The sequence below is a fragment of the Galleria mellonella genome, unplaced genomic scaffold (assembly GCF_026898425.1).
Source record: "Galleria mellonella isolate WM207_F2 unplaced genomic scaffold, CSIRO_AGI_GalMel_v1 utg213, whole genome shotgun sequence".
In the NCBI taxonomy this organism is placed as follows: Eukaryota; Metazoa; Arthropoda; class Insecta; order Lepidoptera; family Pyralidae; genus Galleria; species Galleria mellonella.
Window position 1 is genome coordinate 7,572,972 of NW_026442039.1, and position 288,358 is coordinate 7,861,329.

Here is a 288,358-nt window from a genome sequence, read left to right on the forward strand (position 1 = left end):
AATGAATAAACTCAAAAGCTACTCGAGCGATTTTAAAAATTCTTTCACCTACAGAAAGCTACATAATTACGTACTATTGTTGATTATATCTATCCATGCGAATCAGGGCGTGTTCACTAGTATCTTATAGTTTCTCTAACACAAAAATAACATGTTATTTTATTTCCTTTTTACGTACATACATTCTACAGCGGTAAGTATGCTATGCATATGTAGTCACGTCATCCATGTTGCATGAATGCAAGGATGTGCTTGATACATGATGCAACGACAAACCCCTGTCTTACATCTTCGTATTTTACGATCTTATATATCTATATATAATATATCTATATGTAGTCTCATTTTACTATTACCTTATTTTAATAATGAAATTATAACCAGACGATTGTAACTAGAACAACATTAGAGACATATAAGAAAAAATAATAAAATCAATAAAAATCAAAATAATTATTTTTGAAAATTTTGTCTATATATATCTATATACCCATCAATATATTTGTTCTGGTATCACGCAAAAACTATTACCCCAAACTGAATGCGGTTTTTACAATTGTATTTCAGAAAGTCTAACTTAAAATATGGTGTAAGTACAACCCGCCATTTACTAAATTTCCATTCCAATCATCTAGACGAGCAGTCGGTCCTCCACCGTGCATTTTTCAAGGCACTTTCTTCCACGCACAACCACTCTTTGGAATCAACTTACAGCAGCAGTGTTTCCGAATTGATACGACATCACAACTTTCAAGAAAAGAGCATATTCCTTTTTAAAAGGCCGGCAGCACACCTGCAATGCCGTTAGTGCTGTGGGTGATCATAGCGGCGGTAGTCACTTACCATCAGGTGAGCCGCATGCTCGTTTGCCCCCTGTGTTGTAAAAAAAAGTATTATCTTTATCAAAAATATATATAAATTTATTTCCAAAATCCACACGCACAAAGTTAGCGGCAGAAGCTAGTAAATAATAAAAAGCATAAGTGCCGACGTTAATGGGTCGTTAAAGAAAGTATTATGGTGGAATTACAGGGTACGAAGGCGTAACACCATAATCCCCAGGAAAGCTACCCATGAGGGGTACCACGGGCGTCACAGAGTTTTATGTGATTATAGGCATTGATTGCCACTTTTTGTAAACCGTTTGCTTGTTTACAATTGTAAGTTGCATAAAATAAGAATTGTATAGTTTATTATATAATTTATGTTACATAAATTATGCATTATTAACTGCATTCACTAAATTAGTATTCTCATGAAATAAATTGTATCCTAATTATTAATTCAGAATATTTATAAATCATATTATCAAAACAGATTTTTGTGATATATATATATATATATATATATATATATATATATATATATATATATATATGTTTTTTTCTTTCAAATATTTAATTGTATTGTCGTTAAAGGATAAATAGAATTTTTACAACATGTACAAAAATCATTTGCATGGCTGTGTTTCTGTTTGAAGGGTGGGATATGGCGTAAATTTACAGGGTACAGAGGAATAACACCTAAGTTCTTAGGCAACGAATAGGGGATATCATGGGCAAAACAGTATACTGTGTAATGTCCATGGTACTACCCATATTTTTAGGCGACGGTTACCACTTTCCATCAGGTGGACCGTCAGCTTGTTTGCCATTCCAAGTTGTATAAAAAAAATATTTATTTCTATGTATTTTAAAACTTGTACTAGCTATGATATATTGGCTCTGTCCCAGGTATCGTTTTACTAAGCAAGAAAGTACCCAAAAAAATCTACTCCGTGTGATCCCAGGATAGAATGGGCCACCCCTTTCTTCCCCCCTTGCCCCAAATGAGGGAGGCCTATGTACAGCAATGGACATTTAAAGGCTGGTAGGATAATGATTATAAAACTAGATCTCTTATAAGTAACCAGACAAAGTTTGATACAAAATGACCTCTATCCGTACACAGAATTAAAGACTTTCAATTATTTATGATAAAGACATCATATTAAATAGTATTCGTTTATATTATTAGAGCTCATATAATATATAGAATAGTTTGAAAAGAACAAAGGATTCAGGTCAAAGAGGTACTTATCTTTATAAAGTCTTTTTAATCTTAGATAATTTTGAAAGACATTTGTGATATAGTGGGATTACTTAGAAGATATAAAAAAAAAAAACTATTACTTAGCAGATATTAGATAGCTATGTTTTTTTTTTTTATACAACTTAGAATGGCAAACAAGCTGATGGTCCACCTGATGGAAAGTGGTAACCGTCGCCTATAGACATGAGCAGTACCGTGGACATAACAGAGTATACTGTTTCGCCCATGATACCCCCATGTGATGCCATTCCTGAGGACTCAGGTGTTATTCCTCTGTACCCAGTAAATTCACGCCATATCCCACCCTTCAAACCGAAACACAGCCATGCAAACACAACTACTTCACGGTTGAAACACGAATGGGACAGAAGTACTCAAGCAATCGACTTTTGTACAAAGTCTTCCCTTTCCAGTAGTTGCCCCGCTTGGCAAGCGGGTTGGCAACCGAAATTAGTCTTTGGTGACGTTTTAAGAGGGACGCTGCTACCCATCCGTCCACTACTAAATTCCCTTAGTTGTCTCTTATGACACCCACAAGAAAAGAAAGGGTGGATAGCAAAAAAATGATCAAAATTATGATATTAAAATATATATGTATAATATAAGTAATATGCGTATAATATACATATATTATATGTATATTATTTTAAATTACTGTTTTAATTTAATATTGTTCATAAAGTTTATTTATTTATTTATTTACAAAAGACACACCAACAATATGCTCACAATAATTAAGCAGACAATATACAATGTTATTAGTAAGTAAAAGAGAAAAACTACTATTAAAAAATGCTTAAATCTAAGTTTGAACAAAAAATCTTACTCCTCACTACCAAGCTTAAGGCCATATGAACACATCAATTAAAGGTGTATACAGCTCTCACAGATAAGCGTCAATGTACACTAACCAACAATTATACAATTAGAAAAGACCTAACTACCAATCCATATTATTAATAAGTCTAGTAAACTGCACTAAAGAATTACCAAAGATGTCGATATCATGGTCAACGTTTACGGCTTTATTATTTATTTATTTAACTCTTTATTGCACCATAAATAAATATATTCAATGACAAGTGAATAATTCAAGTGAAATACAGTAACATAAATACAGATTGAAATATACACATAAAGGTACAAAAGGCGGTCTTATCGCTAGGGCAATCTCTTACAGACAACCTTTAGTTAAAGGAGAACAGATAGAAAAGAATTATACGATGATAACATTCTGTTGAGGGGAGAATTTGATCCTAAGTTAGTACGACAAGCGTATGTTGGAAATGTGTTAACTATTTTAGCAGTTCTAATATTGAAATTACGTGGTAGTATCAAGCGTTATATCCTTACGAACATCAGGTATCAAAAGTTGCACCGTCAATACCCATTTTCTCTTATTCCTGCCTACGGTCGCCTGGTAGATAACGCCATATGGTGTAAAATTTTATTTTTATACCACTGAGGTGACAAACAAGCATCCGGCCCACATGATGGTAAATGGTTACCGTAGCCTATGAACACCTGCAATACCAGAGGTATTACGCGCGCGATGGCGACCCTGAAGAAACCTCTTTACCCCCATTTTGAAGAACCCCATGCTGCAACCCCATGTTAAGTCCGCCATTTACACTTTAGTTTTGTAATCTTATTTTTTTGTAAGTTGTTTAAATATACAGGTAATACTTCGGCCAGGCCTTGATTGCAGCGTGCAATAAATCGTGTAGCAACGAGCAACACACGCTATCGGCCGATAAATTTGTAATGTAAACGTACAATATTGTTTGAACGAACGCAATAATGCTCGCGAGTATGGGCCACCGAATTATGAAGACTACAAAGGATTGCATAGAAATCATCTTTATTACGCCACTTCTGAAAGGGTTTTCTCAATATCTCGATTCATCTTTACTTCTAGTGGTTATTATTTGGAAAAGTGTACTTTATTTGCATTATACAATATAAGGAATAAGCAAAACAATCGATAAATATAACGATACAATTTCATAAGTATAGTTTTTTTTTACAACACAGGGGGCAAACGAGCATGCGGCTCACCTGATGGTAAGTGACTACCGCCGCCCATGATCACCCACAACACCAGCGGCATTGCAGGTGTGCTGCCGGCCTTTTAAAAAGGAATATACTCTTTTCTTGAAGGTTATGTTGTCGTATCGGTTCGGAAATACTGCTGCTGGAAGTTGATTCCAAAGAATGGTTGTGCGTTGAAGAAGAAAGTGTCTTGAAAAACGCACGGTGGAAGACCGCCACTCGTCCAGATGATTGGGTTGAAACTTTAATTTGTGGCGGGTTGTACGGTGGTGAAAATCAGCAGCAGGTATCAATCCGAACAATTCCTAATTATTATTATTTCTATTATTTATTACTTTAATGTAATAACCACCGGTTTAACTTACGTGTAACTAGATCGAGAAAGCTCGACTAGATTCGAAATCAATTCGTGATCCTTATTCAGGAGCGATTGTGGCGCGAGCACGAGCCTGACTGCGTGCTTCAGACCGCAATTAAAAGCTTATTATATATATATATATATATATATATATATATATATATATATATATATATATATATATATATATATATATATATATATAAATAATTCTTTATTGCACTAAAACATACAGTAACAACAATAAGTCAATAACAATGTTAGCAAAGGCGAACTTATCTCTAAAAGAGATTTCTTCCAGTCAACCTAACACAGTGGCATAGGAAGTAGTGAGTGGGCAGTAGTAGTGCAAAACAGAAGTTAAAATAAATATTTACATAAATTATAAATTTATTATTATATTTACCATTAGTATTCGCATGTATTCATATTTATAACGAGATGACAGTTGTGAGCATATACTTATATATATATATATGCTCACGACTGTCATCCCTTATGGGATAGTCAGAGCCCTCTGTCAACTGTTATCGTGATGGTGAACGTACATTAACTTACGTTAACATTTATACTTTTAAAGTTTTAAATTTTGCATGTATAATTAAGGCCAAATATGAGAACTTATACCTATTGTTAACATCCATATACTTACCACGTTTTTTGTAAATAAATAAATAAATCCATTCATTAATATAATTATTTCAATTAGACACTATTGTTGAACTGAACCGATACCAACAATCAATCACAATTTACATTTATTAGAACGTTAATTAATTTGTTTCGCGTTCATGTGATTATTTAACTACGGAATGCATATTAACTGTATTGGATATTGATATAAAACAGTTCCAGTCAATAATGATGATATATATATATATATATGTATATATATATATATATATATATACATATTTTAATACCGCTAAGGTGACAAACAGGCATGCATTCCATCTGATAATAAACGGGTACTGTAAGGCTATGGACGCCTGCAACATTAGGAGTGTCACGTGCGCGTTGCCTCTCCTGAAGAAACCTTAATATTTTTTTAAAACCCCCATGCTGTAGTCTCTAGAGGTCTTATTTTAAAATTGTCAAAAATAGTCCAATGGACAATGAAATGTTGTATAAATATATTAGATTTAAAATATTTGGAATTCGTATTTTTTTTTTGTTAAACTATTCCTTTCATAGCCAAATAAGATTAGCAACCCATCATGTTAAGGTACCAGTTATTATTGGAATTAAAATAAAATATTAATAAGGTCATTCCAGAATATGATTACCAATTTCTTACATTTAACGCCTGTTGAATCGAGAAGTTGCCAAGAAAAACATACATCTTATAAAAACGGTATCTAGTAGTAAAAAGTTTTGTGAGGGCGACCTATGTTCAACAATAAACAATTAAAGGCTTATTTAATAATTAAAATAATAATAACAAATTGTAATTATAACCTTCCCTATCGGTAATAAGTCAATATTAAATCGTTAACATTGATGAAATTTTAATAACTCGCCAATATTGTCCCGTGCCGGCCGTCACTGTGGTTAACTCGCAGCTTAATCAAAATTCTACGCATTACTATGCGACATGCCACCCTGTTTGATCTGCCTACAAGCAATACTGGCCTGCTATTGTAAATATTGTGTAGCTGTTGATATGCATTTCACTACGTTTGTCTTCAATCATAAGCTTTCCTGCTTTACCTTTTTTTTTTATACAACTTAGAATGGCAGACTGCCATAAAGAACGGTCCTGAGCCACCTGCATCCACTGACTCCCTACAACACATTTCAGATCGTCACTCCATCTAGTAGGGGTCGTCCTACACTTCGTTTACTCGTACGCGGTCGCCACTCAAGAAGTCGTCTCCATCGGTTGTCGGTTCATCGAGCTATGTGACCAGTCTATTGTTACTTCAGCTTGCTTATCCTTAAGGTAACACCATGCAAAATTTCATTTAAATCGGTCCAGCAGTTTCGTAAATTAGTCCGTACAAACAGACATAGAAACAAAAAATTTAAAAATATCTAAATGTGTTCTATTTCACTTCTAACATCCCTTTGACTTGGTTTTTAGCGTTTTTCTTGTATGTACAGACATTCGACCTTTACAGTTTTATTATATATTTATATATATATATATATATATATATATATATATATATATATATATATATATATATATATATATATTTCCATATTGAATTGGAGTAATTATTATCCATCAAAAATCGTATAAACGTATTATAAGTGTTAATTGGGTCAATTGACAAAGAATGGACGGCGCCGGACTAATGGCTCAGATCGGATCAATTGGCGATAAAGTTAAGTCGGTATAATCGAATATTACCTTCGTACGTCCATTAATTTTTACATTAGCATTATTAATATTCGATTTGTAATTCGACCTTTCGTGGAAAATTGAATAAAAGCTCGAGCAATAAAATTTATATACATATAGGTATATACGTATAGACAACGCATGAGGGATATCAAGGGCGAAACAGTATACTCTGTTATGTCCATGGTACTGCTCATGTCTATAGGCGACGGTTACCACTTTCCATCAGGTGGGCCGTCAGCTTGTTTGCCACTCTAAGATGTATAAAAAAAAAACAAATACGTATTAAGTGTTATTAATGACTTTTTAATCGAAGTATCACAAGAGAAAGGCAAAGGAAATGAAATAAAAGTTCTTTATAAAATTTTACGTAACCCCATAAGTATAATACGCCAAATAGAAAAGATTTTTTCTTTGGTTTTCCTACTTCTAAAAATCATATATATGTACAGACGGACAAAAAACAAGCATGGAAATAAATTCTATTAATTGAAAAAAGTTTAATTCAATTCCTTGCAAGGCTTAAACTATCCCATACACATATTTACATTACATAGTCTAACACTTTGTCAATCTCCGTCGCCATGGCCATGTGTTCCCAGCATAGAATGGGCCAGAACTTGATAATCTAGGTATGGGCAGCTGCGTCCTTCTTAAAACATCGCCAAAACCTAACTGCGGTAGCCAACCTGCCTGCTAAGCACGGAACCTTTTATTAAGCAACTTACAATGGCAAACAAGCAGACATTCCATCTGATAGAAGGTTGTAACCGTCGCCTATAGACATGAACAATACTATGGATATAAGAGAATATACCATTTCACCCATAATAAGGTAACACAGGCCTTCCCCATAAGGGTGGGTCTTATGGGGAAAACCTGTGTTTAGCAGTGGATAGTTAACAGCTATAATACTGCCTCAATGGTTGGGGCGGGCTTGGAGTGCCTACTGGATTCGCCCCTGCACACGCGCTCGGTAAAGGCCATCTGCGACCAACAGCAAATACAGTACGACAAAAAAAAAAACTGCCTCAATTTTATGATTACGTGGCTTATTAGACAGTAAAAGGCATTATCCACTGAAGTAGCCGGCAAAGAGACATTGAACGATCACGCTGAAAAGAAAAACGAAACGCTTTCATCAATACTCACTACAGTTACCCAGAGAACGTTCCTCTTCAACCCCCTACCGAGATACTATCAGATATTTTCGCGATACATTACTGCAATATTTATTGAATGTGACACTCTGTGAGGTTACAAACAGAACGAAAGAAACGATCAGTGGATAACGAAATAAGGAAATATACGAGTTAAAGTAATCATTTGCCAATACACAAATACTATTGAGATGCAAGTCCAGGCATACATAATGCACTCGATGCGCCCGTAGAATAAATAACGGACGAAGCAGGGTGCAACAGTGCAAACTAACTCGACTATAATATATGTGAAGGTTTAACCGAGTGGAACTTGAGAATTCGTATTGTCAGTTCATTCAATGACCGAGTTATCAAACTTTTTGTACTAAAGAGTATTTGGAACAAACGACAGTCATCGATTGGTAGTTCGAATTATTAACAACTCCCCCCCCCCCCAATATTTTTTTTTTATGGGTGAAAATGGTATGGTAACCCTGCGCTAACGGGATACGCTGGCGGAGCACCAGTGAAGGGCGATAGATGAGAATGAAAACAGGCCAGTTAGCCCATCAAGATGAATTTATCAGGAATTAACCATGTCTGTTTCTAGGGGAACCGCGAGGAGGTCGACCTGGTTGGGTATATTGCTAGCAATGGGATTCTCAGTCTCCATAACTCCCCCCTATATTATAATCTAACTTTTTCCTACTGTTTCGTACATATGGATTTCAGACGTAGAAAAACCAATAAAAAAAGATCTCATCTAGATGGCATAGTAATATTAAACACATACATTTTTTTACAATTACACCTTCAGGAACACAACTGTGATAAGTGCAGTCAAAAGTGTACTAGAATTTACGAGATGCTGGAAAAAAAAACATATGGGTAGTATTTTTTTTAATACCACTGAGGTGGCAAACAAGCATACGGCCTACCTGATAGTAAGTGGTTACCGTAGCCTATGAACGCCTGCAATACCAGGGGTATTACGCGCGTGTTGCCAACCCTGAAGAAACCTCTCCATTTTTGCAGCACCCCATGTTGTAGTCTGTTGGATACTGAAACATGGTGATATTTTGTACATAGAAGAATACTTTATGTAATATATTATTGTTTACAATACATAAATTTACATATAATTTTTTGTAAACAAAAAAAAATAGAGTAGAGAGACAAATAGACATAAATTACAAAAGAATATCGTTTTGATTATCTATTGATCTTATTAGGAGCCGTCATACTCATTTTTCTTCAACATCTGCCATGTACAGACACCGGTTAATTACAATTTTATTATATTAATAAGATTTATAAAATAGCAAACATTTTCGTAACCATATTTGCAATCTTTTCGGAATTTTCATACGCGTCCCATATAATGATAAACATCACAACTGAAGTCGCTTACATGCTATGTTTTTTACAACACAGAGGCCAAACGAGCATGCGGTTCACCTTATGGTAAGTGACTACCGCCGCCCATGATCACCCACAACACCAACGCCATTGCAGGTGTGCTGCCGGCCTTTTAAAAAGGAATATACTCTTTTCTTGAAGGTTATGTTGTCGTATCGGTTCGGAAATACTGCTGCTGGAAGTTGATTGCAAAGAGTGAATGCAGGTCGGCATTTTATTTATTTATTTGTTTATTTAACTCTTTATTGTACCAAAAATAAAAATATTTTAATTTATTAAGTGACAAGTTTGATTGACGTATTAGCTTCATGAGCATTCTAAACCCTAAATATTAAGCACTACTCTTAGAAATTTGGTGCTATTTGGATGTGATATGACTTTGTGTGAATTTTTAACTTATTGTGTACTATTTATGCTGTTTTTATTATATTTGTATTATTTGTGTGACTCCGTATGGTCCCGGTATAGAATGGTCTACCCCTTTCTTACCTAAGGGAAGTAAAAGGCCGCGACATAAACAAACCTATAAAAAGAGTTGATGACCTTGAAATGCCTGAACAGATCTTCATAAATTATAGCTAAGAACTATCTTGGTCATGTCACCTTTTATACAAACAAAACTGCATCATAATCGATCCATTAGATTGCTTAATTGATGCTACGATGCTACACACACACACACACACACACATATATATATATATATATATATATATATATATATATATATATATATATATATATATATATATATATATATATTTATATTTACTTTCTCAAAATTTTCATTTCACATTTAATGAAACAAAAATTATACTCAAACCGAATAAAAATAAAACGGTGCCTGTTTTTTATTGGCTGTTTCAAACGGCATCATGCTTCAATAGAGTCATAAATCGGGCTGAAATTCCAACAAATATATCCGGTAGATGTTATAGAGTTATTGAGTAACATTCAATATACGGTTACTAAATTTTTTTTTATTGTATCCATACATTAAATACAAGTGGTAAGTAGACGTGCTTTAATATTATATTAAAGCACGTCAACTTGTATTATAGTACAAAATCTTAATGGTAGATAATTTAAATTGGACACATTAAAAGATTTGATATACAATGGCGGACTTCTCCCACAGAGGGATCTCTTACAGTCAACCGTTGAGAACCTGAAAGAGAACTGTAGAATGTATAAGGGTAAAAAACGTACAGCTAAATATATATGTGTGTATATTGAGATAGATATTGTATTTTATGCACGAAAATTATTAATTCACTCTTGCGCCACCTGCCCTTTTCTATCTGTTCTCCCTTAACTAAAGGTTGTCTGTAAGAGATTGCCCTAGCGATAAGACCGCCTTTTGTACCTTTATGTGTATATTTCAATTTGTATTTATGTTACTGTATTTCATTTGAATTATTCACTTGTCATTGTATATTTTTATTTATGGTGCAATAAAGAGTTAAATAAATAAATAAATAAATAGATAGATAGATATTTTTTTACATTACTTACAGCACACAAATTACAATAAAAAAAACATACACATAATACACAGTAAAAGATATAAAGGAAAGAAAATAAAAAAAACAACAAAACAAAAAAAAAACAAAATATATAAACTAACAATCTCCTTTCTTTCCTTTCCTTCATGCGTGTGCCATAGTAACACAAAATGGTCACAACTCAGTTTATTGCTTTGCCCTTAAAAGAGGCAAAACACTGATATTCTGCTGTGGCCCAGAGTCAGTCGCGAAATTCCTTAATAAAAATAATAATAAAAAGAAATATAAATAAAATGCATTGTGTGTGTTCATTACATTCGCCTCCATTTATTATTATAATCTAACTAAATAAATAAATAACAGATACCATTAGATAAGAGGTAGTCAGAGGTCACTTTCTGTCACATTCAGGCATTCAGGCAATAAATATTACCGCTATTTTGAGCCAATATATGTATTTATGTATTTGTTCTACAAGCGACAGACTTTCGACACAGTGGACCGTCAGTTTGTTTGGCGTTCTAATTTGTACAAAAAAAAAATATGGCAACTTGCAAAATATAATAAAACAAACATTTCAAAAATCCAACATGTCCGAACATTACCTGACCGAACCAGAAATCAGCAGTAGGTAACGTATGTGCAATAAACGGCGATATCAAACGAGCACCGTTTTCCAATATTGATGATTGTGCCCCGGCTCTAGCGTCTACCGCGGAATGAATCACTGGCATTACCTGACCCCCTACTATAAGTACTGACAATTCATTCGCGTATCCACTTAAACATCCATTACCCGTTTCAACTATAAATGATTCTGTGACCTCATAAGCAATAGGCAATGAAAAGGTTGATGTTAGTTTAAGTTATACGTAAAACAAGTAAGTGCTGGATGGTACTACGGGAACCCAACAAGCGGAAACTGAATGCGCTTGTGATGCATGTTGTATGTAGGTTTGTGTTTTAATTTAATAAGTGATAAGTTTGATTGACGAATTGAATTCATAAGCATTCTAAGCTCTGATATTACACATTAGGCTTGGAAATTTGAATGTAATTTGATTTTGTGTGCATTTTTAACATAAATGTGTATTATTTGGGAGACTTTGAACAAAAGTCGATTACTTGTGTACCTCTGTCCCATTCGTGTTTCAACCGTGAAGCAGTTGTGTTTGCATGGCTGTGTTTCGGTTTAAAGAGTGGGATATAGCGTGAATTTACTGGGTACAGAGGAATAACACCTGAGTCCTCAGGGATGGCAACGCATGGGGGATATCATGGGCGAAACAGTATACTCTGTTATATCCACTTTCCATCAGGTGGGCCGTCAGCTCGTTTGCCATTCTAAGATGTATAAAAAAAATCTGCTTTTATTATATAGCATATTTGTGTAGTCCCATATTGTCTTGACATAGATAAGGCCACTCATTTTTTTCCCGTGGGTAATATAAGAAGCGACTAACAGAATATAATGGTCGAGGGTTGAACACCAGGATATGAATTAGTAGCGATCTTTAAAAAAAGGGGCAAACGCAAAAGGTCATGGAAAGGTCGCAATGGTTATTTTGCCTGATAAAGCCCTTAATAATAATAATCAACGAATTATTCGAGCTATATATTATTTCACAAAACTCTATCTGCCCACGCGAATCCAGGCCCAGTAATAAAATAATAAAGTAAATTTTTCGTCAAATTAGATACTTTTTATCGATTCCTGTATTCGTCTTTTTCTCCCGTCAATTACTCTTTTGTCCCGTCCAATGTTTTAATAAACGGGCAGTAAAAAAAAAAACTGATAAAAGATGCTGCAACATTTTTAGCATAAAATTTGGTGGAATATTCTTAAAAAAGCATTGAATAATGTATACAGATTTGCGGACCATTAAAATATACATAGTCTAGAATATTAATGTTAAAATTAATTTAATGTTTTAAAAATTCCAAAGGTATAACCAACTAAAGGGCAAATATGAAACAATAACTTGAAATAAAAGTAAATAATTCTCATAAAAGTTTAAGTGTCTGTATTTTGATGAGCAGTCGTGAAAATTAATATAATATGAGCATGTATATTATTTTACAAAATTAATTTACCTTAATAAATGTAAATTTTAAATTTTTACTCACTCAATTTTTATTTTACTTTATTTAATATATTTTTTTTTTTTTTATAATTACTGCTACGTGTGTAAAAATCCTTTGGTGTCAAAAGTTTCCAGGCCCCTTTCATCTTTACCAGAGGGAGACTTTGTATAAGTCGTTTGCGTGGGTACCACTGTCCCATTCGTGTTTCAACCGTGAAGCAGTTGTTTTTGCATGGCTGTGTTTCAGTTTAAAGGGTGGGATATGGCAGTGAATTTATAAGGTTCAGAAGAATAACACCTGAGTCCTCAGGAGTGGCAACAATATGGGGGGGGGGGGATGTCATGAGCGAACAGTGTACAAGCGACAGTTACCACTTTCCATCAGATGGGCCGTCAGCTTGATTGGCATTCTAATTTGTATAAAAAAAAAAATCCGATATGAAGACCTCTGACATGACTTACTGTACTTTACATGTCAAAGTTCGAAGCTGAGGCTAGTAAAATTAAGTGGGCCAGGTTATTGAGCTTGTGACGGTTCGCCTATAGTACAATAGGTTTAATACCATAAGTACATAGAAAAGAAACAGGGGTTCCTATGGGTGACCGCTGCGAAAGCTGAGCTATTTAATATAAACAAACTTTAAAGTCAAGGTTCACAATAGTATACAGAGAAGACGTTACCATATATGAAATATTGACACAGAAGGGAAACTCCTTTGATGTGTTTCCAAAGTGTAGTGGACGTCACAAGAAAATTAAATAAATTAAACAAAAATATATTATATTTTATATTAACTATATTATAGTTTACCTTTTTCTCATCAGGTGTAAAAAGGATGCATATAACACAGTTTAATAAGGTTTATGAGAGCCTTTAAAGTTTTATAAATTCGATAATCAATTTAATAGAAAATACCAAAATACGTTAACATATAATTAAATTGAATTTAAAGAAAAGTTCAGTTCGAATAATAGGCTAAATCCGATTATTGAAATATCTACCCTTCGGTGACATAATCTATGACGTTACTAGGTGAAAAAAAAAAAAAAAGAAAAAAAAGAGGAGACGGCAGATCGGTGGGCGCGCGGGGGTCGCTTTTTAGGAATTGCGCAATAAAGGTGAAAAAAAAAAAAAAAAAAAAAAAAAATGAAAAATGGCGCGGGAGTCGTGTTTTAGGGATTGCGCAATAAAATAAAAAAAATAACTGGGATATAGATCTAGGAGGGACTGGATCGATGAAGGGGTTTGAGATCTTAGTGTATCACTATCGATTAAGTGTGTGAAATTAATCAATAGAAGACTGGAGAATGCGGTGAGCTTGTTCCATTTATTACTACGTAGTTAGATTTTTGACTGTGATCACAGGCAAAGTCTATACTTAATATTTTTCCCAACAACTATTAAAATACGTATTTAGTCGAGTCCATATACCTTTAGGTAATGCGTATATCGTTAAATGCAATCACATTTGAACAAAATTTACATCAATATAATTTACGTACTTACGTTATTCTACTCATATACAAAATCCAATTATATGGTCGTTTGATAGAACTTCATCAATTTGATTCAATGTTCTAATTGTCCAGTTTTGGAAAATACTTATTGAATCAACTATTGAACTATTACAATACTAACTAGTTTCATATCTAGTTATTATAAAGTATTTATTTATTGAGGATAATAGACTAAAGTGACTATGATCTGGTCTCATTGCTGGGGAAACAGCCATTGATGAGAGAGAGGGGTTATTGAGTGGCGACCCTGTAAATGCAAGTGCGGTGTGGGCTACCTCCATTGTTTGGAGTGACTGTTTTATGTGTATTGTGGGGCCGTTCCTTGTGTCAGTCGGTGGAAATTGCCTGTGTTCAGTCGTGGGTTGGTGATGGTTGAGACGATGATGATGATGAAATATTTGTATTTATTACACTATTACAGTGTTGGTTTGGAATATCTGTTCATACTTAACGCTTCATGGTGAAGTGTTTTTATACCATTACTCGGTCGACCAGATTAATGATTCTTAGTCTATATTTGATTATCCATGACTACATGTGGGGATTTGTTTTACACCAGATGTACAAAGAGACAGCTTAACTGTTGCAAGTGATATTATGTGAATGTAATACTTTTAATACATTATTAATTGTGTTACTAAATAAATTCATGTGACTGTGGGGTGTTTATGGTAAACAAGCCTGTATTGTTTAAATAGATATTTTGTCTTGATTTATTATAAACTTTAATATTGATTTTGTTGTAGTAAGCAAGCTGATAATAACAATTCTGTGTGTATTACTGATTACTAATAATATTTAATTATGCTGATATTATAGGTGTGGATTTATTTCCTAATGGTAATAAAAGTACTGAAAGATTCTCTGACTATAGTTGCTCTTGACTAGGTGTGGGGTTCGGTATGGAATTGGTACTGTATGACACTTGTGAGGCTATGTATTTTGCTCATATTTAGAAAGGAAGTTGTCCTGGCGATGGGGTTTGTATGTATGTTGTTTGTTCATGTTATATTGACTAGACAAGTTCGGACAGGGTTAATATTAGTGAATATTTACTGGATTTATATTTAATATACATGTTTTGAATATTTTATGGGAATAGTATGGAGATATACAAGTAGTAAAATATAATATTAGTATTTTATAAATTTAATTATTGAGTTATATGTTTATGTCGGACTGTATCCAAGGAGATATTATCCTATTAATATCAAGTTAGGACAATTACTTTAAATATTAATAAAGCAAACATTAACACTGATTATTCACTTCTTTAATAAATTTACATTAGAGGTTAGGAATCAAATAGATAGCATATTGGGAAATCTTCACCACTCATGTATTTGAGGAATGTTCTTGATAATTAGTACTGTATGTATATATTATTGCAAGTACAATTGCAATAAGAATGTTAAACTTCTAATCTTCTGTTCATTCTTGAATTTGAAAGTAAGCTTGGCTACTGATATGAATATAAAACTGCAGCATTACTGGATACTATTAATTATTTCTGGTGTAAACCATGATTATTTATGTCACTGATAATTTAGTTGTATATTACGGTTGATATATGATGATTTTATATTTAATTATATTAAACAAATACAAATAAACAAACTTGCTAGTATTTGTTACGTTGACAGTTGTGATAGATAATCAAAATTCAATTCAATACATCAATACGTCATTAATGTGACAGATGTCAAACAAAAGGAGATTATACACGTTATGATTCTATATCTAAGTCTATAGAAAATTTATATAATTTTCTGTTATTTTATAATAACTGTAGGGGAAATATTGGAATTATTTATATGAGAAATTTCACTTAAATGATATGATAATTATTTAAAGACCTAATTTCTTAGGGATTTAATCATGATGATTTAAACACTAAAACACTTGTTTATCTGAGAAATCCTCTTAGTAAATAGGTTTACTAAGACACTAAAAGGAAGTAGATATAGTATAACTATAGTACAGCTACAATAATTGTATGGGACTTACTGTCCTTTCTATACAAATATATATTTAATCTATATCTTTCACATTATAATTATGCAATATATTGCCTCTACTACTACAACATACACAAATAGGACTTATTGTCCTTCCTATATACCTATATATAATAATTGACCTGGCACTTTAATGTGTAATTTATCAGTACTTATGACAACAACCAATTAGGACTTATAGTCCTCTCTATAAAGCTACATAATTATTTAATCTGATTATTTCACAATGTGATTAGTCAAACCTCTACAAATATTACAAAAGATCTCTATTACTCTCAACACAATAATAGCTTGTTGGACTTAGTGTCCTCAAACTTATAGAAAACCCAACTGGTTATTTCACGAGACGTTGTTAACTTGTGATTAATCAGTGTCTTTTAAAGGACTTATAGTTCCTTTAGATATATCTCTCTGAATAAATAATTGGTTAATTCACAATGTGGTTAATCAACAATAATATTATATATAATTGACTGGACTTATAGTTCATTCAATAGCACTCATTACTTTTAGTAGCTCTCGACCTATGGGTTGGACTACTCGTTCTTAGGCTCCGGCCTAATCAACAGATTTAACTTGAACCTTGAGTATTCTTGGTATTAAGTAAATAATATTAAATTGACAATGCTATGTTATGATATAGCAATTATCAACATTATATGGCTTGGCCAATTCCAGGGTGTGGAAGGTATCCCCTATCACACAAATCTTCATCTCTATCGGACTGTCTTCACAGGTGATCTCTAATGTCACATTATAGGGCCGAAGGGTTATGTCCCATCAAAGTAAGTTCTGGTGTCTGAGTGATCTCGCTTCTTGGTCTGATCTCTTGTGGAGCCGAAGGGAAACCCCCATTGAGTAAGCTCGTAACAGGGTGACGCTGGGAAACAGTTTCGTACTGTTAGTGGGTGATCTCTATGTCGCCATATAGGACTGAAAGGGTCATCGCCCATGAGTAAGCTCTCGTGTCGGAGTGATCCTGGGATTTCAGTTCCGATCCGTTTGCCTCTGGCAAACACTAATTTATACTGGAAGCATCGTGGGGCTGGTGGAGCCACTGTAATGTTGAAGTAAATGTACTTATGTTTGGTTTGGAACTGAGAATACTCATTCCCTTATTACCATCAGAGTGCATTAATAAATAGTAATACCCTTCCCTACCTTTTAGGAGGAAGAGTTATAGATAGTTGGAAAGTCTTCCACTGGTCCGGGCGTGTGAGGGGCCCGACCGCTCCCCCATTTTTTTTATTATTACAGTTATTCTGTAATTTACTATTAAATTAACATAACTTCCTAGTTACATGAATTATGAGTATAATTCATTAATTATTCTTAATCCTTAAAGACTTATCAATCATCTTCATTTTTTAACTCCTATCATATACCAATTAAAGAACCTTTTGGTTATTACACACACAACGGGTCCTACATTACTAGACGATCACACATTTATTTATTTGGCCAAATGATCAAGTGTTCTATTATAAGATCTGTTCAATATTATGTATTTATTGTAAGGGTTTATATGATTCATAGGTTGTTTGGGGTGTATAAGACAATATAGGTATGGGGTTATATTGAGAGTGTTAGGCCATTCTTTAGGGTAGGTTTTCATTAGATTTTCATAGATTTCATTAGGTTAAGCCTTCGTAGGCTTTTCTTAGGCTTTGTAGGTTTTCCATGTGTAGGTTAGTTTAGAAGGTAGTTATTTTATATAAGGGGTGACACATAGGCAAAGGGGGGACCATCACAATTGGTGCCGTGACCAGGATATAATTGGTTCATGGCTATTTACATATCAGATCAATAAGAACACTTGGTCACAATTGGAGCTTGTGACTTCAGGGATTGGTTATTAAAATATGAAGGAGTATAAAGTTAAACAGTAATATCTTCTAATAGTATAACTCAAAACCAACTTTGATGATTATGACTAAATAATTATACCGTCATAGATCTAGGATTTGGACCTAATTTCATGATTTCTATGTCTATAGGTAAATAGTTTTTATTGTTATTTCATGTTTTTAGGATTTAAATTACCAAATTCATTTAATGGTTATCTATTGTAGTCAATTGTACAACAAATTAACATAATTTGTTTTATTTTTCATTTACTCTATATCACTTGAGTAAATAATATTAGAAATACACTAATAGGCAAATAACAATAGCAGCAAGGATAGCTTGCTAGGTTATATTCAGTTCACATTGATCTAATTTTATGCTACAGGACACATTTATTATTCTTTTGCTTCATTAATTCTCAATACTTACTGAACTATTTATTTAACATTATATAAATTTTATAAACAATAATTATGCTATAATGACTTATACATAAAATTTATTAAATTCTTTTTATTATTAAAGAAATAATTTAAGATGAATTAATGGCATTATTTATTTCTGAGGAAATATACAATTGACTTTTGTTTATAAACTTTTATGATGCAGGGACAATGATTAGATATAAAAAAAAAAAAAGAAAAAATATTTAAGCTTTTCAATAGAAGTGCTCCTCAGTTTGTCATAGATAAAAGAAATTATTAAAGCTATTTTATACAGATGTGAAATTTATTAAAATTTTAAGGCTATGTTGACATTTTATTAAAATAAAGAGTAAAGTAATTCTATTAATAGGGTAAAATTAAAATTTCAATAATGATATATGTATTATTTTTCAATATTGCATTAGGTTCAATTTTAATATTATATTTAAACTTATTATTTGTTAGGTTTGGATGTGGTTATAACAATACTTATTTGATACTAAATGGTAGGAGGTGCCTATCTATCTAATAGGGCTACATAATATTTTATTATAAACTTATAGATCAAGTAAAATTTGTGTCGTTACAGTTTAGTTAATACCAAAATATGTCTGTATTTATTAACTGGGTTATGGATTCCTGAAGCATAGAGTAGAGATTAGTTAGATAATTAAATTTATTCAATTTTATTACAAGAGTGTTCAAGTTAGCGTTAGGAGAATTATTATAATAGTAAAAGGGTTACGTTGGAATAGGGTAGGTCGAGACCATTTAAGTTCAAAATTGTTAGGTATATGGAGATAGTTAGATTATTAAAAATAGTCACTGGTAATTTAAGGATATTAAAGGAATATCTTATAATAAAAGTTTTAAACTATGGGGGCCGTTTGTATTATTTTATGCAACATATTTATAGGAGTCTTAAAATTGGGGGGCCGTGCAAAATTTGTCAGACAGATAAGAGTTTTAAACTATGGGGCCGTTTGTATTATTTTATGCAACATATTTATAGGAGTCTTAAAATTGGGGGGCCGTGCAAAATTTGTCAGCCGGGGGGGCCGGTGGTGATAAATTATTATTTATATAAGCTTTACTTCTATGATTAATAAATAAAAATTAAATTTATTTGAATTTTGTTACGGACTATTATTTTTTTTATTCAATGAACACTAGGTTATTTCTTAGATGAAATATGTATTTGTGGTTACTTAGACGCTTCATAAAGTTTTATTCGTATTGTTTAAATTTATTTTAACAAATTTATTTGAACATCTTCATTTTAATATTTAATTAACTTGGGATTTTATCTAATCATTTATTTACACTTAGACAATTATTTTAGGATTCCTTTTTGCATTTATTACATTTTAATGCTTAAATTATTTCACTTCATTTCGCTTTAGGTTTTTTACTTAGGCTCTTTCGCTTGTTGATATGTTATACTCATACATTTAAGCTTTTAATTATGAACTTCCATTTAGATGTTTTAACTCGTATCTTTTAAATAGATACTTTATCTAAATTTACTGATACAAATAACGTATCTATTAGGTTCTTTACTTGAAGCTTTTCACATAATTAGGTTTTATACATTTAGACTCCTCACATACTTAGGCTTTTCATACATTTAGGTTTTATAGACTCCTTTACACACATTTAGGATTGTATTCATTTATGCTGTTTATGACATTGTAATTACATGCATTGAATTTATTACATATAAATAAACGAGTATAAAAATTGTAATTATAAAATTTAATGGATTCACTCTATCATTACAGCGTATGCAAATTAATTATAAATAATTATTTACAAATCTATTCATAAATAAATATTATGCTTAATTATTGATATATTGAGTAGAAATTTTAAGGCTATTCATACACATAATATTCAACAACACATAATTTCGGGTTTAAAGATCTTTTTAATACTTTTATTGTTTTGAGTCTTAAGAATGTCAGAGTGTTAGGCTAGTATCGATGAATCAATGAAAATTTAAATGATGATTTTAAGCTCTGTAAAGTTAAATTATATACACATATGTGAAGTACATTTTTAGGGTTGGAAAAAAAAAATTGTAACAATAAACTTATCTTGTTGTAATTATCAATCTGGTAAACTCCTTGATAATTAGGGGGCCGGATGTGACGGTTCGCCTATAGTACAATAGGTTTAATACCATAAGTACATAGAAAAGAAACAGGGGTTCCTATGGGTGACCGCTGCGAAAGCTGAGCTATTTAATATAAACAAACTTTAAAGTCAAGGTTCACAATAGTATACAGAGAAGACGTTACCATATATGAAATATTGACACAGAAGGGAAACTCCTTTGATGTGTTTCCAAAGTGTAGTGGACGTCACAAGAAAATTAAATAAATTAAACAAAAATATATTATATTTTATATTAACTATATTATAGTTTACCTTTTTCTCATCAGGTGTAAAAAGGATGCATATAACACAGTTTAATAAGGTTTATGAGAGCCTTTAAAGTTTTATAAATTCGATAATCAATTTAATAGAAAATACCAAAATACGTTAACATATAATTAAATTGAATTTAAAGAAAAGTTCAGTTCGAATAATAGGCTAAATCCGATTATTGAAATATCTACCCTTCGGTGACATAATCTATGACGTTACTAGGTGAAAAAAAAAAAAAAAAAAAAAAAAAAAAGAAAAAAAGATCGGTGGGCGCGCGGGGGTCGCTTTTTAGGAATTGCGCAATAAAGGTGAAAAAAAAAAAAAAAAAAAAAAAATGAAAAATGGCGCGGGAGTCGTGTTTTAGGGATTGCGCAATAAAATAAAAAAAATAACTGGGATATAGATCTAGGAGGGACTGGATCGATGAAGGGGTTTGAGATCTTAGTGTATCACTATCGATTAAGTGTGTGAAATTAATCAATAGAAGACTGGAGAATGCGGTGAGCTTGTTCCATTTATTACTACGTAGTTAGATTTTTGACTGTGATCACAGGCAAAGTCTATACTTAATATTTTTCCCAACAACTATTAAAATACGTATTTAGTCGAGTCCATATACCTTTAGGTAATGCGTATATCGTTAAATGCAATCACATTTGAACAAAATTTACATCAATATAATTTACGTACTTACGTTATTCTACTCATATACAAAATCCAATTATATGGTCGTTTGATAGAACTTCATCAATTTGATTCAATGTTCTAATTGTCCAGTTTTGGAAAATACTTATTGAATCAACTATTGAACTATTACAATACTAACTAGTTTCATATCTAGTTATTATAAAGTATTTATTTATTGAGGATAATAGACTAAAGTGACTATGATCTGGTCTCATTGCTGGGGAAACAGCCATTGATGAGAGAGAGGGGTTATTGAGTGGCGACCCTGTAAATGCAAGTGCGGTGTGGGCTACCTCCATTGTTTGGAGTGACTGTTTTATGTGTATTGTGGGGCCGTTCCTTGTGTCAGTCGGTGGAAATTGCCTGTGTTCAGTCGTGGGTTGGTGATGGTTGAGACGATGATGATGATGAAATATTTGTATTTATTACACTATTACAGTGTTGGTTTGGAATATCTGTTCATACTTAACGCTTCATGGTGAAGTGTTTTTATACCATTACTCGGTCGACCAGATTAATGATTCTTAGTCTATATTTGATTATCCATGACTACATGTGGGGATTTGTTTTACACCAGATGTACAAAGAGACAGCTTAACTGTTGCAAGTGATATTATGTGAATGTAATACTTTTAATACATTATTAATTGTGTTACTAAATAAATTCATGTGACTGTGGGGTGTTTATGGTAAACAAGCCTGTATTGTTTAAATAGATATTTTGTCTTGATTTATTATAAACTTTAATATTGATTTTGTTGTAGTAAGCAAGCTGATAATAACAATTCTGTGTGTATTACTGATTACTAATAATATTTAATTATGCTGATATTATAGGTGTGGATTTATTTCCTAATGGTAATAAAAGTACTGAAAGATTCTCTGACTATAGTTGCTCTTGACTAGGTGTGGGGTTCGGTATGGAATTGGTACTGTATGACACTTGTGAGGCTATGTATTTTGCTCATATTTAGAAAGGAAGTTGTCCTGGCGATGGGGTTTGTATGTATGTTGTTTGTTCATGTTATATTGACTAGACAAGTTCGGACAGGGTTAATATTAGTGAATATTTACTGGATTTATATTTAATATACATGTTTTGAATATTTTATGGGAATAGTATGGAGATATACAAGTAGTAAAATATAATATTAGTATTTTATAAATTTAATTATTGAGTTATATGTTTATGTCGGACTGTATCCAAGGAGATATTATCCTATTAATATCAAGTTAGGACAATTACTTTAAATATTAATAAAGCAAACATTAACACTGATTATTCACTTCTTTAATAAATTTACATTAGAGGTTAGGAATCAAATAGATAGCATATTGGGAAATCTTCACCACTCATGTATTTGAGGAATGTTCTTGATAATTAGTACTGTATGTATATATTATTGCAAGTACAATTGCAATAAGAATGTTAAACTTCTAATCTTCTGTTCATTCTTGAATTTGAAAGTAAGCTTGGCTACTGATATGAATATAAAACTGCAGCATTACTGGATACTATTAATTATTTCTGGTGTAAACCATGATTATTTATGTCACTGATAATTTAGTTGTATATTACGGTTGATATATGATGATTTTATATTTAATTATATTAAACAAATACAAATAAACAAACTTGCTAGTATTTGTTACGTTGACAGTTGTGATAGATAATCAAAATTCAATTCAATACATCAATACGTCATTAATGTGACAGATGTCAAACAAAAGGAGATTATACACGTTATGATTCTATATCTAAGTCTATAGAAAATTTATATAATTTTCTGTTATTTTATAATAACTGTAGGGGAAATATTGGAATTATTTATATGAGAAATTTCACTTAAATGATATGATAATTATTTAAAGACCTAATTTCTTAGGGATTTAATCATGATGATTTAAACACTAAAACACTTGTTTATCTGAGAAATCCTCTTAGTAAATAGGTTTACTAAGACACTAAAAGGAAGTAGATATAGTATAACTATAGTACAGCTACAATAATTGTATGGGACTTACTGTCCTTTCTATACAAATATATATTTAATCTATATCTTTCACATTATAATTATGCAATATATTGCCTCTACTACTACAACATACACAAATAGGACTTATTGTCCTTCCTATATACCTATATATAATAATTGACCTGGCACTTTAATGTGTAATTTATCAGTACTTATGACAACAACCAATTAGGACTTATAGTCCTCTCTATAAAGCTACATAATTATTTAATCTGATTATTTCACAATGTGATTAGTCAAACCTCTACAAATATTACAAAAGATCTCTATTACTCTCAACACAATAATAGCTTGTTGGACTTAGTGTCCTCAAACTTATAGAAAACCCAACTGGTTATTTCACGAGACGTTGTTAACTTGTGATTAATCAGTGTCTTTTAAAGGACTTATAGTTCCTTTAGATATATCTCTCTGAATAAATAATTGGTTAATTCACAATGTGGTTAATCAACAATAATATTATATATAATTGACTGGACTTATAGTTCATTCAATAGCACTCATTACTTTTAGTAGCTCTCGACCTATGGGTTGGACTACTCGTTCTTAGGCTCCGGCCTAATCAACAGATTTAACTTGAACCTTGAGTATTCTTGGTATTAAGTAAATAATATTAAATTGACAATGCTATGTTATGATATAGCAATTATCAACATTATATGGCTTGGCCAATTCCAGGGTGTGGAAGGTATCCCCTATCACACAAATCTTCATCTCTATCGGACTGTCTTCACAGGTGATCTCTAATGTCACATTATAGGGCCGAAGGGTTATGTCCCATCAAAGTAAGTTCTGGTGTCTGAGTGATCTCGCTTCTTGGTCTGATCTCTTGTGGAGCCGAAGGGAAACCCCCATTGAGTAAGCTCGTAACAGGGTGACGCTGGGAAACAGTTTCGTACTGTTAGTGGGTGATCTCTATGTCGCCATATAGGACTGAAAGGGTCATCGCCCATGAGTAAGCTCTCGTGTCGGAGTGATCCTGGGATTTCAGTTCCGATCCGTTTGCCTCTGGCAAACACTAATTTATACTGGAAGCATCGTGGGGCTGGTGGAGCCACTGTAATGTTGAAGTAAATGTACTTATGTTTGGTTTGGAACTGAGAATACTCATTCCCTTATTACCATCAGAGTGCATTAATAAATAGTAATACCCTTCCCTACCTTTTAGGAGGAAGAGTTATAGATAGTTGGAAAGTCTTCCACTGGTCCGGGCGTGTGAGGGGCCCGACCGCTCCCCCATTTTTTTTATTATTACAGTTATTCTGTAATTTACTATTAAATTAACATAACTTCCTAGTTACATGAATTATGAGTATAATTCATTAATTATTCTTAATCCTTAAAGACTTATCAATCATCTTCATTTTTTAACTCCTATCATATACCAATTAAAGAACCTTTTGGTTATTACACACACAACGGGTCCTACATTACTAGACGATCACACATTTATTTATTTGGCCAAATGATCAAGTGTTCTATTATAAGATCTGTTCAATATTATGTATTTATTGTAAGGGTTTATATGATTCATAGGTTGTTTGGGGTGTATAAGACAATATAGGTATGGGGTTATATTGAGAGTGTTAGGCCATTCTTTAGGGTAGGTTTTCATTAGATTTTCATAGATTTCATTAGGTTAAGCCTTCGTAGGCTTTTCTTAGGCTTTGTAGGTTTTCCATGTGTAGGTTAGTTTAGAAGGTAGTTATTTTATATAAGGGGTGACACATAGGCAAAGGGGGGACCATCACAAGCTCCCTAAAATATGAAGCGCAATGATGGCCAGCTCATCCATCATACGAGTGAACAGGTGCTGCCTGTAACTTTGCTCTAGGCACCGTAATTGATTTGGTTTATAATTTAAATCTGTTATTTTTACAATATAGTACTGCTTAATAGTTTGCTTTTTAGTTCAGCAACAAGCTTCTTACTGGTTCTTCTTAACTGAAATTGCATTTCGAATAGTAATTTACTTAATTGTAATAGAATCATTAAAAAATAATATTCATAAATGCTTAAATTTAAGTTTACTCGGTTTGAAGGGTGGAATATGGCGTGAATTTACAGGGTACAGAGGAATAACACCTGAGTCCTCAGGAATTCATGGGCGAAACAGTATACTCTGTTATGTCCATGGTACTGCTCATGTCTATAGGCGACGGTTACCACTTTCCATCAGGTGGGCCGTTAGCTTGTTTGCCATTCTAAGTTGTATAAAAAAATATTCATTTTTCTTTCTTTCTTATAAATGATCTAAATGTGAATATGAAAATACAAAATTTTAAAATGGACTGCGATTTTGGTATCTCGGATCTCAATCAAGCGCTATCCAATTCAGCTGTTACCGCCCATTCTATAAATTTATCATTATTGTTAATTACTAATTTGAAACTATATTATTCTCTATTATCTACGGTATTGTCCACATCATCATTTCAATTAATCATCATCATTTTAACTGTCCATTGATGAATATAGACCTCCCTTATAAGGGAGTTTTTTGCCAGTAATCGCCATGCTTGGCGGGCGGGTTGACAACTACAGTTAGGGTTTTAGTGATGTTTTAAGTGAGACGCTGCTGCCCATTCCTGGACCATTAAGTTCATCTAATCGCCTCTTATGACACCCATAGGAAAGAAAAGGGTGGCCCATTCTATTTTTTTTTTATACAACTTGGAATGGCAAACAAGCTGACGACCCACCTGATGGAAAGTGATAACCGTCGCCTATAGACATGAGCAGTATCGTGGACATAACTGAGTATACTGTTTCACCCATGATACCCCCATGTGTTGCCATTCCTGAGGACTCAGGTGTTATTCCTCTGTACCCAGTAAATTCACGCCATTCTATACTGGGTTTAAACGACTAATGCTTTTGACAAACGGGTCAAAAAGAAATTAAACTGCTGCCTACATAAATGTAACTAAAATTGCAGATTTTATGGAGGTCCCATCGCAACTTATGTGACAAAAGCAATCTCTATAATAATGCGAAGAGCTAAAGAATAATATTAGAGACGTAATTTCTTTTGCTCCACATGTCGTAAGTGTTTCGAGCTTAAGGAAAATTTAGTGCAAATGAAGAGACAAACAAAAAAACAATACTTTGTATTATTCTGTTGGATTTATTTAATTATTTCATGTCGACGACTTATATTTTCCCAACTGAGGTTTTTTTATACCACTGAGGTGGCAAACAAGCATACGGCCCACCTGATGGTAAGCGGTTACTGTAGCCTATGAACGCCTGCAATACCAGTGGTATTACGCGTGCGTTGCCGATCCTGAAGAAACCTCTTTACCCCCCTTTTGAAGAACCCCATGCTGTAGTCTCTTGAGAAAACTTCGGCAGGGAGCTCATACTATAACCTGAGTGTTCTCGGGAGGTACTGCAATAGATCGGCCGTTTTAAATAGGTTTAATGCTTAACACACAACAGTGTCACGTCGAGAATCATGGTTATTTTTTATTTTTTTATAGGATAAACTGACTAAGAACTACAGTGTCCCAGTAATGGGAAATTAATGGATTAAAATAAATGAATATTACAGCACTTATTATTGGAGATAATTAATGAATTATCAGTTTGCAAGCAAAATGACAATGGACCGGCAACATAGTGCAAGCCATGGCAACGCATGGGGGGTATCATGGGCGAAACAATATACTCTATTATGTCCATGGTACTGCTCAAGTCTATAGGCGACGGTTACCACTTTCCATCAAATACGCCGACAGTTTGTTTGCCATAATATAAAAAAAAAACTCTAAAAAGAAAAAAAATCGAATGGTGTATGATTCAAATGGAGTAGGGCGACACTGCTATATAGAGAGAGACATCTTCAAGCCCATTGTAGGGAGTCAGCAGAAGCAGATTGTTCGTGTTCGTTTCTTATGGAACAATCTATGTCCAGCTGTGGACAATTAACGACTAGAATGATGATAATGAATGAGTTATTTGCATGTAATGAAATGGTTAATATTTTGAACAAGTTTTGATTTCATATTTGTTACTGCAACTATAAAATTAATAGTTCAATCAAGAATCGAACTTGCGACTTTGTTTGTGATTAGTGAGGTGCTAAACCACAGTTCTGAGAGGGTTGTCAATTATTGTACCAGACTGTCTTAGTTGCTTAGTTTAAATAACTTGAGCTTGTGTTGCCAAGTGTTTCTATACTTGGTGGCAGAGAGTTAAATAAATTAGAAGTGACACTGACCCATCTAATAGTAATTACTACTACTCGTACGAGAGTGTCGCCCTCTGGCGTCAAATAAAGTAAATAAAATTATCGATTTCTTTGACTTTGGTAGTTTAACATTCGTACCGTTACCGTACTGGTTACTGAGGATAAAAAATATACGTTACTACTATGTGAAGGGAGTAGTGGCCCTTTTGCTAGCAATATGTCCTCTCAGATCAACCTCTACATATTTCCACTTGGAAACCATCGTTATTTAATAATATCTTGGTGAATTCGTCCCGATGAGCCATCTGACCTGACTTCATCCTTACATATCATCCCTCACTGTTACACTGCCAGCATCATTTATCATCATTATCATCATTTATCGCCCCAAATTTATTTGAATGGATAAATTGATGGAGCTAAAACAAGCCATATATTCTTAATAAGCATATTCTTAAAAGTTTTATTGATGTTGTTTGTTTAATGTGTGATTTTTATATATTAATATTTAGTTTACTTGAGAATTAAACTACTTGTTAATCTTTTGATTACATTTTTGAATAAGTATTGGATGTAAATTGAAAAATGATATAAAAAATTAGATTCTCATTTCGAATTACTGTAATTTGCACGCCGACATAGAGGCAGAATGTATAATAGAAATATAAACCTCTTTCATATAAAACTACCTACATTATAGTAAAATAAATTGATTTTATTTCATTTCGGTAATTCTGAAGTTCTTTTTAGCATTCTTCTAATCGATACAATTTACTCCTATATTAGTTCCATAACAATCAAGTCACTGTTTTATTGTGAAGCTAAATTTCACTGAATGATGTCTATTCCACTATTTCTACATCTTGACCGTGTTTCGGTGTAATTAAGCAGTATGATTAGTTTGCAAGAGATTAATATAACGATTTTAGACTGTAAATCACTGGCGCTATGATTGGCTCCTAGCAATTAATTACGAATACAGCCAGCTATTGACACAAACTCGTATCGGCAAGACAAATATGCGGTTACTATAATAATTTATTCACTAAACAGTCTTTTAATTAAATAATTAAAATATCTGATATTAATTCAAATAATATAATTATTAAAATAAATAATTTACAAGTGTAGTACCGTTTACCATCAGACGGGCTGTATGCTTGTTTGCCACCTTTGTAGTATAAAAAATCAATATATAGAATCATTTTGTTACTTTTACGTTATCTAATGATTTGTACATTCATCAACAGATACGATATGTCCTTGAGAAGTAACTGTGGCCTTAAAAATCATTGTAGTAAAAGTATTTGCTACTAGCTATATTCCTCGGATTTGCCTGTGTTAAACAATGTATAAATTATTTTATATACTAATAGTAGGATATAATCTACCTGTATACAAAATTTCATCAAAATCCATTCAGTAGTTTTTGCCTGACAGACCAACATCCATCCATCCATCTCTTATTACAAACTTTCACATTAAATTGTAAAATATTATCAAAGATAGTAATAATTTCGTTTCACTCACGGCATTATATATGTGCCTATAGATATCCTATAATAAAAAGACATAGATACATCGTCAGTCTGTCTGTCACAGCCAGATGTTGACCGACATTGCATTGGAAAAATAATATAATAAGAATTATACGAACATTCTGTCAATATATCTAAACAACTGAATTACGTCAGAGAGTATAGATTACATTATAATTAATCGTCTATAATTTAATGAATATTGATCAATAATAAAACAGCATGAATATGGAAATAATAATTTCTTCTTTTTTTATACCACTGAGGTGGCATAAAAATCTTTAAAAAAGACATCAAAATCAGTCTTGACTAATAATCCTAAAATACACCTAGAGAGCTCAAAATTTGTAACTCAGAACCAAAATAAAAACCTCTAACAGTTAAACTAAAACTACCAGAGGGAGACTTTGTACAAAAGTCGATTGCTTGGGTACCTCTGTCCCATTCGTGTTTCAACCGTGAAGCAGTTGTGTTTGCATGGCTGTGTTTCGGTTTGAAGGGTGGGATATGGCGTGAATTTACTGGGTATAGAGGAATAACACCTGAATCCTCAGGAATGGCAACGCATGGGGGGTATCATGGGCGAAACAGTATACTCTGTTATGTCCATGGTACTGCTCATGTCTATAGGCGACGGTTACCACTTTCCATCAGATAGGCCGTCAGCTTGTTTGCCATTCTAAGTTGTATATAAAAAAAAATAGTAAAATTCAGAACTTCTTTCTTTTTAAAATCGCTTGAAACAAAATACTTTTTCAAAAAATATGACAGGTAAGATAGGGCTTCATGAAAATTACGTCACGTGTAATAGCTAACATCTAATATCTCTGAAAGTTATTGTCAAATTGTATAGCTTCAGCCATAGTGTAAGTAATTATAAAACTTTAGTGTCTCCCTTTTCATTTAAGAGTTTCCTCTTGTCGGTGCAACTAATTCATGCATTTTCTTTCCTTAGTGTGCTAAGTTCAAAATCAGTTTGTCAACAAGCAACCGAATCATTTTAAGCAACAGTATACTTGCAGTATAAAAACGATAGAATGTGCCAACATCTAGTTTACAATATGTAATCATAATTTTTAAGCCCATATTGCAGGAAATTTTGAAATATAATTCCAAATGTAAGGTAAACATGACTCAGAGCAGTTTATAGCGGCGGAATAGCAATCAGCAGACCCCATTAAATAGTCATTAAGAGGCCGTCCGTGTCACTGCTGCCGGCACAGGTATAATCATGTTACAAATCACCATGTTAAGGAGATCGTCCAACAACTCCTTGAGATAAAGTAAGCTAACTAGAGGATTTGTATAAGCAAAAACTTTAATCTGACACAGTTGTAGTAATTCTAGAAGAGCATTCGGATAAATAAATTTTTTTATTGTCTGATTATTGACGAATATTAATAAATATAGCTACTTAATTTTGAAGGGTAATGTAAACTTTATACTCAAATGTAAGATTTAGAAAGACAATAGCATAAATTTGTCTTTTTAAAATCTAACCATTATAAGAAACCAGTACGCCACAGTATTCTATATTAAGTAATTGACATTCAACGCTATACTAGTTAATTTTAATATTTCGCATTGTTTTGTTTTATTTTTGTTGTTGAAATGCCGAGAGTAAAGAAGCAGGTATACCATATATGTGGGTATTATTTACCTGCAAAGGTGTTTTCATCGCGTTCAGTCCCGATTGTGTTTTTGAAATAAAAGCTATAATAGTAATATTAAAACTTTGCATTTCCAATATTTTACACTTTTTTGAACTTATGTATTGTTAGGTACTGTTCACGTCTACAGGCAATGGTTACCACTTATCATTAGGCCTTTACCTAAAAAAGTACTATATAAAGAGCTAAAAGATATGATTGCCACAGAATCTTATGTGAAGAAACAGTGACAATTATAAAAACTTCTGTATATTTCATTCTTAGTTTAATTGTAATCTAAGGGTCCAAGTTATTTATTTCAGAAACTTTGTATTTTTCTAGTCTATGTTTTTTTTTATACAACTTAGAATGACAAACAAGCTGACGGTCCACCTGATGGAAAGTGGTAACTGTTGCCTATAGACATGAGCAGTACCATGGATATAACAGAGTATACTGTTTCGCCCATGATACCCTTCATGCGTTGCCATTCCTGAGGACTCAGGTATTATACCTCCGTACCTAGTAAATTCACGCCATATCCCACTCTCCAAACTGAAACACAGCCATGCAAACACAACTGCTTTACGGTTGTAACACGAATGGGACAGAGGTACCCAAGCAATCGACTTCTCCCTCGTCATTTGAAAAATTATAACAATTTATTCTGTACTTCAGAGTTACTATCCGGTAAACGACATCAAAGCTCTTTGTAAACAGTGAAAGTGATACAGAAACTACTATAAAACAAATATTGGTAGTAGTCCAAGAATTAAGTGAAATTAAAACAAAACTTGCATCAAACTTGTATTGCTCGACAAAAATACACTTTGTCCCTTTAAAATTAGAACTACTACACTATCTCCAATATCAAATGGTGTAAAACAAATTCTTATTCCTAAACGTTCACAATAGAGCCAATCGGTTGCTATTTTCAAATTCTCTCCTATTATACTGTATTCTTTAGAGGACAGAGCGTGTACGTCGCACTATCGTATTTAGCAACAACACGGCGACAAAGGCTATGTACACGCGTTCCGTTTTCCCATTCCACGGGGGAACACTAAAAAGAACAATTCCAAAACACAATAGAAGCGTGCTGCAGCCGTCGATTGCCGGTAATATTGAATTTTAGACGCGAATTGAATTTCATGGCGTTACCGCGACGGACCGTCGTCTTTATTCGATTTTCTTATACTGATAGGTAATATTATATTGGCGATTCTCTATATTATCTACCTATAAATTTGTCGCTTTGTTAACTCATTTTTATTCGTTCACTTTCTAATTTGTTTTCTTTCTATTATTATTATTATATAAAAAATCATAGTCCAATAGAGTGATTGGAAAATTTCAGTAATTTCATTTTTATTTTCTCTTTTGTCTTTACATAAGTCATAAAGTCTTTTTTTTTACAACACAGGGGGCAAACGAGCATGCTGCTCACCTGATGGTAAGTGACTACCGCCGCCCATGATCACCCACAACACCAGCGGCATTGCAGGTGTGCTGCCGGCCTTTTAAAAAGGAATATACTCTTTTCTTGAAGGTTATGTTGTCGTATCGGTTCGGAAATACTGCTGCTGGAAGTTGATTCCAAAGAATGGTTGTGCGTGGAAGAAAGTGTCTTGAAAAACGCACGGTGGAAGACTGCCACTCGTCCAGATGATTGGGATGAAACTTTAGTTTGTGGCGAGTTGTACGGTGGTGAAAATTAGCAGCAGGTATCAATCCGAACAATTCCTCAGAACACTCCCCATGATAAATTCGGTAGAAGATGCACAGAGATGCAATCTCTGCGCAGTTTCAGTGGGTCAAGTCGGACAGTAAGACGTATATTATACATATATATTCAACCTATGCAACATTGCATTGTATGTTGCAATGATTTGTAAATATAAATTGTCAGGCTTAGTAAGTTCAACTACGACCGAGTGATCAACCGACGAATCCAATTCAGCATAGCAACATTCGAAAATCTACGCCAAATCTTCTCATCCAAAATACCAAAGAATTTGAAGATTAACTGCTAGCCAGTTTAACCACTGTGGCCAGTGATGACCTACGCACCGAAACATGTTTCTAGACGGTTGATCATAGCAGAAGCTTCAAGTTGCTCAGCGAGCTATGTAAAGGGCTGTGATCGGAGTTTCTTTACGTGATAGAATCCGAAAAGAAGAATCAAAGTTATCGAAATAGCTCGAAGAAAAGAGGAGATTTTTGAGTGTTGACCCTGTATGGGCGAACTCAATATAAAATGGACTCCCACTATATGGAGCGACGACCTCAAATGCATCGCAGGGAGTCAGTGGTTGCAAGTATCTCAAAACCGTTCCTTATGGCAGTATATGCCAAAGGCCAATGTTCAGCAGTGAACAGATAATGTTTGAGATGATAATAATGATGCCAATACTTTCATAGTTTGTTAAACAAAACCCACAATTTTTTACAAAACTTTCGAATATGAATAAAGTCACATCAAGAGATCCCACAATGTTGAAACTGCCCATCTGCAGAACCACACTGTATTAACAAAACTGTGATATAATGACTATTAAAATATATAATAAAATACCAAAATCAATAAGAGAACTTAAAACTTAACTTAAGTCACTTTAAATTACGGTTAAAAAAATGGTTACTGGAATGCAATTTTTATTCAATAAATGACTTTTTAAAAAAATAAATGTATGTATGTAAATAATTCATTTGTATTGTATGACATTTGTTATATTATTGACTTGTTATGTATTTGTTTTTGTTTAGTTTGTATTTGTATTTGTATTTGTTTAATCTGCTACCATTAGTATGTGTGCGGCTGCCAATATTTATGGATTGATCCTACTAGGCTATTAATATACGTAAGCCACTAAATTATAATACTAAATTTGCATGCCTTTAGATAAGGCGAAATGTGTAGATCTGTTATATTTAAGACCATTATTATTACCACATTTCGAGCAAATAAATAAATTATTAGTATTATTTTATTGTTATAGTATTGTTTGTTTATTTATTTAATGCAGTTGCATTGAACATTATGATGTATATCATTTCATGAGTTCATTATTAGCTGAGATTATAATTTATTCACCAGATCTCTAAATAATTTAATGTCAACTGCAGGAAGACTTACCGCACGAGTGCAAACGGGTTTTTGAAACAGCGTACTGTTGTGCGACGGCTGAGCGTGACAGCTTAGCGCGCGCTCGGGCGGATAACGCTCGGTTATTTACTAGTGTTGATAATAATTAACTCATCGATAGTATTAAACTAAATATCGATTGGTGTATCGAACTAAGGATCGATTATAATCTTGTAATCAATCGTGATAATAATCGTCATGTCAGTATGCGATGGAAAGAAGTATCTTAAAACTAAGAAGAATACACAAAATAAGAAACACAGATATTAGACAGAAAACCAAAATAATAGATGCTCTTCAGTATAGTATGAAACAGAAGTGGAGATGGGTAGGTCATATAGCGAGGTACAAAGATAAAAGGTGGACTCTTCAAACAACAAAATGCCGAGGTTCAGCAGGAAAAAGAAGTGTTGGAAGGCAAAGAAAGAGATGGGCTGATGACATAATAAAGACAGCAGAAAAAAACTGGGCAAATATTGCTACAGACAAGAAATGTAACATGATGGAGGTGGCTTTTACCCTTAGGGACCACTGAAGTGGAAAAAAAGCTATAATAATAATAAATAATCGATTGTGACAATAATAGCAGTACTATTATTGACACACACGTCAAACGTTTTGTTCCTCATTAAAATCGTAAAAACGTAAACAAATATCATGACATGTGATTTTTATATATTATAATTTACTAATATTAAATATCGATTACGTATATGTTAAAAATACATAAGTCTCTTTATCGAAACTTGAGTGTAAATTCAAACAATTGTATTAAAATTACCTATTAAAATCAGTAACTACATATTTTGGGATACTATAAGTGTGGTAAGTAATTTATAAATAAATATATTTATTCATTTATTCATTATAACAGCAAAAGCCAAATCAATGTTATAAACTAGTGTGCTAACATTTATTCAATTATAATTGTTTATTCGATCATAACATTCTTATATATACAATCGTTATTAATATCCCAAATTGAACTATCGATTAATAATCGATGTCCAACGATTATAAGACAACACTATCGGTTGCTAGTGTGACTGTTTGTGTAGTTAGTGTGTGCGTAAGGGTATCCTCTCAGAATCGTTTTGTTGCAGAAAATTGCATGGAATCTTTTCCCAGTAAATACTTACGCTATTTCATTTACTTATTTCAATACATCTATTGATGAAATTCATCTCTTGAAATTAGTTTCATGCAATTAGTTTCGTAGTGAATTCGAAATAATTTCGAAATTACAGTATATGGAGACTGAATACCTTAATCCTCGAGAATGGAAATGCATGAGCGTCACAGGGTATTCCATGATATTCTTGATGCAATCATGTTTATAGGCAACGATTCATTAATAATATTTGGTATATAGATAAACAATGTAAAAGAAAGAAAGAAAGAACGAAAAAATAAAGGTGAAAAGGGAGGTAAGAAAGAAAGTAAAGTAGCATTTTTTGAATCATTATAACTGACAGTAGTTAATGAGAAAATAATACTATTTAGTAACAAACACAATACTTTATATCGTAATACACAGCTAATTACGCGCATAACAACTAGTTCAAAAGTAAATACTAAACGTTGTTAACACAATACATATTTCTACAGGAAAGTGTTCTTAAACTCGAAATTCTGTACTGCTACAAAGGACAAACTATTTCTGTCTCGTTCTTTTCAAAGTGGCGGGAAACAGATGGAGTAGTGCACAAGTTGACCTGTCTCAAGTGGACACAGTTTACGGAGAACGGTATATTCTAGTTCCGAAACGCGTCCCCTGGGGCTGAGCATACCTACTGAATCTACTAGTAGAGCATTTGTTCCTAATTGGTCACGTGATACCAAATAAATGTATATTTATTTAGTTTATTTCTGTACAATAAGAAAACCGAAAAACTTTTTTTTATATCATAAACAGCACCAGGGGACCAACCAGTGGGAGACTGTACAAAAGCCGATTGCTCGTGTACCTCTGTCCCATTCGTGTTTCTACCGTGAAGCAGTTGTGTTTGCATGGCTGTGTTTCGGTTTAAAGGGTGGGATATGGCGTGAATTTACAGGGTACAGAGGAATAACATCTAAGTCCTCAAGAATGGCAACGCATGGGGGGTATCATGGGCGAAACAGTATGTGTGTGTAGTGTTATATCCATGGTACTGCTCATGTCTATAGGCGACGGTTACCACTTTCCATCAGGTGGGCCGTCAGATTGTTTGCCATTCTAAATCATATAAAAAAAAAAATCATTACAAAATGTACTATTTCTATGATGCCCTTTACTTGTTTGCCATTTTTGAGAACTGTGACCTTTGTAGTCCGTAATCAGTGCCATACTCGTATCTCAGCCTTCAAGCCAAAATACTTGTAGCCCTACAAACTCAGCTACATTATGGAAAAAATACGAATTGATCAAAACTTCCTATGCAGACGACATCAACACAATCTCCTTTTGGTTTACCCATATATACATATATACTTTAATTGGGAAGTCGGACTTTTTTTTTACACAACTGCAATCGTAATATATATATGCAGTGAGAAAACAAGTTCTTTCCCATAATAAAATATAGCATCCAAATCTTGAATTGATTTCCAACGTTTTCACATGTACTATGTAGTTGTTACGACGTTTCACACAGTTTCTTTAAGTATCCATCCATTAGAAAAAAAAAAACAATGCATTTTTAAACAAATAAATTTTGGTCCTTAACAAATAAGTTTAAGTTTCACGAAAAACAGCCACTTCTAAACGGCAGTAAACCTTATCTCTTATAATTAAAAAAAAAAAACGAATAAAACATAAGAAAAAGCATATTTTGACTTTTATTAAAAAATAAAAATGTTGGATGAACATGATGAAAAGAAAAGTTCTCCGGGAAAGAGCTTGAATGATTTCTAGGTACGGGTAGATGAAGCAAGAGATATTAGAGGTCTTTAGCCATTTTTGTTCTCTCTCTCTGCCTATACCTAACGTCTTGATGTGGAAGATATTTAGATAGACGTAAAACAAAATTATAATTTTGTAATTGTTAATTTACGACCACAAAGTGCGCTACTTTATAGTACAATTTAACATAAACTCAGTAATCAGTGTATGCATTAATAAATGCAACTTCCACGGGTCGCTCCCGTTATGGCATCCCTCGGGATTGCATTGTTTGTGTCCGGAGCTCGGAACATTGTCAGCGCACCGTTGCATATGTGTACCAGTAAACTGTATTTATTGCAAATTGTATTCCCCCTAATCACGCCATTACTGTTTATGAGTTATTGCATTAGAAACGTGAAATAATCGAGAGTACCCATCTAGTTTTCTTGCACGTTCTTCATCAAATATGGTTGAATAAACATTACAAGCTAATTGACTTTTTGAAGATTTTCCAAAAGGAGACGATTTTTTATTTATCATTATAGGTAATTGATAATATGATTACATTGCTAATTTCCAGATTCTGTTATCTTCAATTTTTATATTTACTTCTGTGTTGTGATATAAAATCTAATCTGGTGTTTTGCTTTGCGAAGCAAAATTTTACTAATTGTGGAACAAATTTTATTTACTTGTAATTCTACGTTTCAGATTCAGAATTTGAAGTTTAGAATTCATTTTTATCTATTGATTATCTTGATCTTACCTATCTTAGCGCAGTTGGACGTACTGTCCCATTTTCATCCATTAAAAAATAAACTCTTTGTCATATATTAGTTGTAGCTTTCACAGAAGATTTAATTATAAATCATAGTAGTGGCACAGCAAATAATACAAAGACAGAATGATACAAATTATGTATTTTGCAACTATGTGGCTTTTGCTGTATATTCAATTAAGCACATAATATCTTATTCAAGTTTATTAGCAAGGAGATACCACCAAGTCAGGTTCTCGGCGTATAACATTGTATCTCACTTATACCCCAAAACATTGTAAGGTGCCGTAAAACCGTATATAAGATTCATTAGATCGTTGAGGTATTCAGTTAAAATACCAACAGCTTAACTTCACGGCAGCACTCAAATGCTGTCAATATTGAATTAGGGTTAGTTACTAAAGTTTACTTTTAATAAAATAAGGTGAAACGTTAACATCCATTTTAAGTTTGTCGCCGCAATATGAATTTGGTAATAATTTAGTTCCGTTACTTAATAGTTTTATAAGAATTTATTTTAGCAACAAGTTCGCTTTGTTGCATTTATACATGTTTTAGATATTCCATCTAATTTTCTAACTGCATGTAAAAATTTATGTTCATTATTAAATTTCCTTCACGGAGTGGATAGAGAAAAGAGACTATTAGACACCCTGCTCTTGCATACTACTCTTGATTCATCCACTTTCATTCGACTTATAGAAGCACATCAGTATTGGGAATTGCTAATTCTTTTAAAATATCTGTACGCAACTTAGCCAAATAAGCTAAAGGTCCACCAGATGCAAAAGAACAATAGTTAGTTATGCCGTTATGTGATCCCGGCATAGAATAGACTACCTCTTCCATTCCCGTAGGGAAACTACCTAACTAAACCCTAAGGAAACATAATGCTCATGGAATAGGCAGCACCGTCTCTTTTAAAACGTGACTTAAGCCTAACTGTGAATGCCAGCCCGCTTGCCAAGCATGGAAACTACTGTCAAAATTCGTTTTATAGAAAAGAATTATGTTCAACAAAGGACAATTAATGTATGATATAATAATAATAGATACGAATATTATAAAATATACTGTGATGCTCATGCGTATGTGGGTGTGTAGGTACATTATAACCATCCCTGAGGATTTTTTTTTGATGGGTGAAAATAGTATGGTAGCTCCGCCTGCGCTAATGGAATACGCTGAGCACCAGTGAAGGGTGATAGATGAGAATGAAAACAGGCCAGTTAGCCCATCATGATGAATTCATCAGGAATTAACCATGATAGTTTCCAGGGGGAACCGCGCGGAGATCGACCTGGTTGGGTACATTGCTAGCAATGGGATTCTCAGTCTCTATTACTAACAATCCCTTTCCCCCCATCCCTGAGGATTTAGGTACCGTTCTATACTCGATAATTTTACTGCTTTGTCTCCTTCAAATCCAAATACAACTATGTAAGTACAACTGCCGGGGGCAAAGGAATTCTTAGTAAGGGAGTCTAATGAACCCATTGCTAACAACATATCAGGTCGATCTTCACGCGGTTCACCTTGGAAACCATCGTGGTTAATTCTAGTGGAACTTGTCACGATGGGCTAACTGACCTGCTTTCATCCTCACCTATCACTCCTCACTGGTGCCTCGCCAGTGTATACCGATACACTGGCGCACGCGGGGTTAGCATTTCATTATCACCCATTAAAAAAACTACATGGTGCCAGAAACAAGATTAAGACAGATGTACTCAAGCAGTTGGCTTTTATATAACCTCTCCTTTGGCAAATAATCACCTAAAAACGATCAGTGTGATCAATAAAACGCTAACAAAATAGCATTGCAGTAGGTATTATCAATCAAACCTAACGGTTTTCAAGTAAAATCAACTAACCGAAACTGGCTCTGTATAATATTTATCCAGTGCGAACAAAACAAAAGCCTAGCAAGAAGTTTGCGATCCCGGCACGGGCCTTATTCCAATTAACTGCGCGTTCGAAGAAAAACGCACCGCATGTTTCGAGGCATAAAGTTTAAATTGGCGAGCGACGAAAAGTTTTTTGGTTGCTACAAACATGTGAACTTGTTCATCAATAGGAACAAAGAGAAATGAGTTTTATCTAGTCGACTTATGACTTAAATTGTTGTGCAAATAATGTACCGTGGCGGGTTTCGCAAATTGTCCCCGTCACGGTGACATAAGTTGAGTTTGGGGTTGGCTTTAAAAATTTTCAGTGACATTTTAACTGTTTTCCATTATATTTGACTTAGACATTTGAAGAATTAATTAGATACCTAATAACATATTATGTAGCACGTACTTCACAAAAATTCCAAAAATGAATTTATTTAATAACAAGCTTGTTTGTTTGTTCTTCTTCTATAATACATTAAGTTATAATAATATATTGGCTTTCTCTAGACGTTAACTGGCATTATCATGTCTTTGAAACAGTACCTATTTGGAAATTAATCTAAAAACAATTTTCCCTCTGTCTTAAATACCTATATCTTTCTATTGTAACATTGTATTACCTACTATCGATAGGGAATTCATTCACATGTTTCCGAATTTAATGGTCAAATAACCCATTTTCAGAGAATGAGTTCTTTGCCGAGATTTTCCCAAGAGTCTGCAGCATGAGGTTCTTTTCAATTTCAAGTACAAATTTAAAAAAAAATTAAGTCAATCTACAAAATCCTTCTGTGGCTCACGCGTTGTTTGGAGAATGGATCTTTATTTATCTTATACATTTTTCCGATTGCAAACAACGTCAAAATACAAACTTCCAAATATTTTTACAAGCTTTGACATTTACACAGTAGTAGAATTTATTTACACACACGTATTTACGAGTATCTTGGGTTTATTCAAAAAGAATAACTATTTCACGTAACATTTATTATACATAGAATTATTTAATAAGATTAGATACTATTCAAAAAAATCTTTAAAAAAATTAATTCTAAATCATTAATTAAAAAATGAAATACATTCGTATTTTTTGTGATTCTTTTTATCGAATTAAAAACGGCTTAGTCTACAGAGTTATTTGGACTTTAATAATATAAAACTACTAACTTCGATGATATCAAATAATAGTAACATTTTATACTTAATTAGTTTATTTAAATAACATTAAAAATACTTTTTCATCCATCTGAAAATATCACAGACGGGTGACCGTTAAATGCTTCTTTCGAAGTAATTATATCTTTCAAAGTATAATGGGTTATTTTATAAAATACCTTTTTTATACTACTGAAGTGGAAAACAAGCATACGGCCCACCTGATGGTAAGCAGTTACCGTAGCCTATGAATGCCTGCAATACCAGGGGCATTACGTACGTTCCTAAAGAAATTTCTTTTTCCATATTTTTAAGAAGCCCATGTTGTAGTCTCTTGGAAAAACCTCAACAGGGAGCTTATTCCATAACCTGAGCGTTCGTGGGAGAAAATATCTCTGAAACCGCGCTGTACGCGACTATCTAGGCTCTATAGTATGGGGTGTGAACTTCTTGTTAATGGCGAGCTATATAATAATAGAAAGTGGTGGTGGGTATCAAATTGAACAATTCTCTTAATTTCAGACACAGATTTCAGGTTGATGCCCACAGTCACTTTCTACCATCGTATGGCTCGCCATCGACAGGGAATTCATCCTCATGTCCTATAGTCTCAATGGTCGCGTACTGCGCGGTTTCAGAGATGTTTCCTCCCACGAACACTCAGGTTATGGAATGAGCTCCCTGCCGAGGTTGTTGCAAGAGACTACAGAATAGGGTTCTTCAAAAGAGGGGTAAAGAGGTTTCTTCAGGGTCGGCAACGCATGCGTAATGCCTCTGGTATTGCAGGTGTTCATAGGCTACGGTAACTACTTACCATCAATTACCTATGTCGCGAGCTACAATCAGATTCAATACAGATTTGGCGTCATAGCCGTTCATGACTAAGGGCCCCGAATACTCTTCTTTTTTATACAACTTAGAATGGCAAACAAGCTGACGGCCCACCTGATGTAAAGTGGTAACTGTCGCCTATAGACATGAGCAGTGCCATGGACATAACAGAGTATACTGTTTCGTCCACGATACACCCCATGCATTGCCATTCCTGAGGACTCAGGTGTTATTCCTCTGTACCCAGTAAATTCACGCCATATCCCACCCTTCAAACCGAAACACAGCCATGCAAACACAACTGCTTTACGGTAGAAACACGAATGGGACGAAGGTACCTGGTGAACTGGTACTCTCGAAACTAGTCGAATTTTCTCAATTAAAATACATGTAAGCTAATCCGGTTATTTTTACTTTAAAATACTTAAAAAAACATATATTAAAACATCTCTAATTTCTACTAAAACTGTCTTATATCTCAGTAATATAATTCGTTTTGATTCATAAAGCAAAATGTCTGTATAAATACTATGTTACTGTGAGTGAACTCGAATAACATGCCTGTACCGAATTTAACGAGGCCGTATTTAATATTCCTCAACTTAATAACATATTTAGGTCCAATGAGGCTTGTTTATCAGTAACTGTAAGACCATTGAATGGCTAATCTATTCACTGGGTACACAGACGTGAATATTTCATACCTTCAGAACTGTGCTATAAGTGCTTAATAACGTGCAACATGACTTGCTAACCAATTCATAAGATTTCGGGTCCTTTTCACTCGCGTATTGAATGAGCCGCAGCTACTTTTTATTTGCATCTACACAAATTCAAATCTCTTTTAGGTGTTCCCGCCTATTCATAAAATGGATGACGAAAAAGATATTTGTAATGACAACTTTTTCAAACCTACGTAGATATAATACAAAAAATATGAAAAGTAAAAATTTTTTTTTTTTATTTATTTGGGAAAACTAACAATTACAAATTAAAAATAATACATAATATGATATGATGAATCTTTTAGAGATTAGCTTTTTAAAAGTGCTTGGGCGTTCATTAGTAATATCAACATCATTAAATAAAGCGTTATATGAATTCACAAGTCTATACAAAGGTGACTTTTTTCCAGAATTTGTACGACAGCGGCTAGTGGCAAAAAGACTATATGGATAACGGCAATGCACTCTAGTGGGTATTAATATGAGTTATTAAACATTGCTGTATGATCCTGACATAGAATATGCTACCTCTTTCTTTTTTGTGGGTGTTGTAAGAAACTATTAAGGGAGCTTAATGGTTGAGAGATGAGAAGCATCGTTTTTATTTTAAAACATCACCAAAAGCCTAACTGCTGTTGTCAACCCGCCTACCAAGCATGGCAACTACTGACAAAATCCCCGTTATGCTGAACCATATATTCAGCAGTGAACTATTAACTGCTGTTCTGAATAAACATGATGGAAAAGGGATCGATGGTTAAGGTTATGGAAGAATGCGAAAAGCAGAGGGTGAACGCCATTGGGGAAAATTTGTATCCAGGCTTAGATAATGATGATGAGAATTATTTATCTGAGAAGCTAATTACAAGAGCTTTTTAAATTGAATTGGGATTAAGAAATAAAGTACTCAACTTCTGGTTAACATATGTGGTAAAATCTTTATATGCTAGTATACCGCTTGCCATCGACAGGAAATTCTTCCTTACACGCTTGAACCTTAATGGTCGCGTACAGTGTGGTTTCAGAAAGGTTTTCTCTTGCGAAACCTCAGGCTGTGAAATAATATCCATGTCATGATTCTCTCTAGAGAGTACAGTATGAGATTCTTCGAAAAAGGTGTATTAAGGTATCTTCAGCATCAGTAACATGCATTGATATCCCTGATAGTGTTGCAGGCGTCCGTAGGCTACAGTGACCGTTTCTCATCAGACAGGCTGTATGCTTGCTTTCTACTTTTATAATATAAAAATATATTTTGATGTTTATAAGTTTACAATCAGAGAAATTTAGTGTCCTCCAGGGCACGATTATAGGTCCATTGCTTCTATGTACATTTATAAACGTGTACAATTGCACATCTATCGTATGCATAAATTCAGTTATACAGATATAATGTAAATAACTACATTTACGAGCAATATAAGATATTGTTTATCCAATTATCTATTTATATAATAATAATAATTTGTTGAAGAGAAAATAAACAAAACAAATGTGTTATACAAGATGCATATTTAAATATCATTATTATCACATATATTCGGAAGTGTTGAGGATGAATATAGTGCATTCCTAGCATCTAGGGTCGCATTGTAAAATAAAATTTAATTATAATGTTTGTTTGTCTTCACATCATAATTTGACTATAAATTATTATTGCATTTACAATTATCATGTATGCATTAAGTCAGACACAATAGATATGAACTTCTATTTATCCAATGCAGTTTGGTTTACTAAAATGCACCAAAAAAATTCTTCCTGGTTTGTAATGAGTAACATCTTGACCTAGGTAACCTTAAAACGCAGTAACTTAGTGAGCATCATCAGCGAGAATGCAGCATCCACTGCAAGGGTTGAACGACCGGACGCATGCGCTGTTCTCCCTTCTTTTTCGGGCTAAATAGCCAACGAGCTGTCTTAGTGCGCATTCATTCTGTCTAACTGCGATCAAATTTCGATCTTACTATGTAACGAACTGGATCCTTTCAGAGGTACGTTCGGTAGAGGCGGGTGGCTGTAGAGAGACACCAGTGCCTCGCCGGTCGCCGCGGGCTGCGCGCGTCCTGTCCTATTACCGTACTTTTTTCATCCGACAAAAGTTTCGAACTTTCCGACAGCGTTCCGAAATCGTATGTGCTTTAGCAATGGATGCTGTTCTGTTCTTCTTATGCTGAAGTAACGATTTAGTGCTCAAAGGATTTGTGGAAGACAATTTTTTTGGGAGATACAATTCCTTTCGGAGATATGAAAAGGTGAGACTCAAATTTTTTTGCTAAAAAAAAAAATTAAATGTGTTAAAATTTAATCAGTTTACTCATACCGCTGTTTATTAATATTTAGATAGATCCATCTTTCGTTTAATTAAATATTCATAAATAAAAAAATATTTTTACAAACATTTTTATAAAGAATTCAGAGTGTTAATATTTTCAGAAAAAAAGGTGCTATGTTTAATTAATATATAAACTTTATATTCCTATTAAATTTATATTTCTATAAAATGTAAAAAAAAACAAACCTCACTAACTGGTTAATAAGACTTTTAATTAATTAGAGTCTAAGGTACAAGACTTACAATCCCTGTCCGCAAGATATGAAACTTAACAATAACTTTGTGTGATGCTGACAAGAGAATTTATTAACTGTTATAACTTAGTTTGAGACCTTTCATTAAATTAACATCGAAACTAATTAAAAACGTATACTTTTAATTAACCTTTATAATTAAAATATCTCTACATAATTTTTTAATTTACATTTTATTGTACAATCTTGTGATTAATTTGGTTCAGATGTGGTTATGACATATTAGAATAAAAGTTATTTTTTTTAATAACTTTTATTTACATATACATTAAAGTATTTTGATAAAAAATAAAAAAAAAATAAGATAACCTGCTGTTTACGACCTCTTTAAGAAAAATAATATTATTAACTTTTTAGGGTGGAAAAATTTATTTTTTTCCGCTACTTCGCTGTACGTACCTTACCTATTTACTTCCACTCAAATATACATACAGCTAAAAATATTTACACTTTTTTTAGCATTTAGGTAAAGCAGCAACTGTATTCTAGTTATTATAGTTATTCTAGTTCCCAAAGGTTGACTGGTAGAGAATGCTACTAGCATTAAGTCCACCTTTTGTACCATATTTTTTTTTGGACAATAAAGTTATTTTACCATAATATATAAATTATTACATGTAGGTATCTACGAAACATTTCCTTATTAATTGATGTATGTATTTACATATGAGGTCAGTTTTAAGTAAAATATGCTTGTTTATTGAACTAATATACTATATAGAATATTCACATTTTTTAATGAAACTTTGAATGGCATACAAACTAACGGCCCACCTGGTCGAAAGTGGTAACCGTCGCCTATAAACATGAACAGTATCATGAACATAGAGTATACTGTGTCGTCCGTGATACCCTTAATGTCATTCCTAAGAAATAAGGTACTATGGCCCTGTAATTTCATTATCACAACTCACCCTTCAAACCGAAACACAGTCATGCAAACACAACTACTACATTTTTTATATAGAATACTAGTTTCAACCTACGACTTCGCTCGCGTAAATTAGTATCCTCCTATATATGTTTAATTGGGACCTAACCTATGCATGTGCGGGGAAAGGGATTGTTAGTAATAGGGTCAAATAGCCCCATTACACGCAATATACCCTGTGAGGTCGACCTCCACGTGGTTCCCTCTGGAAACCATCGTGGCTAATTCTGGTTGAATTCGTCACGATGGGCTAACTGACCTGCTTTCATCCTCATCTGTCATCTATTACTGGTGCCCCGCCATTGTATACCGATAGCGCAGACGGGGTTACCATACCATTATCACCCATTAAAAAACCTATGCATGTACTGTATTTCTTTCAAATCCCTATAGCAAATTTTGTGTGAAAGAGTAAAAAATATCCATCCATTCTTAAAAACTTTCACGTTTCTAGTATATAGAATGGCAATCAAGTTCGAGACTCACCTAATAGAAACTTGCTATGGATAATAACAGCACCATGGGCCCCCTCATGTGTTGCTATTCCTGAAAATTAAGGTATTATACTATATATAAAATACTCATACTGACATGACTTTACCAGAGAGAGACTGTATAAAAGTCGTTTGCTTAGACACCTATATCCCATTCGTGTTTCAACCGTGAAGCAGTTGTGTTTGCATGGCTGTGTTTCGGTTTGAAGGGTGGAATATGGCAGTGAATTTACAGTGTACAGAGGAACCTGAGTCTTATAATGAGAGACTTAATATTATGTTAGTAAAGAAAGTTAGCATTTAAAAGACCTGATGATTGTAGAGTGTCGACCCCGTACCAGCAAACGCAGTGTAGGACGACTCCCCAATAGTGACGACCTCAAATGCATTGCAGGGGGTCAGTGAATGCAGGTGGCTCAGGAATAGCAACGCATTGGGGGGTATTATGGGCGAAACAGTATACACTGTTATGTCCATGGTACTGCTCATGTCTATAGGCGACGGTTACCACTTTGCATCAGGTATCCGTCAGCTTGTTTGCCACTCTAAGTTGTATAAAAAAAAAATCAAAAAAACATCACGATCCTTTTTAAAAATCAGGTAAAGAACAATCTATGCAATTAGCACATTCCAGGCGATCAGCGAGTTTCAGTTTTCATAATTCCCTTTCAGTTGAAATTAAATATTTTTACCGGTCCAATGGTCCGTAAAAGCCAAGCTTGCGCTTCCCTCGGCTCCTGGCTTCTTGCAATTGTGCCGATATTATGAAATATCTACTTGTACTATTATTACTACAGTATTATTAAATAACTAGCTTTTACCCGCGACTTGGTCCGCGTGCCCGGGATATGTTCAATGACCGGGATAAAAAGTAATATATCTCTTCTCCATGATTCATCCCTTTTTCATCCCATATACTACGTGTGTACCAATCCGATCACTATATAAATTTTGTGGTCATCATTATGAAAATACCATGGTAATCCCGCCCACGCTATCGGTATACACTGGCGCCAGTGAGAGGTGATAGGTGAACTATTGACAGGATGAACGAATTCCACTTAACTAATAAATATAACTAACATATATTGACATAGCTTGTTAATAGATCTGTTATTTTTTCTAAAAAAATATCTTTTCTAAAAAATGTGTAGATGTCGCTTATTTTTCTTGGAAAACAGTTTCATATTCATATAAATCGAACCATTAATTCTAACCGTCTTCCGCATGGTTGAACATCAAAATACTAAAAGGGTTACAGAGTCCATCGTACGGCTCGCCATCGACAGGGAGCTCACCCTCATACCCTACAACCTAAATGGTCGCGTACAACGCGGTTTCAGAGATGTATTCTCCCACGAACAGTTACGTTATGGAATGAGCTCCCTGCTAAGGTTTTCCTAAAAGATTAAAACATGGGGTTGTTTAAAAGGTTGCCTGGAAGAGATCGCTTTTAGCGATAAGGTCGCCCATTGTTTTCTCATTGTGATTATTTCTTGTAATTATTTATATTTATAATAAGTTTACTATTGTAATCTTTTGGAGGAAACAATAAAGAGTATCTATCTATTTAATAGGGGGGTAAATAGGTTTCTTCAGGGTCGGCAAGGCGCGCGTAATACCCCTGGTATTTCAGGCGATAATAGGCTATGGTGACCGCTTATTATCAGGTGGACTATGTCACATGTAGGTTCCAGTTACAATTGTCATCAATCATTATACCTAAGAATTTGGTAGATGGTACGGTCATCATTATTTGTCCATCATCAATACTTATAAATAATAAATCTGTAGAGAAATGAAATATATTTCCAAAATAACTATCAGGGGGTGGTTAGTGATCGATACTGATGCCAAAAATGCAATCAGTAAAATTTTTGTCCGTCTATCTGTATGTTCGTTATAAAAACAAAAACTACTCGACGGATTTTAACGAAACTTGGTACAATTATTCTTCATACTCCTGGACAGGTTATAGTATACTTTTCATTACGCTACGATCAATAGGAGCAGAGCAGTGAAAGGAAATGTTGGGAAAACAGGAGAAGTTACTCCATTTTTAAGATTTCGTCGCGTGTGCAGCCTTAATAGCCACTTTTTAAAATGTACAAATGTCCACCCGTGCGACGCCGGGACGAGTCGCTAGTAGTTAATATTTAAATTTAATTGAGTTGTGCTATATATATCAAATTGTAAAATTTTAGTCTTGTTAATATTTCTTTCAGAATGGGCGGTAATGAAAAAATGACTTTTCAAAAATGCTTAAATCGGATTTTCCATGTAAGCTTAAGGATTGGCCGTTATGTGATGGGTTTTATACCATTAATGAATATTTTGCTAAAAAAACAAATGCACTTCACAACCTACACTAGAGATAGCGTTGATGCTTCTGTTCTTATACACTAATTAATGTCACAGTTTGTTAAAATATTTTATTAATTTCGACAACTATTGTACAAGCTTTTATTTTCCGTTTACTGTTATAAATAATAATAATATATTGTATGACAAGGGAAAGGAAATATAATGTAGAATATATATATATATATATATATATATAAATTTCTTATATTGATAAAATTTGCACGCCGACATAGAGGCAGAATGTACACGGGAAATATAAACCTCTATCATCTAAAATTACCTGCATTCTAGCAAAATAAATTCATTTCGTTTCATTTCATTTCAATTTATTTAATTTCATTTCATTTCATTACTTGTATAAAAATATTTCTTTGTTCTTTTCTTTTTTTTTCCACTCTCACATTCCATCAGGTGGGCCATCAGCTTGTTTGCCATTCTAAGTTTCATAAAAACTATCGTACCCGTAAATGCACCCATATACTTCGAGATATTTTGTAGGCGTTTTACAATGACTTACTTTGTAGATACCCTACCCTACCCTAGAATGGACCGTTCCTTCTTTCCTCGTTGATGTCATAAGAGGTGCATAAGGGAATTTAATGCTTGATGGATGGGCAGAAGCGTCCCTCTTAAAACATCACCAGCCTAACTGTAGTTGCTAACCCGCCTGCCAAACGTGGCAACTACTGCTAAAATCCTCCAATATGTTCAGCAGTGGACGTGATAATGACGAGTATGATAAATATTGCATTTATTTTTATATCACAAATGTACAGTTTCTCTGATAGTAAACGGCCACTGCAGTCTATGGACGCTTGCCACACTAAGAATTTCACGTTTTTTTTTTGCAACTTAGAATGGCAAACAAGCTGACGGTCCACCTGATGGAAACACTCTGCTTTGCTTCACTCTGCGTGTTCTACCGCCTGTACAATGGATTGTGCTCAGAGGAATCGTTCAATATGATACCCACAGCCACTTTCTGCCATCGTACGGCTTGCCATCGACGGAGAGTTCATCCTCATGTCCTACAGCCTCAATGGTCGCATACTGCGCGGTTTCAGAGATGTTTCCTCCCAAGAACACTCAGGCTGTGGAATGAGAGGTTTTTCCAAGAGACTACAGCATGGGGTTCTTTAAAAGGGGGGTAAAGAGGTTTTTTTAGGGTCGGCAACGCCCCCTCTGGTATTGCAGATGTTCATAGGCTACGGTAACCACTTACCATCAGGTGGGCCATATGCTTGTTTGCCACCTCAGTGGTATAAAAGAATCAATAAAAAAAAACTATATTTAACAAATACATTTAAATTATATATTCAATAAATGCTTGTGCATCAAACTTTTCGAGTTATTGAAAAGTAGAGCCAAGTTTATTCTTCGGAATCTTATTGGAAAATTCCAATAAAACATCTATTAATGTCTTCCCAAGTGGCTACATTCTATTAGTAAACTTTCTATACTGAGTACATATAAAACTTATTTAAGTAACCATGCTACGTGGCAGTTTATTTTCAACGCTTCGTAGTCAACTAGTTTACTTATAATTTTATATTGTCAATTTTACTGAACTTACCAGAGGGAGACTTTGTACAAAAGTCGATTGCTTGGGTACCTCTGTCCCATTCGTGTTTCAACCGTGAAATAGTTGTGTTTGCATGGCTGTGTTTCGGTTTGAAGGGTGGGATATGGCGTAAATTTACTTGGTACAGAGGAATAACACCTGTGTCCTCAAGAATGGCAACGCACCCCCAGGGTATCATGAGCGAAACATAATACTCTGTTATGTCAATTAAATTTAAATATTAACACCCTCTTGCTCCAAACCATTTAAATGCAATGCTACGAGTAGATATCGGTGCCAAATTTAACAAAAAAATTAAATTAAAAAATATGCTGTAAATATTTATTAGGTAAAATTTCGTTCGACGTTACCAAAATATCAACTGGGACATTAGAGTCGTCAAGTAAACTTTATCGGGAAAAATTATGTATGGGAGAATATATATTTTAGAAATGTTAAAGTAGGGCATGGCACAAAAAAAGTTGGGAAACACTGCCCTACTGCAGTCTGAGTTTCTTCTAAAAGGGTATATAAGAGTTTCTTCAGAGTTGGCAACGCGCATGTGACACATCTGGTGTTGCAGGTGTCCATAAGCTACAGTGACCGTTTACCATCAGACGGGCTGTATACTTGTTTGCTTTTTTTTTATACAACTTAGAATGGCAAACAAGCTGACGGCCCACCTGATGGAAAGTGGTAACCGTCGCCTATAGACATGAGCAGTATCATGGACATAACAGAGTATACTGTTTCGCGTTGCCATTCCTAAAGACTCAGGTGTTATTTCTGTGTAGCCTGTAAATTCACGCCCTTCAAACCGAAACACAGCCATGCAAACACAACTGCTTCACGGTAGAAAGACGAATGGGACAGAGGTACTACTTTTGTGGTATATAAAAAATTGGCAAACGTTATATTCTTCCAGTGCCCATGTAATGTATATAAGTAACTTCGTTGAAATGTGAGAAATGTTCGGATGTTTTTTATGGATAAATAAATGAAAACTCTTTATTGTTTCCTTCGAAGAAAAATACATTTACATAATATATGTAGATAAAAAAGGTATTGCAAGAAACAATACTAACTGCTGTTACTTGTGAGGGTTACTATCCTTCTTCTAGACGTACCTCCAGAGGGGAACCTTATGGAATAAAAAGTTCAGTTAATCAGGACCACTTAGTTGTAAAGGTTTCTGAACAAGCATACTGGAAAACTCTATATCCGAAACATGAAGCACGTGATCATAATTTTTAAAAGATATTAATATTAATACATGGGTGATATAGATACCTATCCGATATCTTAATATTAGATTTCTTTAAACATTGATGATGAAAAAGGTCATTACCCATATCGGTCAGAAATCTATTTTCGAGTATGTTAAAAGTCCGTTGTTATAATACTTTAATTAATCATTAAAAGACTTAGACTGAAGGCTGATATTCGATCTTGGGGCCTTTAAACTGCAGTCAAGTGTTTTTTTTTTTAATGGGTGCATACTAAATAGTAACACTATCGGTATACGCTGGCGGGGCACCAGTGAGGAATGATGGGTATGCTTGGAATAATTCACATACCGTCACCTCTATGGCAAATTTACGAATGTGCAGTTTTTTCAAATTTGACATTTCTTTAAAAATCTACATTTTGCTCCATACTACTTATTGTGGCTTATTTTCAAATTTCTGACTCTAACGGTCAAAGAAATCGAGTAGCTCGAATCTCCATATTTTTGTGATATACCCAAAGTAAACTTACTTAGCATATTTTTATAGTATTTTCTATAATAAACACTTTAATTTTAAAATTTCAATAATTATTTTATCAATTTTCAATCCTAATTTAGTTATTTTACATGAATGATTGCTATAACGTTGTTATTTAAACTGAAGTTTTCTCTAAAACACGTGATTTATACATTGGTATATTTACAAAAATGGCACTTTCGTTAGTTTGCCAGATATTAAAATAAATTATTTTCTTTGGCAACTTACGAAACTGCCACTTTCGTAGATTTGCTGTTGTATAACTCAATACCTAGGAACTCTCATGTATGAAGGTGCAAAGTAACGAATATGCATTTATTTCTGATACTTGTAATATAATAATAATTAATTAAGTGCATTCAATAAAAAACAGGATTTTAAAACTAAAATGTCAGCAAGATCTTTTACAGTAGTCTTCTGTCAAAAGTTATTTGCATTCTAATGTTTCAAAAAGTTCTCCTGAAAAATGTATCTTTTTCAGTTTCGTAATTTTACCATAAAGGTGACGATATCACAATTTCATATTCTACGCCACATAATATATCACACATGCTACGTTGCTTCACAAAAATGCTATAAACCACTCTAAATGCAATCGGAGATAGTTGCTACTTTCGGACTTATTCAAATCATCGACTGCGCTCGGTTAGTAGTGAAGTGAAAGTGATTTCCGAGCAAATAGAAACTTTATCATACTGTGTTAAAGTGTCTAATTGCTTATTTTTAACATAAAAATCATTATTATATATTTTACTTTTAATAGCAAATCGTAGCGAGTAAGATATGAAGTTACTGCTAGCAAAAATCACTTTTTATGATTTGTCACTTGTTATATCACAGAGGATAAAAATAATAATTTCACAAAATGATACTAAATTAAATAAATTAAAAATCTCCTAAATTCTATTCCTATTCTTTCACTATCCAAACTATCCGTCTCTTGAAATCTTTAACTCTTTCAGCACAATCTCTTGCCACGTTCAAGAGGCAGGTAAAATCTCATTACCTATCTCTCTAATTTGCTTTGACGTTCACTACGTGTGATTTACCTTGATCTATTTAGTATATTAATGTATTTATGTTTATATATTATTATTTATATTATATATGTATGTTTATGCATTGTAATCTTATTTTTATATTTAGAATATTTTGCAATTTGTTTGATCCCTTTTTTGTATTTACTGTGGTCTGACTTGCGCCATCTACCTTTCTCTCTGTACTTATCCATTATTTATGCCAGGTTGTCTGTAAGAGATTGCTTTTAGCGATAAGGCCGCCTTTTGTATATGCACATTCTGTATAAATACTCCTTGTATACATCTCTATTGTGCGCAATAAAGAGTTTATTATTATTATTATTAAATGTAGCATTTATTTTCACGTGGTTACCGTCAACCATAGAGTATTTAAAACGTTAAATTTCTTCGAACTCTTTATTGATCAAAATATTTATTGATCAAAAGTAAATGTGGTACAAATGGTCGATTTAATGCTAATAGTATTCTCTGCCAATCAATCAATTCAGTTAGTCAATATATATATGTATGTATGTATGTATGTGTATATATAAATATATATATATATATATATATATATATATATATATATATATATATATATATATACACATATATATATTATTTTAACAACAATAATTTTGCTCACTTCATAAAACTTCTGTACTTGTTTTACACTCTTATAAATACTAAAGGTTTCATCCATAAATACAATATAAAAGCATCAATTTAAATGTAAAATTTCTCAAATATACATTTATTATATGAATTAAACCTGTTTATTGTCATTTACTACTTTTATATCCTTTCTACATACAATTAATAATTTAACATTGTTAGCCAACTGCTTTAACCATACTTTGAACACCTGTCTAGGTCTCAATCTATTTCATACTATTGTTTATGTATATTTTTTTTAATTTTATTGATTGTAACCTGTTGTGTATACCTAATAATTAAAACAAAAATGTAAATCATTAAATTCGGAAGCAGCAGCATTAAAATCATAAAAATAATCTATTAAAATATAAACCTTTGGTTCTCCATAAATACACCAACAACAATATTAATACACAACTGTATACAATAGCTTGAATGTCGTCTAATTCGCTTCAATAAAATTGTAGTCAGGCATTCCTTAACAATGAATAATATGAACCTGATAAATAACTAGGCTATTGTTTCAAATTTACCAACCAGTAGATCCTTTCGTGGGACGAGGGACGAGGACTTTATATGACGTGAATGGATATCATATTTATTCAGGTGTCTTTATAATTAATTTTAAAAGTTTAACGGTTCTAGTTAGTTCATAACTTCGCATTAAAAAATATAATTTTCTATAATGCAACATAAAATGGCGAACAAGTTGATGATGCATTTAACAGAAAGTGTTAATTGATGTATAAAGACCATCTTCAAGATTTGCAGATATGGTCTATATATTAAAAAAAAAAGATTCTAAATTTAGCAGTTTCGGCTGTGCATTAATACATGGGAAGTATGGCCTTCTAATAAAAAATAAATTATTGAAATATTAGTGAAACAAGGTATATGAAATAAAGTACAGACTTTTAATCCGATTAATACTTATTTTTAAGGAACTATATTTAATATGTCAGAGATTTTTTTTTATTGTTTTAGACCAGAGGGAGACTTTGTACAAAAGTCGATTGCTTGGGTACCTCTGTCCCATTCGTGTTTCAACCGTGAAGCAGTTGTGTTTGCATGGCTTTGTTTCGGTTTGAAGGGTGGGATATGGCGTGAATTTACTGGGTACAGAGGAATAACACCTGTGTCCTTAGGAATGGCAACGTATGGGGGGTATCATGGGCAAAACAGTTTACTCTGTTATGTCCATGGTACTGCTCATGTGTATAGGTGACGGTTACCACTTTCCATCAGGTGGGCCGTAAGCTTGTTTGCCATTCTAAGTTGTATAAAAAAAAAAAACTATGAGAACTGTATGATATACACATAGGTTGTAGCATCGCTTTTAAAATATCACCAAAGTCTAACTACGGTTGCCAACCCACCTGCCAAGCGTAGCGAAACCCCTTATCCGGGAAGCCTATGTTCAGCAACGGACAATTAACGACCGATATGATATCTATCTATTGTTAACCCAAAATGTGCCACTACCAAGCAAAATTCTCCTCCCTTTCTATCTAAAAGTTTCTATTCTTTATCATTTTAAACCAGTTTCTTTTAAATGCATCCTGGTTGTCACGCCATCGCCTACCACCCGCAGACACCCACTGAGTGGAGACTACCTGCCTTTAATAATAATAATAATATTTATTTAATTAGACAACGTAAGGCCCATTTTGTTAGTTACAAATTGACTTAACCTATGTTAGTAAATGAGTGGTCATGACGCTCTTGCATTGATAACCTGTCCCATCCAATATTTTAGGATGGGACAGTCCATTTTATCAGCAATTGTCTTCAGGACACTGTTTGAGCTAACACGCACCCTGTCCAACAGCGAAACAATTCGTTTGCGCCGTATTGCGTAAAAATCGTCCGCACGCTCCCGTGCAAACATGTGTGACGCACTATAGTGACTAGGTACTTTACTACAATAATTCTAATTCAATTACATTGTATATTTTTAGCTAAATAAAAGAGTATCGTTATTATATATTCACAAATAACTTTCCCTCTATATAACATCTGCTTTTATTACACAGAAATATATAATAGACGGAACATTTGTATCGTTATATGAAGTGGAACGTTCAGATGTTTTCAATAAAGTAAACTATCCAGTTGGTACGTTTTTGTTGGGTCAGAGCTCGGGACCCTTTCAACTTTCCGGTTCTCCCTAGGGATAGGCTAGGAAAGAAACGATTCCATTGTGAACATTGTACAGGAATTCTCAACTAGAGATGCAATCGGGATCGGCGTTACTACTCGATTCTTTGTACGAATTTATCGAGTTAAATTGTCAATCGGAAAGGTGCAGTAAACGTGTGCGTTTCGCTTCGCAAACAACTTCTGTGATAGATTGATGTGATAGATTCATCGACGAATGGCGAGATATTACGAATATGTATTCCTTATATCAATGAATCTATCACGTTAGATAGATAGATAGATAGAAAGATACTCTTTATTGTTTCCTCCAAAAGATTACAATAGTAAACTTATTATAAATATAAATAATTACAAGAAACAATCACAATGAGAAAACAATGGGCGACCTTATCGCTAAGAGCGATTTCTTCCAGGCAACCTTTGGATGGAGAGGAGTAATTATAAACAGTTTGGTGGGAGGCACGATGAAAAATTAGAAGTTATTTGATATTGTTTTTTTTTTTTTTTATTTAAGAAGTGGGAACGTATGCTACATTTTATTTTGCCACAATTTTTTTGCTCCATATCCAATCACTGTCACAGAGATACGATTGAATAGTAGATACATAAAAAATGGCAGCAACTTGAAAACCTTCTTTTGCTTAACAATAGTTTTTTTTTTTCAATTAGATGCATTTTTTATATCATCATCCTCATATCAGCCTTTTACTGTCCACTGCTGAACAAGCCTCCCCTTCGGAGGTGTTTTCCAGTAGCTGCCACGCTTGGTAGCCTAACCGCGGCTGCCAATCCGCCTACCAAGCGTAGGGGAGATGTTTCAAGAGAAACGCTGCTGCCCATTCCTCGCCCTACCTTAATCGCTTCTTATGACACCCAGGAGAAAGGAAAGGGTAGCCTATTCTATGCCGAGACTACACGGCCATTTTTTATATACATACTAACTTTTATCCGCGTTTTCGTTGCATTATTGGAATACGTTTACTGACCGGGATAAAATGTAGCCTAAACACATAAACTAACTTTCACATTTATATTAGTAAGGATTTATTACGAGAATCGAGTTTACAATTCGAATTACTCAACTAAAAATAGGATTTCCAGATACATCACTCATTCTCGCAATAGTCACGTGGGACATGATTTGCGAGGTTATTTGTATATTTGTCACGTGAATACGCCTTACGTGTTATCCGTTTAAACAGCAAATAAGTCTCTGTGAGTTAATTAATTTGTCTACTGTATTCCTTTGTTACCGCAAACAATTAGTAACTTAAGAATTTACCATTTATTATTATTATGTGACCCGTTAACTGTCCACTGCTAACATTGGCCTTCGCCATAAGGGAAGTATTGCCAGTAGTTGCCACGCTTGGCAGGCGGATTGGCAACCGCAGTTTATATGATGTTTTAAGAGAGACGCTGCTGCTCGTCCTTCGACCGTTAAGTTCCCTTATTCTCCTCTGACATTATCCACAGGAAAGAAAGAATTAAGAACCAATTCCACAAAAGAATGCGCTTTATTTGAAAGAAAGAAGGAAATATTTTTATTCAAGTAAACTTACATTTAAGCATTTTGAACAGTAATTTTTTTATTATAGCCATTTCTAATGTTAATTAACATGTTAGCAAAATATATAGATTGTAAAAAGAGTAATCAATATTTTTTTGTATTTTGAAGGCGATACGTTTTAACCCTTCTTTGCATGATGGTGGAAATTTCCACCATAACATTGAATGCCCAAAAATTATATAAAAGAACAAGTTCACTTTAAGTTGATCGTGTCTAGATACCTTTTTAATGTCCATTGCAGAAAAAAAAAAACATAGCTGTCAAATTTGTTTTTTTAACCATTTTTCCTTTAATTTTGAACATGAATTATTATATCACCTTAATTTATTTTACCAATAAAAAAAATCAGACGAAGAAGGGTTAAATACTTAAAAAAAATACAATCGAATTGGGAAGATCTATTTTTAAGTCGCATCCTCGTTTTGTACCGTGAAGACGGTAAATTAAATAATTTAGTTGAATTTACTTGACACTGAAAACATTTTAAAATACAAACTTTACTTTCGAGAATCTAAAAATACTTGTTGTTGATCGAAATATTTAGCTCTTCAATAGTTCTGTCTGAGAGGATTTGAATATCTCTCAATTGGGAACGGGAGAGAAATTTACTAATTGGGACAATCGACCCCATTGCTGGTATAGTTTATGATGTCAATCTCTACAACTAACGTCCATCATTGGTACCTCGCCAGAGTATACCGTTAACGCGAGAAGTTGCATTTTCATTTCACACAAAAATTCATCTATGACATACGGTCAGAACGAGATCAGACTAGATTTTGCAATCTAATATAACAAATGTATTTATTTTCTATAAAAAAATATATAAAATTGGCTGTTTCTTGCGTTGTAAAATACCTGTATATATATTTTTTTTATACCACTGAGGTGGCATACGGCCCACCTGATGGTAAATGCTTACCGTAGCCTATGAACACCTGCAGTACCAGGGGTATTACGCGTGCGTTGCCGACCCTGAAGTAACGTCTTTACCCCCTTTTGAAGAAACCCATACTGTAGTCTCTTGGGAAAACCTCGGCAGGGAGCTCATTCCACAACCTGAGTGTACATAGGAGAAAACATCTCTGAAACCGCGCAGATGCTGTAAAATTTATTAAAATTATAAATTTTATTAAAATCCCTTCAACCATTTAAGCCTAACTATGTAACAAATAATCTCATTTATAATACTAGCAATATCCTGTCGCTTTGCGTGCGTGAATCTGCAAGCTCATTAAGTATCCTGTATGCTAAGCTAGTATATAACCTATTCGTGTATCAAATTTCATTCAATGTCGTTTAGTACTTCTTGCTTGAAAGAGCAACAAACGCCCATCCATCCTTACAAATTTTCACATCTTACAATTTTTTTTTATACCACTGAGGTGGCAAACAAGCATACGGCCCATCTGATGCTAAGTGGTTACCGTAGCCTAATATAGTAGCGTATTAATATAGTAAAACTGTAACTAGACGATGGTCTTTAATAAGATTTATACCAGATTTAGAAGACTTTGTACAAAAGTCGTTTTCTTGGGTACCTCTGTCCCATTCGTGTTTTAACCGTGAAGCAGTTGTGTTTGCATGATTGTGTTTCGGTTTGAAAGGTGGCATATGGCAGTGAATTTACAGGGTACAGAGGAATAACACCTGAGTTCTCAGGAATGGCAACGCATGGGGGGGTATCATGGGCGAAACAGTATACTCTGTTATGTCCATGGTACTGCTCATGTCTATAGGCGACGGTTACCACTTTCCATCAGGTGGACCGTCAGCTTGTTTACCTTTCTTAGTTATATAAAAAAAAGATAAATATTGGCCAAAATAATATTTTTTAGAAATTTTGCGTTTGTCTGTCTATCTATATGTTTGTTCCGGCATCACACAAAAACTAATGCACCAAATTGGATACCATCTTCAGTTGTGTTCCCGAAGGACTTATTTAAAATCTAGTAGATGTTTTATTTATTTATTTATTTATACTTTTGCACACATTGAAAAATGTCTACAGGGCGGACTTAATGCCTGATGGCATTCTCTACCAGTCAACCGCCACGCCAAACAGAGAGAGCAAATGGCGGTGCACAGATTTAAAAACAGTTTTATCTTCATGTTCTATTCAGAACTAATCTATTTTATTTATTTTTCTACTTCACAAATTCACGCATTCAAAGTAGCAGGAAAAACACTATTTTATAATATTAACAGAAATAATAGAATTAATTGATACAAAATCAGACTGGAAGCTTAATCAATAAAAAAGTACACTCAGGTTATCGAATGAGCTCTTTGCCGAGGTTTTCCCAAGAGACTACAGCATGGGGTTCTTCAAAAGGGGGGTAAATAGGTTTCTTCAGGGTCGGCAACGCGCGCGTAATACCCCTGGTATTGCAGGCGTTCATAGGCTACGGTAACCGCTTACCATCAGGTGGCCTGCCTGTTTGCCACCTCAGTGTTACAAAAAAAGGTACGCTTCAATATAATTCGATAGCGTAGTTGGTATCGATACGTAGAGGATCACTTTGGGTAGAGTGCCTATTTCCTTACCATACACTTAAGCTATGGGATCCTGTAGTACGACCATTTTGCCTCCCACGCGCAACAATAAATATGAAATAAATTGGCGGCCTCTTTGAAATATTCGATTCCGCCGCCGCGCCGTAGGGTAGAGGAATTGAAAATTGAGATGTGATGGTCGGTTATTAATACCGGATGCCAGTGAAATTTTAATATATAAATATTAATTGTACAAAAGGAATATTTTGTGTTTTCTTTTTTTTTTTTTTGACCAATCGATGGCTGAAATTGCGGTAATGAAAGTTCTAATAATAACCACAATAAAGATTTTAATGATTTTAAATATTATATAGAATATAAGAAGAACGTTCCAATGCGAGTTTGTTAGTCTTTTAGTTTAAATAAAAATACAATTTTAAAGATTACTGACGTGTTTTAAAATTAAATATAATTAAGATCGTGTAAAACAAAGTCGATTTCCATCTGTCTGTCACTATGTATACTTAGATCTTTAAAACTACGAAACGGATTTTGATGCGGTTTTTTTTAATAGATAGAGTAATTCAAGAGGAAGGTTTATATGTATAATACATGCATAATATAGTAGCGAAACAATTGATAATTTTAGAGGTTTCTGATGTAATGTCGTAATGTAATGGGGCCGGCTTACTTAGTATCAGCATTGCACCCGTGCGAAGCCGGGGCGAGTCGCTAGTTAAGTATAAATAAAAAAAAAATACTTCTTATATGATTTCAGTACAAATTAAATAGTCTCAACGTATTTAGCATTAATATAAATCTGCGTGGTTTCTGAACGTTAATATAACATGTTTTCTGTAATTCTGAGTTTTTGCAATAATAAATGAATATATAAAGAAAAAATTTAATTGTGGCAATATCAGTTATGTTGTATTAAAAACTAAAGTTTTTTTTTATACATCTTAGAATGGCAAACAAGCTGACGGTCCACCTGGTGGAAAGTGGTAACCGTCGCCTATAGACATGAGCAGTACCATGGACATGACACAGTATACTGTTTTACCCATAATACCCCCCATGCGTTGCCATTCCTGAGGACTCAGGTGTTATCGCTCTGTACCCAGTAAATTCACGCCATATCCCACCCTTCAAACCGAAACATAGCCATGCAAACACAACTGCTTCACGGTTGAAACACGAATAGGACAGAGGTACCCAAGCGATCGACTTTTGTAAAAAGTCTCCCTCTGTTAAAGTATTCTACCAATCTGTAAGTATATGCTTTCATATAAAAAATGAATTTTCCAAATCGGTTTACAACTGACGGAGTTATGAGGTAAAAAAACGTATAAAAAAATACAACCGAGTTGAAAATTTCCTTCTTATTGAAGTCGCTTCAAAATAGAGATAAAATTCATAAACATTTTTTAGTAATTTCAAAGAGAGTGAAATTTTAAATTTGTACGCATTTTTTTTTATGTTACACAATATAACGGTAAATTCTCCACCGAGTTTGCTATTTTTTTTTTTTTTTGCAATGCATAGGGTTTTCTATTAAATAATTGAGGTTTTGTAGCGGAGAAAATTTTAATTTGTCTTTATTTTTAAGGTTATAAAAAACTAATTTATATTAAAATCTGTTTTTAAAAGAATAACATTTGAGTTTCGAGTTAGTGAGTTTGCTATCTCATATGTATGTATTTTCATAATAGACGAATGAAGATAAATTTATTTTATTTTATTTTATTTGTATATTAATTAACACCTCTGCATTTATACCTACCTCAATTCTAATTTATTTCTATCTATATATCTATCTATCCTATTTAAGAGCTGCGCTCTTGTCGGTGGAACTCTTGCCACTCACTACGATTTTCAGCGAGTCTCTTCACCTCTTGATACGACACGACACCAACTCCTTCCTTGATCTGCCTGATGTAACTATGTCTCGATCTCCCTCTTCCCCTCCTTCCTTCTATCTTACCTTCTATTATAATGTTCATAAGTTCATCTTGTTGTATCAAGTGTCAACATTTTTCCCTTCTGTCCTCAATAGTTCTTTTAATTTGTCTCTTTTTCTTAAACCCTAAGCAGCTAATTTTCTCCATTCTTCCCCAGCACTACATTTCAAAGGCTCTAAATCTATCCATTTCTAATTTATTTATTGTTACCTGCAGTTTACAGATTTTTTTTATACAACTTAGAAAGGCAAACAAGCTGACGGTCCACCTGATGGAAAGTGGTAACCGTCGACTATCGACATGAGCAGTACCATGGACATAACAGAGTATACTGTTTCGCCCATGATACCCCCCATGCGTTGCCATTCCTGAGGACTCAGGTGTTATTCCTCTGTATTCCCTGTAAATTAACGCCCACCACCCACATAGTAACTGTAGTGTGTTAGAGTTCAATCATCAATACTTTAGTTTTACCAGAGGGAGACTTTGTACAAAAGTCCTTTGCTTGGTCACCTCTGTCCCATTTGTGTTTCCACGTGGCAACGCATGGGAGGGGGGTGTCATGTGCGAAACAGTGTATGGTGCTGCTCATGTCTATAGGCGACGGTTACCACTTTCCATCAGGTGGGCCGTCAGCTTGGTTGCCATTCTAAGTTGCAAAAAAAAATTATAAATATCAATCTTATTACACTAATCATAAGCTTCTAAATAAAATAATCTATCCATCATTAGAGACGTCGTTTTGTTCTTTTACAGTTCAATTTTATACTGAAGCCGGCACACTCAAAATTCCTATCTCACCAAAGAGCAATTTCTCATTTTTCCGCTTTAACCCTTAAATATGCATCAAATGCTATGAAAATTATACAACATTTAGAAAATTATTCCGTTCAATGCAATGTCGACCGTAATTCCGTGGCTTAATAAACAGTTTTCATTCGACGATAGGATGTTGACGAAGAAAATGGTATTTAAAGTTAGCTGATATACCTCTTTCTGCGTTCAACTAATTTGAATAGAAAAGCACTTAACGCATATAATTAATGATAAGAAATATAATAAAATAATTCCTCAAGATACGTGGGTGTACACAGGGAGGGATTCACATAAGAGATACGAAAAGATTTCAGAATAATCCTACGTGGGAAATTTCTATATTAGATACCTGTAAATGACGCCCACTTTGTCTTAATGACATTTAAAAGAATGTTTCTAATTATTTCTACCTAATATTAACACAACGGGGGGAAAGGGATTGTTAGTAATGGAGTTTGACAGTCCCATTGCTAGCAATATGCCCTATTAGGTCGCCCTCCACGTGGTTCCCCCTGGAAACCATCGTGAACAATTCTTGTTGAAATCGTCACGATGGACTAACTGACCTACTTCTTCCTTCTTTGTCATCTATCACTGGTACCTCGCTAGTGTATACCGATAGCACAGGCGGGATAACCATTCTATTATCACCTATTAAAAAAAATTTTACACGTCCGTAGTGTAACTAGAATGCGCTAGACCAGAGAGATACGGGTTCGAATCCTTTAGAATCGGCCTCAATTTATACATTCAACTTTTCAACAAACTAAAATATTTAGGATCTCCGAACAGAAGATTTAATGGCATTTCATGTCTAAATTTAAACCTTACCACGGCAGCCACATCGTTTTACTTGATTTTACTAATTCGACGTTTCATATAATTGTGTGATGTTTTAATGAATTTTTAGCTGATTTGCAAAAAAGGAAAGATTATAATTTTGGTTGTATTTTATTTATGTTTGTTACTTCAAAATGCCGTCATGTATAAATCGATTTGGATTTTTTTTTTACAATAACAATAATAAAATAATCTATATAATAATAAAATATCTAAGAAGATATACTTTCAGATCGGTGCCATTAGAAATTTATAATACATTCAGTAGTTTTGTATCGTTCCAAACGGCGCTTCAATCGATCGATTATTCGATTCTTAGTCGAATGTCCACACACCTCGCGGATATAAAGCGATTACATTATTATTAAGTAGGAGGGTAGTTAATGAACTCATCCTTGCACTCGGCTTGAGATCACGTACTGTCTGGAATCAAGAGCATATAACCGAACAGTGAACTAGGAGATCATCATATTAAAGATCAAATATTGTATATTTAAAGATATTTGTGTAGGCCTGCCAATCAAGAATCTGTAACAGCATCCAGTCAAAGGTGGAAAGCAGTGCGGCGCATGAGATTCCTTCAAATAAGTGCACGTATCTTCTTAAATATTGTAATCGCTTCATCCTCATTATCAGAAGTAAGGACAAACGTATTTCCACCGCTTAACGGTGTCCCTACATTGCTTTTAAATCAAAATAACCGAGTTTCCTCGATTGAAGTCTTGTTATTGGAACACAAATTTAATTTTAATTTTTTGTGTCCTGTTTTTATGGGCAAAATGTTCCGTTTCACTCTCTTGAAAAAATGCGACCAATTTCAATTTCAAACAATCTGTATTAGATATATAAATAGCTCAATGTTCATAAATATAGAATTTAATACACGGATATATAAGAGTATGGTTGCCATATAAACCAACCTCGGCGTCTTGACTTATATTATCAACGAAGGTAAACGGGCTTGATTAAATGCCTGCGAGGAATCCAAGAATTTCATACGCTAAAATTACTTATAAGCATCCCATATTGCAAGGAAGCGCTTATTACTTTCGAATTGGTGTTGATTTTCTTTATTGTTTAATTAACAATTAATTGTGTAATTTACATATAATTGTGTAATTTACAATTAATTGTGTAATTTACAATTAATTGTGTAATTTACAATAAATTGTGTAATTTACAATTCATTGTGTAACTTAAAATTAATTGTGTAATTTCAATCGGTTGAATAAAACCAAAAGGCGGTTTATGTTTTGTACACTGTTATAAATATTTATAGTGTGTAATGAGAATTTTCAAATGGTTGTCGTGAAGTAAATTCATTATTCAAATATATTTCCATGAATTCTATAGAAGCCAATGTTTTAGATGTAATTATATGTATATATTATGAATGTTGCCGTGCGGTCCTAGTATAGAATAGGCTATCCCTGTCTTTCTCGTAGGTGTCGTAAAAAGCGAATAAGGGAACTTAATGGTTGAGGGATAGACAGCAGCATCTTAAAACATCTCTAACACCTAACTGCGGTTGCTATCCCACCTGTCAATCGTGGCAACTACTTGTAGTCTTGGCTGAAACCTTGTCTTCCTTCTATCGCTTACTCCCTTCCTGGTTTCCATCTTATTCGCTGTGATCGCACCGGTAGAGGTGGTGGTGGTGTTGCCATATATCTTCGTACTCATATACCATTTAATATCGTTAGTTCCTCTAACTCCTCTAATGAAGCGGAATTCCTTTTTCTTGAAATCACCTTATCCCACTTCAAAGTCCTTCTAGGTGTTTTCTATAGCCCTTCCTCTTCTGTAGATTACTTTTCCTCTTTTGAATATCTTCTCGAAAACCTTACCCCATCTTTCAATCACACGATCATCATGGGTGATTTTAACACCTGTCTGTTGAAAAATGATAGCCGAGCTTACCGTCTTAAGTCTGTTGCCAGTGCTTGTAATTTAAATATTTTGCCTCTCCAAGCAACCCATTTTTTTCCGAATTGCAATCCTTCCTTACTTGACCTAATCCTTGTATCTTCTCCCGAACATGTTTCCAAGTTTGGTCAGCACACCGCTGATGCTTTTTCCTTTCATAATCTCTTATACCTTTCCTATAAAATCCGTCCTCCTAAATTAAAGCGTAGAATCCTCATGCAGCGCAATTTTGGGGCCATTGACATGGACCGTTTGCGAAAAGATGCATCGGAGTGTGACTGGTCATCTATTGCAAATATAGGTTGTGTAAACTTACAGATACAAGAATTTAATCAACTCGTTCTTGACCTTTATGATCGGCATGCCCCAATCCGTCCCGTCAGAGTCAGACATCTGCCTGCGCCCTGGCTCACTGAGGATATTAGAGCTATCATAAACAAGAAAAATAATGCTAAAACTAAATTTAAAAAAGACCCAGACAGATATCGTGACAACTACGTGCGCATCAGAAATCTCTGCAATAAGATGTGTAGGGAGGCCCAACGTCGCCACATCCATAAATCTGTTGAGAATGGAGATCCAGCAAAAGTCTGGAAATTTCTTAAATCTTTAGGAGTTGGAAAAAAACACAATGAGAGTTCCACTAGTATTGATATTGAGAACCTTAATAGACATTTTTGTTCCTCTTCTATTGTTGTTCCTAATGACAAATTAAAAACACTGTATTATCTTTCTTCGCTTCCAACTCCTGATTACACTCCTTTTGTTTTCGGACAATTGTCCGATTGTGATGTTGAGAGAAGCTTACTGTCAATATCTTCTAATGCTCTGGGTACTGACAACATCAGTCGTGCTATGATCATGCCTATCCTTGATATCCTGTTGCCAACTATTACTTTTCTCTTTAATAATTCATTATCCTCAGGTATTTTTCCTCATATCTGGAAAGAAGCCTTTATTATCCCCCTACCTAAAAAAAATATCCCCACAGTTTTTTCCGATTATCGACCTATATCCATTCTTCCCTTCCTTTCCAAAGCTCTGGAAAAGTTAGTACATCAGCAACTCAACTTGTTTCTGTCCAAAAATAACCTTCTTAATCCTCTGCAATCTGGTTTCCGCGCAGGTCACAGCACGACTACTGCTCTTGTAAAGATCTCTGATGATATCCGTTTCGGAATGGATAGCTCAGAGCTGACAGTTTTAACATTATTAGATTTCAGTAATGCTTTTAATACCGTCGATTTCGACATTTTGTTGCAACTGATGACTTCTCTCAACATATCTCCAACGGCAATTGAATGGTTTCGTAGTTACCTGGTTGGACGTCGGCAGCGTATTCGTATCAACGACTCTTTGTCATCTTGGTGCAGTACATCTGCGGGCGTGCCCCAGGGTGGCGTCTTATCTCCTCTTTTATTTGCCTTATTTATCAACAATATCACGTCTCAGCTTCGGTCTTCCTACCATCTTTATGCAGACGACCTTCAAATTTACTGCCGGGCTCCTCTTATTAATATTTCTGTTGCAGTAAATACAATAAACGAAGACCTTGAACGTATATCTGTCTGGAGCAAATCCTATGGTCTTGCTGTAAATCCGACCAAGACCCAGGTTATAATCATAGGTAGCCCTAGTTACATTTCCAGAATGGCTTTGAATGACCTTCCTTCTGTAGTTTTTAATGGAATGAAGTTAAACTACAGCGACCGCGTTAAAAATCTCGGCATTTGTTTTGATAGTACTTTATCCTGGTCACCTCAGATTGCTGAGATTAGCAGGAGGATGTTTGCGGCAACTGGATCCCTTTACAGGTTGCGTAAGGTTCTTCCTATGGATACCAAAATTGCGCTTGCTCATACATTGCTCCTCCCCATCCTTGACTACGCCGATTCTTGTTATTCAAATGTCACTGAAGAGCAGTTAAATAAACTTGAGCGTCTTCAAAATTTATGTATACGGTTCATATTTGGACTTCGCAAATATGACCATGTATCCCAATATCGTACACGGCTCAAGTGGCTCTCTATCCGTCTTCGTCGTAACTGGCACATCCTTTCCCTTCTTTACTCAATTCTCTTTAATCCAGTTACACCTCATTATTTAAAAGAACGTTTTATGTTTCTTGGAGAGAGCAATTCTAATTCTTATTCTTTACGTAGTACTGACAACCTCCAACTCATAATTCCTACCCATTCTTCCTGTTTTTACTCCAAATCCTTTTCCGTGCAAGCAGTTCGTTTGTGGAACTCACTCCCTACCTCTATACGGTGCGCTCAATCGTTGCCCATTTTTAAAAACTTAGTTAAAGCCCACTACCTATCCTTATAATCACTTAGTCCTACGTATTTCCAGTTTTGTGTGTGTTATATATATGTGTATTAATATGGTATATTTGTATGTATTTATGCGTATATATGTATATGTATGTATATATATTTATATGTGTATGTGTATGTATATATATTTATATGTGTATGTGTTTGTATATATATGTATATGTTTGGTTGTATGTGTTTATTTATGTATGTATATGACTATGCTGTCATAAATATTATTTTTTACAAGTCTATCTTTTTTAACGCGCCACCTACCTACTTATGCTTTAATCCTTTCTACCCAAAGGTTGTCTGGAAGAGATTGCTTAGCAATAAGACCGCCTTTTGTACTACACTATACGTATTGAAAATTGTTTTAACAAATCATGTTATGTTGGTGCAATAAAGTGTTAAATAAATAAATAAATAAATAAATAAAATCCCCCAATAGAGGGAGGCCTATGTTCAAGCAGTGGACAATTAACGGCTGACATGAAGATGACGATAATGATTGTATGGTATAATACAATGAAGATCGACAACGTAGAAGCAACTCTTTTGGTGTTTTGTAGTGTATATGGGCTGCAGTGATCACTTACTATCAGGAATTCTGTTGTCACCCTTTCACATAACATATATATTTTACATTTATGTAGTCAATACGGATTGACGGATTGTTAAATGACTTCAAAAAGAAGGCATTTCTTAATAAGTCTATAATAAGAACAAATAAGTAAAACACAATCACTCTAATTTCCTGATTAGTATTACATTATCATTGTAGGTACTTACGTTTAAATATTATTGTTGTGTTGGTACCAATTGGTGTAATGATAGGCCAGGTAACAGGTACATATCTTAGAATATATATTCTTTATTGCACTAAAACATACAATAACAACAATAAGTCAATAACAATGTTAGCAAAGGCGAACTTATCTCTAAAAGAGATCTCTTCCAGTCAACCTAACACAGTGGCATAGGAAGTAGTGAGTGGGCAGTAGTAGTGCTAAACAGAAATTAAAGTTCATTTCCTAAATAGACCCGACCGATACTCGAACCTGGGACCTCGATACGCTGAGTAAAATGCCTACTGCTACGCTACAGAGTTCGTCTACCTTGTAGTCTACCCTGGAACAATACATAATTTGTCCAATATAACAAATATTTCACCATTCGGGACGGAATATTTAAATAAATTCACCTTTAATTTAATATTAACAACATTAAAAGTACGTCAAAAGTCAATAATAATTGTGTCACAAAACGTATTTGTATGAAACAATAGAATTTAATTATTTTTTATTCATTAATTTATAGTTTAGACGTAAATGGAAAACGTTGAATATAAATAGAAGACACAAATGGGCCGGTCACTAGACACAGATGGGGAAAAATGAAATATCATTAACACGAAACAAGAGTTGGGGCGGCTTCATCTCGGGGCTATGAGCCGTCGGAATGAGCAATTGTTTTTATTTCGTTCGTTCTACAGTTGCTTTGCGATAAACAAAACGGGAGAAATACAGAATATTATGGTTTGAATTTGGGATCTAGCCGCGGGGCTGTGATTGTTTTATTATTAAGCTAATTTGGACGTAAGGGTTTTTGTATTAAAGTTGAAATAACATTAGTATTATAATTATCTGACTATTAATTAATAAAAAAATTACGTTAGATACATAACAACATATATATTATTGCTCTTTTGTTGAGCTTGTTTTGTTGTTATAGATCTCTCCTCATACCTCACATTTATTTATGAATACCGCGCTAAATAACCGACTTTATTTTATATTTTTCTTATGTTTTACTAGCTATTCTCGTAGCTTTATTCGTGTGAATAAGTACATATAATTTCAATCGATTTAAGTAAATAAAATGAGTAACATGTCAAGATAACTTATCTGTATACCAAATATCATTTAAATCCATTGCATATTTGCATAAAAGAACAACAAACATCTGTCCAAACATTCTCACAAACATTTGCATTTTTTTATGTAACTTAAAATGGCAAACAAGCTGACGGTCCACTTAATGGAAAATGGTCACCGTCGTAGACAATACAGTACCATAGACATAACAGTGTACATTGTTCCCCCATGCAGTGCCATTCCTGAGGACTCAGGTGTTATTCCTCTGTACCCTATAAATTCACTGTCATATCCCACCTTTTAAACCGAAACACAGCTATGCAAACACAACTGCTTCACGGTATAAACACGAATGGGACTCTGCCCAAGCAAACGACTTTTGTACAGTCTTTCTCTGGTAAATTTAATAATAATAATATTTATTACTAATAGAAAGAACTCGTGCATTTTTTGATGCACTGTAAATGTCTATTAAAATAACAAAAAGGAAACAAATATACTTGCAACTATAATCTCTAATAAGTTAGTCCAACTACCATTTGTTGGCTGTTTCAATTATGAACATGTCACTCGAGGACACATCTCGGAGAATATTGCGATGCAATGAATGTATCTAATCTATCTAATCTATCTATCTGACATAATTTTTTTGAGTATCGCATTATACTATGTATATCTATTACATTATATTTATTTCCTACATTCTTTCGACGTATTTAAAACTATGAACAATTTAATAGACGCCAACTCTTTTTCATATTTACTATAATAAGAACCTGTCGTTGAATCATGAAACTTATGCTTTGAAAATATAAAGTCCTTTTTTGAATACACTTACTAATCCTTTCACCTATTACACACCTCTCTAGCACTTGTAAGCCCCATATTTCAATTACCCCATCTCAAAAAAGCCTATCATAAATCCAAACCACGTATTACAGCTGAAACTTTTATTAAAACTCAACACCCGAACGACCTCTGTAATCCGCCATTATTTCGCCTTTCGACAATTACTCGAGGCAAATAAAGACGCCGTAGGCAATATTCAAGGGGAAAGGGAGCATATAAAAAATTATCATCACCTCATTCAGTAGCGGGCTGCGCGCCCAAATAAAAAAGTAAGTCGCAAGTAATTTTTTTACAAGCTTTACACATAACGGCAATAAAAACTCAGGCCGACGAAGAGGGCCGGTTATATTTCATTTTATGTCTCACTCGAGTCTAACCCCCCTCTATTTGGGAGGGCGAGTAGCCCCCTCGTGTCTCTGACACTTCGAATGAACTTTAAATGTAGGTTGAAAATAATGTGAATTACGTGGTACAAGAAATACCATCTCGTTCTCAAGGCTGAGCAAAAAAAGAGTTGTGGGACATTTCATGGTAAGTTATTGCTTGTACGAGCTTATATTTAATTCCATTCTCCGAAGAGAGGCCGAAGAAAATTGTTAGAGAAAATTGCAGATGTATGATTAAGGGTCGGCAAGGCGAAATGTCGTTGGATTTTTGATAAATTATAATGGCTGAAAACATAAATGTTGCGGAACGTTTTATGTTTATATTACAAATAAAATATTCTATATTTGTATTTAAGTTAACAAACATAATATCTAAGATACAGAGGTATAAATTGATTACAAATAAGCGTAACAGCTACTTCAATGATGCGGGAACAAGGAATAAATACAACAATATGGCAGTGAATTTACAGGACACAGAGGAATAACACCTTAGTTTCTAAAAGTGGCAACGCATCATTATATTCAGGTGGTGACATAGTAAACTCTGTTATGTTCGGGGGTATCATGAGTGAAACAGTATACTATGTTATAGATTTTGTATGTCTATGGTACTGCTCATGTCTATAGATGACGATTAACACAGCCATCAGGTGGGCCGTCAGCTTGTTTGCCATTCTAAGTTCTATAAAAAAAAAAAAAAAAAAAAAAAAAAAAATCAAAAATTACAATAAATGTTAGTTTAAAAATTAATAAATGAATTATCAACACAGCGCCACACAAACGGAAAACCATTTTGGAGTTTGCGAAAACGAGCGACTGTCAGAATCACTTCGAGCCGATTCTTCGGCGTAAATGTTTCAATTGAACGATTTATATTTTATTCGGTTCCAACCGTGACGTAGTGGTTATAAAAGCTTCCCTCATTTGCGTGATGTTTCCCGAAACGATTTAATATAACAAGATGAGGCAAAAATGTTGATAGTCACGCTCCTTATTACCCGAGCAAAGGTTTAAGATTTTCAATTTAATCGCATTATAACTTCGAGAAATATTCATATTGGAGAAAAAAACGGCGGAGACTGATTATGGACGAGCTATTTATCCAGCAACTTGGTTTTGAATGGAAAAGAAATTATATTCCTTGAACAATGTTACACGCTGAGCTTCGACCTTTTTGTATTGCTGCAGATCACACATAATAACACAATTATAAATCTTATGTTGTTTTATGTATTATCTATTCTTATGTACATGTTGTGTGTGATTAGTAACAAACAAATAAACGATCTATCTATCTATCTATCTATCTATCTATCTATCTATTGTAATTAGAATGTTTCAATGACAAATAATAATAAATATCTTTTCGAACTACTGAATCGGCGTAAACGGAATATATTGAGTAACTGAGACAAGAGATAAAACGTGTAGTTGTGTTTTACCATATTTATTTTATAAATAAATTTTATACAAAAAAATATTACTGCGAAATCTTGATAGAATTAATATTAGTAGGTAATCTCATTATTGTTATTTTAAAACGAATAAAATAAACCTACAACAGACGAGATGTTTCGTAGACATATTAGATTATAATCTTTTAAAAATAGAACACGGAATAGTGTCAGAATTTTGCTACGCAGCTAGCAGGATTTTGATAAACAAAGAATAAAGGCAGCTCCAATCGTTCCAAAATTATAAAAACAAATAATATACACTCAACATAGTCGTGTAATACTCGTATGTACAAAAAAATACAAAGGAATTAAAACTTTATCCTTCTGGGAATCTCATAAAGATAAAAGGGCGGTAAGATTCGAGATCATAATTTTTGCTTAGCAAAATCAGCAAATAATATAATATTTTTAGGACCTTTGAATCTGTCAAATTATTACAAAGACACATTAGATACCTCGAATGTAACTCACGAAGGTAAAGGTTGGACAAATCTGAATCAAATATTTTCAAAGAGTCTTTTCGGTAATATTTTGCCGGGCTTACATCGGAGTCGTGTGCCCACGGGCTAGGTTGTGTTTATGGATAATATACCCTTTGTGCGACGCCGACTTTGTCAAAAAGCTCTGTCCTTTTCAATTTGGTGTACCAGTGGCCGCTACTGGACGTAACAATGTGATAAAATAAAATTTTAATAAACTAATGTTGGAAAAATGAAAATATGAATGCATGAACCACCGTCATATTGTGACATTGTTGGAAACTAAAAATATTTAATATCAGGTCAGTAGTTTCATAAAGGTACACATTTTATCTCCCCAAAATATATAAACTATATATTTTTCCTTATTGGAATATATGTTGACCAACGCCCAGGCTGTGAAATGAGGTTTTACCTGGAGATTACAGTATAGGTATTTCATATCGTGTCATCTTTCTGCCAGCACATGTTTACAGGTATCTATAGATGCGGGTTAATATTTGGCGACAAAAAGTTTCTATTTTTTTTAGGAACTTAGAATGGCAAACAAGCCGACGGCCCACCTGATGGAAAACAGTAACTGTTGCCTATAGACATGAGCAGTACCATGGACATAACAGAGCATACTGTTTCGCCTATGATACTCCCCATGCGTTCCCATTCCTGAGAACTCAGGTATTGTTCCTCTATACCCTGTAAATTGCTATATCCCACCCTTCAAACTAAAACACAGCGACGCAAACTGATTCACGGTAGAAACACGAATTGGACAGAGGTGACCAAGCAGACGACTTTTGTACAAAGTCTCCCTCTGGTAAACTTTGTATGCTTGTTTGTTATTATTGTGGTGTGAAAAAATTATAGATAGAGAAATTCGTTTGCTCATGATTATTTATATTTACTATTGTAAGTTACCTGCTGATCAGAACGCTTGAAACGAATTTGAAGTTATCGATAATTTACAATCAGTTAATCAATCGAAATTTTTTTATAAATATTTCAATCTCGTCCAACATATCACACACACCTCGGATCTCTATAAAGAAGTAATACCACATAGCATCGACACTAGAATTTTGAGTAAATTTCTCGTCTGACACAATTGAATTTGATCGGCGATAAATCAAGTTTCAGTGCACGAGCGCGGCCGACTTCCGTCGATGCGGTCAAAGTCACGAGCTCTTCATTTTCTACTTTGAGATCACCGACGGCTACTGCTTTAAAATCGGTACATTTTTACCTTCAATTTCCTCTGAACTAATAGCCAACTCAGCGGTTCATACAAAATCGTAGATATATGTGATTATATAAGATGAATTCGGATATATACCAGAGGGAGAATTTGTAAAAAAGTCGTTTGCTTAGGTATCTCTGTCTCATTCGTGTTTCTACCGTGAAGCAGTTGTGTTTGCATGGCTGTGTTTCAGTTTTAAGGGTGAGATATGACAGTAAATTTACAGGGTACAGAGGAATAACATCTGAGTTCTCAGGAGTGGCAACGCATGGAAGGTATCATGGGCGAAACAGTATACTCTGCTATGTCCATGGTACTGCTCATGTCTATAGGCAACAGTTACCACTTTCTATCAGGTGTTTGCCATTCTAAAATGCATAAAAAAGTCTTTCAAAAAGAACTTAGGGAAAACGTGAACAAACTAATAACTTGACCTGACCATAAGGCAGTCTGCTTATGTCGAACAAATGAAAAAAAATGATTGGACGCTTCGAATTGTTACTAATTTCATCATCGTCACCTGATATGATATCAGCCTTAGAGGATTTTGCCAGTAGTGCCACGCTTGGCAAGCGGATTAGCAACCGAAGTTAGGCTTTAGAATTGTTTTAAGAAGGACGGCTCATCAATCGCCATCTTACGACAGCCATATGAAAGGAAGAGGTGCCCCATTCTATGCCGGGACCACAAATACATATATCATTCCATTTAATTTTATTACTAGCGGCCCGTCCCGGCTTCGCATGGGTGGGTATTTTTACATTTAAAAAAGTAGCCAATAAGGCTGCACACGCGACGGAAGCTTAAAAATGGAGTAACTTCTCCCATTTTCACAACATTTTCCTTCACTGTTCTGCTCTTATTGATCATAGCGTATTGAAAAGTATACTATAACCTGCCCAGGAGTATGAAGAATAATTGTACTAAGTTTCGTTAAAATCCGTCAAGTAGTTTCTGTGTCTATAACGAACATACAGACAAAAATTTTACTGATTGCATTTTTGGCATCAGTATCGATTACTAATCACCGCCTGATAGTTATTTTGGAAATATATTTCATGTACAGAATTGACCTCTCTACAGATTTATTATAAGTATAGATAGATATTTAAGTACTGAAATGTACTCGGACAATCTAATTAAGTTTTCTGCAAATATTTTGTATAAATAAATTACTATTGTTAGTCAGTGGTAAAATTACTCTGTATATCTATTTTTACTATTATATATAATATATTATAATATATTAACATAGATCACTATACTGTATATATATATATATATATATATATATATATATATATATTTTATGATAAACGACATACATATGAACACATCCCTTTTATTATATCGTTTTATTTAACATCCACTTTCTAAATTAAAAACCGATATCTAAAAAACAGACAATCCATGCATGTATACATAGATCATATCAATATTCATTCAATGTATGTGAAAGCATTGCTTCTAAGTTCTTGTTTTTTTTTTATATATTAATGCTACACTCTGATTAATCATGATAGTATTTTAAAACATGGAACATGTTAAAAGTGATGTTATCCAGGTATTATACAATGCATATTGTAATGCAATACAACTAGCAATGACTTTTTTCTCCTGATGAAACTAACAAATATATATATAAAAAAAAAAAAAAACAGTTACATCTAATAAACTAAGAAGAGCTTGAAACTGTGGGTTTGGTTAACATATACCTGGAATTATATAGATAGAGTAACCAGCGTCAAAAACAGGTCAACATTTAGTCAGTTAATTTGACCTTTGACTGAGTAAATTTGACATATATTTTTTTTAATTGAAAACAAAACGCGCCCATTTTTCATTGTTGCAATGAAATCGGATTGAAAATTGTCAACCAAGTCAATTTTTTAAATTATATTATATATAAATATACATGTGTATGTATTGCTTATATATATATATATATATATATATATATATATATATATATATATATATATATATAAATTAAAGTAGCGTCTACTTCTAATGACTGCTCCATTTAATTAGAGGCATCCCACACTGTGTTTGCTCGTACAGGATCGCCACTCAAGAATCTTCACTCCCCATTGGTTGTCGGTTCTTTGAATTATGTGACCAGCCCATTGCCATTTCTGTTTGCTTATCCTTCAGGCTATGGTTCGCCTTCAGTCACTTTGATTCTTTTGTATTGAAATGCCTCGCTGTATATTATGTTTGCGATCCGATAAATATATAAATATTCATAAGAATTTAGTAATTTTTTTATTTTTCAACTTAATCTAGAATTTGTATGGAGACACTATATATATATATATATATATATATATATATATATATATATATATATATATATATATATATATATATATATATATATATAAAGACATCAGAATATATTAAGACCAACAACAACTCAAACAGACGTATTCGTAAATACAAATATTATATATATATATCTATATATATATATATATATATATATATATTAAACAATTATATTAAGGATTTTGATTAACTACTCTTAAAAAAAAAACAATATTTCAAAACAAAATTACATAGAACATTTCATTAACTGAAAATACTTATAAAATACAATTACATAACAACTAACACAAAATAAAACACCTTTACCTATGTTTTATTTATAACGTAAACTGTTAAAAGCCGAAGCGCGAGCTATTTCATTTTTCCTCCAAATTAATCCAGCAGTTTAAAGAGAAAATTGTATAATAGAGTGGTGCTTCAGACCGCCACTCCGTTCTAATTCTGTCGTCGGCTACGTTAAATCAATATATACCAGCATGATAAATTTAAAATCTTCAGCCCAATCATATGTGAGGAGAGAGGATCCTTTAGTGTTTTGCTCTTTTAAGGGCAAAGCAATAAACTGAGCTGTGACCATTTTGTGTTACTATGGCACACGCATGAAGGAATGTTAACAAAGGAGATTGTTAGATTATGTATTTTGTTTTTGTATTTTTTTTTTATTTGTGCTTTTTTTATTTTTATTCTTTTGTCTCTTTTGCTGTGTATTACGTGTATGTTTTTTTAAACGGTTTTATTTAGCTTGACCTGTACGGTATTTATTTATTTGGGTCAAAATTAGAAATTGGAATTTAAGCACCTTCCCGTTGTCAGATTGATCTGAAATTTGGTACACACATCTAATTTAGATGACAATACAATATAATAAAATCAATAACATTATAAATCCAAGATGGCCGCCGATACAAAATGGCGGATTACATATTTTTCCTTAACCCTCGCAATATGGGTATCAAATGAAAGGGCTACACTAGTAAAACACGATGATTATGTCAAAATTTAAAATTCAAGATGGACGCCGTTCCAATATGGCGGACTAGGTACATATTTTTCCACAACCACCACAATATGGGTATCAAATAATAGGACTTCACTGAGACACCCAGACACTAGACACTCGGACACTAGACACTCAGACGCTAGACCCTCAGACACTAGACACTCAGACACCCAGACCCTAGACCCACAGACACTAGACACTCGGATACAAGACACTCAGACACTAGACCCTCGGACACTAGACACTCAGACACTAGACACTCGACACTCGACACTCGACATTCAGACACTAAACACCAGACACTAGACACTCAGACACTCGACACTCAGATACTAGACACTAGACACTAGACACTCGACACTAGACACTCGACACTCGACACTCGACACTCGACACTCGACACTCGACACTCGACACTCGACACTCGACACTCGACACTCGACACTCGACACTCGACACTCGACACTCGACACTCGACACTCGACACTCGACACTCGACACTCGACACTCGACACTCGACACTCGACACTCGACACTCGACACTCGACACTCGACACTCGACACTCGACACTCAACACTCGACACTCGACACTCGACACTCGACACTCGACACTCAGACACTCAGACACTAAACACTAGACACTAGACACTCAGACACTCGACACTCAGACACTAGACACTCGACACTCGACACTCGACACTCGACACTCAGATACTAAACACTAGACACTAGACACTCCGACACTCGGATACAAGACACTCGATACTCGACACTCGACACTTGACACTCGACACTCGACACTCGACACTCGACATTCAGACACTCAGACACTAGACACTCAGACACTCGACACTAGACACTCAGACACTCAGACACTCAGACACTCAGACACTCAGACACTCAGACACTCAGACACTCAGACACTAGACACTCAGACACTAGACAATCAGACACCCAGACACTAGACATACAGACACTAGACACTCGGATACAAGACACTCAGACACTAGACTCTCAGACACCCAGACACTAGACACTCGGACACTCGACACTCGACACTCGACACTCAGACACTAAACACTAGACACTCGACACTCGACACTCGACACTCAGACACTAAACACTAGACACTCAGACACAAGACACTCAGACACTAAACACACATCTCACCAGATGGATGGATGATGTGGTCTTAGACGAAGCTTGTGGACCCGAGAATAGACTATTCACAATTGCTTTAAATTAGTTGTGATTATTAAACGGTTTTATTTTTTTTATTATTAAACGGTTTTATTATTAAACGGTTTTATTTAGCTCGACCCGTACGGTATTTATTTATTTGGGTCAAAATTAGAAATTGGAATTTAAGCACCTTCCCGTTGTCAGATTGATCTGAAATTTGGTACACACATTTCATTTAGATGACAATACAATATAATAAAATCAATAACATTATAAATCTAAGATGGCCGCCGATACAAAATGGCGGATTACATATTTTTCCTTAACCCCCGCAATATGGGTATCAAATGAAAGGGCTACACTAGTAAAACACGATGATTATGTCAAAATTTAAAATTCAAGATAGACGCCGTTCCAATATGGCGGACTAGGTACATATTTTTCCACAACCACCACAATATGGGTATCAAGTAATAGGACTACACTGCAGAATACTGTCATTATGTCAAAATTTCAAATTCAAGATGGACGCTGTTACAAAATGGCGTATTTTTTTTTTTAATGGATGATAATGGAATGGTAACCCACCCGCGCTATCGGTATACACTGGCGGGGCACCAGTGAAGGATGATAGGTGAAGATGAAATAGGTCAGTTAGCCCATTGTGACGAATTCAACAAGAATTGTTCACGATGGTTTGCAGGGGGAACCACGTGGAGGTCGACCTAATGAGGCATATTGCTAGCAATGGGGCTATCAAACTCTATTGCTAACAATCCCTTTCCCCCCAAAAATGGCGTATTAGGTGGGGGCATGATTAGTCGTATCGAGAACAGTTGCGTCTAAGATTGTGTGACGTTAGAGGGGCAGATAAAAAAAAAATAGGTAATTAGATACCTCGTTAGTAAGCGGTAGTTATACCTACCAAGTTAAGGTAATAGGTTAAAACGTGCCGAGGACTGTATGGCATTAGGGTGGATAAAAATGTAATGTCGTAAGCGCTTCCCCCTCAAGATTGGGCGCATCTTGTTGAATATTAAGCCTTGCCCCTTTACTGGACTGCGGGGGGGGGGGTCGACCATCAAAATACCCCTTAATCGTGGGAACAACATGGTAACAATAAACAAAAAATACCAACAAATATAAATAAGACTAGAGGCTTATCATCAGTACTTGAAATATTTGTAGGTGCAAAAGTAATGTTGCGGTCCAACATTGACGTTACAAAAGGATTGGTAAATGACGCTATAGGCCACATTACAGAAATTTTTTGGCTTCAGTTCCGTCGAACCCAAATGTACGAAACAGATATATCATCAGTTTTAATTGACTTTGGCACAAACGGCATGCACGTTATTTACCCTAAAGCCATACAGTTTCCAGCAAAATTCAATTATGGTACGGCTGAAAAAAGGATGTTGCCCTTAGTTTTGTCATGGGCATTCACCGTTCATAAAATGCAGGGCAGCACCGTCGACCATGCAGTAGTATATTTGGGCTCAAAATGGTTTGAGGAAGGACAAGCATACGTGGCTCTAAGTCGAGTCAAGTCTCTGGAAGGGCTATGTATTGAGGAATTAGATTGTACTAAATTATCAGGTAAGAAACCATGTAATAATGATGCACTGAATGAATTAAATAGAATGAGGAATATTCGGTAAACAATTTCACTAAATACTAAAAACAAGAAAATAAAAATCGGTAAAAAAACTTTTAAGTTAAACGGTTTTATTTTATGTGCACTGAAAACTACAAAATAAATAAATAGTTACTTACCTATCAACCTACGTAGGTGATCTCGGTCATTAATATCTCTGATGGTAGTGGTTGTCATAACATGAACCATGTCAGCGGCCGAAAGGCAGTTCATGAGAGAACACTAACACCAGGGTTTGCTTGGTAGGTAAACTAAGCAGCCCACACTATAACAAGTAGGTATTTTGACCTTCTAGTTCAGAAATATTTTAGTACTAGGCAGAATAGCTTTTAGGCATATTAGACTAAAATAAAAACGTAGGGCCCCTCTGAAATCATACCTATAGCAGAGCATATCTTATACTTTGGTAGATCATGAGCTCGGCGTTCGCTGGTGAAGCCGTAACGGCTGGTTATTGATGGTCAAAACCTCCAGTTACGATTATAGTAAGTCGATTCAGCGGACCCTGGACTCCGGAGCTATGAGGTTTCGGATGCGACCGGGATAAACCGCTAGGATGATGATGATGACGATTATAATAAGTCGATGCAATCCACACTTAGTATAGTAGAAAGTAATACAGAAATAGTTAATATGCTCTGCTATAGGTATGATTTCAGAGGGGCCCCACGTTTTTATTTTAGTCTAATATGCCTAAAAGCTATTCTGCCTAGTACTAAAATATTTCTGAACTAGAAGGTCAAAATACCTACTTGTTATAGTGTGGGCTGCTTAGTTTACCTACCAAGCAAACCCTGGTGTTAGTGTTCTCTCATGAACTGCCTTTCGGCCGCTGACATGGTTCATGTTATGACAACCACTACCATCAGAGATATTAATGACCGAGATCACCTACGTAGGTTGATAGGTAAGTAACTATTTATTTATTTTGTAGTTTTCAGTGCACATAAAATAAAACCGTTTAACTTAAAAGTTTTTTTACCGATTTTTATTTCATTGTAATTTGTGTGCTGTAAGTAATGTTAATAAATTGTCTATCTATCTATCTATCTATCTAGTGTAGTGACAAATCTGGTAGATTACGTAGTGGTTTAGTTTTTTTTTATTTAATTCACTATAAGTATCAATTAAGCCACGAACAATAGATAGCTATTACAAAATATTGAGTGATTTCCAATATATATTACTTTTTAATCGTTTATATTCAGTATATAAGCTCAGAGGAATTATTCAGTATGATGTGCCACGGCCATTGTCTACCATTTGTTTTTATGGGTAAAAATGGTATGGTAACCCCGCCTACGCTAACGGGATACGCTGGCGGGGTACCAGTGAAGGGTGATAGATGAGAATGAAAACAGGCCAGTTAGCCCGTCATGATTCATCAGGAATTAACCATGATAGCTTCCAGGGAGAACCGCGAGGAGGTCGACCTGGTATATTGCTAGCAATAGGATTCTCAGTCTCCATTACTAACAATCCCTTTCCCCCCATTGTCTACCACTGTACAGCTTGCCAGGGAGTTCACGCTCATACTTTAAAGCCTAGATAATCATGTAGAGCATAGTTTTAGATATGTCAAGGATTTTCTAAGAGACTACAGCATGGGGTTCTTTAAAAAAAGTTTAAAAAAGTTTCTTCAGGGTCGGCAACGCGTGTTTAGATATTTATTTTAAATTATATTATATTAATTTTCTTAAACATCTTGTGTCAAAATGTGTACCTACATTTATTAATAAAAATCAGACTAACTACTTTAAATATAAAATAATCAAACGTTAAAATTGTTATTGTACCAAATTTGGTGATAAATTATTCTTGTAATGTATATAGAACACTAATTTATATTTTAATTAATTTTATAATTGTTTATTGTCATGATACTTGAATAAAAAGTAATGAAATTGTAAGAACACGTGGTCTCGCTGACTTGTTCACTCGAATTCGGCTCTGTAGATATAAAAGATTGTTATTTGGGTGGGGAGACACTTCTAGTCCAACCGTTGAACAGAGCGGAGCTCCCTGACGTATCAAGAGTGAACAAGTATAGTGAACCACGTAGTCATTATATAAAATATATCACAATTATTGTTGATGGAAGTCCTAAAGAAGCTATTTTTAAATAAGTATCCATGGACTAACAGAAGTTGGGTATTTATGTTATATTATTTGTTATATATAGTATCATATACGAAGTAAAATAAGTAAATATATGATTTAATAGTATGATATCAAAATTAAATGAACTGTGAGAACTTGTACTTCATTTCTATTTATCACTAAGAGGCTTACAACCTTTATATTGCTAAAGAATATATTATATACATATATGTAAAGTTAGTATTACGTAGTACCCCACATATCATTTTTAAATTTTCCTTTTCTAATAAGCGCGTGTATATGTACATTTAGCCGTGTGGTCCCGGCATAGAATAGGCTACCCCTTCCTTTCTCGTGGATTTCGTAAAAGGCGACTAAAGAAGGGCGAGCGATGGGCAACACCGTCTTTCTTAAAACATCATCAAATCTTAACTGCGGTTATCAATCCACCTGCCAAGCATGGCAACTACTGGCAAAACCTCCTAAGTTGGAGGCTTACGTTCAGCAGTGGACAGTTAAAGACCAATATGATGATAATGATATGTATATTTTGGTTGTAATGTTTTATGTATTTGTTGTTAAGCGTGTTGAGTCTCCCATCCGAGAAATAGGTATTGGCGACCTGCACGCATGCTAAAAGTAAAGGAATTAAGGAGCCGCCTGAAAATCAACGCTATATAGGTACATCTCGCTGGAGCTGTACATATATAGTAACAGCAGAGGCGGCTCCTATTACCAGCAAAATTAATTGATTTTTTCTGTTTATTGTTGATTTTTTTAATTACTGGTAATATAGATTATCTATCTATCTTATTTACATCTGTTATAATTTTCGGTAAATATATAAATCGATTAAAAATCGTTCATCAAGTAGAAAATATTTAAAAATTGATTAATTAGTTCAGAGCGAGTCATTAATTATCGATGTTTCGATAAAGCACACAAAACACATACAGTGCTGATACGATCGCTATTTGTTTGTCTCGCTTCCGATAAAATATTGGCTCGTATTTATAATGAATTTTACACGTACAACCCTATTGCGTGACTTTTGTTTATACCCTTTAGTGTACAAAAAAATATTGTAAAAAAAAAAAATAACGGCCATTTTAGATTTAAAATACTTTTCACTACTTTATTTGTATGTTGAATAGACGTAAACTTGTTAGTGTAACAATAAAAGCATATGCATTTATTTGTCTACATGAAATTCTTTATTGAGATACGATGTGTTGTATATTTAGGTTTTTTTTTTATTTTTTAGTCCATCTATGTGCTAAGTTTCGTAGTATATCATTCCGATAATTCGTTATCATTTAAACTCATTAAAGAAATTACTTATAACTATTGACTTGGGGGGGAAAGGGATTGTTAGTAATGGAGACTGAGGATCCCATTGCTAGCAATATACCCAACCAAGTCGGCCTCCTCGCGGTTCCACCTGGAGACTATCATGGTTAATTCCTGATGAATTCATCATGATGGGCTAACTGGCCTGTTTTCATTCTCATCTATCACCCTTCACTGGTGCTCCGCCAGCGTATCCCGTTAGCGTAGGCGGGGTTACCATACCATTTTCACCCAGCAAAAAAATAAAACTATTGACTTGGCTTAAATTAAATAAGTTATATATGCGACGGTTATCTTTTCTAGAATATGTGTTTGTTATTCATTAAAACATTGCACACAGGACGATCTTTGTGTTTTCTCTGCTAGTCAATACATCTCCTCTATTCTCCAGCTAGTCTTACTAAATGTACTTGTTCGTTACTCCACCTCATACTCTCCAGTCCTGTTTACTAATTCTTATTCAGCTCCAACAGTTTTCGGTAGAACTTTTTTTTTTACAACACAGGGGTCAAACGAGCATGCGGCTCACCTGGTGGTAAGTGACTACCGCCGCCCATGATCACCCGCAACACCAGCGGCATTGCAGGTGTGCTGCCGGCCTTTTAAAAAGGAATATACTCTTTTCTTGAAGGTTATGTTGTCGTATCGGTTCGGAAATACTGCTGCTGGAAGTTGATTCCAAAGAACGGTTGTGCGTGGAAGAAAGTGCCTTGAAAAACGCACGGCGGAAGACCGCCACTCGTCCAGATGATTGGGATGAAACTTTAGTTTGTGGCGGGTTGTACGGTGGTGAAACGTACTACTGAAACTGGTACTTAACTCTTGTAAATTTGTGGAGACACATCAGTAGGTTTTGTTTTGTAGCTTTAACGCATAGAGGAGAAAAGCTCTTTTTTCCGAATCTTTTCCTCAAGACAACTTTTAACAACGAGCTATCAAAAATTCTTTCTTCTATTCTATTCTTCTATTCTTTCGATAGCTATGTGAACTACTTAGTCTATGAATGTTCTTAAATAATTTGTTTGCATTTACAGAAACTAAATGGAAGACGGTCGAAGGCATTCAAACGACACTGGTTGGTGAACATGCTACACTCCTAAGATGAGCGGGAGACGAGGGCCGTGCAAGAGCTTCGCCATCAGCGTCATACAGATCATCACAATTATATGCCAAGGTTAGTTGAATTCATTCTTGCTTAAACACTTTATTATAGTTAATTTTAAACTTTCGCATTGTTTACACATATTTTAAAATACTCAATCAGGATTTAACGCGATGTAAAAGCCTTTACAGGTAAATAGTGCCTATTTATCTGCTTCTCTATTGCCAACTATGAGTGCGGTGTGTAGGGTGGTTCTAGATAATAATGGTAACAGTGTAAAGGTACCCGAAGAGACTGCGCCAGCTGCCAGATGAAGACGCCGCTCACTTCAGTCCAGTCGTGACCATGACGTACAATCCACGTCGAAACGTCGGCAATAAAGAAGCAGGCATGTAGGTACTATTTACCTAGTTTCCACGCTTGGCAGGCGGATTGGCAACCGCAGTCAGGCATTAGAGATGTTTAAGATGGACGTTGCTACCCATCCCACCTTTAGTCGGCTCTTACGGTACCCAGGGGAATGAAAGAAGTGGCTTATTCTATGCAGGGACAACACGGCCTTATATCTATCTATATAATCTAAGGTACACTTACCTTACCTTACCTCAGATACATTTTAAAATAATAAATGGCATCTAGCTCTAAATAAATTGCAAAATTTCACTATTAATTTAATTACAATTTTCCTCTAGTTTTAACTAATTACAATGAAAATTCGATTAGCAAATTCTCTTCACAAAAGCCTTCGAAGTAATATTGCTTAAAATATTTTTATATGATTGCAAAGTAACTAGTAATAACTTCCTCAATAGTATATTATTAAAATTCCGGGAATGATGTTTTTTTTTTTCATTCAAAATTCAGCTTCCACGAAATGATATCGACTTATCTTACATCAAAGTAACTTTTAATAAAGTTACTTCTTATGAATTAATTATAATTTAAATATTGTTCCTACGCATATTACGAAACTTATAACATACAAAGGTGCGTCATTCATAATTTATTAATACAATGTCTTAAAATAATAAATTGTACGAAAATATAAAGGAGCAAATTTTAGCTTTAAAATTTCCATACTAGGTCTATTTCGTTTGTTTTTGACTGAATTTTTTTTTTTTATAAATTTATAACAGAGTGAAATAATATAAAAATTAAAAACCAATTAGTTTCCCTCCAATGTCCTATAAAAAAAGACTAGACAATAAATATTCCATACCTCTTGAACTCGGGACAGGCTGATAGACTACGGTAAATGCTTATTATCAGGTAGACCGTATACTTGTTTACCACCTCAATGGTATAAAAAAAACATGCCTTTCAATCATTTAATAGCATACCATAATCGTTATCATATTAGCCATTGTCTGTCCACTGCTAAACATGGCTTATGTCCCTTATAAAAGGGCTTTTGCCAATAGTTGTCACGCTTAACCAAGAGTTAACAAACTCACCCTTTACATTTATAATATTAATAAGGACTATACACATATGTTTATCTTGAACCACATTCCGGAATGGCAAAATCTTTAATCACTATATTTGTGTATCAATAATTCCCTTTATGAAAATATACTACTAAGATATTATGTATTATTTATTTATGTATCAATATTTTAAGTATGTGAGGTATTTTATAAAATTAGGGTATGATGAGGCTGACATATCCTTATAGGATAAAAGCGTCTAAATAAAAAAGATAAATAAAAATATATATGTTTAACATAAAATAATACAAAATACACTTTAGTAAAATTATTACCAGAAAATGATAAAATTTCGATTCAAAGTTTAGATGGAGATTTCAATAAGTTTTACTTGCATCTCATTGAAAATTTTATTTAAGTCGCATGTAACATTTTATTTCAATCCAAACTTGGAACTTCTTTGAACATGTTTTTAAGACAATTCAAAATTACATGGAACATGTTTATAACTCATCGAAGTTTGGATGTTTATTAATTAATCACGTAGAATCGGGTGAAGTCGTTTAAACCTTTAGCACAAACATTAGCACATATGTACAAGTATTTATATTATATTATTAGAGATTTCTTTATAAATAAGTCAAAATAACCATGGCCTACATTATTTCTTATTGTTATTATTATTATTTCATTCTTATTTGAAAAACAAACAGTCGACGGTTACCACTTTCCATCAGGTGCACCGTCAGCTTGTTTGCCATTCTAAGTTGTATAAAAAAAAAAACAAATTAACAGATAAAATATTACATAATAAATAATTATAAACCACTAATTAATTATTACGATATTTTCGCAACGATATTATCTCTAATAAGCTTTTTGTACACTGCAATCGAGTTACTAAATATGTCAATAACGAACGAAGAACAATTTATTGTACTCGGTACAGACGTTAAATACAAATGTGTTTTTAGCATATTTTGTATTCATAAAAGATACACTAAACAGTAAACTGTTACATGTATTTAATTTAAACCAGAGGGAGACTGCACAAAAGTCGTTTGCTTCGGTACCTCTGTCCCATTCGTGTTTCAACCGTAAAACAGTTGTGTTTGCACGGCTGTGTTTCGAATTGAAGGGTGGGATATGGCGTGAATTTACAGGGTACAGAGGAATAATACCTGAGTCCTCAAGAATGGCAACGCCCGTGCGTTTTATGGGCGCAACAGTATACTCTGTCATGTCCATGGTACTGCTTATGTCTATAGGCAACGGTTACCACTTTCCATCAGGTGAGCCGTCAGCTTGTTTGCCATTCTAAGTTGTATAAAAAAAGTAAAAGGAAATCAATATAATTTCTCGACAATTAAAATAAAAACACTTGATCCCTTTCAAAACGATGCTCAGCCAATGATGGAACAATGGAAATTTCTTCTTTAAGAGAGGAGCACTTAAATTATTCTAGGTTTTAGTACAATAATGAATATTATTATTAATACAATAATACTACTTGCAAACTTAATGTAAAACCTTCGTTTATTATTAAATAGAATCAAATAAGCGAATAATATCAAACTTCACTATCAGATAAATTTGATTTCATATTCGATATTACAATATTACTGGATAATTTTAAAGTCTTAATTTAATCTAGACATGTAAATATGATTTTATATTTATTTAACTAACTAACTAACAAAATTTTTCATCGTGCCTCCCACCAAACTGTTTATAATTACTCCTCTCCATCCAAAGGTTGCCTGGAAGAGATCGCTCTTAGCGATAAGGTCGCCCATTGTTTTCTCATTGTGATTGTTTCTTGTAATTATTTATATTTATAATAATTTTACTATTGTAATCTTTGGAGGAAACAATAAAGAGTATCTATCTATCTATCTATCTATGATGTATTTTATTATAATGTAAAAAATGTACTAAATTTATAATAATATTTACATCGAAAGAATTTGTTGGTTTGAACGCATCATTATCTGTAATAAGCAGACGCATTTGTAAACTTCTTTTTGCTTTTTATTAGGTCATTTCTTGAAGAACGTTATGGGCTATTCAATATTATGATAAAGCTACAGGCGAAGTTACGAGATATGGCTATTATATTTTATTATTGTATCAGCCGTTAACTGTCCACTGCTGAACATAGGCCTTTCCCATAAGGAGAATTTTGCCAGGAATTGCCACGCTTGGCAGACGGATTGGTAATCGCAGTTAAGCTGTAAATGTTTTAAGAGAGACGCTGCTACCCATCCCACTAAGCCCACTAAGGATCACTAAGCTCCCTTAGTCGGCTTTTATAACACTTGAAGGAAAGAAAGGAGTTTTTTTTTACAATACAGAGGGCCATCGAGCACGTGGCTCACCAGATGGTAAGTGACTACCGCCGCCCATGATGACCCACAACACCAACGGCATTGCAGGTGTGCTACCGGCTTTTTAAAAAGGAATATGCTCTTTTCTTAAAGGTTATGTTGTCGTATCTGTTCGGAAATACTGCTGCTGGAAGTTGATTCCAAAGAGTGGTTGTGCGTGGAAGAAAGTGCCTTGAAAAACGCACGGTGGAGGACCGCCACTCGTCCAGATTGTGATGAAATTTTAGTTTATGGCGGGTTGTACGATGGTGAAAATCAGCAGCAGATATCAATCCGAACAATTCCTCAGAGCACTCCCCATGATAATTTCGGTAGAAGATGCACAGAGATGCAACATCTCTATGCAGTTTCAGTGGGTCGAGTCGGACAATAAGGCGCCAATCGTCAACAATTCGAACTGCCCGACTTTGAATGCAGTCTAACGGAGGGAAAGAAAGGATTAGCCCATTCTATGCAGGGACATGGCAGTAGCATAAGACGAGATACAACTAATACTGAATACATTCCTGTATTTTGTACGTTCCATTCATTGTCAATAGGATTTTAGGCCAATATTTGTAATTGAGTGCATCACATGTGAGTACAGAAGGTCGAGGAAAATCTGGGTGGGCGAGTTGAAGTTAATTAACTTTTGATAGATCAAAAGCGAACTGTTGTGTGAAGGGTTATCCTTTTGTAGTACGGATGTTAGTGGTTTAGTCATTAATAACTTACAGAGAGCAAGTCAGTTAAAATCTAAATACAACTACATAATCCTATCAATGTGTATCTGAAATTATTACAGGATTCACGGAAAACAAATTAGCTAGCTGTTGCATCTATATATAAATTAATATAAGTTTAATTTAGCATATAATCTACCTGTGTTTGTAAATTTTATTAAAATCTGTTCAGTCTTTTAATCGTCATTGTGTAACAAACATATAAATATCCAAATGTCTTTATAATATTTACTCTAGTAAACTCACAAATTTTTTAAAACGAATAAAATGCATCGACGAGCTATGAGACTATTCCAAGATACATTAGATTTTGTATATAATACGAGACCGTATGTAAAAAATGTATGTAACTATTCGAAAAAAAAAACTCGGTCCTGTACTAGTAATGAGTGTAAAATAAATCAGAATGTTTAATACCAGAATTTTACCTCAGACTATGCTGACCTGGTTGAGGTCACATCACGAGAACCTAACTGATTCCTTAACCTTACCTTATCAAATACCACGTAATTTTATTATAATTTAAAATTTATATTAATAAATTGATATCATGGAATACAGTAATGCGTCATACAATTGAAAGTTTGAGGATTCTATGAGTTGTACTTTGCAGCTATAAAGATCAGAGAGCTTAGAAACAAAGTCCAAGAAGAGATCAGGCAAGCTAATTTTGTCTAGGTTTTTGCTGCTAACAATGTTTGTCTTTTTTATTAATAGACAACAATACAAGGGCATATCATAGACAAATCTACTTTTAAGGTGATGAACATCAGAAATAAAATAGCTAATTGCCAGCCTAACAAAGTTCATGAAATTACACGGGAACTTTTCAAATAAAAGCCGGCTCAAAGGGCACGCGCTTAATGAAGACAATATTTTGGAGTGCTCCAACTTGAGTAATTAAATCTCGCGTCTCATATCCGAGACGATAACTAGGATAGACTTTGAACAATTGCTTATTAAATTAGTGATGGTGTCAATTTAATTTGACTGTATTTGGGGTTAGTTAAAGTTGCAAAGGTGTCTCTGATAAGAACATTGTGTTCAGCTGAAATCATGTTTCGGTATTTTTCTAACATTTACTTTATTTATGGTCTGGTTTAGCATCTATAAATTGCAAATTCATGCATTGACGATCATTATTTTCTGAGCAGTTTAGGTTATGGTAACTATTTTCTTGAGTATTAAGTGTATTCCGTTAAAGCGCTCTGTAGTGGATGGAATAGTTCTGTTTGGTCATGTTCGTGGGTAGGCAAAGTGTTCATGTTAATACTGCGTTTACACAGAGGTATCGGTAGGTTGTAGATAGTCTATTCTGTTATAGAAATATCATTACATATATATATATCCGTTAGATCTGTCTTTCATTGGGGTAGGCAGAAACGATGGAACGCCAAATGCCCCGATTCGAACAGATGTCTATTGCTTCTTCCAAGTTCGTCAATCAGACATTTGAAAGTCGCAAAAGACGAGGTTTTAAACTCCAGCTGCAAAAGTAATCTAATACTAAGAATGGTACCTCTGGAATCTAATCACAATGACAAATATTAAGGCATTTGTGAAACACAACTAAACTATTATAAAAAATACAAAAGAAATAAATCTTCTAGCATCGGTATGCTACAGAATTAATGCTGGTACAGCAACAATGATACACTACTTTACCATATGAGAAATATTTTGGTGACTCAAACTTCTCTTTATATTTCTCTTTATAGTTTCTAATTGACATGAATGCAAACAGGCACCATTATAGTCAGGAAGTTGTTATTTTTGAATTATTGACCCTGATAAATTATTATTTTCAAGTTATTGGTACTCTCTTGGTTACCTTTATTGCTAGTTATGTTAATTTAAATTGGATGTAATATCGTCATTAATAAAGTCAATTTTTAAACTCAAATTAGCTTCGTTGTATGATAAATTTAAAAAAAATATTAATGCTGGCCATTGTAGGCATTTGGTAGAACTTTGAATTTATATTACCATTGATGGTTTAATTGGACGAAGGTGTTAACTAGCAAAATTTATTTGAATAATATTTGATGCTATTTATACATTTTATACAAGGAAAATTTACAGTATTCAGGAGTCTCTTTGCGTAATAGAATCCGAAACGAGGGTATCCGCAAAAGAATTAAAATAACCAATTGGCTGATTGACAAACAATAGATTGCAATTCTAATATTATTTTTCTAGTCAACTTACTGTTTTGTTAATTAACGTTTATAAATATTATTAAATTATACAACAATTAGTGGTAATTGTTTAGCAATGGGTTTTAATTTTTCATCGATCTTACACACTTCGAGACCACTTACAATATTCGTGATTATTTTCCAAGTTTGATCGCGAGAACAAGCCTTTCAGCTCTGAGCATCGGAATCCATTAATCATTTTAGGTAAGAGCCGGGAGGCTGCCGAGCGATGAGCCCTCCGCCCTTCACTTACCTTGTTTGCCAACCGTACCTGTTACAAAATGTTTTAACACAGTAAATATATTCATCTTAACGATGTCGTGATATTGTTTGTTTTTACAGGGCTCGGGTCAACACTTACCTTCATTAGGCTCAAGAAAGTCAAATGAAGTGAAGCTAGGGTTGGTTAATTTCTGAAATTTCTGGAAAAAGTCGTTTGTTTAATTCGTTTAAGAGTATTAACATCGAAGCTCCTACTATTGTACTAGAAAGACCTATTGTAATCTAAATTATCAGCAAATTCCTGGGACTTATTAGTTTTAACCCAGTAAATATATATATATTGTGCACGACGCACCTTTTTAGTTTCTTTCTTAAATTTATTAAAAAGATGTTTTGTTTGTAATTTGAAGTGTGTGTCAGTTTCGGTTTTGTTTTTGCCTTCGCTTTTTTACTCCGTTGGTTTGCTTTGTATATTTTTTATATAATTATATTATAATATACATCAATATTATCTCAATTGTATCAACTTGCATCGCATTCAATGCATCTAAAGATTGCTGTAATTTACTGAGAAAATTCTTGATATTATCTCTCATAATCGTATTGTAGTTTAAAATTTTTAGATAGCAACAAACCCTGATCAACAGATCACCACAATCGTAAGTAACTATTATACTAAATATCAACTATACGATAATTATAATACGATAATACTCAATTATTAAAAAAATATGGCCGATTTAAAGAAATTACTTAATAAACGCATAGCACTAAAAGACATTCTCACGTGCCATTATACATTCATCAGCGATATAAACAACCAACAAAGGCTGTATGAAATAAAATCTAGATATAAAAATTTAGAAAAACTATTAGATGATTATATGGAAGTTCAAATAGACATAGAAACTTTACAAGGTGAGGAATCAGATACAATAGAAATAGATAATTTTGAAAGAAAATATTACGAAACATCAGCCTTGTATTTAGAATTCTCAACATGTAATACTCCAAACATGAATCCTGACATTCTTTCAATAAATCCAGTAAAACAAGTAGCCATACCACAACCCATCATCCCAAGTTATAGTGGTGAGATAAGAGAGCAAAATAATTTAAAAAATGTATCCCTCTCTGTGATGGACAAGAGTAGTACTTTATCAAAAATAGAGAAATTCAACTATTTGAAACCTTATCTAAAGGGAGAAGCTGCGTGCTTAATTTCATCGTTACCAATGAAGGAGGATAATTATGAAATCACTTGGATGACACTCGAGAAACGATATGAAAATAAAATGCTAACTGTCAATCGCTATCTAAAAATTTTAAACTACAATACGATTATGAGAGATAATATCAAGAATTTTCTCAGTAAATTACAGCAATCTTTAGATGCATTGAATGCGATGCAAGTTGATACAATTGAGATAATATTGATGTATTTAATTACTCACAAGATGGAGAGTGCCCTAAGAATGGTATGGAAATTACGCAGACAAACTACATATCAGTTGCGTTCAAAAATCTCAAAGATACTCATGCACATAATACGATGCCTCATTCTCATATTAAGAAAACATTTCAACTATCGACTTCTTCAACCTCGGGAAAAAAATATTAGAGGACCTTTTTTAAAGCCTATCAATAAGCTGATGTACCTGACATCATCACATGGTAGTTAATTTTATATATACAAATATTATTCTTTACTTTTATTTCTACTAGAAGATAATAATTTATTTTAAGTATTTTTATGATTTGTTAAATTATCTTACACCTTTTCCTAGGTGGAATATGTTCGAAATTAACCTTTTTACGGACAATGACAATTGTAGATTATTATAAAAAAGAAAATTGATAAACAATTGAAATAGAACAAAAAACACATAATATACTTCAAGTCAACAGACGGTGATTTTATTTTACAACTAATATATAAATAATATAATTAAATACTAAGAACCAGCACATATTACAAACATAATAAGCAAAAATGTGGGCGAAAGGACTGTATGCTGGTATGGAAACACGGTGTTTTAGAAAGATAATATAATAATATAAAAAATATACATATCAAACCAACGGAGTAAAAAAGCGAAGGCAAAAACAAAACCTAAACTGACACAGACTTCAAATTATAAAAAGAACATCTTTTTAATAAAATTTAAAAAGAAACTAAAAAGGTGCGTCGTGCACATCGTCTAGGACTAAAGAAAAAAAAAGATTACTTATTTACAGAAATTATTAGTCGAAAACTAAACAAAAGTAATTATTCAGTTCTAACTATCGGCACTAACTTTTTAAAGGACGCCTTAACGTTCCTGATACCGTTTGAACATCAGCCACACGAACAAAATTGTCTCTTCTGGGCGGAAATCAATAAAAACTTTTGATGTCAAACAAGCTAGATCTATTAGTAATTTAGGTTTAGCAGATCGTTATGTTAATAAAAATGAGATTAATACTTTTTCGTACTTATCAGATATAGCTGACGAGTTATTTTATGATGCAAAACCTACCATTGTAATTGGTATTGATAATTGGCATCTATCTGAACCTATTGTGACTAGACAGGGAACTAGGTCTGAACCTGTCGCTATTTTAACAGTTTTGGGTTGGGTTCTTTTCGGTTTTGTGTCAAGTAAAACGAATGTTGTTCATTTTATAAATAATATTTGTGATTGCACCGCAGGTAGTGATGCGTCTATAGAAAATATAATTAAAATGTAATATCGTCTCGACTCTATAGATATTATGAAACATGAAAAGCGTGAACGTACTGCTCAACGTTTACCAGAGGGTCAATTCGAGGTTGGCCTTTTGTGAAAAGCTAATAGTTAATGATGCAGCTGCTAAATAACAAGGAGTTATTTTAAACGATTTACTTTTAACCGGACCAGATCTTTTGCAATCTCTGCTTAATATATTAATGCGTTTTCGTGAGGAGAGTGTCGCGATTAATAGTGACATTAAAGAAATGTTTCCTCAGGTTAAAATTCGTAACGCAGACCGAGATGCACAGCGCTTGCCAAGGCGCGATAGTCCTAATAAACTTTTGAAATTATTTCGTATGTCTTTAATGATTTTTGGCGCTGCATCAAGCCTGTCCACACAGCTTTGTTCATTAAAATAGGAATGCTGATGATATTCAACAGCAGTTTCCTGAAAAGGTCCATGTAATCGTTCATGACCATTACATGGACGATTGCATAAGTAGTGTAGAGTCTGTGGAAAGAGCTGCTCGTGCAATCTCTGCTTAATATATTAATGCGTTTTCGTGAGGAGAGTGTCGCGATTAATGGTGACATTAAAGAAATGTTTCCTCAGGTTAAAATTCGTAACGCAGACCGAGATGCACAGCGTTTTCCAAGGCGCGATAGTCCTAATGAACCTTTGAAATTATTTCGTATGTCTTTAATGATTTTTGGCGCTGCATCAAGCCCGTCCACACAGCTTTGTTTATTAAAATAAGAATGCTGATGATATTCAACAGCAGTTTCCTGAAAAGGTCCATGTAATCGTTCATGACCATTACATGGACGATTGCATAAGTAGTGTAGAGTCTGTGGAAAGAGCTGCTCGTGCAATCTCTGCTTAATATATTAATGCGTTTTCGTGAGGAGAGTGTCGCGATTAATGGTGACATTAAAGAAATGTTTCCTCAGGTTAAAATTCGTAACGCAGACCGAGATGCACAGCGTTTTCCAAGGCGCGATAGTCCTAATGAACCTTTGAAATTATTTCGTATGTCTTTAATGATTTTTGGCGCTGCATCAAGCCCGTCTACAGCTTTGTTCATTAAAATAAGAATGCTGATGATATTCAACAGCAGTTTCCTGAAGCGACGCATGTAATCGTTCATGATCATTACATGGACGATTGCATAAGTAGTGTTGAGTCTGTGGAAAGAGCTGCTCGTTTGGTAGCAGATATTATTGATATACATCAGAAAGCAGGATTTGAGATGCGTAACTGGATATCTAATGAACCAAGGGCGCTATCACTAATACCTAAGAGTTTGTGTCATAGTCAGTCATTAGATACACTTCAAGTAGATAAAGGTGTTGTTAGTACACCTGTACGCACACTTGGTTTATTATGGTACCCAGGCACTGATTTAATCGCTATTAATACCGGTCTTCAAAAGATTTTGTAATGCCTACTAAACTCACCAAACGACAGGCTCTTGCTTATATTATACGGATATATGATCCACTAGTTTTATTAACACCAATACACGTCAGAAGTTGCGTTCTTTTAGAGTGCGAACTCCATGATTTTTTATGATGTCAGTAAAGTAGCTTATTTAGTAGTAGCTTACTGGCGCTTTATTCATTCTAATAATCATCGAAGCTCATAATTAACTTAACCTCATTTACATCAAGTCAATCACATGACTTCATCCAATTCACAGTTGTCACTCTCAGCTGATCTATTACGTTTTAGTTCATGGATTGGATTACTATGTTCAACAGCAACTGCGCATAAATTCATTTTTATATTTATTGCGATTGCGTAGTTTACGAAAACGAGAAGTTGATATTTCTAAATTAATTAAATTAAATTATTGTATTTGTTCTTTTTTAGATAATTCTATTAATGAAACGGCACTAACTTCGCGTAGACAGTCTAATATTTCAAATATTCTAACGGCGGAAGATTTAAATCTCGCTGAGTCACATATACTACGTCGTAGCCAAGAAGATGATTTTCAAGACAAGATTGCATGCACTGCAAATAATCGGCCACTTAACCTCAGAGTCGTCTCCGCAAGCTGTCACCACATATTGGTCCTAACAAACTTATACATCTCTGGTCGTATTACAGCGGTTTTAGATGTCAATGAAGAAGCTAAGTTTTCTATTTTTTTTAGATGGAAACATCCAAGTATTCTCCTTTAATTCATTATTATCATGTTCGAACTCCTCATGGAAATACGGAAACCATTGTTAACGAGCTTCGACAAAAATACTGGATTCTTGGATTACGCAATGCTGTGCGGTCAATTGCTCACAGCTGGCAGCTCCTTACCAGCGACACTGCAATCGAGATCTAATTCACGCAATAACTGGAGAATTGCTGTATGACTAAGTGACATGTTTTGGAGCCGGTGGGTAAGAGAATATCTCCCCGGTTTACTGCCCCGTCGTTCAAGTTCCAGCTCTACAGCACCAAGTATTTCTATCGAAGATGTTGTTCTTATAGCTGATGGAGATTTACCCCGAGGTACATGGCCGCGAGGTCACGTGGTTGCTCTGTTTCTTGGAAGAGACAATTTTGTTCGTGTGGCTGATGTTCAAACGGTATCAGGAACGTTAAGGCGTCCTTTAAAAAGTTAGTGCCGATAGTTAGAACTGAATAATTACTTTTGTTTAGTTTTCGACTAATATTTTTTGTAAATAATTAATCTTTTTTTTTTCTTTAGTCCTAGACGATGTGCACGACGCACCTTTTTAGTTTCTTTTTAAATTTTATTAAAAAGATGTTCTTTTTATAATTTGAAGTCTGTGTCAGTTTAGGTTTTGTTTTTGCCTTCGCTTTTTTACTCCGTTGGTTTGATATGTATATTTTTTATATAATTATATTATCTTTCTAAAACACCGTGTTTCCATACCAGCATACAGTCCTTTCGCCCATATTTTTGAAAGGACTGTATGCTGGTATGGAAACACGGTGTTTTAGAAAGATAATATAATTATATAAAAAATATACAAAGCAAACCAACGGAGTAAAAAAGCGAAGGCAAAAACAAAACCGAAACTGACACACACTTCAAATTACAAAAAAAACATCTTTTTAATAAATTTAAGAAAGAAACTAAAAAGGTGCGTCGTGCACATCGTCTAGGACTAAAAAAAAAAAGATTACTTATTTACAGAAATTATTATTGAAAACTAAACAAAATTAATTATTCAGTCCTAACTATCGGCACTAACTTTTTTAAGGACGCCTTAATGTTCCTGATACCGTTTGAACATCAGCCACACGAACAAAATTGTCTCTTCCAAGAAACAGAGCAACCACGTGACCTCGCGACCATGTACCTTGGGGTAAATCTCCATCAGCTATAAGAACAACATCTTCGATAGAAATACTTAGTGCTGAAGAGTTCGAACTTGAATGACTGTGCAGTAAACTGGGGAGATACTCTATCACCCACCGGCTCTAAAACATGTCACTTAGTCATACAGCAATTCTCCAGTTATTGTGTGAAATTAGATCTCGATTGCAGAGTGTCGCTGGTAAGGAGCTGCCAGCTGTGAACAATTGATCGCACAGCATTGCGTAATCCAAGAATCCAGTATTTTTGTCGAAGCTCGTTAACAATGGTTTCCGTATTTCCATGAGGAGTTCGAACGTGATAATAATGAATTAAAAGGAGAATACTTGGATGTTTCCATCTAAAAAAATAGAAAACTTATCTTCTTCATTGACATCTAAAACCGCTGTAATACGACCAGAGATGTATAAGTTTGTCAGGACCAATTTGTGGTGACAGCTTGCGGAGACGACTCTGAGGTTAAGTGGCCGATTATTAGCAATGTATGCAATCTCTTCTTGAAAATCGTCTTCTTGGCTACGACGTAGTATATGTGACTCAGCAAGATTTAAATCTTCCGCCGTTAGAATATTTGAAATATTAGACTGTCTACGCGAAGTTAGTGCCGTTACATTAATAGAATTATCTAAAAAAGAACAAATACAATAATTTAATTTAGTTAATTTAGAAATATTAACTTCTCGTTTTCGTAAACTACGCAATCGCAATATAAAAATGAATTTATCCGCAGTTGCTGTTGAACGTAATAATCTAATTCATGAACATAAAGACATGAATAAATTTAATCCATTAAAGTAATAGATCAGCTGAGAGTGACAATTCCGAATTGGATGAAGTGATCTGATTGACTTGATGCAAATGAGGTTAAGTTAATTATGAGCTTCGATGATTATTAGAATGAATAAAGCGCCAGTAAGCTACTACTAAATAAGCTACTTCACTGACATCATAAAAAAAAAACATGGAGTTCGCGCTCTAAAAGAACGCGACCTCTGACGAGTATTAGTGTTAATAAAACTAGTGGACCCGTATAATATAAGTAAGAGCCTGTGGTTTGGTGAGTTTAGTAGGCATTACAAAATCTTTTTGAAGACCGGTATTAACAGCGATTAAATCAGTGCCTGGGTACCATAATAAACCAAGTGTGCGTACGGGTGTACTAACATCACCTTTATCTACTTGAAGTGTATCTAATGACTGACTATGACACAAACTCTTAGGTATTAGTGATAGCGCCCTTGGTTCATTAGATATCCAGTTACGCATCTCAAATCCTGCTTTCTGATGTATATCAACAATATCTGCTACCAAACGAGCAGCTCTTTCCACAGACTCTACACTACTTATGCAAACGTCCATGTGTCCTTGATCAAATGTCCATGATCATGAACGATTACATGGGCCTTTTCAGGAAACTGCTGTTGAATATCATCAGCATTCTTATTTTAATGAACAAAGCTGTAGACGGGCTTGATGCAGCGCCAAAAATCATTAAAGACATACGAAATAATTTCAAAGGTTCATTAGGACTATCGCGCTTTGGAAAACGCTGTGCATCTCGGTCTGCGTTACGAATTTTAACCTGAGGAAACATTTATTTAATGTCACCATTAATCGCGACACTCTCCTCAAGAAAACGCATTAATATATTAAGCAGAGATTGCAAAAGATCTGGTCCGGTTAAAAGTAAATCGTATAAACTAACTCCTTGTGATTTAGCGGCTGCATCATTAATTATTAGCTTTCCACAAAAAGGCCAACCTCGAATCAACCCTCACGCTTTTCATGTCTCATAATATCTATACAGTCGAGACGATATTGCATTTTAAATATATTTTCTATAGACGCATCACTACCTGCGTTACAATCACACACATTATTTACGAAATGAACAACATTCGTTTTACTTGACACAAAACCGAAAAGAACCCAACCCAAAGCTGTTAAAATAGCAACTGGTTGAGACCTAGTTCCCTGTCTAGTCGCAATAGGTACAGATAGATGCCAATTATCAATACCAATTATAATGGTAGGTTTTGCATCATAACATAACTCGTCAGCTATATCTGATAAGTACAAAAAAGTATTAATCTCATTTTTATTAACATAACGATCTGCTAAACCTAAATTACTAATAGATCTAGCTTGTTTGACATCAAAAGTTTTTATTGATTTCCGCCCTTTAATTTGAAAATCAACGTATTGAACTTCCGATTCCTTTGATAAACCACCCACACACTGTATGTCTATTTGTCCCATCTGACCCGTTACTCCTATCTGAGAAGATATTTCAGCATCAATAAAGGTAGCCGTAGATCCGTCATCAAGTAATGCGAAAGTATCAACAGAACCCGATGGACCCGATACTGTGACGGCGACGACCTTTAGTAATGATTTACGAGAAACAGTGGTACTACCTGAAGACGTCTGAGTCACCAATTCTGAACGCGGCTGGTCCGTATTATTGTCTACAGCATGCGAACTTGACTCTCCGGACTCCTGTGTGCTAGCTATGGAATGTGTAAAATTAGAATTATGAAGTATTTTATGATGTTTACGAGAGCAACCGACTATAGTGCAAACACCTTTGACACGACAGGTATTATAATTATGTAAACCTCTTTTTAAACATTTGTGGCATAATTTATTTTTCTTAACAAAATGCCATTTGTCATCAATTGTCAGTGCCAAAAATTTATTACAATTGATTAATGAATGAAATGCTCGACAATATAAACAAGACTGTTTTGATGAAATTTTTGATGAGTTTTCAGCCGTTGTAAGAAGAGATGTTTCGACACAGAAATCGGTCTCGGAAGCTTGCGTGTCGTGTTCCAAACTATCACACACCTTTGCGGCATTTACTCGTTCTAATTTCTTATACCTGTCGAAATTAAAAGTCATGTTAAAATTGAAAATATCAACAATACCGAATTTAGCTTGTACCTCTACCTCTCGATTTAAAAATTCTGCAAGCGTTTCTAGTTTGCTTTGACCACTATATTCGTGGGTAACAGCAAAGTCATACCACCTACTTTTTAACACAATAAGCAATTTTGATAGCACTGCATTGAACAATTCTGGTGATTTTAAATAGTCATTACCATCTAATAGGCGTAATGTCTCAGTGCAATTACGAACTTTACTGGCAAATACTGTTAAGTCCCTATCGTTAGTCAATCTTGACAAAGACCTTACCGAATGAAGTTCTTGTAAAATAATTAACTCTGGTCGTCCAAATCGAACCTCAAGTGCACTCATTACAACTTCTGGGCCAAGGGCGGTAACCAAAAGCTTATCAACGGTTTCTTTTGCCATACCTCGCAATGCGTGGCCTATGCGAGCCAAGTTTTCTATTGGAGAATAAAATGATTGTGTGTCCTGGAAGACACGTTTAAATGAAAGCCACTCCGTAGGGGACTTTCCGTCAAAATACGGAAGCTTCGTATTAATCCCTTTCGGAGGAGCAACAATTTTATCTGTTAATTTACCTACTGCGGACACCAACGCAGATATTGGTGCGATTAAATTAACAGCAGGGGGGTGTGTATTTACCTGTGGATTATTAGAAAATTTTAAAGGTGTAGATTAGTCATGACCATCTAACCATTTATCCACATCTTCATTGCAGCTACGACCAATACTAGCATGATCACTAGATCGGCTGCCTCGACAGCTGGCTGCTTCAATTTCTGCAATTTGTGCATTATATTTCTTTCTCGCCACCTCCAACTCAACGCGGCGACGTGCTGCGGCTGCCTCCAACTCGATCTCAGCGAGCTGTTGTGCGTGTAGCGCTTCCGCTGCAAGCTTCTTAGCACGAACCGTAGCTGATGAGCGGCTGCAGGTCGATGTGCTGTGAGCACTAACTGCGATCGGTGGTACGGTGGACACCGACGCCGAGGCGGCGGCATCAGGGTGCGTTTCCTCTGCCGACGGTGGTAGGGGCAACGCTTTTGCCGTACGAGTATTTGCCGAACACAGTTTACGCGACCCGACCGTGTTTCCATTTTTTTTGAAAATTTCGAATATTGATTCACTGAATATAATAAAATAAGGGAGAAGGACCAAAAATGTGGGCGAAAGGACTGTATGCTGGTATGGAAACACGGTGTTTTAGAAAGATAATATAATTATATAAAAAATATACAAAGCAAACCAACGGAGTAAAAAAGCGAAGGCAAAAACAAAACCGAAACTGACACACACTTCAAATTACAAACAAAACATCTTTTTAATAAATTTAAGAAAGAAACTAAAAAGGTGCGTCGTGCACACCCCCCATGCATGTTATTCCTCTGTACCCTGTAAATTCACGCCATATCCCACCCTTCAAATCGAAACACAGCCATGCAAACAACTGCTTCACGGTAGAAACAAGAATGGGACACGTCGCCTATAGACATGAGCAGTGTTATGAACATAACAGAGTATATTGTTTCGCCCATGATACTCCCCATGCAATGTCATTCCTAAGGACTAAGATGTTATTCCTTTGTACCCTGTAAATTAATGAAGGATGTAGTGAATCTAAAGTGGAGTTTTGTTTATGCTGGGCTCCGGCAAATGTTCACTGCATTATAACACATTAACTTCCTCAAACCTATTGAAGGTCAGTATTAACCATTTTTTTATAGACCAACTAAAAATTTAAACTAAAAACTGAAGTTGATTCCATTTTTAAAATGTCCAAAAAAAATTCATAATCAAAAGTAACAATCCCGAACCCCACACCACTGAATTAGAAAACCCTATTGTAATTTAAATTACCCGAGCAGATTCCCGCAACTTATTACACTAATAGTTTTTTGCGGCTTCGTCCAAGCGAAGATCGTTCAGTCTCATTCCCGTGGGATTATCTTAATCGTGAGTGAGTGGTATTTCGCTTATCTAATGTAGATTAATGTTCAGGTATAAAAATTGTTGCGGCTTTCGCCCTATTTGTTGGGTGCTTATTATGACTGACTAAGCGTTATATACTGGATAGAAGAAATAAAACAATCTATTATATTTATTTATTTATTAAACAAAAGAAATATACAACATTACACAGTACATTGGACCCCGTACCAGACGAACCTGACGACGAATAAGGGATTACCAAAACACGGTGTTTAACAAATATAGATCAGTGAGCCAATTTTACGGAAACAAACATGATAGAATGACATCGTAAACTAATATAAAAGTGCTTCGTGAAAGCATATGCATATAATAAAAATATATATAGTTTAATTACAATAGTCCTTGGTTCCCTTCTTCTATTGACAATGTTCTGAACCGGCTGTCCAAACTGTGCATCCACTATCCTAATAATTCTATAAATATTGCAAATACAAAAGTTTGTAAGAATGGCTGGACGACGGATGGTTAGATCTTTGTTACTCTTACACGCAAAAGCTACTGAACAAATTTCAGTTAAATTTAATACACTAGTAGGTTATATTCAACTTAACTCTTGGGATACTTCATGCCAATTCATGTGAGGGAAACCGCAAGATATATATCGTTCAAGTATAAAAATAGTCTTCCATGTGGCAGAAAGAATATATTTTAAAATTCCTGATCACTGTTAACATTTTAAACAGCTATTATACTTAACGTAGATTAGCCATCGAATAAAAAAGAGAATTCCCAAAAGAATTCATATCTATATTATTATTTGTATTGGGAAACGTTTCTTTTTTTATTAACTCATTTGCCTACTCGGTATATTATTGGAAAACATAATAAATTCTTTGTAGGTAGGTAGTATGAAATGGAAACCAAAATACATGAATGCTCAGAATATTTCTACTTAATCATTTCCTTCAAAGATGTATTTGTACGGGCGGATATTCTTTTGAGAGGACTATTGACAAAACATAATATCATTTATTTGTCGTAAAAGGGAAATGTTAATATTTTATTTTCTGGTTCAGACAGTTTTTTATATATCCAATGATTAACTGTCAAAGTTATATTCATTTTGCATATTGGACTGGCGTTTAAAAATAATCTTCTCGTCTCGAAAATAACACGCATATTATGTTTTACAAATAAAATAGTAACTTTTAATTTTTATTTATATATATTAAACATGGAATTCTTCTATCTTGGCTCTCTACAAATTTTGAATCGAGTCACATTTTTTGGGAAAAAAAATATTAGCTAATCCGAGTGGCGGTGGGTAATTCGATCACCACGTAACGTATGTTCGTAAAATTTGGTCATATCGAGTGCATATTACGTTCTTTATTATTTAAACAATTTATTTATTCTTTATTGACCATATTATAAAAAAAAAATTCGTTTCAAAAGGCAGACCTTGGTGGATTCTCTCCTAGTCCACCAAAAAATTTAATCATAGACTACAGAAGCATAAATAATAAAATATTATAATTCAATACTGGTCATATATATTTTTTTAATTTTCATTCTCACAACACGTCAATAATCACGAAACTCCGATATTGCACAACAAAGCTGAAAAACTGTTTTTAATAAAATCGAAACAGTGCCTCTGTCCCTTATCGACCGGGGCCCTTTACAAAGTGTTGTTATCTGATTTTATCCGCCGAACTTTGGTAATAAACAATGTTTTGCCTGTCATTACGAGGGCCGAACTTCGCGGTTGATTAAAAATGTCAATCCGCGCCGGCTCAGAAAACATCTTTGTGTTTTGCTTCCAAATTCTTCAGGCTTTGTTTCTATCGTTTATTAATGCTTGCTGTTTGGAGGATGGAGGCCGTTATTGTTTCCTCTTTATAAACATCCATAATCTTGAGATTAGATTTTTTGAGTCCCATAGACAAATGACGTTAGACGACACAAGAGTTTAAATATAAAGTGTGCTAGCTACTAAGTAAATTATCTTCTGTAACTATATCAAAATTTATTTTGATAGTTCACCTTATACAACGACTGCCGTCGCCCATGTACGTACGTACACTTGCAATACGATTGAAGTTGCTTGTGCATACAATTCAATTTATTCGATAACAATATTCATAATTATCAACATATCAGCCTTTAACTGTCCTTTTCTGAACTTAAGCATCCCTGTTGGGGGGTTTTGCCAGTAGTTGCCACGCTTGGCAGGCAGGTTGGCAACCGTAGTTAGGCTTTATAGATATTTTAAGGGGAACACTCCTGCCCATACCTCGACCTCCCTTAGTCGATTCTGACAACATCCAAGGGAAAGGAAGGGATGGCCTATTCTATGCCGGGACCACAAGGCAATAACAGTATTACGTTATTTTGAATATAATAAAATTTTAAGACTATACAAGTGCAAAATCACAAACGTACAACAATTGACGGTCCTTTAAATGTTAGAAGTAATATTGTTTCAAAAATTTCCATATTATACCATATTATAAAGAGAAAACTGCAGAAGGGAACTAGATCCATAATCCAGGTGTACGAACGAAGTGGAAGCGAACGGGACCCATGGTTAGTGGTAGAGTGCTACGTACCCAAAAAATGTGGTTCAACTTTTTGCTCTATTAGTTTAATTAGCTGTATTAGTTTCATAATTAGTGTATGTAATTTTGTTATTATGTATGACTTATAATTACTGACACCAACTTGTAGCTATAATTTATGCATACCGCAAAGTCTCTTAGTAACAGTATTGTTTTAATTGTTTTAGTATACATAACTATTTGTATCCTGTATATAAATAAATAAATAATATTAAATTTTTTTTTTCATTTATTTGGGAAAACTAACAGTTACAAAATAAAGAATAATACATAATATTGATCAAAGAAAACATTGAGTAAATTTGCCACCAACACCGTTTACCACAGTTTCGATTCAAATATACTCGTAATACAAATAGCTGATGCAAACAAGAACATTTAAAAATTACATGAATCTTTTAGAGATTAGCTTTTTAAAAGTGCTTGGGCGTTCATTAGTAATATCAACATCATTAAATAAAGCGTTACATGAATTCGCAAGTCTATACAAAGGTGACCTTTTTCCAGAATTTGTACGACAGCGGCTAGTGGCAAAAAGACTATTATAAACAACAATTAGCCCTTTTCAACAGATATCTGCACGACTGACTGATAGAGAACACCGTCTGACATTAAGTCCGTCAAATGTACATAGATAGATAGATAGATATACACTTTATATAGTGTTATGAAACACATAAATTAACAAATGAACTCATACAATCAAATAAGTCACATAATTAGAAAAATAAAACACAAAAGTTAAAATACAATAATATGTTTTCACCATGTGTGTCGCAGTGACCCAAATAAGCCGCAGCTCAGCCATAGTTTTGCTTAAAAGCAAAGCACTGATTTTCAGCTGCAGCCTGAAAATATAACAATATTTTCACTGTATATTAAAGTTTAAATAAATAAATCTTAGAATTCCAAGTTGTATGAAGAAACAATACCGTTTCTTAACCGACATTCTGTATTGTTCGCAGTGTTAACAGAGGAGCCCCGTTTCGCCGAGCCAATACCCAACGTCACCGTGGCACTCGGCAGAGATGCCAGTCTACCGTGCGTGGTGGAGCATCTTGGTACATATAAGGTAAAGGGTAATATTAGATAGATAGATAGATAGATAATTTATTTGCATCACTTACAATACACAAACAGCAACACACACAAATGCATAGTGAAAAAAGATAAAAAAAAAAAAAACATGTATATATATATATATATATATATATATATATATATATATATATATATATATATATATATATATATATATATATATATAGCTGACCCCGTAGACGTTGTTTTACCACTTATTGCGAAATATAAAAATCGCGATTAAAATACAGGGGTTGATCGTAAAACGATGAAAATTTAAAGTTGTGTGTATTTTTCAATGCTAAATTATAATGAATTAAAAATAAAAAAAAAAATGTCAAGAAAATAAAAAAAAAATTATGGGGTGGGTGACCCTTATCATTGACGGGTATGAAAAATAGATGTTGGCCGATTCTCAGACCTACCCAATATGCACAAAAAATTTCATAAAAATCGGTAAAGCCGTTTCGGAGGAGTTTGGTAACAAACACCGTGACACGAGAATTTTATATATAAGATATATATAGATAAAGAAGGCTACCTAATCCTTCTTTATTTTGGGATAAGATATCCTTCTTTGTTTATAAACTATTAAACATTTAATATCAGTTATTTTAAACAATATTTAGCAGCTCAATAACACTAATATGTGTATTTTACATATAACTTATATACTTATATACTTCTGCGAGACAAAAGCTGTGGAACTTGTTTTTAAACGGTTTTTTATTGGTATTATTTTGCATTTATTTTAGGTATATATATATATATATATATATATATATATATATATATATATATATATATATATATATATATATATATATATATATATATATATATATATATACATAATAGTTTATATTACATTTAATTTATATATTATATAATAAATAAATAAGTAAAATTTCGATTTTCAAAATTGTATCACTGTTTAACTGTTAAATGAAAATGTTCTTAGATTTCAATTCGACATATTGATCAATCACTATGTTAGTACTATCAACGTCTATCCTTTTCTATCAATTTATGCGCCGCTATGTACTCACCGGGGTACACTCTGGGGAAATCTGCCCGGGTCGCAACTCGGGGCTGGGGCTCCTTGTACCAACTAAACCGTGGTACTTTGTGAGTTGTTGAAAATTAATGCCACCAGACGTTGCGTTGTGCATATACACGATACAAAATTCAAGACGTTCGGATTGAAACTATTTTTGGTAAGCCACGAATCTAACCGAGACCTATGCAAATGTTTTGTGACATTGTACTCGTAAACATGCAACGTTATCGTGACTTGATCTGTTGTACTTCGAAGTTGGTTTGCATAATTCTTGGATAGATGTCTCTGATACGTCTTTTCATAAAGTACTGGCTTTTAAGGGCATTATTTATTGTTATTTATTCTGTGGATTTGCCCATGTAAATTACTATATAAAGTATCCTATATGTTAAGTTAGGATATAATCTACCCATGTACAAAATTTTATTCATATCCGTTCAGTAGTTTTTGCGTGAAAGAGTTACAAACATACTCTCTCTCTTTCTCTTTGTCCACTTTATTATTGAAGGTCATGTCCTTGAAAGGTGAGGTATAAACTTTCGCTATTATAATATTAATAATAATAATCACAAAATATCACAAAAAATAACAACTTTAATTGTATAATATATATATATATATATATATATATATATATATATATATATATATATATATATGTTAAATTATTTGTAATTATAAAATAGATTTTTTTTAATTGTCGATAATGGAATGGTAACCCCACTCGTGCTATCGGTATACACTAACGGGACGCCAGCGATAGATGATAGGTGGGAATGAAAAGGCAGATCGATTGAATAAAAAAAAATTAGCCCATTGTGACGAATTCACCTATGAATTTTTCATGATGGTTTTCAGGGGAAACCGCGTGGAAGTCAACTTGATAAATAGCTACTAATTAACAATTCCTTCCCCCTATAATGAAATATTATTAAAGGTGATAATCGCGTCACGATTTCATATTCGTTTATTAACTATTTAATATACGCACAATGGCCAAAATAATTTGTTACGATTTAATCACTTAAATAAAAAAAAAAAAAAAAACAATAACAACAAACAACGCAGAAAATTTAAAAGATCTCGGATGACTTCGTAAAATATTAGTACACAACAATTTATAAAAAGAAAAGTGTCATGAAAACACGAGTTCTGAACAATCGGCGTGGAGGCAACTCTCAGTTAGCTTGTTTATTTGTTAATGTGCCACTGGAAAATATGAAAAGTATGAAACTTTTGATTAACTTTCTTGCGGTAAATGAAATTATTTCAAAGAAACCCTTAGCTTTGCGAGACAGATGTATATTTTGTATTATAACATCTTAAAGCCCGACTTGTTTATAGCCCGATAATGACGGTAGCCAGCTATCTACTTTGTTATCTACACTAATATTATGAAGAGGAAAGATTGGTATTTTTGTACGTATGTTTGTAATGAATAAACTAAAAAACTATTTTGCCGATTTCAGAAATTCTTTCTCCATTAGAAAACTACATTCACCCTGAGTAACATAGGCTATATATATAGCTAGAAAAAATTAAGGATCCTTACTAAAACTTTATTAACGTAACTCAAGGTGTAAACAAAATGCTATAAAATATCTTACATCGCGTGCGCTGCAGTAACTATTGGTGATAGAACAAAAGTATGTTCTACAATATTAAAGAAAATATCAATAACTACAAAAAACTTCGCGATACTATACTGCCTAACTATTATCGTTATGTCACAATAAACACTTTTTAAAATGTTGTAAAAATGTCCACCCGTGCGAAGCCGGGACGGGCCGCTTGTCGTATTATGAAACTGTACTAATATTAAAAAAGTAAAGGTGATTTCTTTTTAATGTATGATAATGGAATGGTAAACCCACCCGCGCTATCGGTATACACCTACGGGGCACCAGTGAAGAATGACAGGTGAGGATGAACTAGGTCCGTTAGCCTATCGTGATGAATTCAACAATAATTGTTCACGATGGTTTTCAGGGGGAACCACGTGGAGGTCGACCTAATAGGGTATATTGCTAGCAATGGTGCTGTCAAACTCCGTTGCTAATAATCTCTTTCCCCCCACAGTTAAGGGCTGACATGATGATTAAGGGGGTCATACGATGACTGTTGTTGGACATCAGCAGACTGTTTTATGGTCAGGTCAATCATTCGTTTGTTTACAATTTCATTAACTTCTATTGAAGCAGACTACAGTTGGTCTGTAGCGCTCGCAGATTAATGCGATTTAATTAAACTGAACTGGTTTTTGTTCGTGGTTTATATATATATATATATATATATATATATATATATATATTTATACAACTTAGAATGGCAAACGAGCTGATGGCCCACCTGATGGAAAATGGTAACCGTCGCCTATAGACATGAGCAGTACTATGGACATAACAGAGTATACTGTTTCGCCCATGATACCCCCCATGCGTTGCCATTCCTGAGGGCTCAGGTGTTATTCCTCTGTACCCTGTAAATTCACGCTATATCCCACCCTTCAAATCGAAACACAGCCATGCAAACACAACTGCTTCACGGTTGAAACACGAATGGGACAGAATATATATATTATATATGGTATAGTATATATGTAATATATAGCAGTGAATATAGGAAATAGATTAATTGCCGCTGCTAACTGCCCATAGTAGAAATAAAACATAGATTAATTAATTTATTGGATTTGTTACTAATTTCGTTTAGAAATTGTTTCAGTAATAATTTAATCGAAGCACCTTTTCATTAAATTCTATTCATGTACTTTTATTATTTACATATGTAGGTATATAGAGCTGTTTTTTCTGTGTTATATATTAATTTTTTTTACTAGGTATTATTTAGTTTATCTTTAATTGTACAGTTATTACCCTTATACATTCTACAGTTTTCTTTCAGCTTCCCAAAGGTTGACTGTAAGAGATCCCTTTATGGGATAAGTCCGCCATTGTATATTAAATCATTTACCAGTATTCAATCTGAGTTATGTACAATAAAGATTTTACAATACAATACAATACAATTTTACTTGAAATAAAACTATTTGTATATTAAAAAGCAAAGTGCCATTCGGATCGTGGTAGCTCCCCCTCCTACAACCATCCATCTGCGAAGCGAGAACGAACTGTCATATTCCGCCCCAACAGCAATTTAGTGGGGTCGTTCAAGGGTGAAAACAGCCCGTTCACCCCCTTGCACTGTAACAATTAACTTATTCATGGATGTGCCTACCTAATTATTTATTTTATTTTACGAGGCCTATTATCTTGGTAGAGCCGCGCCGTAAATACCAAGTAACTGGGAGTACCTTAGAATTTTCAAGCACCTAATTGAAAGGGTTGTTTTAAGAAACAATTTATTACCTCTAAGGCAATTTAAATGGAGTATACGTACATATATTTTATGTATATTTCGTACATATTAAATTAACTTTATATGCTAAAATTCGTTTAATTTACAAAGTACAAATATTTTTAGGTACAGTTTTTTTTTTTTTAATTTTAACTGCTTATTTATGCAAACATATATATTAAGAGAATATAGCTGTGTTTCGGTTTGAAGGGTGGGATTTAGTGTGAATTTACACGGCACAGAGGAATAATACCTGAGTCCTCGGGAATAGCAACGCATGGGGGGTATCATGGGCGAAACAGTATACTCTGTTATGTCCATGGTACTGCTCATGTCTATAGGCGACGGTTACCACTTTTCATTAGATGGGCCGTTAGATTGTTTGCCGTTCTATGAAGTATAAAAAAAATATTTATAAATAAAATACAGTTAATTTTTGATGTAACATTTACTATAAAATGTAATAAAAATAAAAGTGGAAAAATAATAATAAACTTTATAAATTTGTTTAAACACGGCACATTCATAAGTTTTATTCTTCATTGGTAAAAGAATGCAAAATTATCTTAAGACATTAGTCAATTAACATTTTCTTTATTTTATTTAAGAAACACACACACACACACGCACGCACGCACTCACGCACGCACGCACTCACGCACGCACGCTACAAGTTACGACTTAGTTTAGGCTCCAGATCTCCCACAAATTACGATACTTTTATTTTGTATGAAGTAAATAATCTATACATTGTAATTTGTGGAGATGAATAAACTAATTTTATAATTTTTTACAAAATTCACATCTCCCCTCTTAAGGAGAGGAGATGGCAAACTAACCCCCGGCAGAAACACAGTCGGCCGGGGTTCAGGGCCCCAGCGAGAGAAACCGGCGTACAATGCGGGCAGAATCTAAGAGCACCGCTTTCTGCATCTTTCCCGGGAGTGAGCCGCCTCGGAATCCCAACCGTCTGAGATGTTGTTCCTGACTGGTTGGGATAAGACCGTTCACCGACAAAACGATTAGAATGATTTCAGTGGACGCCACCCCCCACATTTCACCTCGTGAGCCAGGTCGAGATATTTTCTCTTTTTCTCAGTTTCGGTTTTTCAATTTTATTATTATTATTATATTATTTTACACGGTAAAAATTTCTTATATATCGGCCAAGTATACGATCACTTTTAAAATAAGTTCATATTTAACAATACAATTTATTTATCTTATTATATATTTAAACATACGTAGCTAAACAACTTCTTTCATATTTAACCATTCGGGGAATGTCAGTCAGTACGTACAAGAAGAAGTATGAATTAGAGTGATCAGCCAATAGTTGTTAATGTCATCCTTTTCAAGGGTGGACCGTCAGCTTGTTTACCATTCTAAACTGCATAAAAAAAGTATGTTATACATATAGACATACGCTCATACGTGCCACCTTTTTCCTTTCCGAACAATACGTAAAGACCGAAATCAAATTTTACATGGCTCAGTAATATTCAGCAGTCATAGAAGTTCTCTTTGCATAGAATATTTAATACGTTTGATATATCAATACGTTTCTAGTATTATTATATTTGTACATTATTTGTTTATATCAAATTTTTCTAGTTTGTGATCAGTACGTGTGTAATGTAATGAAGATGAAAAGAAACTTTCAAGTAAAGCAAAATATGAGTATGAATATAGACGATTACAATGGTGGAAAAAATGTAAAGAAAAAAGTTATTTTTATGAATGATAATATGGTCATAAAGGAATGAATACTGAAACAACTTTAAATGGAGATAAACAAAAAAATAAGACATAATATTATATTATAGAAAAATTGTTTAATATGATGCCCACGCCCACTTTCTCTCATAGTAGAGATCGCCACCAACATTCCTGAGTTCACTCCGTATCTTTGAGCCTAGATGGTCGCGTACAGTGCAGTTTCAAAGATACTTCCTCCGTGAAACTATCAGTTTATAAAATGAGCTCTCTATCATGGTTTTTCTAAGAGACTACAGCATGAGGTTTTCCAAAAATGGAATAAAGAGGTTTCTTCAGGGTTGGGAATGCGTACCAAATGCCCCTGATTTTGCAGGCGTTCATAATCTACGTTAACTGCTTACCAGAAGGTGGGAAGTATTTATGTTTGCTATCTCAGTAATGCAAATAAAATATTGACTCCAAATGATAATGGAATTATACATATAGATGACATGCAGACGATTTTTTTTTTGTACAACTCACAATGGCAAACAAGCTGACGGCCCACCTGATGGAAAGTGATAACTGTCGCCTATAGATATAAGCAGTCCCTATGCGTTGCAATTCCTGAGGACTCAGGTGTTATTCCTCTGTACTCAGTAAATGCACGCCATATCCCACCCTTCAAACCAAAACACAGCCATGCAAACACAGCTGCTTCACGGTTGAAACAATTGCTTCACGGTTGAATGAGACAGAGGTACCCAAGCAATCGACTTTTGTACAAAGTCTCCCTCTGATAATGATGAAATAATATAGGATACATAAAGGCAAAACAAGCATCTATGATAGAATGATTTAATGATTTAGAAGTACTTATATACAAGTTTTATTCTAACAAAGATGCTGTGAATTAACATATAAAGGGTGGGATAATGTAAAAAAAATACGTAACCCAATATCAGTTCCTACAAAACGTTTACGTTGAAACGAAATATAAATAAACTCTTAAAAAGATATTAAGGTATCTCTTCTAAAAGGGCATCATTGAAAATCGATTTAATAGATGGGGGCAAATAAAACTGGGTATATGGGTAGCCAGTGGCAGCCCGTTCACCCGGGACCCTAATCAAATATACCTTAACTCGACTCGAATTGACTCACTTTTACAGCCTTACAACCGGCACGGATTATATATTTTTCCCTAAGTGATTTTGTTGACATAAAGGTAAAACTGGGCCTCAATAAAACAAATTACTTCAACTGACGCAGAGGTGGAATCTAAATTAATTTCTTTTGTGCGATAATCTACCAATATTTAAATCCAATTCACAGGTGCCCAGGATGAAATCTTCAAACGGTCGCTGTAGTTACGTATCAGTTATTGTATTTTATAACAGTTTGTAAATCGCAATAAAAGGTAAATATAATGAAATATAAATAATAATGTTTTAAACTAACATTGTAAAGAAGAAGACCCTACAGTCTTAAGAGATATTTTGCCTTGCAGTTTGCGTGTTCTACCGCTTGTACAACGTACCTTCTCCCGTCGTACAGCTCACCGTCAAGGGGTAAAAGGGATTCTTAATAATATAGACTGAGAATCCCATTGCTAGCAATATACCCAACCAGGTCGACCTCTGCGGTTCGCCTTGGAAACTATCATGGTTAATTCCTGATGAATTCATCATGATGGGCTAACTGGCCTGTTTTCATTCTCATCGATCACCCTTCACTGGTGCTCCGCAAGGAATCCCGTTAGCGCAGGCGGGGTTACCATACCATTTTCACCCATTAAAAAAAAAAGCTCACCGTCGATAAGGAGTTCACTCCCATACCATAGAGCCCACACTCCCATACCATAGAGCCCAGATAATCGCGTACAGGGCAATTTCAGAGATGTTTCCTCTCAAGAATGCTCAAATTATGAAATGATCTCTATGTCTATTCTTGTTTGTGTGCTGTAAGTAACGCAAATAAATTATCTATCTATCTATTTACTTAGAATTCTGTAGGTATTGAATCTGATACAATTGCAATGTACCAGATGGAGACTTTGTACAGAAGTCGTTTGCTTGGACACCTCTGTCCCATTCGTGTTTCTACCGTGAAGCAGTTGTGTTTGCATGGCTGTGTTTCGTTTTGAAGGGTGGTATATGACAGTGAATTTACACGGTATAGAGGAATAACATCTGAGTCCTCAGGAGTAGCAACGCATGGGGGTATCATGGGCAAACAGTATACTCTGTTATGTCCATGGTACTGCTCATATCTATAGGCGACGGTTATCACTTTCCATCAGGTGGGCCGTCAGCTTGTTTGCCATTCTAAGTTGTATAAAAAAAAATTGTATTTTATTATTTTAAGACGGCGATAAAATTATTATGATATTATTTATGTATGGGATGGGACTACTTTCGTTGATACAGACATTCCAAACCGAATTTGTTGGACATAAAATGTTGAGAACGCGCCGGGACGTACCGTCAACTCAGTTACAGACGTATCACGAGAAATACAGTTTAGAGATTAACTTTTTAACGATTGCGATTCTTTTTGAGGTCGCAACGGGTGGTCTGTGATTGTAGTTGCTCGTATTGTTGGATCAAGTCGATTAGTTTGTTTTACAGTTTAGTTTGTTTAGATTCGTAGTTATCTTTATTTAATTGGATGTAATACTTCATAACAAAGTTTTAATAAACTCAAACTTAACAAGTCTATAGCCATATGGCGGGACCATACGGTTATAGCTTTGTAGAGAATACGAGAGTGAAAGAATACCCTTTCCGTTCCAGTGGGCGTCATAAGAGATGACTAAAGAAATAGACTAGACTATTAATCTAGAAATAGGGAACAACGTCCCTCTTAAATCATTACCAAAGCCTAACTGCGGTTGCCAATCTGCCTGCCAAGCATGACGAGTACTAGTGAAACTAAAGAGAGGCATATGCTCAGCAATGGGAAGTAAACGGCTGATGTAATGATGATATGATGACGCCAATCTTGTTAGCATTCGTCATCATCATTTCAGCTTTTAACTGTCCACTGATGAACATAAGCCTCCCCCTCAGGGGACTTTGCCAGTAGGTAGGTTCCTTTTAGGTTTTGTTAAGATTACTACAACTGAAAAATACTTGCTTTTTTTCGTAAATCGTCACTACATAATATAAAACAAAGTCTCTGTCGCTGTCTGTCCGTTCCTATGTATGTTTAAATCTTTAAAACTACGCAACTGATTTTGAAGCCGTTTTTTTAATAGATAGAATGATTCAAGAGGAATGTTTATATGTATAATACATGCATATATACATAAAGAAACACTGATAAATTTAGAGGTTTCTAATGTGACGTGATATAATGTGTACTCGTACGAAGCCGGGGCGGGTCGCTAGTATGATACATTAAAAACACCCAGACCAATACAACTAATAGTTTGTACTGTATGGAAATCGAATACGCGAATTGAAAGATAATGCGATTCCACCGCTACGCCACCAAATGTGACAAATTTCAAAACTATAAATAGAAGATCGTAATGGTGAATCTTGTAATTACAAGACCAAGTTAAATATATATATAAAACGTAACTGGATTGTTATTATTAACATCATCTCGTTAAATCCTTTAATGGGATGGCTTTGCTCTTGTTATTCTGGTGTCACCTTGGGAGTGTTAAAAATAAGTATCCTTTTAAATGTAAATTAGCAAAATTTAATAGAACACTTTCAGATTGTGTAATAAGAAATAAGTTAGACACAGCTATGTTCGTTCTTCTTTAAATAAATCACGTATAATTTCCTAATTATCTTCATTATTTCAGCCGTTAACTGTCCACTGCTGAACTTAAGCCTTTCCCATAAGGGGAGTTTTGCCAGTAGTTGCCACGCTTGGCAGGCGGGTTGGCGACCGCAGTTAGGTTTTTACACATGTTTTAAGAGGGATGCTGCTGCCCATCCCTCGGCCACTGAGTTCTCTTAGTTGCCTCTTACGACAGTTATGGGAAAGAAAGGGGTGGCATATTCTGTACTGAGAGCACACGGACGACCCTGAAATACGAGGTGAAATACTTTTCTATAAATGAAGCCTATACCATTCAGTCAGCCTTTTCCAAAGTGGACGATAATGCCCTCTTATGGGCGCTGCAGGTCTAAAGGGGGGCGGTAAGAGACTCAGAAAAAAATGGGAGCGTTGTGTAGAGACTTGGGGGGTGATTTGTTGATCTTAAAGTAATAGTGGTTTTTAAGTAGGTGAAAAAATATGGGGGTGCTAAAAAATAATTTATTCTCAAAGTGGGCAATAGACAAAATAAGTTTGGGAACCTGCTTTAGATTAATAGTATTCTTACGATCACCATAACAGCAAACAACTGTTCACAGCTGAGCAAAGACCTACCCCTTGAGAGGTTTTGCTAGTAATGACCACGCTTGGCAGACGGGTTGGCAAACCCAGTTGGCTTTCGTGATGTTTTAAGAGGGGCACAACTGTTAATTTCTCGACCTTTAAATTCTCTTAGTTGCCTCTTACGATTCCCATGGGAAAAGAAGGAGTAGCCCATTCTATGTCAGGACCACATATCTAGTAAGATAATATTCTTATCTGCTATGAAAATGTTAAGCACATAATTCCAACTAAATACATATATTAACGAATACACGTACGTTTCCAAAACGCGGATGCTAATATCTACTTCTGAGCGAAAGGGATTGTTAGTAATGGAGTTCATTAGGCCCGTTGCTAGCAATAAACCCTATCAGGTCGACCTCCACGCGGTTACCCCTGGAAACCATCGTGGTCAAATTTAGTGGATTTCATCACGATGGGCTAACAAGCCTGGCCTGTTACCATTCCATTCTCAGCCAATAAAAAATATCTACTTCTAAATAGATAAATAGACAGACAGATAAATACTCTTTATTGTTCCCTCCAAAAGATTACAATAGTAAACTTATTATAAATATAAACAATTACAAGAAATGATCGCAGTGTTAACTTAAATAAACTAATAATAATTATAAGTAATACACATATGCTTTATAATTATAGTGTTTATTAAATTAATTATTTATTTATTTAAGTACATTATACAATAAACATAAAATATAACATATCAATCTGTATAAAAATAGTAACACATAATTAAACATTGATAAGCGTTTAATTAAAAAGCAAAATTAAATATAAAATTTATTTTTATAACTATAAACATGCTCGTAAATTCGTACCCGAATGTCATGCATTTTCGTAGACTATCGCCTTTGCAATTATTGCAGTTATTTCTCATTTACGTTGGAATTTCACAAAACCCTTTCCTATTGAATGCGCACTTTGCTTAAAGGATTTCTGTTTAAAATTTTAAAGATCTATAGTTATCCAAATATCACTAATAATAAATGGTATATTAATTTCACCAGAGGGAGACTTCGTACAAAAGTCGTTTGCTTGGTCACCTTTGTCCTGTGTTTCGGTTTTGAAGGCGGGATATGGCAGTGAGTTTATAGGGTACCGAGAAATAACATTTGAGTCCTTAGGAATGGCAACGCATGGGGGGTATCATGGTCGAAACAGTATACTCTGTTATGTCCATGACTCACGTTTATAGGCGACGGTTACCACTTTCCATCAGGTGGGTTGTCAGCTTGTTTGCCATACTAAGTTGAATAAAAAAATTGTATTTTACATAAGGAATACATTATATTTTAAATACATAAATAAAGCCTCTTAAGCACGATTTTACTGCAAAAATGTGACACAATTCCAATTCCAGTATCGCTGTTGGCGGTACAAGATTAGATTGAATGTATTAAAATGAAAAACAATTTAAAAATATGAAACAAACAGCTAAAGGTTCAGACAAAGTTATGAGGCGCAACACGAGACACGTAGGGGCAAAGTTGTCGTAATACGCAGGATAAAGCGTCGCGGTTTACTTGAAATTGCCTCTAAGTATGTGGTGGGAAATAAAAAGGGGGTAAAGGAGCTTACAGGGGCTTTGCGCGACTTGCGAGAGGCAAGTTTTCACGGAGTTATGCCTCTTTCAGCTTGTTTGTTCACGTGCCATTTGCTAGATGATTAAGTACAGGATTACAATGATAAAGTTTATGAGAAATGGGTGCGATATAGCCTGTGATAGAGTTTATTATCTAGAACCTCGGATATTGTAATGTCTCCCTTTAATTGTACCGCTCGCTCTTAAGTTTCATCGAGCACGGACGGCACTAAGATGGTGCGGATTATAGTTGTGACAGGAGAGAAAATTTAACTTTAAAGCTGTGTAAAATTCACAAAGATATTCCAAAGTAGGCTAAAAGTTATATAATTTCATTAAAATATTATGAATACAGGACTTAATACCTAATTTAACAGTGAAACGACATTAGGGTTACCACTTTGAGTTAATTAAAATGGGTTATTGTATTATTTTTGATACTATTATAATAGTTAATTTAAGATTGTGTTCCACAAATAAAAACCAGGATCAGTAGTGACAAAACTAGTTATTTTTATTTTAAAACCAAATTTCAACACCCATTTTGATAAATTTATTTAACCCTATCTGTAAGTATATCTTTTCATATAATAAATAAACTCTTTATTGTGTACAATAGGCATGTATACAAGGAGTATTTATACAGAATGTGCATATAGAAAAGGCGGCCTTATCACTAAAAGCAATCTCTTACAGACAACCAACCAATTTATCCTCCATCTTCTTTTTGTAGTCGTTTCAAAAACAATAATTATATATGCAATTGTATTTAGATAATTTTGATAGTCTGTCGATGATAACGTATGTTCAGGATATTAAAATTATGCCATACGGAGCCATGAATTATAAAAGTACCTGCTAGATTTTGGTTGTATATATATATATATATATATATATATATATATATATATATATATATATATATATATATATATATATATATATATATATATATATATATATATATATATATATGTATATATATATATATATATATATGTGTGTGTGTATATATATATATATATTATATTTTGAGTTAAAATGCCTATGATGTTTTAGTATGTTTGTTTTAGATTGTTTAAGTATGTTTAATTCTACTACAGTAAGATTATAATAGTAATTGTAGATCGTTTACCAGAGGGAGACTTTGTACAAAAGTCGTTTGCTTGGGCACCTCTCTCCCATTCGTGTTTCAACCGTGAAGTAGTTGTGTTTGCATGGCTGTGTTTCGGTTTAAAGGGTGCGATATAGCAGTGAATTGACAGGATATAGAGGAATAACACCTGAGTCCTCAGGAATGGCAATGCATGGGCGAAACAATATACTCTGTTATGTCCATGCTACTGCTCATGTCTATAGGCGACGGTTACTACTTTCCATCAAGTGGGCCGTCAGTATGTTTGCCATTCTAAGTTGCATAAAAAAAGAGATATGAAGGTAATTCCAAAAATATCTGGCACAGCATTATTCTGCTATTATTTCACATCCAAAGACGTTCATATATATTATTTTAGATAAGCCCTCAGATTTTATACCATTCTATGTTGTAAAAAAACATTAGGAAGATATATTTTTTAATTTAGGATGCTATAACTTTATAATTTTATTACCAATATATTATATAAGTACTATTTGTTACCAACATATATCGAAATATACATATATAAATAAATAATCCTTATGCACATTATACATTGTATTCTAGTCCTAAACTAAGCAAAGCTTGTACTATGAATGCTACATAATTGATAATATACTTACTTCTTTTTTTTTATAATTTAAAATAATAGTTATGTATTAGACGAAGAAAATACCCAGACCATTGACCTCTGAGGAATTGTTCGGATTGACACCTGCTGCTGATTTTCACCATCGTACAACCCGGCATAAACTAAAATTTCATCCCAACCATCTAGATGAGTGGCGGTCTTCCACAGTGCGTTTTTCAAGGCACTTTCTTCTACGCACAACCACTCTTTGGAATCAACTTCCAGCAGCAGTATTTCTGAACCGATACGACAACATAACCTTCAAGAAAAGAGCATATTCCTTTTTAAAAGGCCAGCAGTACACCTGCAATGCCGTTGGTGTTGTGAGTGATCATGGGCGGCGGTACTCACTTACCATCAGGTGAGACGCATGCTCGTTTGCCCCCTGTGTTGTAAAAAAATGACTAACACAAACATACACCTATACTCATAAATACAAATGCTTTAATAAAAAATACATTTTTATAATCTTTTAATACTATACAAGACAGACTTTCTTTGTAAGTAAAAAAATCTATCATAAATCCATCCATCAATTTGCATTGTAGTACAGAAGCTACATAATAAAATATGCCCAAATAAATTTGAAGTGAAAAGAGGCAGTATGAAAATCTGACAGAGGGTTAAGTTCTGAACTCGGCTATTCCTCTAACTTTCATATTTCGCATGTAATTTGTTGACCCCAATGAGAAATAACTGAATTAAAACAGCATCGTTCCACGAATTAAGCAATTAAGGGTGAATATTTAGGATAATTCCTTTACAGAGTCCCACGTTGGGCGCCAAAATAGACTTTTTTCATTGTCAGTAATTTTGCATTGATTAATGTTAACAGATATGAATATATTATTAAGTTCTTAAATAAAAAAAAGCTTTTATATCAATTATATCGTCATAATCGTAGAATACTGACGGATCTATATATGTAATATTTGTCAGATCCGTCAGTATTCTACGACTGTGACGATATGTAACTATTATAATTGCGATTATATAAGTAATAACTTGTATTCCTTCTTTTTTTATTATTAAACCTTGAAGCATTGAAAACTAAGATATACGCTAATGTAATACGCTGAGCCCAAATAATTATTTGAATAAGGGTAGGAAAATAATGACATATACATATGCAATTTAAAGATATAAAGGTATTGAACGCTTCATACCATTGAATGTATTTAAAAATACCAGTCAAAAGTATGTTTGATATTTCACTTAATAAAAAGTCGTACCGATATTTTCAAATGGAGATAATCTCTTCAACTGCAATTCATTTAATGGAATTCAATATGTTTTTTTCATCAAAACCTTCGATGAAAAATATGAGTCCTATTTATAAAAAAATATTATTTTAAACACCATAAGGATTACAATTAATATACATCCAACTCTATGTATAGTAAGTTAATAAAAACATTGATTTTACCAGAGGGAGACTTTGTACAAAAGTCGTTTGCTTGGGCACCTCTGTCCCATTCGTGTTTCTACCGTGAAGCAGTTGTGTTTACATGACTGTGTTTCGGTTTGAAGGATGGGATATGGCGTGAATTTACAGGGTACAGAGGAATAAAACCTGAGTCCTCAGGAATGGCAACGCATGGGGGGTATCATGGGCGAAACAGTATACGCTGTTATATCCATAGTACTGCTCATGTCTATAGGCGACGGTTACCATTTTCCATCAGGTGGACCGTCAGCTTGTTTGTCATTCTAAGTTGTATAAAAAAAAAAACTCCGCAAAATAATAATCAATAAAATTAATATATTTATAATTCAAATTAATAAATTTAATACACTCGCAGATCACAGTTTTGTATACACAAATAATTTAAAAGTTAAAAATTAAGAACACAAAATCACGTGTCTACTAATAAATTTTTACTTTATGACTAACAAGATTTCACTTAAAAAAAATTGTTACAACAAATGTTACACAATTAATATTAGCGCAAAATAAACCCCATTAATTGCGAAAATAAATATTGAAGCGAACGAAAATATATTATAACAACATATAAAATAAAAATATAGCCGAATCAACAGCCTCTTTTACTAGTCGCTTACAAATCGAATAGTATACGTAATCTCATATAATCATAAACGTTTCCTAAACACATCAATCATGGATTACTTCGGTCTTATTGATTCACCTATTGGCGCCCGACGTGGGACCTTTTCAAATACATCATAACTGTCTCCCCTACTAATAGAGTGGAGGTGCTCACAGCCGGCGTACTTATTACCGGCCGGAATCGTGCCACAGATAAATTATGACGTCATTTAATCAGGCATCCAGTTCTTGTTAATAGATTATAACTCGGTGATAATTTATATGATTTATGAATATATAATTGCGTGTAATTGTAAATAATATTTGTATTTTTTTTTTTAATTTCTGATACAACGTGTAATGTGTAAGTTTGAAGAGTATATTTCGTCATAGTCGTAGAATACTGACGGATCTGACAAATATTACATATATAGATCCGTCAGTATTCTACGACTATTGCGATTTATATATAAGGTGGTGTAATTACCAAATGGATACACCATTTTTTTTTCTGCTGACTTAATAAAGGAGTTTTTTTGTTTATTGTTAAATGTTATATTATTATATATGAAATTAAGTACTAAATAAATATTTCTTTCTTTCTTTGTAATTGTTGTATGTTTGTTACCTCATAACACCCTCACTTATAAACCGATTTGGAAAGTTCTTTTTTATTTAAAAAGATATACTTACACATTGGTCCCATAGAAATTTTATCAAAATCGATACACTAGTTTAAATTAGTTTCTAAATAAAAAAAAAAAAACTGGATTTGTCACAATTTACGTTGATTTTGTTTGTAGAACACAATTTAATTATTTGAAGCATTCGAACATACTTGTATTATATATACTTGTAAAAAAAATATACCTACTAAAGTAAAGGCAGAAATTGAAGTAAAATAATTTATTTCGACCCTCAAAGATTATTGTAAGTTTACATCAATCATAATCATGTGTTTTTTATACATTCATTAATTCGATCTGCAAACAAGTGTTGTATCTGAATACCAATAAACTTTGAGTTAGACAAAATAATATTATTCTTAACTAACTCTTAGTTACATTAATATTTATTTACTAGTAATTCTGTTTGAATTAAATTACTTAATTATTTGAAAATTATTAGGACGTCATAGTACACAATATGTTTTTTTTTTTTTTAATAAAGCCAGTTATGAGCCGTTTTGATGATTTTTGTAAACCAAAAAAATTATCCTGCACTTATACAGCACCGAGTGAAGCTGATTTTTTTTTTAATATTACCTAAGTATGTTATGTAAGAACTAATTAGGGGATATAACGTATTTAATTCGTTCAATCGATACATGAAGCCTATAACCTAATCAGATATAAAGGTACAAAAACAGACATAGTGGGAGTAAAGTTGAGAATTGTCGTAAAATATGCAATGTATTGACTGTTGCGCAGTGCGACACTGCGATACAGTCCCACGCTGCGGTGGCGGCGGGCAAAATTTAACGCCGCTGCGACTTTGTCAAAGTAAACAGTAGTGCGTGGCTTCCCAAGATTTAGTTAGTTCGTAGATATGTTTGTGGTATAGCTTCGCGCGCTTTACCACTTATCTGCTGTCTACGATGAAGTAATTTGGAATTGTTTTGTACTTAATATTCATTTGTCTTACTAATATTATAAATGTGAAAGTCAGTTTGTTTGTTTGTTAGCTTATAATAGGTTTACAGATTAGGTAATGAAAAGTGGGTGATTTGTTAGCTGTCAGCTTATTTGCTATTCTAAGTTGTATAAAAAAAAAGAAGAATATAGGCCACTTTTAATCTGGATCAGAAAACATATCCGGCGAAGTTGCAGGTACAAGCTAATAAGATAAAAATTGAAATATATGAAGTGATTGTTTGTTTGTAGTATTTTACTATACAGTACAGTAAGGGTGGGATATGGCGTGAATTTACAGGGTACAGAGCAATAACACCTGAGTCCTCAGGAATGGCAATGCATTGGGGTATCATGGGCGAAATAGTATACTCTGTTATGTCCATGGTACTGCTCATATCTATAAGCGACGGTTACCACTTTCCATTAGATGGGCCGTCAGATTATTTGCCATTTTAAGTTGTATAAAAAAAAATATCTTAAATTATAATAGATAAAGTTCTTAAGAAAAGAACGACCATCATAAAAAATCTATCTTCCATTATTTTAGTTTCCTACAATGTTTTGTGGGTTTTTTTTTTATTTAACTTATAACTTATAATGGTAAACAAACAGGCAATCTATCTAAAGGAAATTGTTACCAGAATACACTGTTTTTTTTTTATACAACTTAGAATGGCAAACAAGCTGACGGCCCACCTGATGGAAAGTGGTAACCGTCGCCTATAGACAAGAAAAAGTTTTGCTGTACAAAAGTTCAGAAAAAACATACCTCGTAATTTCATCGGGCACAAAAAATAGACTATCACTGGCAATTTGGTCAGTCGACCTTTGCAAGACAACAAATTTTGAAAATTGTTAACATTTTCACGGACACTAAACGAGTTCACGATAGAAATTTAAAAATTTAATTATCACTACAGCTGTAGCCTTTGAAATGAGCCCTAGAAGAATGCTACCGTCTCATTCTTTCTCGATTGAAGTCCACGAGACAGATAACAGTCCTCTCTTTAGAACGTGAACGTGACTACACATAAACAAAAAAGTCGGAGCTGTTCAGAATAAATTGAACAACACTCGACATATTATTTGAGGCCGCATACAGTGGATTGCGTCGGAGTAAAAAAAAATGATATAATGATTTCAATAGAATGAAACGATTTCACACTCAAACCGAGTTATGTCTCTAACCACCCCATCTAGTATCGATAGCCTTGATAGCACACATGATATTTAACACATTGTACCTTAACCGCTGTACCTGTATACCAAATTTCATAGTGATTTCTTGACCTGCTGAGGCGCTAAAAGGTAACAAATAATCTAACTTATTGTCATATTTATAAGTAAGGATTCGTCTTTATGAGTATCTACTGTTTGTATTTTTTTTATGGGTGAAAATGGTATGGTAACCCTGCCTACGCTAACGGGATACGCTGGCGGAGCACCAGTGAAGGGTGATTGATGAGGATGAAAACAAGCCAGTTAGCCCATCATGATGAATTTATCAGGAATTAACCATGTTAGTTTCCGGGGGGAACCGCGAGGAAGTCGACCTGGTTCGGTATATTGCTAGCAATGGGATTCTTAGTTTCCATTACTAACAATCCCTTTCCCCCCTACTGTTTGTATTAGTCTGGATCTTTTCTATATATAATATTAGATATATATTAAAAATTATTCAGTATTCCTATTAATTGCCCAGTATACATAGTACAAAATCTGCTTAATAGCTCGCGCAGACCAGGCAATTTCTGTACATTAATAAAATGTCTCTTTAAATTGGTGTTTTTTTTTTACAAAGACTTTTACGTTTGACCAGACGCCACAAGCCTCAATACACATCACTACTCGTGTGTGGATATTAGCTTCTTGTACCAATGATTTTGGCATACAAGAGGGAAAAAAAGACCCAAATCTTACCATCCAAAACTACCAAGATACCAGTCACCGAAGCAATGATTTTATAGACTAGAAGGAAGTTACTACCGGTGATGATTCCGGGGAAAAAGGTCCACTCCGAGGCCTCTACTCGAGTCCTTTTAGGAGATCTGACAAAATCAATGACGACATCTTACAAAAAGGCCCTTAACGTGGCTCTATCTAGCTTCTGAAGCCCGAATCAAATGACAATCCTTTTAGAAAAATCCTAATATGACTACAACGGGTCATGTACACGCCTTACAGGGAATCAGGTATGAGCCTCGAAGCTCTAAAGCTTATTTCTCGGACTTAATCTGCGTGGGCTACCACCCACGAGTCAATAATATCTGGCCCAGTGGGACAAAGCGATATTATTATAAATAATACTGGCTGGGACTCACCGACCATCTGAAGCCCGAATCAAATGACAATCGGTTTATAAAAAATATAAATATGACTTTGAAAATGAGTTTTATGCTAGGATACTTAGAACACCCGGAATTGGTATCCAAATGTTTAGTGTCTCAGCATTAAAACCTAATATTTTATTCTACAAATCATATGGTTTACATAAAAGGAAATTGTCTAGTGCATACAGGCTTTTCTGTAAGGTGGAGAACACGTTAATACACATAATTCACTATTCATTGTGGTGGTTCAAATCCAATTTCCTGAACTGTTACAGTTAAATTTTACTCCCGGTTCAACTGCACGGCCAGTAACCTTTGTTGTATCGGTTAATATTCACGTTCAAACCAGGTGCCGGTTGTAAACTTTCCGTTACAGAAATGAAATCTTTATTGTTGCTATAAAACTGAATAAATCCTAAAACGTATCTAGCTATCTAGATTTATTGACGTGACTAGACCTTATCTAGATGCTTTGGTTACATTTAAACTGAAAAGAAAGAATAAATTACGTGGCATCTTATCGATTTCAGTGAATGAGTAATTCTATGTTGAAATAAAAACCAGACATGAATAAAGGACTCTTTAAGTAGAATCTTAAAAATAGAGAGCTTTTATTCTTCAAACTGAAAAAAGGGTAATTGAATTTATTAAATGATTTATCGCCGAATTCGAAAAGAACTTTGTAAATTTTTGTGTAGTTTTTAATAAGTATATTCTTCAAACATGTTGTTTCAATACTATATTTTCGTCAAGTCTGAACCAAATCATAGGTTTACAATCGGCAGCATTTATTCTCATCTCATTCCTATATGTACTTGTTCATATTCTCACTATTGGGGTATTTATTTGCAAAGATTAATTGTAACTTTCTCGACCAATCGTTTATATACCATGTAAAATCTTAAAAACAGTAATCTACGAATCTGATAAATGGATTTAAATGATTTTTTTTTAACCCATTCAATGCGGAGAGCGCGCCAGGGCGCTCTCCAATGTTATACGTTGTGACGGCAAGCGCCTCGAGGCGCTGTCCCCACCCTTACCCAATGACGGCGAGCGCTCCGAGGCGCTCGGTTTCCTTTAGTTTCAAACGTGCTTTAGACCGTTCCAGTCACTTGTGGAAGCCCGTTATTTACTGGCAGTCACTCCTAACAATTAACTAAGCCATATACGTAGAAAAAGTTGTGCCGTCAGTGACGGCCGTTTATGAAAAACTAAGCCGTATACTGCATAGGGATCTCAATATGGCCGCCGTATTGAATGGGTTAATATATATTTTTATGTCCAACTTTAGACACAGGATTGTTTCCTGATATGTGACCCTCAATACTTTTTATGATGTATAACAATGTGTGCCGAGTTAGCTATTAAATACACACAAATGGCAAACTAACAAAAATATTTTTTTCCCCAACTAATCTTAAGGCATAATAGATATTTTTGTAATTTTAAATTACAAGATATAGAGGCTTTACATTTTTCTTCTCATGTATGGTATATTATAGGCATTTGCCTAGTTGCCACATTTGGCAAGCAGGTTGGCAACCGCAATTTGGCTTTTGGTAATGTTTTAAGAGGAATGCTGCTGCCCTTCTCCCTATCATAAGCTCCCTTAGTCTCCTCTTACGACACCCACGGGAAAGTAAGGGGGAGCCTATTCTATACCGGGACTTACTCGGCTTCTTTTATACAGCTTCTAATATATATGATGCTCTTTAAATCTATAAAACATGGTTACCACTTACCATCAGGCAGGACGTTAGCTTATTAGCCATTCTAAGTATTATTCGAACGCACTACTAAGATTAAATTAAATTAAAACACAACACTGTTGGTCGAACAGGTGGCGTGGATCCACATCGATCGTCAGATGATCCTGACGATCCACAGGCATGTCATCACACGGCTGGCGAGGTTCAGCGTATCCCATGACAACGCCATGACGTGGCTACTGCACGTGAGTCAGGTGCAGCAAGAGGACCGCGGCTACTACATGTGTCAAGTTAACACCAACCCCATGATCAGCCAAGTCGGATACCTACAAGTAGTTGGTAAGCTTCTCTTTCTTTAACCACCACACCAAAAAGGAATAAAAATATATATGTAAACTACAGAAACAAAACCACTCTGATGTTATCTTAATTCTTCTTCTTCTTCTGTTTTGTATCGTCATCATATCGTCATCAGTTGTTTACTGTCTACTGCTAAATATAGCCCTCCTCCGTGATGGGGAGTTTTGCCAGTAATTGCCATATTAGACATGCGGATTAGCAACAACTATCAGACTTTGGTGATATTTTAAATAGGCCATTACTGCCTATTCCTCACACGCGTAATACCTCTGGTATTGCAGGCGTTCATAGGCTACGGTAACCGCTTACCATCAGGTGGGCCGTATTCTTGTTTGCCACCTCAGTGGTATAAAAAAAAATCCTCGACCATTCCCTTAGACGCCTCTTACGCTACCCACAGTTACAAACGGGATGAAAGGGGTGGCCCGTACTATGCTAAGACTACACGCAAGTAATATAAAATAAATAGATATAATATGTTCATATTCTAAAATCGAAAATAAAAATAAATATTCTCACTACATTCCGTAATTGGGCAATCAAAGATATTTTTTTAAAGGATAATTATGAAATGGCAACTTTGCCTTGCACTATCGATGTACGCTGACAGGGTACCAGTGAATAATGATCGGGGAGGATAAAACAGGTCAGTTAGATGAATTTACCAAAACTAAATCAAGACATGAGGACTTTTTTTTATACCATAAGGTGGTAAACATGTATGAAACCCATCTGATGGTAAACGATCACTGTAACCACGTAAGCTTGTAACGTGCACGTCGCTGACCCTGGAAAACCCTTAAAATACATTTTTTAAAGGACCCCGTATTGTAGTCTCTAGGGAAAAACTCCGGCAGAGAGTTCATTCCGTAGCCTGAGCGTTTGCTGGAGGAAACTCCTTTCAAACCGCATTGTACATAACCATTTAGATTGAAGCATGTGAGAATGAATTCCCTGTCGATAGCGAGCGGTGCAATGGTAAAAGGTAACTGTGGGCATAATTTAGAATAATTTCTCAGAACACAATCCGTTATTCAAACAGTAGAACACACAGAGGGAAGCAAAGTCTTTTATTTAAGTTTTATTTAATTTTGATAAAATTTCTATGGAACCAATCTGTAAGTACCAGAGGGAGACTTTGTACAAAAGTCAATTGTTTGGGTACCTCCGTCCCATTCGTGTTTCAACCATGAAGCAGTTGTGTTTGCATATCATATAGCGTAAATTTACTGGGTACAGAGGAATAACATCTGAGTCCTTAGGAATGGCAACGCATGGGAGGTATCATGGACGAAACAGTATACTCTGTTATGTCCATGGTACTACTTATGTCTATAGGTGACGGTTACCACTTTCCATCAGGTGGACCGTCAGCTTATTTGCCATTCTAAGTTGTATAAAAAAAAGTATTTTTTTAATAAAAAATAATACACATATAGGTAAATTACAGCTGAAAGTTTCCTTCTTTTTAAATTTGGTTGAAACATTGTAACTACTGTATACAAACAAAAGCATCACAAAATATTATTACACGGCCCAAAAGAATTTCGAAATAAATTCCCCAAAGTCTTTATCCAAATTTACTAATTCAATTTTAACCTAATTGTTAATTTAAATTAATATTTTCACCAACCCTTTGTAGGCTAATATTCTGGATGAATTCATAAAAATACAGCGAGAGGAACTTTCAAATAAGAATAATAAAATATTGATAATGAAGTCCATGTTGTTTCGGTTCGTTTCTAAAGAAAAACTTTTAATTACATCCCTACAAATTGAAAGGTAGTAAGCTTCCTTTATTGTGCTTCTTGATGGGTACAAGTAATTGCTTTCTCTACTCTACAAAAGTAATCTACAATTCTGGTAGTACAAACATACCGGTTTTGTACTCGTTCAATTTGAAATACTGAAAAAAAAAGAAGATAATTGCGAAGAATAAAAAAAAATTGTTGGGAACATATAATCTTTTAAACTTTTTTTTTTTATTTATTCTAACTGAAGTCTTTTTATTGCTTTATTATGGTGAAATCAAAATCTTTCGAATCCCATTAAGAGCATATCTAAATATATGAGTATTCACTTAAAAATAAATTGTTAAAAATAACAAAACACGTCTAACATACTACGACGCATCCAAATATCGAGTTAGTATTAGAGGTGTAGATTTATCATTGGTTTTCAATCCATATACTATTTGGGAAAGATGTACAATTTTACTGCTAGAGTAATAATAAAACTTCTCCTCTTTATTCATAAAAACGTCAAATATCTCGTAAACCTATTTTAGCTTTTTAAAGGTTTTATCTTTTTCTAAAGTGACAAAATAGTCTAAGAGTTAAAATGAATTTGTAAGAGGTTCTAATTTTTAGTTATAAGTAAATAATAAATAAATAAAAATTATTTTAATTCCAGTACACTCAATTATAATAATTTTAATTAGTCATTTTTAAGAATCATTATTTAATCATATTATTTTATCGCATAGTCCGAAATAAGCACGCACAACCATTCTTTGGAATTAACTTCCAGCAGAAGTATTTCCGAGCCGATACGACAACGTAACCTTCAAGAAAAGAGTATATTCATTTTTAAAACGGCGGCACCACACCTGCAATGCCGCTGGTGTTGTGGGTGATCATGGGCGGCGGTAGTCACTTACCATCAGGTGAGCCGTATTCTCGTTTGCCCACTGTGTTGTAAAACAAAAAATACAATTGCAGCTGAAAAAAACGGGCATGAAATTTAGCTGTTGCTTTTTTTACAAAAGTTTAGTTTAGAAAAGAAATAAATATGTGAATGGATACGATATTTATCATAAATTTCATACAGATACAAGCTACAATCAATTGTAGTAGTCCTGAAAAGAGCAGTCCCTACAAGAAGCACCCATTCACGAATATGACGGATGAGCCAGCCATCATTGTATCCAACGATATTATAGGGAGCTCAAAGACCCACCCCACCAAGCCAAGCGTTTAGGCATTAGTCTTTGCCTTGTAAATCGTTAGATCTGTATTGCAACTAAATCAACAGCTTAACATTTGTATCGAATCCGCATCAGCTCCGTCAAACTGTTTGCCACTTGTTAATGGCTAATTGACGCGTCTGCAGCGCCGCCCGCCTGATTTACATAGCGAATTACAAGTTTACTAGCAACTTGCTCGGGTTGCAGCTAAAAGAGCAACTTCCACTTGTCGCTTGATGAATTTAATATTAGTTTGTAATCCAATATACATCGATAGAGAATGGAATACTCCTTCCTTTCCCGTGGGTGTTAAAGGAGGAGAAGTTGTTCGAGGAACGGACGGCAGAATCTTTTTTTTTACAACACAGAGGGCAAACGAGCATGCGGCTCACCTGGTGGTAAGTGACTACCGCCGCCCATGATCACCCACAACACTAAAGGCATTGCAGGTGTGCTGCCGGCCTTTTAAAAAGAAATATGCTCTTTTCTTGAAGGTTATGTTGTCGTATCGGTTCGGAAATACTGCTGCTCTCTTAAAACGCCATAAAAACCAACGTAGCAACTACCGGCATACCGCCCTTATGGGTGATGTATATGTTCGGCAGCCGATATTTTTATTATAACACAGGGACAAACGTGCGTACGACTCATGTGATAATAAGTGATAACTGCCGTTCATGATCACCCGTAACACCAGAGGCATTAAAATTCTACTCTCTCTTACTTGCTCTTTTCACGAAGGTAGCCAACCTTTTAATAAGAAATATGCTCTTCTCTTGAAGATTATGATGTCGGAACAGTTTTATCAAAAATATTTAAAGATAAGAAACGAAATTAAAGTTATTTTATTAATATGGCTACATGTTTAGTAGTGCATTTTTAAGGGAATAAATTGTCCAACATCAAAATGTTTTGTCACTGATGGAGCGACATTTTTATTTATACAACTTAGAATAGCAAACAAGCTGACGGCCCACTTGATGAAAAGTGGTAACCGTCGCCTATAGACATGAGTAGTACCATGGACATAACAGAGTATACTGTTTCGCCCATGATACCCCCCATGCGTTGCCATTCCTGAGAACTCAGGTGTTATTCCTCTGTACCATGTAAATTCACGCCATATCCCACCCTTCAAACCGAAACACAGCCATGCAAACATAACTGCTTTACGGTTGAAATACGAATGGGACAGGGATACCCAAGCAAATGACTTTTGTACAAAGTCTCCCTCTGGACATGAAACTTCACCGATCTTATTAGGAGGACTGATCTTAGTTCTTTCACAAACTTATATAGTCTCTTGACTTCGGAACAACAAATGCCCATAAACTAGTTTGGGAGCTCTTTCAAGCCCTTCCAAGACCTGTGTTTCCTGCCAAGTATAACATGGATTTCTTCAAGAGAAGTATGAAAAAATATTTATATCAGCCGACATGGCGTGGGCCGCAGATTAGATGTAATCTTGCGTGGGATCTGCAACCCACACGGATAGATTTCATTATCACTTACCATCAGGTGGCTATAGAATCAATGGGTCATGCTATTATATAAAAATAACAACGAGACCTAATGACCTGTAATCCGATCCAGCGTGCTATAAAAAATAGCACACATACCGGAACCAATCTGATGAAGACAACAGACTGCAGGATATGGACACAGTTTCTTGTGGAAAATGTAAAAACACGCGCTACAGTTCTCATACACTGCAAATATTTCTAGGACAGTATTTTCACCAAATTCGTGTGAAGGCACATTAAGATTGTGTTTTCATAAAAAAAAAACAACGGGAAAATGTAATATAATACAGAGCGGGAAAATCATTATTAGTAATAACAAATGACAAATATTTTTTTTTTTTTTTATAGAACAAGTTGGGATTTTTCTTTTATTAGTGGCCAGTTACATAGTGATTTTCTTGGTGGCCAATTATATTTTGCAGCATTCTAGTACATATCTCGACAAGAAAAAAATATAAATGAATGAATGATAAAATGAATTAAATTTATTACTAAATTATGGTTTAACAAGGTTCTCTATAAATAGGTCAATAGGTGTCCTACGTTAAAATATATTCTAAAGCATATCAGACAAGAGAATATTAATTATATATATATATAAGCCCTTTTACTCCGAATTCTCTATAACCCTAGTAAGACATATTTTCCCTTTCTATTTATTATAATATATCTCTCAATTCGGTGTGCCTCCTGGCATAGGCCTCCTCCAGCTCTCTCCACTGAACTCTATCCTCCGCCACTCTACTCCAGTAAGGCCCTAAAGTTTGACGGATGTCGTCTATCTATCTTATTTTCGGGCGCCCCTTTCTTCTAGTGTCTTCTCTTGGATACCATAAAGTTACTTGTTCACTCCATTTGTCAATTTCGTAGCATATGTCCTGCTACGTTGCAAAATTGACTGAGAATATTAATTAGTGGAAGATAAAAATTCCTTAGCAGCTTAACCAGTCAATGTCGACCAATGGATTTCTTTGAAAAAAATATCCAGTTAATAACAAAGCTCTTACAGGACGCTAATAATATTGACGTCACCTTGTGTACCAAAATAAATGTAATAATACAAACATATAATCTTTTTAAGGAGGTATTTTTCTTCTTGTTAACTAGAGAAGAAATTTTCAGAGTGATAAATAAAGACACTAAAGATTTAAACTACAGTCTGTATAATATAAAAATAAAAATGGTAATAGATTAGTAAAACGATATATACTGCCATAACTAATGAATTTGAAAATTGGTCCCTTCTGGCTGTATATAAATGAGCGCAAGTGGTACATACGCCCACGCGCCACGCTCCACAGTCATATGTTTATTTCGCCTTTCCCCTTTATTGCACAAAGAAAAATTGCCATACCAATATCCAGTGGCAGTGCTGTTGAAAAGCTAGGTTCTTTAAATTACATTGATACACACACTACCACATATCTGTATATAGATAGACACTAATTTATTTTCTTAAAATGTATCCTCATTCCCTCACACCTCATATTTCATTATCTAAATAGAGTTGTAAATTTATCTCTGTCTCTCTCTCTCTTCGTCCACTTCATTACTGAAGGTCGTGTCCTTGAAACTTGTCTGTTGCCTCTCTTATGATGTTACTCCATTTCGCAGATCGTCTGAAGTCTGATCGTCGACCTTCATTTGAAGATCGTCTTCAGCCTCTCGTAGGGCAGCTGCAATTGACAGTCCCGTAACGGCGGTTACTTGGTCCGACCATCGATTAGGCGATCGTCCGCGTGGTTTTTTCCCTCTATCTTGCCTACAATCATTGGCTTGTCCAGATTGTACAATTCTTGGAAGTATCCAAGAATATTCCTGTAGCGGACTGTCGAGAGTCTGTCGAGAGCGTAAATTTATATTTAAGTATAAATATTTTTTTTTAAACTTTAACGCACAGCGAAATATATATATATATATATATATATATATATATATATATATATATATATATATATATATATATATATATATATATATATATATATATATATTTGGCGGACTTAACACCGGACGGTGTTCTCTACTAGTCAACCATTGGACGATGGTTCGTTTTCGAAAAATTAATATATCTTAATTTTTCAAATTAGTAACCTCGGATTAGTAGAAAACAAAGTATTTGAAGAGTTTTAACAGCCGCTATATGTTTAAAATGAAACCACTTTAGGTTACTTTGTTGTCACATCGGACGGACAGTGTCCGTCTCCCAACACCCTTTTTCTCAGTAATGCGTATGCAAAGGTATGCAGCTAAAATTAATATAATACCGATATTTAAATTTACAAACCATTAAAACTGTAAAAAAAACAAATTTCTAAATCAACGCAATGAAAAGATATTAACGTTTACAGCGCATATTTTGACATTTGCAAGAGAACCATAACCTTTAGGGTAATTCTAGAATCAAAACAAACGAAAAGCGCTGACGTACAGCACAAATAAAGGTAAAAATCCGATTTTTTTAACTTTGAACAAGATATTGAGACCTATTAAGTGGTGGCCCCACTAGAAATCAGCGCTGCAGCAACACGTTACAGCTTAAATTGAGTGAAGACCATTTCAGCTGCTACTAGAAAAAATATGATTTTAATGTATAAATTTGTCATTAATATTTGTATGTTTTGTAGCTGAATAAATGATTAATATATATTATATTATCGCCGTCTGGTCCCGGCATAGAATGGGCCACCCCTTCCTTCCCTAGGGTGTCATAAGAGGCGATTAAGGGAGAGCGAGGTATGGGCAGGAGCATCCCTCTTAAAACATCCTGAAACGCCTAAATGCGGTTGCCAACCCGTCTGCCGAGCATGGCAACTACTGGCATATCTCCCCTTGTAAGGAAGGCTTATGTCCAGCAGTGGACAGTTAACGGCTGAAATAATAATAATTATTATTATATTGTTCATATTTACGGAAATACAATTTCAGACAGTAAAACAACGACGCTCGACGTTGAGACAGAGCATGAAACACGTGCTCCCATTGAGTAGCTCACGTCCCGACTGACATGAGTGTATTAGTTACAACTATAATCACGTTATTATTATTGACATGAGTGTCAATTCTGCCAGGTGTACCTGATTCCTTTGACAGTACCGTCACTGCTAACATCCTACATCAGGAGAAAAGGAATTGTTAGTAAAGCAAACAATGATGGGAGGGGGGAAAGGGATTGTTAGTAATGGAGACTGAGAATCCCATTGCTATCAATATACCCAACCAGGTCGACCTCCTCGCGGTTCCCCCTGGAAACTATCGTGGTTAATTCCTGATGAATTCATCATGATGGGCTAACTGGCCTGTTTTCATTCTTCATCAATCACCCTTCACTGGTGCTCCGCTAGCGTATCCCGTTAGCGCAGGCGGGGTTACCATTCCATTTTCACCCATAAAAAAAAGAAAAAACACTGATGGGAATTACTAGTAATAAACCCTGGTAGGTTGACCTCATTATTCCTTCTAGAAATTCATAATCAATTCCTCATAAATTCATTACAATAAGCCAAATGACTTGACTTTCTCAAAAAACATAATTTCTTAAAAATTTTCTTTCAATTAAAGACTTACATTTTTTTAGAAATAGTACCAATAAGCCCAACAACGTTAAAAGATAACACGTGAAATAACTTTATTCGAAAGATCAATAAGCGAAATTCTTCATAACAAAAACTCTCACGGGCGAACGATAAAATCGTGGAGAATTTGTCGAAATCAATTAATGAATGCGAATCGTAACCGTAAAGATTCGATAGCGGCCACAGGCCGACCCTCCGCAATAAAACGTAGATAAAAACAACAGGCTGCAACGTGCGAAGGCTGGGAAGCGACGGGGAAAAACCGCTTTATTTCCACTTAAAACTTGGTCGGAACAGCCCTAGTATAACAGACTGACTGTATATGTTGCGACCGGCTTGTGTATCTAAGCGGAAAACTATTTTTGTGACAGTTTAAAAAAAAACGGAACGCTTTTACTATTGCACTGGATCAATGTTTAGACAAATTGTAATTCATTTTTTTTATACAACTTAGAATGGCAAACAAGCTGACGGCCCACCTGATGGAAAGTGGTAACCGTCACTTAAAGACATGAGCAGTATCGTGGATATAACAGATTATACTGTTTCGCCCATGATATCCCCCATGCATTGCCATTCCTGAGGATTCAAGTGTTATTCCTCTGTACCGTGTAAATTCATGCAATATCCCACCCTTCAAACCGAAACACAGCCATGCAAACACAACTATGTACTTTATGGTTGAAACACGAATGGGATAGAGGTACCCAAGCAAATGACTTTTGTACAAAGTCTCCCTCTGGTAATTAATTTTCATTTTTAAAACATGACATTTTTAGAATAGAATAGAATAGAAACATTTATTGCCAGTAAACATACAATTACAATATAAAATATAAATAACATATACAAAAAGTGTCCCATACTAGGCAAAAGGAACCGGCTCAGCTGATGCTGTGAGTGTCCCAGCGCAATGTGAACAGCTGCACAGCGGTGGTTTTCAGTCAATCCCTCCTATATAACCTTATTCACAACGTAGGTCAATACCTATTTCTTTTTATATAGCTTGGTGTGTTAAATAAGTTCTCTTTTATAAAATGTAAAGGAATATTCAAATCCATATATGAATATGTAATTTCAACATTTGAAGAATCAATCTAGCAAAACTAGAAAATAACTGGTGACAATGGCTGTATAGGCTTAATACTTTTGCCTTCCCCGTACACAGGGAAAATAGAACCAAAAAAAAGTTAACGGTCGTAATTGGAATTCCGATATATTAATTTATTTGTTAAAAGAATTACGAGTACATACATTTCAATACGAACCCTAATAGCTCCTATTACTTTAATCCTATCACACCCAAAGATAATGTACTGCCATATTTAATACCACTTGAAAACAGAATTCTCAATTAGATAGAATTTTGTTTTTTGTGCATTTTACAATGTTCTTCTACTCCTGTGTTGGTTTCATATTGAAATATGCTCGGCAAAAAATGAGCATGTCGAATATTACGTTCTCTTAGATTTACGTTTACATTTTTATACATTAAAGAAATATATTATTATATTTTTGTCATAATTTTTGTAATGACTGTTGCACGTCAGTAATGACAAATTGTGTGAAAACATTATAATATTACCATATCACCTTATTGTACCAAATTTTTAGCAATAAAATGTATTAATTCATTCATTTATTCATTCAATCATTCACTACAAGGGCAATAGTCGTTAAATTATTCTAGCTACTCTTGCTTTTACAAAATTTGTCATTAAGCCGTTAAAATGACAATTGAAAATTAACATGGACAAGTTACATAATGAGATCATAGTTAATTCCTAATTTGTTGGAAACAATATTTTTGAATACTCTAAGTATATTATGTGCATTCTAAATTCAAACTCTGCTTTGTCAACAGTACCACCAAACATCTTAGACGAGGAAAGCACACAGTCAGCGGTGGCAGTGCGAGAGAACCAAAACATCAGCTTGGTGTGTAAGGCTGATGGGTTCCCAGCACCCAAAATCATGTGGAGAAGAGAAGATGGACAGCCTATATCCGTCGATAGAAGGAAGAAAGGTATTTTATCGTCAATTATGATTTTAAAATAAGTAACATTTGATTTAAAAAAAAAAAAGCAGCTCTCATTTATTAATTTTATTTTATTTTATATTTTTATAACTTAAAATGGTAATCAAGCTGACGATCCAAGTGATGGATGCCTATAAACACAAACAACACACTATAACAGAATAATACTTTAACCCCAATTGTACCCTTCATGAGTTGTCATTTACGGGAACTATGGTATCATACCCATAAATTCAAACCATGAACATCTATAACAGAATTTATTTTATTACCATACGCCTCCCTTCAAACTGAAGAACAGCCATGCAAAACTCCTAAAAGACAAATAGGCCAGAATTATCCATACAGATGACTTTTGTACAGATTTTTGTCTTCCTCTTTTATTTTAGTTGAAATATTTAATATGCTTACAACTGTAATCATTTATGAAATAATTAAAAGCAATTTTAATTCTTTCGTCTATTTATTATAACATTTATATCAAATTATTATCATGTTAGTGGATATTGTTATTACATTTAATACTTATCAACATATTTAAAACTCTGGGTCCCTTCACAATCTCTCTCACCTCAAAAGATACTAGTAATTCGACGACCTTAAAATTCGTGATCAAATCTTCGTAAAGACTTGCGTTTGTGCTACATATGTATTTGAAAAATATATAGGGTACATGGCAAGGACCCAATTTTAGGTTTAAATCATATAACCAAAGTTGTATGTCTCCAAGTTCGTTTGTTATTATATTAAAACCATGACATTTAACCCATGTCAACTCAATCCGTGTCAAGCCACAACCTCTACATAATTAAGCGGTTTTAAGTAAAAAATACTGCTTCACAATAATTATGGTACAGAGAAAGCTGAGTTTTACCGGCAAATTAACAGTTCAAGTGCCCATCAGGAGCTGGTGGGTGCTTCCAACAAAAGCGTCCAAAAATTGGGTTTAATTTTAAGAGCGCATTTCTTGTACCAGCGAAAATTAACGTGTGGTGTGGAAAGGCACTTGTCGCTAATTGTGTGTGACCCTCTCCCCCCCTCCCGCCCTCTCGTAACACCCCTCGGACGTGTCACTCCCATCTGCTATGATTATTTGCGAAGGGTTTGCGTCGAATGCTTTAATTACGCGCGGCATCGGAAACTGCTCCCGTTTCCAATTCGGCACGTGTTAAGCTTTTGTTTGAATTAATACGGTGGCTGCAAATCCTCTTTTTATTTCTGGATTTAATGGAAACACTCATCACCCGTTTGAGAGCTGGCTGTTAGAGCAGTGGGGCCGGTTTCGTTCCAAAATTGTAATTCACTAATCCTAATTCTAATTTGAGATTATATTACGGCCATTAAATTTCTAATCCGAAAATTTGACTAGGTGATTAATGCTCAAAACAAATTACTGGACCTAGAAATATACTATATCGCTGAGAGTTTCCTTAACATATAGAACTATTCATAGTTTACAAATACAATGTAAGTGAGCCTTGAGGAAGAATATTAGGAAGTTACAGGAACCGAAGGAATATAAAGAATCCCGCGAACGAAACTACAGAAACAAGCCAATCTAAAGTTAACAAGCTGACATCTATAATCCAAGAAAAAGAGCAGTCAAAACTTTTCAACTAACACTGCTGATAGTATGAAGTCCTTGTTGTCTTTATGTGTTAAAGACGATTAAAATTAACAAAACCACCATGCCTTCATTCTGCCATTATCATGTACTTATTATCACTAAGGCCTTTTTAAGTTGTGAATTACAATTCCGCACTAAGTAATTTAGTTAATATATCAATCACTTATGTAAAACTAGCTTTCCCCATACCTGCTTGATCTATATATCTGTATCCTATATATTATATTATAAACTACCCATGTATCAATTTTCATTCCTTCAAGTTCAATTTCTTTCAATTCTCGTTCTTTTCAGCCGTTTAAGTATGATTGTAAACGTACGAGTACAAACATCTCAACAAACCTTCACATTTATAAAATTAAAAAGATCTGTCTTTAAAATTCAATTTAGGTATGTTTTCCTTGCTTGACTTAAAATCAATTTCTAACCAAAATTGTGTCTCGATGCTGACAGTGTACAGTTTGCGGCGACGTGCACTATCGTCCATGTGAGCATGCAAGCTTTCTTCACGGTCGGATAACCTTAAATACGGTGACATCACGATGTCAACCAGCGATTAGTTAGCGGGCGAATTTGTGTCCAAAATCAATGCGGGGTCGAGTTGGCACAGAGTCAGCGGTGAGCCGAAATTAATTTTGTGGGAAGGTGATAGTTGAATGCGGCCTATTATATGAAACGTGCGATATGAAGCGCTCATTTGGATGTTCAATTTATATTTAAACACTATATTATAAACATGTTTTAATGTTTATTAAATAATTAACATGTCTATAGGCGACATAACGTTTACCACCTTCCTTTAGGTAGACCATTACATTTTTAGAATTCTTATTCTAAAAACAGTGTCAAAGTGTTCTCTATCATTTATAAAGATCTATACTTTTATGATGAACATGATATCAATTGTTAACTGTCCACTGCTGAACAAAGGTCTTCCTTTTGATGAGTTTTTCCATTAGTTGTCATACTTGGCAGACGGGTTGGCAACCAACCAAAACTTTGATGAAGTTTTAAGAGAGACGCTGCTGCCTATCCTTCGATTATTAAATTCCCTTAGTCGCCTATTACAACATCCATGGAAAAGAAAGGAATGGCCCATTCCACACCGAAACTACACGGTAATACTATATATATACTTATGAATTTTCAATTTCGCTGAGTTCCAACTATCATTAGTATTAACATAATAGAAATTGCACAATTTTCAACTTCCCATTTCTCACAAATCTAACAGAAGTACAAAGGTAAACAAAATCTTATTATACTGTTATTTTAAATCACTGACAACACAATTCATACGTAAAAACGAAAACTGTTCTCTTTGCAAAAGAATACATGTGTTTAATTGTGAAAGCAAGAAACAGAACATGTTTACAGAGAGCCAACTAAAAAATTAACCTTTAAAACGCGGTAGTTGCATCCGAGGGAAGCCGGTCTAATTGCTTAATATATTCGAGCGTCGAGTACTCTCATTACATTCATTGTTCCCTCCTGCGGCCGCGGGAATGTTCCGTAATTGTAAATACAGGCAAACTCATTTGGCCACTTGATGGCGGCGCGCAGAGCCGCACGGACGCGCGCAGAATTTTTAATTTTTATGAGTTTTTAAGCTAGATTGTTTAACAGGATGCGTGCCGGTCAAAGGAGCGGCCCCGGCACGTAAACATCGCTTTATGCCGAGTTTTTGATGAAAAAATACCTTTTGCCTTTTAATGAAGTTGGTGACGGGTTACTTTCGCAATTAGCTCCGTGTGCTTTCTGCCATGTTGGCCGCTTTCACGGTGCCGAAGAATACGTGATTTGCATTCTTTGGAAAACGTACCAAAAATATAAATAAGTATAAAGTCGTAAAAAGATTTTTTAGGTCAAAGAAAAAAAAATATACCAATAGATTTTATGTCAAGTAGACACCATTGAAAAGAGGTAACCGATAACTAAAAATAAGAATAACATAACCGTAACTATTAGAGAATAAACGGTGATGTGTATGCGATAATACCTCTAATACATGTATACCGGGGAGAAATGGATTGTTAGTAATGGACACTGAGAATCCTAATGCTAGCAATATACCCAACCAGGTCGACCTCCTCGCGGTTCCCCCTGGAAACTATCATTGTTAATTCCTGATGAATTCATCATGATGGGCTAACTGATCTGTTTTCATTCTCATCTTCCCTTCACTGGTGCTCCGCCAGCATATCCCGTTAGCTCAGGCGGGGTTATTATACCATTTTCACTCATCAAAAAAAATACATGTATACCATTCCTAAGGATAATCAAGCTGAAGCGGCAATGGGCTGGTCACGTAGCTCGAAGAACTGACAACCGATGGGGAAGAAACGTTCTTGAGTGACGATCCCGTACAGGCAAAATGGTATAGCATAGCATAGTATAGCGTGACCAGTGACGACTCTAAATGCATTGCAGGAAGTCAATGGATACAGATGGCTTGAGACCGTTTACTGCCGACTACAACTGAACACCATATGTTGGTGTTTAAAAATTTTTTAAAGAACAATAACAGTGTTTAGGCTGCAAATGGCAAGACCATTAGGAATTAGTGCATAGTAATTTGTTTGAATGTATTATTTTGCTATTTATATATATATATATATATATATATATATATATATATATATATATATATATATATATATATATATATATTTACGTGTGTCAAAAATGGCTTAAATAAAAAGTTTATCTATGCATATATCTATCAATACATATAATACAATAGTAACTGGTCCCTGGTCTGTACATGGAAGATATATAAAAAAAAAAACTATTACAGTTACAATAAATATATTTTTTTAAATTTTTGTCTGTATGTCTGTATATATTGTACGTTTGTGCACGCTAATCTCAGAAACGGCTTAACTGATTTGAATGCGGTTTTCACTAATGCATTGCGAATTGCTCCACTTAATATTTAGTGTTTGTTTTTTTTTTTCAATAGGTTCATAAATACAAAAGTTATATCGTTCCAAAGAATCGCATATAAAATGCTGCAACTTTTTTTTTATGTATTTATTTTCGAAATTTCTATCTAAAAGCCTGCGTGCCAAGCCGGATTGGATCGCCAGTTACAGAAATATTTTTTTCTTATATCTAACTACTCCATGTTAACTCTCAGCCATATTTCACGTTAACCTTTGTTATCCTTTAATCACCGGTCCAAGTATCGTATGTATGGTATTACAAGATGGACCGCTATTATAATATTCTGTTTGTTGCAGTGACAGTGTACGAGGGCGACACACTCAGCTTGCAGCGTATAAGCCGCACTGAGATGGGGGCGTACCTGTGTATCGCCACCAATGCTGTGCCGCCCTCCGTGTCTAAAAGGATCATCGTTGACGTCGAATGTGAGTGTGTTTTATTAATTTATCATGCACGGTCATTATTTTTGACCGACTTCAAGAAATAAGGTTAAAATTTTCTATAATTTATTAATGATAAGGATACGTTCTATTAGTGGAACTGTGTCTTTTCAAAAAAAAAAAAGGGTTGAAATACAACTTTTTTTTTCTTTTTCTTTCTACTGTCGAACTGCAAGTGTAATCTAACGATCCTTTTGATGGAAGGCAGGTACGAGTGGAACAGAAGTACCCCAGCAAACAATTTTTAAACAACGTCTCTCCCTGGTATATAATTTAAAAGGTCATTTTTTTGTCATTTTTCGATGCATATTTCTTTAGGAAAACTATTTAGTTCCACTGTTAGATGATTCCTTTAAAAATAACACCATTATTTCCGTTATTAAATCAAATTATTTCGTACTCCTACCAGTCTAGTAGCATTTTACGAACGAAGTTTAAAAAAGACAATTTCAAACAAATTGAATATAACAACTTTATTTAAAACCGACCTTTTCAAGATGTGAAAAAAAAGGCCGAGATACCGCAAAGTACTATTATTCTATACCGGAATTCTGACTTTCCATTTTATTTTCAATTCTTCCGAGGAGCAGCTGACTAAATAAAAGACAAGATGGCCGCGGGTGATAATTGAAAGATAATATTTTTTCTCGTTGTATGCTCCAGAGAGGATTGTGGTAACAGACAATCGATCCTCGAGGATAACAAGCGGTAAAAATATTTATGGTCTAGGATTATTTCCTAGACCATAAATATTTTTACCGCTATATTTGAGCTATCAACGTAATCTTGCAAAGCAAGGCATTGGAAGTACAAAGCAGTTTGGACGTATGGATATATAAACCTACATTTTGTTCATTCTATTCATAGGTACAAAAGAAATCTATTTTTATAGATTTGTTCGACTTTATACATTAAATATAGTAACTATATTTATCTAATTATTTCTATTTTCGTGTACAATAAAGAAGATGAATAAGAATGTTACTGGACAAAGACTTTACTTTAGAATACTTAGAAGACATTTAGAAAGAAAGTCTAAAAGACTGTCTATATGTTTGTTTGTTCCGATATCAAATAGAAACTACAACACAAAATTACATGCAGTTTTCACAATTCTATTTCTGAACGTCTATTGTCAAATCTGTTGTATGTTTTATCGCTGTACGCTACCTAGAAATGATCTATTCTGTTGATTCAAATTGTACATGCACGAAGTTGTGGACAATATCTAGCTACCCTAAGCACGTTAAAATAAAACGAATATGGCTGCTCTAAACAATTGCAAGCAGCGAGTACCGCACGTTTATAAGTATAACGTGATATCACATTTAAAATTTAGACATAACAATATCAGAATCTCTCTTGCATTCTAATAATGAAGTCATCCAGCCATAAGGACATAAAAGAAACCTGGAACTTTATAAATATTTTAAAACGTCGTAGAATATTAAAGCGCATCACGCGGCACGAGTAATATTCTTCCTGAAAATTGCCATCATAAACTCTGAAAATGTGAATTACATTCACAAAGTGTGGATTTTATTATCTCGGCCGTCGTGTGAAAAATCGCCGGGGCGCCGGCTCCGAAACTTTGTACTATCAATCATGATTGAAAGTTTATAAATTGCTTCCACTAAGTTTGCTGTGTACAGCGTTTTATGCGTCTGTCTCGTTATTTCTCCTGTTGCGTTGATTGATGCGAGTGATGAACGGGACGCGATTGGGAATTGTAAGCGTTGACTCGATTGTGTTGCTTTAGGAAATCGGTGAAATTGATGTGAAGATTTGTTTGTTCTCTGTTCAGATGTACGAAACACATTCGTTCTATATATAAACGGTACAACAACACGCAGTATACATGCTTGATGTATATTGAAATGTACATACACATACACACATATGTAATTGTAGTAAGCATACTCAAAATTTACCATTTTGTTTTTAATTCTATGCATCGCCATTTACTCTCTCTCTCTCTGTTTAGCGTAACGGTAAACTGGTAGAGAATGCCATCAGGCATTAAGTCCTCTCTGTAGATATATTTTAATGTATGCAAAAGTATAAATAAATAACAAGAATTATAATACACAAATAACACTATCATCGGTATATAAAGGAGTAAGAATGTATGTGACCACTCATTTCGTCCCCGGAATGTCATAAGAGACAGCTGAAGGTCAAAATACCATATACCAGTGCAAAAGAAAAAAATACTTGATAAAGAATCTCTTCAAAACTAACCAATTGCCTATCGTGATTAATATTAGAATATTACATTCTGTTCGTTCTCTTATGAAGAAAGACCATGCCCAAAAATGGATGAAATCTTATGAACCCATTGGAGTTAATTATATACCAGATGGAGACTGTACAAAAGACATTTGCTTGGGTATCTTTGTTCCATTCGTGTTTCAACCGTGAAGCAGTTGTGTTTGCATGACTGTGTTTCGGTTTGAAGGATGGGATATGGCGTGAATTTATAGGGTACAGAGGAATAACACCTAAGTCCTCAGGAATGGCAACGCATGGGGGGTATCATGGGCGAAACAGTATACCTACTCTGTTATGACCATGGCGTTTATAAGCGACGATTACCACTTTCCATCAGGTGGAGGCCGTCAGCTTGTTTGCCATTCTAAGTTGCATAAAAAAATCATGTGATTGAGTTAATATTACTATCGTTGATAATTTTTGAAAATCTACACTACATCATTTTCATAGCAACAGTATATCTAGGTCTTTCAATCCATATATCATAGGGAACAAAAGCAAAAACCCCATTTATTCATGTCAGGAATAAATATAAAATTTATTTCAACAACAATCAAGGGTCATTGCTTTTTTACAGTTAATTTGCGACATAAAACACTATAAATTTTATCGACAGTAAGTTCCGCATCAGAGTATATGTATCACAGGGCAGTTTTATTTTGGTGCATCTGATAGTGATTTGGTTTAATTTATATCCTCATCCAAACAAAGTGTAAATCAAGCTTTTAACTAGTATATAATATTTACTAATTTATTTATTTATTTTATTTATTTAATATATACTACTAAGTCGTTTGCTTGGACACCTCTGTCCCATTCGTGTTTCTACCGTGAAGCAGATATATTTGCATGGCTGTGTTTCGGTTTGAAGAGTGAGATATGGCAGTGAATTTACAGGGTACAGAGGAATAACATCTGAGTCCTCAAAAATGGCAACGCATGGGGAATATCATGGGCGAAACAGTATACTCTGTTAAGCCCATGTTACTGCTGCTCATGTCTATAAGCGACGGTTACTTATTTCCATCAAGTGGACCGTTAGCCTGTTTGCCATTCTAAGTTGCATAAAAAAATGTAAAGAGTCCAAGAAATGAACTATGGGCTGTAGAGCAAGTTCTTGATTGATTTTAATATAAAAGAATTAAATTTTATATAAAAGAAGAAATAAATATAAATGACTTATTCTAAAAAATTTGCGGAAGTAACGGAGAAATGGAACAAAAAACTTAACCCTAAACTTTAGATAAGTATTTTTTTTTTATACAACTTAGAATGGCAAACAAGCTGACTGCCCACCTGATGGAAAGTGGTAACCGTCGCCTATAGACATGAGCAGTACCATGGACATAACAGAGCTATTTCACCCATGATACCCCCCATGCGTTGCCATTCCTATAACCTAGTAAACAGAACATACTCGTACTATTCAATTGACGATTTCCTTGAAGATAAATGTAATAAATTTCCATAATTATATTTTTTTACTATAAATACGACATTGCTGATTTTTCTTTTTATATAATATTTTTTTTCTTATGTAATTGTAAATTTGTATACCTCGATAGATGGGGTTGATCATAGAGGACTTATATTGTTTTGCCATCCATTGTTACCTATGTATCACAAAATAAATAAATAGATACGTTAAACTCTAATATGCATGTACTTTGGATGAAACCTGAGTGACTACTAAACTACCCCAAAACTGCTAACTTATGGTAAACCGTACAGTATCTATCTCATATATCCGAAAGTGATCACAAGATCAGGAATTAAATATCTTTAGTTATATATAGTTGTGTACTATCGTGTATGAATCCAATTTGTCTTCTAACTCGAATCTAATTAATGATTAAAACGGTGACGATATTAATCATCATCATCATCATCATCATATCAGCCTTTAACTGTTTACTGCTAAATATAAGCTCTTGAGGGTTTTTTTAATGGGTGAAAATGGATTGGTAACCCCGCCCGCGCTATCGGTATACACCGACGAGGCACCAGTTGAAGATGATAGGTGAGAATGAATACAGATCAGTTGGCCCACCATGATGAATTCGACAAGAATTAAACATGATGATTTCCAGGGGGAACAACGCGGAGGTTGACCTGAGAGAGCATATTGGTAATAATGGGGCTATTAGACCCCATTTCTAACAATTCCTTTCCCCCCGCTCTTGAGATGTTATACCCCCTTGGGGATGATACTAATAATAGTCATTTATTATCTATTCATCATCATCATCATATTAGCCGTTCAATGTCCATTTATGAACAGAAGTCTAATGGATTGTTTTGCCAGTATATGCCACTTTTGCCAGACCGTTTGACAACCGCAGTTAGGTTTTTTTTTATACAACTTAAAATGGCAAACAAGCTGACGGCCCACCTGATGGAAAGTGGTAACCGTCGCCTATAGACATGAGCAGTACCATGGACATAACAGAGTATACTGTTTTGCCCTTGATATTCTCCATGCATTGCCATTCCTGAGGACTCAAATGTTATTCCTCTGTACCCAGTAAATTCACGCCATACCCCACCCTTCAAACCGAAACACGGCCATGCAAACACAACTGCTTCACGGTAGAAACACTTATCGCTTCAATAGCATATATTTCCAGAATATTCTAACATTCCTTTGTAATTCCAGTTTCACCAATGATCTGGGTGCCGAACCAGTTGGTGGGAGCGCCAGCTGGCACCGATGTCACAGTGGACTGCCATACTGAGGCCCATCCACGCGCCATTTCGTACTGGGTCTATGATAACGTTATGGTGCTACCTACTAGGAAATACGCCATTAACACTGAAGAGAATTCGTATAGGTAAAGATTTATATTTTACGTAGAAGTTTATAAACTACTTGTAGAAGAATTAAACCCTCTGGTGTCAATAGTTTCCAGGCTGTTTCAATTCTACATGAAAATTTTTGATATAGCTTGCTGAATGATTTTGCGTACTTAAGGAGGTGGCAAACAAGCACACGGCCCACCTGGTGATAAGTGGTTACCGTAGCCTATGAACACCTGCAATACCAGAGGTATTATGCGCGCGTTGCCGACCCTGAAACCTCTTTACCCCCCTTTTGAAGAACCCCATGCTGTAGTCTCTTGGGAAAACCTCGGCAGGGAGCTCATTCCATAGTCACAGAAGTGTCTGGCGCTTAATCCAGTATAAGTGGGATTTTCAGCTATGCACAAAGTAAAGATATGTCTGAGAATGTGATTATTTTCTGAATGGATATTAATGGAATAGTAACCCCACTTGCGCTATCAGTATACACCGACGGGGCACCAGTGAGGGACGACAGGTGAGAATGAAATAGGTCAGTTAGCCCATAGTGACGAATTCATATGTCAATATATTCATAATGAAGATGGTTTTCAGGGAGAACCGCGTGGAGGTCGAACTGATAGGGTGTATTGCTAGCTATGGGGTTGTTAGATCCCCAATGTCAACAATCCCTTCCCCCCGAGAGTGTCGTTTATAAGAGTCCGGAATTAACGAGATCATTTAGGTAAACCATGATAATTTAGCTGGGTCTGTCGATGTTTCGACGAGGTTACGGCAAACGTGGTCCTGAATAAACTGCAACTAAATTGAATAAACTAAACATTTAATTAACATGTGAGAGTAGATATATAGATAATGAAAGAGACATGCGTCTTTTTTAAGGGATCAAAACTCCCTCCCCACTTGGTAAATTATCTTAGATACGCTAATGCGAGCGACGACTTTACTCACCCAAAATTATGACATTAGTCTTTTTTTTAATAATATCTACCATAAATTTTAAATCTTGAGCTTTCCTGAAATTCCTGGAATCACCTGACCAGTCAAGAAGTCAGATATCTTCGATATGATATCTATAGCCATTCCAATCGGCTTAAACCATCCCACCGCTCGCCATTGGCAGGGAATCCATCCTCACGCCCTAGAACCAGAATGATTACCACACAGTACGTTTTCAGAGGAACTTCCTCCCGCTTACACTCAGATTGTGGAATGATCTTCTTGCCGAGATTTTCCTTAGAGACTACAATATGAGGTACTTTAACAACGCAACAACTTTTGCAACGCACGCATAGTATCTATAGTCTTATAGACGTCCGTAGAGTATGGTACTCCTGTTTATCATCCTATGGGCAGTATGCTTATTTGCCGTCACGATAGTATAAAAAAGTTATCCAACTGAACTGTCAACAATAGGTACACAATGGGTTAATATCACAATGTTAACAAACAATGTTAGTAAACAGTCACTGTATAGGGGACGTTTGCAATACTAGGGGTGTCACGTGCATGTCACAGATCCTGAAAGAACCTATACCTATTTTAAACTTATTTTAGTTTAAGCTGAGCAATTCAAAGTGCATACAAGATGTTTCCTATTCGTTTCTTTGTCGATAAATTGAAAAGAAAACAAAATATAAAACAATTTTATTTACTTTCAGAGCACACATGAAACTAACGGTACGGAACCTTCAGACCGGTGACTTCGGCAACTATCGGTGCATCTCGAAAAATTCTCTCGGTGAAACAGAAGGTTCTATCAGATTGTACGGTAAGTAAACATATTTTTTTTATATACCACTGAGGTTGTAAACAAGCATATGGCTCACCTGATGGTAAGCAGTTACTATAACCTATGAACGCCTGCAATACCAGGAAAAGACTCTGAACCTCAGAAGAAACCTCTTTGTTGTATTGACTAACAACTTACCCCGGTTTCGCAGATTTTTTTATGAAATAGAATACAGTTTATGTTATTTGCTGATAATGCAGTTTTCTATAGGTGAAAGATTGTTTAAAATCAGTAATTTTTTTTATAAACAAAACCTTATTTTTTCTCTTTATAATAATGCTTAAAATATAGGCATCAATAGTAATCCTGCTAGCTAAGACCCTTGACTTTTTCTACATAAATTAGGATAAAATGATTCCCCTGTTTGACTCTAGAACATGTTCTGTCCATCTTCATGAATTTTTTTAAAAATTTTGCACTTTGCACTAAAAAATACAATGATAATAACAAATAGTAAAATATATAGTATAGCAAAAGTGAAGTTATCTCTAAAAGAGATCTCTTTCACTCAACCGTTTAACTTTACAGCCATTTAACTATGATTGAATTACAAACATTAAAACATTTCTTAAAAAAATTATGTCTGAATGAAGGCATAATGTATAAAGTTTCCCAAATATAATCTTGAATCGAAGATATCTGTCTGACATTTATCACTCTTTGGGATGCTGAAACTAAATAAATAAATAAATAATTCATGTGCCTTGAATATTCATATAATAATGAACATTATATTTACATATATATGTAGCCCACAAGTTTGCCCACGTGAATCACTATATAAAATTTCATATTTTTTTATACAACTTAGAATGGCAAACAAGCTGACGGTCCACCTGATGGAAAGTGGTAACCGTCGCCTATAGACATGAGCAGTACCGTGGACATAACAGAGTACACTGTTTCAGCCATGATACCCCCCATGCGTTGCCATTCCTGAGGACTCAGGTGTTATTCCTCTGTACCCAGTAAATTCATGCCATATCCCACCCCTCAAACCGAAACACAGCCATGCAAACACAGCTGCTTCACGGTTGAAACACGAATGGGATAGAGGTACCCAAGCAATCGACTTTTGTACAAAGTCTCCCTGAGTCTCCTCTCCCTCATATATGTTTAACTGAGATATAGAATACCTGTGTGTCAAACTTCATTCAAAACCATTCAGCCATTTAAACGCGATTAAGTAAACCATCACTTTTATTATGTTACTAGAATAAGTACATTAATTTGAATTATATTTCAATAAAAACATTACCAATTGTATGTTTAGAGATACCCATGCCGTCTACATCACCGAAGGCTACAGAAATGAAGAGTAACGCAAATAAAGAGAGTAAGTAATCTATTATTTACTATTAAATTCATTAATTTTCATCTTTACCCACTTCTTATTTATATTTAATTCGTATTTAATATAATAATACATTCAGAATGTTGTTGGGGTCGCCACGATTTTATAGTGCATCAGGGATGTTTGCAGAAGCCCGCGTAGATTGCTTTTAATGCAACAACGCGTAAAAGATGCACGTCACCAGTACGTAGAGTGCAGGGCAGTATCAACAGCATTCTAAATATGATTGCAAGCTGGTTGGACTGCCCTTACATTGGTCACTATTGTGATATCTCAAATGAGATGCCTTAGCGGCGACCAAATTTGTTTATTGTTTCTATTTTCTTTTATTTATTTATTTTATTGTAAAATTTATTACCATTAGGCTAACATTATGTTACTAAGAAAGATTGCAAAAAGGTTTTTTTTTATATGCAACTGGTAATTCCAGAGATCAGCACGATTTTCTACATATAAATAATGCATGAGATAGATTTTTTTTTTTCATTTATTCATCACAAAAGAAAAATATAGAGTACATAGAAGTTAATTAATACAAGAAAAACTTTAAATTATTTTAATTTAATTTTACCAACTTCGATTATTGTAACAATCTCCTAATCAGCATAAATAATTTCGTATTCCTTATTTTTATGATTAATTCGAAATTATGCTTAATTAGAACTCTGTAGGCAGAGGTCTCGCTGCTTGTAATAATGAAATCATGATTTAAATTAATTTCTAAAATTTGATATAGACTAATCGAATGAAACCACATTATTCCCTTATTTTTTTATGGCGGCTGACGGCCCACCTGATGGAAAGTGGTAACCGTCACCTATAGATCCGAACAGTACCATGAGCATAACGGAGTACACTGTGTCGCCTATAATACCCCCTACCCCCTTATTCGTTGCCATTCCTGCGGACTAAGATGTTTACCTCGTTCTTTCTAAAGTTGGTTGAAAATTAATTAAACTTTTTTGAATGCGAAAATAATTAAAAATCTGTATAACATAGCCTCGAATACTTTACTAACACTTTAATACTCTGGCAGAGTATCAGTTAGGGATGATAGGTGAGGATGAAAAGGCAGGTCAGTTAACCCATCATAATGATTTCATCTGTAATTAAGCACGCTGGTTTCCAGTGTGAAGAGATCGACATAACAAAATTTATTGCTAGCAAACTAGGGATTCACTACTAACAATCTCTTTTGAGAGCCTCGTTCATACGAAGTCGCTTATAAATATTTTCTTCGACAAGTTTCTACGTGAATTCAAAAGGAAATTATACCGTCTATAGTAACTATTTGCGACTACTTCTTTGTGATCATTTGTATGTGAACAACAAAAGCAACGAGTTTAGAATTCACGTTTGCGAATAAAACTTCTAGAGACGAACTTCCAGTTGTGTGTAACTCCTAAGAAGTTTGCGCTTGCAACCTTTTAAATGTTCGTTGTATAATGATATGCTCAGAGGGAGAATTTGTACAAAAGTCGTTTGCTTGAACACCTCTGTCCCATTCGTGTTTCTACCATGCAGCAGTATTGGCATGACTGTGTTTCAATCTGAAAGGTGGGATACGGCAGTGAATTTACAGGGTACAGAGGGATAACACCTGAGGAATGGCAACGCATGGCATCTCGCAAATAAGTAAGCACCGCCAAAAACACCTCGCAAACACCAGGCGTGGTTTGCACTTTATCTTTTTACTTTCAAATGTTCGTTCGTTAATCATATACTCAGATCAGTAAAAAGCTGCGGGTATAATAAATTTTCGTATAATAATAATTAATCCGCAAAAACATATTCAACCAAATAACAAACGCACTTCTTTTCATTTAAAAGTTTCCTCTTGTCGGTGCAACTAATTCATGCATCTTCCTCCAGCCAGTTCTATCCCATGCGATATCCTTGACCTCCTCTTACGACATGATACCTAGTGTTTCTTTTATCTGTCCAATGTAGTTATTCCTCGGTCTTCCTCTTTCTCTTTTGCCCTCTATTTTTCCTTCTACTATGCTCTTTAAAAACTCCTCATGTCGCATAAGATGGCCGAGCATTTTGCCTCTTCTATTCATTTGCACAAACAATATTAACAAACGCACATTTGCACCAAAATCATGCTTATCGTTCGTAAAATCCAATTTTGCATTTATTTCCGGCAACACTTTTGCATTAAGCAAAGGTGTTGCCAGAAATAAGTTTGAAATTACCTCAAATTACTGAGAAATAAGATTAATTAATTCAAACTTTTTTTATGTTAATTCGTATTAATTCTTGGACAATGATGAATATTATTTAAAATTTGAAGACAGTATTTCTTAGAACAGCGCGTAATTCAGTTTTTACTAGTTTTTTTTTTTTTTTTGTTCGTCTAGATAATATTATTCGAAATACTTGTACTTTGATCCATTGTTTTGGTTAAAACTTTTATTTTATTTATACACGTGACTGGCTTCGAAACTAGATCTTCAAACGAATTTTTAAAAATCAATACAATTATGTAAAAATGGGTTCTAATATTATTTTTGTTTATTCTTGGCACCATGAAAATTCATCAAACCGTCATGAAATTTGGCATGTACATAGTACTAGCTATATCCCATGGCTCCACCAGCTTGATTCTGTAATTAAAACGTCCTGTGTACTAAATTAAAATATAACCTACCTTTGAACCAAATATTTTTTTATACAACTTAGAATGGCAAACAAGCTGACGGCCCACCTGATGGAAAGTGGTAACCGTCGCCTACAGACATGAGCAGTACTATGAACATAACAGAGTATACTGTTTCGCCCATGATACCCCCCATGCGTTGCCATACCTGAAGACTCAGGTGTTATTCCTCTATACCCAGTAAATTCTTCACGGTTGAAACACGATATTAAGCTTTTAGTGTAGAGATGAGCAGAACGTCTAAAACATCACTAAAAGCCAAACTACGTTTGCCAACCCGCTTGCCAAACGTGGCAACTAATGGCAAAACCCTTATGGGGGCAGCTATGCTCAGCAGTGGACAGTTCACGGCTGATACAAGAACATATTTAGTAATATCACGACCATAACTCACCCTACCTCGAACTTGGAGAAAACGTACTACACTCACCTTTACAGCTGATTTTCCAAGAAAGAGGCGAAATACCTTGAAATTTGAAAGTTGCAACATATTGACCCTTATATTTGTGTATGAGCGAACGGGGTTCTCTCTGTGGCTCCCGTGGGAATCCTCGAAAACCTTTTCCCTGTGAATAACTACATTATACGGGGAAACCTCTGTACAAGTTTGTAGCTACGGTTCCGGTTATTTTGTGATCAGTGAGTGATACCAGTATTTCGCCTGCATATATGATATACATATATCGACCAAGAATGAATGGAGATGTCGGTAGGGGCCGCCCTAGACGGACGTATGTTGACCAAATAGGCGACGTGCTGAAGAAGGGCCAAATTAAAAGTGCCCGTAACCGGCGAGCGTGTATGAAAAGATTGATGAATGTAGAAGAAGCGAAAGAGGTTTGTTTGAATCGAAGCATTTGGCGTTCCATTGTTTCTGACTACCCTAATGGGAGACAGACGTGACAGATATGTATGTATGTATGTACTTTCGACTCGTCCTGGCATTGTAAGTTTTTTTTAAATACATTCCATATTGCATTTATCAGCCATTAATTGTATACTGCTGAATATAGCCTCCCCCTTAAGGGGGGGGGGGGGGAGTGAGTGTTAATAATACGGACTATCAGTCCCATTGCTAGCAATATAACCTGTCAGGTCGACCTCCGCGTTATCCCCCCTGGAAACCATCATGCTGAATTCCAGGTGCATTTATCACGATAGGCTAACTGACCTGCTTTTACATCTTTACCGCTCATCCCTCACTGGCGCTCCGCCAGCGTATACCGTTAGCGCAGGCAGGGTTATCATTCCATTATCATTTAGAGGAACCCAAGATTTTGCAAAAAAAGGCAACTTTTAAGATAATAATAATATAAACATAAAAATATTATAAGTTATTTCATATTTACCTACAGGATGGAAGGGACAGGTTGGCTGAAACAAAAATAACTGATTCAGACGAATGGTCTAAATCAGATGGCAGATTATTTTCCCACCGTAAAAAGCACCACGGCCATATAACTAACGATTCATAGTTTTGACGGCGCGCAATGTACTTGAAATTTTCCGAACAGAATTTCCACTGGTTTTCCAAATTGACTCATGTTATTAAAATAAATAAATAAAATAAAAATAGCCTTTATTCCTGAATTACAGATTCTTTTTTAAATTGTAAATATGTATAAATAATTAATGTTGACATCGGTAACATCTTATTTTTTTAGGTTGTTCTAGAAGATAGGCCTCCTCCATATTTCTCCATTGGTAACGATTCCTTGCAGCTTGTCTCCAGCCTTTGGGCAAATCATCCTCCCATCTTCTTATTGGCCTACCTCAGTTTCTTTTTCCATCACGCGGATACCACTCAATTAAATCTTGGGTCCATGTATTTTTTGATGACCTCATGTTATTAATAAGGGTTATATAGACAGAATAAAGGAACAAAATACTTTACTATCACCTGTACCTATATATGTTTACATCTTTAAAACTACGCAACGGATTTTGATGCGGTTTTTTTTTAATAGATAGAGTGATTCAAGAGGAAGGTTTATATGTATAATACATGCATATACAATAGTAGAGAAACACTGATAATTTTAGAGGTTCCTAATGTGATGTCGTAATGTAATGGAGGCCAGCGACGCTATTTAGTATCAGCATTGCACCCGTGTGAAGCCGGGGCGGGTCGCTAGTTTATGATATTTTATTGTTCTACAAAGATGTTGAGACGTTTCGCAAACACTTACCAGTCCAATAATACCAAGTATCGTCGTACTCAGCCGTCCTTGTTACCATTCAGGTGTACTTTTAACATTTATATCGAGCGTTGAAAAAATATTTTTACATATTTTTTTATTGAAAAAAATTAGGTACATAGCAATGCTTTTAGTATTAATTTGTTATTCAAACTAAGTAAGTACAATTTTGCTTAATTTTATTCTATGTCTAACATGCGAGTACTTTTAGTGTACTTCTAGAGTTACAAAGAAGGCCGTTAAAGTCTTCTTTAATCGTGACAGAATTAATATTGTATATTTACTGCTTAATTTATTGTATTAATATGAATTAAGCACTCCGTAATTATTAATATAAGTTATATAAACAATTGTTCATCAAAACCACTTCGAAATTGTTGACGCAATCACGTAACCGTGCAATAAATACATTTGAGTCGAAGAACTGCTCTTTTTAAACAATTTTTAACTGACTTCAAGAAAAGAGGAGATTCTTAATTCGGTATTACGGTATTTTCTATGTTTGTTACCTTACAACTCCGTCAGTTATAAACCGACTTTGAAAAAATCTTTTTTATCTGAAAAGATACACTTTCAGATTGGTCGCAAAGAAATTTTAACAAAATCTATTCAGTAATTAGTTTTAAACTAAAATAACTGATTTGGCCACAATTGAAGTCGGTTTTTTTTTGTAAAATACATATTATATATATATAGAATTTTAAGCTACAAAAAAAAAACAGTTAAAAATCTGTTCAAATTTGAGACAAATATATTAAATTGAAACAACGAAATATACGAAATTAATCATTTTTTACATGAAGTACTTTATTTATTTGTACAACCCTAAATTTCGTCGCCGTCTAGACGCAGGCATAGAAGAAGCCACCTCTTCTTTTCCCGTGGGTGTCGTAAGAACCGACTAAGGGAGCTTGTGATCGAGGGATGAGCAGAAACGTCGCTCTTGAAATATCACTAAAAGCCAAACTCCCGTTGCCAAGCCTGCCGCCAATAATGGCAACTAATCGCAAACCGCTTATGAATGAGGCTATGTTCAGCAGTAGACAGTTAAGGGCTGATACAAATTTCATTACATTAATCTATATTATTCTGTACGCGGTACTTGGCGTGAATTTACAGGGTACATGAGGAATAACACCTGAGTCTTCAGGAATGGCAACGCATGGGGGGTATCATGGGCGAAACAGTATACTCTGTTATGTCCATGGTACTGCTCATGTCTATAGGCGACGGTTACCACTTTCCATCAGGTGGGCCGTCAGCTCGTTTGCCATTCTAAGTCGTATGAAAAAACCCTCTGGAAACCGTCGGTAAATTTTTTGGAATACGTCACGGTGGGCTAATTAACCTGACTTCATTCTCACCTATCATCCCTCGTTGGTACTCCACTAGCGTATATCAATAATCAAAGTAAAATTACCATTCCATGTTCATTAATTAAAACCTTAGATTATATAGATAGAGCATCGACTCTCAAAAACGGATCAACTTTTTGTGATAACGAGTCAGCTAATTTAACAATTAGCTGACTCATTATTTTATCAATGTTTTATATACTTACACATAACACATACAATGTATATTGACGTATTATTTAATAAGTAAAATTAATATTTACGCGTTAAAAAGATGGAGAAATTATAAGACAAAATAAATATAAAAGTTATAAAGCAATCACATAACTATTTACCACGCAAAATTGTATGACAAAGTTGAGCCGCTTTTCTCGAATCATTTGTATGGAGACACTCTATCTATATAATCGAAGACTAAAACATTAGCTAAGATGAGGCGTGTTGCAGGCGCGCGCCGGGCGAACGTTAGTCGCGCAGTGCAGCGGCCAGAGGTCAGTGCTGGCACTGAGCGGCCGAGCGTGGTCCGAGCGCAGCTCGACCGAGCGCCCGATCGCGACGCCGCACACCACGTGTACCGCCAGCCGCACCCGCACCACGTCTCAGGTAAAACAAATTGAGTTGGCAGTTAAACATTGTGTGTGCTATCTAGAATGTAATTGTTATTAGACTCAATGGCAATTTGGTAAACAACCTCTCAATTTGTTCATTCATCGCTTTTTTTATTATAATTTACTGGGCGTGAATTTACTGGGTACAGAGGAATAACACCTGAGTCCTCAGGAATGGCAACGCATGGGGGGTATCATGGGCGAAACAGTATACTCTGTTATGTCCATGGTACTGCTCATGTCTATAGGCGACGGTTACCACTTTCCATCAGGTGGGCCGTCAGCTTGTTTGCCATTCTAAGTTTTATAAAAAAAAAAAAAAAAAAAAAAAAAAAAAAAAAAAAAAAAAAATTTTCTTTTAATTTTTTTTTTTTATTTTAATCATGAAATCTTGTAATTTTTATTTATTTATTTAGAATCATCAACAATTGTTATATTTATGTTTAAATAAAAAAAAAAACATGCAATATATTATAATAAAATAAGTTAAAATATACCACTGTAAAATTCGAGTTGCCGATCCTGAAGAAACCTCTTGAGGAACCTCATGCTGTAGTCTCTTGGACAAACTTCGACAAGGAGCTTATTCCATAACCTAAGCGTTCGTGGGAGGAAACATCTCTGAAACAGCGCTGTACGTGACCATCTAATCTCTAAGGTATGGGGAATAACTCCCTGTCGATTGCGAGTTATACGACGGTAGAAAATAGCTGTGGGCATCATATTGAACAATTCCCCTGAGCACAGTCTATAGTATAATTGTAACAAATACGAATAGATAGATACGACTCATAAAACCTAAATAGATAAGAAATAAATAATTTTCAGAGTATTTTCTTATCTCTTAGAAATATATACCTATTACATATATTAAGTTCTCGACAGTACAGCGGGCAATTTTATCTGCCGTATCGTACAAAAGTCGCTCGTCTGCGCTGGCCTTTATTTAATATTCATTACATTTGTTCATCCTAAGGTTGCCTAGAAAGAGATCGCTGTTTAACGATAAGGCCGCCCATTGTTGCCACGTTGTCTCTATTTTTGTGTATTTTTTTATCTTTTTTTAGTTCTTGTGCATACACTAATAACTTTATCGACTTACTAACAAGTCTCGCATATACTTGAACCTATAGAATACACATATGTCTATAGAACTACATTTAACTATTATTAACTTTTATACAAATTGGAATGACAGACAAGCTGACGGCCCACCTGATGGAAAGTGGTAACCGTCGCCTATAGACATGAGCAGTATCATGGACATAACAGAGTATACTGTTCGCCCATTATACCCCCCATGCGTTGCCATTCCTGAGGACTCAGCTGTTATCCCTCTGTACCCAGTAAATTCACGCCATATCACACCCTTCAAACCGAAACACAGCCATGCAAACACAACTGCTTCACGGTTGAAACACGAATGGGACAGAGGTACCCAAGCAATCGACTTTTGTACAAAGTCTCCCTCTGGTAACTAGACATCATTTAGTTACAATTTTACTATGTTAAATTATAATTTAAATAACTCTCGTGCTTAGTGGTCGATGAAAGTATACCGTGTGGTCCGGGCATAGAATGGGACCACCTTTTTCTATTCCGTAGGTGTCGTAAAAAGCGACTAAGGGAATATAATGGTCGAGAAATAGGTGTCCTTAAAACATCACCAAAGCTTTACTGTGGTTTCTAATCCGCTTGCCAAACGTGACAACTACTGGCAAAATCCCCTAAATAGGACGTCTATGTTCAGCAGCAGTTAGTGGGTAATATAATAATAGTTAATACATATAACTGGGGGGAAAGGGATTGTTAGTAATGGAGACTAAGAATCCCATTGCTAGAAATATACTCAACCAGGTCAACCTCCTCACGGTTCCCCCTAAATTAACCATGATAGTTATCATGGTTAATTCCTGATGAATTCATCATGATGGCCTAACTGGCCTGTTTTCATTCTCATCTATCACCCTTCACTGGTGCTCCGCCAGCGTATCCCGTTAGCGCAGGCGGGGTTACCATACCATTTTCACCCATCAAAAAAAAATACATACAACTAATAGGTGTTATTGATACAATTTTTTTTTAATATAAACAAAAGTTGAGTTTCTCGACCGTTATTCTCAGATGAAATTTTATTTCAAATAGATCGTAGAATTATAAAAATGCATATTTTAAATTATTTGTAATTATAAAATGGAATGTTTTTTTTTTTTTAATGGACGATGATGGAATGGTAACCCCACTCGTGCTATCGGTATACACTGGCGGGGCGCCAGCGATAGATGATAGGTGAGAATGAAAAGGCAGATCAATTAGCCCATCGTGACGAATTCACCTATGAATTAGTCATGATGGTTTTCAGGGGGAGCCACGTCAAAATCAACTTGATAAATAACTACTAATTAACAATCCCCTCCCCCTATAATGAAATGTTATTAAAGGTGATAATCGCGTCACGATTTCATATTCGTTTATTAACTATTTAATATACGCACAATGGCCAAAATGAGAGGCTAACCACGGAAAATAGAGTCCAATTTACATTACAACTATTTAATAAAGATACAAAGTTTCCATTCTCAACGAATCGTATAGACAGCGAAACGTACATACTATTACATTCGAGTCTGGAAACCGCATGCATTCTTGAATCCACTTTGCAGTTTACTCCGCTTTTGAGTGTCGGATGGCCATTTCAATTTTCTAAATGTTGATTTTAAGAAATTTATTCAACTGCTCAGTGGAGATATATTGTACTTAATATTCGACTTCAATTATTAGTTACACAGCAGAATAATTCGTTCTGTGAAATGGTCTCTAAATTTGATTTAATAAAATTTTTAAATGTCAGCCAAAAGACATGATTGTTTTCGATTTTCTATTTAATTAAATGTAAAGAAAGACTTGCTAGATGGAGACTTTGTACCTAAGTCGTCTGCTTGGGTACCTCTGTCCCATTCGTGTTTCTGTAGTGAAGCTTAACATGTGCTATGTCCATTGTATTGCCTATACCCGTATCTGTAGGTAAAGATTATCACTTTATCAGACGAACTTCTATCAAACGAACCATCAGCCTATTTGTTATTATAATTATTCTAATTAATTATACTTATTAGGAATTATAATCACAGTGATATGATTTACCTGCTGCTTATCTATTTCAGTACATGACAATCATTATCATCATCATTTCAACCATTATCTGTCCACTGCTGGACGTAGGCTTCCCCCATAGAATACCATAAGGAACAGTCATGAGCCACCTGCATCCACTGAGTCCCTGCAATGCATTTGAGGTGGTTATTCCATCTAGCAGGGTGTCGTCCGACACTGCCTTTGCCCGTACAAAGTCGCCACTAAAGAACTTTTGTTCCCCATCGGTTATCAATTTTTGAGCTATGTATCACTTCAATACATTGTATGAGTATAAATTTTTTATTCGATATTTCTTTAAAAAAAAACCCCATTCAAAGTCTAACCTAATTACATATTAATAAGTACCCGATACGTAAAGCCTGATAAAAAGCTACAAAGCTACTCCGCAGCGCCGGGAACTGGCTTTGTGTTCTTTGTAACAATATAGTGCATTATTAAAAACGTCTCTCTTACTTGTGCTAAAAAATAAATGTGTTGGTGGATGCCGCGGCGAAATGGGTCGGAATATGTGACGACTGATGCCTGCTTGTGGCAATTGTCTTACGTCTTGACATTTTTGCTTTTATCTTAATGGAAAGATGTGCGGCATCGCATACCGCAATGCACAAACTGGTATTTGAATGTAACGTCTTATATTTGTGATGCGTTTATCGAAATCCTCGTAAGTTGAGTATAACTAAATATGAATCTATCTAATAATAAAAACACGATAACTCAACATTCTACTTCCTCTCCAGTGATTATCGTAAGAAGTGAAATGAGCAACAGAGTCCCTTTTTTAAAAATCACCAAAGCCTTACTGCGGTTTTCATCCCGCTTGCTAATTATTGACAATTAATGGCAAAACTCCTAAGGAGAGCCTTATGTTCACATAGCTACTAAAACAGTGGACAGTTAACGCCTGTTATGACGATGATGCGTTCTTTTTTTTATGCAACTTCAACTTAGAATGGCAAACAAACTGACGACCCACCTGATGGAAATTGGTAACTGTCGCCTATAGACAGATAAGCAGTACCATGGACATAACAGATGTTTCGCCCATGATACCCCATGCGATGCCATTTCTGAGTACTCAGGTGTTATTCCTCTGTACCCTGTAAATTCACTGTCATATCCCACCCTTCAAACCGAAACACAGACATGCAAACACAACTGCTTCACGATAGAAACACGAATGGGACAGAGGTATCCAAGCAAACGACTTTTGTACAGTCTTCCTTAAGTTAATCCTGAGAAGTAAAATATATAAATTTATTTATATCTATTAATTATTATATATATTAATTTTGTTTACGTCATTGAATTTTATAAACACTTTTTTTTAATTGAAAAATTGTCGAAAAATAAAAATATTCTTGAAAACATAAAACTGTTGCTTTATACGAGTATTTCTGTTTAAATTTACTAATATCATCAGCTGATAGTTACAGACGTTCTCATGTAAATTTGTTAGTCAAAAACTATATCTAAACGTTTAGGGTGCGATAAGAATTTAGAATAGATGGTACGAAATACGAAACAGATTTTTTTTTAAAGTGAATTGGTAATTTCAATGCTTTCTTTGTTTCTGTAATATTTATTATAAAACCTACAGGCTATCCAGTTTTAATCCAATTTTATTCAATTTATATAAAAGCAAGAAGTAAACTGAGTTAGTAAAAGGTACGGATGAATAGTATATGAATTTCCCTCGTTGCATACAAATTGTCTCGTTGTATTAAAAAAGTACTATGTACTTGTCATTTAATCCTTACTAATACAATAAATATAAACGTGAGTTTGCTTGTTTGTGTTTTACCTTATAGCGTCTTGACAGCTTAACCAATCACTGTGAAATTTGAAATATGGGATGGAGAAAGATATAGACTTTTTATACCAGTCAGTAAAATGTATTCTAATCATGCAGTTCCAAGGAAAAATTACTAAAAAAAAATTATACCACAATGTAAGAAAAGTATCTCTTAATCTGATTTTTTTTTATGGGTGTAAATGATATGGTAATCCCGCCTGCGCTAACGGAATACGCTTGCGGAGCACCAGTGAAGGGTAATAGATGAGAATGAAAACAGGCCAGTTAACCCATCATGATAAATTCATCAGGAATTAACCATGATAGTTTCCAGGGGGGACCGCGTGGAGGTCGACCTGGTTGCTAGTAATAGGATTCTCAGTCTCCATTACTAACAATCCCTTTCCCCCCTTAATCTGATATTGTCTGCCTACATATTCATACCTCTATAAATATATTATTACATTTTCATAAATAATACAGCAATATACATACATACATACATACAAGACAACTCGCACAAAACACCAAACACAGTTACCTGCACCAAGTTTTACTATCTACAATTCACAAAGGATTAACAGTGAATTTCAAAACGATTAGGACTCATGTCACCAAGCACCGCAGACGGTGCGGTCGGCCCCCCACCCCGGTCCCCATCTCCAAGTGTACATTAAACATTCAACGAGTTCACATACACTTTAACCCTTATAAATATTCAGTCCACACCGCATACAATCAATTCTTACTCCAAGGAAAAAGTGTTTGAACAGTCCAATAATATCATATCAGATAGACCATTGCTTGAATAAATATTAGGGGACACGAGACATGCCGCCGTAAACTGAAGCTTCAACCCAACCATCTGGACACGTGGCGGTCTTCCACCGTGCGTTTTTCAAGGCACTTTCTTCCACGCACAACCACTCTTTGGAATCAACTTCCAGCAGCAGTATTTCCGAACAAATACGACATCCTAACCTTCAAGAAAAGAGCATATTCCTTTTTAAAAGACAGGTAGCACACCTGCAATGCTGTTGGTGTTGTGAGTGATCATGGCTGACAATTAGCCCTTAGCACTTACTATCAGATGAGCTGCATGCTCATTTGCCCCTGTGTTGTAAAAAAAATACGTTTGCGAGCAGAAATTCCAAATTCAAACTGCCTAACAAGTCGCCGTGGCTTATTTGCTTCCGAAATTACACTGAGACAAACAGGATGATAAAATATACAATATAAGTACTATTTACAATGGCCGCGAGCATGGAAGCTTATCGGGTCTTACTATCGGTATAAAAATAGCGACAGATTCGAAGAAATTGTATTCGAATCGAGGAAGCAGTGGCGCGGCAATGATAACGTGCCGCGCTCCAGCCCACTGGCTCAGCGATACAATTCAATACAAAAACCTATCTTGTCCCCCCTATTACGTTATTATTTATGATAATTGAACACACTTTAGGATGTTATCTTAAATTAAGTTGACATCTTAAACGGCACGGAATGTCCTCATTGACTCATATTGTCTACTATTACGCTAAACATAATCATGTCGTTCAGTGTGATATCCAAACCGTTAGCAATAAAAAAGTCACGCACAGTACGGTTTCAGAAGTGTTTACTTCCGCAAACGCTCCGGTTGTGAAATAACGTTCCTGTCGAGGTTTTCCCCAGAGACTACAGCATGGGGTTCGTAAGAAAGTTCTTAAGGTTTTTTTAAAAGACGGTAACGCGCGTGTAATATACCTGACGTTACAGGGTACAGTAAACCCGTTTACCATCAGACGGGCCATATGTTTATTTGCTACTAGTAATATAACTAGTAGTAATATAAAAAAAAAACACTAAACTAAAAACTAAAAAACCGTCGATGGTATGGAACATGTTTAAACAGAAATTTTGTGAATCAAAAAATTTTATTTTCAATAAAATTTAAGTCTCCTAACTAATTTTACAAACTTAACACTTTACTTACCAGAAGGAGACTTTGTACAAAAGTCGATTGCTTGGGTACCTCTGTCCCATTCGTGTTTCAACCGTGAAGCGGTTGTGTTTGCATGGCTGTGTTTCGGTTTGAAGGGTGGGATATGGCGTAAATTTACTGGGTACAGAGGAATAACACCTAAGTCCTCAGGAATAGCAACGTATGGGGGGATCATGGGCGAAACAGTATACTCTGTTATGTCCATGATACTGCTCATGTTTATAGGCGACGGTTACCACTTTCCATCAGGTGGGCCGTAAGCTTGTTTGCCATTCTAAGTTGTATAAAAAAAGTAATATGGGAGGGTTAAAATATTTAGTTTTTTTCAATTCATATTTCTTTGATGATAGCGGTGGGGGGGGGGGAAGGGATAGTTAGTAAAATGGTCTAAAAGCTCTATTACCAGCAATATACCTAATCAGGTGTGTTATTCTTAACAAAAAATTCTAGTTTTACACTCTCGAATTGCAGTACTAGCGACATAACGGCATATTGTTCCAATAGATGCATTTTAGTATAATTTGTCAATGTAAACTATTGTCAACCGATCCCAATTATATCTTAATTCCTAACAGCTGTTACATGGATGCAATATAAAATTGTCATTGGCAATAAATTGGATTGATATTGGCATTAGAGTCAAGAGTAGACCCGCTTGTTGATCTCTGATTAGTTACTATTGAATTTATCATGATGAGCCAAGTGACCTGGTGGTCTACCATGAAATGAAGTTCCGAATTTTCGGGCTCAATTTCATGTTTTTATTCGTACCGAAATTGATCCCGTAAATGGAGTTTAACATTTAGTTTATCATAAATTCTATCCTAGTAGTCCAGAGGAACGATATTTTAACATTTTTAATAATTTTAAACGGCATGTATTATGTAATTTTAACATCAAATTTCTGTTTCGTACGTCCTCGAAATTTCAAAAATCACTTCATGGTAGGCCTACTGCTTCCATCCTCACTTACCTTTTATATGTACATCCATTAAAAAAATCTTATTACGTCATAAAATATATTGATGACCATCACGCTACAATAACAGAGTTGCTGGTTTACGCAAATGACATTCCAGTGCATAGTCAGTTGGTGTAAATATGTTCATCATCATCATCATCTCAGCCATTAACCGTCCACTGCTGAACATAGGTCTCCCCCTTAGGGAATTTTGCTAGTAGTTGCCACGCCTGGCAGATGGGTTCATAACCGCAGTTTAGCTTACGGTGATGTTTAAAGAGGGACGCTGCTACCCTTCCTTTGGGCTTCCTTAGTCGCCTCTTACGACACCCACGGGAAATGCATGCAAGGCATGGCCTATCTATGCCAAGACCACACGGCTAGATTAGGTACATTTATATACAGTTACAAAGCTATTATACGTGAAATAATAAACATGTAAAGTTGTCTCGAATTATACATATTGTGTAAATATTAATAATTCTGATTTGCGAGTAAATTAATTTAGTTTCTAATTTATTTCTATATGTGCAAATTATTGTACGACACATTTTGTTCCAGGTGCAAAACAAGTACACTGTTGGCGGCAACCCTTCTTAGCTATCGTCGTGCTATTTCAAATGGATCTCATAGTTTGATTTTATAAATAAATCCACTACCTTATTATTGCTTTATTTAACTAACTAAATCAATTATAAATGTATTACAATTTCGTGAATAGCAATACAGTACATACAACACAGTAATTAATTCTGTACCTACATCGAATATTTGTTAAAATATTATAAGAGAAACGTACATACGTATTTAATATTGAAATGTACACAGAATTAATTTTATTATTAATATTCTTTTATTATATAGATAGAGTGTCTCCATACAAATGTTTCGAATTCTCGATTCGGCATCAACTTTTTCATACAATTTTGCGTGATAAACAGTTATTAGTGATTCCTTTATAACTTCTATGTTTATTTTGGTCTTATAATTCTTGCGTCTTTTTAATGCGAAAAAATTATTTTATTTATTTATTAATTAATTAAATATAAACACGTCAAGATAAATTGTGTGCGTAAGTATATAGAACACTGATAAAAAAAACAAGTCAACTAATTTGACAAAAAATTTACTCGTTTTTAAAAGTCAGTACTCTATCTGTATAATTCAAGCTTTATGTATAATTGTAAACAAATAAAATTATATTTTAAAAATTATTTTGTCTCCAATTTTCGCCATTCGAGGTACTGTGTTGTGTATACATATATCACAAATATCGTGTATAGTACAAAACTTTATTTGAACGTTACCAAAGAGTTATTGCTGACTTGTACACGGCGTAGCGTATTTAAATATCAATATGTTTTACTCTAGCATTGTGAATATACAGTGAAACATATCATCCTTAAAATACTTGTGTCATATCCTGAAAGATTGTGAGTGAGAATTTTATATTTATATAAAGGAAAGTTAAGTTTACCTTCTGTTGAAGAGATGAGTATGTTTCGGTCATTTACATACAGTTTTACAATAATTACCTAATCTTATAATTTTTTATTAGATTAAGAAAAAAAGAATACACTAGTCATTGATTCCTCTTAATCTCCTATTGTATATTTAATCACCTATTTAATGTAAAAGATAGTATAAATATTAAATTATAAATATTTATATTTATATATAATTTTATACTTATATATAATTTTATATTTATAATATATTTTTTTGTCTTTTATGCCATAAAAATACTGCAGGTCTTAATCGACATTTACTCATCTCTTTAAATTAAAAATACGAATACTTCGTAAGATTAATATTAATAGAATTTTATTAATTTTAATTAATTTATTATTAATAAACGGTGCCGCCAAAATTTGGCTAACTTTTTTTTATATTGAAAGTTTGTTTAGAAACCCTCACGAAAGATGTTTTCAAAGTATGAAAATTTCATGTTAGTTTCCAACTCTTTTGGTACTGTTAACTTGTGGAGTGTGAGTTGGGAGTGTATTATTATGAATGCAAATTTTATCACTAGAACCAGCTAATAACGTCCCACCATTGGGCAAAGATCTCTCTCTCTCTGTATGATTATATGAGAGGATTTAATTGCAGATGACTTGTTATATAATTATATTTCAAGTAAATTATATTTCCTTACGAAAATGTGACTATTTAAAATGCTATTGAATATTTGTATAAAATACACGTGGATCGTGCATTTTAGTACATTTTTTTTTCATTATCGATACGTATTGTAATATCACGTAGATGCGAGATTTTTTGTCGAATATAACGTAAGTACACATTTTAACTTTGAGAATGCCGGATTGACTTATGCACATTTGTGTAAACAATGCTCGATAGGTAAAATTCGAGATTGTTCCATATAGTCCAATAAAATGATATTTAAAATTATTTATTAACTCATTAACTATACCGAACTCATTAAATATACGAAGTATTTGTACGATTAAATAAATTTTTGTCTGTTTAAAAATTGTCACAATATAGTACACCGCTCTATTCGCTGACATTGATGCTCCTTTCCACTTTGGGTGTTGCTGGAAGAAAACTCTATCAGAGTGAAGCTCGCCTTTGTACATTTAATTACCTCTGTCATATTCTTATAACTGGTGTGTACAATAAAGAATAAAATAAAATAAATAAATAACATTGAGCAATAAGTATTGATTTATAGTTATTATTAATTAAATTTTTAGTTTAAAACTATAACGAAATGGTTATAAACTAGTGAAACTGCCTAATTCACTAGTGCGGCACCGCATTCTGATTACTGTATCTAATTTTATCAGGCACGTTTTATTTTCATTTATGTCTTATATCGTTAACGTAGGCATTAAATATTATGTTTAAATTTAATCGAAATAGACATCCGACTTTTTGTCGCCCGAGTGTCTTGCAACTAGCGACTTTTTACTATGCAAATATCGTCAAACTGTATAAGACTTAATTAGAATTTAACCGATTATATTATTCTAATTATAATATTATGAATCCTCCTGTCTTTCGACCATCCCGTTCGGACTATTTGGTATTTACATTAATTAATATCGGAACCTAAATTCAAAATCGTAGCTACAATTTTACTCAAGTGTTGCTAGCTTGAAATGAAAGTTGAAAATTAAAACCTAATTGCCTAAAAAGTGTAACTTTGTTTTATACCTTTTCTAAATCAAATACTTAATAAATATAATTATTAATAATATTAATAATTAATTAAATAACCAGTGGCATGGACTTCCATAACACCTAGTTCAGAAAATATTTAATTAATTAATGTCATCTCTGAATAAGTCGAGCTGATTACATTGTGATACCACAGAATGTATATAATATTAACTTGCAAATCATTTCAATAAATCAAACGATTTTTGATGTATTTTCTACTGTATTTGAGTTATAATTATTGATATGATGAAATGTATAAGCTTTCATTTGATAATATCAAAATAATAAATAAATAAACCGCCGTCAGAGGCCGTATTCGACGGGATTCGAACCTGCATTTAAATAATCCCGGATTAACATTTAATAGGGTTGCATTTAATATTTCATAATTTCCGAGTGCAGGGTATCCATTTCAAATAATATATTCAAACGTCATTCGAATTCAATGTTATTTTGGCGCGAATTTTAGTCGCTCGTCTGACAGCGACAACTTGGCCTTGTAAAACTCGGATAGTTGCGTTATTCACGACTCGTTAACCCTTACCCCGTTTGGTAATGGGGTTGCTATTACCATTACCAGTCTAAATTACACACGATAACGTGCAATGTCCTTCCATAGGTACAGATTGTGTAGTGTATTTGAGGCGTTTCACAAAATATGACAACTGTTATAATTTTAAATACACAACCGGGACTTAACGCGATGTAAAAGCTTTTACAGGTAAATAAATACCTACTCGTACATGCCTGCTTCTTTATTGCCGACGTTTCGACGTGGATTGCACCACGTCGCGGTCACGACTGGACTGAAGTGAGCGGCGTTTTCATCTTGCAGCTGGCGCAGTCTCTTCGGGTACCGTCACACTGTTACCATTATTATGTAAAGCCACCCAACACACCGCACTCACGGTATCCACACTGCGTTTAAACTACTTATCGCATGTTTTTAAGTATCGGCAATAAAGAAGCAGGTATGTAGGTACTATTTACCTATAAAAGCTTTTGCTTCGCGTTAAGTCCCAAATGTGTATTTAAAATATGTGTAATCAACGCGAAAGTTTAACATTAACTGTTATAATTTTTTTTATTTATTTATTATTTATTTAACTCTTTATTGCACCATAAACAAAAATATACAATGACAATTGAATATTTCAAGTGAAATACAGTAACATAAATACAGAATGAAATGTATACATAAAAGTACAAAATGCGGTCTAATCGCTAGGGCAATCTCTTACATGTCTGTATTTTTGGTTAAAGGAGAACAGATAGAAGTGGGTAGGTGGCGCAGGAGTTTTTTTTTATATTTAGTAGTTTAGTAAAACGACTTAGTAGGAATGTCTTTTATCAAAATTGGTCATTTAATTTAGAAATAATTCTAAAAGTAATGCCAGTAGTGGAGAAATTGGGTTGTAACCATTTGTATGGGCATGTGATACGCAGGGGTGAAAATGTGGTAAAAGAAGTATGAAGTAGGGTGTTTTTTTTATGGATGATAATGAAATGGTAACACCGCCCACGTTAACAGTATACACTGGCAAGGCACCAGTGAAAAATGATAGGTGAGAATGAAAAGGCAGGTCAGTTAGTCCATCGTGACGAATACACTTGGAATTCAGCACGATGATTTCCAGGGGTGCCACGTGGAGGTCGACCTGATAGGATATATTGCTAGCAACAGGACTGATAGTCCGCGTTATTAACAATTCTTTCCCCCTCTATAAAGTATGGTCGTAAGAGTAGAGGAAGATGTAAAAAGAGATGGATGACTGAGTGACATGGCATGATCAGTAAGGAAATAAATGCTAAGATGGCTGCGAAAAGTGATGAATGGAAGAGAAAAATATATTACGCAATAAATAGAGTATAACTTAATACACTTTATCATAATCTATTTATTTATTTATTTCATGCATTGTTGTTTTTTTTTTTATAATAAGTAATTACTCAACCAAAAGTGTGATGTGTGATGTCCCATTCGTGTTTCAACTGTAAAGCAGTTGTGTTTACATGGCTGTGTTTCGGTTTGAAAGGTGGGATCTAGCAGTGAATTTACAGGATACAGAGGAATACCACATGAGTCCTCAAGAATGGCAACGCATGTGGGTTATCAAGGGCGAAACAGTATACTCTGTTATGTCCATGGTACTGCTCATGTATATGGGCGATGGTTACCACTTTCCATCAGGTAGGCCGTCAGCTTGTCTAAGTTGCATAAAAAAATACATGCAATTATTGTCAAAGAAGTAATTTTGCCATAAATCTCAAACGATACAATTATGGATTACTTTTTTAACCGACTTCAAAAAGAAAGGTAGTTCTCAATTCGGTGATATATATTTTTTGTTTATTACCTTAAAAATCCAGTCGATTTTGAAAATTTCTTCATTTATCTGAATGGATAAAAATACAGATTGATCCCATATAAATTTTATCAAAGTTGGTTAAGTAGTTAACTAAACTGATTACTTCAAATGAAATTAATTAGTTTTACCACAATTAACGTTGTTTTTTTTTGTGAAACTTAAATTATTCATACTTTTAAATTAGTTCGGATTTAATAAATTGATAGAGAATGATAAATTTGAGGCTTCCTTTTTCATATAAATAAAAATATATATATTTGTCTTTATAATCATGTGCCAAATCATATTGTTCATCATTACTACACTTTAAATTAATCGCCTATAAGAAAGGAGGAGTTTCTTTACTCGGCTTTTCTTTTATACAGGTACATTTATGTGATTATCCACAACGATTGTGAATCGATTTTATTTAATATTTTTTAAAGAAACCTCTATACGTAAATTTTCTTAAAATTTTAATAAAAAATATGTTTAACAAAGTTTCTTTATTCGCTTTTACTTTTATACATGTATATTTACGTAATTATCCACAACGATTGTGAATCGATTTAATTTAATTATAGTTTAATGAAACCTCTATACACAAATTTTATTAAAATTTTAATAAAAAATAATTTTAACAAAGTTTCTTTATTCACTTTTACTTTTATACATGTATATTTATGTAATTATCCGTAACGATTGTGAATCGATTTTAATTAATTATTTTTTAATGAAATTTGTGTATAGAGGATACACAAATTTTATTGAAATTTTAATAAAAATGTCTTTTTAAAGAACTACGAATATAAGCCTACGGTTTCACATTGCAACTCCTGTATTGTTATATTTTTGTTATATAATTTTCAATTATACTATTATTAAATGTTACATATAGTTATACAATGTAATACATAATATGAAATGACCCATTTAGTATGTATAATAACCAAGCTTGCCCCTCACGCTTGTCGATAAATTGTAAATAATTAATATTGCACAATAAAAAAAAAACGAACTTTTAAACATTATATACCTTAATATTTAATATTATTTGTTAATTAATCGATTTAATAAAAAAAAATAGGTAATAAATGTATAAAATTGTATCTTTTATTAAAAATAAGAGATATATTGGATAGGTTTGCGTTTTGTCTATTGTACAGATTGTGTGGTTTTTGAAATGTAAATAATGGTATTAAATAAATTAGTATAAATTTTAATATCTTTTAATTTATTTTAATTCTAAGTATTTCAAATAATAACACCTGTTTATTCCCTCTATAACAATTTGACTAGACCCCAAGATCTACTGTTTACTGACGAAACACTGTGCGTTCTATCAATTATATACTGCTTGAAATTTCAAATGAAACAACATAGTTTATTATAGTACACAATTATATAGTATTGTAGTTTTTTTGGTTTGGTCATTTGGAGAGGATGGATGAAAGAAGAATTACGAAAGAGATTTATCGAGCAAGAATGAATGGAGATGTCGGTAGGGGCCGCCGTAGACGGACGTATGTCGACCAAATAGGCGACGTGCTGAAGAAGGGCCAAATTAAAAGTACCCGTAACCGACGAGCGTGTATGACAAGATTGATGAGTGTGGAAGAAGCGAAAGAGGTTTGTTTGAATCGAAACATTTGGTGTTCCATTGTTTCTGCCTACCCTAATGGGAGACAGGCGTGACAGATATGTATGTATGTATGTATGTAGTTTTTTTTTTTATTTTATTAAGAGGGAAAACATAAAACTGAAAATTATTCTTAGGGACCACTTATTTATATTAGTGTGAGCATTGCCTCTGAGCATCTTTTTTTTTATACAACTTAGAATGGCAAACAAGCTGACGGTCCATTTGATCGAAAGTGGTAACCGTCGCCTATAGACATGAACAGTACCATGGACATAACAGAGTATGTCTGTCTCGCTCATGATACCCCCCATGCGTTGCCATTCCTGAGGACTCAGATGTTATTCCTCTGTACCCTGTAAATTCACGCCATATCCCACCCTTCAAACCGAAACACAGCCATGCGTTTGCAACTGACAACTGCTTCACGGTTGAAACACCAATGGGACAGAGGTACCCAAGCAATCGACTTTTGTACAAAGTTTCCCTCTGGTAAATTAGATTAGCAATATATTATATTTTTTGCCTTGCTACGATCGACTGGATTAATAATCACCATCGACCGGTTGATCACCCCTAGTGACTATACGACCATGCGGCTAGTCTGATAGTAAAAGGTAATCATTTCATCCCAGTTCATAGGCACTGCAAGAGAATGGTACTGTACATAGTGCTTTCTTCCCTTAGATGTCACGAGGAATGAGGAATCACATGATAAGATCTTCTATATATATATATATATATATATATATATATAGTATAACCTGTTAGCATTCAGTGCTATCAGTTTAAAATTGTAGTAAGTACCAAGGATAGTTTGGAACGGGCCAATCTGTCGCCTGGTCCCATGTAACCAAAACCGACATTAGAATGATAAATGGGCTGAGTTACATTTAGGAACATTTCTAAGGCAAATATAACTCTAAACTTAACTCGCAGTCCTAATTAATATCATTATGTCGCTATATATGCTTACGTAGACATATAGCTAAACTATTTTGCATTTATATGGCAGAATTCGATAAAGCTAGTGCATGAATATATATGTATATATATATATATATATATATCATTAATAAGTACTTGTATTTAAATATGGCCATTCAGGCTACAAAGTATGCTAAAGTTAATTTTAAACTTTCGCGTTATTGTTTACACATATTTTAAATACACGAACAGAACTTTTTTTTACAACACTGGTGGCAAACGAGCATGCGGCTCACCTAATGGTAAGTGACTACCGCTGCCCATGATCACCCACAACACCAACGGCATTACAGGTGAGCGGCCGGCCTTTTAAAAAGGAATATGCTCTTTTCTTGAAGGTTATGTTTTCGTATTGTTTCGAATACTGCTGCTGGAAGTTCATTCCAAAGAGTGGTTGTGCGTGGGAGAAAGTACCTTGAAAAAAAGGACTTACCGTAATGTAAAAGCTTTTACAGGTTAATAGTACCTGCATACCTGCTTCTTTATTCTCCTTATTTATTTATTTATTTTTTATCCTCCTAGGAGACTGCGCGAGCTGCCAGACGAAGCCGCACACTTCAGGCCTGTCGTGACCACGACGGTGCTATCCAAATTGAAATGTCGACAATAAAGAAGCAGGTATGTAGGTACTATTTACCTGTGAAAGCTTTCACATCGCGTTAAGTCCCGATCGTGAATTTAAAATAAGTATACTATGCCTCCGTTCATACATCGAAATCTACACAGCTACAATTTTATTGGTAAACTTTATTATAAAAGTATTGTCACATGGTCACTATTTTAATACAAATTTATTATTTCTTGAGATACGATATATTCAATTTAATTCAAATCATTCTTCATTCAAATAAACTTGTTTACAAGCACTTTTATTTTTTTATTTACTTATTTATTTATCTACTAATCTGTATATAAACATACTTAACCTAGGGCCAAAATAGCGTACCTCATCTTCAGGACTAAGAGAGTATACCTTTGTAACCTTACTTTGATACCAAAATATAATTTTTCTTTAATCCGATCATTAAAAATTAAAATCTAAACCGATTTCGATAATACTTTTTTTTAAATTATATAAGGTCCTATATTTGTCCCATTGATTTTATATCAATTTCATTAATGAAGTTGCAATGGCTTCTATGTACAGTTATGTTAATAATAAAGTCAAAATTATCCATGTAAAAAAAGAGTGAATTTCTCTAAAATAACAACAATACAGCTTCCAATTGACAAATGCTTTTACGGAAAGCACCCTGCAAAACCTGAAACAAAACACGTGAACTTGGGACGTTTGAAAATAATTAAAGGCGCTCGTTGCCGGCCGCTCGCCAACAATCTTATCAGCACTTTTCACTTACTCTGACAGACATTATCGGCGCCCAAGAATCGATGGTTCTATTTAATTGATTCCCCACTTCCCAACGATCTACAATCGCCTCTTTGTCTTTCTAATCGAAATTCAGCCCAAGTAGGGCAGGCTAACGAATTTTTCTTAAAAAGAATACCGACACCAGCGAGAATAAACACCTTAAAGTGTTTCTTGGAGCTTACAAAAACAATGTGGCCGCTCGTAATGATTTTCTTGAAATAGTAAAAGGTGGCTGTGTTTTACTTACATGGAGTATTACAGTTAAAGTACTTTAGTTCAAAGCCCACTGTTACCTATTATTACTTTAGACGTAGATAAAACAAATGAGGATGTGAAAAGATATTTTCCCAGTGAATGTTCAGATCTCTTAGTTACTGACGCTGTAGCTTGTATAATTAGAAATATTTCTCTTATTGTTGTTACTTTATAATTACTTACCGTTTTCTGCTTTAATTATAATAAAAAAATTTGTTTTTATACAACTTAGAATGGCAAACAAGCTGACGGCCCACCTGTAGGAAAGTGGTAACCGTCGCCTATAGATATTGTTTCTTGCATTCGATTCGTACGTTAGGGTTGTCATAGCAAATTATAATTACCAGCTAATACTAAGTTGTAAACGAAGTGTCCAATACTCGAAATTATTGCGGATTAAATCGGCTACGCTAATTTAAGTCAGCAGATATCAAATTTTCAATTTAAATTAAACCTACGTTGCTATCAAAGTTATCTGCGTCTATAAAAAATTATGTCTGTTACAAGTTTGTAACGGGGTTGGAATTAAATTTATTACTCAACAAGAAGTCCGTAACATTCAGTATTTTACGATCAATAACTCACTTTAAGGAAACATCTTTGTTCATTATTAATTAAGCGGAATTATGGGGAATTATCTTCTTAGGAGCGGGCAGGACTTGGTTTTACATTATTTTTATGAGAGAAAACTTTTGGGTAATCGGTTAAACTAATGAATAATGATCGGCGCGACCATAGCCCCCGCCTTGTAAAGTTTGATACCGCTAGAGTATAAGTGTGCTTGTGCTTGAATTGATTTTCCTTTTCACTCTCAGATATCGAGTATTTTTTTTTTATGTTCAATTAACTTGTTTCATTGGCTTAATTACTGATGTTCCTCGCGTGCATTTAAATACTTCTATGTAGCGACAAAGCAATAATATAATGACACCGCTCTTTTTGTTTCCATAAAAAATATATGAATATATATATTCTTTAACGCGAACGCAAAAAAAGTTACAAGAATTAATTTAACAACTTGTTAGCAAAGATATTCTAACTTAAAAAAAAATTAAGTTACATCTTCAGAAATACACTAGTGAAAATCGAATTCAATTTGGTGCAGTAAGTGTTGCGTGATGCTGGAACAAACATATAGACAGACATACTTTCTAAAAAATTTTGTTTTGGCTTCTATTTCTCCTATTAAAAGGCCTTACACTATTTTTTTTAAGTACATTCAATGTACAGACATTTTTGTGTAGGTCCCGGCGTAGAATAGGCCAGTCCTTGCTTTCTCGTGAGTGTCGTAAGAGTCGACTAAGGGAGAGCGAGGGATGGGCAGCAGCGTCTCTCTTAAAACATCTCTAAAGCCTAATTGCGATTGTCATTTCGCGCCTGTCAAACTTGGCAACTACTGGAAACCCCCCCCCCCCACAAGGGGGAAGGGCTGATATAACTTTTTATCAGCTTCATTCTAAACTTCTCCATAAACTTTCAAGAAATTAGTATTACAAAACAGATGGATGATATGATGCCTACGGCCACTTTCTATCATCGTACGGCTCGCCATCGACAGGGAGTTCACCCTCATACCTTACAGCCTAAATGGTTGCGTACAACGCGGTTTCAGAGATGTTTTCTCCCACGAACACTCAGGTTATGGAATGAGCTTCCTGCCGAGGTTTTCCCGAGAGACTACAGCATGGGGTTCTTCAAAAAGGGGGTAAAGAGGTTTCTTCAGGGTCGGCAACGCGCGCGTAATACCTCTGGTATTGCAGGCGTTCATAGGCTACGGTAACCACTTACCATCAGGTGGGCCGTATGCTTGTTTGCCACCTCAGTGGTATAAAAAAAAAATGGATGCACGATTGTATTCAAATTGTACGAGTATATATTAATATATGAAAATATAGAGGGACGCCCATTGGTTCGGTGACACTTGTGAAATTTCACGCAAAGTCGAACTTCATATCCTCTTGATAGAGTTATATGGAGCGTAACATACGAGCATACTAAAATATCTTTATGACAAATAGATACACCTTTTTTATGTCTTCAATATATAATATATATATATATATATATATATATATATATATATATATAACATATATAAATATATAATTAATGATATATACAAAAGTAAATAAACACTAACATAGATGTTTAATTAAAACAATAACTCAAAATTGTCTTATAATGAAGTAGCTTCTCTACTGATAGCCAAGTTTGTTGGCCATTTTTCTTAACCGAAATAATGTCGCAAATTGTATCCGTGTGATCCCGGCATAGAATAGGCCACCCCTTCCTTTTCCATGAGTGTCGTAAGAAGCGACTAAGGGAGCTTAGGTGGAGGGACGGGTAACAGCGTCCCTCTTAAAATTTCACCAAAGCCTAACTGCGGTTTCCAACCCGCCTGCCAAGCGTGGCAATTACTGGCAAAGCCCCTCTCATGGGGGAGACTATGCCCAGCAGTGGACAGTTAATGGCTAATACAATATTATACATGTAACGATTTATATTTTTTTGTTACATTAATTAATATATTTTTTTTATAATACGAATATTTTTAATATAATACATATTTTTTATTTCATTAAAGTACCTACATTTAATTTGCAACTTAGGGTATTGTAATATTGAAGAAATATAAAATAGTATTTTTTTTACAACACAGAAGGCAAACGAGCTTGCGGCTTACCTGATGGTAAGTGACTACCGCCGCCCATAACACAGCAACGGCATTGCAGGTGTGCTGCCGGCCTTTCAAAAAGGAATATGCTCTTTTCTTGAAGGTTACGTTTTTGTAAGTATTTGTAATTACTGAAATTGTTAAATGAATCCAGTCAATTTTGAATTACATACATTTTGTTTTTTAATCCTATTAATATTATAAATTCGAAACATAAATTCGTTTGTAATGATACACGAATGTCTGCTACTCTTTCACACAAAAACTATTAAACTGATTTTAAATAAATTTGGTACATGGGTAGAATATATCCTAATTTAACACATAGGATATTTAGCGTACCTACTGATACACGTGGGCGAAGGCACGGGATACAGCTAGTTATAAATAAAGAATAAGAAATAAAGTAAAATCATTAATTTACTCTTTAAAATAATACAATTTCAGAAAGGTGTTTTGATAACAATTAAAAAGGCTATTTTGGGTTAATTCAATAGATATGGCCGCTATGTTGTAATCCAACATATAAAGCAAAGATACACATGTACTGTATAAACTATTCACAAATTTAATTCCGCTGCGAATGTGCGAGAACGAGTCAGTTTAATTAACTAAAGGAAGGCAACCGGCACAATACTGTTGACTCCTAACTGATTTACTTGGCAGATATTCACAGATTCTCCACCACCGCAAAACTGGTACCGGAATGTATTTTCCATTTTTACACTTTCCGACTAACAAATTTCGAACGCATGAAAATCTTTTTTATTTTATTTTTACTCGTAAATCTTTTATCCCACACCGATCATTATATTATTAATTTTAAATAGTATTAAAAAAAAAACACTGACATACTTTTGGAATGATTTGCTACGGTAGGTAGAAAATTGACGCAAGATATAATAAATTAGTCAAAAAAGTCGAGTAATATTTCGACTTTTGTTTCTATTACGTGCAAGAGGTTGTCCAAACCTAAAAACTACTATTTAAGTTAAACTAATAATTTGTAATTTCAACATAATTAGTTTAATACCAATTACCTGAACACTTTTAATTAAATCACCAAAAACAGCTAACAATTCGCGAAGTTACCATGTGATATATACACAAAAAAAAAAGAATTGAAAATTTATTTATTAAAGTATTACTTACATATTGTATCCATTGATGAAAATAGCCTTCCCTATAAGGCGGGTTTTGCCAGTAGTTGTCACGTTTGGCAGGCGGATTGACCGCATTTACCGCATTTAGGTTTGGAGACGTTTTAAGAGGGATGCTACTACCCAGCCCTAGCCCACTCGTAGTCGCTTTTTACAACACCTATGAGAAACGAAATACTCTGTAATTATCCATTTTTTGGTAAACGGTTTAGCTTATGAATGCCTGCAATACCAGAGGTATTACGCGCGCGTTGCCGACCCTGAAGAAACCTCTTTACCTCCCTTTTGAAGAACCCCATGCTGTAGTCTCTTGGGAAAGTCCATAACAAACACAAACATTTCCTTTTTTTATACAACTTAGAATGGCAAACAAGCTGACGGCCCACCTGATGGAAAGTGGTAACCGTCGCCTATAGACATGAGCAGTACCCTGGAAATAACAGAGTATACTGTTTCGCCCATGATACCCCCCATGCGTTGCCATTTCTGAGGACTCAGGTGTTATTCCTCTGTACCCAGTAAATTCACGCCATATCCCACCCTTCAAACCGAAACATAATATCCTATTCCTCTATGTATTATAATATCTACATATAGTCTATATAATATGTGTTTAAATGGGAAATAATAATATTTAAAAATCACTTACATTAATTACGTTTCAGATTTATTAACGTCTATATAAAAATATATACATACTATGTAAGCACATACAAATTTATTATTGTTAAATATTAAATTCTCAATTTTAGTTTCAAAATAAATCGTACGACTGATACGAGATCGTGTCGTAGATAGAAAATAATCATATCGCTATGCATAGCCCGTAGCTAATTCCCACCAGAGGGCATTAGTTAATAATATTATAAGCTTCATTGATTTGTTGGATAACTTGTATCCCCGCCTCCGTAAGGGTCGTGACATTAAATCTCTACACGACTACTTGAAGATAACAAAATAGTAATAATCCTGGCGATTTAGCTTGAAATCATGTGACGTACCGATAACATTGTATTTTTTATGTGATAAATATTTTAATTTTCAACATATGCTTGTCGTACTAACTTAGGATCCAATTCTCCCCTCAACAGAATGTTATCATCGTATAATAAAACCGTAAACGTTGACCATGATATCGACATCTTTGGTACTTCTTTAGTGCAGTTTTACTAAGCTTATTAATAATATAGATTAAACATTAAGTCTTTACTAATTGTATAATTGTTACTTTAGTATATGTTAACACTTATCTGTAAGAGCTGTATACGCCTCTAATTATTATGTTCATCTAGTCTTAAGCTTAGAAAGAAAGGAAGAAATGTTTTTGTTCAAGTGAACTTAGATTTAAGCATTTTTTAATAATCATTTTTCATTACTTACTTACTTATAACATTGTATAATAATAATAATATAGCCTTTATTCAGATCAACTTAGTACTGACATTAAAACAAACATAAAATTTAAAAAACTTAAAACAAAATAACTTATTCTAATAATTGTTTCTTGCTTAATTTTTGAAGATCTGTTTGCCATTTGGCAAAGGCCTCCTCCAACCGTTTCCACTCTCGCCTATCCTGAGCCACTCTGTCCCACATTTCTCCAGCCACTTCCCTGATGTCATCATCCCATCTTATGCAGGGTCTGCCTCTTTTCCGTTTGCCTTCCCTGGGATACCATATTGTTTACTTTCTTACTCCACTTGTCATCTCCTCTGATCATGTGCCCTGCCCATCTCCGTTTGAGTCTTTTTATTTTCAAATTTACATCTATGGCTTTTGTTTCATTCCTGATGACGCAGTTTTTCAGTTTGTCTGATCTTTTGACATTCAGCATACGTCTCTCCATAGCGTATTGGCATGTTGCGAGTTTACTTCTTATGTCATGTGTTAAAGTCCATGATTGGCAGCCATACACAAGGACGGGTAGTATGCAGGTATTAAACAATTTTGTTTTGATATTAATATGAAGTTTTTTGTTTTTCATAACCTCTCTCATACTCCAATATTTTCTCCAGCTTATAATATTGTACACAGTCTGTTTAATTATTGTGAACATATTGTTGGCGTATCTTTTATAAATAAATAAATAAAATATACCATAGGAAAAAAAAAGACTCTTCTGCATGAATACCTCTATTCCAATCGTGTTTTTGCAATGAAATAGCTTTGTTTTTTATGCAACATAGAATGGTAAACAAGCTGACGGCTCACCTGACGGAAAGTGATAACCGTCGCCTATACACATGGGCAGTACCATGGACATAACAGAGTATACTATTTCGTGCATGATACCTCCTATGCGTTGCCATTCCTGAGGACTCAGGTGTTTTTTATTAATGGGTGATAATGGAATGGTAACCCCGCCTGCGCTATCGGGATACGCTGACGGGGCACCAATGAGGGATGACAGGTGAGGATTAAAAAGCAGATCAGTTAGCCTCTAACTAACAGTTAGTTAGAATTAGCCTCTAACTAACACTTAGAAAGAATAGTTGCCAGGGGGAACCACGTGAAGGTCGACCTAATAAGGCATATTGCTAGCAATGGGGCTGTCTAACTCCATTACTAACAATCCCTTTCCCCCCCCATAAATTACATTAAGCCCAACAATATTTTAGGCCATTTCCAAAGGCCAGACTGTAACTAAAAGTAATATCAAATTGTATAACACCAATTCATTGTTTCGCCAATGAAGACACATCGCCTCCGCTCACGCCCGCTGAACATATAAACGTGACATGGGTGAACCCTTTTTCTTCATAATACTAGAACACTTTGGCGTAATATTTCATATTTAAAAGCAATATCATATTTTTTCCTTCGGGAACGGGACTTGTTTTTTTTTTTTTATTTTTCGCGGCGAATTCCCCTCACGATCTTGCAATCATCTAAATGGACAATTTGAGGTGGCGTTTCGATCTTGGCCCGTATTGAGTAACATAGGTTTACGTCAGTTGAATGTCTGGTTAGTATAAACTAAAATATTATGTGTCCAACACAACGTAAGTATAAAATATTATAAATATAAGTTCTTTTTTAACCAAATAGTTGTAAATAAATAGTTACCATCGTCTGTGAAGGGAATTATAGATGTCACATTATATGTATATTGTAATAAATATTGTCCCTCGTGCGTTGCCATTACTGAGATATATTTTTATTCAACCAACTTCAAAGAGAGAGAGAGATTATATTTTTTACATATATAAATAAAATTTTGTATATAATTAATATATATCAATAATTAATTAACTATATTCAAATGTCAAAATGTAAGTAAATAAATAGAATTAAAAGTTCAAAAAGAAAGAGATTTTCAATTCGGTTTTTTTTTATGTTTGTTCTCTCATAACTCCGTTAATTAGAAAACGATTTTAATAATTATTTTTTTTACTGAAAGGATATACTTACAGATTTGTCCTGTAAACATTTTATCAGAATCCGTTCATTAGTTTAGTTTTTCAATCAATACAACTAGCTTTACTACAATTTCAGTCGATTTTTTTTTTGTGGAACATAATCTTTTAATATTTTGCTGCTAAATTTGTCAATGGGTACATTTATAATCACAAAACCTTCTCTTTTAAATTATTTTAAACAAGAATTTTGTCCAAAAATATCTTAGTCAATTTTGATGATTATTTTTGTATTTGATAGCGTTTCTATCGAGTTAGTTCCAAGTTATTTTAATAATGATTCAAATCTCTTATTTCGGAACAGAAACATGCTTCTCCATAAGTGATATGACACAACATTGAATAAATAATTTTAAGTGATACTAACCAAATCTTAGTTAGGTACTCTGTTAAATTAATATTCTAATTCCGCAGGCGCCCAGTCCAAACGGTAAAGGCTGGAAGGCTAAAACTGTCAACGTAGACCGCTCAGTAAGTATAGAACGTTTAGGGCTAACTGGAACTTCACTTGTACAAGCAACATGGCATCAGCTAACACAGGACTAACGTCGCGTTTACTGAACTTTAACAAGAACGTTAAGAGACCACTGTGTTTCTGTCGTCAAACAAGAGCATAAGATTTCCTACATATTACATAAGTTGACAGTTTCTATAAAATGGACTTATGATAAACCAGAGAAGCCAAGCAATTTTTAATGCGGTAACCGAGTGGAGACTCTTTTTTTACATGCAGAAATCTACCACGGAAATCTACTTATCTCCTTCCATATTACTGTGAAAATATAAGACCCCTATCGGCTCAAAACATTTGACCTCCTCACTACAGTGACAGAGCTATGAATGTGAAAGCGAATCTGCGCTTTCACATTGACCCTGACTCTATCTAGGCCCATAGAGGAAGATTACCCAATTCTCTTTCCTCTGTCCTTCAAAAGGGCGTGCTAGAAAATAGACTAGTGTAACTAACAAATAAGACTCAAGAAATTTAAAATTAATTTAAATTCAACTTTATAAAGACCCTATAAAGTGCAAATCCTGACCCACATGGAATATTACTGTCACTTATGGGCAGAAGTGCCTAGATTCTACCTTAAACCCTTCAACTCAGTGCAGCGACGAGCTACGAGAATTGTCGATGATCCTAGACTTACAAGCGATATCGAACCTTAAATAAGTCTTAAGAAGGGTTTTGCCTCACTCTACGACTTTTACCGCTTGTACAACGGATTGTGCTTAGAGAAATTGTTCAATATGGTTTCCACAGTCACTTTCTACAATCCTATAGCTCGCCATCGACAGAGAGTTCACTGCCATAGCTTAGAGCCTAGATGGTCGTGTACAGCGCAGTTTCAAAGGTATTTTCTCCTGTCAAGGTTTTTTCCGAGAGACAACAACATAGGGTTCTTAAAAAAAAAAACAGTTAAGAGTAATCTTCAAGATCGGTAATGTATATGTAATACCCTTGCAAGCGCTCATAGGTTACGGTAACCGCTTACAATCAGGTGGGCAGTATGCTTTTTTGCCACCGTAATGGTATAAAAACCTGATCAGACATATTATAAAGGTGAAAGACACACGCTCTTTCCACAAACTTTACCATTTAAAATATCAAAAACACAATATAATATTTTATCAAATGTAAAACATTAAATATGAATGTTAAATTCCCCGAAATAACTACGTTAAGTTGCTTAGAAGCGACTAAATGACGAGACCAACATCCGTATAGTCAACTGCGGCGAAACTCGACGTTCTGGCGGTGAGTACATATTCATGTGGAGACTGTAATTTATGCAATTACTTTGTATTTAAAATTATAGAGTAACAAATGTTTTTGTTTTTTTTTTATACAACTTAGAATGGCAAACAAGCTGACGGCCCACCTGATGGAAAGTGGTAACCTTCGCCGATAGACATGAGCAGTACCATGGACATAACAGAGTATACTGTTTCGCCCATGATACTTCCCATGCGTTGCCATTCCTGACGACTCAGATGTTATTCCTCTGTACCCAGTAAATTCACGCCATATCCCACCCTTCATACCGAAACACAACATGCAAACACAGCTGCTTCACGGTTGAAACACGAATGGGACAGAGGTACACAAGCAATCGACTTTTGTACAAAGTCTCCCTCTGGTATGTTTTTGTTTGACATTTTAAAATTTGTTTAATAAGATATCAAATTTCATAGCAAATAGGGCTTATAAATCTTATTTCGTTCACCTTAATCATAAACATTTAAATCATCCGATGCCGATCTATTTCTGATGTGAAATAAATTTGCCCTAAAAGTTCTTTTGGTCTGCTAAATAAAAGAACTAGGGACTAATAACATGATGCATAGGAGTCACATAAGCTCACATAAGCTATGGCGTTTTATACCATATACCATTTTCTGTAAAGTTTGCCATTACCTTGTTTGCTATTCGCAGTAAATATATAAATAATATTAGCACCACATCTTTTCTTCCATTTACTAAAGTAAGTTTTACGAAAGATTCTGTTTTACTTTATTTTATTAAAATAAATTAAAAAAAAAAAAAACAGAAACTTTAGCTCTGGCATCTACAGATCCAGACATATTTATCACGAAGTTTGATCCGTGAGACGTTTATTAAGCCTTTTGTTATTTGGCAAAACATCTTTAGGAATATAAATTTGCTTTTTGTTTTTTTAAAAAATACGTTACTATTTAAAATTTCTATCTATATATTTGTCATGATGTCAAATTTTATATTTACTGTATCAACTTTATTTTTATTGTTATATCTAGAATAAAGGAGTAGGATTAGTTTATTTTAAATATAAAAAACTAAAATTATATATATAATAAAATACAATAGCATCTTCGTAATGTGTATGTATATTTTGCGACGTATTTTAATTTTTCTAAGCATATGTCGTATTTGCCCGTATGGTCCTGGCATAGAATAGGCTTACCCTTGCTTTTCCGCGGGTATCATAAAAGCCAACTAAGGAAGGGCGAGGGATGGACAACAACGTCCCTCTTAAAACATCTCTAAAACCTGACTGCGGTTGCCAGTCCACCTGCTAAGTGTGGCAACTACTGGCAAAACCCCCCAAGGGGGAAGCATGTGTTTAACAGTGCACAGCTAAAGGCTGATATAATGCTGATGTCGTATATATAGGTATACCGTCTTTATCGCAGTTAATGTCCAGATCAGTAGTACATGTCTTTAGTGTAGTACCCACGTTTGGTCGTAGCGATTGCTTGTAACACATTATTCGTAGTTTTCCCTCTTTTTGTCCAACTTGGAAGCAAATAATAGCATCTGATCTGCATACGTTCCTGATCGTCCTGGCCATTTCTAATGTTAACCACTACACGCGAGGTTAGATCTTCACAGCTAAAGTTGGGAATGAATATAGGACTGTAAATGGGCTTTTTCCTGCGGGTGGTGCTGGATACAATGGTTTCTGGGAGTTCTGTAGTGGTTTTCGCGTGTGAGTATAGAATGGAATCCGTTTTTGTACTATTCCCAATATTGTATATGATTGAGCGGTACTTTAGGCCGACTGGTTTTGACGTAAAAATACAGTTTACAGGAATCTTCATGCTAAAAATAACATGTTGACATTGTTATGTGATCATAACACATTATTATGGGGGGAAAGGGATTGTTAGTAATAGAGACTGAGAATCCCATTGCTAGCAATATACCCAACCAGGTCGACCTCCTCGCGGTTCTCCCTGGATACTATCATGGTTAATTCCTGATAAATTCATCATGATAGGCTAACTGGCCTGTTTTCATTCTCATCTATCACCCTTCACTGGTGCTCCGCCAGCGTATCCCGTTAGCGCAGGCGGGGTTACCATACCATTTTCACCCATTGAAAAAAAAAACACAATATTATTTATTTTAAATATTTCGCTATATAAGTAAAATATGGATATGGCTTAAAAATGCATATTTAAATATACATTTCATATGGCATAGTTTTAAGACAGCAGAGTTTCTATCTATCTATCCTATTTAAGAGCTGCGCTCTTGTCGGTGGAGCTCTTGCCACTCACTACGATTTTCAGCGAGTCTCTTCACCTCTTGATACGACACGACACCAACTCCTTCCTTGATCTGCCTGATGTTTCCTGGTTTACTAAACATAGTACAAATAATTCTTTTTATATTCGTATATTTGATCTAATCTATTCATAATGATGACTCTTAGGTTATACATAGAGAAATACCTCTCGCTCACTAAAAGAGACTAGGAAGTGAGACGCGCTGTACTGTTTTTTTTTATACCACAAAGGTGGTAAACAAACATCAGCCCGTCTGATGGTAAACCGCCACTGTAGCCTATAGACGCTTGTAACACTAGGAGTGTCACGTGCGCGTTACCAACCCTGAAAACACCTTAATAAACCCTTTTTGAAGAATTCGCTGTATTATTTTTTTATATACCTCAAATGTGGCAAACAAACATGGAGACTGTCTGATGGTAAACGGTCACTGTAGGCTATGAACGCCTGCATCACTAGGAGTGCCTCGAGCGCGTTACTGACTCTGAAAATATGTTAATATAACCTTTTTGAAAAACTCAAACTTTTTCTTATACAACTTAGAATGGCAAATAAGCTGACGGCCCACCTGATGGAAAGTGAGCAGTACTATGGGTATAACAGAGTATACTGTTTCGCCCATGATACCCCCCATGCGTTGCCATTCCTGAGGACTCAGGTGTTATTCCTCTGTACCCAGTAAATTCACGCCATATCCCACACTTCAAACCGAAACACAGCCATGCAAACACAACTGCTTCACAGTTGAAACACGAATAGGACAGAGGTAATCGACTTTTGTACAGTCACCCTTTAGAAACTATAGTGACTAGGAAAAATTTTGACAGGGAGCTCAATCCATAGTCTGAGCAGAACAAAAAAAATTCACCCACTATCGTGTTTATTTAGAAAAAAAATTCAATTCACTATTAGAGCTACATCTCTTAAACGAACGAAAAAAGCATTCTATTCCAATAACTAATTTTGCTTACTACCTATGCTGAATTTCCCGCAAACATGTCTGTCATGCATCACTATTTATGGCCGTACATGTCATCGCAAACAAAGTGCAACCTAATCTGTTGACTTTGCTGTCAGTACGCAATGAATTTGTAACGCTGTTTGTTTTACACACAGATAAATTAAAAACCATTAGCTTAATGATATTGAAGTGAAAGGCAAATTGATATTTCTATTTATACAATGAATTTAATGGAATAAAATACGACATTCATTACGTTTATAATTTTTAAGCGATTTCAAAAAGCGAAACGTTCTCGATTCGCTTCTATTTTTTATGCTTTACGGTGTTGTTGCAAATTTTAAACTAAATTTAACAATTTACCTGAAACTCCTTTTTCATTGGACCAATTGTGAATATATGTATCTTTTTTTTTTTACAACACAGGGAGCAAACGAGCATGCGGCTCACCTGATGGTAAGTGACTACCGCCGCCCATAGTCAACCACAACACCAACAGCATCGCAGGTGTGCTGCCGGCCTTTTAAAAGGGAATATGCTCTTTTCTTGAATGTTATGTTGTCGTATCGGTTCGGAAATACTGCTGCTGGAAGTTGATTTCACAGAGTGGTTGTGCGTGGGAGAAAGTGCCTTGAAAAACGCTTGGTGGAGGATCGCCACTCGTCCAGATGGTTGGGATGAAATTTTAGTTTATGGCGGATTGTACGATGGTGAAAATCTGCAGCAGGTATCAATCCAAACAATTTCTCAGAGCACTCCGCATGATAAATTCGGTAGAAGATGCATTTTCACTAGTTTATCTTTAGCTGTACGGTTATTACCCTTGTACATTCTAAAGTTTTCTTTTAGCTTCTCAAAGGTTGACTATAAGAGGTCCATTGAGGTCCAAGAGGCTTTTGCAATATCACTTTGACCATTGCGTAATATAAATTTACAGTTTATTACAATTTATACTTTACTGCAATGTTTCTTTTTACTAATTTTATTGTTCAACAATTATTTATTCACAATACCTACATCATCATCATATTAAAAACATGTTCTTATCTTATTTTCGCATATGGGGTCAGCTAAGCCGTTGCACGTGGACCCATACGAATCTTTAATGCTTCCCCCTGCCTTATACCATCATTTCATAGATCCTATGTGTTACCTTAACGATATCCCGCGGTTTAAGATATCTGTAGTTTCCTGGCTCTGGATAAGCCGTTCGCAGTAGTCATACGCATACTTGCCAACGAATCGCAGTTGCACATCAAGTGTTCCATAGATTCCGATTTCAGACTAGTACAGAGGAATAACACCTGAGTCCTCAGGAATGGCAACGCACGGGGGTATCATGGGCAAAACAGTATACTCTGTTATGTCCATGGTACTGCTCATGTCTATAGGCAACGGTTACCACTTTCCATCAGGTGGGCCGTCAGCTTTTTTACAATTCTAAGTTGTATAAAAAATTAAAAGACGTCCAGTCAACTAGGAGTACGGTCTCGGTGTACGTATGCAGTGTTCAAACTACAGGATCCACGACAACGACAGAAGCTCAGGTGTGTGGCCACCTGGCAAATTGTCGTTACCACGTCTGGATCGATTGAGATATTAAAAATACTTTAAATTTATTTAATAATAATTTATTATAATAAATGCTTTATGGTAAGTTGTTACAACCTATATAGCATGTAGGGGAGAAGGATTATTAATATAACGGTCTACCAGCCCCATTGCTAGCAATACATCCTATCAGGTCGACCTCCACGCGGTTCCCCCTGGAAATCATCGTGGTTAATTCTAATGGAATTCGTCACCAAAACTACGAGAATACACGTAAAATATATATTTACGCGCCAAATTGTTCACGTAACTAATAATTGGTATACGATTTAATATTTTAACAATATTTCTAGATATAAAGCAGTTTTCCGAACGAAACGAAATTGTAAATGTATCTGAAAATTAAGCTATAAACAAAATTATTTGGAATTTAATTACGAACCTGACAATAATTAGCGCATTATACGTGTTTATTGGTGCCGTGTGTAAAATTTTAAACGTTGAAAATGCGTAATTGTTACCACAAACTGTAACAAAATGCAATATAATTCAATAATAAATATATTATACGTGACTTTTACTGCATCAATGATCAGGATAGGATTAACCTATGTTTATTCCATCTCAAGTAATACGAATAACTCGAATTTCATGACATTTGAATATCCCACGTTGTACGAACAACTAAAGTTCTGCGCAAAACAAAAAAAAATTGCCCGCGGAAGATATATTCTTTTATATTGACATAAAAGTTCAACGAAGGTTTTTTATACTACTTAGAATGGCAAACAAGCTAATGGCCCACCTGATGGAATGTGGTAACCGTCGCTTATAAACATGAGCAGTACCATGGACATAACAGAGTGTACCGTTTCGCCCATGATGTTTCCCCCCATGCGTTGCTATTCTTGAGGACTCAGGTGTTGTTCCTTTGTACTCTATAAATTCGCTGCCATATCCCATCCTTCAAACTAAGACACAGCTATGCAAACACAACTGCTTCACGGTAGAATTAGAAATGGGACAGAGGTGCCAAAGCAAACAACTTTTGTACAGTCTCCTTCTGATATATATTGTTTTTCTTCAATATTTATTCTTTTTTTTTTATTTTATTTTGATCACTTAATTTATATAATACACCTATGGAGTGATTTTTCCGAAACCAGTTGAAATAACGTTTTATAATAGTGTTTACGCAATATTATACGCTTCAACATGTCTAAATCTTTTATATTCATTTCAATTAATCATAATTTATTCCTAATGATCAGGATCTTAGTTTTTTCTTGTCTATGATCTAGTAAAAAATGTAACTAGGATTGTCGTTGATTCACACCCTCTTCCATTCCAAGCAAGCGTGTCTCTGCGATTATATTTCAATTATTCAGTAAATTATAAAGATATAATTCATTTGATATTGTAAAAGTGTGTTACAAAAAATAAATCAGGAGGTGAATTCAGTAATTTTCAATTTCATTTACCAAGCCATCAAAACCACGTGTGCCCACGTTCAAACACTATTTGCGTGCACAAATAAATGTCGAACAGTACGTATTTTGTGTGACAATTTTTAGTTATAAATTAAGTGAAATAATCGAATTGATTCCAATTATTTTAAATCAAATTTCTTGCATAAAGAGATAGAGAGAGTTAGATGGATAATATGTAATCACTCATCCAGGCTTTCTGTCTTAGGTATGAGAGATTCATCGCAATACAAAAAATATACCCTAGTAATAATACTTGTATGCAGTACAGGAATGATCAAAGGTAGAGAGAATTATTAATAATGGGAATTAGCAACCCCATTGCTAGCAATAGGCCCTATCAGGTCGACCTGCTCGCGATTCTCCCTGAAAACCATTATATTTGAGTTATTTTTGAATTCATCACGATAGACCCACTGACCTACTTTCAACGTCACCTGTCTTCCCTCACTGGTGCTCTGCCAGTATGTATCGATGTCGCAGACTAGGTTACCATTCTATTATCATACATTAAATGAAAATATAGGAATAAAAACAATTACCTTTATCTCCAATCTCTTCCAAAGTACATATTCTGTGCTAGCGCCAACTTCCTTTATGGCAGTGATATTTCGTCTAGTAACTTTTTTTCAAATAACATAACCTTATTTTTGGCAGTTTTTTTCTAATAAAAATTTATTCAGCTGATTACAAAAACATGTCTGTGATATACTTGACTGAAACTGGGTCGCACAACCTCGGCAGATGTGACGCTACACTTAAATCTATCTTGGATGAATCAAAGCAGTAATGGGACACTGGAAGGACATTCCGTTACACGCTACTCCCGTTAAATGAATGTCAAAGAACGTTTCAACTATTTGACACGATGACATAATATCTCTCTCATTTCAGTTCAAGTTCATAAAGTGAACTAGTTCTTTCCTACAGTTTCGCCCATGAGGTCTTTGTCTACTTTAACTATGTGAAATACTGGACTATGAAATATTTAATTGAAAATTGTGGAACTTCTGGTATTATTTGTTTTTATTTAACTTTATTTATTTTATGATTAGTCAATCTTCATGTGTTGGTAGTCACATATATATACTAATATTAGCAGAATTAAATAAAACAATTCTAATGAACTAACCAGTGATATGGACTGCTGCAAGACATCACCTAATTCAGTAAGGAGACTTTGTACAAAAGTCGTTTGCTTGAATACCTCTGCCCCATTCGTGTTTCTCCCATGAAGCAGCTGTGTTTACATAGCTGTTTCGATTTGAAGGGTGGGATATGGCAGTGAATTTAGAGGGTACAGAGGAATAACACTTGAGTCCTCAGGAATGGCAACGCATGGAGGGTATCATTGGCGAAACAGTATACTCTGTTATATCCATGGTACTGCTCATGACTATAGGTGACGGTTACCATTATCCATCAGGTGGGCCGTCAGCGTGTTTGTTGTTCTAAGTTGCATAAAAAAAGCATCATGTTCGCCGTTTGTATCACATTCACACCATATCCCACCCTTCAAACCGAAACACAGCCATGCAAACACAACTGCTTCACGGTTGAAACACAAATGGGACAAAAGCTATAGGCATTCTCTACCATTCAATCTATAGGATGTCCAGATCCTTAGTATAAGGGTTTACAATGTTTTTACGATGATCATGGTAGTATTTATTTCTACAGGTGACGATTGCCATTTTCTATTAATTACGTCATCAGTTTATATACCATTCAAAGATTTTTTATTGTTAGGGAGGCAAATGAGTAGACGGTCTACCTGATGGAAAGCGGTTACCGTCGCCTATGAACACTTGCAATACGAGAGAAGTTGCTTTTGCGTTGCGACCATTTCAATGTTTGTATGCAATTTTTTTGAGATGCCCCATATTATGTTGTAAGGGGGAAACTGAAGAAGGGAGCTCATCCTACAATCCAAATGTACAAGGCAGAAATAAACTAATTGCACGGACAATATTTTTTTTTTTTAATTCATGATAATGGAATGGTTATCCCACCTACGCTAACGGTTTACACTGGAGGAGCACCACTGAGGAGTGATAAGTGAAAATGAAAAGATAGGTTAGTTAGCCCATCGTGACGAATACACTAGGAATTCAGTACGATGGTTTCCAGGGGGGACCACGTGGAGGTTGACCTTATGGGGCATATTGCTAGCAATGGGACTGATGGTATGCATTACTAGCAATCCCCCCCCCCCTCCCTAATGGTAGTATTCCACGCTATCTATAAAAAAGTAAATGTGCATTAATAAAAAAATAAATTCCTTCTATTTGCTATCACCATTAAACATCAGGCATCAGCCTTCAATTATTACCTTCGAAGCGACTAGCACCGTGTCCACATTCGTATCCGGCATTATATATATTTATTTCAACGGACAGACATAAAAACCGACGTTCGAAACGTGCACGGGAATATGAAGAAAAGGGGATTTACCCATGTCAAGTTACCGACGGACGGCGTAATAACTGGGAGCAACCGAGATAAAAGCAACTGTATGTAGGAAACACTTAGATACACTCAGATATAATACTGATAATGTTGCCACTCTACCAAATAAACAACGGTGTCAAACCGTGGAGAATGCGAGCAGGCGATGTGTAGTAACTACATAGATTACTTATATATTTTACTAGATTTTTACATCAGTAACATTAGGCCAATAACGTCTATATAAAATATCTTTGTACAATAGTCGTTTACTTGGACACCTCTGTCCCATTCGATGTTTCAACCGTGAAGCAGAAAGGTTTGCATGGCTGTGTTTCGGTTTGAATGGTGGGATATGGCTTGTTTGACATTTTAAATTGCATAAAAAAATCGATTATCCAATATATAATATCTAAATGGCTAACTCGATCAGAAATTAATATAAATATAGAATCTAATAGAAAAAATCTTTATTCAAATAAACTTATTTACAAGCTCTTTTAAACCGTCAATTTTATATAATTGTACTACTGGGTTCGAAGTGTTGTTATTTGCTGAGAAGAACTTGCAAAAAAGTCGCCAGTTACTATTTTTAAATTATTATGCACAAAATAGTGTCTGTCTAGTTAAAAACGTTGTAGACATGAGTCACGAGTCTTTCTTTAACTGTAGGTTATATTACGCTAGGTTAGGTATATTATGGAAGTCCATATCATCGGTTATTTCATTAGAATTTACACAAAAAAATACAAAATATGAGAGTAAACGCTACAGATTAGCAAAGAATGATCAAATTCGTTTTAGAATATTAAAACAGATATTACGTAATATACACACAAAAAAAAAATATAAAGTTAAGCTGAAAAGAAATTAAGGATCTCTTTTTGACGGCTCTTAAAAATCATAAAGTACACGAAGTAGATACACGAAGATTAAGTGGTGACAAGGCATTCCTAATGCGGCTGGGCTTTGATCCGCAATAATACAAAATAGCTTTGCGTCTTAAACATCTACTAAAGGGAGCTTCTCAATTTACCTTTCTTTTCTTTCCACGACACGGTAATTAGATTTTTTTTTTCAGAGCAATGTGTATTTAGAATGCTTATGATTACTTATTTTGTAGAATATTACATACATAATATATATAGGTGATAGATGAAAATAAAAACAGACCAGTTAGCCCATCATGATGAATTCATCAGGAATTAACCATGATAGTTTCCAAGAGGAATCGTTTCCAAGCAAACGACTTTTGTACAAAGTCTCCCTCTGGTGAGGAAGACTTTGTACAAATACCTATACACAGAATTTTGTAATAACATATGTTTTATTCAAAATAAACCAAGCATACAATTTCTCAATCATACGGACTTGTCACAAGTTTTTTCGACGAATTTCGTTGATTCTGAAGTTGAGGCAGTTTATTTTTCTGTATCAATTATTTATTAGGTTAAAACTTAGGATAAAACTTAGTAATTACTTACTTCTTGAGTAAACTATTTTACAATATAGCACTCAATGATTAACATGCAAATGTTAAATCCCGTGTGGTCCCGGTAAAGAATGTGCCACCTCTTTCTTTCTCGTGGAAGTCAAACATAACCTTCAAGAAAAGAGCATATTCCTTTTTAAAGGCCGGCAGCACACCTGCAATGCCGTAGGTGTTGTGGGTGACCATGGGCGGCGGTAGTCACTTACCATCAGGTGAGCCGCATGCTGGTTTGCCCCCTGTGTTGTAAAAAAAAAAAGTCAAAAAAATTGACTAAGGGAACTTAGCGGTCTAAGGATGAACAGCAGCGTCCTTAAACATCACCAGAGCTTAACTAGGGTTGTCAACCCGCCTGTCAAGCATGGCAATTACTGGTAGAACCGCCTAAATGGCTGCTCCATTTACCATAGTTACCATTACAATACCAATTACCATTACTGGTCACTGATATCATACCGATACCGAATATCATTACTAACATACCTATATTGGGGGAAAGGGATTGTTAGTAATGGAGACTGAGAATCCCATTGCTAGCAATATACCCAACCAGGTCAACCTCCTTGCGGTTCCCCCTGGAAACTATCATGATTAATTCCTGATGAATTCATCATGATGAGCTAACTGGCTTGTTTCATCTTCATCGATCGCCCTTCACTGGTGCCCCGCCAGCATATCCCATTAGCGCAGGCGGGGTTACCACTCCATTTTCATCCAAAAGAAAAAAAAAACCAGTCCACTGCTGACATGAGCTTCCCTTTGGTTTTGCCACAGTTGCCACACTTGGCAGACAGTTAAGCTTTGGAAATGATGAGAAATTTAAGAAGGACGCTGCTGCCCATCCCTTGCCCTCCCTTAGTCGTCTCTGACGACACCCACTGGAAATGAAGGGGTGGCGTATTCTACGCTGGGACCACACGGCAATTTAATAATATACAATACATAAATTTATAATATTAGTAAAGATTAATATAAACCTTAAAACAGCAGATGAATCTAAATAAAAAGCGGGATCTTTTAATAAAATTAATAACTACGGAATATGCTTGCGTCATAGAATATTTTTCTAAACGTTTTTATTTGTACAGTGGGAGCAGCAGAAAAACTCAAATATTAATATAGACGCGAGGTCCAACATCAGCTGTTCAAGGGTTTAACCCGTGTCAGAGAGAGGGACGGACAGACGGATTATAATAACGGGCTTACGTATCATACGTTTGTAGCTTGAATTGATTAGGCGAGCGTATATAATGTAAAAAATGGTAACATTCCATAATATTATCTTAATATAATACAAATACCATGTCACGGTGTTAGCTTATATCACACTTATTTTATACCACAGGGAGACTGTACGAAAGTCGTTTGCTTGGGTACCTCTGGCCCATTCGTGTTACGACCGTGAAGCAGTTGTGTTTGCATGGCTGTGTTTCGGTTTGAAGGGTGGGATATGGCGTGAATTTACTGGGTACAGAGGAATAACATCTGAGTCCTCAGGAATGGCAACGCATGGGGGGTATCATGGGTGAAACAGTATACTCTGTTATATCCATGGTATTGCTCATGTCTATAGGCGACGGTTACCACTTTTCATCAGGTGGGCCGTTAGCTTGTTTACCATTCTAAGTTGTATACAAAAAAATTTAATAATTCCTCTAAGCACAGTAATGTTGCTCATATATATTTATGTATGAGTAATACTACAATTTGTATATATGTATGTTATACATATGATGCATATATACGTAATATATGCGCCAAATAGCTACCGCCTTCTTTCTTTTCTCCTCTATCCAAAGGTCTGGAAGAGATTGCTTTAGCGATAAAACCGCCTTTTGTACTTTATAAGTATAATTTATAAGTACATATATATTTGTGTGTGTATATATATATATATATATGTACACTACGTATATATTACAGAGTTAATAAAAAATAAATAGTTTTTTTTTATCTCGTTAAGTGTCGATAGTGGCGATAGGGATCAATACTGCCAAATCAGCAAATGCAACTTAGAAATTGCAATTAGCAACAAGCTGACGGCCTACCTCATGGAAAGTGGTAATAGCACAATATATATCTTTTAATTATTAATATTCGCAACAGAAATAACAGAACAAAAATACTTTATTCAGATTGAATAATTTATTCGTAACTTTCCTTTTAAATAAGTAACAGAGTGAAAATAAAAGAATTGAAAAAAATATCTACATCAGACAATTCGTTTAAAATATTTATTATTTTTCGCCTTTGTATACACAGTTATGTCAATATACTTTCTACAATATACATGTAATTCTTATTTTTTTTTAATTGAACCTTATTACACTGTTATTTAGTGCTTACAAATAAATGGATTATAAATAGCGTGAATTTACTGGGTACAGAGGAATAACACCTGAGTCCTCAGGAATGGCACCACATGGGTGGTATCATGTGCGAAACAGTATACTCTGTTATGTCCATGGTACTGCTCATGTCTATAGGCGACGGTTACCACTTTCCATCAGGTGGGCCGTCAGCTTGTTTGCCATTCTAAGTTGTATAAAAAAAATCCCAGAATAAATAGATTTCTTTAAGTTAAATTGAAAACTATTTTTTTCTATTATAATTTAAAGTAAAAATAAAAATCATTACGTATCATTAGGCGCTAATATCTTAATCTTTGAAATAATCAAAAGGTTCTCCAAAAAGGGGGTGAAGAGGTTTCTTCATGGTGGGCAACGCGCGCGTAATACCCCTAGTATTGCAGGCGTTCATAGGCTACGGTAACCGCTTACCAACAGGTGGGCTGTATGCTTATTTGCCACCTCACTGGTATAAAAAAAAACATATATTTTTTTTTATAGATATATATGTAAAAAAATGATATTGTTTTTATTTTTCAATTATAATTTCTACATGATTAGCCGTGTGGTCCCGGCGTAGAATAGGCCACACCGTGGGTATTGTAAGAGCCGACTAAGGACGAGGAATGGGTAGCAGCGTCCCTATTAAGACTTTTCTAAAGCCTGACTGCAGTTGCCAATCCGCCTACCAAACTGGCAAAATCCCCAAGGGGGAAGCTTATATTCAGCACTGGACAGTTAAAGGCTGATATAATGCTGTTGATGATGAATATGATTTCTCCTATGTAATAAGGACCCCTCACTGGATGGAGTGACGACCTCAAATGCATTACAGGGAGTTAGTGGATGCAGGTGGCTCATGACCGTTCCTTATAGTAGTATCTATGGGGAAAGTCTATGTTCAGCAGTGAACAAATGACGGCTAAGATGATGATGATGATGACTGAGAAAGAAAAGAAAGAAATAATTTAATCAAAGAAGCATGCGGCCCACACAGTAGCGCACGAAACAAAAACAAAAGAAATCAAAACAAAACAAACAAAAGAAAATAACAAATTGTATACAAATAGAAAACAATTAAATTATAATAATAATCAACAAACAAACAAACAAACAAACAGTAGGATAACTCTTGAATCCAACATCGAACTCAATCCAAATCTATTGCTAATGACAATTTAATACTACACTCATGTAACAACAGTTAGGAATTAGCTATACTTAGTAATAAATGTAGATAGATAATTTACTTGCATTACAGCACACAAATTACAATACAAACATACACATAATACACAGTAAAAGAGATAAAAGAATGAAAAACAAAAAAAAAGACAAAAAGCAAAATATATAAAACAAAATCCTTTTTTCATGCGTGTGTCATAGTAACACAAATTGGTCACAACTCAGTTTATTGCTTTGCCCTCAAAAGAGTAAAACACTGATATTCTGTTGTAGCCAAGAGTCAGTCGCGAAATTCCTTAATAAAAATAATAATAAAAAAGAAATATGAATAAAATGCATTGTGTGTGTCCATTACATTTGTCTTCATTTGATATTATATTCTAAATAAATAAATAAATAACAGATACCATTAGATGAGGGGTAGTCAGAGGTCACTTTCTGTCGCATTCACGCATTCAGTTACAATATGATAACCCTGTTTACGTACATGTACATAAAAAAGTTAACCTGTTCTTGACGAAGTATTGGCATGGAGATACTGTACCTATATAATCTAAGGCTGGCATATCAAGTTAGCTAGTATTTCAAGTTAGAAATAAGTAAGACGAGCTACAAGTAATTACCAAGGTGAGATATACGAAACCATTAAAGCTTTGTTTGTGCTATTCTAAGTATTTCTTAATAAATTAAGATTACACTTTACACTTGGGTCTCGTGTTTGAGTCGTGTTTTACAACAGTACATTAGTATATTTAATTCTAGACTTGCCACATCTAGAAAATTTCATTACAACCCCAGCAAGGTTTACTATACTAGAATTAATCCGTGTATCTCCTTTCAGTTTTTGTTTGTTTTAAAAAAAATCTTTATTTATCATAAGTTATTACAAATATAATAAATTCCAGTGTACCTACGTAAGCCTAGGATTTATAATTAGCCATAAATCTTTTGGCAAGTAATATTATGTATGTACGTTCCTTGAAACATTTAAAAATAGAGATACATGTATAATTTTACACAACATAAAAACTTACATTACATGATGTAACTCAATAAATATAATTGTAAAATAAACACAAAATGCACTAAGAGCAAGTATGTAAGTGTGTTTATAACCTTATAACGCTTTAACGGCTTAACCGATCGCTATAAAATTTGCTCTTCTTTTCATTTAAGAGTTTCCTCTTGTCGGTGCGACTAATTCATGCGTCTTCCTCCAGCCAGCTCTATCCCAGGCCATATCCTTTATCTCCCTATACGACATGACGCCTAGTGTTTCCTTTATCTGTCCCATGTAGTTATACCTCGGTCTTCCTCTTCCTCTTTTTTTTATAAAATTTGATACACACCTAATATATAAGATGAAGTAGATAGGATATAAGCAACATTTTATTCCGATCAGTAAACATATCCCGGTCACACGGACGAAGTCGCGGGTAAAAGCAGGTATGTAAATTAATAAATTAATCTTATACTAAAGATTTTCGTGTGGTCCCGGTATAGAATAGGCCACCCCTTCCTTTCTCGTGGGTGTCGTAAGAGGCGACTAAGGGAGGGCGAGGGATCGACAGCAGCGTCTGAAAATATCTCTAAAGCCTGACTGCAGTTGCCAATCTGCCTGCCAAGCGTGGCAACTACTGGCAAAACCCCCCAAGGGGAGGCTTATGTTCAGCAGTGGACAGTTAAAGGCTAATGTGATATTATTAGTAAACTTTAATATTGTTGAACAATATTTTTTATGATTTCCCTGCTCAATTCGGAACGCAATTACATTTGAAAAGAATGGGCGAAAAATTTAGCTTTTTGCTATTTTTAAACAAAAGTTGAATTGGAATAAATTTTATTATTATCAATGGGCTTAGATTATGTTATAACTAACAACTCACCCCGACTTCGCACTGGCAAGTGAGTGAAAGATATTTAATTTTTTCGAAAATAAAATACAGTTCGTGTTACGAGTATTGGTTGATAATGTAGCTTTTAGGTGAAAGAATTTTTTAAATCCATTAAGTATTACTTATGTTTATTCATTACAAATAAAAATAATAAAAAAATATATCCCATAAAAAAAAAAAAACTTCAATTATAACAAAACCAGTTATTTTGATTTAAAAACTAAATTACTGAAATTATTTTGATAAAATTTCTATGGAATCAATCTGTAAGTCTAACCTTTCAGATAAAAAAAAATTTCTAATCGGTTTAGAACTGATGGAGTTAAGAGGTAACAAACATAAAAAAAAATACTTCTTTTTTAAGTCTAAAATCGAATATTCCCTCTTTATTATAGAAGTTTAAAACGCACTGTTTTAAAAAAAAAAGAAAACACAAAAATTCAACTTGGATTTCCAAATAACCGCACTAATAACATAATACCTCGCCAAATAATAATATTGAACTTTGCCCCGAAAGTCTCCCTTTTATTTTTAAATTCCGGCAATTAGTCAACTCGAATCTTATGCAAATTACTTGTGAATTACAAAGTTCCTTTGTTAATTCCGGTAAAAGGCTTACTTCTTTTTCTTGTTGAATAAAATCAGAAGAATATTCATTGCTCGCGCCGAGAATTTAATGAATTATAATAAGGCGAATGACTTATGTGTAACTGGATAACAGCGTTACATCTTGTTTGTATCTGGATGATTTATTATGTATTTGAATTATATACAGAAGTGGTTACCGAGTACAGAGTTGTTTAAAACTCAAAATCTTTTTTTTTTATACCACAAAAGTTGCAAACGAGCATACAACCCGTCTGTTCTGGTCTAATCAAAGCACAGCTGCTTAGAGATAGAAATAAAAAAAAAAAAAAAGTCCCCATACTGACGACTTCATAAAGTATCCTTCAAACCCGCGTCACTTTGATCAAAATTTATTTTGTATAATATCTATGCAACCAGTCATTTAAATTTGAAATCCTTATATTTTAAATTAGCTAGATCTTTTGAATCGACTTCCAAAAAAGGAGTAGCTTCTCAATTCGGTGGTATTTTTGTTTGTTACCTATATTCATAACTATATCATTTGTAAACCAATATGGAAAATTCTTTTTTTTTATCTGAAATAATATTCTTTTTGGATAATCTCATAGAAATGTTATCAGAAACGGTTTAATAGTTTAATTTTTAAACCAAAATGAAATCAGTTTTTTTTTGATAACATAATCTTAAATTATATTATACCTACCCATATTTCAGACAAAGGCATATTATAAGTAATTGTACACTATGAATACTCATTTATTTTATTGTATTGATATTGTGTTGATATTAGTTGGTTGCATAGATTCATTTTCCAATTTCACCAATATAAGGACAGTGCTGACACTCAATTAACGTATTGATTGTTTACTCTATGATACTCGTACGTTTATTTTCAATGTAATGTAATATTATTAGCTACCAATATAAACTGCAACTCGTAGGCGTGTGAACAAACAAGAAAGTGCATAGATAGCGTTTCCCAAATCTATTAAAAGTTTCCCCAAGTTGCAGCGTCTGATAGCCAATTATGAACAGTGCTCTTCGTCATAGTTGCTAACTTCGAATGCAGTTCCGAACTGAAGCCGGGCCGGTGTGTTGCGCCCTTATATTTTTAAACTTTTCTGATTTTATTGGTTTTGAAAATCGAACGTCAATAGCTCGCCAAGGATTTTAGGTTTTGTAACAATATTCTTTGTTGGAGTTTTGCATAGACAACTTCATGTAGGTAACTTCATGACATAATGAGATAAAATGCCAAATATTTCAACTTCGATATTTTGTTTGCGATAATATTAATAGAGCCCAAGATGTAACTTGTTTTTTTTTTTACGACTTCATCTACTAATAACATTTTTTTATTATCTCACGGCAACATACCGATTGCTTGAAAGAAACATCACTTATATTAAATTTTAAAACTATTGATTTAATCGTTAAGACTTCAAAATATAACAAATTAACTTTCATATAATATATAATAATATGTAAATTTACTTGTAATAATTGCTTTGACAAATATTTTTTCTTATTGTGTCATTGTAATAAACCTAATATTTTTTAATTTATTCTAATATTTATTTAAGAAAACTTTGTCTCAATTGACTTACGAGTAGTCTACTAATTACAACCTAAACATCATGGGTTTTTTTTTATTGGTTGAAAATGGAGTGGTAACCCCGCCTGCCCTAATGGGATACGCTGGCGAGGCACCAGTGAAGGGTGATCGATGAGGATGAAAACAGGCCAGTTAGCCCATCATGATGAATTCATCAGAATTTAATCATGATAGTTTCCAGGGGGAACCGCGAGGAGGTCGACCTGGTTGGATATATTGCTAGCAATGGGATTCTCAGTCTCCATTACTAACAATCCCTTTTCCATTCCATCATGGGTTAGAACTATGGCATTTTGACTATAGATTCCTTGGTAATTACTCAGACAGATTTTCCCTAAATTCCCTCACGAATGAATGATAACTGATACACATGGACAAAACCACAGTAGACAACTAGTAAACATGTAAAATATTCTCTACTCCTCCCAAGTCTGAATACAAATTAGCGTGTCTCTCGTAACGTAGTTATGTAAACGCTGAATAGTAGCAAATTCGATTGGAGCGCGAACCGTCGGTGCGAGGGTCTTCATACACGAACAGAGAACTACAAGTTGGGTATTTTATCTAGGTACGACTATAATGTCGAAGCAATACTTACGGCAGCTAGTCACGCACCCGCCGCGCGCCCGTCTCCGTCTCCGTTCGCTGCCACGAGACCTGTTGAGACGCATTCAACGTTCACGCCGCACTAATTTTATTATTAGTGATTTTTCTCACCTTACAGAGGCTAAATCACCTTGACCACAGATAATGTAATCCTGGGTGAGCGTTTTTTTTTTTATACTACTTAGAATGACAAACAAGCTGACGGCTCACCTGATGGAAAGTGGTAACCGTCGCCTATAGACACGAGCAGTACCATGGACATAACAGAGTATACTGTTTCGCCCATGATACCCCCAATGCGTTGCCATTCCTGAGGACTCAGGTGGTATTCCTCTGTACCCAGTAAATTCACGCAAATTATTAATATAACTGTTATATGTTTAATATAACTACTAGCTAACTCAAGTTAATTGAGGGGAAAGGAATTGTTAGTAATGGGGTCAAATAGTCCCATTACTAACAATATACACTGTCAGGTCGACCTCCACGTGGTTCCCCCTGGAAACCATCGTGGCTAATTCATAGTTGAATTCGTCAGGATGGGCTAACTGACCTGCTTTCAACCTCATCAGTCATCTATCACTGGTGCCCCGCCAGTGTATACCGATAGCGCAGACGGGGCTACCATACCATTATCATCCATTTAAAAAAAATACAAGTGAACTAGCCAGCGAGCCAGTAGATGGAACGCGCTCGCGTCCCGTGACACGTGCGGTGCAAACGGCCAACTTGCTCCTTACCAAATGCAATGTGTCTTATACGAAATGAAATTTTATTTTCATTGTAACATCTATATTTAGTTCCGCTGCGTTTCTACTACGGACATTATCATATTTGCTTCATTCCACACAGAAGAAGAAGAGGCCAAGAGCGAATTGACTTCTGGAATAAATTAGATACTTCTAAAAGTTTGAATGTATCATATTGTGATGTTTTTTTTTAGGTTTCATTACTGTATTACATAAAAGGGATTGAAGTCATCATGACTGTTTGGTTTATATATATACATGTATATTAGAGACAAATATATTGTCTTATTATTTAGAAAATACGACTAGTTATATTTATTTTCATTGTTTTCAATATTCGAAATTAATTTGTACTTATTTTAGTTTTTTGTATTACATAGTTTACTAGTAGAGAACGCCATTAGGCATTAAGTCCACCATATGTACATTTACTTATATAATTGTTAATTAAAGCCGTAATAACCGTGTGGTCCCGGCATACAACCCCCCTTTCCTTACCCGTAGGTGTCATAAGAAGCGACTAAAGGAGAGCGAGGGACGGGCAGCAGCGTCCCTCTTAAATCATCACCAAAGCCTAACTGCAGTTGTCAATCCGTGAGTTAAGCGTGTCAACTACTGACAAAACTCCCCAAGGGAGAGCCTTATGTTCAGCAGTGAACAGTTAAAGGCAGATATGGTAATGATGATGAATTGAATTGCTTAAAACTGGAAAATTCTATCTTCTCTCCTTTTTAGGTAGGTACTGTTTAAGCGCCATAAAAAAGTGGACATAGTTGATTACATTATATATATATATATATATATATATATATATATATATATATATATATATATATATATATATATATATATATATATATATAAGTCTTTATACCTTTATAAGTCATTTGACTTTGTCTATTAAACCAGTGTGTAACCGACCACTGTGTTCACTTGTCGCGTATCCAACTTCGCAATATACAATACTTATAAACTTACTTAATTTAATTAAGAAAAAAATTAACTTATTGATAATTATTTTCGGTCTCCTAGCATAATATGCTTTGTCCATATTTAGTCTTCATGCAAATATTACCTAGCTGAAACAATACAGTATTTATGAAACGAACCCCGTTGCTGTCAGACGTTATAAATACTGCTTTTAAAGTAGCGAATAGCTTTAATCTAGGTCTGGAAGCTTGACACGAAACAAGGCGCAGTCTTAACGGGCTAGAGTATGCAAATAAGTGATCACTGGGGTTTACAACTGTAGAGCCGAGTGCATCTTGAAGAAAGTTGTAGTATGTTTGAATTTGCTTTTTATCTATCTATTGCTTAAATTTTCTAATTAAATAAATTATTTATGCATGATTTGGTTATACAAGTTAAATAACATAAAAACAATTTAATAAAATAACAATTTGAAAACTTACATATATATTTTTTATGCAACTTAGAATGGCAAACAAGCCCATCTGATGAAAAGTGGTAACGCTCGCCTATAGACATGAACAGTACCGTGGACATAACAGAGTATACTGTTTCGTCCATTATACCTCCATACATTGCCATTCCTAAAGATTTAAATATTATTCCTCTGTACCCTGTAAGTTTGCTGCCATATCCCACCCTTCAAACCGAAACACAGCCATGCAAATACAACTGCTTCACGGTAGAAACACGAATGGAACAGAGGTACCCATGTATACTGTTTCGCCCATGATACCCCCGTATCATGGGCGAAACAGTATACTCTGTTATGTCCATGGTACTGCTTATGTCTATAGGCGACGGGTACCATTTTCCATCAGGTGAGCCGTCAGCTTGTTTGACATTCTAAATTGTATAAAAAAAATTTTTTTTACTTTTTCTACTTCCGAAATCCACGCATACGAAGTAGCGGGCAATAAGCTAGTAATGAATATTACATATAATCGACCGTAAATTATTTTATTACATTATAACATATCACCTCTATGCTGTCCCACCTCAGTGTAAATAACCCGTGTTTATTCCAACTTGAACCCATAAATCTGCTCGTTTTAATATTGTAAATTGACGACACTTTAATTGACCGTATATTTTCGCGCGCATACAAACTTACCTGTGATGAATGACTCAAGTTTGTTCCCTACAACTATAACAGAGTGGTATGTGAAGTTTTTGTATATATACATGAAGTAAAAGGCAAACGAGACAAAATTAAGTCAGTAATTTAGTTTTTTAAACCAAAAAAGCTAGTTTTGTTAGAATTGTAGTTTTTTTTATACCACTGAGGTGGCAAACAAGCATATGGCCCACCTGATGGTAAATGGTTACCGTAGCCTATGAACACCTGCAAAACCAGAGGTATTACGCATGCGTTGCCAACTCTGAAGAAACTTCTTTACCCCCCTTTTGAAGAACCCCATGCTGTAGTCTCTTGGGAAAACCTTTTTTTTTATACTACTTAGAATGGCAAACAAGCTGACGGCCCACCTGATGGAAAGTGGTAGCCGTCGCCCATAGACATGAGCAGTACCATGGACATAACAGAGTATATTGTTTCGCCCATAATACCCCCCATGCGTTGCCATTCCTGAGGATTCAAGTGTTATTCCTCTGTACCCTGTAAATTCACGCCATATCCAATCCTTCAAATCGAAACACAGCCATGCAAATACAACTGCTTTACGGTTGAAACACGAATAGGACAGAGATACCCAAGCAAACGACTTTTGTACAAAGTCTCCCTCCCCTAAACCTCGGTAGGGAACTTATCTTTTTTATTCGGAATTCAATTTAATTTCTTTTAAAATCGAAAATAAGATAAACAAATTTACGAAATTCAAGAAGTAAAATTATTAACTGTAGTCAAGGCACTTTCTTCCACGCACAACCACTCTTTGGAATCAACTTCCAGCAGCTGTATTTCCGAACCGATACGACAAATTAACCTTCAAGAAAAGAGTATATTCCTTTTTAAAAGGCCGGCAGCACACCTGCAATGCCGTTGGTGTTGTGGGTGATCATGGGCGGCGGTAGTCACTTACCATCAGGTGAGCCGCATCTTCGTTTGCCCGCTATGTTGTAAAAAAAAGTCAAAATTAATATGATTGGATGAACAGATGTTAAATTTAACATATTAAAAGAATGAAAATAAAGGATAAACGATAGTATAGCGACAGTTATTCATAGAATGTCAAAATAAATGACAATAACGATTTTTTTTAACATTTGGCTATGCTGTGTACAGTATAGAAGGCGACTAGCACTGCACTCGAACAGCGTTGCAACTTTTATTGGAAAACTTCAACCAAATTTACATGTCCCGCACATTATTAAAAACGCTTGTAAAAGCTAAAGGCTTTGTGTAACTAGTTGGATCCTATTACGTACATAATAGAGTCCGATATTGCATATTGCAATCGACGTTGGTTGGCTCCAGGATTTGAATTTTGATCGTATTCCATCTCTGTACTAATTTAGGTCTTACCATAGTAATTGCAATACCGTTATTTTGTTTAAAGTATTTAAAAAATAGGTTTTAAATAAGTTTATAAAGACTAGTTTAAAAAAAAAAGAATAAAATAAAGGAATAATCCGATTGGTGACGAAATAAAAATATTAAAACTTACAACTCCTTATTTATTATTCTACAAAAAAAAAAACAAAGCATAAAATAAATAATCCGCCTTGTTGTCCCGATGTAGAATGGTTTATACCTTCCTGTCCCGTGGGTGTCGAAGGCGATTAACAGAACTTAATGACCTAATGATGGGCAGCAGCGTTCCTCTTAAAACATCTCCAAAGCCTAACTTCGGTTGCCAATTCGCCTGCCAAACGTGGCAACTATTGGCAAATTCCTATGTCCAGCATTGGACAGTTAATAGCTGATATAACAATAATAATAATAATCATTCTAATCGTTTTGTCGGTGAACGGTCTTATCCCAACCAGTCTGGAACAACATCTCAGACGGTTGGGATTCCGAGGCGGCTTACTCCCGGGAAAGATGCAGAAAGCGGTGCTCTTAGATTCTGCCCGCATTGTACGCCGGTTTCTCTCCCTGCCGCCCTGAACCCGGGCCGACTGTGCTTCTGCCGGGGGTTAGTTGCCATCTCCTCTCCTTAAGAGGGGAGATGTGAATTTTTGTAGAATTTAAATAATAATATAAAAAATATAAGCGAAGGAATATAAAAAATCCCTATACCTACCAAGTCTGGCAAGTTTGGTGATAAAAGTATACGTCTTCATCCGTGGATTGTATAAAAATAGTTTTATGATAATAAAAATCTAACATCTGAAAATAAATTTTATTCACTTTCAAAGTAAGTAAAAGTGAAGTACTGAATAAAAATAGCACAATAATTTTGCAATATTTAAAAATATATCTTGTTCACGAACTGCCAGGATTTCATAATACAGTTTACGTAGCATACATTTTTATAAATTTTTTGAAACGCCGGTAGTTTTATTTCACAGAAGAGAGAAAAATATCCTTTCACCTAATTATATAATCTAACAGCTATTCCTAGCAATATCAGGCAGTCTTCACGCGGTTCTCCTTAAAAAACAAACTTGGCTTTATCAAAACCATATTCTTCGATTCATAACGATGGACTCTCATCTCTCACTGAGGCTCCGCCGGCGTATAGGTACCGATTGTTCAGGCGAGGCTGCCGTTCCATTTTCACCCATTATAAAAAAAAACCTTTCTACAATACCAAATAATTCTCTCTCTAGGAAAATATAATCGAATTGTTAACTTCCCTTTTCGCGGTGAATCAAAAAGTAATTCTGTCATGAAGTTTATTGGGCACATCCCGCTTTCAGCCAATTAGGGAAGTGTGCCTCTCTGCTGAAACTTTCCAAACTTGCACTTGCTTGCTGCTTTGATTTCACGTCTTTACTTACTCTGACTGTTGTAAATGGAAGCGGTAGGCGAGTTAAGCACTTTCACATTCATATCGACCCTAAATTATCCACTGATACATTGCTAATAGACCTGTCCTTGGTTCTGCCAGTAGTTACCATGCTTGGTAGGCGCGTTGGCAACTGCAGTTAGGCTTTGGTATTTTTTAAGAGAGATGCTACTTCCCATCCCTCGACTATTAAGTGTTAATTTTTCTTTATTTTAATATTAACATCTGAAATCAACAATTAATTCTAGAATAATAAATACATACATACATTAGCCAATTACAGATTTCCAATTTGTATACCAAAAAATATCACATTTCTTTATTATGCAGTATACTCTGTTATGTTCATGATACTGCTCATGTCTATAGGCGACGGTTACCACTTTCCATCAGATGGGCCGTCAGCTTGTTTGCCATTCTAAGTTGTATAAAAAAAATTGTACGTCAATATTTTTGACATTTCATGACGGTTTGAAAAGTTAAGTCATCAAAAATAACAAACAAATAAAGCAATAAAGATTAGCATTAATTTTTTTATCTTTACCTTATATAAAAGATTCCTTTACTAATTATGAAGTGATTTTGTTGATTATAACATTTGCTCTTCTACATTATACAGTTAATTGTTTCTTATTGTAATATTTATGTATGTATATGTTTATTTAATATATTACGTATATGTAATATAATAAGTCTAATTATATGTTAAATATTACTTTTATATTTCCTCAATTCGATAATACACCGCCTACTTATTTCTCAGCTCGCCCAATGGTTGACTGGTAGAGAACACCGACCGGTGTTAAATCTGCCATATGTTCATAATTTCACTATACGTTAAAGCTTAAATAAATAAATAAATTTTGATAATAAAAATACTCAGTGAGATTTATTCCCGGATTCTATGGCAAACTGAAATTTATATTTACCCGCTAACTGCTTTAGGTTACGCCGTCTCTCAGCCGTTTCTCTTCCCTGGGGCAAGTTTTATTGCAACTCAGGAGCGAGTCAACTGCACTTCGCATACGTACTATAACGCATACGCATGCAAAACTATTTGTACAGACAGAATCTGACTTTGTATATAATTACAGTTACTCATTATCTTGATAATTTTTTTATTTTTATTTTATTTTAATGAGGCACACATAACAAATTTGAACCATGTCAAGGTTTATATATAAGTAATTATGGTTTTAATGCTAGGTTACAATTCAAAAACATGTGTACACAACAAGATTAACATTTAGACATGACATTTCAATTTCGACACGTGGAAAACATTTTTTTTTATACAACTTAGAATGGCAAACAAGCTTACGGCTCACCTGATGGAAAGTGGTAACCGTCGCCTATAGACATGAGCAGTACCATGGACATAACAGAGTATACTGTTTCGCCCATGATACCCCCCATGCGTTGCCATTCCTGAGGACTCAGGTGTTATTCCTCTGTACCCAGTAATTTCACGCCATATCCCATCCTTCAAACTGAAACACAGCCATGCAAACACAACTGTATATATATATATATATATATATATATAAGCCCTTTTACTCCGAATTCTCTATAACCCTAGTAAGACATATTTTCCCTTTCTATTTATTATAATATATCTCTTAATTCGGTGTGCCTCCTGGCATAGGCCTCCTCCAGCTCTCTCCACTGAACTCTATCCTCCGCCACTCTACTCCAGTAAGGCCCTAAGATTTGACGGAAGTCGTCTATCCATCTTATTTTCGGACGCCCCTTTCTTCTAGTGTCTGCATTCACATGGTCACCCGTCTATTACAGTAGCAAAAATAAATAAGTCTCCCACAGAAACTGCCATAGCTCTATGAGGATAGCAGACACATCTATTGATTTTCTGCAATAATAAGACAGTTGCTTCATCTAATTAACGACCGCTGTTAATTACAGGTCCTGGATGGTCCCCAAACTAGTCGAGCTTTCTCGTCTAAAATACAAGTAAGTTAGCTCATACCGCTCGTCGCCGGCAGGGAATCCATACCGCACTTTATAACCAGAATGCTCACGCACAGAGCGGTTTCAAAGGAGCTTCCTTCCGCCAACATACAGATTGAGGAATGATCTTCTTGCTAAGGCTTTCCCTAGACCCCACAGCATGGGCTTCTACAAAAAGGGCGCATTAAGATTTCTTAAAGGTCGGCAACGCACACGTGACAATCTGGTGTTACTGGCGTCCATAGGTTATGGTAACCTAGTTTACCATCAGACACGTCGTATGCTTATTTTCCACCTTAGTCACCATATAAAAAAAATAATCCGGGTGTTCTTATATCAACATATAATTCTATTATTATATAGTGGAAGTTGATACGACACGACGAACTTATGAACATTATAATAGAAGGTAAGATAGAAGGAAGGAGGGGTAGAGGGAGACCGAGACATAGTTACATTAGGCAGATTAAGGAAGGAGTTGGTGTCGTGTCGTATCAAGAGGTGAAGAGACTCGCTGAAAATCGTAGTGAGTGGCAAGATCTCCACCGACAAGAGCGCAGCTCTTAAATAGGATAGATAGTGGAAGTTTATGTAATAATACAGACAAACGAAATAGCCGGCACAAGTAAAAAGTATATAAGGATTATCAAATTATTCAATACATGTCTCGTCTCATTTCTCATTAAACGTACCCTTTTGTCGTCGTTCCGTCGGCGACGTAAGAAACCTCTCAAGCGTTTTGCTGCTACAAAACGGTCTCAAACGAACACAATAGCTATGCAACTTATAAAGGCCTACCTGTTTCAAAGTCCGCCAATTTAATACTCTCAAAGGGCAGTGCGAGGAAGGAAATACCTCAGCGTGGAACAACCACGCTTACGATTTTATATATCTATCTTAATCTTATAAATAAATAATATTCTTTATTGCACTAAAATGTCATCATCATCAACCAGAGGGAGACTTTGTACAAAAGTCGATTGCTTGAGTACCTCTGTCACATTCGTGTTTCAACCGTGAAGCAGTTGTGTTTGCATGGCTGTGTTTCGGTTTGAAGGGTGGTATATGGCAGTGAATTTACAGGGTACAAAGGAATAACACCTGAGTCCTCAGGAATGGCAACGCATGGGGGATATCATGAGCGAGACAGTATACTCTGTTATGTCCATGGTACTGCTCATGTCTATAGGCGACGGTTACCACTTTCGATCAAATGGACCGTCAGCTTGTTTGCCATTCTAAGTTGTATAAAATAAAATCATCGTATTACCCATTTACAGTCCACTGCTGAACATAGGCCTCCCCAAAAAGGTTTTTCCAGTAGTTGCCATACTTGGTAGGTGATTTAGCAACTGCGGTTAAGCTTTAGTGATATTTTAAGAAGAACGCTGCTGCCCATCTTTCAACTATTAAGTCCCTCGCCTCTTACAACACCCACAGGAAAGAGATGGGTAGTCCATTCTATGCCGGAACTACACGGTAACTAAAATGGTACTAAAATATACAGTGTAATAATAATAATAATTAGAAATAATGTAAACAATGGTAAACTAATCTCCTAATAAAAAAGGTCTCTTCCAGTTAACCTAACACATAGGAAGGTGTGCAACATCTATCATGTCTATAGGCGACAGTTACCACTTTCCATCAGGTGGGCCGTCAGCTTGTTTGCCATTCTAAGTTGTATAAAAAAAACAAATCCAAACAATATAATACCTTATGTTAAAATATTAAAGTATGTGAACTATAATTATAAGCGACTTTCGAATGAAATATTCAAATACTTCAAATTTTTCGTGACTTTCCTACGCTATTAAGTCGTCAGTCCTGAAACGACTTCCACAATTGTCTTCGGATTCGATAGGGTTTGCACCTGTATTGGTCCTATTTTAATTTTGTTATCAAATAAATCTATTATATTATCTTTCAACAGCAAATTTGTCCAGTTTTCGAAGCAAAGTATCTTCTATCACTGCAATACTTTATATTCTATATAGTATGCAGCTATATTTTGCATTTTCCCTTTGTTTTAAAATTTGAAATTGATTATCAATTTCTTCTCTCTTTCAAAATGTTTGACGTTTTTGATAACAAATATAGTTAAGAATAGTGACCGTACTTCCTTAAAATACAGTCACGAGAGCAGAAAATTTTCCGCCGTCATACAGCGTCCGGCGTCATTGTCGGCCGGCTTATGCCGTTAATCTGTCCGTCTGTCCGTCCGCCCTAACATGGGTACACGAAAGCCCCCGCGACGTTCTCTATGAAATTGCCTATTTTTTGCGCGACAATATTACGCTTTTGTTGGCCAACCAACATACTTGTTGTGCTATTTATATTTGTTCTCCAAATATTACGTCTACACGTATTGTGTTCAAGCTAAATCATGATCAGTGTTGTTGTACTGAACCTGCATCATGTTAGAAACATTCATGAATAAAGATAGGAGTCCAGAAACTCTGAACTATATATATATATAAACGTAATATTTTTTTCCTGGTAAGAAGAAAGAGACCTGGTGGAGGAAGATAGTCGACTTAACATTTGTCGGGCCAATATTAATTTAAACATAGAGGCAAATGAGCATACGGCTCACCTGATAGTAAGTGACTACCGCCAGCCAAGAGTACTCGCAACATCGGAATATTTGATGGTGTGCTGCTGTATTTTTTAAAGGAATATGTTCTTACCTACCCAAATCGAATCCAAAACCTAACGGCGGTTATCAACTCGTTTGCCAAGCGTGGCAACTACTGGTAAAACTCCCCTTATGGGGAAGGCTTATTTTCAGCAGTGGTCAGTTAATGACTGAAATGATGACGATGATTTAGTATTTCTTATTTCAAATAAATAATTATAAAGACGCATCTTACTATAGTAATGCTCAACTTGCCATGGCGGTGTAGTGCGTCTGGTATGTTTGCAGAGAACAGGGTTAATGATTTTTTTGCTATTTTACCTAAATGTAAGGCAAAATTTCATGAAAGATTAATAACAATAAATAATCATATTATAAAGTTTGCACTTCTTCACTGCATACCTGACGACAAAAGATTTTATAATGAAATAATTTAAATCAGTATGTATTTTGTAATTAATGCGTAATTTAAAAATAATAATAATTGTTTGCATAATTAAAATAATGTAACTGTAAACTATGGGTATATACCTGAAAATAAAGATTTATTTATTTATTATAATACAATTTTAACTCGACAATGTCTATACATGTTTGCTGTGTGATTCCAGCCACGGCATAGATTGGGAAAACCCTTCCATTCCCGTGGGTGTTGTAAGATCACCTCTCTGAGGGAAGATTATGGTCGAGGGATGGGCAGCGATCCTCTTAAAACATCACCAAAAATCAAACTGCAAATGCCAACTCGCCTGCCTCTTAGTCGCTCCCTTAGTCGGCTCTTACAACACGAGGAAAAAAAGGGGTAGTCTATTCTATGCCGGGACCACACAGGAAGTTAATACTAATATAAAATAATAATTTATTTTATAAAATATTAATCCACTCTTACACCATCTACCCACTTCTATCTGTTCTCCTTTAACCAAAGATTGTCTAAAAGAGATCGCCCTAACGATAAGACCGTCTTTGGTACCTTTATGTATATACTTCAATCTATATTTATGTTACTGTATTTCACTTGAATTATTCAATTGTCATTGTATATTTTTGTTTATGGTGCAATAAAGAGTTAAATATATAAATAAATAAATTTATTTTTCTATCTAGCTAGATAGAAAGACGAGTAAATACTCGTGCGAAGCCGCGGCAGATTGCTAGTAATAAATATAAGTGAACCGTATCAAATAAAAGGAACATTAAAATATATATATATATATATAAAATATATATATATATATATATATATATATATATATATATATACATATATATACATATATATATACATATATAAATATATACATATATATATATATATATTTCATATGTATTAGTTTATCCATATATATTAAAAGTAATGTTTATGTATTATATGTGCATTTCTTATATGTATATTATATTTATATTGTGTATTGCCTTAATGTGTTACTATAATTGTCACATATTTTTCACCACATCTGCCCTTCATGCGCTTTCTGTTTTTACCCAATGGTTAGCTGGTAGAGAATGCCATATGGCATTAAGCTCGCCATTTGTACAAAATTTTATTGTACAATAAAGAATAAATAAATAAATAATATACATAAAGTGGAGTGTTGATCACAAGTGTTGTGATCATTGAGTGTTGGCAAGTGAGCGCCGGCGGGGTAGTTGTAGGCCCATCCAAACTACAATACGCAACTATTCCCATGTGACGGCCCCGGCGGGCCGCGGACACAGTAATTAACCTGCAGCGGATTATTTATTAGAAAAATATACTACTATTATTTGAAACGCCAAAGTTTGAGACTGCTGAATGAGCTTCAATGAAATTTAGTACACGAATAGGCTATGCCCTAACGTATACTTTATAAAATTTTCAAAGCACTATCTCTCACGCAAAACCACTCTTTGGAATCAACTTCCAGCAGCAGTATTACCGAACCGATACGACTACATAACCTTCAAGAAAAGAGCATATTCCTTTTTAAAAGGCCGACAGTACACCTGCAATGCCGTTAGTGTTGTGGGTAATCATGGGCGGCGGTAGTCACGTACCACCAGGTGAGCTGCATGCTCGTTTGCCCCCTGTGTTGTAAAAAAAAAATAAAGCTACTGACTCATGTAACGTTGCGACTGAGTGTTAATTTTCTAAAAAAATTACAAAAATTATAGTTACTAATTAATATTATACATCTAAAATTACGTTTGTCACATCTTAGAGTCTGTATTGCAATATTTGTCATTCTGAATAATTACTAGCTGTATCCTGAGTATTTGCTTATGTAAATTAGTACATAAAGTATCTTATGTGCTAAGTGAGAATGTAGCCTGCTTGTGTACCGAATTTCTGTTCTATAATTTTTGCATGAAAGAGTAACAAACATCCATCCATTATAATTATAATTAATAGCTTTAAGATTAGGTATGTTATCTAATCTCACGCGGCTAAATTTTAAATTAAACTGTAAATTTTTAAAGACTGGAACCGATTCTGAACCGCAATTTCTGTTAACCTCTTAACTTAATATTTTAATTTGATAATTTCGCAAAATTACAATTTTATCAATCATCATCATCAAGCCAAAATTATAATAGCTTTGACTTAAATCTATTAGAATATTAGTTTACACAATAGATTTCGCTGTGATATCAAATTTAAATTTTAAATTAAGAGGTAGGTTTAGAGAAATTGCGCTTCAGAATCGACCCCACTGTTAGCATTAAATATGATTTTAATAGCTGAATACCCATAACCTTTGAAATCGTGTAATTTTAAGAACCAATGCTTCATATAGATACCAACACTTACAAAATGTATTTAATAGTTTTTTAATGTAAAATCAAAATTTATTTGTAACATTCGATCTCTTTTATCTGTATGTAAATTAAATCTTAAAACTGTATAAGTAATCGCAAAATAAAAAGGCAAGCAAAACAAGGTCATTAAAACTAAATTATCAGCATACACACAAAGAAGAATACATTCGAATTAAATAAATAATTTGAAAGCGAGACAAAACCGCTACCTCTCTTGCCACAATACTTCCACCCTTACCCTAGACAATAAATGAATGGCAATCACGAAGAGATTATAGCAATTGAGAAAGGCCCGAACTTCGGCGCTTAGTAAGAACTTGGCGGATCACTGGCTCGGCGGTTGAATTAGTGAGGTGTACGTAATGCGAAACGGTATTGATGAGCCGTGAACTTATCCACGCTTTGTACCTTACGTTCGGAACTTTCTAGACGTTTGGATTGTTGCTGACTCGGAATATGTTCGCAGATGGCGACGTTTGTTGATGTATTATGTTTGAGTTTATGCAAATATACTTTGTGAAAACAAATGCTATATACACAGGTATAATTTATGATAGCACGGTATGATATCGCACGATTTTATCGTCACGATATAATAGAAGATTATAATGTATGTAGGCGATATTAATTAGGAATTCAAAGTAGTTACCACGCACATTCAAAATATATTCATGTGTCGTAAAAAATTGTGGCGTGAAATTGTGAAATTAATTTATTAATATATATAATACGATACATGTATATCAAGATATTACCGTCACGATATAATTAGAGACAAATTGCTGCGCTCGTCCACGATATCGTTGTCATTAAAGTCCTTAATATCGTCGCTAAAACTAAAAATATTTTCTTTCCACGAAAAATCGCATATGACATCGTATCCTATTACAATGAATTATAAAGTTGATTATCAAATATAGAAAGGCTTGTAACAAATGAAAATATTAATATTATATATTAAAATGAAATAAAAATAATAACTTATGAGTTAGTTTAACAAAACGCCATAGACAATGTTTTTGAACTTGTTTAAATATTTATTTATTAACTATTTATTGCACCACTTCAAAAATAATAAAAAGATAAATAAATATATACTACAGTTATGGAGTACAAAGGCGGTCTTATCGCTAAAGCAATTTCTTTCAGACAACCTTTGGGTAGAGGAGAAAGAAAAAAAGACTATTTGTCTCTAGAAGTGTAACTATATATATATATATATAGTGTAACTAATATTTAACTAAAAAAAAACAAATGTACTTGACAGTCTATACTGGAGATGTGATTGACGCTTTGGCTCTTGTTTTCTTATCTATTTACTGTAATAAATTATGTGTGTGTTAAGTAGTATGACTAATAAGGGGAAATATAATGTAGAATTATGTAATTTTTTCATATTGTTAATAATTTGCACGCCGACATAGAGGCAGAATGTATATGGGAAATGTAAACCTCTTTCATCGAAAACTACCTACATTCTAGCAAAATAAATTCATTTCATTTCATTTCATTTCTAATAAAATAAGAAAAACGCTAATGTTAATAAAACATGCAAATAATCATATGCACATCTTACAACTAAGTATTTATAATAATATATGTTACATAAATAAATATATAAAATACATAATAAATTAATAACTAGTACGTTATTATTGAGTTTGTGTTCTTAAAAATCATCAAATAAAAATATCAAAAAATGACGTGCAAGCAAATTATAGTAATTTATTTATTTCGTCGTTAAATAATAAATAACTTTAATTATATTATAATAGTAAGTATGTATATAATCTATCAAACGTATTGAATGTATCGTATATAATACATGACAAGTTTATTTTAAACTTTCGCTTTGTTTACACATATTTTAAATACACTATTGGGACTTAACGCATAGTACTACGTCTTATCGTAACCACGATATGGTGCAATCTACGTCGAAACGTCGGAAATAAAGATGGCTTTTACGTCGCGTTTACTTCTGATTGTGTATTTAAAATAAATAACTATATATATATATATATATATATATATATATATATATATATATATATATATATAAGAATAACTATAATAAGCATACATAAGAGATCATTATACTTTGTACACGAGTCCAAGTTAATAACGAGACGCTACAGGGGAATTCGTTATTTCTTTCATAGATACACTCTTTATAATAATATTATAGAGAAAAAAAAAGTTATCGTATAATTTTATTACTTTATTTATAAATATTTATTATTAAGTATTTTAGAATAATAGAGGATCTTTTTTAAGTTTTTTAACCGACTTCTAAAAAGTAGGTGCCACTCATTTCGGTTCAATATACGTTTGTCACCTCAGAACTACGCCATTTAAAAACATATTTGGATTTTTTTTTTTTTTTTTTTACCTGAAAGAATGTATATATTCTTTATTGCACTTGTAAGTTACATATCATATAATGCATTTATAAATATCGTGAATTGAATTTCAACTGACGGAGTTATGATGTAGGATACATTAAAAAATACAACCGAACTGAGAATTTCCTTCTTTGTAGTCGGTTAAAACATATAAGCATTCGAACACGTCACAGCTTACAGTTTGACAGCCAATACATATTTTATACCTTTATGGTTTACGATCATCTTAAAATGTTTATAGTTCATGTTTATTGCATTGTGTATTTGTTTGCTTACATCAATAAATTCCGTTTATAGCCCACTTGCAAGGGGAACTTCGACTTTCTTGGAAACAAAGTGGAACGTTTTAAATGTATAAATCTAAAGAAACGCTAAGTAAAGATAGGTATGCGTCTACAATAGTCTATGTGAATTGAGTGAACCGAAACAGAAATTTTAATATTGGCTACATAATGGTAGCTGGTACACATCCTGTATTTTTTTTAATGGGTGATAATGAAATAGTAACCCCACCCGCGCTATTGGTATACACCGGCAGAGCACCAGTGAAAGATGATAGGTGAGATTGAAGCAGGTTAGTTAGCCCATCGTGACGAATTCAACGAGAATTATTCACGATGATTTCCAGGGGGAACCACGTGGAAGTTGACCTGATAGGGCATATTGGTAGCAATGGGGCTGTCAAAGTCCATTGCTAACAATCCCTTCCCCCCACACATCCTGTATTAGGAAAAGTCTTCATTATCATCGTCATCATCATCATCATCATCATCATCATCAACTCATCCAGTATCTGTTTATTTCTAAACATAGACCTGTCTCATAGAATAACTATAAGGAACGGTCCTGAGCCACATGCATCCACTGATTCTCTACAAAGCATTTGAGATCATCACCCCATTTAGTGGAAGGTCGTCCTCTACTGCGTTTCCTCGGCCAGGATCGCCACTTAAGAACCTTTCTTCTCCATCAGTTGTCGATTCTTCGGGCTATGTGACCAGCCCATTGCCACTTCAGCTTGGTTATCCTTCGGGCTGTCGGTTACTTTAGTTCTTTTGCGAATATCCTCATTTCAGATTCTGTCACGCAATGAAACTCCGAGCACAGCCCTCTACATAGCTCGCTGAAAAATTTTAAGCTTTTGTATAGCAGCAACCGGATAGAACCAATGTCTGTAGAAAAGTCCGGATGAAAAGTCTTGCGGCATTAAAAATGTATACAACAAATAAGTTTGTAACGTATTATATTTTCATTTTTTTTTATACAACTTAGAATGGCAAACAAGTTGACGGTCCACCTGATGGTAAGTGGTAACTGTCGCCTATACACATAGCAGTACCATGGACATAACAGAGTATACTGTTTCGCCCATGATACCCCCATGCGTTGCCATTCCTGAGGACTCAGGTGTTATTCCTCTGTACCCAGTAAATTCACGCCATATCCCACCCTTCAAACCGAAACACAGCTATGCAGACACAACTGCTTCACGGTTGAAACACGAGTTAGACAGAGGTATCCAAGCAATCGACTTTTGTACAAAGTCTCCCTCTGGTAAATTTCATGCATCATACTCGTGAACGGATGCTTCTAGTATGGACTGGTTCATTTTAAAATACTGTGATTGATTGTACTTTGTTCATTAATATGAAATATGTGATACTCATTTTATCTATACTTTTATTTGAAAAACTCAACAGCTGAGTTTCTTGCCCGTTCTTTTTAACTGAATTTGCATTCCGAACTGGACGGTAGATTAATAAAAAATTGACTATTCAAAAATACTTATCATTAAGTTTAACTAATACATTAGTTTGCATGCCTATAATTTTAAGGCAATTAAACAGATCAAGAAGTTCTGTCACATGGCCTTCATTATCTTAAATGTCTAATTAATGTAAGTAGTATATTAATTTATTTTAACATATACTATATAAGTAGGTAGGTATTGTATATATTTATAGTGTATGTATTTATGTAATATTTTATTATATATTTTAATATTTTATTTAACTGTATATTTGTTTATGTATTAATAGTTGTAGCACTTCAGCTGCCCGCTAACGAAATGCTTTCTCACTGTACTGGGTTGACTGGAAGAGATCTCTGTCAGAGATAAGTCCACGCTTGCTCACAACATTTATAAATAGATTATTTTATATGTAACTTACAAGTGCGATAAAGAATATATATTATTAAAATAAATAAATATTTTATTAATTCATTCTCTTAAATATTTCTTTTTATAAATATTATTATTATTTATTTATCCTTTCATTATACAACTAATTATTTTGCAATGCTAATTGAATTATGGTATCTTAGTGCGTTCAATTCTAACCATCCTAATCAACACCGAACCTCAGAATACCTATCAGCGATCCTATTTGCCAATTAACTCGCCGACATGGCCACAAAAATTTTTTACAACTTCCTTTAATTGTTACAGCCGAAGTTTCGTCCATATATAATATTTCATGAGGGTAATATAACGGCAAAGTTTTCCTATGAAGTGGTTTAATAAGGCGTCAGTTAGTAAATTAGCCGCCGAGACTTGGCGGGAACTCACGAAAATAATCTCGGCATTCAGTTAAATTAGTTTTCACGTTCGCCATTCGGCTGACTCGCTCGTATGACAAACGGGAAGTTTATTATGTTTATAACTCTATAATAATAGTGCTTTATTATTATTATTATTATTTCAGCCGTTAACTGTCCACTGCTGAACATAGGACTCCCCCCTAAGGGATGTTATGCCAGTTGAATAAAGATTATTTGAATTTTCCAGGCATTTTTGCATTCAGCATGATTTTGGTAGTAATATGCGCGGTATAGTTTGGTTTGCGCGTTTGTGCTCACTCAGCGGCTGCCTCCCAAAAAAAGCTCATTCGACAAGATTCGTTTCTAGGTGGTTAAGTTAATCTTCAATATATGTGTATCATGTTGCAGCTTAGGGGTGGCCTTTAGCCACTCTAGCCGAACCTTAACCTACTGTCACTAGGTGTGGGTACTTCATAAGACTCGTTTGTATCTTGCAGATGTTTTCAAACCATAAAAATGGCATCCAATATTTATAAATAAGAACGCGACATTACGGGGTTTTTTTTCAATCGTTGAAATTTCTAACGACTAATATCACTCCGAAAAAAAAGGGATATGTCAATAAGGAATGTTAATTTTCACATAAAAATAAAAACCGACCACATTCATGTTTCTACTCGTACTTGTTCGTCCAGCCGACTCTATAAAAGCCGTTTCACAATTTTAAATAATAAGAATTGCTGTATTGAATGTGTGGTTCTAGTGTGTTACGTTAACTCTGAAGAATAATGAAGGTGAGTTGTTGATAAATTGATTTTTTATAAATCTAGTCATCGTCAAAAGCCTAAAGTAGCGATGTTTTGTAATTTAGATCAATTTAATTTTAGTTGCTAAATAATCAAGCATTGTCTTATGATGTAGTCTAATTTGTTCTCACTCTGCAATAATTATATCATTCAATAACGTGTTGTGTTGTGTGTTCATCTATTCGCATTTGTTTCAGCTTTCTATAAACGAAGACACAGTGGATTACACATTGTAAAAATATTATTATCCCAACATAAGTGATGACGAGCGGCAAGATAATACTCTGTTGAAAAGCAAGAAAAATTCTACATTGAAGCAGGCTGACCTGTTGTATTGAGCATTTCTTTGAAAAGCAGAAAAAAAGAAGGCAGTTCTCAGATCGTCGGTTAGTCAATCGAATCAGAGTGGAACGTCTTATATGGTATATCCACATGTGTCAGTCTGTCCAGTGTCCGAGTGTCCAGTGTATGAGTGTCCAGCGTCTGAGTGTCTAGTGTCTGAGTCTCCAGTGTCTAGTGTCTGAGTATCCAGTGTCTAGTGTCTGAGTGTCCAGTGTCCGAGTGTCCACGGTCCGAGTGTCCAGTGTCCGAGTGTCCAGTGTCCGAGTGTCCAGCGTCCGAGTATCCAGTGTCCGAGTGTCCAGAGTCCGAGTGTTCATTGTCGTAGTGTCCAGTGTCGTAGTGTCCAGTGTCCGAGTGTCCAGTGTCCGAGTGTCCAGTGTCCGAGTGTCCAGTGTCCGAGTGTCCAGTGTCCGAGTGATCCAGTGTCCGAGTGTCCAGTGTCCAGTGTCTAGTGTCTAGTGTCTAGTGTCTAGTGTCTAGTGTCTAGTGTCTAGTGTCTGAGTGTCTGAGTGTCTGAGTGTCTAGTGTCTGAGTGTCTAGTGTCTGAGTGTCTAGCGTCTGAGTGTCTAATGTGTGTGTCTAGTGTCTGAGTGTCTAGTGTCTAGTGTCTGAGTGTCTAGTGTCTGAGTGTCTAGTGTCTGAGTGTCTAGCGTCTGACTGTCTAATGTGTGAGTGTCTAGTGTCTGAGTGTCTGGTGTCTGAGTGTCTAGTGCCTAGTGTCTGAGTGTCTAGTGTCTAGTGTCTGAGTGTCTAGTGTCTCAGTGTCCAGCGTCTCAGTGTCCAGTGTCTGAGTGTCTGAGTGTCTGAGTGTCTAGTGTCTTAGTGTCTAGTATCTGAGTGTCTAGTGTCTAGTGTCTGAGTGTCTAGTGTCTGAGTGTCTGAGAGCCTAGTGTCTGAGTGTCTAGTGTCTGCGTGTCTGGTGTCTGGTGTCTGAGTGTCTAGTGTCAAGTGTCTGAGTGTCTAGTGTCTGAGTGTCTAGTGTCCGAGTGTCTAGCGTCTGAGTATCTATGTGTGAGTGCCTAGTGTCTGAGTATTTAGTGCCTGAATGTCTAGTATTTTTTTTTTTTTTTATAGAACTTAGAATGGCAAACAAGCTGACGGCCCACCTGATGGAAAGTGGTAACCGTCGCCTATAGACATGAGCAGTACCATGGACATAACAGAGTATACTGTTTCGCCCATGATACCCCCCATGCGTTGCCATTCCTGAGGACTCAGGTGTTATTCCTCTGTACCCAGTAAATTCACGCCATATCCCACCCTTCAAACCGAAACACAGCTATGCAAACACAACTGCTTCACGGTATCTGAGTGTCTAGTGTCTGAGTGTCTAGTGTCTGAGTGTCTAGTGTCTGAGTGTCTAGTGTCCAGTGTCCGAGTGTCGAGTGTCCAGTGTCCGAGTGTCCAGTGTCCGAGTGTCCAGTGTCCGAGTGTCCAGTGTCCGAGTGTCCAGTGTCCGAGTGTCCAGTATCCGAATGTCCAGTGTCCGAATGTCCAGTGTCCGAGTGTACAGTGTCCGAGTATCCAGTGTCCGAGTGTCCAGTGTTCGAGTGTCGAGTGTCCAGTGCCCGAGTGTCCAGTGTCCGAGTGTCGAGTGTCCAGTGTCCGAGTGTCCAGTGTCCGAGTGTCCAGCGTCCGAGTGTCCAGCGTCCGAGTGTCCAGCGTCCGAGTGTCTAGTGTCCGAGTGTCCAGTGTCCGAGTGTCTAGTGTCTGAGTGTCTAGTGTCTGAGTGTCTAGTGTCTGAGTTTCTAGTGTCTAGTGTCTGAGTGTCCAGTGTCTGAGTGTCCAGTGTCTGAGTTTCTAGTGTCTAGTGTCTGAGTGTCCAGTATCTGAGTATCCAGTGTCTGAATGTCTAGTGTCTGAGTGTCTAGTGTCCGAGTGTCTAGTATCTGAGTATCAAGTGCCTGAGTGTCTAGTGTCTGAGTGTCTGAGTGTCTGAGTGTCTAGTGTCTAGTGTCTAGTGTCTAGTGTCTAGTGTCTAGTGTCTAGTGTCTAGTGTCTAGTGTCTAGTGTCTAGTGTCTAGTGTCTAGTGTCTAGTGTCTAGTGTCTAGTGTCTAGTGTCTAGTGTCTAGTGTCTAGTGTCTAGTGTCTAGTGTCTAGTGTCTAGTGTCTAGTGTCTAGTGTCTAGTGTCTAGTGTCTAGTGTCTAGTGTCTAGTGTCTAGTGTCTAGTGTCTAGTGTCTAGTGTCTAGTGTCTAGTGTCTAGTGTCTAGTGTCTAGTGTCTAGTGTCTAGTGTCTAGTGTCTAGTGTCTAGTGTCTAGTGTCTAGTATCTGAGTGTCTGAGTGTCTAGTGTCCGAGTGTCCAGTGTCCGAGTGTCGAACGTCCAGTGTCCGAGTGTCCAGTGTCCGAGTGTCCAGTGTCCGAGTGTCCAGTGTCCGAGTGTCCAGTGTCCGAGTGTCTAGTGTCTGAGTGTCTAGTATCTGAGTGTCGAGTGTCTAGTGTCTGAGTGTCTAGTGTCTGAGTGTCTAGTGTCTCAGTGTCCAGCGTCTCAGTGTCCAGTGTCTGAGTGTCTGAGTGTCTGAGTGTCTAGTATCTTAGTGTCTAGTGTCTGAGTGTCTAGTGTCTAGTGTCTGAGTGTCTAGTGTCTGAGTGTCTGAGAGCCTAGTGTCTGAGTGTCTAGTGTCTGCGTGTCTGGTGTCTGGTGTCTGAGTGTCTAGTGTCTGAGTGTCTAGTGTCTGAGTGTCCAGTGTCTGAGTTTCTAGTGTCTAGTGTCTGAGTGTCCAGTGTCTGAGTATCCAGTGTCTGAATGTCTAGTGTCTGAGTGTCTAGTGTCCGAGTGTCTAGTATCTGAGTATCAAGTGCCTGAGTGTCTAGTGTCTGAGTGTCTGAGTGTCTAGTGTCTAGTGTCTGAGTGTCTAGTGTCTAGTGTCTAGTGTCTAGTGTCTAGTGTCTAGTGTCTAGTGTCTAGTGTCTAGTGTCTAGTGTCTAGTGTCTAGTGTCTAGTGTCTAGTGTCTAGTGTCTAGTGTCTAGTGTCTAGTGTCTAGTGTCTAGTGTCTAGTGTCTAGTGTCTAGTGTCTAGTGTCTAGTGTCTAGTGTCTAGTGTCTAGTGTCTAGTGTCTAGTGTCTAGTGTCTAGTGTCTAGTGTCTAGTGTCTAGTGTCTAGTGTCTAGTGTCTAGTGTCTAGTGTTTAGTGTCTAGTGTCTAGTATCTGAGTGTCTGAGTGTCTAGTGTCCAAGTGTCCAGTGTCCGAGTGTCGAACGTCCAGTGTCCGAGTGTCCAGTGTCCGAGTGTCCAGTGTCCGAGTGTCCAGTGTCCGAGTGTCTAGTGTCTGAGTGTCTAGTATCTGAGTGTCGAGTGTCTAGTGTCTGAGTGTCTAATGTCTGAGTGTCTGGTATCTGAGTGTCTAGTGTCTGAGTGTCTAGTGTCTGAGTGTTTTGAGTTTGAGTGTCCAGTGTCTTAGTGTCTAGTGTCTGAGTGTCCAGTGTCTGAGTGTCCAGTATCTGAGTGTCTAGTGTCTGAGTGCCTAGTGTCTGAGTGTCCAGTGTCTGAGTTTCTAGTGTCTAGTGTCTGAGTGTCCAGTGTCTGAGTATCCAGTGTCTGAATGTCTAGTGTCTGAGTGTCTAGTGTCCGAGTGTCTAGTATCTGAGTATCAATTGCCTGAGTGTCTAGTGTCTGAGTGTCTGAGTGTCTGAGTGTCTAGTGTCTAGTGTCTGAGTGTCTAGTGTCTGAGTGTCTAGTGTCTAGTGTCTGAGTGTCTAGTGTCTAGTGTCTAGTGTCTAGTGTCTAGTATCTAGTGTCTAGTGTCTAGTGTCTAGTGTCTAGTGTCTAGTGTCTAGTGTCTAGTGTCTAGTATCTGAGTGTCTGAGTGTCTAGTGTCCGAGTGTCCAACGTCCGAGTATCCAGCGTCCGAGTGTCCAGTGTCCGAGTGTCCAGCGTCCGAGTGTCCAGCGTCCGAGTGTCCAGTGTCCGAGTGTCCAGCGTCCGAGTGTCCAGCGTCCGAGTGTCCAGCGTCCGAGTGTCCAGCGTCCGAGTGTCCAGCGTCCGAGTGTCCAGCGTCCGAGTGTCCAGCGTCCGAGTGTCCAGCGTCCGAGTGTCCAGCGTCTGAGTGTCCAGCATCCGAGTGTCCAGCGTCCGAGTGTCCAGTGTCCGAGTGTCCAGCGTCCGAGTGTCCAGCGTCCGAGTGTCCAGCATCCGAGTGTCCAGCGTCCGAGTGTCCAGCGTCCGAGTGTCCAGCGTCCGAGTGTCCAGCGTCCGAGTGTCCAGCGTCCGAGTGTCCAGCGTCTGAGTGTCCAGCATCCGAGTGTCCAGTGTCTGAGTGTCTAGAGTCTGAGTGTCCAGTGTCCGAGTGTCCAGTGTCCGAGTGTCCAGTGTCCGAGTGTCCAGCGTCTGAGTGTCCAGCGTCCGAGTGTCCAGCGTCCGAGCGTCCAGCGTCTGAGTGTCCAGCATCCGAGTGTCCAGTGTCCGAGTGTCCAGTGTCCGAGTGTCCAGTGTCCGAGTGTCCAGCGTCTGAGTGTCCAGCATCCGAGTGTCCAGTGTCCGAGTGTCCAGTGTCTGAGTGTCCAGTGTCTAGTGTCTAGTGTCTAGTGTCTAGTGTCTAGTGTCTAGTGTCTAGTATCTAGTGTCTGAGTGTCTGGGTGTCTAGTGTCTGAGTGTCCAGTGTCCGAGTGTCCAGTGTCCGAGTCTCCAGCGTCCGAGTGTCCAGCGTCTGAGTGTCCAGCGTCCGAGTGTCCAGCGTCCGAGCGTCCAGCGTCTAGTGTCTAGTGTCTAGTATCTAGTGTCTGAGTGTCTGGGTGTCTAGTGTCTGAGTGTCTAGTGTCCGAGTGTCTAGCGTCTGAGTGTCTAGTGTCTGAGTGTCTGGTGTCTAGTGTCTAGTGTCTAGTATCTAGTATCTTAGTGTCTGAGTGTCTAGTGTCTGAGTGTCTAGTGTCTGTGTGTCTAGAGTCTGAGTGTCCAGTGTCCGAGTGTCTAGTGTCTGAGTGTCTAGTGTCTGAGTGTCTAGTGTGTGTGTAGTAGTGTAGAATCCGCACAAACCTACTACTATCTGTATTCCAATAGAATCCGCCTGCAATTGGAACGAATCTTGACGAATAAGCTTTTTTTGGGAGCCAGCCGCCGAATGAGCCAGAATCGCGCAAACCTACTACCTTTGGTAATGTTTTAAGAGGGACATTCATGTCCATGCCTTGACCATTATATTCTTTAGTCGCCTCTTACGACTCCCACAAGAAAAGAAGGTATGGCCCAATCTATGCCAGGACCGCGAGACAATATTTATATTTATTTCTTATAAAATATATATTATATATCTAACAAGATAATAAACCATTTCATTAACAAGCAATTTCCAATTATAAATCACAATTAGTTCAAATGTAGCGATCACAATTGTATAATTATACGCTACTTTGGAAGAAGCCGAACAGTGCATGCACAGTGCAATACTCGTTCGTATATGTAAAGCGAACGATTTGCCGGCAACGACTTATATATAAAGCGCTTCGAGCAAGCGCAACGGTGCGTGGCTGTCTGTGGCACTGACATGTAAGATGGCTTAATATCAAAATATTATAATTCTACAGATATACTTACATACCGTAACTTTATTTCATTAAATCGCTGTAGGTGTCTTGAAACCATACCTTATTTCACCTTCACTCGCTAAATTTAGTATCATATCAGTCTTTAACTGTCCTTTGCTGAACATAAGACTCCCCTTTGGGGGATTTTGCCAGTACTTGCCACGCTTGGCAGGCGGATTAGCAACCGCAGATAGGCTTTGGACATTTTTTAAGAGGAACACTGCTGAAGGATGGGCATCCCTCACCCTCCCTTAGTCGCTTCTTACGACACCCACGGTAAAAGAAGGTATGGCCTATTCTATACCGGAACCACACGGGAGGAAAAAATGAAAAAAAAAGTTAAATTTATAATAATATTTCATAGTTTTATTTTCTTACAATAATTACAAATTTTTGTAACTTTTCCGAATTGAATAACCACGTTTGATACATATCAAAGTACAATTTAACGGGAAAGAAAGGGGTGGCCTATTCTATACCGGGACCACATGGTACATCTACACGCTAGATTTGTATACTAATACAATTATGTTACTATTGTATTAACGTATTACAATTACTCGTATATCTCTAGTGAGATAATTATGAAACGCATTTATATAACTATGTTTCGGTGTATGACTATATTCCTAGGACTATAATTAAATTACAATCTCACTATATACGTATCTACATATTAGATATCTCGCAACATACATATTACATTGCCATAGAACTATTATAAGATAATTTTATGAGTAATTTGATTTAATATAATATTGCTTTCAAGATCAAATAACTTATATAGAAAGCGAGCAATTTGCTAATAATGACTTATGAATAAAGCGATTCGAGCGAACAGCGACAGGGATGCTCGCTCAGTGGAGCATCCCTGTTTGTAAAATACAAAACTGAATGTTCCAACTTTATATCTACATAATATATTTTTTTATGTAATATACAATGGCAAATAAGCTGACCAAGCGGCTCACCTGACGGAAAGTGGTAACCGTCGCCGATAGACATGAGCAGTACCATGGACATAACAGAGTATACTTATCTTTAATATAAAAAACAAATTGAAAGAATATGAAACGGAGCCAACTTGTTGCACTTGCGGCCTTGCCAACTACAATGTTTACATTGACTTATAAATTACAACGAATGTATAAACATTAATCTTGGTAAAGACAGTTGCCAAATCATACTATGTATTAGAACAAAAAGTGAGCAAGTGCTAGTTGCGTTTCGCTGTATGTGTGTGTATAGTCTTAGATTACATAGATAGAGTAACTTCATACAAATGCTTCTGGAAAAGTGTGTTTTTCATGCAATTTTGCGTGATAAATAGATAAAAGTTCCCTTTATAACTTTTGTATTTATGTTGTTTTATAATTTTTGCACCTTTTTAATACGTAAAAACTCAATTTATTTGTCAAATGATTGAATATGTAAATACGTCAAGATACATTATTTACGTAAATATATAGAACACTGATATAAAATTTTGAGGCTCGATACTCTATGTATATAATCTAAGGTCATTACCAAGTGTTTTATATTCCTGAACATTGTAATAACACGTTCTCATTTCGATAATTCCATTTATATCTAAGTTAATGTGATATCTTGAACAGGTCTAAATCAGTTTTAATGATTCTTTTGTAACTATCACGAGACATACTATATTGAAATTATTTAGATCGCCTTTAATTACGTTTTAAATTCGTAGATAACCGACTAGTTTCGAACTTAAGAAGAGCCCTTATTCATAAGCACGGTTTACGGCTGTACTGTTCGCGATAGTCGTTTAAAACGTGAGAAAAACCAATGTAAATAATTGCAATTCTTTTTTATTTAATAGAATTAACTTTCATAGTAATGACATAGTCAGAAACCGTGACTAGTGTTCGACAAGTTAACCTCTGAAGTTTCCAAAAAATATTGCCTCTAACTTGCTTTCAAGAGCACGTAAAAGTCCATGTGTAACGGAATTGGCATAGAAAATCTAATCATCAGAGGATTACTTCTTCATGCGAATTATACTTCCGTCATGATTTTTTTTGTTAATGTGTGATAATGGAATGGTAGCCCCACCCGCGCTATCGGTATACGCTGGCGAGGCACCAGTGACGGATGATAGGTGACGATGAAAAAGCAGGTTAGTTAGCCAATCGTGACGAATTCCACCAGAATTAATCACGATAGTTTCCAGGGGGAACCGCGTAGAGGTCGACCTGATAGGGTGTATTGCTAGTTATAGGGAAATCAGACTCCATTACTAACAATCCCTTTCCCCCCCTCCGTCATGATATTATCATCCTATTAATCATTAACTATCCACTGCTGAACATAAGGAGATTTGCCAGTAATTCACGCTTGGCAGGCAAATTGGCAACCGCAGTTAGGCTTTTGATGTTTTAAGAGGGAGGCTGCTGCCCTTCTCTCGACCACCACGTTCCCTTTATCGTCTCTTGCGACACCTATTGGAAAGGAGTGGCTCATTCTATGCCGAGACCACACACCTGTATTAGGGCTTGATAAATTATGGAACTCCATTGTAAATTATATTGTACATATTCATTTCCGTGTGACCGAGCGCCGTGCATCAAGTGTATTCACTGAACTAATTACGTCGACTGCTCAGTTTGTCAATCATGCACTCCCCCTCCCCTCCCCCAGCCCTCTGCTCCCCCCCCCACTGCGCTCCCCCCCCCCCCCCCCGCCGAGACCCCGCTCGCGCTAATTATTTAACTTCATTCCGCTTTATACGACTCGCGCTATGAGCTCGGGGAATTAGTTTGATTGCGTCATTAAGATTTTGATTACGTATTAGTGTCACGGCGCCCCGTAATTGTATGTGGGGACGCTACCATGTTTTCAGTATTTACTTTAATGGTTAATTAATAGGTCGGAATAAATAATGATATATTCGTACCGTTAATTTTGACCTTCGATGCGAAATGCAAAAAGAGAAGGTTGTTATGTTTAAATTTGATTCATTCGTATTTCATTTGGTTATGTTTGTCTAATGTTTTTTTTTTTTATGCAACTTAGAATGGCAAACACGCTGACGGCCTACCTGATGGAAAGTGTTAAGTGTTGTCTATAGACATGAGCAGTACCGTGGACATAACAGAGTATACTGTTTTGCCTATGATACCCCCCATGCGTTACTATCCCTATGGAGTGAGCTGTTATGCCTCTGTACCCTGTAAATTCTAAATTATAATGAATTAAAACTAAATTGCACTAGTAAATATAATATAAACTAGGAGAATATATCTTAAATACAAATATTTTTTTTTATTTTTATTTAAAGGATATTTTTATATGTATTTATGGTATTGTAGCTCAGAAATGAATGGGGTTTCTATTTCAGTACAATTTATTTATTTTAAAATTCTACTTTATTAAAAAAATCCAGAAAAAGAAAAAATATAAAATCAATAATCCAAAATATTAATTATCTTGTATATGTATTTATCTTAAAAAAAAAAACTTTAAAAAAAACATAACGAAATTGGCTTAAAATTTGCAAAGATATCACAATTATCACACAAATAAAAAAAATACCATTAAAATGAAGTCTTTTTGCCTATCAAACATATTTACAATTAGACATACAAATAATCGGGTATACGCAGTATAGGACGACCCTCCACTAGATGGACTGACGACTTGAAATGCGTTGCAGGGAGTCAGTGGATGAAGGTGGCTCAAGAGCGTTTTTTATGGCAGTCTATGGGGGAGGCTTATGTCCAGCAGTGGACGGAAAATGGCTGAAATGATGATGATAATGCCAATCATCATTTTGTATTTTAATAAATATTGTACAAGTATAAAATTAGGCATTTAGTTAGTAGGTTAATATTTATTTTAGTTTATATATAATATATATTAAAAGAGCACTGTGCACTCCAATAACTGTAATAAAATATAGAAATGAAGGTATTATCACGAATTCTATTCCCAAATTACTGCCGAAACATAATTCGATTTTGAAACGTCTCAATGATGCCAAAATAAAATTATCCGTATCATCTTGTTTGTGAATTCTTACAGCTGTCAAGCGCTCTGTAAGTCCGCAGTCCCAAAAGACTGTGTAACCTGCAGGCCTGCCAGATTGGCTATTCTTTCGCAATTGTTGGTAAAAATCATTTTATGAATGAATGATTGAGTATATTTTATTTGCATTATACAATATAGAAAATAAGTAAGACAGTTAATAAATGTAACGATATAGTTGTATAAGTAGAATAAGGCGGTCTTATTGGTGAGAGCAACCTTAGAGGGTGATGGACTATATGCTATATATATATATATATATATATATATATATATATATATATATATATATATATATATAACCCTATACATATATATAATATGTTAATTACGTACCTAATACTAGAATAAATATATTAAAATTATAGGCACAAGGAAAACAAATTAACATAAAATAAATAATTATATAAATACAAAATAAAAATCGTTATATTCAAGAAAGAAAATTGTTAAAGAAATTTGAAATGTAGATATTTTTTTTTTCACATATTTGTATGCAATTTAGAATTATAGTCAAGTGATAACCGTCGCCTATAGATGTGAATACTTCACAGAGTATACTGGCCACAGTATTATTCGCGTCAACTCATAATTTTTTTATACAACTTAGAATGGCAAAAGAAGCTGACGGCCCACCTGATGGAAAGTGGTAACCGTCGCCTATAGACACGAGCAGTACCATAGACATAACAGAGTATATTGTTTCGCCTATGATACCTCCCATGCGTTGCCATTCCTGAGCACTCAGGTGTTATTCCTCTGTGCCATGTAAATTCACGCCATATTCCACCCTTCAAACCGAAACACAGCCATGCAAACACAACTCCTTTACGACTGAAACACGAATGGGACAGAGGCACCCAAGCAAACGATTTTTGTACAAAGTCTCCCTCTGGTACAAGACATACTATTGAAGGTAGACATGGTGATAAGAGGTCATCATAAGACGCAGTGAAAATGGACAAAAGGTCATCGGTTACAATATAGAAGATTATGTTACAAAAAACAATTACTTTAATTGTGGAAAAACAAGTCATTTTAATTTCTAAATTGAAATACTAAGCCTACAAGTATATCCTTACAAATAATACATGCATACATGTCTCTTTATATGTCAGCCGTGCAGTTAATATACCATCGCATTTCAGAATTGCACGATGCAGACTTGCATGCCTAGTGTCTCATTCGTAGCGTTCATTCGTAGAGTTAATTATCCATGTAAAAGTGTTTTAACAAATAAATATTCATTTGATTTCATTTTTTATTTCATCTCATTTCATTTCATAAAAAAAAATCCGAATAGATTTATAACGGACGCAGTCATGAAGTAACAAACATAAAAATGTACAATCGAATTGAGTATCTCCATCTTTTTAAAGTCGGTTAAAAAAATTTTTGAATTAGAGTTAAAAAAATCGCATTATACTTGGACAGTTTGAAATACATATATTATATATTAAATGGAGTAGAACATAGGCTACTTTTTATTTCTATTAGTAAATATATTCTAATAAGACGAACGAAGGCACGGGTAAAAGTTAGTTAGTAATAATATGGGAGCCGATGCCGTAATGTTCCCACCGGAAACGAGTGAGGCGAAGCCGCCAACTTGCATGTATTTGTTCATTCGAACGAAGCGTCAGTTACAAATTCTATTACTCAAGCAGCACGGCCTCTCGGGAGACGCGCCTATTGTTACCTTGTAAGTCTTGTGCCAAGTAAACGTTATGCTTTGTGTGTATCTTAGTTCAAATTTAAATCATCTTTATTCAAATAAACTTGTTTATTTATTTATTTAAACACCAACAGCATATTGCATTATAACACATATAACAAACATTAAATACAATACAGTATTAATGCACATGCCTATTAAAGGTATTCACAGAATAACACCTGAGTCCTCAGGAATGGCAACACAGGGGAGGCTTATGTTCAGTTGTAAATAGTCAACGGCTGATATAATAATGATAATATAATCATTTAATCACCAGAAGGAGACTTTGTACAAAAGTCGATTTCTTGGGTACCTCTGTCCCGTTTGTGTTTCTACCGTGAAGCAATTGTGTTTGCATGACTGTGTTTCGGTTTGAAGGGTGCGATATAGCAGTGAATTTACTGGGTACAGAGGAATTACACCTGAGTCCTCAGGCATGGCAACGCATGGGGGGTATCATGGGCGAAACAGTATACTCTGTTATGTCTATGGTACTGCTCATGTCCATAGGCGACGATTACCTCTTTCCATCAGGTGGACCGTCAGCTTGTTTGCCATTCTAAGTTGTATAAAAAAAAATACTTTAACGTAATTATACAGTAGCGAGTAAATGAAGTAACAATAAATAATGAATTAAATAACACTAGACTACAAATATTTTAAAAGTTGCATTATTAGATTACTTGTTTACAAGCACTTTTAAGTCGACATTTTTTTAATCTACTGCAGGGTTTGGAAGGTTGTTATCTATTGAGAAGAGCCCGCAAGGAACTCAACAGTTACTCTTTTAAATCTCCGTTAATGTGTGTTCATTATGAATAATGAAAAAAAAATATGCAAGTGATAACATAAGAATACATGGTAGAATCTTCTCTTAAGAGTTAAAATCTATATTCGAATATGGAACAGTAATGGGTTATTTATATAAATAAATAATGAGAAAAATAGGATCCTAGGATCACCGCACTAAAATCGACCGTTCTCCAAGTGAATTGCAACCGTAGGCGGCGCGCCGTATGTTATTCTACGCCGCTCTAAAATAAACTTGGGCGTGCGTGTACCGTGATACGTCTCCCACGTAACAAAGTGTCCATAACGGGAACAATAGAGCCCAAACTGCCCAAATAGTACGAAGTCGGCCATTTACGTAAGGGACGCTCGCGATAAATTATATTTCTCAGGTCACCGGCTTTTGCCAATTGCCATTTTTTATTTCTCTAAAAATTTTAAATAATTTATTTTGGAATCATATCTCATATATTAAGTTAAGTCTTTAGGGCGGTAAGAGGTAACAAACAAATTTACTATCACATTTTAATATTAGTAAATATTTATTTTATTAAATATTTTTTCATAATTACAACATAATATGTATCTCTTGTTGTAGGTATATATATATATATATATATTAACATTGTAAATTCCTTAATCTCTTATTTGTAACCGATCCAGCATGCTTTTCTAACTCTAGAATATTATCAGTATTCATTAATCTTTTACACAGTATTTATTACCTTATACAATTTGCCTTCTTTCATTCTGTTTTTTTATTCATACATCTTGTCTTTCACACAGAAACGATAGAAAAATCAACACCTATTTATGACTTGGCACAGTTCTAAAAATAAAGAACTCTGTAAAATTTATCAACAGTACTACGTGAGCATTAAAAAAGTATTACAATCAGTGATTAAAAACTGGCTCCAAAAATAATGTGTATAGAACCAAATTATGGACTCACTTTTAACCACAGGCATTATTTAAAAAAAATAGTCTAGATAAGTAATTTCGCATTTGTATTTTTAGTTAGTAGCCATTGGAATAATAAAAAAAAAACAGTAGTAAATAATAAAAGTTGTTCAGAATGTAATTTTAACTGAGAAGAACGGGCAAGAAATTCAGCTGTTGCTTTTACAAACGAAAATTGAGGTAACAATAAAAAAAGAACTAAAAATAAATTATGGGGACAAGAATCGTGTCACATTACGGGTTATTTCAAGCTGACGAGAGCATCAACATTTTGCCGTATTGTTGATACTAAATTCTTTAGGTTGGCTGCTGTTCCATGAGTAAATAAAGGCATATCCAAAATATGACACACGTGATTTGTATATATTGTATGTAGAATTATAAAGCATTTATTATAATAATTTTTTTCCAATAGTTCAAGAAATTTTGAATAAAATACTGTGGCAAATGGAACTCCGTCAATCAAATTGAAATCGTCGCCAGAAAGATACCTCCGCAAATAAAATAGCTTCTCTACACATGTAAGGTTACAATCGTCGTCTATATCCGCTTTAAACATGTCTATGAATGTCTAAAATATCACTCCATCGAATAAAGGCATCTCCAAAACGGACAAATTGTTCTTTACATTATTAATTGTAATAATAAAATTGTTGTGTGTGATCCCGGTATAGAATAGGCCACCCCTTCTTTTCCCGTGGGTGTCGTAAGAGGCGACTAAGGGACGAGCGAGAGGAACGCGGCGTTCCTTTTAAAAAAATCACCAATAGCCAAACTGCGGTTGCCAATCCACCTGTCATGCATAACAACTACTAGCAAAACCTTATTTATATGTTTACGACACAAAACCAATTTGCATTGCTTATAAAACGATCCGAGTTTTAAAGGTAAAAATACTATAATTTATACACAGTTTTTGATCCTTCGATATTTAAATATTATTAGAATCAGTGCAGGCGGGTTGGCAACCGTAGTTAAAGTTTTAGTGATGTTTTAAGAGGGACGCTGCTGCCCATCCCTCCACCATAAGCTCCCTTAGTCGCCTCTAACGACACCCACGGGCAAGGAAGACGTGGCCCATTCTATGCTGGGACCGACAAAGCGATAATTATGACATATCTTACGATAATTAATTTTCTTTTTTAACTTATAGCTTTTTCGCATGTACCCTGTAAATAAAGGTTGACTGGATGAAATCCCTTTAAGGGATTATTTTTTTACTTCCCTTTTCGCCTGTACATTTTTGTTATAACCTAATACCTATACTATAGGTGATTTTTTTTATACAACTTAGAATGGCAAACAAGCTGACGGTCCACCTGATGGAAAGTGGTAACCGTCGCCTATAGACATGAGCAGTACCATGAACATAACAGAGTATACTGTTTCGCCCATGACACCCCCTATACGTTGCCATTCCTAAGGACTCAGGTGTTATTCCTCTGTACCCTGTAAATTCACGCCATATCCCACCCTTCTAACGGAAACACAGCCATGCAAACACAACTGCTTCACGGTTGAAACACGAATGGGACAGAGGTACCCAAGCAATCGACTTTTGTACAAAGTCTCCCTCTGGTAAAAATATACAAAAGCATAATAAATAAATAAATTTTATACAGGAATCTTTATGTTTTGGATTTGTCTTTTAATACTATGACAATGGAATATAAATAAAATAAATAGTCACTTTACATTTAAGATATAAACAATAATAAAATAGGAATGGCGGCCGCAAGCGATCTCTGTTTACTGACGACACCTGAACCATACAATGAAGATTTTACCGTTTTCGTGTCTCTCCAATTCTTTGGAGCTTGAATTTTCGTGAATTTCTCTTTTGTACTGCAAACCGTAATTTCTATTTTGTGCTCATCATTTGTTATTTTATGATCGAGTCAACTTATTATTACATGAATATTATAATTAGAAACGGGATAATGGCTTTGTATATATTTATTTTAAAGGACACAATTGGAGTTTTATTAGAAAGGTATCGTCACAAACTTTTTATGATACTTAGGTTGACTAACAAACCTCCCACCTGATATGTAGCGATAACTGTCGCCTACAGACATAAAATGCATCTTGGAAAACGGGCATCACAGAATATGACCTGATACACGTGGCATCTGAAGGGAAAGGGATTGTTAGTAATGGGGCCTAATTGACTCATTGCTAGCAACACACCCTGTCAGGTCGACCTCCACGCGGTTCCCCCTGGAAACCATCGTGGTTAATTGTGGGACAGAGGTACCCATACGGATAACTTTTATATAAAGTTGTCCTCTAAGTGTATGAGTATTTTTTTAAGGATGATAATGGAATGATAACCCCGCCAACACTAAAAGTATACGCTGGCGGAGCACCAGTAAGAATAGATAGGTGAGAACGAAAAAACAGGTCAAATAGCCCATCATGATGAATGACCTGACAGAGTATATTACTAGCAATGGGTCTACTAGACCGCATTACTAACAATCCCTTCCCCCCAAGCAGTTGTGTTTGCATGGTAGTGGGGGGGGGGGGGCAGTATTTGAGTGTCTGAGATTGTCAACATTCATTTATTTTCTATTCATGTATTTATAGTTCCCACATTACATTAAGTGGATTTTGTACACCATTGCAAATTGCTTTAAAAGCTGTAAATATTACTTTTATTTATTAATTTAACACTTTATTGCACCAACATAACGTGATTTGTTAAACAATTTTCAATACGTATAGTGTAGTACAAAAGGCGGTCTTATTGCTAAGCAATCTCTTCCAGACAACCTTTGGGTAGAAGGAATTAAAGCATAAGTAGGTAGGTGGCGCGTTAAAAAAAATAGATTTGTAAATAAAAATCGGTAAAAAAACTTTTAAGTTAAACGGTTTTATTTTATGTGCACTGAAAACTACAAAATAAATAAATAGTTACTTACCTATCAACCTACGTAGGTGATCTCGGTCATTAATATCTCTGATGGTAGTGGTTGTCATAACATGAACCATGTCAGCGGCCGAAAGGCAGTTCATGAGAGAACACTAACACCAGGGTTTGCTTGGTAGGTAAACTAAGCAGCCCACACTATAACAAGTAGGTATTTTGACCTTCTAGTTCAGAAATATTTTAGTACTAGGCAGAATAGCTTTTAGGCATATTAGACTAAAATAAAAACGTGGGGCCCATTAACTATTTCTGTATTATTTTATACTATACTAAGTGTGGATTACATTGACTTATTATAATCGTCATCATCATCATCCTAGCGGTTTATCCCGGTCGCATCCGAAATCTCATAGCTCCGGAGTCCAGGGTCCGCTGAATCGACTTACTATAATCGTAACTGGAGGTTTTGACCATCAATAACCAGCCGTTACGGCTTCACCAGCGAACGCCGAGCTCATGATCTACCAAAGTATAAGATATGCTCTGCTATAGGTATGATTTCAGAGGGGCCCCACGTTTTTATTTTAGTCTAATATGCCTAAAAGCTATTCTGCCTAGTACTAAAATATTTCTGAACTAGAAGGTCAAAATACCTACTTGTTATAGTGTGGGCTGCTTAGTTTACCTACCAAGCAAACCCTGGTGTTAGTGTTCTCTTATGAACTGCCTTTCGGCCGCTGACATGGTTCATGTTATGACAACCACTACCATCAGAGATATTAATGACCGAGATCACCTACGTAGGTTGATAGGTAAGTAACTATTTATTTATTTTGTAGTTTTCAGTGCACATAAAATAAAACCGTTTAACTTAAAAGTTTTTTTACCGATTTTTATTTTCTTGTTTTTAGTATTTAGTGAAATTGTTTACCGAATATTCCTCATTCTATTTAATTCATTCAGTGCATCATTATTATATGGTTTCTTACCTGATAATTTAGTACAATCTAATTCCTCAATACATAGCCCTTCCAGAGACTTGACTCGACTTAGAGCCACGTATGCTTGTCCTTCCTCAAACCATTTTGAGCCCAAATATACTACTGCATGGTCGACGGTGCTGCCCTGCATTTTATGGACGGTGAATGCTCATGACAAAACTAAGGGCAACATCCTTTTTTCAGCCGTACCATAATTGAATTTTGCTGGAAACTGTATGGCTTTAGGGTAAATAACGTGCATGCCGTCTGTGCCAAAGTCAATTAAAACTGATGATATATCTGTTTCGTACATTTGGGTTCGACGGAACTGAGGCCAAAAAGGTGTCTGAGTGTCAAGTGTCTGAGAGTCTAGTGTCTGAGTGTCTTGTATCCGAGTGTCCAGTGTCTGAGTGTCTAGTGTCTAGTGTTTAGTATCTGAGTGTCGAGTGTTGAGTGTCTAGTGTCTGAGTGTCGAGTGTCTGAGTGTCTAGTGTCTAGTGTCTAGTGTCTAGTGTTTAGTGTCTGAGTGTCGAGTGTCGAGTGTCGAGTGTCGAGTGTCGAGTGTCTAGTGACGAGTGTCTAGTGTCTAGTGTCTGAGTGTCGAGTGTCTGAGTGTCTTGTGTCTAAATGTCGAGTGTCGAGTGTCAAGTGTCGAGTGTCGAGTTTCGAGTGTCTAGTGTCTGAGTGTCTAGTGTCTGAGTGTCTAGTGTCTGGGTGTCTGAGTGTCTAGTGTCTGAGTGTCTTATATCCGAGTGTCGGAGTGTCTAGTGTCTAGTGTTTAGTATTTGAGTGTCGAGTGTCGAGTGTCGAGTGTCTAGTGTCTGAGTGTCTAGTGTCTACTGTTTAGTGTCGAGTGTCGAGTGTCGAGTGTCGAGTGTCGGGTGTCGGGTGTCGAGTGTCGAGTGTCGAGTGTCGAGTGTCGAGTGTCGAGTGTCGAGTGTCGAGTGTCGAGTGTCGAGTGTCGAGTGTCGAGTGTCGAGTGTCGAGTGTCGAGTGTCGAGTGTCGAGTGTCGAGTGTCGAGTGTCGAGTGTCGAGTGTCGAGTGTCGAGTGTCGAGTGTCGAGTGTCGAGTGTCGAGTGTCGAGTGTCGAGTGACGTCGAGTGTCGAGTGTCTGAGTGTCTAGTGTCTGGTGTTTAGTGTCTGAGTGTCGAGTGTCGAGTGTCAGAGTGTCTAGTGTCTGGATGTCTGAGTGTCTAGTGTCTAGTGTTTAGTATCTGAGTGTCGAGTGTCGAGTGTCTAGTGTCTGAGTGTCTAGTGTCTGAGTGTCTAGTGTCTAGTGTCTAGTATTTAGTGTCTGAGTATCGAGTGTCGAGTGTCGAGTGTCTAGTGACGAGTGTCTAGTGTCTAGTGTCTGAGTGTCGAGTGTCTGAGTGTCTTGGGTCTAAATGTCGAGTGTCGAGTGTCGAGTGTCAAGTGTCGAGTGTCGAGTGTCAAGTGTCGAGTGTCTAGTGTCTGAGTGTTGAGTGTCTGAGTGTCTAGTGTTTAGTGTCTGAGTGTCGAGTGTCGAGTGTCGAGTGTCAGTGTCGAGTGTCGAGTGTCAGTGTCAAGTGTCGAGTGTCGAGTTTCGGTGTCTAGTGTCTGAGTGTCTTGTGTCTGGTGTTTAGTGTCTGAGTGTCGAGTGTCGAGTGTCGAGTGTCTAATGTCTGAGTGTCTAGTGTCCGAGTGTCTAGTGTCTGAGTGTCTTGTATCCGAGTGTCTAGTGTCTGTGTGTCTAGGGTCTGAGTGTCTAGTGTCTGAGGGTCTAGCGTCTGAGTGTCTAGTGTCGAGTGTCGAGAGTCAAGTGTCGAGTGTCGAGTGTCGAGTTTCGAGTGTCTAGTGTCTGAGTGTCTAGTGTCTGGGTGTCTGAGTGTCAAGTGTCTGAGAATCTAGTGTCTGAGTGTCTTATATCCGAGTGTCGGAGTGTCTAGTGTCTAGTGTTTAGTATTTGAGTGTCGAGTGTCTAGTGTCTGAGTGTCGAGTGTCTAGTGTCTGAGTGTCGAGTGTCTGAGTGTCTAGTGTCTAGTGTCTAGTGTTTAGTGTCGAGTGTCGAGTGTCGAGTGTCAAGTGTCGGGTGTCGAGTGTCGAGTGTCGAGTGTCAAGTGTTGAGTGACGTCGAGTGTCGAGTGTCTGAGTGTCTAGTGTCTGGTGTTTAGTGTCTGAGTGTCGAGTGTCGAGTGTCAGAGTGTCTAGTGTCTGGGTGTCTGAGTGTCAAGTGTCTGAGAGTCTAGTGTCTGAGTGTCGAGTGTCGAGTGTCGAGTGTCGAGTGTCTAGTGTCTGAGTGTTGAGTGTCTGAGTGTCTAGTGTTTAGTGTCTGAGTGTCGAGTGTCGAGTGTCGAGTGTCGAGTGTCGAGTGTCGAGTGTCGAGTGTCGAGTGTCAAGTGTCGAGTGTCGAGTTTCGGTGTCTAGTGTCTGAGTGTCTTGTGTCTGGTGTTTAGTGTCTGAGTGTCTAGTGTCGAGTGTCGAGTGTCTAATGTCTGAGTGTCTAGTGTCCGAGTGTCTAGTGTCTGAGTGTCTTGTATCCGAGTGTCTAGTGTCTGTGTGTCTAGGGTCTGAGTGTCTAGTGTCTAGTGTCTGAGGGTCTAGCGTCTGAGTGTCTAGTGTCGAGTGTCGAGTGTCAAGTGTCGAGTGTCGAGTGTCGAGTTTCGAGTGTCTAGTGTCTGAGTGTCTAGTGTCTGGGTGTCTGAGTGTCAAGTGTCTGAGAATCTAGTGTCTGAGTGTCTTATATCCGAGTGTCGGAGTGTCTAGTGTCTAGTGTTTAGTATTTGAGTGTCGAGTGTCTAGTGTCTGAGTGTCGAGTGTCTAGTGTCTGAGTGTCGAGTGTCTGAGTGTCTAGTGTCTAGTGTCTAGTGTCTAGTGTTTAGTGTCGAGTGTCGAGTGTCGAGTGTCAAGTGTCGGGTGTCGAGTGTCGAGTGTCGAGTGTCAAGTGTTGAGTGACGTCGAGTGTCGAGTGTCTGAGTGTCAAGTGTCTGAGAGTCTAGTGTCTGAGTGTCGAGTGTCGAGTGTCGAGTGTCGAGTGTCGAGTGTCTAGTGTCTGAGTGTCTAGTGTCTACTGTTTAGTGTCGAGTGTCGAGTGTCGAGTGTCGAGTGTCGAGTGTCGAGTGTCGAGTGTCGAGTGTCGAGTGTCGAGTGTCGAGTGTCGAGTGTCGAGTGTCGAGTGTCGAGTGTCGAGTGACGTCGAGTGTCGAGTGTCTGAGTGTCTAGTGTCTGGTGTTTAGTGTCTGAGTGTCGAGTGTCGAGTGTCAGAGTGTCTAGTGTCTGGATGTCTGAGTGTCTAGTGTCTAGTGTTTAGTATCTGAGTGTCGAGTGTCGAGTGTCTAGTGTCTGAGTGTCTAGTGTCTGAGTGTCTAGTGTCTAGTGTCTAGTGTTTAGTGTCTGAGTGTCGAGTGTCGAGTGTCGAGTGTCTAGTGACGAGTGTCTAGTGTCTAGTGTCTGAGTGTCGAGTGTCTGAGTGTCTTGGGTCTAAATGTCGAGTGTCGAGTGTCGAGTGTCGAGTGTCAAGTGTCGAGTGTCTAGTGTCTGAGTGTTGAGTGTCTGAGTGTCTAGTGTTTAGTGTCTGAGTGTCGAGTGTCGAGTGTCGAGTGTCGAGTGTCGAGTGTCGAGTGTCGAGTGTCAAGTGTCGAGTGTCGAGTTTCGGTGTCTAGTGTCTGAGTGTCTTGTGTCTGGTGTTTAGTGTCTGAGTGTCGAGTGTCGAGTGTCGAGTGTCTAATGTCTGAGTGTCTAGTGTCCGAGTGTCTAGTGTCTGAGTGTCTTGTATCCGAGTGTCTAGTGTCTGTGTGTCTAGGGTCTGAGTGTCTAGTGTCTGAGGGTCTAGCGTCTGAGTGTCTAGTGTCGAGTGTCGAGTTTCGAGTGTCTAGTGTCTGGGTGTCTGAGTGTCAAGTGTCTGAGAATCTAGTGTCTGAGTGTCTTATATCCGAGTGTCGGAGTGTCTAGTGTCTAGTGTTTAGTATTTGAGTGTCGAGTGTCTAGTGTCTGAGTGTCGAGTGTCTAGTGTCTGAGTGTCGAGTGTCTGAGTGTCTAGTGTCTAGTGTCTAGTGTCTAGTGTTTAGTGTCGAGTGTCGAGTGTCGAGTGTCAAGTGTTGAGTGACGTCGAGTGTCGAGTGTCTGAGTGTCTAGTGTCTGGTGTTTAGTGTCTGAGTGTCGAGTGTCGAGTGTCAGAGTGTCTAGTGTCTGGGTGTCTGAGTGTCAAGTGTCTGAGAGTCTAGTGTCTGAGTGTCTTGTATCCGAGTGTCCAGTGTCTGAGTATCTAGTGTCTGGATGTCTGAGTGTCTAGTGTCTGGATGTCTGAGTGTCTAGTGTCTAGTGTTTAGTATCTGAGTGTCGAGTGTCTAGTGTCTGAGTGTCGAGTGTCTGAGTGTCTAGTGTCTAGTGTTTAGTATCTGAGTGTCGAGTGTCTAGTGTCTGAGTGTCGAGTGTCTGAGTGTCTAGTGTTTAGTGTCTGAGTGTCGAGTGTCGAGTGTCGAGTGTCAAGTGTCGAGTGTCGAGTTTCGAGTGTCTAGTGTCTGAGTGTCTTGTGTCTGGTGTTTAGTGTCTGAGTGTCGAGTGTCGAGTGTCGAGTGTCTAATGTCTGAGTGTCTAGTGTCCGAGTGTCTAGTATCTGAGTGTCTTGTATCCGAGTGTCTAGTGTCTGTGTGTCTAGGGTCTGAGTGTCTGAGTGTCTAGTGTCTGAGGGTCTAGCGTCTGAGTGTCTAGTGTCGAGTGTCGAGTGTCAAGTGTCGAGTGTCGAGTTTCGAGTGTCTAGTGTCTGAGTGTCTAGTATCTGGGTGTCTGAGTGTCAAGTGTCTGAGAATCTAGTATCTGAGTGTCTTATATCCGAGTGTCGGAGTGTCGAGTGTCTAGTGTCTGAGTGTCGAGTGTCTAGTGTCTGAGTGTCGAGTGTCTGAGTGTCTAGTGTCTAGTGTTTAGTGTCGAGTGTCGAGTGTCAAGTGTCAAGTGTCGGGTGTCAAGTGTCGAGTGTCGAGTGTCGAGTGTTGAGTGACGTCGAGTGTCCGAGTGTCTAGTGTCTGAGTGTCTTGTATCCGAGTGTCTAGTGTCTGTGTGTCTAGGGTCTGAGTGTCTAGTGTCTGAGGGTCTAGCGTCTGAGTGTCTAGTGTCGAGTGTCGAGTGTCAAGTGTCGAGTGTCGAGTTTCGAGTGTCTAGTGTCTGAGTGTCTAGTATCTGGGTGTCTGAGTGTCAAGTGTCTGAGAATCTAGTATCTGAGTGTCTCATATCCGAGTGTCGAGTGTCGAGTGTCGAGTGTCGAGTGTCGAGTGACGTCGAGTGTCGAGTGTCTGAGTGTCTTGTGTCTGGTGTTTAGTGTCTGAGTGTCGAGTGTCGAGTGTCGAGTGTCGAGTGTCGAGTGTCGAGTGTCTAATGTCTGAGTGTCTAGTGTCCGAGTGTCTAGTGTCTGAGTGTCTTGTATCCGAGTGTCTAGTGTCTGTGTGTCTAGGGTCTGAGTGTCTGAGTGTCTAGTGTCTGAGGGTCTAGCGTCTGAGTGTCTAGTGTCGAGTGTCGAGTGTCGAGTGTCGAGTGTCGAGTGTCAAGTGTCGAGTGTCGAGTTTCGAGTGTCTAGTGTCTGAGTGTCTAGTGTCTGAGTGTCTGGTCTGGGTGTCTGAGTGTCAAGTGTCTGAGAATCTAGTGTCTGAGTGTCTTATATCCGAGTGTTGGAGTGTCTAGTGTCTAGTGTTTAGTATTTGAGTATCGAGTGTCGAGTGTCGAGTGTCTAGTGTCTGAGTGTCGAGTGTCTGAGTGTCTAGTGTCTAGTGTCTAGTGTTTAGTGTCTGAGTGTCGAGTGTCGAGTATCGAGTGTCGGGTGTCGAGTGTCGAGTGTCGAGTGTCGAGTGTCGAGTGTCGAGTGACGTCGAGTGTCGAGTGTCTGAGTGTCTTGTGTCTGGTGTTTAGTGTCTGAGTGTCGAGTGTCGAGTGTCGAGTGTCGAGTGTCTAATGTCTGAGTGTCTAGTGTCCGAGTGTCTAGTGTCTGAGTGTCTTGTATCCGAGTGTCTAGTGTCTGTGTGTCTAGGGTCTGAGTGTCTGAGTGTCTAGTGTCTGAGGGTCTAGCGTCTGAGTGAGTGTCTAGTGTCTGAGTGTCTGAGTGTCGAGTGTCAAGTGTCGAGTGTCGAGTTTCGAGTGTCTAGTGTCTGAGTGTGTCTAGTGTCTGGGTGTCTGAGTGTCAAGTGTCTGAGAATCTAGTGTCTGAGTGTCTTATATCCGAGTGTTGGAGTGTCTAGTGTTTAGTATTTGAGTGTCGAGTGTCTAGTGTCTGAGTGTCGAGTGTCTGAGTGTCTAGTGTCTAGTGTCTAGTGTTTAGTGTCGAGTATCGAGTGTCGAGTGTCGGGTGTTGAGTGTCGAGTGACGTCGAGTGTCGAGTGTCTGAGTGTCTAGTGTCTGGTGTTTAGTGTCTGAGTGTCGAGTGTCAGAGTGTCTAGTGTCTGGGTGTCTGAGTGTCAAGTGTCTGAGAGTCTAGTGTCTGATTGTCTTGTATCCGAGTGTCCAGTGTCTGAGTGTCTAGTGTCTGGACGTCTGAGTGTCTAGTGTCTAGTGTTTAGTATCTGAGTGTCGAGTGTCGAGTGTCGAGTGTCTAGTGTCTGAGTGTCGAGTGTCTGAGTGTCTAGTGTCTAGTATCTAGTGTTTAGTGTCTGAGTGTCGAGTGTCGAGTGTCGAGTGTCTAGTGATGAGTGTCTAGTGTCTAGTGTCTGAGTGTCGAATGTCTGAGTGTCTTATGTCTGGTGTTTAGTCTCTGAGTGTCGAGTGTCGAGTGTCTAGTGTCTGAGTGTCTAGTGTCCGAGTGTCTAGTGTCTGAGTGTCTTGTATCCGAGTGTCTAGTGTCTGTGTGTCTAGGGTCTGAGTGTCTGAGTGTCTAGTGTCTGAGGGTCTAGCGTCTGAGTGTCTAGTGTCCGAGTGTCTAGTGTCTGGGTGTCTCAGTGTAGTCCTATTATTTGATACCCATATTGTTGTGGTTGTGGAAAAATATGTACCTAGTCCGCCATATTGGAACGGCGTCCATCTTGAATTTTAAATTTTGACATAATCATCGTGTTTTACTAGTGTAGCCCTTTCATTTGATACCCATATTGCGGGGGTTAAGGAAAAATATGTAATCCGCCATTTTGTATCGGCGGCCATCTTAGATTTATAATGTTATTGATTTTATTATATTGTATTGTCATCTAAATTAAATGTGTGTACCAAATTTCAGATCAATCTGACAACGGGAAGGTGCTTAAATTCCAATTTCTAATTTTGACCCAAATAAATAAATACCGTACAGGTCGAGCTAAATAAAACCGTTTAAAAATAATGTCTGTGACAGCATAGTCATATACACATACATAAATAAACACATACTTAACTTTACGATGGTAAATAATATTAAAGTTTAATATTTCGTGAAATAAACAGTATCCCACTATTAATTACTCTGTACCAGAGGCCAAAATGAGGGGTATATCTTTTGTGCAACATAGTGTAACAGATTACTCCGGCGGCCGGCTCAATAGCTGGCTGTAATGCTAGTGCTCTCGCACCTGATATTAATTTCCCTACGGGCGTATAAATTTTGTCCGGAGAGCGTGCGTGGCGACACGCCACACCACGCCACACCACGCCGCGCCGGCCATCTTGCTGCCCGCCGCGTGCACTATGAATTATTATGAAGATTATCCTACGTAGATGATATTTTAACCTTGAAAGTTGTACTCGAAAAACTATAATCTATTTCAATAGAATTTAAATGAAAATGTAATCAAATTTTGTTCAAAATGACATAGGAATACTATCTAAAAATTTTTTTATACAACTTAGAATGGCAAGCAAGCTGACGGCCCACATGATGGAAAGTGGTAATAGTCGCCTATAGACATGAGCAGTACCATGAACATAACAGAGTATACTGTTTAGCCCATGATACCCCCCATGCGTGGCCATTCCTGAGGACTCAGGTGTTATTCCTCTGTACCCAGTGAATTCACGCCATATCCCACCCTTCAAACCGAAACACAGCTATGCAAACACAACTGCTTCACGGTAGAAACACAAATGGGGCAGGGATACCCAAGCAATCGACTTTTATACAAAGTCTCCCTTTGGTAAGTAAAGGTAAATAAGGTAAGTGGTATGAAATATACAATCAATTATTACACATTATCATTATTACACTATTACCTTTATATTAAAAATAGAAAGGAAAAGGCAGAAAAGAAAAACATTATTAATACCGACCCGCCCCGGCCCGCCATTACACCATCAACAGTAAATAGATACACATGTAAAATTCAGACATGTTCACTTTATCCTTCATCAGCAGCTCATCATTGTATTATCAGCTATTAATAGCAAAATATCAGTGTTTTGCTCTTTTAAGGGCAAAGCAATAAACTGAGTTGTGACCATTTTGTGTTACTATGGCACATGCATGAAGGAAGGGAAAGAAAGGAGATTGTTGTATATATTTTGTTTTTTTTTGTTTTGTTGCTTTTTTTGTTTTTCATTCTTTTATCTCTTCTACTGTGTATTATGTGTATGTTTGTATTGTAATTCGTGTGCATAATAATAAGTAATGTAAATAAATTATCTATCTATCTATCTATAAATAACAAAAAAATATATAATAAGTACAAGCTTTTGCCCGTGTCTTTGCTTAGTAGTATTTTTTTTATCACGAGCCTATATCTAATATTTCATGTGTATAAGTTCTAAACTGACGAAATTCCATACAAAATTTCAACCAAAGGGAGACTTTGTACAAAAGTCGATTGCTTGGGTACCTCTGTCCCATTCGTGTTTCAACCGTGAAGCAGATCTGTTTGCATGGCTGTGTTTCGGTTTGATGGGTGGAATATGGTGTGAATTTACTGGGTACAGAGGAATAATACCACATTAAGCATGCGGTCATTACATTCTGGACGTGCTTAGTTAGTGCTTTAAGAGCTGCGCTCTTGTCGGTGGTCAACTCTTGCCACTCACTACGATTTTCAGCGAGTTTCTTCACCTCTTGATACGACACGACACCAACTCCTTTCTTGATCTGCCTGATGTAACTATGTCTCGGTCTCCCTCTTCCCCTTCTTCCTCCAATCTTACCTTCTATTATAATGTTCATTAGTTCGTCGTGTCATATCAAGTGTCCCAATATTTTTCCCCTTCTGTCCTCAATAGTTCTGATAATTTGTCTTTTTTTCTTAACCCTAAGCAGGACCACCTCATTGCTAATTCGATCCCACCAGCTAATTTTCTCCGTCCTTCTCCAGCACCACATTTCAAAGGCTCTAATTTTATCCATTTCCTTCTGAGTTAATGTCCACGTCTCACATCCATACAAAGCTATACTCCAGATATAGGTTTTGATAAGCTGCTTTCTAATATCTTTTGTTATATTAGCCTGTCAAAGGTGTTTTTTGTTATTGAAGGCTTGTTTGGCCATGGCTATTCCCGTGAATTATGTATTACACTATTATCCGACCCAATTACATCAGTACACCAAACTTTCCTTTAAGACAACACACCATAATGCTTAGAATATCGCTCCATAAAACACTGCAGATTGTTCACTGCATCACATCGTCAATGGAACATATCCTGAAAACCGCACCGTAATAAGGGCGCCACCTCGCAGCCGTGTTACACCATTGGAGCGGATACGTGACCGGAACGACAAATCGGGATGTTATTGCTCGCGATTTTTTCTCCGTTACGTGTGTAATCTCCAGTGTTGATTGTCTGGAGACAGTGTGGCTGCCGTCTCGATGTAATATAATCCACTTTAAAATAAATGTTCTCGCATTCTCCGCTTCCTCGTTTCATTGGATTACTCTGTGTGCGAATCTAATTTCTTAATTTATGTCGGCGCGTTTGTTGAGGTCTTCTTTGCATTTTTTTTTTTGGTAAAACGTTGACTACTATTATTATTACCAGAAGTTCTATAATCTTCCATATTAGGCATCAATCTCCGACCGCCATTGAATCCACGCACGTTTCAACCGTCCGAAACTTTTTTTTATACAACCTAGAATGGCAAACAAGCTGACAGCCCACCTGATGGAAAGTAGTAACCGTCGCCTATAGACATGAGCAGCACCATGGGCATAACAGAGTATACTGTTTCGCCCAAGGTACCCCCCATGTGTTGCCATTCCTGAGGACTCAGGTGTTATTCCTCTGTACCCTGTAAATTCACTGCCATATTCCACCCTTCAAACCGAAATAGAACCAAGCGAACATAATTGCTTCAAGGTAGAAACACGAATGGAACAGAGGTGCTCAAGCAAACAACTTTTGTAAAAAGTCTCCCTTTGGTAGTATTATCTATATATTACCTTACTAATATAAACGAAACAATAAATAGTATTCATCTATCTATATGGTCATGTGGTCCCGGCATAGAATAGGCCACCCCTTCCTTTCCTGTGGGTGTCGTAAGAAGCGACTAAAGGAGGGCGACGAATAGGCAGCAGCGTTGCTCTTAATTAATCTCTAAAACCTAACTGCAATTGCCAAGTCGCCAATCTAGCGTGGCAACTACTGACAAACCCATTGTTAGATGCGACATAAATAACAACTCCGGTTTTCATGGTAGCCCCGCCTGCGCTAACGGGATACGCTGGCGGAGCACCAGTGAAGGGTGGTAGATGAGAATGAAAACAGGCCAGTTAGCCCATCATGATGAATTCATCAGGAATTAACCATGATAGTTTCCAGGGGGACCCCGAGGAGGTCGACCTGGTTGGGTATATTGCAAGCAATGGGATTCTGTCTCCATCACTAACAATCCCTTTCCCCCCTAACAACTCCGGTTGATACAGTTATAGTTTTATCTTCTATATTTTCTAAATCTTACAAATCTGGTATATAATAACGTAAAACAATCGGTAACAATGTTTCTCTCAAGAAATCACGTAGCAGTGTCGTTACAACCGCGCAAATAGAATTATCAAAAATTCGTAGGGTAGTATTATGCGAGCCGCTATAATTGTGCCGGTATGTCGCTTGGACTTGTATTGGTATGAACACCCACCAAAGGGGAGCCTATTATGAAGATAACTGAACATCTGCCATTTATCAATTTGTAGTATATGTTCACAATTAAAATTGTTTTATTTTTCGTAAACAAAACAATTCAAAACTTTTAACCCCTCTTTTGCATACTGGTGGAAATTTCCATCATAACATTGAATGCCCAAAAATTATATAAAAGAACAAGTTCACTTTGAGTTGATCGTGTCTGGATACCTTTTTAATGTCCATTGCAGAAAAGAAACCATAGTTGTCAAATTTATTTTTTTAACCATTTTTCCTTTAATTTTTAACATGAATTATATCACCTTGATTTATTTCACCAATAAAAAAAATCATGCAAAGAAGGGTTAAATACCCCAAAGGGTTAACATATTAACTACACGTGTTTTCTTGTGCGTCGAATGAACCACAAACAGAAACTTGACGATCATATTAATTATGAAATGTTCAAAGTTTCTCAATTTGTATGTATGTATTCTCATACGTGCATAGGGCCGGTCATCCTTAACTTGACCTCTCTTATATCAATACTCATTTATTATTAAACAACACTGAGGTTCCAGATATCCAACTTGCAGAAGTAACTTTACAAGTCCATTTAAAAGATCTAATTGCGAATTAAATATTTGTTTCGGAATTGTATTATTCAGATATCAATTTAGTTATTTTGAAAATAAGTATAATAGTTTAAAATAAAATACGTTTAATAAATTGATAAAAGATGTAAAATTTGTAAATTATATAGAAATACTAGCTGACCCCGTAAACGTTGTTTTACCACTTATTGCGTAATATAAAAATCGCGATTAAAATACAGGGAATGATCGTAAAACGATAAAAATTTAAAGGTGTATGTATTTTTCAATGCTAAATTATAATAAAATAAAAATAAAAAAATTTGTCAAAAAAATAAAAATATTTTTTATATATATATATATATATATATATATGTATATACACTTTCTTTTTACCTAGCAAACAACGAAAAAATCTAATATATAAAATTCTCGTGTCATGGTGTTTGTTACCAAACTCCTCCAAAAAGGCTTTACCGATTTTCATGTAATTTTGTGTGCATATTCGGTAGGTCTAAGAATCGGCCAACATATATTTTTTATATCCCTCAATGATAAGGGTTAAAAATTTATACTTAAAAATTTATTTTTATTTTTTTGACAATTTTTTTTATTTTTATTCTTCCTTCACTGGCGCCCCGCCGGTGTATACCGATAGCGCGGGTGGGATAACCATTCCATTATCACCCATTAAAAAAAAAGACTGCCAATATTTTAAAATTGACTACTATTATTATAAGAAATAGAATATAGAAATCCTAAAATTTTCCATGTTACGAATCAATCTCCAACCGTTATTCAGTCCACGAATCTCTATTACTGATCAACCATTCTTTGGAATCAACTTCCAGCAGCAGTATTTCCGAACCGATACGACAACATAACCGTCAAGAAAAGAACATATTCCTTTTTAAAAGGCCGTCAGCACACCTGCAATGCCGCTAGTGTTGTGGGTGATCATGAGCGGCGGTAGTCACTTACCATCAGGTGAGCCGCATGCTCGTTTGCCCCCTGTGTTGTAAAAAAAAAAACATTTCAGTTCATTTTCCCACTTGTACATACTCATTTACAGTTATGCTCTTTCAAGCGGAATAATACAATGAGTCAAATACCTACCTACTGTAAACACGTCTAAACGTCCTAATTTAATTTCTTATTTATGTATTATGCTAATTGAGTACGTACAGAGTCTCCTCGGAGGAGCACGGTGTGAAATATGTTTGTTCACAAGTCGCCCGCTTCACAGCCGCGCGTTCTAAATAAGTTTGTAACATTGTCATTGTTTTCCCGCCCCGCCGCGCCGGTTCCCGCCGCGTCCGCCGGGACCCGCCTCATTTGAATACACCCTGTTTATTGTACCCGACTTTTTTCTTCTTGCCAGTGTTTTTCACGAATTATCGAATAATATTTCCCTTCGCTTGAACGTATTATCCCGGGATTCCGTACGAGTGTACTGAATTTTTTCTTGAATTATTTGATTTGGTGTCCCGTTATTCCACGTCAGTTCCGCGCTACGTTAAATATTAACGAAGTACTGAATTTTGACATTTCACGCCTTCTAAATTTCTAGACGTTATTATACGGGATGGTTCTATGGTGTACGTTTATTTATGAGCTTTTTTTTAATGAATATTAAATATTATTTTGTACAATAATTATGAATGGGAAATTAAAAAAGGAAAAGTTATAGAAAAGTTCATTTATATTAAAGTAGTAAACGTGTCGCGTACTAACGAGAACTACTGACTTCTCCTCGATGTATTGTATTATAAACTCTTTATTGTACATAATTTACATTAGACGTATTAAAACATGTATTATGCCTCGTTATGACTCCTTTATTCTACTCTATTAGTAATTAAAATTTGTGTTCGAAAAAAAAAACACCCAGTCCCAAGTCCCCTGCATCCACTAATTCCCTGCAATGCATTTGAGGTTTATTTTTTTTGATGGGTGAAAATGGTATAGTAACCTCGCCTGCGCTAATGGGATACGCTGGCGGAGCACCAGTGAAGGGTGACAGATGAGAATGAAAACAGGCCAATTAACCCATCATGATGAATTCATTAAGGAATTAACCATGATAGTTTCTAGGGGGAACCGCGAGGATGTCGACCTGGTTGGGTATATTGCCAGCAATGAGATTCTCAGCCTCCATTACTAACAATCCCTTTCCCCCCATGTATTTGAGGTTGTCAATCCATTTAGTGAGGGGTTGCCTACAATGCGTTTGCTTGTACTCGCTGTATAACTGCAAAAATAATGTATAATATAAATACACATTACCAGCTTTCATATTATAAAATATCTTTATAATTAAATACAAAAAGTGGCCCATTGTACGAAGTTTTATTAAATATATTTCACTCTTGAAAGATTTTGTATGTACGCTCGTATGGTTATGATTCCCGCAATGCGCCGACGGCTATTTCCAGGGGGACTCTCCTCGGATCGTATGTTCAATTGCGATGTACTAGGAATACTGGTTCATTTCATATCTTGAATTGACCTGTCACATTTTCACTGCAGGACTTAATGCTTCGCTCCGCAAGGTACAATTCAAGTGCTTACGTCATCAACTTCAAAGTTTATTTAAAACAATAGTGTGTATTAATACATTTCAATAGAAATTAATGGAAATATATCAAATTTAATTATTATAAATTTCATAAATACACATTATATTTTAATGTTAAAACTGCTGGTTTAATAAATAAATAAATAAAGTGTAATTAGATCGAATAATACTGTACTAGTTTAGGAATCAATTCGTGATCTAAGGATCACGCCGAAAGCGCATACAGCTTGCAATCAGTCAGGCTCGTGCTCGCGTCACGGTTGCCCATGACTAAAGATAACGGATTGATTCCGAAAGAGAGTCCAATTTACATTACATTACATTAGAATGAAATAACAACGTCTGATGTCTCTCTTATTCCAACTCATGAACTCGCTTGTAATAATTCCATTATGGTGGAAAAGTAGCAAACGTATTCGAAGTTTGCCAATTGTCTAGGGGCAATCCTTGGTTATTCCCTAAATGATCGCGTTAATTCCTGTCTCTTATAAATATTGTCATTATCATATCAGACTTTAACTGTCCACTGCTAAAGGGGAAGGCTTTTTCCCCCTTAGGAGGGTTTTCTAATAGTTACCTGAACCGGTCGACTGTACTTTTGCCGTTTTCCATGTCTTCTTCTTAAGAGGGGAGACGTTGTTATAAGAAAAAAAACATGTATATATAACACAGGGGACAAACGAGCATGCGGCTCACCTGATGGTTAGTGACTACCGCCGCCCATGATCACCCACAACACCAGCGGCATTGCAGGTGTGCTGCCGGCCTTTTAAAAAGGAATATACTCCTTTCTTGAAGGTTATGTTGTCGTATCGGTTCGGAAATAATGCTGCTGGAAGTTGCTGGAAATTGATTCCAAAGAATGGTTGTGCGTTAAAGAAAGTGCCTTGAAAAACGCACGGTGAAAGACCGCCACTCGTCCAAATGATTGGGATGAAACTTTAGTTTGTGACGGGTTGTACGTATTTATTTCTATCACAAAACAACAATATAATAAAACTTACAGCTACATAGGTTACAATTCAAAACAATCTTTGTGAGAGACTGGTGTCGGTGCTAGGATAACCCGTCGTACAGATCACCACGCTCCCAAACTCAAGGACAGAATATAAATACTAATGAAATAGCTACAATAATAAATATATTATTAGAATGCAACGTCCAGTCAGTGGAGAGGAAAGGTAAGAACTGAACAGTGGCGACTTCTCTCAAACGAAACTTGAAAATACCAACTAACAATAACAATAGAAACTAGACGCTAATGAAACCTCCTCCTGTAATGAAATGAAACAGTAGTTGCAAACTCATTCAAAATTAAACTTCAGAGATAACTGTTTATTTTTAACTAGGAAGTACCGTGTAATGTTTATAACGCTGTACCGCTGATAGTCATGGTTACCATCCACGTTTAAATAAACTTAATTACCTAATTCCTACATTATCAAATTGGATAGGTCTTTTTTAATGGGTGAAGATGGAATGGTAACCCCGCCTGCGCTATCGGTATACACTGCCGGTACCAGTGATGGGTGACACGTGAGGATGAAAGCAGGTCAGTTGGCCCATAGTAACCAATTAAACAAGAATTAACCACTGTGGTTTCTAGGAGAAGCCGCGTAGAGGTCGACCTGATAGGGTTGAATTGCTAGCAATGGGGCTGTTAAATTCCATCACTAACAATCCCCTTCCCCCAAAGTAGATAGGTTAAGTACTTAATGAGTGTTAATGGAATGGTAACACCACCCGTGCTATCGGTATACACCGGCGGGGCACCAGTGAAAGATGATAGGTGAAGATAAATCAGGTCAGTTAGCCCATCGTGACGAATTCAACAAGAATTGTTCAGGATGGTTTCCAGAGGGCCACGTGGAGGTCGACCTAATGGGGTATATTGCTAGCAATGGGGCTGTCAAACTCCATTGCTAACAATCCCTTTCCCCTCAGGTTAGGTACTAGAAATATATAACATAACATACTCTTTATTATACATAATATAGATGTTTAAATAGACTATTGATACAGTAAGTTTGTTGAATTGGTTGACAATTCGAAGGCGTCAAGACTTTCATATAATGTCATTTTTATATTCTGTTCTTTATAACCCTTCTTTTCTCTCTCTCTCTTTTCCCCATGACGTGTCCTCCCGTTCGATGAAATCTCTTATCCTCAAAATCCCTTCACACTCATCTACGCGCTATCCTAGTGGATCTTTTACCGTCCTTGCTGCTAGATTATGGAATTCTCTTCCCATATCTATCCGTGAGAATCAATGCCTAAATATTTTTAAGAGTACCTAGACTTAAAGAGCATCTTCTATCTCTATGAACATATATTTATTTATCTATATATGTATGTACGTATATTGTATATATATGTGTATGTATGTGTAAGTATATGCATAGATGTAGGTATATATTTATGTATATGTATATGTGTATTTGTACGATAAAATATAATGTAATTAATTTAATTTTGTCTGTTTAAAAATTGTACACTGCTGTATCCGCTGACATTGATGCTCTTTTCCACTTTGGGTCTGCTGGAAGAAAACTCTATCAGAGTTAAGCTCGCCTTTGTACTTTTGTTTACCACTGTCATATTTTTATAACTAATGTGTACAATAAAGTATTAAATAAGTAAATAAATAAAATAAGTGCAAATACAAAAGACAGTCTTATCGTTTAAAACAATATCTTACAAACAAATTAACATAAAGTAATAACATAGACGCATAAATAACATACAGTAGGCATACATGTAGATGAAAAGAAAACTCGAATTACATCACTTTTAACTCGTATTGTTTTTCAATTAGCATTCACACACACAAATTTATTGTTAACGTCGATCATTTGTCAGTCATCCTGCTTTACTAGAGGGAGACTTTGTACAAAAGTCGATTGTTTGGGTACCTCTGTCCCATTCATGTTTCAACCGTGAAGCAGTTGTGTTTACATGGCTGTGTTTCGGTTTGAAGGGTGGGATATACCGTGAATTTACTGGGTACAGAGGAATAACACCCGAGTCCTCAGGAATGGCAACGCATGGGGGGTATCATGGGCGAAACAGTATACTCTGTTATGTCCATGGTACTGCTCATGTCTATAGGCGACGGTTACCACTTTCCATCAGGTGGGTCGTCAGCTTGTTTGCCATTCTAGGTTGTATAAAAAAAAATATTACAAATATAAAAGTTTATAAAGATGTTTGTATGGATAGATATTTGTTACCTTTTCACACGAAAACTACTGAACAAATTTGTATGAAATTTGATACACGGATAGGTTTATTAATAATAAAGGATAAAAACGAAAAACAATAATAATATTTATTGAAGTATAAACAATAAAATTACATGTAGTCTTAATTCCCAAACCAGCGTTAACTGTTTGTCGGGAGCCAGTGTTTTTCCCAAGTTATTTACTAACTTAGAAGTCTTAGAACATAAGATAGCGACCTAGTGAAGATGTCAATCTCTCATAAATAGAAATAATATTATTTAAAACATGTTGTGACATGTTTACCTTATTAAAATTTAGTCCTAACTTTTTGTGAGAAGAAACAAAAAAACATTTGTTATTCACTAGCTATATTTCATGGCTTTGCTCGTGGTATCATAATATTATGGTGTTGAATAGCCTTGTTTACAAGATGAGCTATCAGAAGAAAAAAACAATTTTAACCAACTTCAAAAAGAAGAAGGTGCTCGATATGATTATTTTTTTTTTTACTTTTGTGATCTCATAACTCCATCAGTTGTTATTCGATTTGGAAATCTCTTCAAATAAAAAAAAAAAACTAGTTTTAATTTTTGAAAAATTTAAGTAGATTTTTTTATTGGACCAATTTCATTCAAAATGCTATGAGAAGTTCCAAAGATTTTATTTCATTTCATTTCATTTCTATATCTTTATTCTATTTGTATACTTTATTACTACTGATTTTCAGAATCAAAACATATGAATATAATGTATCATATATTGTAAATAAATGAAAAGTCAGAATGGAAAATATAGAAATTTAGAATTCTAACTATGCACAAACGAAACTGAGAGATACTATAATATTTATGTGGTACAATGCGCTGGCTATCTCTGTACTTCCAATAGAATTGTGCTCAAAGGCCCGTGCAAGGAATTACGTCCTCAACGAGTCCCTTTACCGATGCCCACAACCTATAGATGCAATTCATTCCGCTTGGATCGCCTGCAATGGTTCTAAACGCAATACAAGATCTAATTACTGTACATTCACGTCTAACCTAATTAAGTGTTAAAAAGATGATTATTAGAAATGATTATTTGTTAAACACATGTGGTGACGTAGTGGGCTAGGTTATGGAATTCCCTAAAATATGGTTTAGCGCAATGACGGCTGACTCACCCGTCATACTCGTGAACGGGTGCTGTCTATAGAGACTGGTCGGCTCTGGGCATTGTAACCGATTTATTTTATTGATTTTTTTTAATTCTCTAATATATAAAATACTCATGCATTCGCTGTTTGTTACCAAAGTCCTCCGAAACGGCTTTACCGATTTTTATGAAATTTTTTGTGCATATTAGGTAAATCTGAGAATCGACCAACATCTATTTTTCATACCGCTCATTGATAAGGGTGATCCACACTTAATTTTTTTGATATTGTTTTTTATTTTTATTTTTTTATTGTGATTTAACACTGAAAAATATATACAACTTGAAATTTTGCACCCTTTTATGATTAACCCCTGTTTTAATCACGATTTTTATATTCCGCAATAGGCTTGCAAGATGGCAATCGAATATAATAATTGTAGTACGAAAAATTAAAAATTTCTAGAAATAATTTATATGGTAAAACAACGTTTGCCGAGTCAGTTATTATATTATATATATAAAATCTTATGATCTGATGCTGCTTAGTAGTTTATATTCACACAAATTCATTACTTATATTGTTAAAGTTTTTCATGTTTCTTGCCTGTTCTTGCCTGAAATTGCGTTACAAATGTGCTGTAATGGAAAAAATACTATTCAGAAATGTATATATCTAAGTTTACTTGAATAGAAACATTTTTTTCTTTCCCGACTTAACAAGCCAATAATACTAATTTGTTTATCAGAAACATAGTTGAAAGATGTTACAATTTGTTTTTTAATGTACAGACTGTTCTCTTTTTAGAAATAGAAATATATACGATCTCTGTAAGTAGTGTTTATCAGCCAACGAAATATAAAGTTTACATAAACACAAATAAAACTGTCACATTAGGTACTTAGTTACAAAATATAAAAACAAATGCCAGTATTTAATATATGAATTATGTTCTTATATTCTATTGTTAACGTATTGTTTACAGAGAAGAGAATTTTTTTTCATACTCTGTAATAACATTACCATGTACATGCCTTTCAAACCGAAAAATACACAGACTTGGCGGTAGTAACACAAACAGAATGGAATACTATCGCAAAGTAGTTTCGTGAAAAATCTCTTTTCGATAATTTTCTTTCCAATTGAATTGCTACAGGGTATAAAATTTAATTAACAACTATTACCTAGTTATTATCATGACTATCATATCAGCCGTTATATGTCCACTGTTGGACATAGACCTCTCCCATAGGTTGTCATAAGGAACGGCCCTGAGTCACCTGCATTTATGCAGCAAAGCATTTAAGGTCGTCACTCCATCTAGTAAGGGATGGTCCTACATTGCGTTTGCCCATACGGGGTCACTACTTAAAATTCTTTCTTTCCCGTCGGTTGTCGGTTCTTTGAGCAATATATCTAGCCCATTATCACTTCAGCTTGTTTATTCTTCGGATTATGTCGGTCATTTAGATTCTTTTGCAGATATCCTCAATAATACATGTGATAAAAGTATTAAAGTATATGTCTTTGTGTACCTAGTGCTTAAAATTAATGTGATTATTCTAATAAAGTAAACAGAGTATGTAGGGTACCTAAGGAACATATAGATACATACATTTTGTTTTATAATTATAAGGCGATAAGCGATAAGGCCGCCTTTTGTATCACTTCTCATTAATATTTACTGCATTTGTGATTTCTCTTTTTACTTGGTGCAATAAAGTGTAAATAAATAAATAAATTATATTCAAGTAGTGTTTAGAAATTGAGAAATAAATTCCAATATATTCGAATTAAAATCTGCAACTTTTTAAAGTCGATCGATTATAATTATTTCTATCTACATTTTAAATTCAAATTTGTGAAATTGTCCGACAAAACTCGTGTTTGCCGCTGCATCTCGCATGCAAATGGTGTTGCGTCATCCCAGATGAGCAATGGCTCTCTTCACGGGCGATTCAATTACCCTTTGAATCAAGTCTCTGCTCCCCCCTCTGACTGCCTCGCTTCTACCCGTACCCGTCTTCGGGACCGCTTTCATTTGAACGGTATCAATGGATTGGATCAAATTAATTGATAAATTGCATTCTCTCGTTTCACTTCAGAGGAGGTTGAAAGTATTTTTATACTATTTTTTTATTATATCAAAAATAGTATAAACAAACTACCAAAAACATATAAATAGTATTAAAGTAAAGAGCATCAACTAGTAACTATATATATGTAATATAGTATATATACACTATAAGTATCATCTCCATCTTATCTCCGCTCCCGGTTTCAAATCCTGCCCCCTCCCACACGTCCCAAGCGTGCTTGCCTGTTCAAGTCCAAAGTTTTAGAACTCCCTTCTTGCAAGACCCATTTTTTTGGAAACTCTTTCACATTTCGTGCTGCGCTACTGTGGAACAGACTACCTGCTGACATACGGGATAGTCCTTCCATTACTTCCTTCAAGAGAAAACTGAAATCACATTTTTTAATCAATTGTACATGATAATTCTATGCACTTATACATATGTATATATATTTATCTATTTACTTATTTACGTATTTATTTATTTATTTACATATTTATTCATAATAGTGTTTGATGTATTTACATTATTTTCACTGGTACCTTTTCTGCACTGGATTACCCAAATTAAATCATTTTCTCTCTAACTACACTGGGTTGGCTGCAAGAGATCTCTTTCAGAGATAAGTCCTCCCTTGCTAACAAGTTGTTAAACTAATTGTCGAATATATTGTTTAAGTGCAATAAAGAATATATATCATATCTCCAATCCTTATTAATATTATAAACATGAAAGTGAGTTTATTACTCTGTAGCGCCTTAACGGCTTAACAAATCACTATGACATTTGATATACACATACTTTATTGGATGGTGTACAATAAAGCCTATTTTTTATTCCGGTTAGAAAACAAATCCCGATCACGCGGATCATATCAGCCATTAACAGAGGGAAACTTTGGATACCTCTATCCCGTTCGTGTTTCAACCGTAAAGCAATTGTGTTTGCATGGCTGTGTTTCGGTTTGAAGGGTGGGATATGGCGTGAATTTACTGGGTACAGAGGAGTAACATCTGAGTCCTCAGGAATGGCAACGCATGGGGTGTATCATGGGCGAAACAGTGTACTCTGTTATGTCCATGGTACTGTTCATGTCTACGAGTATAGACGACGGTTACCACTTTCCATCAGGTGGGCCGTCAGATTGTTTACCATTCTAAGTTGTATAAAAAAAAAATAACTGTCCACTGTTAAACACAGACCTCTCCATAAAGGAGGATTTTACCAGTAGTTGTCACGTTTAGCAAGTACACTGGCAACTGTAGTTTGGATTATATAAAACTATCAAAATATAAAACTTACAATAAAATTTATCTAATCGTTAGCAAAACATATTAAGTACCAAGTTAGTCCAGGTTATCTGTAAGAGATTGCTTCTAGCGATAAGGCCGCCTATTGTATATGCACATTCTGTATAAACACTCCTTGTATACATCTCTATTATGCGCAATAAAGAATATATATATATATATATATATATTTTTAATTCTACAAAAATTCTCATCTTCCCTCTTAAAGAGAGGAGATGGCAAGTAACCCCCGGCAGAAGCACAGTCGGCCGGGGTTCAGGGTGGCAGGGAGAGAAACCGGCATACAATGCGGACAGAATCTAAGAGCACCGCTTTCTGCATCTTTCCCGTGAGTGAGCCGCCTCGGAATTCCAACCGTCTGAGATGTTGTTCCAGACTAGTTGGGATAAGACCGTTCACCGACATAACGATTGGAATAATTTCGGTGGACGCCATCCCCCACATTTCGGTCACCTCGTGAGCCAGTTGGAGATATTTTCTCTTTATTATTATTATTATTATGTACAAAATATTCCTATTCAAGATACTCGTGGTATGAATAAATTGTCTCTTTAATTAGCTCAACTGGGAATTGGAGTTAAAACCTAACATACAACGTCAGCTCAGCTGCAGTTCAGAAGATCCATCTTTGAAATAATATTGTTATGAATGTGCTTCTTATTTATTATTTTAAAGGCGTGTGCCCATAAGTAGCGTTTGCATTCTGAACTCACTGTATAATATGTCAAGTTGTGACTTTAGAATCACTTGAAATTCTGAAAAGAAAATCGTCAAAGCTTTTTATTGGTTCGGTGAGTTTGGGGCCGCTAGAAAGGAGGATATAACATAATATATTTTATCCTAAATAAATAAGATCAGACGGAGAGTGTGTACGAAAGTCGTTTGCTTGGGCACCTCTGTCCCATTCGTGTTTCAACCGTGAAGCAGTTGTGTTTGCATGACTGTGTTTCGGTTTGAAGGGTGGGATATGGCGTGAATTTACTGGGTACAGAGGAATAACATCTGAGTCCTCAGGAATGGCAACGCATGGGGGGTATCGTGGGCGAAACAGTATACTCTGTTATGTCCATGGTACTGCTCATGTCTATAGGCGACGGTTACCACTACCATCAGGTAGACCGTCAGCTTGTTTGTCATTGTAAGTTGCATAAAAAAAATAGTGCTTATTAGTTTTTTCAAAATTATTAATAGCATAGAAATATTGTTTTTATTTAAATACACATTAGACAAATATTAATTACAATAATATTCTAAATGCAGTTTGTAAAGATAGATGGATGTTTGTTACTCTTTCACGCAAAAACTACTGGACGGATTTGAATGAAATTTGGTGCACGGGTAGATTATATCCTGACTTAGCACAGAGGATACTTTATGTACTGATTTACGCTGATAAAGCTGGTAAAATAATAGCTAATTAAAAATTATCACCGTCATCATATCAGCCGTTGACTGTCCACTGTTGAACATAGACCTCCTCCATAAGGAGGGTTTTACCAGCAATTGTCACGATCAGTAGACAGTATGGCAACTTCAATTACGCTTTGGTGATGTTTTAAGAGGGACGCAATGAGGATGGGCAGCAATCCCTCGACCATTAAGTTACCTTAGTCGCCTCTTACGAATTGCCCACCCATTCTATGTCAGAACCGTTCGGCAATAATATTACGGCTTAAATATTATATAATTGTTTATATTTTTATTAACAAAACTTAATTTCAACTACGTTTTAATCGTTTGTTTTTATATAATTCTACCACAAAAATCAGGGTCAGCCAATAACACTAGGTAAGATACACAACGGTATCAAATAAAAGTATAAATAACATATATATATATATAGCTTACTCTAATGAGAGACAGGCGTGATAGATATGTATGTATATATATATATATAAATTTTACTATATCTTACAGTATATATTATGTAATACTGTCCTGTAATATGTCCATACATACATATCCATAGACGACTGTTATCGCCCTTCAGGTAGGCTGTTTGTTATTTCATATTTCAAAGAAGAAATTTATGATTTGCATGAATCTACCAAACAATAGGAAAAAAAATATATAAGAAATTATTTGGATATTAATCTTTATTGAAACCAGTATAAAATGTACATAATTAATTTTGGAGAGGTCGCATTTATTAAATGACTTCAAAAGGGCGGAAATTTTCAATTTACCTTTTTTGTGATTCTTTTTTTCTGTGTGTATTACAACAAGAGAGCAACATTTTTAATTGTTATGAAATTAATATAGGACTAATTTAAAAGTATTGATTCCATATTAATTTGGTACCTTTTCGATGTAAAAATATTTAAAAAGTCTTTTAAATTCGCGTCAGTAACTTGACATAATTTTAATCGGTTATACTTTGTTCACTTAATGGTCCTTAAAACGTCACCAAAGCCTAATTGTGGTTGCCAAATTGCCTGTCATATGTGGTAACAACTGGCAAAACTCCCCATATGAGGAAAACTTATATCCAACAGAGGGCACTTAATGACTGATATAATAATAATAGTAAAATACATTGGAGAAAAGTCTTGTGTGTGGGTACCTCTGTCCCACTCGTGTTTCTGTCATGTTCTTACATGGCCGCATTTCATTTTGAAAATTCTACTACTTTTCACAAGTTTCGCCCTCTACTTAAATATAGGCACAAATAAAAACTTCTTTCCTTTTTTTTTTTAATTAGTATATTTGAGAAATAATTCTTGTAAGAAGTAATGTACAGTGGTACCCTGCACTTTGGTTGTTTTGTTAAGAGAGGGACTGGCTGAAAACCAGCGCCATGCAGCTGTTCACATTGCGCTGGGACACTCGCAGCATCAGCTGAGCTGGTGCCTTTTACCTAGTATGGGACACTTTTTGTACATGTTATTTATACTTTATATTGTAATTGTATGGCAATAAATGTTTCTATTCTATTTTACTTGTTTATAAGTATAGTAAAAAAAAAACTAAAATATGTACACACACAAATTTGAGCATGGAATGAATCCCATATTACTGTTATTGCTGGTATATTGACCAGTGAATCCTTTTCTCGACCGATTTCAAAAAAAGAGGAAGTCCCCCATTCGATGTTTACCTCATAACTCTGTCAGTTATAAACTAATTTAGAAAGTTTTTTTTTTATCTGAAAAAATACAATTTCAGTGCTAAGTCGTAATAAAATAAAATTAAAAAAAATGTAGAAAAAATAAAAAACAATATTTTGGGGTGGGTTTCCCCATATCATTGAAGGGTATAAAAAATAGATGTTGGCCGATTCTCAGACCTAATATGCACACAAAATTTCATAAAAATCGGTAAAGCCGTTACGGAGGAGTTTGGTAACAAACACCGCGACACGAGAATTTTATATATTAGATGTTGTAATCATGTATACATAGTTTTTCTCTCTCTCTTTCTTACTTCCTCTATCTCTTTCTCGCCCTACACGATTCCCGCTCACCTTATAGCCACATCAGAGAGACTAGAAGCGGCGTATGAGTTAGACATGTTTTATTCATTACTTACCTACTGTTTGCGTCTAAACGGCACGAGGAAAAGTATACGAAATTAAATTTGGCATGCAAACATCATTCGAGACGAGTTTATATACAAGTGACGGCGTTCATTGCAACCGCATTGACTATTGTGACGTCACGCGCCGCCATATTTGCTTTCATTTTTATTATATTTGAAGGTAAACGTTCGCATATATTATACGTTCGAGCTGCTCGCTGAATAATGCAACGTGTCAATACGTTTATGGGTATTTAAATAAAACCTATACTAATATATAAACTATGTGACGTGTATATATAGTATTGAGTTTGAATGTACGCTCCCTGCTGAGGTTTATTTAAGAGAATAGAGAATGTAGTTCTTTAAATAATAAGTCCCATCAAAGCGAGCTAAAGCCAGGCGTCTTAATTTTTTTCTGTCAATATGAAATACCTGTGATAATCATTTTATGTATTCACATTTTTTTGACTTTTTTGTAAACTCAAATTTTATTTGGAAAAAGCGATAGTTGAATTTCTTGGCCTTCCTTCTCCTCTGAAATTGCATTCCGAACTTGGCGTCTTGTTTTTTTTGGAAATTTAAAAAAATACTAGTAAGTAAATCTTATAATGAAATTTACTTGAATACAAATATATTTTACTTCATACTTTGACCCACTATCATTATCATCATCATTTCAGCCATTATCTGTCCACTGCTGGACATAAGCCTGTCCCATAGATTACCATAAAGAACGGTCCTGAGCCACCTGCATCCACTGATTCCTTGCAACGCATTTCAGGTCATCACTCCATTTAGTGGGGGGGGGGTCGTCCTACACTGCGTTTACCCGTACGTTGTCGCCACTCAAGAACCTTTCTTCCCCATCGATTGACCCACTAATCAACAATAAATAAATCGTGGTAACGTAGCTTCAAATTCGTAGCATGTAGCATAAAGCATACATGTTACGAACTGTAGCTGCGTAGCATCTCTAGTAGCACTGCGTAGCGTAGCGTCCAACAGTGTCCAGCACAAGCAATAGACAGTTCATATAGATGTACAGATACAAATATGAACTTAAAAAAAATCTTCAATATAATGGTAAAGATTTGAAATGTTTCTACATTAATAGTTCATATTTAACTAGCGATATACCCCAGCTTCACACGCGTAGATAGAAAGATAAGTTAGTATTTTATATTAGCTTTAGGAGACAATTTTTATAAAATTAAACATTAAACAAAAAATTGTTCAGTTCATTGTCCGATGTTCTCAGCAAAAACTGCTTTCCAAATGGGTATTGGAATTATAATTCTTGTAAAAAAAGAACTGAAAAAAATGCTTAAACTTTACTTGAATTAAAAATATTTCGTCTTTTTTACTGTTTGATTTAGCTTTAGGGAGACTTTGTACAAAAGTCGATTGCTTGGGTACCTCTGTCCCATTCGTGTTTCTACCGTGAAGCAGTTGTGTTTGCATAGCTGTGTTTCGGTTTGAAGGGTGGGATATGGCGTGAATTTACTGGGTACAGAGGAATAACATCTGAGTCCTCAGGAATGGCAACGCATGGGGGGTATCATTGGCGAAACAGTATACAGTAGCCATTCTAAGTTGTATAAAAATACAATAATTTTGCCAGGTCAATTTCTATACTATATATAATATTAATAGCCATCTATATGTTCACACTGCCTGAGCTATAATTAGCGTAACACTAAATAGTCCATTCGCCAGTGTTGCCAGATTAAATAATTTCACAATTTTTGGTAAAAGTTGTTATCTTTACAAAATTATGGAGATATTTTTATTAAAATTTATTTTAACCTTTTATATACTTATATGAAACCAAGGCATAGTTATCAGGCAGATCAAGAAAGGAGTTGGTGTCGTGTCGTATCAAGAGGTGAAGATACTCGCTGCAAATCATAGTGAGTGGCAAGAGCTCCACCGAAAAGAGCGCAGCTCTTAAAGTGGTGACCACGTTGGCAATAACAAATGTAATTTTTTTTTTTTTAATTCATAATTTATATAAGTTTATGTTTTTGCCAATAAATGTTTTCTTTCTTTCTTTCTTAAATAAGATAGATAGATAGATATACTTACATACATACATACATATCTGTCACGCCTGTCTCCCATTAGAGTAGACAGAAACAATGGAACGCCAAATGCTTCGATTCAAACAAACCTCTTTCGCTTCCTCCACATTCATAGATATACTTATGTAGTTATATATTGCACTTAGATAGATAAATAGATAATTTATTTACATTACTTACAGCACACAAATTACAATAAAAAAAACATACACATAATACACAGCAAAAGAGACAAAAGAATATAAATAAAAAAGCACAAATAAAAAAAAAAAAATACAAAAACAAAATATATAATCTAACAATTTCCTCTCTTTCCCTTCCTTCATGCGTGTGCCATAGTAACACAAAATGGTCACAACTCAGTTTATTGCTTTGCCCTTAAAAGAGCAAAACACTGATATTCTGCTGTGGCCAAGAGTCAGTCGCGAAACTTTTCACTTTTTTTTTTTTATACAACTTAGAATGGCAAACAAGTTGACGGCCCACCTGATGTAAAGTGGTAACCGTCGCCTACAGACATAAGCAGTACCATGGACATAACAGAGTATACTGTTTCGCCCATGATACTCCCCATGCGTTGCCACTCCTGAGGACTCAGATGTTATTCCTCTGTACCCAGTAAATTCACGCCATATCCCACCCTTCAAACCGAAACACAGCCATGCAAACACAACTGCTTCACGGTTGAAACACGAATGGGACAGAGATACTCAAGCAATCGACTTTTGTACAAAGTCTCCCTCTGGTAAATCAGTATGTACACATTATTTGCTGTATATAATGTATAAATACATGATGATACATGATTATGTGTTATTATCGTTACCTATCTTAATAATATATTCTTTATTCCTTAATGTACACAAGAAGTAATTGAATCAGAAAATATACCAGAGGGAGACTTTGTACAAAAGTCGATTGCTTGTGTACCTCTGTCCCATTCGTGTTTCTACCGTGAAGCAGTTGTGTTTGTATGGCTGTGTTTCGGTTTGAAGGGTGGGATATGACGTGAATTTACAGGGTACAGAGGAATAACACCTGAGTCCTCAGGAATGGCAACGCATGGGGGGTATCATGGGCGAAACGGTATGTGTGTCTACTGTTATGTCCATGGTACTGCTTATGTCTATAGACGACGGTTACCACTTTCCATCAGGTGTGCCGTCAGCTTGTTTGTCATTCTAAGTCGTATAAAAAAAATTAAGCCGCGTATATCACTGCTCATCCTCAAAGGTTAACTGGTAAAGAATGCTACCAGCATCAAGTCCGCCTTTTGCACCATATTTTATTTGTTCAATAAAGTTACTTAATAAATAAATAAAAACAAAATGGTTTACAGCTAAACAGCCTGAATGGTCGCGTACAACGCGCTTTCAGAAATGTTTCCTCCCACGAACATTCAGGTTATGGAATGAATTCCCTGCCAAGGTTTTCCCAAGAGAGTACAGCATGGGGTTCTTCAAAAGGGGGGTAAAGAGGTTTCTTCAGGGTCGGCATCGCACGCGTAATATCTTTGGTATTGCAAGCGTACATAGGCTACAGTAACCGCCTACCATCAAGTGGGCCGTATGCTTGTTTGCCACCTCAGTGGTATAAAAAAAATTTAGGGATTTTTTTCTATAGTTTTGATATTAAAATTTGTAAACCGAATAGCAATATACGTATAATTCAATAGAAAAAATGAATGGAGCAACGTGAGTGGCACTGTGAGGTGAAGAAGGGAGATATACAGAAGAACTTGTTTGAATAGCACAAATTTGTGATTGGGTAAAAATCAAAATAAAAAAAAAATGACATTTTGGGTAAAAACAAAATATCGTAAACGGCGACCCGACCGCCCGCGGCTACGGCCGCCGACCGTCAAAATTGGAGCAACAACGGTCTCGGCCGTTACCCAGTGGAACAGGACGCGTCGTGCATGAATCATTTATAAATGCAAATTGCCATTGTTCCAAACTACCCGCGATTATTTACGTTCGGTTATCTGTGACGTATTGAAGCCGGCGGTGCGCCGCTGTCGCCCGCCGATTTATTTACATTTGCCAACTTGGTACGCGGCCGTATAAATTAATGTTTAGGCATTATTTGCGATTATCCCCCGATTGCTGCTATATTTGTTAGTTGTTTTTAATGAATATTAAATGTATTGTTTTCTTTTATATATGAACATGGCCACTACCACCAACCACCTTTTATCACCGCACCGCTCGCCATCGACAGAGAATTCATTCTCACACGCTAGAAACTAAATGGTCACGTACAGTGTGCTTTTGTCTGTGTGGTCCCAGGATAGAATAGGCCACCCCTTCCTTTCCAGTAGGTGTCGTAAGAGGCGACTAAGGGAGAGCGAGGGATGGGCAGCAGTGTCCTTCTTAAAACATCTCTAAAGTTTAATTGTGGTTGCCAAATGTGGCAACTACTGGCAAAACCTCCTAAGGGGGAGGCTTATATTTAGCAGCGGACCATTAAGAGCTGACATGATGATGATTATGAATGCAATTTCGAAGGTATTTTCTTCCGCGAGCGCTCAGGCTGTGAAATAAACTTCCTGCCGCTGTGTTTCCTATAAACTGCTGTATGGGATTTTTCAAAAAGAGTATATTAAGATTTCTTCAGGGTCGGCAACGCACACGTGACGCCCCTGGTGTTCAGGCTTCCATAGGCTATCGTGACTGCTTACTATCTGATAGGCTGTATGCTTGTTTACCATTTTTGTGATGTAAAAAATATATATAAAAAACAGGTGCCCTGAGACTATTCCTTATGGCAATCTATAGAGGAGGCCTATGTTCATCAATTGACAGACAACGGCTGATATGATGATGATAATGATGATGATAATGATGATGATTCTAATGATGATGACGATGATGATTCTGATGATGATAGCGATGATGATTGTGATGATGACGACGATGATGATTCTGATGATGATAATGATGATGATTCTGATGATGATGATGATTCTGATAATGATGATGATTCTGATAATGATGATAATTCTGATATAGATGGTTCTGATTATGATTATAATGATAATTCTGATGATGATGACGATGTTCTGATTATGATGACGATGATGATTCTGATGATGACGATGATGATACTAATGATGATAATGACGATGATTCTGATAAATTATGATGATTCTGATGATGATGACGATGATGATTCTGGTGGTGATGACGATGATGATTCTGATGATGACGGTGATGATGATTCTGATGACGATGATGATTCTGGTGGTGATGACGATAATGATTCTGATGATGACGGTGATGATGATTCTGATGGTGATGATGATTCTGATAATGATGATTATTCTGATGATGATGACGATGATGTTCTGATGATGATGACGATGATGATTCAGATGATGATGCTCTCTTGTGTCTTAATGCAGAATACGATTAATCTATATATCAAACTTCATTTAAATCTATTAAGTAAGAGATTATTATTTTCATGTTTTCTTTTATAACATAGCGGGTAAACGATCAAGTGGCTCCCTTGATGGTAAGTAACTACCAACACGCATAAGCAGCTACAACACCAGAAATGAAAGAATCTATTCGAAACCGGGCCGGATTGCTAGCTCTTAATAAAACACAAATGGCAAACGAGCTGACGGCCCACCTGATGGAAAGTGGTAACCGTCGCCTATAAACATGAGCAGTACCATGGACATAACAGTAGACACATATATTGGTTCGCCCATGATACCCCCCATGCGTTGCCATTCCTGAGGACTCAGGTGTTATTCCTCTGTACCCAGTAAATGCACGCCATATCCCACCCTTTAACATGCCATGCCACATGAAACACAGCCATGCAAACAACTGCTTCACAGTTGAAACACGAATGGGACAGAGGTAGCAATCGACTTTTGTACAAAGTCTCCCTCTGGTCATTCAAACGAGAGCTGGTATCTAAAGACATATTTATGGAATAACAAATGGGAACTAAGTATAATTGAATTACTCATCTATGTTACCATTACTGAAGCTATGGTGAACCTATGAGATTACTATGGCATAAATATCATAGGATAATGACATATTAGTTAAACGTACACACGATTTTACATCTTAATTGTATCGTACACAAGTGCGACAATTGCAAGGACAGTCATATTTATTTACGAGCAACGTCATACGAATTCCACAAAATACACCAGAGATTCGAATGCGAATTGAAATTCAGATCTCAAAACCAATATTTTACATCGCTGGGTTAATTTCAAACGTTTAAACGTATTCCCAACTGGAGATTCCAGTAGTTAGTCCATTACTGTAACGTTTTTGTTGCAACTTTACGCTGGCTATAACTCTTAGTCTTTTAGTTAGGTTAATAAAAACCAAAAAAAAAAAAATTATAGAGCTAATTGTTTGTTTTGTTTGTTTTATACAACATAGAATGGTAATCAAGCTGACGGCCCACCTGATGGAAAGTGGTAACCGTCGCCTATAGACATGAGCAGTATCATGGACATAAGAGAGTATACTGTTTCGCCCATGATACCTCCCATGCGTTGCCATTCCTGAGGACTCAAATGTTATTCCTCTGTACCCAGTAAATTCACGCCATATCCCACCCTTCAAACCGAAACATAGTCATGCAAACACAGCTGCTTCACGGTTGAAACACGAATAGGACAGAGGTACCCAAGCAATCTACTTTTGTACAAAGTCTCCCCTCCTCTGTCTCCTCCTTATGCCGGATGAAAACATTGTAAATTAAAGCGAAGTCGTGGCTACAGCTAATATTCATAAATAGATTCTATTAGTCTCCCTGTGGTCCCGGCATAGAATGGACCATCCCATACTTTCCTTTATTTTAAAAGGCGACTAAGAGAATTTGATGGTCGATGGATGAGCAGCAATATCCTTCTTTCAACATCACCAAAGCCTAACTGCTGTTGCCAAGGGGGAAAGGGATTGTTAGTAATGGAGACTGAGACTCCCATTGCTAGCTATATACCCAACTAGGTCGACCTCCTCGTAGTTCTCCCTAGAAACTATCATGGTTAATTCCTAATGAATTCATCATGATGGGCTAACTGGCCTGTTTTCATTCTCATCGATCACCCTTCACTGGTGCTCCGCCAGCGTATCCCGTTAGCGCAGGCAGGGTTACCATACCATTTTTACCCATAAAAAAAAAACTGCGGTTGCTATCCCGCCTGCCAAGCGTGGCAACTATAGACAAATTCCAATTGGGGAAAGCCTATGTCCAGTAGTGAACAGGTAATGACTGGTATGTTGACGGATCAAAGGAAAGTTAACATAAATCGCACAAATAAAAAAGATTGTTAATATTGGGGACTAGTAGCCCCTACTGGATATCAGATCGATCTCAACGTGCTTCCCCTAAAACCACCATAGTTAATTGCCAGTATATTCGTCATGTCACGATAATGATTTGGTTTCATTGTCACTTTATGACTATTCACTGACAACCCGCCATTCATCATCATACCAGCCTTTAACTGTCCACTGCTGAACATAAGTCTCCCCCTTGGAGGATTTTGCCAGTAGTCGCCACGCTTGGCAGGCGAATTGGCAACCGCTTTAAAGACGTTTTAAGAGGGATGCTGCAGCTCATCCCTCTCCCTTAGTCGCCTCTTACGACGACCCCGCCATTGAATGCCGACAATACAGACCCGAAAATAAAAAATAAGTGAGCAATTATAATTTCATATTACGCCGAGTGCAAATTACATTCGTTGAACGACGATCGAACAGCCGAATAAAGCGGAAACCACAAAAAGCCTAATACTACAATCAAAATATCCACTTACCGCTCGCATTCAGCGTTGCCAGATGCGATATTCTATTTCTACCCAAATGTCAAATATTTTTTCCCCAAATTGATACGATTTTGTTAATTTTTACAAACTTGTGTCACAAATAATCCACACAGGGTTTGCTGGAAGAGAACTCTTACAGAGTTAAGCTCGCCTGTTGTACATATTTTTTTTTTAATATATATTATATGTTTATCATTTTTGTGTGTACAATAAAGTATAAATAAATAAATAAATAAAAAAATAAATTTGTGCCATTTCCACTACATTTCACCATGTATCCGCTGTGTTTGTCTGCTTGGGTACCTTTGTCTCATTTGTATTTATGCAGTTGTGATTGCAAGGCTGTGAATCGGTTTGAATAGAAGGTATACGTTAATAAAATAATAGAGTACAGAGGAATAATAACTTAGTCGTCAGGAATGACAACAATTGAAAGGTATTATGGTGGACACAGTATACTCTGATATTTTTTTTTACAACACAGGTGGCAAACGAGCATGCGGCTTACCTAATAGTATAAAACTACCGCCGCCCATGATCACTCATAACACCAAAAGCATTGTTGTTTTGCTGGCTTTTTAAAAAGGAACATGCTTTTTTCTTGAAGGTTATGTTCATAGTACTGTTCATGTCTATAGGCGACAGTTGCCACATTCCAACAGAAGGGCCGTCAGCTTATACACCATTCTAAGTTGCATAAAAAAATGCCAACACAATTTTTTTACCAAAAAATGCGAAGAGAAGTGAATGTGGCAACACTGGTTCCGTTCCAATCATTCGTAGCACTCATTCAATTGGCTCATCGCGCGGCGGAATCGTTCCGCTAACTTATATTGAAAAACTTCAACCGACAATCCATACAATTTCAACGTACGATAATTGTTTGCGAAATGTCTTTGTGTTTATATTTTATCGGCCTGTCGTGTTGTTTGTTGTTACACGATTATTTAATATTTAAGACTTCAAAAATGAGAGTTTCAATACGATTGATTGATTTTTTTTTTATATAAGTTACATCATGCTTTTTAGTTTTAAAATGACATATATATATATATATATATATATATATATATATATATACGAGGTCTGTCCGGAAAGTTCGTATAAAAGTGTTCTGGAATGCGAGAAAGAGGAGTGGGGAGGCCAGGTAAGCGCAGGACCCCTTCCTTATGTCCCTAACAATGCTTCAGTTCTGGTCTGACCGCCGTGCGGTGCGAACTGGCTTGTCACGCCATCTGTGAAGTTACCTCTTAACGAAACCCCGTCGGCATGGAGCCCGCTTCCGTTGAAGAGCAGCGCGTCGTAATCAAGTTTCTCTCGAAACTCGGCAAGAATGGCCGTGAAATTTTTGCCGATCTAATTCGATAAGACATCCGGGGAACCACGAACAAAAAAATCAAGAAAATCCCGCTCAAATGTCAAGACAATGTTGATTGTTTTTTTCGATGTTCGGGGGATTGTCCATCAAGAATTCGTCCCTCCAGGCCAGACAGTTGATGGAAAATTCTACGTCGATGTGCTCAGACGCCTCAAAGCTCGTGTGGCACGAGTTCGTCCAGAATTGGCGCGAGAGGGGCGTTGGATTCTTCACCACGACAATGCCCCTGCCCACACCTCTCTTGTTGTCCGTGAGTTTTTGAGTAAAAATTCCATTACGGTGACCGAACACCCCCCTATTCGCCGGATTTGGCCCCGTGTGACTTCTTCTTGTTCCCAAAAACCAAATTGGTACTTCGGGGGCGGCATTTGGGGGACATAAATGAGATAAAAAAAGCTACGACGGGGCAGCTGAGAAACCTACAACCAGAGGACTTTCAAGGAGCCTTCTCACAGTGGAAACGGCGTTGGCACAAGTGCATTATGTCACAGGGGGAGTACTTTGAAGGGGATAAAATTGATTTACCTGAATAATGGTAAAATAAAATTTTTAAAAAACTTTTATACGTACTTTCCGGACAAACCTCGTATATATATATATATATATATATATATATATATATATATATAAAATACAAATTTGTAAAGGGTCGATCATAGAGGACTAATATCGAGGTTTTTTTTATTTTATTTTTTTTTACAACACAGGTGGCAAACGAGCATGCGGCTCACCTGATGGTAAGTGACTACCGCCGCCCATGATCACCCACAACACCAGCGGCATTGCAGGTGTGCTGCCGGCCTTTTAAAAAGGAATATAAAGTAGAGTACAATATTGAATTATAATTATTTAAGAAAGTACCTTATTGAGATCATTGTTGATAATGTAATGTCAGTAAAGTGTCCCACTGCTGTACTACTTAATAACATTCTTAATACAATAATTTATGATTTTTTGGAATTTTTGAACAAATATACAAGTTATATTTTTTTTTTATAGAATCACATTTGTATTGAACTTTAATGATTTTATATCACATACAATACATCAATAAATTAAAGTTAATATACAATTCCTTAAATACTAATTTAGAATAGAAATCATTTATTCAAATAAACTTACATTGAAGCACTTTTGAAAAGTCATTACATTTTTTTTAATTTACCGCTCGTTCGGAAAGCTGTCTCATCACAAGAAGAACGAGCAAGAAACTTGCGTGATGCTCTTTTAAATAATTTTATTATTATTTTACATTTTTAAGTTTAATTGTGTGAATACAAACCACCAATTAGCACTAATTCAATTAAATACTCAAAAAAAAAAAAAATTGAATACATAACCAACTGGTTAAACAATTAATAAGAGGAAATCAGTCATAGTGATTAGAGCAGACCAGTCCCTACAAGCAGCACCCGTTCACGAGTATGACGGATGAGCCAGCCATCACTGCGCTCGACCATATTTTAGGGAGCCCAATGACCCGGCCCACCACGCCGCCACAAGTCTGGACATTTTAGTGAGCATGACTACTCAAAACACTAGACCACGTCAAAGCTACTCACAATTGCCATCTGATAGTTATAGTATTCACATTTTACATAAGAATGCATGCGGCAATTAATACAAAAAACCGCTACGCTTTCATATTTCTAAAATTAATCAATTAAATCAAGAAAGCAATGAGAAAATAAAATTATAACGTTGTATGCTAATAAACTAATTATTTACTTGATATGTTGTCATCTATGAATTCGTCTATCCTGTAATAGGCTTTCTTACATAAAAATTGTTTAATATAAGATTTGAATTGCCTCTCTGTCAGATTTAATGCAGATTCCGGCAGTTTATTATAAAATCTTATGCAATTACCATAGAATGAATTACTGATTTTGTGCAGACGGCATTTAGGTAAAATAAGCTTATTTATATTGCGTAAGTTTCTACTTGTACAGTCTTTGAGTTTTTTAAAACTCGCTAAGTTCTTCCGTGTATACATAATATTTTCATAAATGTATTGTGAAGTAACTGTGAGGATATTTGAGTCTTTAAAGCACTGACGTAATGACTCTCTTGAACCCATACCATAAATAGAACGTATGGCTCTCTTTTGTAAAACAAATATAGTATTTATATCGGCTGCTTTACCCCACAGCAGTATGCCATAAGACATTATGCTATGGAAATAACTAAAATATACAAGTTTAGCCGTCGCCACGTCTGTTAATTGCCTAATTCTTCTAATTGCATATGCAGCAGAACTGAGTCTACTGGCCAATTTTGAAATATGGGGCCCCCATTGTAATTTCGAGTCCACTGTTATACCTAAAAAAACTGTATCATTAACAAAATTTACTATTTCGTCATTAAGCAATAACTGTGTATTTATTAGTCTTACATTAGGAAGTGTAAATTTTATACACTTTGTTTTGCTGGAATTTAATAATAGGTTTAGAGGAATTAGATTGTGCTCCTTTCCTTCAAATTACATTAATATAAAACATAAAATTACTTACAATATATTTTGTGGGTATATTTTTTCCTTCGACGTACGCAACAACTGAACTTCACAATTATTAATATCAATTTAACTTGATGTGAATATTTTCTATAAAACTTGTATATATTATGAAATTCTTTGAATAAGTCCAACAAATAGTTATAAAATAGTTTTAAAATTAGTTGTTTACCAACGAAAGAAGTTTGACAGATGGCCGGTGCACTATTTTAATGTCGATTTTTGCAAATAATACACTACCAAATTGTACACAAACAACAATCGACACTTATTGCACTATTATATCACTAATAACGATGTCGAAAATATAATATTCGTGTGATAGACTATTAAAAATTATTTATTTATTACGGCCAGCTGAAAATGACAACTGTCGTTGGTGTTGCTAGTCGAAGAAAAAAGTATAAGTAATCTCCCAACGCACCACACCGAGGCAGCGTACCCAAGATACTGGCAGCATTACCTCTTTATATTGCCAAACTTATCTTTTGGGCAAAGTAGCTACCAGCTCTCTGGTCACTAGTAACCTCGATGAGGCGCGCTGCGATCGTCCGATAAAAATTCTTTGCATCTGCATGCAGATGCAAAGAATTTTTAACTATAGTTTTTTAAATATAACTATAGTTATATATTTTTCTCAAACATGCTTGGAAATGTGAGTATTATTTTGACAATCTTCTTCGAGTTAAATCAAAATTGCCTTACTGGCCAGATACATGCGGCCAGATAAATTACTATGTAAATTCATACCTGTCTTATAATTTAAAAATGGAATGACCTTTTACTTCGAAACATGGTTACCAAGGAGGTAACTAATACCAGGTTTTATTTAAATTTCGAACTGCTTTGCAAATAGAAAGCTGTTTATTGAAAAAAAAAACAAAGGAACATTATAGCGCTTGAAAAATTATTATTGTTCGTTATTCGTTATTGAACTTAAAAAGTAAAATTGTGTTTTTGATTTCTGCGCATTGTTTGAGAAAAGTACTATACAAGCCTTGGCCATAACTAGGCATTGATGGACTCACGTATGTGTGCCTTGGCTACGCCTCGGCCCACATTTGCACATTCATCCATCAATGCCTCAGTCGCTGACCGCTGCAGTAATGTACTAATTCCTTCATACTAATTGTTAGAATTAATATACGGTCGGTTAACGGATAACACAACAAAATACTAGTTATTAGTAAGAATTATGGAATTTAGAATTAGCAAAGTAAACGCTTAAAAAACATCCTCTTTTATTCAATGGCTTTTAAAATTCCTATTAAATTCCTTTATTACCAATTTTGAAATTTGAAAAAATTCATTTTATAAAGGAACGTTAACGCTAATAATACATAGATAAATCAAATAATACAGTAATTAACTAACTTGTGACTCTAGGAGGTGAATCTCGCAGTCTCCACCGCACAGTCGGCCGAGACAATGCCTAATTTAATGCGAGCCAAGCCGGGATAATAAAGTTAAGCACGCCGGGAACTTGTATCTAATTTAGATTTGCATCGGCGCTGTTTGAACTCGGATATTATTACTGAAACCAAGTTCAGTAATAAATATTTGTAACTAAAATTTTATTAGTAATAGAATCTAACAGCCACATTACTAACAATGTATACTAACTAACTAACAATAATACCAGGTTGACCTCCACGCGGTTTACCCCGGACACCTTTGTGGTTAATTCTTGTTGAATTTGCCTCGATACGCCAACAGAGCTGCTTTCGTTCTCACCTATCATCTCTCACTGGTGCCGTACCAGCGTATACTGATAGCACAGGCAGGGTTACTATTCCATTATGATTATGTTTTAACATGCATAAGTATAAAAAAATATCCAATATGTTTAAATAGGATATAATCTACTTTTGTACCAAATTTCATTGTTATTTTTTTTATACAACTTACAATGGCAAACAAGCTGTCGGGCCACCTGATGGAAAGTAGAAACCGTCACCTATAGACATGAGCAGTACCATGGACATAACAGAGCATACTGTTTCGCCCATGATACCACCCATGCGTTGCCATTCCTGAGGACTCAGGTGTAATTCCTCTGTACCCTGTAAATTCACACCATACCCCACCCTTCAAACCGAAACACAATTATGGAAACACAACTGATTCACGGTAGAAACACGAATGGGACAGAGGCACCCCAGCATTCGACTTTTGTACAAAGTCTCCTTCTGGTGATTAAATGATTCTATTATCATTATTATATCAGCCGTTGACTATTTACTACTGAACATAAACCTCCCCTTTGGTAGGTTTAGGCAGTAGTTGCCAAGCTTGGCTGCAGTTAGACTTTGGTAACATTTTAAGAGGAACGCTGCTTTCCTTCTTTCAACCAATAAATTCTCTTAGTAGGCGACTTACAATACCCATGAATAAGGAACGGCTGACCTATTTTATGCCAGAGCAACATGACTACTTGTAAATATTTGTAAATTCACTTTCAAAACTAGTTCCTTCCATACATGTCAATTCCGGAGACTAAAATTTATTTACTCCACCCAAATATTTCCGTTCTCTTGTTTCTGATTTATTATTTTGGCCTTGTACTTGGTATGGTTGTGTGAACAAAACGGAATGGACAAGTATTCATACATAATTGCAAGCAGTCATACTCATCAGCGCTTAAACTATTCGTGTAAACATTAGGCTCGAAATAATTTACATATAACAGGTGAAATATCATTTGTTACTTGAAATCATACTTCACTTCATATAGATTACTACGAATCACTCTAAATAAAATTGAAGACAATTCAAATTTGTGAGTTATCGACTGCACTCGGTTAGCTGTGAAATGATGAAATTGCAGCAAATGGCCGACTGGGCTGTACAGAACAAGCGACAAAAGTCTTTACCACACTGCTTTAAAGTTTCTATTTAATTACTTTTATTATAAAAATAATAATTCAAATATAGCGAATGTTATTAAGCTACTGCGAGCGAAAATAATTTATATCATTTGTCACAGTGGATATAACTGTGATTTTTTTTATTACTTAGAATTACAAACAAGCTGACGGCTCACCTGATGAAAAGTGGTAACCGTCGCCTATTAACATGTGCAGTAGCATGGACATAACAGAGTATACTGTTTCGCCCATGATACCCCCTATGCGTTGCCATTCCTGAGGACTCAGGTGTTATTATTATTGGTGTTGTATTGTTGTTGTGTAACTGTAAATAAAAATAATAAATCACTAAATGATAATTAATTAAATGCAATAATATACGTGCCTAGTGTGTACCAGTTTATTATTATTTTTAATAAGGAATTTCGCGACTGACTCTTGGCCACCACAGAATATCAGTGTTATGCTCTTTTGAGGGCAAAGCAATAAACTGAGCTGTGACCATTTTGTGTTACTATGGCACACGCATGAAAAAAGGAAATTGTTCTTTTATGTATTTTGCTTTTTGTTTTTTTTTTGTTTTTTTGTTATTCATTCTTTTATCCCTTTTACTGTGTATTATGTGTATGTTTGTATTGTAATTTGTGTGCTGTAAGTAATGCAAATAAATTATCTACCTATCTATCAGAAGAATTGTATACTTAGCTCCACCCTCGCTGTATAAACATTAGCATATTTGATACACATAAAATATGTATGAATTGCTCAATAAACAGTGGGTACATGATCAATAGCTCGTTTGACGTTACGCCGCGACGTGTAATAAGAGCGACCGTGCCGCATTTTGTAGTATATTTTATTAGGGTTTGACAGAAGTGAGAAAGGATGTATTTGCAATATCGTTGAATGGCGAGTCGAGCGTCCATTTCTTTTATAGGGTTTTGAGCGCTCGCCTTTTACCTAAACGGGTTATCATAAATCAGCATTTTTATTTTTGCCCTACGTTGAACCTGAATGTTTGCATCGTTATATTTTTATTTGGGAAGAATCATATTACCGTTTTATATAGCAATTTAGTATTTAATCGTTTCATTTGCGTACAAGAATTTAATTCTTGTTAATATTTTAAATAGGAAGACGTTTTTGATGTTTTTTTTTATACTACTGAGGTGGCAAACAAGCATACGGCCCACCTGATGGTAAGTGGTTACCGTAGCCTATGAACACCTGCAATACCAGAGGTATTACGCGTGCGTTGCCGACCCTGAAGACACCTCTTTACCCCCCTTTTGAAGAACCCCATGCTGTAGTCTCTTGGGAAAACCTCGGCCGGGAGCTCATTCCACAACCTGAGTGTTCGTGGGAGGAAACATCTTCAGATTTTCAAATTCAGTTCTTGACATCATAACTCTTTAGCTAGTTGTAATGAAATTCGGTACGTGAAATGAAGAACGACATAGACTGCTATTTACGCGAACCATGTTGTGAATAATAACTAGTTACTTTAATAAATTTAACGACAGATTCTTTTACGATGGAGGATCTCGTATCTCAGATAATAATAACATATTAACAGCCATAATTTAATATACCATGCATCTGACATCATAATGCAGAGAAACACTGATATCGTCTTTTTTTTATACAACTTAGAATGGCAAACAAGCTGACGGCCCACCTGATGGAAAGTGGTAACCATCGCCTATAGACATGAGCAGTACCATTGACATGACAGAGTATACTGTTTCGCCCATGATATCCCTCATGCGTTGCCATTCCTGAGGACTCAGGTGTTATTCCTCCGTACCCAGTAAATTCACGTCATATCTCACCCTTCAAACCGAAACACAGCCATGCAAACACAACTGCTTCACAGTTGAAACACGAATGGGACAGAGGTACCCAAGCCATCGACTTTTATATAAAATCTCCCTCTGGTGAAAATCTCCCTCCTCTTTTTGGGGATCTCTGTCCAAATCAAAAACACGAATGTTTTTGCCGTGAAGCAATTGTATTTGTATGGCTGTGTTTCTGTTTGAAAGGTATTATACATGGCAATGATATTACAGGGTACAGAGGTATAATATCACAGTCCTCAGGAATAGCAATATATAACTTGCATAATAAGCGAAACAGTATACTCTGTTATATCCATGGTACTGTTCATTTTATAGGCGACAGTTACCACTCTCCATCAGATAGGCTATCGGCTTGTTTGCCATACTAAGTTGCATAAAAAAAATACACCCACAAATACAATGGACTTCGGAACCATTTTTTTGTATCTGTAAATAAATTATTATAATTCCCACCAATCTGAATACACCTCAAGGTTATACAGTATCTCATTAAATTCATAAACATCCTGATAAGTTTTCTTAACACCTAACACTGAATTACAGGCTTAGCTGTAAACTGACACGTTCGTAAAATGGGTACACATATTAGCGTTGTACACGTGTTGATAGGGCTTGTTTATTTACACTAAGGTAATTGTGTTAAAGAGGTTTCGAGAGGGAAGTTAATAAACAGGATGGCGTTATGTTCGGGGGATATAAAATAACAGCAATTAGGCTTAATATAACCGGCGGGCGGTACCGGCACCGGCGCATCTATGAGTCGCGTCTGAATACTAAAACTTTGGACTTCTACGATCTTTGCTGTTTTCCGCTGAGCTCATTTCGATAACTGTTTTGATTGACGATTCTACGAGAGACAATAGTAAGCTAATCTACATGGCAGTATGTAGATTAGATCGACTGGCGAGACCGCAATATGGTAGATACATAGATAGATAGATACTTTTTATTGTTTTCTCCGAAAGATTACAATAGTAAACTTATTATAAATATAAACAATTACAAGAAATAATCGTAATGAGAAAACAATGGGCGATCTTATCGATAAGAGCGATCTCTTCCAGGCAACCTTTGGATAGAGAGGAGTAATTATAAACAATTTGGTGGGAGGCACGATGTAACATTCCGTTATTTCGAAATATATATATATATATATATATATATATATATATATATATATATATATCCCTAAAATCACTGCAACCTACCACAGCCGCCAGGTGATTTCGGAATACTTAAAGTTTTAACAAGTACATTTGTTTCGTAATAAAAACTGTTGCTTCGATAATAACAAATTCAATATTGACTGATAATATCATTATAATAATAAAAAACAAATAATAAATTACAAAGATGAACGATAATATGTTTTGTAGATAATGTGTCTACATACAATTTCAAATGGAAGTCATTAGCGTCATTTTAAGGGTGTATTCTAATAGAGAAACTTTTTTCAAATAAACTTGGGTAGAAATGCGATAAAAATATTTAATACTCAATTGACAGAATGGGAAACTGGATTTCTTTTTGATCGATAATAATAATAATGATTTATGTATTTGCTCGAAATGTGGTACAAATGGTTATATATAAATCTCTTTATACATTTTGATTTCAAAAAATGAACACAAATAAGCCATCTATGATTTTTACTAAATTAATACATAGTTGCAGTCGTAGCACTAAGTTTACGAAGATATTGCATTAAATACTCAGTCATGTAATATTTAATTATTTTTCTCAAACTGTGCGATGTTCAAAGTTTCCGCGGCCGCCCGCTAGGTATGTATTATACGCAAAGTTTGCACGCGGCCGGGCACCTGGTATTAATTTCCCGGAGGAAGGGTAAAACGGTAAAATTCCCGCTCGCTAACCGGCGTACGGGCAACGCGGTCAAATTAACAAGAACAACGTTAAATTACCCAAAAAACAGCGGAATAGTTCAGTCGGCTGTTCTGCTTTATGACCGTCACGCAAAAATTACAGGTATATGAAATTTATACTAGTATTCGTCGGATTATTTAGCTGTATCCTGCGGCTCCGTCCTCATGAACCTACATATAAACTATCCTATGTACTAACTAAAGATATATCTATATTTCTTTTTTTAAATGGATGATAATGGAATGGTAACCCCACCCGCGCTATCGGTATACACCGGCGGGGCACCAGTGAAGGATGATAGGAGAGGATGAAGTAGGTCAGTTAGCCCATCGTGACGAATTCGACAAGAATTGTTCACGATGGTTTCCAGGGGGAACCACGTGGAGGTCGACCTAATGAGGTATATTGCTAGCAATGGGGCTGTCAAACTCCATTGCTAACAATCCTTTTCCCCCCAGATATATCATGTTATCCAGTATCAATGTTATTCTCGTGTTGTAACTGTAACATGTATTATTTTCCATTTTTTTTAATTATCAATTTTTTTTTTATTCTCTACCAATTCACAATTTCTATCAAACGCTTAAAAATTTACTAGAAGGCATCCCTATTATGGGATAAGTCCGCCATCTTCAAAACCATGTATCCTATAATTTAAGACTTTACTGTACAATAACGAGTTACAAATAAACAAACAACGTCGCCATTTATGGGTGCATTGTACAAAAATTACAACAACATAATTATTTGGGGGGAAGGGATTGTTAGTAATGGAGACTGAGAATCCTATTGTTAACAATATATCCAACCAGGTCAACCTCCTCGCGGTTCCCCCTGGAAACTATCATGGTTAATTCCTGATGAATTAATCATGATAGGCTAACTGGCCTGTTTTCATTCTCATCTATCACCCTTCACTGGTGCTCCGCCAGCGTATCCCGTTAGCGCAGGCGGGGTTACCATACCATTTTCACCCATCCAAAAAACATAATTATTACGAGTTGCCCTATTCTACCGTAGTTTGCCCAAATGACATTAGCTTATTCTGTAACAACATAAACGTAAATTAATGTTTACTTTTAACGGTCAGTTAACATTAATTGCGTTAATAATTGTAAGCATGCATAATATTTAGAAAGATGACTTCATAGTACATTTAACCTGTTTGCATTATACATACATATTTGCATGAAAATACTATTAGTCTATTATGATTATAATAGAAATCCTGTAATAGGGCAATAAAGGAATAAAGCAAAATATATTACTGCAAAACACATGATGCTTTTTACCGCAATGCACCTCTTCCATGCAACTTTGCGTAAATGAAGTCCCGGGTTCGATTACAGATGAAACCAATTTAGGAAAGAAACTTTACAGTATTATCTCAGCTGTGGATATTTTAGGTTGTACTCAAAATATTCACTGCCTAGTGTCTCGTGTACGTGTGATTATAAAGGACGCAGAGAAAGTCTTGGCTTTGCAACATCCCGGGGAGAACGGGCATTTTGAGTGCAGCCGCATTATTCCATCTCGTATGAGACTAAGACAGATTCCGTGATCTAATAACTAACTTACACGAGTTCAGGGGGGAAAGGGATTGTTAGTAATGCGGTCTAACTGATTAATTACTTGCAATGTACCCCGTCAGGTCGACCACCACGTGGTCCCTCCTGGAAATCATCGTGCTGAATTGAAGGCGTATTCATCATGGTGGGCTAACTGACCTACCTTTTCATTCTTACCTATCATCTCTCACTGGTGTCCTGCCAGTGTATACCGTTAGCGTAGGCGGTATTACCATTACATTTACATCTATTATAAAAAAAAATTACACGAGTTGGAGAAGCACTATAAGAAGAATAAGTTTCTTCTAACGCATGGAATCCTAGTTTGAGAAACATACAATTAATGTGATTTTATGGCACTTAAAAATAAAGACATAAAAACAAAAACATGTAAAGCCGCAGGCTGTAACTAGTCTGAAATACATTTAATTTTATTATTAATAATAATTAACCGACCAACGCATTTACCTGGAAATGAATTAATAGTATTTAGTCATCACAATAGACAAAACGCCCCTCGATTCCAACGTTAAAATACAATGAAATAAGAGTTCCGGATAACCGGCTGGGGAGTTGTTCACTTGCGAAACAGGGGCAATTGGGGGCAATCAGGGGCAATCAACAGCAGCTCCCCGGTCCCCGAACGGTCCGGTACACGGACAAATAATCGGATAAATGTTTTTGTAAATACCACATTTGGATAGGTTGATGTATTCAGAGTTATGCAAGAACAATTGTAATCTACTAATATTTATTTATTTATTTAACACTTAAATGCACCAACATAACAGGATTTGTTGAATAATTTTCAATACGTATAGTGTAGTACAAAAGGCGGTCTTATTGCTAAGCAATCTCTTCCAGACAACCTTTGGGTAGAAGGAATTAAAGCATAAGTAGGTAGGTGGCGCGTTAAAAAAAAATTGATTTGTAAAAAATAATATCTGTGACAGCATAGTCATATACACATACATCCAAATATATACATATATATACATACACATACATATATAATTATATATACATACATACACATATACATACATATATACGCATAAATACATATAAATATACCACACTAACACATATATAATACACATAAAACTGGAAATACGTAGGACTAAGTGATATTATAAACTAATGCCACATTATTTTTATTGCATGATAATGGAATGATAACCCCGCATGCGCTAACGGTATACGCTAGTGGGGCACCAGTGAAAGATGAGAATGAAAAGGCAGGTCAATTAGCCCATCGTGATGAATACACCTTAAATTCAAATCGATGGTTTCCAGAGGAAATCACGAGGATTTCGACCTGATAAGGTATATTGTTATATATTGTTAGCAATGGGACTGGTAGGCCGCATTACTAACAATCCCTTCCCCCCATGAAAGCAGGTTAGTTAGCCCAAATTTTAATTTTATATATATATATATATATATATATATATATATATATAGTATTAATCACAATGGTCTCTAGGGAGAACAGCGTGGAGGACGACTTGATAGAGCTTGCTAGCAATAGGAGTTCTAGTACCCATTACTAACAATCCCTTCCCCCCAATGCCACATGTTAGGCTTATATAGAGAGCTTGTATCATAATAATGTAGTATAAATAGGAATTTGAGTATTGGAAAACATGTCCATAAAATAGTCAGCCAACTTTGGACTGAATTGATGTTTTTTACACAATTGAACCAAAAAGGTGTGTAATGTTTCCAAGGTTCTTGTATGTGAGATTCTTTCTTCTATCGTAACTTCTAAATAATTGAATTTCCTTGATTTTCTTTTGAAACATTATCTCGAATATATCTGTTTTTTATACAAATTAGAATGGCAAACAAGTTGACGGCCCACCTGATGGAAAGTGGCAACCGTCGCCTATAGACACGAGCAGTACCATGGACATAACATAACTTGTTTTATTTTTCTTGAAAATAAGACAAGTATTTTTCTAATACATCATTTATATTTAAAATATTTCATGATAGATAAAATAGTTCAAACTGATGTTTAAAAAATAAAAATATAAAAAAAATATTTTATCTCCATAAATTACACTGAGTTACTTCAATTATAAAAAAAAATGTGATATTTAAAATAAAAAATAAAAATTGTCTCAATAAGAAGAATAATTAAAGTAAAAGTGTGCATTAGTGTAATAAATAGAAAGTTAAAAATTGTATGACAATAATTACCATTTACAAGATTATTACAATATTAAGAGCACGCCATCACTGAATCAAGTTGTTCGTCGATGCATTAGTACAAAAACACTCTATCTGAATGATATTGATCTTGAGATATTGAGAGCGATTTTAGCAAATAATTTCCAAGCAAATGCAAGTAAGAAATTTCTATTCTATTTAAATCGCTTTCAAAAACGTATAAAAGTAAAAATTTCATAAACATAAAAAAATCGGGTACCTTTATTGCTCCCGTATTAAATTGTTTTGTAAAAAGGCATATGGTATGGAATTAACATGATACTGATTCATAATACTATAGTTATCAAAAATGGCAACACATTTAAAGGACCATGTGAGCGAATTGTGTATTTTTTTTATACAACTTAGAATGGCAAACAAGCTGACGGCCCACCTAATGAAAAGTGGTAACCGTCGCCTATAGACATGAGCAGTACCATGGACATAACAGTTTACTGTTTCGCCCATGATACCCCCCATGCGTTGCCATTCCTGAGGACTCAGATGTTATTCCTCTGTACCCTGTAAATTCACGACATATCCCACCCTTTAAATCGAAACACAGCCATGCAAACACAATTGCTTCACGGTAAAAACACGAATAGGACAGAGATACCCAAGCAATCGACTTTTGTACAAAGTCTCCTTCTGGTAGATGTAGGTCTGGTGTATCTATAAACGATGGTTATTACTTCCCATAAGATAAACCCTCACCTTATTTACCGTTGTGTTTTGCCTAACAATACCTCCG

General features: G+C 35.3%; 2 protein-coding genes across 2 annotated transcripts; both read left to right on the forward strand.

The window, feature by feature from the left end:
- Nucleotides 1–44,669: 44,669 nt before the first annotated feature.
- LOC128200600 (lachesin-like) lies at nucleotides 44,670–173,453 on the forward strand. The gene is made up of 11 exons (XM_052894541.1): nucleotides 44,670–44,989; nucleotides 85,143–85,282; nucleotides 106,659–106,765; nucleotides 128,501–128,708; nucleotides 138,657–138,818; nucleotides 143,700–143,828; nucleotides 148,771–148,945; nucleotides 150,575–150,684; nucleotides 151,979–152,041; nucleotides 158,722–158,877; nucleotides 167,337–173,453. Exons 2-11 carry the CDS (start codon nucleotides 85,210–85,212, stop codon nucleotides 167,411–167,413), a joined length of 1,260 nt encoding a protein of 419 aa, XP_052750501.1. The 5' UTR covers nucleotides 44,670–44,989; nucleotides 85,143–85,209; the 3' UTR covers nucleotides 167,414–173,453.
- Nucleotides 66,104–73,347, forward strand: LOC128200584 (uncharacterized). The gene is made up of 3 exons (XM_052894449.1): nucleotides 66,104–66,812; nucleotides 67,014–67,706; nucleotides 73,190–73,347. The coding sequence occupies exons 1-3, from the start codon at nucleotides 66,104–66,106 to the stop codon at nucleotides 73,345–73,347; spliced, it is 1,560 nt and encodes a 519-aa protein (XP_052750409.1).
- Nucleotides 173,454–288,358: the final 114,905 nt, after the last annotated feature.

Coding starts and splice junctions, on each gene's coding strand:
- LOC128200584 (XM_052894449.1), top strand. CDS start 66,104: ATGCAGCGCAATTTTGGGGCCATTGACATGGACCGTTTGCGAAAAGAT. Junction 66,813..67,013: donor TAATAATTCATTATCCTCAG/GTATTTTTCCTC, acceptor GTTTCCGCGCAG/GTCACAGCACGACTACTGCT. Junction 67,707..73,189: donor TGGATCCCTTTACAGGTTGC/GTAAGGTTCTTC, acceptor TAATATTTTTAG/GACCTTTGAATCTGTCAAAT.
- LOC128200600 (XM_052894541.1), top strand. CDS start 85,210: ATGAGCGGGAGACGAGGGCCGTGCAAGAGCTTCGCCATCAGCGTCATA. Junction 143,829..148,770: donor GATCATCGTTGACGTCGAAT/GTGAGTGTGTTT, acceptor TTGTAATTCCAG/TTTCACCAATGATCTGGGTG. Junction 152,042..158,721: donor GAGTAACGCAAATAAAGAGA/GTAAGTAATCTA, acceptor GGCGTGTTGCAG/GCGCGCGCCGGGCGAACGTT.